At 42.5% G+C, this 288,358-nt stretch overlaps 4 protein-coding genes and 2 long non-coding RNA genes across 54 annotated transcripts in view; 4 read left to right on the top strand and 2 right to left on the bottom strand.

Moving 5' to 3' along the window:
* Positions 1–8,940: 8,940 nt before the first annotated feature.
* LOC127009391 (uncharacterized) lies at positions 8,941–11,574 on the bottom strand. 11 transcript variants are annotated; one of them, XR_007761926.1, is made up of 3 exons: positions 10,024–10,154; positions 9,704–9,892; positions 8,941–9,368 (listed from the first exon to the last, which is right to left on the bottom strand). It is a non-coding gene; the product is annotated as an uncharacterized LOC127009391 (long non-coding RNA). The 11 variants fall into 11 exon arrangements; XR_007761925.1 differs by having other exon boundaries at positions 9,704–9,829; positions 9,956–10,078; XR_007761922.1 differs by having other exon boundaries at positions 9,956–10,071.
* Positions 9,369–9,947, top strand: LOC127009392 (uncharacterized). Its single transcript, XR_007761928.1, has 3 exons — positions 9,369–9,540; positions 9,609–9,801; positions 9,865–9,947. It is a non-coding gene; the product is annotated as an uncharacterized LOC127009392 (long non-coding RNA).
* Positions 11,575–15,939: 4,365 nt separating the features above from the next.
* On the bottom strand, positions 15,940–34,213 carry LOC127009390 (probable H/ACA ribonucleoprotein complex subunit 1). Of its 2 annotated transcripts, none has more exons than XM_050882463.1 (7): positions 34,016–34,213; positions 29,166–29,258; positions 27,944–27,999; positions 26,829–26,942; positions 20,237–20,338; positions 18,847–18,988; positions 15,940–17,105 (listed from the first exon to the last, which is right to left on the bottom strand). In XM_050882463.1, the coding sequence occupies exons 2-7, from the start codon at positions 29,251–29,253 to the stop codon at positions 16,915–16,917; spliced, it is 693 nt and encodes a 230-aa protein (XP_050738420.1). In that variant the 5' UTR covers positions 29,254–29,258; positions 34,016–34,213; the 3' UTR covers positions 15,940–16,914. The 2 variants fall into 2 exon arrangements, with proteins under 2 accessions (XP_050738420.1, XP_050738419.1); XM_050882462.1 differs by having other exon boundaries at positions 29,166–29,255; positions 34,016–34,211.
* An 11,721-nt stretch (positions 34,214–45,934) lies between these two features.
* On the top strand, positions 45,935–114,352 carry LOC127009389 (proton-coupled amino acid transporter 4-like). Of its 6 annotated transcripts, none has more exons than XM_050882458.1 (10): positions 45,935–46,081; positions 60,693–60,885; positions 61,037–61,187; positions 68,003–68,209; positions 79,543–79,644; positions 83,216–83,392; positions 87,464–87,642; positions 100,806–100,978; positions 105,764–105,884; positions 106,991–114,352. In XM_050882458.1, exons 2-10 carry the CDS (start codon positions 60,698–60,700, stop codon positions 107,133–107,135), a joined length of 1,443 nt encoding a protein of 480 aa, XP_050738415.1. In that variant the 5' UTR covers positions 45,935–46,081; positions 60,693–60,697; the 3' UTR covers positions 107,136–114,352. The 6 variants fall into 6 exon arrangements, with proteins under 6 accessions (XP_050738415.1, XP_050738416.1, XP_050738413.1 ...); XM_050882459.1 differs by lacking the exon at positions 45,935–46,081 and adding an exon at positions 49,877–49,962; XM_050882456.1 differs by lacking the exon at positions 45,935–46,081 and adding an exon at positions 51,097–51,254.
* A 6,165-nt stretch (positions 114,353–120,517) lies between these two features.
* LOC127009387 (arylsulfatase B-like) lies at positions 120,518–259,900 on the top strand. 33 transcript variants are annotated; one of them, XR_007761909.1, is made up of 12 exons: positions 120,519–120,655; positions 138,745–138,871; positions 143,047–143,206; positions 147,179–147,405; positions 164,897–164,954; positions 171,545–171,739; positions 176,690–176,847; positions 177,147–177,282; positions 183,980–184,135; positions 185,066–185,250; positions 186,236–186,750; positions 259,090–259,900. XR_007761909.1 is itself a non-coding variant. In XM_050882443.1 (11 exons), the coding sequence occupies exons 2-11, from the start codon at positions 138,758–138,760 to the stop codon at positions 258,908–258,910; spliced, it is 1,677 nt and encodes a 558-aa protein (XP_050738400.1). In that variant the 5' UTR covers positions 120,518–120,655; positions 138,745–138,757; the 3' UTR covers positions 258,911–259,900. The 33 variants fall into 33 exon arrangements, 31 of the variants coding, with proteins under 31 accessions (XP_050738400.1, XP_050738399.1, XP_050738401.1 ...); XR_007761910.1 differs by having other exon boundaries at positions 186,236–187,279; positions 259,619–259,900; XM_050882443.1 differs by lacking the exons at positions 164,897–164,954; positions 171,545–171,739; positions 176,690–176,847; ... (2 more) ...; positions 185,066–185,250; positions 186,236–186,750 and adding exons at positions 234,001–234,058; positions 241,979–242,173; positions 247,268–247,425; ... (1 more) ...; positions 255,626–255,781; positions 256,759–256,895 and having other exon boundaries at positions 120,518–120,655; positions 258,575–259,900.
* Positions 259,901–268,756: 8,856 nt separating this feature from the next.
* The window catches only part of LOC127009386 (zinc finger protein 112-like), a 21,542-nt gene continuing 1,940 nt past the window's right edge, over positions 268,757–288,358 (top strand). The window contains exons 1-5 of the mRNA XM_050882424.1: positions 268,757–269,367; positions 272,369–274,318; positions 275,407–275,622; positions 286,760–286,906; positions 287,189–287,381. Coding sequence (XP_050738381.1) covers positions 269,314–269,367; positions 272,369–274,318; positions 275,407–275,622; positions 286,760–286,906; positions 287,189–287,381 — 2,560 coding nt within the window. The 5' untranslated portion in view covers positions 268,757–269,313. The remainder of the gene's footprint in view (positions 269,368–272,368; positions 274,319–275,406; positions 275,623–286,759; positions 286,907–287,188; positions 287,382–288,358) is intronic.

Raw genomic sequence — 288,358 nt, 5'->3', positions numbered from 1 at the left:
TGGCACCTTAATAAATATCTTGAGAACTTTGTGCGAGGACAATCGCGGTATCTGGGACCAAATGCTTCCGGTTGCAACACACGCCTACAACACTGCCTACCATCGTGTTCTGAAAGATTCACCATTTTCTTGCTTTTCTCTCAGGACCCAAATGTTCCTTTTGAAGTGCTTGAGAATAAACTCCAACCTTGTTATGATGTTGACAGCTATAAAGCATTTACTTCTAGTGTCGCGCAGTACCTATAAACTATTTCATACCAATATAGATATAGGATGGCAGGAGTCAGAAAGAATGTTTAGGAAATCCAAACCCAAACAGGTGGTAGTAGGAGATCTGCTCTACTTAAGGCATGTATGTACAAAGGGCGAACCAAAGAAGCTCCAGCCCTTGTTCAATGGACCTTTTAGGGTGCTAGAAAAAATAAGCCCTGTAGTCTTACGACTGCGTCATGTTAGAGGTGGTAAGATCAAGACAGTTCACACAAATAATGTTCAGGTCGTTCACGAGGACTCTCTTGGCTTCCATGACTCTCCTAATGTCAGGCGTGCATACCCTCTCCCTGATCACGTAGTAGAAGTGGACCCACTCCCCATGACTTATTCCCCCGAGGAGCCGCTGCCATTGTCCTTTCCAGCTCCTTCCGAGCTCTCCTCACCGGCTCCTGTCTCCTCAGATGCTTCAGAGGTCCCCTCATTGGTTCCCTCAGCTCCTTCAGAGCCCTGTGTCAGTCGCTCATTACGATCCAATACGGTACCCCCTTCTCTCCCCAATGTGATGGACCGCCCTCTTGAGTATCGCCAACGACCAACGACCCTCAGCTGATGCCCCCTTTAATTACAGATCCTGGGTGTTGCCCTCTCCTTGTCTTCCCTTGATCCCTCCCGGGAGCAACCCATTCGTCCCGGCCTCGTCTTCTCCCCAGTCTTTAAGATGCTGTTGACAGGACGGTACTATGTTGTCCCCGTCGTCATCAAGACGGACGACATCCAACGTCCTCTCATCAACGTGGCAAATCTAACAGCGGAAGTTTCATGGTCGATTGAACATATGAATCAATCGTTCCCCACTGTTGGTCTGCTCAGGCGCACTCTAGACTCTTTTCACATTGAGTTTGAGAAGTTATTCAAAGATCTTAACAGCTTTCTGTCGGCTATGAGTGGTAGAGATGGAAGCCCGTTTCGGACTCGCCAGAAGCGAGGAGCCGTGGATTTCCTTGGCTCGGTAGCAAACCTCCTTTTCGGTACGGCCACTCAGGCCCAAATAGATGTGATACACGGGAAGCTCTCCCAGCTCTACACTCTGTCCACAGAAGAGAGACGTCAACTTAACCTCCATCAGGAAGTCCTCAACGCCACAGTTCGGGACCTCCGTCATATTCATTCTGCCATCTCCGTCTAGAGTCCGCCTCGGCTTTGGCCTCAGCTATTATCCGTCAGTTCTCACTAAAACCTTGCAAATTGAAGGGAAATGCGTATTTTGGAGACTATCCTTCTCATTCAGTTGGCACTTAGTGACCTAAATCATGATACTCTGAATCTCAAGCTTGGCCTTCAGCAGCTGTCCCAAACGCAGGTTTCCTCTCCTCCTTCCAAATGATGTTCTATTTCGTGTGCTCAGCAATGCGTCACCCATTACCCAGGCTTACTTTTCCCTGCAGCACATGAATATTTAGCATTGTATAGAGATGTCTCTAGGGTTATTTCTAAAGGTACGCTTTCCTCAGGAACCCTTCACTTCTACTTACAAATCCCCATGAAAGGGGATCCCTCTGACGTGTTCGATGTGTTTAAAATGGACGCGTTTTTCATCTTGATGGCACGCCATATTTTCTGCACACCGACACGCTTTCCACTTACCTTGCGGTTTCTGAAGACCGCACTCACTATATGCTCTAGACTCCTTGGACCGCTGTACTAAACACCACCTGCTCTATGTATGTACCCTGTCGCCCTGTCTACTCGACTTCTGTCCAGCGCTGCGAGATCGCTCTCTTTCTCGATCGCCCAGACGCCCTCTCGCTGTGTTCTAAGTCTCTCCTCAGAGTCTTCCCCCCGGTCTTCATCCCGTCTCCTGCGGGCTGGGTCTTCGCTACCGATACTCCCCAGATGGTCACCATGGTCTGCCCGGACAGCCCGGTCTCCAAATACAGGCAGACCATCAACAGGACGGTCTCCTCCGCCTCGGTATGGGCTGTAGTGCCCACCGACGCCTTCAGCCTCCCTGCCTCTGCTACTATGGACGGTGACGCCCGCTGACGGTTCATCGCGCCCCTTCCACATCGGACGTGACGTGGTCTCATCGCTCCTGGCCAAGACTCCCTTGGCCCTTCCCTCCCCGCCGCCGTCGCCCGGGTCGTCTCTGGCCCCCTGCTGGACCTCCCTCCAGCACTTCACGCGCTCCAGGAATCCGTCTCTCCGGTCCCCGCCTTCGACCCCTTCCTCCCTTGGTGGGGTGGCTGCTCCTCCTCGGCGTCGTCTTCGTCGCCGGTGGGTGGCCTTCTTCTGTCTCTTCCGGTCCCGTCTCGCAGGACTCCTCCCCACGATCCCGCCATCCCCGTCTGGGCCCTCCATGGTCGTCCGCCGGGCGGAACGCTTTGTGCCACGAGGACGTGGCGTGATTTTAACGGGGGTATGTGGTGCCCCGAGGGCTGCGACACCACTCGTGTCATCATCATCTTCACCGGCAATATTTTCCGATGACAACAGCGGTATCGACCGCTAAAACACAACACGGACTCCAACACATGATTGTCCCCACTGTTCATTTACCAACCTATACACAATTGTAATTGCCCATTAACGCACCCGCTTATCTCTAAGCCAAAACACAATCACCGCGGCAAAACAGGATCAGCCGCGGAACAAAATGTTATGAAAACAAAGCTGCGTCACCGCGTGAATTAAGCATGTCGGTTAGGTAGATTATTGTATGAGCTCGGTGTGAGTTTGATGTATGACTCACACGCCTGACGTATTACCCTCGCGATATCTGCCTATATAAGAAGCATTTTCTCCAGGCTTGACCTCAGATTAACCAGCACTCTGTTCGTGGCTGGACACTCAGTTGTCCTTCCCTAGACAACATGGGTAGAACATTCATCGTTGCTACTGTGAGTATGGAGTGAAGAATTACCATAGAGGAAAGCGTATCTAACATATCTATTGTGTTCTATTATCTTAGTTTTACTTAGGATTATATTTCTATGATACTTTATTGTGTGAGTTTTTACTCAATATTATACCAGTGTTAACGTCAGTAACCAATAGTGAAAGAAAACCTGAAAACTCATTGAGTCTAGTAAGCCAGTCGCTGGTTTAAACAATATTTTTACCCTCTGTAATATTAAGTAGTATTAAGGTAGAATAAAATACATATAAGAAAGGCGACACCGTTTCATCACCCCATTTATGAACTCCTTTAAATACTCCTAAAGTACCAGAATTTTAAGTCAAGTGTCACTAGTACAAACAGTGTGTCGTCTCCCCTGTGTGACCCGGATTACGGGTTACAACATCCAGTAATTTTCCCACCGTTAGTAACCACCACCACCACCGCCATTGCTATAAAGTAACACCGCCACCACCAACGCATTTATATATAAATGATATTACTTACATATTTACAAACCTTAAAACAATCTTTTTCGCAGATGACTCAACCTTAAATATTACTGGTGAAAATCCTACTGACATGATACATATAGCAAACACTGACCTACAAACCTTTCATAAATGGTGTCTGAGTAATAGATTAACAGTGAACTTAAACAAAACATTTTATATGTTATTTGCTAATAAGTCACCATCAATGCTTCCGTCCCTATTTTTTTCCCATGACATTATAAGCAGAACTAATAAACATACATTATTAGGAATAATGTATGATGATACCATGACCTTTAAGCATCACGTAACAAACCAAATCCTCAAATTATCCAGGCTAGTATCTCTGTTATATCAAATTAAAGAATTAATGCCCATTGATGTTTTGAAAATGTTATATAACGCACATGTCTTACCACACCTGTATTACTGTACACCTATCTGGTGCAACACCTACCCCACACACCTGTTACCTCTGTTTAGACTTCAAAAGAAAATAATAAGAATTATTACAAACAGTGACTACTTTGCCCACACACAACCTCTCTTTAAAGAAACAAATTCCTTAAAACTTTTTGACATAAATAAGCTACAAATTGGTATTTACATGTATAAAAAGATCAAAAGTGAAACCTCCGTGTCCTTACAGCCACAACATACTTATTTCACCCGTACTCATGAAAATTTACGTACACCTGCCCATAATTTAACACTTTTTCAACACTCACTTTCTTATTCAGGACCTAAAACCTGGAATTCTATTCCTAATAATATTAAAGCTCTAAATTCAATACACTCCTTTAAAAACAATTTAAAAAGCATATCCTTCTCAATTATAATTATTAAGTCCATGTATCATCTGTCAGAGTGTGTCCTCAGCTTAATCAATTATTACCTTATACTATTATTATTGTATTAATACTATTACTTACATTATCATTTACAGTACTACCATATTATTTTTATAAATCAATTACAATTTTTGTACTAATGATATTGTGTTAATATTATCACTTTAATTATTATTTACACTACTATTACTTTATAATTATCACAATGTTAATTATTATTATTATTACTATAACTATTATTATTATTATTATTATTATTATTATTATTATTATTATTATTATTATTATTATTATTATTATTATCATTTTACTTTTGTCATATATTATATGTTTGTATGTGTATATATATGTATATATATATTTTTTTCATTGCTATCAATATATATATATATATATTTTTTTATTTTTGCACTATTGATTAAATCCGGCCCCTAAGTTTCCAGTACTGCCCAAAAAGCTCCCAGCTTTAAATGGGCTCCCTGCACTACAAAATTATTGTAAATACATAATTGTATAAAGGGATAATAAAATGTTTTCAAATGTTTTTTTAGTAACACCCCCATCACCAATAGTAACACCGCCACCGCCAGCAACACTCCCACCATTAGTAACACCGCCACCACCAGTACCACCACCAGCGCCACAACAGCCATTCCCACAGCCCTTGCCAACACCACTAACACAAATGTTCAACAATCATGGAAACGCATTCAACATCCAGTTCAAGGACTATTTATTGTTGAAAATAGGGGATAATATTCACGAAAGCGCAGCCTCCTCTGGCGGCGGCCGCGGCGGCGGTGTAGCCGGTGTTGCGAGAAATACCTCCTCGCGGAAATAAGTCGCATATACATGTGGGTGGGGGTCCAGGGCCCCCCCCACCCCCGTTAGCAGGTCGTAAAGTTCGGATGGAGTAGTTTAGGCAAATGTTCAGAGAGTTGCCCACCACAGTGAGATGGGCAACTCGCTGAACATATACCTGAAATACTTGCACGGTACTAAAACGAATCTTTACCCTTATCTATTCTTACTGTCCTTCCGTTACCATTCAACACCGGGTACAGATTCGCCACATTTCCTACCTATTATTACAGTCAGTCCTTTACAATTCAACAACCCTAAGGCACAGATTCACGACTGTTCCTATCTATTCTTACTGTCCTTCCGTTGCCATTCAACACCGGGGCACAGATTCGCCACAGTTCCTACCTATTATTACTATCATCCCTTTACCATGCAGCAACACCAGGCACAGATTCACCACAGTGCTTACCTTCTCTTCGAGCGACCTTAGTCCTAGCAGGTACGTCCAACTGCTTCGATGGTGCGGTGTTCCTGGTGGGAAGGCGTGACCCACACTGGCTGTAAAAGCTTCACTGAAATCGAAACGCTGTTCGGTCATATAAGATTTCGATAACAGATGTTTTCTTCGTTTTTTGTTTTTCTGTTTTGGGGAGACGTCTCTCTTTCTCTACTGTTGTAGATACTAATAAAGCTATGAACATCAACATGGCTGAACGGATATGACGCTGATGAACGGTATGAATAAACAAGCACCATGTAGCACTGTCTCGCCCATGGTAGAAGACAGGGTTGGATCAAATACTGATTTTTTATAAGTCAAATACAAATACAAATACTTTTGTTCGGGATTCCAAAAATACAAATACAAATACAAATACTTTTATTCCTGAATCAAAAATACAAATACATATACAAATACTTCTATTCCTGAATCTAAAAATACAAATACTCCTATTCCAGATTTCAAAGATACAAATAAAAATACTCCTGAAATTATACAAAAAATATAAAGATACTTTTTTCACAAGTTTACACTTCACATCATAATTGCATTTTATCATCATTAATGCCCGGAAGGTTTCCGGGCCGAGTTTTGCTCGCTTAGGAGTGTAAAAAGTCCCGGCCTTACTAAACACCCTCTCAGATGGTGCCGGTAACTAACAGGTTCTTGCCTACCACAAGCTCAAAGGGTCAACGGTGCGGAGATGAGTACCTACCGCAGCCACACACAGCTATTTTTTTTTTTTTACAGCAAAGGAGACAGCACAAGGGCACACAAAAAGGAAACAACAATAAAAAAAGCCCGCTACTCGCTTCTCCTGTAAAGAATCCGAAGAGGTGGCCGAAAGAGCAGTCAACTACGTGAGAAGATAGCGTAAGAAGAATAGCGTATGCACCCGCCTTTAACTTTACCTTCAGTTTTCTTCCTTTGGTGTCATGGCTAAGTGCAATGGTTAACACACATATACTCTCTCTCTCTCTCTCTCTCTCTCTCTCTCTCTCTCTGCCAAGGTCTTGCAGCGCTTGGAGACCCGAGTCAAGTGATCACTGAAACTGGTCGTCAGTTATTCTCTGTTTCGGTTCATTTTTTTTTTTTTTTCTTCAACGTCTTCTGCGTAGTCATCGAAATGGCCGCCTTTGTGTTAAGGCTGAAATTGACTAAAATAAATGTTCAGGTTTTTTTCAAGGACACCCACACACCCACACACACACACTTAATCAGGACTGAAACGCGTATTCCCACTCTTTCCTCATCCCTGCTATTCTCTCTCTCTCTCTCTCTCTCTCTCTCTCTCTCTCTCTCTGTAAAGTACGTAACAATAGAGAGCGGAGAATGAGTTTTAAACGCTCGACAAAGTTTAAGAAATGTGCCGTAAGGTTGTGACGGAAACTGAAGTCCTAAAAGGTGCCGCCTTGCTAGCTACTGCGTACTACTTGCTGCTATACTGTTATCATCATTATTGAGCACCGTGAATGGGGTATACCCGGAAGAGTACAAATATCAGTAGTTATACAAAGTCTCTTACTCTGCCACATTCAAGACACAGATAATCAAAAGGATAAAGCTTGGGGAGCAGCGACGTAGCGATCTTTTTTTTTTCTGTATCCTTTTATTTTGGCCCTTGAGCTTTCTGTCTTCTGTGTTGAAAAACAAAGAAAGAAAGAAAAGAAAACTGCCAAGTCCTTACCTCATCGATTTCCATTTTTTTTAGCAAACGCTTTATCATTGTTAGCTACCATTTTTTCTTTTTTTTTTTTACTTGACGCTTTTCTTCGTTTTATTTTTTGGCTGCAAAGGGGGAGGGGGGGAACCCTTATAATCCAAATTCTTCTTATTACTCTGTCCTACCTCCCCCCTCCCTCCCTCCCTCTTCTTGCCTCCCTGCCCCGTCCTTCCCTTCCAGCTCAAGGTCGGACCGGAACTAAGGACTACACAATGAGAAAAAAAATTGTGGCAGGAAAACGTGTAGGTAGAACTGACCATGACTGATGACGGACTAGATAAGTAAACAAATAAATAAGATGAACAAATAAGATAAACACATAAATAAAAGATAGAACTTATTTTTATTTATGCGGATTTTTTATTTATTTATCTACCTTTGCCCTTGAGCTGCTTCCTTAACTGCAAAAAGAAAAAAAAAAGATGGATAGATAAACATAATGATAGATAACCATGCAGATAAATAGATAAAGAGTCAGACATATACATGTTCGATCGTTAGATGATTTGATAGTTAGTTAGTTAATAGGTAGTCCAATAGTACTCTTGTATAGTACCCTTAGTTAGAGAGGTAGTTTAATAGTTAGACAGTTTGAATTAGTTAGTTAGTTCGTTAATTTTACTGTATTTTGTATTTCTTTATTTATTTATTTATTTGGATTATTTTTTTGTTTTTGTTTTATTTTATTTTGGTGTTTTTCTTTTTCTTGTTTTTGTTTCTTTTTCCTTTTCTTTTCTTTATCTTTTTCTTTGTTTTCTTGCTGTTGTTTTTCTTTTTTGATGTTCTTTTATTTCATATCATCCTCTTGTTGATGTTCATTGGTCTGGGTGAGCCGCTTTCCTCCCAGAAGAGACCCACCCATAATTTTGGTGATGTTAGTTAGGGGCCGAAAGGTGGATGATGTTTCTTATATTTTTCTTCTCTTGATGTGTTTTTCTTCTTGTTTTTCTTTTCCGATGTTTTTTTCTGTTCTTTTTCTTTTTATTTCTTTTCTTCGTGTCTTTTAATGTTCTTTTATTTCATATCATCCTCTTGTTGATGTTCTTCGTTGGTCTGGGTGAGCCGCTTTCCTCCCAGAAGAGACCCACCCATAAATTTGGTGATGTTAGTTTGGGGCCGAATGGTGGATGATGTTTCTTTGTATGTTACTTTTCTTGATGTTGTTTTGTTATTGCTTTTACTTTTCTTTTGCGATGTTTTTTTTGCTCTTTTTTTCCCTAATTTTTGGTGTTCTTTCCTATATCATCCTTCTTTGATGTTCTTTGGTCTGGATGAGCCTCTTTCTCCCCAGAAAAGACCCAACCATAATTTTGGTGATGTTAGTTTGGGGCCGAATGGTGGATGATGTTTCTTTGTATATGTTACTTTTCTTGACGTTGTTCTGTTATTGTTGTTACTTTTCTTTTGCGATGTTTTTTTCTTTTTTTCCCATTTTTTTGGTGTTCCTTTCTATATCATCCCTTTTTGATGTTCTTTGGTCTGGATGAGCCTCTTTCTCCCCAGAAAAGACTCATCCATAATTTTGGAGATGTTAGGGCCTGAAGGTGGATGATCTGTGTTTTTTATTTTATTTTCTTGATGTTTTGTTACTATATTTTCCTTTTTCTGGTGTTCCTTTTTATTTTCCTTTTCTTTGGTGTTCCCATCACGTGGATTGTCTACGACATCTAACGAGCACCACAAGCCCCGGTTTATTGTTCGGAGTTTGCTCTCCTAGGCAGACTGCCTACCACGGCTGACGAGCTCCACCTGCCCGGGTTTATTGTTCGGAGTTTGCTCTCCTAGGCAGACTGCCTACCACGGCTGACGAGCTCCACCTGCCCGGGTTTATTGTTCGGAGTTTGCTCTCCTAGGTGTATTACCTATGACGGCTCACGAGCCCAACCTGCCCGGGTTTTATGATCGGAGTTTGCTCTCCTAGGTGTATTACCTATGACGGCTCACGAGCCCAACCTGCCCGGGTTTATTGTTCGGAGTTTGCTCTCATAGGTGTATTACCTATGACGGCTCACGAGCCCAACCTGCCCGGGTTTATTGTTCGGAGTTTGCTCTCCTAGGTGTATTACCTATGACGGCTTACGAGCCCAACCTGCCCGGGTTTATTGTTCGGAGTTTGCTCTCCTAGGTGAACTGCCTACCACGGCTAACGAACCTCACCTGCCCGGGTTTGTAATCGGAGTTTGCTCTCCTAGGTGGACTGCTTTCGCTAACGACCTCCACCTGCCCGGGTTTGTAATCGGAGTTTGCTCTCCTAGATGAATTGCTTTCGCTAACGACCTCCACCTGCCCGGGTTTGTAATCGGAGTTTGCTCTCCTAGGTGAACTGCTCACGCTAACGACCTCCACCTGCCCGGGTTTGTAATCGGAGTTTGCTCTCCTAGATGAACTGCTCACGCTAACGACCTCCACCTGCCCGGGTTTGTAATCGGAGTTTGCTCTCCTAGATGAACTGCTTTCGCTAACGAGCTCCACCTGCCCGGGTTTATTGTTCGGAGTTTGCTCTCCTAGGCAGACTGCCTACCACGGCTGACGAGCTCCACCTGCCCGGGTTTATTGTTCGGAGTTTGCTCTCCTAGGCAGACTGCCTACCACGGCTGACGAGCTCCACCTCCCCGGGTTTTATGTATGGAGTTTGCTCTCCAAGGTGTATTACCTATGACGGCTCACGAGCCCAACCCGCCCGGGTTTATTGTTCGGAGTTTGCTCTCCTAGGTGAATTGCCTACCACGGCTAACGAACCTCACCTGCCCTGGTTTGTTGTTCGGAGTTTGCTCTCCTAGGCAGATTGCCTACCACGGCTAACGAGCCCCACCTGCCCGGCGTTGTAGCCGAAAGATCTCCGGCACCTCCGTCGGGGTCCCGATGGACGCCGAGGCGCCCTGCCGGGAGCCCTCCAGTCCTGCCATGCTCGCCTGGGAGACCTTTGGCTCGCTGGCGCTCCACCGCCCCGCCGATTCGAATAGGGCGGATGCAAGAACTCGCTTCTTAAAACTACCAGACTGGATTATAAAATTAATCATAAATGCCGTGAAGGCGCCGGTCACCGCGTTTATCGGTTCTTGGATGAAGGACCGATGGGCCTCGGGGACGCGCACAAGCATCATAAGGAATCCTCGCCGCGGCTTCCGGCGCAGCATCCTTTTCCCTTTTCTTTCTTACTTCCAGTTTTTCTTTTTAATTATATTTTCTTTCTCTGATTGACTGATTGATTGATTTTACATAGTAAGAATTGGTTCACCAATTAACGTCTTTCAGGTACATTGCATTCACACACCTGCTGAGGGAGAACACCAGTGAGCGTTTTGACTCACGAGGACGGCCCACTAAAGTTTCCTAACATTTGTATTGGGCTGCCACTTCTCTTTAGTCGTTTGTTCCTCTACTTTTCTCTTCTTTATTTCATTATATTTCTCCCTTTATTTCATCCTTGCTCTCTATACATATATTTCTTTCAAACTTCTTCATCAGCCCCCTTTCCTTTCCATTCTCCCTCCATCCCCTTCATCCCCCTCGCCTCCCGCCCTTTGCTCTTTTTCTGTTATCATCACGACAGCTGTTTAATTTCTCTGCGGGGACTTTTTTTTATGTTCGTGGATGTGACATGCTTCCCGGGGCGTCCATGTTGTTGCACAGCACCCTAGAATATTCTTGGCAAAGTGCTTCAAATTTTTGAAGCTTTTTGCATCACGCCAGTACCTCAGTGGATTGACATCAAAAGCCAAAACACCTTCTTCTAGGTACGTGTCAAGTTCTGCCTTCACCACTGTAGTGTCATTTGATGATGCACTGGCCATCATTTGCCCAGCTGGAGGCATGTAAGCAAAAAGACGAGGTCGTGTTGCACTCATGCCAGCCGAAAAGACGAAAGGCTCACTCTCTTGAAATGTTTTCTTCTTCAAGGTCGACTGAGCTGACTCGGAAATAATTAAGTCCACAATCTTGGAAACCTTTTCCTTACATGGCATCTATGCCAGCTGAAACCTGGGGCCCATGACAGCTGCGGCAATGACATCAGTCCGCTCAAGAAATGGATGCAACCTCTTTTTGATAGGTGGCTGTAGTGCATATGCCAAGTTAAAGCAGTAGATCGGTTTACTGTCTCTCTCGTCGTCTTCACTCACATCTCATCCCCTATGCCTCCCATTTCCGTGACGTCACACATTTTTGCGGGCGGATCCTTCTTCCGAGCCACCCATCCCTCAGTAACTCCCTAAATCCTCTCCTACTCCTCCATGTGACCTGAGGTTAATTTCCTCCCACTCCCCTTAATTTTTTTCCTCTTCCGCCTTCAACCTTAATGTTCTCCTTACTCCGCTTTCCCCGTGATCTGACGTTAATCCTTTCCTCCTTAGCCTTCAACCTTCATCTGTTTCCTCCTCCGCCTTAACGCGGCTTAACATTACTTCTTTTTCAATTTCCTTAACAGTATTTATCCTCCTCAAATAGTTTTGACTCGAAATATAAATACAAATAAAAAATACTTTTTTTCTGGGTGCCAAAATACAAATACAAATACATATACATTAAAATTGTATTTAAATACAATTCAAATACAAATACAATTGTATTTGATCCACCCCTGGTAGAAGAAACACTGGTAGTCTCGATCCCACTTCCCTTTACCTTGGTCTCGCTTACACGTCAATCCAACACCGATGGAGTCTTATTTTCATTTCCGCGGATTCAAAGCCCTTACCTGTCGAGGCTGTGTAGCCAGTTGACAGTCATTAACTGAATCTATAGGAAAGTGGACAGTATACTAGTTCAAAAATACAAAATGCAGGGATGCAAAAGTTACTCAGTACCTTCACTTGCATTCCCTTCACTCAGGGATGAACACAAGTTCAAATCCTCCATGAGCTCGGCCCGTATTGTTCAAGGCTTTAAAAGTGAAATTTAGCTTTCAAAGGAGAGGTTCCTTCTAAGTTTCCTTCCAGGTTCTAGGAAGCATAAGTTTACATAAAAAATTCCTTAAAAAGCCGCAAAGGTATAAGTTCTTATTAATTAGGCGGATTGCTGGGCAAAGTTTTTATCCGATCGAAGAGGTCGAATTTTCATGTGTTTTGAGAAGAGGCAAATCCACATGACATGTGCCTATGAAGAAAGTCTTGAATTGGTATACTTCTTTCGTAGCGCCAGGGGCTAGAGTCCCTTGATAGAGAGAGTCCCGACAACCTAAGATTTGGACGCCATTATTGGCCCTGTTTTCGCCGCGCTTTTCAAACGCTTGCACACGCTCTCTTTTGTATTTCTGTTTCACAGCCATAAGGGTCGTCCAATGAAACTGAGCACACTTGTGTCAGACCTGCACACCTTCCTCTAACAGCCAGCAGCCAACGAGCTCTGGGAAAGTAAATAAGAGACAGTTTGTGTCTACATCAACAGGTATCGCCAACCCACCATTACGCCCTTATACTTTACCATAATTTGGTCACCAAATGTCGTAAGAAGGTGACAGGAGATTAATATTAGCTTTACGATCAGCCAGTCTTGGTATAGGCACTCAGTAACCCACGTAGCCTGTGATAGCTACTCGTATATGCGTGTCACGGCGGGCTGCTGACGACGAAGACTTCACACAAGTCTGGGTGCTTCTCTTTGAGTGTTGCTGCTGTGATGGATGGATTTAACAATACTTATCGCTGTAAAACATTATCAGCAGCAGTTGGGGAAGTCTTTCTATTACCCACATATCCCTCCATCGCCTGATCGACCCTTGCCTGCAGGGAGGGACGCTGCCTCCTGAACGTCATGAGCCTTGATATACTTAATTGTCATGGGCCACGTGGCTGACACATTACCCAAGCTCCATCAATGCAAAGGCATTTTAATTGCTTCCTTTCCGTTACCTGCTTGCAGTAAACTTTAGCATATGGAGAGAAAATTAGCCTACTTATGTTGGGGCGGAGGGGGCACCGATTCCATTACTTGCCGTGCTGCTCTTTGTATTGTGTTAACACACACACACACACACACACACACTATTGCTGCAATAAATGTTCTGTGCGATTCCAAGGTATTGTGAAGATAAGTCATCAATGATTATAATTCAATAACATTTAATTTAATTTAAATACTTATTGTTGATAAAAAAAAAATAGTAAAATACTAAGGCCAAGTAAACGAGTTTCATTTTGCTTGAGGGTCAAAATCGCTAGGTTTAGAGAATACTGTAGGAAAATGTCTTAAACAGATTATAATGACATTGGTACCCATGAAAATTAGCACTGTGCAACCTTATACATTAAGCTATTAAATAAAGATGGACATAGTTCCTTTAGACCAGTATCCAACTTGACGTTTCTGTCTAAGATACTTGAAAGTGTGATCTTAGATCAGCTAATGGAGCTAGTGGTGCAGGCTTTACCGGATAATCAATCTGCTTACAAGAGGTTTTACTCAACAGAAACTACTCTGTTCGGTGGTAAACAATTTACTTGTACTCATGGATGAAGGGAAGTGTGGTGTTTTGATTTTGTTAGACTTGAGTGCTGCATTTGACACGGTGGAGCACAGTTTATTGCTTCAGGATTGTAAAAATATTGGAATTGTGGGTGGTGCGCTGGACTGGAGCTCCCTTGAGAACAGAACTATCGTGTGCAAATAGGTAAATCGTTCTCTGCTCATAAAATTTTTCAAAGAGGAGTCCTTCAAGGAAGTGTTCTGGGTCCAATCTTATTCTGTCTGTAAACTATCGGACTTTCACATTTGCTAAGAAAGCATGGAGTTGATTTTAAACTGTATGCCAATGATACACAGTTCTATCTGTTGCTGAGTGACATGGAAAACACTGAAGATAAGCTGACCAGAATTATGGATGATGGGAAATGGATGAATTCTAAGCAATTGAAACTGAATGAGGATAAAACTGAAGGCTTGATTGTGGGGAAGAACAAGGATCTCAGGAGGCTAGATATCTCCACTCTTCGGATTAAAGATGACACTAGGACCGTAAAAAAGGCGGTGAAAGATTTAGGTGTAATAACTGACTGCACTTTCATTCAAAGACCAGATCAATCAGGTGGTGAGAACGACAGGCTACCATTTAAGAAATATTTCATTTGTCAAGAAATACTTGGATGATAAAACCATGAAGATGCTCATGTATAATCATGTAACTAGTAAACTGGATTATTGTAACTCACTTTATTATGGCCTTCCTAAATATCTGCTGAAGAAATTACAACTTGTCATGAACAGAGTTGCAAGGCTAATTAAGGGTCTGGAGCCACGTGAGAGAATAACACCTGCACTTATAGACTTGCATTGGATACCCATTAAGGCACAAATAGTCAACAAAATGTGTCTTTACTTATCAAGCAATGCCACTTGGTAAACCTGGATATATGAGAAATTTACCACAGGATTTTCATTTGGACACTGCCATGTTACTGAGACACAGTGCAGAACGGTATAGACTCTTATGAGTCCAGAGTCAACCTGGAACTGGGTTTCAGAGCATTTGAGAAGAGTGCCCCGCGGCTCCATAATGATTTACCCAGGGATGTTAAGAATAGTGGCTGTCTGGCAATCTTCAAGAAAGTGCTGAAGACTCGCTTATTCACTAACTCCTACGACTTTACAAACTTGAGGATTGAGGACAACTTTCGATGCTAATATTACTGTTATAATGTTGGAGGCCCTGTGGAGCGCTGCTACGGCGGCAGACTGGGGCCTGAAACCTCATCAACAGTAACGGTATTAGTTTGTGGTGGAAGGTGTTTGCCAAGAACAGACCCCCCTCAGCACAAACATCCACAAGGTATTGTCCATTCTCATTCACTCCATCCACCCCCCTTTTCCCAACCACACCACCAATCTCCCTGCTTCCAACTTTTGCATTCATATCTCCTAACACAAGAATTCTTCTTTCACTTCCAAAGTTTTTAAACACTGTCCTAAGTCCTCCCAGAATCTCTTCATCCCACTCATGCCTTTCCTTCCCTTATCATTCACTGGTGCATATACACACACCCATGCATACCTTACTATCCCTATCTTCCCCGTCATCCACACTATCCTCGAACCACACCACCCATGCCCATCCACTCCAGCCCACACTCATGGGGAGGCCAATAACACACACCCGTCTCCCCCTTCACCCCCTCCTCCACAGCCTCTCCTCGCCCTTACTCCCACACTCCCAAGCACCACTACCTTTCATATGCATCTCACTCACTCTTAATACATCAACCTTTCCTTTCTGGAATTCGTTTATTATCTTCCTTCTCTTCCCTTCCTTATTCATCCCATTCACATTTATACATGCCACCCTAAGGAGCTCCTCCCTCCTCCCCTTCCCAGGGACAGATGGAGACCCCCCTCCGCCCGTAGCCACTTTTCGTCCACCCCAAGAGGGGCCACTGGCAGCTGGCAGGGCTGGCGCAGTGCTCATTCCCGGAGGGACACAGGGCACCAATTTGTCTGGAACAAACATCACTAAATGATAAAAAGGATAAAAAAATTATTTTATTCCATTAACATAATATAAACCTCTTGTGGACTTTGCAGTTTGGCATCAATCCAGGTAAAATAGATGAATAAGTTAATTTGCCTGGCTAAGATCCATGTTGATGAAGTAATAATAATCTTCAGAAAAAAATGCCAGGAAAAACATGATATACCAACTGTAAATTTATCAACTTCAAAAATTTACTTACATACATATCCCATTACATTGACATACACAGGGCCGGATTTATAAGTGGGCAAAGGGGGTAATTGCCCTGAGCCCCCCTGTAATACAGCCCCCTCCACCCCAACCCAAGGACTTCCTTTATAAAAAAAATTCATTCCTTTAAAACAAAATTATTTCATTCATTTGTAATGTAAATTATAAATATAATTCCTATGTTGAAGGCCCCTCGAACGTGAAGTGCCCCAAACCCACCCCAGGTCTAAATCCGGCCCTAACGTACAAACCGATTCATACACACACATATAAAAACTTGCATGAACCCTTTATGTATGTATATATGAAAGTACATATGTCTGCTTGTGATTGCTTTTGCTACACACACACACATACACACAAACACACACATATAAAAACTTAATGAACCTTTTATCTGTGTGTATATTTGAAAGTACATATGTATTGTTCATCATAGAAAAGGCTAAGCATTTCTATGAATTCATGGAACTGAAAGAGCCATGAGAATTCTTTATTGGTTGGCTCCAAAAGTTTAAAAAAAAAAAAAAAACATTGCATCAAGAAACAAGATGTGTGGTGAAAAAAATTTGGCTGACATGGACGCTGCAGAGAAGTTTGTCAACAAATTTCGTCAGCTCGTTTATTTAATCTATTTTCCCTTGTATTTTGTAGATTATCGTTCATACGAAAATTTTTATTTAACGACACTTTTAAAGTCCCATGATTTTCAGATAAAAGAGACTTATTGTACCATTTCCATACTTTATCTCTTAATTACTTAGTACCGTTTAAATACTTTATCTCTTCCCCCAAAGCCTCCTCCTCCTCCTCGTCCCCCAAAGCCTCCTCCTCCTCCTCCTCGTCCCCCAAAGCCCCCTCCTCTTCCCCCAAATCCTCTTCCTCCTCCTCCCCCAAAGCTCCCTCCTCTTCCGAAGCCGCCTCCTCCTCCTCCTCTTCCAAAGGAGCCACCTGTGGAAAGAAGAAAAGGAGGAGTTAGAAAGCATCATTACTAATATTATTACTACAACTATAATTACAACTACTACTACTACTACAACTACTTTATACTAAAAATGATGGTTACAAAGTGCCTAGGGAATGCCAGAAAGCCGTTTACTGTTTTTACGATCTATAAAAGGCTTAGTAAATGATCCTCAAGAGTGGGAAAGAGACCCAAACCCTGTCCAACCCCATAAGAGAGAGTAAGGAGGATAAATGAAGAGATGAAGGATTTACATGCTGAGAGAGAGGTACAGAGCAGTCCTTTGTGGCAGACCTATTTATAGATGGTAGTGTTGCTGGCCGAATAAGAGGATGCTGCAAATGATAAGTAACTACAATCAACACACGCACACACTAGCATCACATAAAAGTCCATGGAAGGCCCAGCAACTATAGATACGGAGACAGGGCCATACAAGTAGAGGGTAAAGTTTTGAACTGGGTCAAGGCGTGGCTTAGCAATAGGAAGCAAAGAGTGCAAATCAATGGTAAAAGATCTGACTGGGGATGTGTTACGAGTGGGGTCCCACAAGGTTCGGTATTAGGTCCACTTTTGTTTATTATTTATATCAATGACTTAGATACAGGAATTAGTAGTGATGTTAGTAAATTTGCAGATGATACCAAGATCGGTAGAGTAATTGAGTCGGATCAGGACGCTAGTATACTCCAAGGTGAACTCAACAGATTGTATGACTGGGCGGATAAATGGCAGATGGAGTTCAATGTAGGGAAGTGCAGTATTCTGAGTGTAGGTAGGAACAACCCCTCACATAACTATTGCTTAAATGACACTCTCATAAGCAGGTCTGGGTGCGAGAGGGATTTAGGGGTCTTAGTGAGCTCTGATCTCCGCCCAAGGGCACAATGCATTCAAGCTAGAAATCGAGCTAATAGGGTACTGGGATTTATTTCAAGGAGCGTAAGCAACAGAAGCCCCGAAGTCTTCCTCAAACTATATTTAGCATTAGTTAGACCTCATCTTGACTATGCAGTTCAGTTCTGGTCACCTTACTATAGAATGGATATCAAAATGTTAGAATCGGTGCAGAGGAGGATGACTAAGATGATTCAGGGGTTGAGAAACTTGCCATACGAGGAAAGACTCAAACAGTTAAACTTGCATTCTCTAGAAAGGCGAAGGGTGCGTGGAGACATGATCGAGGTTTATAAATGGATGAAGGGCTTTAATAAGGGAGACATTCATAAGGTTTTGTTGGTAAGAGAACCGGGTAGGACACGAAGTAATGGGTTTAAACTGGATAAATTCAGATTCAACAGGGACATAGGCAAAAATTGGTTTACTAACAGGGTGGTGGATGAGTAGAATAGGCTTAGCAGTCATGTGGTGAGTGCCAATACAATTGTCACATTCAAAAATAGACTAGATAAATTCATGGACAGCGATATTAAGTGGGATTAGATACACGGGAGCTTAGGGTCAAAGGAGCTGCCTTGTACAGGCCTACCGCCCTCTTGTAGACTCCTGCGTTCTTATGTCCTTAAGTGTAGCTCAAGGCCTGTATACTACAACAAGGTAAATGCACACAATATATACAATACCCACCTCTCCCTCCTGGAAAGTGAAAAAGGAGGAAAAAACAAATAAGTGAGAGAATAAAAAGTTCCCCTCCCATTTAAATTATGATAAGGAACGGAAAGCAACTAGGTTAATACACACACACACACACACACACACGATACCCACCTCTCCCTCCTCTTCCACCACGCCCACCGCCCCGTCCTCCTGGTCCGCCCCGGCCGCCGCCCCGCCCCCGGCCGCCGCCCCGTGACTTGTTGCCTGGCAAGAACATGTGCAGCGGTAGCAGCTTGGCGGGGTTGATATAGATCTGCGGAAAAGAAGAAAAATAACAATGAAAATGAACAGGTGAATGGTAATATGTGATCAGGATATAGAGTAAGAATAATAACAATAGTGAATAATATAAGTGATAATGACAATACATAATAACAAAAATAATAACAACATACAGAAAAATTATGCAAGTTATAGACATATTAATAATGATAATAATAACATAGAAGGAATAAAAAAAAAATGGAAAGAAATGAAAAGAAGGGAAGGAAGAAAGATGAAAAAATATCCATACCCTTACCCTTCCATACCCCCATGCAACATACCCACACACACCCAAGGATCGGTGTTGGCTTCGATTATGTTTGTAATATATATTAATGACATGACAGAAGGGGTGACAAGCTATATGAATATGTTTGCTGATGATGCTAAAATAATGAGGAGGGTGGCTAATGAAGATGACTGTGTAGCCCTGAGCCAAGATCTCGATAGAATAAGCGAATGGTCACGCAAATGGGAAATGACACTCAATACAGAGAAGTGTAGCGTGATGTAGTTTGGTAAGAGCAGTAGACGAATATCGGGGAACTACTCTCCGAGTAATGTAAGAATCATGAAAAAAAATTAAGAAAAAGATCTGGGAGTGATCATAACAGACAAGTTATCCTTTGGAAAACATATAGACCGGATAACTGGGGAAACATACAATCTTCTTAGAAACATAAAAGCAGCATTTCATATTTAGATGAAGAAATGGTGAAGAATCTAATAACATCAATGATACGTCCAAGACTGGAATATGCAGCATTAGTGTGGTCACCTAGATTGAAGAAAGAAATTAGAAAGTTGGAAAGAATACAAAGAGCAGCGACTAAATTACCGGAAACTCTGAGAGAACATACTTATGAAGAAAGACTGGAGAAATTGGGACTAACAACACTGGAGAGAAGAAGAGAGAGAGGGGACCTAATAGCATTGTACAGGATACAAGAGGGATTGGAGAAATTGGACAGGGAAGACCCAGTGGAACGTGACAGAAGTGTGACAAGAGGCAATGGTAAGAAATTGAAGAAGAGCGACTGTAGGAGAGACATCAAGAAATACAGTTTTCCATGCAGAAGCATAACAACATGGAACGGACTTGACAAGGAGATTGTGTGTGCAAAAACGATTCATGAATTTAAAGCCAAACTGGATAATAAGCATTATGGAGACGGGACAGCACGAGCCTAGTACGGCTCTTTTCCCGTATTTCACAACTAGGTAAATACACACATACCTTTGAGAGCTTCTCAAACGAGGAAGCCTTAATATTCTCATCCAGTTTAACGGACACAAACTTCTGCATCGGGCTGCCAAAGATTTCATCCACTTTGCCAATCTGTGAGGCAGAAATAAAAGTAGTAGTAGTATAGTAGTAGTAGTAGTAGTAGTAGTAGTAGTAGTAGTAGTAATAATAATAGTAGTAGTAGTAATAATAGTAGTAGTAGTAGTAGTAACAATAGTAGTAGTAAAAATAGTAGTAGTAGTAGTAATAGTAGTATGCATAGTGACAGTTCATGGCACAAATTAACAAAGAATGACCTCACTCAGTCAGTAAGGAAGCATAAGTTCTTCTGAGTCAAGAGGTATGGTAACTTTTTGTGATTTTGTTAAGTTAGGATAAGTTTGAGGAATTTTCAAACACATGATGGCCAGCACCTTATGATATAAATCAAGAAAGAATAACCTCACTTTGTTGTATAGAAAGTATCATCAGTAAGGAAGCATACATGAATTTTCAGAGTCAAGACTGTTTTGGATTTTGGTATGTTTTGTTAGGTTAAGTTTAAGGTATCTTCAAACACATGATAGCCAGCACCTTATGGTATAAATCAAGAAAGAATGACCTCACTTTGTTGTATAGAAAGTCTCATTAGTAAGAAAGCATATATGAATTTTCAGTCAAGACTGTTTTGGGTTTTGTTATGTTTTGTTAGGTTAAGTTTAGGGTATCTTCAAACACATGATAGCCAGCCCCTTATGGTATAAATCAACAAATAATAACTTCACTTTGTTGCATAGAAAGTCTTATTAGTAAGGAGGCATATATGAATTTTCAGAGTCAAAACTGTTTCAAGTTTTGTTAGGTTTTCTTAGGTTAAGCTAAATTAAGTTAAGGGTATCTTCAAACACATGATAGCCAGCCCCTAATGGTATAAATCAACAAAAAATAACCTCACTTTGTTGTATAGAATGTCTCATTAGTAAGGACGCATATATGAATTTTCTGAGTCAAGACCTATAGTAACTGTTTTGGGTTTTGTTGGGTTAAGTTTAGGGTATCTTCCAACACACGATAGCTAGCCCCTTATGGTATAATTCAAAAGTGACTTCACTTTCTTGTATAGAGTCTCATTAATAATGAGATTTTCAATACAACAAAGTCAGTCATTTTTTGTGGATTTATACCATAAGGTGCTGGGTACTTTATTTTTTTTATTTTTTTTTTTTACAGCAAAGGAGACAGCTCAAGGGCACAAAAAAAAAAAAACAATAATGAAAAAAAAGCCCGCTACTTGCTGCTCCTAAAAAGCTAACAGAGTGGCCAAAAGAGAGGTCAATTCTGGGAGGAGAGGTGTCCTGACACCCACCTTTTGAAAGAGTTCAAGTCATGGGCAGGAGGAAATACAGATGAAGGAAGATTGTTTCAGAGTTCACCAGTGTAAGGGATGAAAGAATGAAGATGCTGGTTAACTCTTGCAAACGGGGTTTGGACAGTATAGGGACGAGCATGAGTAGCAAGCCGTGAGCAGCGGGGCCGAGGGAAGAGGGGAGGCATGCAGTTAGCAAGTTCAGAAGAGCAGTCAGCATGAAAATATCAATAGAAGATAGAAAGAGAGGCAACATGGCGGTGGAATTTAAGAGGTAGAAGACTTTCAGTATGAGGAGAGCTGATGAGACGAAAAGCCTTAGACTCCACTCTGTCAAGGAGAGCTGTGTGAATGGAGCCCCCCAACACATGAGATGCATACTCCATGTGTTTGAAGATACCCTAAACTTAACCTAACCTAACCCAACAAAACCCCAAACAGTTACTATAGGTCTTGACTCAGAAAATTCATATATGCTTCCTTATTAATGAGACTTTCTAAACAAAAAAGTTAAGTCATTCTTTGTGGATGTACCATAAGGGACTGGTTATCATGTATTTGAAGATACCCTAAACTTAACCCAACTTCCCCCAGGGAGGACTCCCCTTCTGGCTGCCGACCTGAGAGGTGTCTTGATAACTCCTCGAACCTTTTTCTGATCAATTTCTGCAACATTCGCGGTCTTTGTTCTAATTATCATTCTGTGGAACACCTCTCCTCCTCTAAACCTCACTTTCTCTTCCTCACTGAAACACAGGTTTCTGAGGCTACTGACAGCAATCTCTACTCTGTTCCCTCCTACTATCTCTATTCTAAATTTTAATCCAAAGCTGGATGTTGCGCCTACATGCACAATGACATCACTTGCTCTCGTGCCCACGACCTTGACTCTTCTGAATTTTCCACCATCTGGCTAAGACTTCATTGTCATTGTTGCTAAATACATCTGTGCTGTTTATCTCTCACCTAATTCTACTAACTATGTAAAATTCTTTGACTACCTAACTCTAAAGTGGAGCACATCTTGACCCACTCTCCCTTCGCTGAAATCTCCATCTTGGGAGATTTCAATGTTCACCACCAGCTTTGGGCTTTCATCCTCTTTCACTGACCAGCCTGGTGAACAAGCCTACAACTTTGCTCTCCTCAATGACCTAGAGCAGTTGGTTCAGCACCCTATACATATTCCTGACCGTCTTGAAGACCAGCACAACATACTAGACCTCTTCCTTGACTCTAACCCTTCTGCTTACCCTGTCAAACTGTTCTCTCCGTTGGGTTCCTCTGATCACAACCTTATTTCTGTATTCTGTCTTATCGCTCCTGTACACCCTCTGGACCCACCGAAGAGGTAATGCTTCTGGCATTTTGCTTCAGCTCGGTGGGACAACCTGAGGATGTACTCTTCCGATTTCCCGTGGAATGATTACTGCTTCCAGGATAGAGACCCCTCTGTGTGTGTCCAGCGCATCACAGAGGTGATTGTCTCAGGAATGGAGGCATACATTCCACGTACTTTCTCTCCTCCTCACGCTAAAAAGCCTTGGTATAATCATGCTTGCTCTCGTGCTGTCAAAGATAGAGAGGCAGCTCACAAAAGGTACCAGAGCCTTCGAACTCCCGCTAACCATGACCTTTACATTTCTGCCCGGAATTGTGCCAAATCTATTCTTCGACTTACCAAAAACTCCTTTATCCATAGCAAATGTCAACACCTTGCTTTCTCTAATTCTTCCAGAGACTTCTGGCACTTAGCCAAAAATATCTCCTCCAGTTTCACTTCTTCCTCTTACCCACCTCTTCTTAACCCAGACGGCAGCACTGCGGTCTCTTCTATCTCTAAGGCTGAACCCTTCACTCAAACTTTCTGTAACAACTCCACTCTGGACGATTCTGGGCATATTCCTCCTACTTATCCCCCCTCTGACTCCTTTATGCCTATTATTAAGATTCTTCATAATGATGTTTTATATGCCCCCTCTGGCCTCAACTCTCGGAAGGCTTATGGACCTGATGGAGTGCCTCCTATTGTCCTTAAAAACTGTGCTTCCGTGCTGTCACCCTGCCTGGTCAAACTCTTTCGTCTCTGCCTGTCAACATCTACCTTTCCTTCCTGCTGGAAGTACGCCTTTGTACAGCCTGTGCCTAAGAAGGGTGACCATTCCAATCCCTCAAACTACAGCCCTATAGCTTTACTTTCCTGTCTATCTAAAGCTTTTGAATCAATCCTTAACCGGAAGATTCAAAAGCACCTTTCCACTTCTAACCTTCTATCTGATCACCAGTATGGGTTCCGCAAGGGGCGTTCTACTGGCGATCTTCTTGCTCTCTTAACTGATTCTTGGTCACCTTCTTTTAGCCATTTCAGTGAAACTTTCTCAGTTGCGCTAGACATATCGAAAGCCTTCGATAGAGTCTGGCACAAGTCTTTGCTTTCTAAACTGCCCTCTTTCGGATTCTATCCTTCTCTCTGTTCCTTTATCTCCAGTTTCCTTTCTGGCCGTTCTATCTCTGCTGTGGTAGATGATCACTGTTCTTCCCCTAAACCTATTAACAGTGGTATTCCACAGGGCTCTGTCCTATCACCCACTCTCTTCCTGATATTCATCAATGATCTTCTTTCCATAACAAACTGTCCTATCCACTCATACGCTGATGACTCCACTCTGCATTATTCAACTTCTTTCAACAGAAGACCCTCTCAACAGGAATTGCATGACTCCAGGCTGGAGGCTGCAGAACGCTTAACCTCAGACCTTGCTATCATTTCCAATTGGGGCAGAAGGAACCTTGTGTCCTTCAATGCCTCAAAAACTCAATTTCTCCACCTATCAACTCGACACAATCTTCCAAACACCTATCCCCTATTCTTCGACAACACTCAGCTGTCTGTCACCATCTTCAACACTAAACATCCTTGGTCTATCCTTAACTTAAAATCTCAACTGGAAACTTCACATCTCCTCTCTAACTAAATCAGCTTCCTCGAGGTTGGGCGTTCTGTATTGTCTCCGCCAGTTCTTCTCCCCCGCACAGTTGCTATCCATATACAAGGGCATTGTCCGCCCTCGTATGGAGTATGCATCTCACGTGTGGGGGGGCTCCACTCACACAGCTTTTCTGGACAGAGTGGAGTCTAAGTCTCTTCATCTCATCAGCTCTCCTTCTCTCACTGATAGTCTTCTACCTCTTAGTTTACCCCGCCATGTTGCCTCTCTTTCTATCTTCTATCGATATTTTCACGCTGACTGCTCTTCTGAACTTGCCAACTGCATGCCTCCCCCCCTCCCGCGGCCTCGCTTCACGCGACTTTCTACTCATGCTCATCCCTATACTGTCCAAACCCCTTATGCAAGAGTTAACCAGCATCTTCACTCTTTCATCCCTTATGCTGGTAAACTCTGGAACAATCTTCCTTCTTCTGTATTTCCTCCTGCCTACGACTTGAACTCTTTCAAGAGAAGGGTATCTGGACACCTCTCCTCCCAAAATTGACCTCTCTTTCGGCTACCTCTTTGGATTCTTTTTGGGAGCTGCAAGTAGCGGGGGGGTTTTTTATTATTGTTTTTTTTGTGTGCCCTTGAGCGGTCTCCTTTTGTTGTAAAAAAAAAAGAAAAAAAAATCTGTTAGGTTAAGTTAGGGTATTTAGTTATTAGGTAATTAAGTTAGCATAAGTTTAGGGTACCTTCAAACAAATGATAGCCAGGTCCTTGTGGTATAAATCAACAAAGACTGACCTCACTTTGTTGTATAGAAAGTCTCATTATTAACCCCTAAAGGACAGCTAGTGGGAATAGGCGCACCTAACATCACCATAGCCAATCCAGGATTCAGGACGTTTCCTAAGTAAAAGAAGGTAATGTTATAATTGTATTTCGTAAAGAATCCTTATAACCAAAAACTAACTAAAATTATAAGTTTTCTTTTTCTTGAATACAACATTGAATAAACAACAGAACAATAATATGAAAATACATATACTCTGCTGCCAGATTGTCATACTCAGAGCACAGTATTTAACGGTTTCTGACGCCTAACTATTGCCAAGAAACATCAGAATCTAACTTTTTTAACGATAAATGTAAATTAGTTTCATTATTGGAGCCCAGAAGACAGTTCGGGGGTAGGAAGTTGGGAAATATAATCGGCTGAGTACGACAATCTGGCAATAATCTGTGGCCGAGGCAGCAGCAGCCCGCCATATTACAGGTATCAGATACCTAAAATAGTAAACTTTTACTGCGCAAAGCAGGTGATGTCACTTATTGTGACTTCGTGAGCTTTCATATTTATCTATTTGTGTATATTTCATGGTGGCAAAACTTAAATTACTAGTTTCATTTTTACTTGTGACAAGAATTTGTGACGGTTTTATCACAATAGAATTTCACTCTAATAAGTGAATCAGACCACAGAAATATTACCAGTGTGTGTATGAATGAATACAAAGATAAGTACATACTTTGATGTCTAGGATGTCTCGTGGATCATTAATAAATAAATACAAAATATCTGGAAAGGCTACTCTTTAGCCTGCTACCGGCTATGGCTGCCAAAAAAGTCCCTCCGCCAAGTTTGTACGCCCCCATTTGGTGATTGTTAGGTACGCCTATTCCCCCTCGTGCGGGGAAAGGCGGGTGCAGGAATTCCCGTCATCCACTTTCCCGCCAAGATTTGTACTTCCCAACAACATACCTCCACCATGATGCAACCAAGGGACTTCTAGTTTCTTTCAAAATGTAGATGAAAGATTGATGGTTTGTAGCACTATGAATTATTTTGTTTTGTCTGAAATTGCCACGTAGGGCATTGAAGAGGAAAAATATTTTCCCAAATTTTATCAACACGGCACACACTCTGCAAGCAGAAAATCGCCCTCTACCCGCTCTTTAGGGGTTAAGGAAGCATAAATAAATTTTATGAGCCAAGACCTATAATAACTGTTTGGGGTTTTGTTAGGTTATGTTAACCGGAGGGAGACATGAGCCTCAATAGGCGTCTCTTAAACGATCCTGCCTGTGCCACCACCGGACTCAAGGACATTCACTAACAGCCCCCTAAAACTGAAGTCTAAAGTGGCAACAATAACCTCAGCCTAAAAAATAAAAATAAAAAATAAAAAGCCCAAAGGCACCATAGCCATACTTGTAAATTTTTCTCAACTCTCAAAGTTCCCATGGAAAGTTTCCTAGTTCAAAATTACGGGGATATTTTACAACCATATCCCCCCACACGCACCTGCTCCTTGTTCTCCATGTAGATTGGTGCGTTGAAGTGAGGGACATCCTTGTGGGTCACGTTGCACACCAAGTCGCCCTGACATGTGTGCATGACTTCCCCGAACTCAAAGACCTGTGAGGAGGAAGCTGGTGTGAGGAATACGTGCAGACACTATAAGCCACCTTTTCAGCAGCCCCAAAACACCCAAGACACAGAGGAGAAAGAGGACAAGATAATACAGAAGATTGTAGAAGAGGAGGGACAGAGGTAGGGCACCAACAAATATCAATGTAACAAATTTCAACCCAGTAGCAGCGACAGGCCACACTTTTGGTTTTGCCGCGTACCAGCGACAGGCCACACTTTTGGCTTGACATAAACCACCCAAAGTAAAAGGTGCACAAACTGATGACAAATGCATTGATACAGGTAACTCTCGATTTACGCGAGTTTGGTTCACGAGTTTTTTAAATAACGCGGGATCCAAAATCCAAATAAATGTTTAATTTACACGTTTTTCCACTTATATGCGATATTTTATGGAGTGGCCACCAGATGTCTCATGCAACTGGACTCACACAGCGCCGCAGCCACACAGCTGAGCTCAGTTCTTCCCGCGCGCCACTTGAACAACAATACAGCACCCACGCTGCCACGCAACTCAACAATAGGGGTGGGCAGGTACCGGTACCAGTACCGGTACTAACAGTACCAGTACTAACGGTACCAGCTATACGGTACGGTACTGGTACCAGACTGTTCGGTACCAGTACCAATACGAGCCAGTCGCTCATGGTGTCCCTCATTTCTTCCTCACACGAGTGAGCCTGAGACTGAGTGACTGAGTGGATATCTCGGTGATATGGATATTCTCTCTCTCTCTCTCTCTCTCTCTCTCCACTAAATGAAGTGAATATTTATTTTTCGATAGAAACTTACCTCTTGTTTGATTTACATTGTTTTTGATTTACGCAACCTCTTCAAGGACGCAATACTCGCGTAAATCGAGAGTTATCTGTATCTATATAATGATGTGCATGAGTGCTGATTTTTCTCATTAATTTGCTTAGGAGACTTTAAGAAAAATGATCCCCGCAGCTACTGGGTTAACCTTTTCTTCCACAGTCACTCACTTCGTCTGGGGGTCCCTGGTCGTACCTGCCACCGCCACCCCAGCCCCCTTGGAAACCTGCGGATGAAACGAATGGTGAAAAAGGGGAAGGAAATTGGAAGGTTCAGTGTAGTAAAAAATTGGATAATCTGTAAAGGAGAAAAATGTAAGATTAACCCCTTAACAATGCCACTGCCGCTGGCGTTATATAATTTTTTCTGACGAGGGCGATGAGCATGACGTTAGCGTCAGAGAGCGAGAAGCTCTCTGGAAATTGAATGGCGTAACTATGTACATGTCGATGCTAAGTGACTAACTGGCACCTTTTTTGCCCCTTAAACAACTCCGTGATAAAAATAGTCTACAGTTCCTGCCTACGCATCATGGCGTCTGCAGAGCGATTATGTTCCTTCAGCCAATCTGTTTCGGCGGTCTTCCTTTAGTTTCTGCTCGTTGTGTGCATGCTGACCATAGTCTTGACACCTCCACTGATATACCTGATGTTCTAGATGAACCAATATCTTGTTCACAGGAGTGTTCAGAGGAGTGGGCAGCGAAAGTTGGAATTTTGGGGAGTCATGATTCCATCCAAACGGTCAGTCCAAATCATAATCTGATTTCACAGTTGAGTTACATAGATGATTTTCTACAACTTTTATTCAATGAGATTCATTCCAGAATGAAAACCTACAAAAATTATATTTTCGAGTTTCACTGCAACTTTGACTCTCTGTGGGCAGTAAATTTCCAGGTCAAAAATTATAAACTATATTTTTCAGACTCCATCACGATAAAATGAGCAACTTTTCTTCAATAAATTTTCCTGTATGTCGCACCAGTAAAAACTTGGAATTTTGGGGAATCATGGAATTCCAGCCAAATGTGACAACCTAGAAAGAAACGGATTTCACATCAGGGTGCGCTAGAAAATTTACTATAAAAATATCTTTTATGACTTTATCTCAGTTTCAAAGTGTATTTGTCGATGACTTTTGCGTTATGGGGGATCTCTCGAGAAAAACCTTTGCGGTTAGGAGGGGTTAATGAACTGAACTTTTACTACATAGAGAATAATGAGTGCATAAAAAAATAAGTATCAGAGGAGAACATACTTAGGGATAATAATTAAACAATTAAAAATGTAGCTACATGAATTGCCACTGGATGGAAAAAATTATGTATGATGAAAAAGGAAGTAAAAAAAGGTAAAAATAAAGATAAAAAACAATGACAGCTTAACTCACCTCCACGACCTCCGCCTCCTCGGCCACCACCACCACCTCGGAACCCTCTGCCTCGCCCTCCACCTCCACCTCGCCCTCGGAAAGCCATAGCTGCTGGGAAGAAGGGGGAGGTTAGTCTGAGATCATCAATGTCACCTAGAGCTATTTCTAGTCCACTTCAGTACAAAGGCTTTTTCTGACACCTTCCACTTCTCTCTTTAGACCTAAAAGTACTCCATCTTGGTCAGGTAAATGCTATAACTCCATCTTTTGGCCACTCTTTTAAACTTTTTTTATAGAGGCAGCTAGTGATTTGTGGGCTTTTTTTTCTCATTATTATTTTTTGCTGCCCTTGAGCTGCTTCCTTTACCATCCTCCTCAAGACTGACGCACATTGACGAGAATGGGATAAATGCTGCTACTGCATGGTATACGTATTACAGGTAAATAGTGGTGCTGTATGGAGTGACATGTTGATGTCGGTAGGCCACAAACACAACAGGAGTTCTGATAGCTTTTAACCCTTTCATTGCTAAACGCTCGCAGCGAGCGTTAGGCGTATTTGCTGGTGGTGCTAAACGCTCGCTGCGAACTCCAGCCGCACTCAAATCTCCCGAGTATGAGAGTATTCCAACACTATTTCTCACAAACAGGATTTTCAATTGAGTGGGTTCTTCACTAAATTTGGTGGAAAATCATATCAGCCCAGCGTGGAAAATCTACGGACGAGTAACTGGCCGATGTTCTTGTCCAATATAGCGGTATTTTTGCATAGCTTCACCTATCACCTGACTGATTCTTTGACCAAATAGTTATAAATATTGCAGTTGGCAATACTACCTTGCCAGAGGCCCAGAACCTCAAGGAGCGATGTCCGCAGTTTCCTCAAAATGGCTGATCATCCCGCACGCACTGACGTAAGTGTTCACATTCACCACTCCCTGAACGTGCATGTACCTTCGCAGGAGAGGCATACATAACTGACTCCTATAGATCTGGGCCTCCTCTTTCCAATGGTGTTTTTGGTTTTTAGCTGTGATGAATAGTTTTTGAGATACAGAGGTTAAAAGAGACCCCCCCATTGGGCTGCCCAACTGCGCCTGAGGGGATAGTTGCATCCCGCACCACGTGCAAGGAAAGGATTAAGAAAACTTGGAGCGAAAGGGGGCAGATTCTGCCACGGACATGGTTCAGTTAGGTTAAGCTAGTACATTAATCTCAAAATAACACATGCCAGATGAGTTTCACTATTTAGACTCAATTTCTGCTCTCAAACTTGTGGAAAATTCCCTCCTTCTATCAAATACTGAGAAGGAACACGCAACCAATTACACAGGTATAGTTTAGACTCCACAGCGATAGGCAGAGCATAGAGTGAAAGGGATTTGGGAGTGTTAGTGAACTCTGACCTAAAACAAAGGAAGCAATGTATTAGTGCAAGGAATAGGGCTAACAAGGTATTAGGCTTTATTAACAGGACGGTAACCAACAAAAGCGCAGAGGTCATCCTCAAACTATATTTAGCGTTAGTTAGGCCACACTTAGATTATGCTGTCCAATTTTGGTGCCCACACTACAGAATGGACATTAACTTGCTAAAATCATTCCGAGGAGGATGACCAAGATGATTCAGAGGCTGAGGAACTTCCCATATCAAGATAGGCTGAAACATCTCAACTTACATTCTCTAGAAAGACGAAGAGTGCAGGGAGATCTGATAGAAGTATTCAAATGGGTCAAGGGTTACAACAAAGGCGATATAATTAAAGTACTGAGATTTAGCCACCAGGATAGAACACGCAGTAATGGATATAAATTAGAAAAGAATAGATTTAGGAGGGAAATAGGCAGGCATTGGTTTAGCAATAGGGTGGTGTGGGAATGGAACAGACTCAGCAATCACATAGTGCGTGCAGGGACGATAGCTTGTTTTAAGAGTAGACTTGATAGCTACATGGACGAGGATGACAGGTGATAGTGGGGAGGAATCTGAAGCTGCCTTGTGTAGTCCAGTCGGCCTCGTGCTGTCTCCCTATGTTCTTATATGTACCAATGGAAGCACACCCCAAGCATACCCCAGGACTCGACAGGACGAGTAAATACCTGCTCTAATATCCTTCATGCCCCTATAATGTCTACTGTAAACACTAGGGGTGCACCAGATAGTGAAATTTACTATCCGGCCGGATACCGGATAGGTTTGATAGTTTAACAATATCCGGCTGGTTAGTTACTGTTGCAATGATTGGACATCGATAGATACTACTAAATGATAATGGTTATGAGGTTTTTCTTTCCCATGATTATTATGGTGAATCATAAATAAAGTATGTAATTAGGCCCTAAGCAAGCCATACAGTCGTATACCCATCACTGACATGTATAACTATAAGACAGCCGCCCCATACTTGTCACTGACACGTATGGGACGAGATTGACTCCGTTCTCACCAGGGGCCGGATTCAGAAAGCAGGTTGCTATACGTCCACAGTGTTATGTAGCAATGTGGATTTAGCAATTTCTTAGCACCCTGTGTAACAATGGAATTCAGTATTGACGTTGACATTGCTAAGCCAGAAGTCCCGCAAAACGCGAGAAGGTAGGTGATTGGTCGACGTCAGCGATACGTCATCGATGCTTACACACGATTGGTCGGCACCCTCGCCGCCTCGCCCCAGTTGAACATTGGCTACCAGACGGGTAAGATGTGCCACGCTCCGCTCTCTTCAGCCTATAAGGGTAGCTCACTAAGCTTTTGTTTTACCCACAATGCACCGCGGATGACGTCACACATGTAAACAAATGGTGCTTGGCAACAAACTGGTTCACTTCACTATGTTCTCACCGTAGCGTACTCAGTGAAAATGGTGATTTGTGGTGTATATGGGTGTTACAGTGGCTCAGCTGCGGAAGGTCGTCAAGGTGTTAAGTTCATTAGGTTTCCTAGAGACAAACATACCTTGAAGAAGTGGATTTTGGCCTGCAAACGAAAAGATAAAGTGAAGGTGAAGTCTGCGCGGGTGAGGTCCAAATGTAATGCCCCGACGAGCTTATTTTCCATCCTTCCTATTTCTCAACACGGCCTCTGCATGTATCGAAATAACACGAGAAATTAATCAAGACAAAGTGAGGGTATTCCCCGGCTGCCTGGGATTGAACCCGCGACCAGCGTGACGGGAGAGCCACTCCTTACCGAGTCGGCCAAAGAGGTACCCCACTGGCTAAGTGGGTTATGGGAGGCTCGTTCATCAGGCCGTCGCCGCACTACACGGCTTTCCCCCCTATGTAGATTAATTTCTGTGTGTTGACAATGTCCCTTTGAGACATAACTCCACAATGTCCCTTTGAGACATACCTCCAACTCTTCCCATTTTCTATTACCCTCGGAGCATGGGCCATCCTACCTGTTACCCCTTCGGGGAAACTCAACAGAACTGCAGGAGAGGATGCCAACCGTATGCCACCAGTGTAATGCCCCGACGAGCTTATTTTCCATCCTTCCTATTTCTCAACACGGCCTCTGCGTGTATCAAAATATCACAAGAAATTAATCAAGACAAAGTGAGGGTATTCCCCGGCTGCCTGGGATTGAACCCGCGACCAGCGTGACGGGAGAGCCACTCCTTACCGAGTCGGCCAAAGAGGTACCCCACTGGCTAAGTGGGTTATGGGAGGCTCATTCATCAGGCCGTCGCAGCACTACACAAACATTTTCCATAAAAGTGATAACATTAAAGAAAAGCCAATAAAGCTCTATAGTGAAAGTTTGGTAAAGGTAAATTCATTTAGTTAAAAATTTCCGTAAATATTATACAATATATATGTATGTATAAAAAAATTACTTCCATTATATATGACAGGATTAGGTACCCCTGCAAATTAAGTTGTAGAAAACTAATGTTAATAAAAGTTAAGAAAACGTAAGCGTCGATGGTAAACAGAGCAATATTTCTGCAGCTTGTTTACCATGTTTCTCACATTATTTATATTATTGTATACTATTAGCCAACACAACAGCTGCCTAATTTAATTACTTATCCTTAGCAATCAAAATAGCGCAAAATCTGACCATGAATAAGAATAAATAAGGGTTTTCTAGTATATTTTATACCGTGAGAGCAGGGTGAGAGTGAACCAGATGACATACCGCAGTCATGATGTCATCGATGACGTTTCAGTGAGCTATCCTTATAGTATATAATCCTTGTGCTCACCCATATCATCTAGTCAACAGTAAAACCACAAAGTCCAGATGAGTGTGTTTTCTCCTAGCTCTGTGTTCATAATAATAATAATGATAATAGTAAGAGTAATAACAGCTTTATTTTCCCCGCGAAGGCATAGCAGGATCTACATCATACTAATACACTAATAACACAAGGGAAAAAAAAAAAAAAACATACTACTGTGTGTGTGTGTGTGTGTGTGTGTGGAACATAGTCTCATAGATCACCCCTTCTGTCTGTCATTGAATAAAGGATTGTTCTGTCACAAATATATTTCTCTTCAACCTGAATATTAATCAAATATTATCTGTGTCTTTTTAAGGTAATTGTCAACTTATTTTGGTTTTGCAATTATCCGGTTTATCCGGCCGGATACGAGAACTATCCGGCATGGACACCGAATACCGAATAACCATCAATATCCGGCCGGGTAGACTATCCGGTGCACCCCTAGTAAACACGTAGAGCTATACCGGTATGGGTGTGTTAAGCCCTACAGGCTGGCTATCGCATACAAATGATGCAGCAGCGAAAATATGCATGCCGTGATTCACTGTCAGTACAAGCTGATAAACGTAGCCTGCCTTATATGATTCTTCATAGTTACACACAGACGTGGATGTACTTGGAGCTGTTAAATGTTACCCTTAGTTCAAGTGGAGATGCTGTGGACGGTGCGGAGTAAGTATTGTCAGTAAACAATATTCCCAGCCTTCTTCTTTTGGAGTTTTATGGGGCTAGTTAGGCTGTGGGGCCACAGTATATTCCCAGCCTGCCGCCCTGCGCCTCCCACGCCGCCGCGATGTAAACAAGTGACCACGTGTTGGCGCGGCAAGTGAGGATAGCCAGTGTTACCAGAAGGGATATTCATATCGATGTGTGGGAAATGTCTGTAGATGCCACAGTACGTTTTTCCAGTACATTTTGAGTCTTCTTCTTAAGTTTCTGCGTATATCTTATGGGGGAAACAATGCGAATGAATATATTATAAACAAAAGAAAGCCTTGCATAACAGTGTGAGGATGTGGTAACACTGAGTGCGGGCGGTTCTTGCTCTTGCTCTTGCTGTACAGGTGACCCGTTGGAGATAAGCAGAATGTGTTTGAATGGAGAGTAACAAACAGAAATGGAGAGGGGTTTGAGTGGGATGTAAGAAAGTGGAAGAATGTGATAGAGCAAGTGGAAGAATGAGATGGAAAGAAAGGAAACTCTCGACTGGTACAGGGAGAAAGAGGCCCCAAAGTGTGAGGTGTGGTATGAGGGAAGCCTGGGAGGTGATCTTTTCCGTGCTAGAGCGTAGTGTCTGGATGTGAATGCAAGGAACTATAGATGGTCTGAGTCCCGCAGCAAAGTGTGCCATTACAGATGTGTGACAGGGGTGTGGACGAGACTGTGCGCAGCATGTAGTGCTGGAATGTAAGAAGTATGACAGGGAGAGAACGAAGATGATGCATGTGTTTCTGAGCGAGATGGGACGTGGAGTAAATGGGAGCTGGAAGGGAGTGGATGGTGCTGCTGCTGGGGCTCAGTGAAGAGACGAGTGGACGAGTGATTGAGGCAGTGAAAGAGTTCTTGGAGGGCATGTGGCGTGCAAGATGTAGGGAATGATATCTTGCCCCGAGAACATAGACTTCCCGCATGTTTTGTTTTCTTTACAAAGGCCTGGCTGGGGAGAAATCCCTAACCACCTGTGACATCAAGATCAAGATCGTGGAGAGTCAGGCCTTCGCATCGGCACAACCTGTAAAAATAAAAACAAAACAAGCAGTATCCATTACAAATCTTCCAATTCCCTATTTCTTGCACACCACATCTTTTCCAGAAAACTCTTCATGGCTTCTATAATTCTATCATTTGCTTCGGCACTCAGTCCCAACAGCAGCAGCATCGATCCATTCCCTCTCTGTTTTTGCAATCCTCCCGGCCACATCCCAGCCCATCTCACTCAGTGCCACCCTCATCATCTCCGTCCTTTCTATCCGGTACCTCCCACTCACCAGTATCACATGCGCGACAGTTTCATCCACACCCCTGTCACACATCTGACACACTTTGTTGCGGGACTCAGACCACCTGTAATTTCTTGCATTCACATTCATACACTGCGCTCGAGCTTGGAAGAGAAGATCACCACCCAGGCTTCCATCATACTGTTGTGCTGGAAGCTTCCCCCGGCGTCCATGGGCCTCTAGAAGGCTCCGGGAGGACCGAGCAGGAGGGCGGGGAGCAAGGCGAGCCGTCCGCGCCCCTCGGGGCGCGGCCAGACGCCAGGCGGGAAGTGTTGCCTACTCGCATATATTTTTTTGCTACATGTTCTTGTATGATCTAAAATATACTGTAACATTCTAGACTGTTCTGGATATATATAGGAGAAGAGGGCGAGAGAGGCCCAGTCCCAGTCTTAGTAAGCTAGTGGCCAGTGAAGAGTCAAGAGTGAATTGTACTATTAAGGAAGAATACTAAACTACAGAAGCTGTGCAAGATGTTTACACATCTCCCTCCCACGGAGTCTTGTGACGGCGACACGGAACCCAAGTATACGTCCGGCATAACACTGGCGTCAGGAGTGTAGCCATTTGTTTTTTTTTCGCCATGGAGACTCGTTCCCAAGCTGCCCAGAGGGACGACATGTTGACTGAACTTTTGGAAGCCTTGAGACTACAAGGGGAGAAACAAGAAAGAGCATAGCAACAACAAGAAAGAACACTCCAAGAACTCAAAGAACAACAAGAAAGAGCACACCAAGAACTCAAAGAACAACAAGAAAGAGCTCAGCAACAACAAGAAGGAACAGTCCAAGAACTCAAAGAACAGCTAGAAGATCGCTTCACGGGATTACAGCTACAGCTAAAAGCAGTACAAGATGGAAGTGAGTCAGTGCGAAGAGAAATGACTGATGTGACCACGAACTTGGGACAACGCCTGATAGAAGTGGAGAAAGAACACACAAATCTTCAACAAGAGATGGAGGTGGTACGGGAGACGACACATAAAGAAATATTAGAAGTAAGTGACAGAGTGAAGACCCTTGAAGACTGCTTGGCTGGAAACGGACAGCCAGTGCCTGCAGGGGCTAGTTGTACCCAAGATGCTTCTCCTACGCAAGTCCGGGGTAGTTTGAGCCCTGTTTCGCCTGAGTTTATCCCCGCAATAAGTTCCGCCAGCCCCATGAGTCTCCTGGGTTCGCCTGTTAGAAGGAAGCCTCAGGAGTTTGATGGCAAGGTCTCCTGAGAGGCTTCCCGCGCTCAGTTTGAGCTGTTGGCAGCTCGGAACGGATGGGATGACCAAGAGTGCGCGGTACAGCTGGCCACTAGCCTGAAAGGGGCGGCGCTGGAGGTCCTTGCTCAGCTCGACAATGCGACAAGGGGCAGCTACAGCGGGCTGGCACAAGCGCTGGAGCAACGATGTGGGACCAACCACCAGAACGAGCTCTTCAGGGTCAGGTTCAGAACCCGCAACAGGAGGAGCGGCGAGTCTCTTCAGGAACTCGCTCAGGACCTTGAGAGCATGGCGCACAAGGCATACCCAGGTGCCACCCCTGACCTGCTGACGGTTTTCCTGCGTGATCAATTCGTCGATGCCCTGGACAGCCCTCAGCTGAAGATACAAGTGAACCAAGCTAAGCCAACATCAATGCAGGAAGCTCTGGTACGTGCCATGGAGTTTGAGTCCTTTGTTAGGTCTCTATAGCTTGTCAAGGTTCAGGGACGACTCGACTTCTGGCTTTAGGGCACGTTAGGGCGCTGTCAGCGACACAGACAGGTTCCAAGGAACGTGCTGGTACTGCGAGAAGGTTGGGCACGAGGAGAACGAATGCTATAGGAGGAAGAAGGAATATGAAGGTGGCGCTAAGAAGAAGCCCAGAGAAGGACCCAAGTGCTGGACCTGTGGAGAAAAGGGGCACTGGAAGAATGAGTGTCGGAAAAATGTGCCCCCAACGAGGGACCACCACTCGGGAAACTAAGAAGGACTGGTTCACGGGGGCAGCGACCAGTCTGTCCTGTACATGCCCAAAAGATATCAGTGTGCAGGAGAACCACCATGACAAGCTGCCAAGTGAAGGGCAAGGTTGACGGAGTGTTGTGGCCTGTGGTCGTCGACACAGGCTCGGAATGCACATTGGTGCGGCCTGACGTGGTTAGTCATCGTCGGCTTCCTAAGACGCCGCATCGACTGTGCGGAGTCACGGGACACTATATACGCAGAGCTCAGAGGCCCAGTGGACGTGAAGTTTGAGCTCGGAGGAAAGGAAGAGTTCCTCTCTGTGTACGTGGCTGACATGGACGACCCCTGCATCCTTGGTATGGATTATCTTGTCTCCCACAGGTGCGAGCTGGACTTCCGCGCTAAGCAGCCGACTGTAGGAGGAAGGAGGGTGCCACTGACGACTGTGAACAAGGAAGATCTGCCAGTGACGGTCAAGCGCACCACCATTATTCCTCCGAGGTCAGAGATGCTGTTACCCTGTCAAATTACGGGTGCCCCCCCGGCTAGCCTGTGTGTGGTAGAGAGTGGAAGTCGATGCCCGGTAGAAAACGGGGGGATTGTAGGCAGTACTTTGGTAGACCCTGCTGCAGCGGAAGTGCCTGTCGTCGTGGCCCATGTCTCCTTTAGACCAAAGAAAAGAAAACAAGGGACCATGGAGGGGTTGTGCCAAAAGATCGACCAGGAACCGAGAACCTGTGTCTGCAGGAGAACCCTGACGAAGCCCCAGGAGAAGCTGCCCGACTACCTGCGCGACCTGTTTGACAGGAGCTCCAAGTGTCTAGAGGAGCCCCAAGTGAAACAGCTCAGGGAGCTTCTCGTGAGGAATGCAGATGTGTTTTCCACAGGAGACCTGGACTTGGGGTGTACGGACCTGGTAGAGCACCACATCGACACAGGTAGCTACCGCCCAGTGAAGCAAGCTCCTCGAAGGATGGCACCAGCCCGTCGCAAGGAGATGGATGAGGTAATGGATGATCTCCGGCAACAGGGGTTAATCGAGCGGTCCAGCAGCCCGTGGGCGTCTGCTGTAGTGCTCGTCAGGAAAAAGGACGGTTCCCTCAGGTGCTGCGGGAACTACCGAGCCCTCAACGATCTCACCATCAAGGATTCATACCCACTCCCACGGATCGACGACACGCTCGACGCTTTGGTGGGCTCCAAGTGGTTTTCAACACTAGATATGAAGTCTGGGTGTCACCAAGTCAAAATGGCGGAGCAGGACAAAGAGAAAACAGCTTTCTCCTACGGTCAAGGCCTGCGGCAGTTTAAGGTCATGCCCTTTGGCCTGTGCAACGCCCCGGCCACGTTCGAGCGGCTGATGGAGAGGGTACTGCTGGAGGGACTTCACTGGAAGACGGCACTCATCTACCTCGACCCGATCGACGTGATTGTCTTTGGCCAGACCTTCGAGCAGGAGATGGAAAGGCTATCAGAGGTTTTCGCCCGGTTTAGAGCTGCACACCTTAAGCTCAGCCCGAAGAAATGCTGCCTATTCCCAAAGGAGGTCCAATACTTGGGACACATCGTGAGCGAGGCTGGAGTACGCACTGATCATGGGAAGGTGGCTGCGGTCTGGCCGACACCCATCAACGTGAAGGAGCTGCGGAGCTTCCTCGGGTTGTGCTCATACTACCGCAGGTTTGTGAAAGGCTTAATTCGCTACGATTGCTGCATCACTGCACCTCCTGACGAAGAAGGGACGCAAGTTTGAGTGGACAGCGGAAACTCAGGTTGCCTTTGAGAAGCTCAAGGAGGCCCTCATCAGCTCGCCCGTACTCACTTACCCAGACCCCTCTAAGCCTTTTATACTGGATTGTGATGCCAGTGATGAGGGGATTGGTGGAGTGCTGTCCCAAGCATGTGCCGATATGGAACGGGTTGTGGCCTACTTCAGCAAGAAGCTCACCCCAGCCGAGAAAAACTATTGCGTGACCCGGAAAGAACTCCTGTCAGTAGTCAAGAGCCTTGACTTTTTCCATGATTACCTGTACAGCGCAACTTTCACCATCCGCACGGATCACGCTGCATTGCGGTGGCTGAAGTCATTGAAAAACCCTGACGGCCAGCTTGCTCGCTGGATAGGTAAACTAGAGCAGCATCACTACACTATTGTGCACCGATCTAGGCTAACACACGGTAACGCGGACAGCTTGAGCCGGCGCCCCTACATACCTGAGTGTCAACATTGCCTCCAGAGGGAAAGCGTCCAGAATATGTGCTGCCGCACTACAGTGGAAAAGACAGCGGAGGTGCCATGGGAAGACTTGGGAAAACTGCAGTGGGAGGACCGAGATCTGCGACCAATTATGGAGTGGCTGAGTCAGTCGTCAACACGACCTGGGTGGGAGGTAATCTCGAGAGAAAGCCCTACCACCAAGAATTACTGGACTCAGTGGGACACTCTTCGGATGGACAACGAGGTGTTGCAGCGACGCTGGGTTTCTCATGATGGTCTTGACCACTACTGGTCCACGGTGCTACCTATAAAGTCCTGGGAAGGCGTCTTGAAAGAAATGCACGACAGCATCACCAGCGGACACCTTGGGGTAAAGAAGACACTGAGTCGCCTGCGCCAAAGGTTCTACTGGTTTGGCATGAGGAAGGACGTGGAAGAATGATGTCACGCATGTGAGGTGTGCTGTGCAAAGAAGGGCCCCAAGAAGCGTCACCGTGCCCCATTGCAACTATACCAGGTTGGAGCCCCCATGGAACGGGTGGCAGGAGATATAGCAGAACCTTTGCCTCTGACGACGAACGGAAATAGGTACATCTGCGTCGCAATGGATTACTTCACCAAGTGGCCGGAAGCCTACGCCATCCCTGACCAGGAAGCCACTATCATCGCTAAGATATTGGTGGAGGAGTTCTTCTGTCGCTTCGGTGTGCCTAACGAGCTCCATTCCGACCAGGGAAGGAATTTTGAGTCAACAGTCCTTGCTGAGTGCTGCAAGCTTCTGGGTATCAAGAAGACCCGGACCACCCCTCTGCACCCACAGTCAGATGGAATGGTGGAGAGGTTTAATTGGACGTTGGGCCAGGAGTTGGCCAAGCAGTACAACAATGACCAGTCTTCAAGGGATCAGAAGCTGCCTGCGCTCCTCATGGCCTACAGGTCTGCCGCCCACGAGACTACGGGGTATTCGCCGGCAAAGCTGATGTTTGGACGTGAGCTGCGATTGCCAGTGGACCTACTGACAGGAAGGCCTCCCAAGGGACGCCTCCAGTATTGCCCATCAGATAGAGGAACGGCTGGAAGAGGTGCACCATCAAGTCCGTGGTGCCTTGAATTAAGTTCTCCGGGGAGGCCATGAAGCGCAGTTCCAATATGAGGGCAAGCCACGTTGACTTCAAGAAAGGAGACCAAGTCTAGCTTTACAACCCGCAGAGAAAGAAAGGACAGTCTTCGAAGTTACAAACCCCCTGGGAAGGCCCTTACACTGTGCTAGAACGCCTCTCCGACGTGACTTACCGAATCCGGAGAACGGAAAGGACCAAGCCGAAAGTTGTCCACGTCAACCAGCTATGGAGGTATCACGGTCCAGGAAACTACACCCGGGACAACTACAGACACCCAGCAGCCGCCGAAAACGCAAGGGACGTCCAGGACCGAGAGGAGGTCGACTACGACAAAGGTCTTCTGGACCTTTCAACCGAGGGAGATAACCTCCCGGCTTCGGCAGATGTTCCAAGGACATCCCAAGAAGCGGACGACGACAAGGCGCACCAGGAGACAGACGCACAGGAGACGGAGGACAGAAGACAGAGACAACGCAGGCGTCCACGGCGATACGACGATTATTATGTTTTTGATTAATTTTCTTATGTTTGTATATAGTTAGTGTGTGATCGGGACGATCATAATTAAGAGCGGGGGGATAGTGTTGTGCTGGAAGCTTACCCCGGGGTCTATGGGCCTCTGGAAGGCTCTGGGAGGAGCGAACAGGGGGGCGGGGAGCAAGGCTCCGCCCGCGCCCCGCGGGGCACGGTCAGGCGCCAGGCGGGAAGTGTTGCTAACTTGCCCAGATTTTTGCTACATGTTTATTCTTGTATGATCGAATATATACTGTAACGTTCTAGACTATACTGTTCAGTATATATATAGGAGAAGAGAGCGAGAGGAGTCAGTCACAGTCATAGTCAACTAGTAGTCAGTGAAGAGTCAGAGTGAATTGTACTAGGAGAAATATTAATTCACCCTGCCTGGTCAAACTCTTTCGTCTCTGCCTATCAACATCTACCTTTCCTTACTGCTGGAAGTATGCCTTTGTACAGCCTGTGCCTAAGAAGGGTGACCGTTCCAATCCCTCAAACTACCGCCCTATAGCTTTACTTTCCTGTCTATCTAAAGCTTTTGAATCAATCCTTAACCGGAAGATTCAAAAGCACCTTTCCACTTATGACCTTCTATCTGATCGCCAGTATGGGTTCCGCAAGGGGCGTTCTACTGGTAATCTCCTTGCCTTCCTAACTGACTTTTGGTCATCCTCTCTTAGCCGTTTCGGTGAAACCTTTGCTATTGCGCTGGACATATCAAAAGCTTTTGATAGGGTCTGGCACAAATCTTTGCTTTCCAAACTACCCTCCTACGGTTTCTTTCTTTCTCTTTGTACCTTTATCTCCAGTTTCCTTCCTGACCGTTCTATTTCTGCTGTGGCGGACGGTCACTGTTCTTCCCCTAAACCTATTAATAGTGGTGTCCCACAGGGTTCTGTCCTATCTCCCACTCTCTTTCTGCTGTTCATTGATGATCTTTCCAAAACGAACTGTCCTATCCATTCTTACGCCGATGACTCCACTCTGCATTACTCAACTTCTTTTAATAGAAGACCCACTCTACAGGAACTTAACGATTCAAGGCTGGAGGCAACAGAAGGCTTGGCCTCAGACCTTACTATTATTTCCGATTGGGGCAAGAGGAACCTGGTGTCCTTCAACGCCTCATAAACAGTTTCTCCACCTGTCCACTCGACACAATCTTCCAAACAACTATCCCTTATTCTTTGACAACACTCAGCTATCACCTTCGTCAACACTAAACATCCTCGGTCTATCCTTAACTCAAAATCTCAACTGGAAACTTCATATCTCATCTCTTACTAAATCAGCTTCCTCTAGGCCGGGCGTTCTGTGCCGTCTCCGCCAGTTCTTTGATCTCCCCTGCACAGTTGCTATCCATTTGCAGGAGCCTTGTCCGCCCTCGTATGGAGTATACATTTCATGTGTCGGGGGGGTCCACTCACACAGCTCTCCTTGACAGAATGGAGTCAAAGGCTCTTCGTCTCATCAGCTCTCCTCCTCATACTGATAGTCTTCTACCTCTCAAATTCCGCCGTCATGTTGCCTCTCTTTCTATCTTCTATCGATATTTTCATGCTGACTGCTCTTCTGAACTTGCTAACTGCATGCCTCTCCCCCCTCCCGCGGCCCCGCTGCACACGACTTTCTACTCATGCTCATCCCTATACTGTCCAAACCCCTTATGGAAGAGTCAACCAGCATTTTCACTCTTTCATCCCTCACGCTGGTAAACTCTGGAACAATCTTCCTTCATCTGTATTTCCTCCTGCCTACGACTTGAACTCTTTCAAGAGGAGGGTATCAGGACACCTCTCCTCCCGAAATTGACCTCTCTTTTTAGACACTCCTTTGACCTCTATTCAGGAGCAGTGAGTAGCGGGCTTTTTTTATATATATTTTTTTACGCCCTTGAACTGTCTCCTTAGCTGTAAAAAAAAAAAAAAAATAAACTACAGAAGCTGTGCAAGGTGTTTTACATATCTCCCTCCCACGGAGTCTCCTGACCGCGACACGGAACCCAATTAAGTAACACGTCCGGCATAACGTTACTATCAAGACACTAATATTGAAAATCACACACACACACACACACACACACACACACACACACACAGGAACGCGCGCGGACACACACACACAGGAACGAACACGAGCACACACACACACACACACACACACAGATCAACGCTAAAGAGCACTTGCTGCTGGCGATTACGAGTCTAACATTTGATCAGTCCGTGGTGAATTACGCACATTCTCTCTCAATGTTTCTCAATTATTTCCTGAATGCATCCAAGTTGTTTCTCAATTGCTTCCCGAAACACTTTGGAAACGTCTGGGATACATTGTTTTCATACAAACATTCCTAGAGTGGACGCGCCTTAAAATTCACCAAGGCCTGATCACGATCGAACTAGACTCGTCATTGCCAGCAAGTATCCTCCCGATCAAATCAAAGCTCATTATAGTCAATCTCTGTGTAGCCTACTGCTGCCACACACCCCATTCCCGATTTGCTCAAGGGGAGGTAGAATACCTACTTCTTGTCAGCGGAAAAATCCCGGCCTGTGCGGGGCTCGAATCTCCGCCTGCCAGGTCGCAAAGCTTTTATCACTGAGCTATCGGAGCGGTGTGTGTGTGTGTGTGTGTGTGTGTGTGTGTGTGTGTGTGTGTGTGTGTGTGTGTGTAAGTAATAATAAAAATAATAATAATAATAATAATAATACAATAAAAGGTTTATTAGGACCTGACAACCGTTAGGCTGAAAATTTACACATAGTAAATCTAAAGAACTAAAGCAATTAAGTGTGTGTGTGTGTGTGTGTGTGTGTGTGATATCGTTTTTATTTTTTTTCCCCACAGAAGGTTTCGCATCTACTATAGTATATAAACCCCTGCAGCAGGTTTCACATCTCGGTAACGTGGTTCGTGATTCACATGTGGTTAGCCACTGGGCGAGGACTGCTGCAAGCAAGCTGCTGACGGATATTACCACGTTAGAGAGCTATACATATTGTTGTGCTGGAAGCTTCCCCCGGCGACCATAGGCCTCTAGAAGGCTCCCGGAGAAACGAGCAAAGGGGCGGGGAGCAAGGCGAGCCGTCCGCGCCCCAACTCGCATATATTTTTGCTACATGTTCTTGTATGATCTGAAATATACTGTAATATTCTAGACTGTACTGTTCTGGATATATATAGGAGAAGAGGGCGAGAGAGGGCCAGTCCCAGTCATAGTAAGCTAGTGGTAAGTGAAGAGTCCGAGTGAAGTGTACTACTAGGGAAGAATATTAAACTACAGAAGCTGTGCGAAGTGTTTACATATCTCCCTCCCACGGAGTCTCCTGACGGCGACACGGAACCCAAGTAATACGTCCGGCATAACAATATGAAGGTTCGTTATGTGTAATCATTATTGCATTATGCGTTGTGTTTTATGTTTCTGTAATGTAATTAGAATAAACAATCTTTATAAACGAGATATAGATATTTGTCATTGAATCTGCTCAACTAGATCATTTTTAAAGCTAACTGTGTTACCTAAATCTTAATTTTAGTGTGTGTGTGTGTGTGTGTGTGTGTGTGTGTAGATCCTGGGGGGTGATAGGGGGGATTAATCCCTCCCTACATTTGGGTTGGAGGGGATGCCATAAGTAATCATCCCCCCCATAATTCAGTCAGGAATTAGGTCGTTTTTCTCCACTCCAGCTACTATTATTATAATTTAAAGTACCTAATCATAGATTATGATTTTTTATTATAACGGACCAGTCACCATGGCATGACTAAAAACAAATATAAATAGTTACCCTACTCTTTATGATTTTCTTTAGCTTGGCGGTAGATATTGTTACGATCATAGAAATATGTATTTGCATGAATGTCACAATGTGTATGTGCTCTTGGAATGCGTCGGATGTGAGAGGAGAAGAGAGGGGTCGGAGGGGAGGAGCGTGAGTCAGGGAGAGATCAGCAGCTGAGCGTGAGCTGGCGTCTTTCGGGGTATGATCATGAGCTGGTCATAATGAGTGCATGGTAATTCTCCCTCTGTTTACTCCTCCTCAAGGTCATCTCCCTGTGTTAAGTGACCATATAGTGTTAATACATGGTATAGTCCACCTGCGGCATACCAGAGGCTACTGTGACAGAGTAAATGCGAGTATTTGTGGTAGATGTGTGAGGAGAGAACTTGTGTGTGACACCTGCTACTCGTATAATACGTGTTTTCGTGTGACTGTGACTAACTCTATGATCTCGTGTGCTTAACTGTGCCTTTGTTTCTCCTCAAATAAACCTGAGATAAATTAAGGTGAGTTAACAGGTGTGGTCCGTGTGGACAGATACACAAACTAGCCACTCGCTCTTACGCTATTAGTTAAAGTGTGGATGTCTTACTTGCAGTTTCAAATATCTATGTAATGAGTTAGGTATCGATCTCTGCACACACACACACACACACACACACACACACACTATATTTTGGTCATAATCTTATTACTGAAATATATGAATTTTAGTGAAACATAGGCCTCAGAATACACCTAAATGTGATTAATTATACAAAAAAAAAACAGCTGCTTGTGCTCGCTTCGCTCGCCACATTATCGTGAACAGTCATCCCCCCCGGTCATAATAATAAATATTTGCCACTGTGTGTGTGTGTGTGTGTGTGTGTATGTGTGTATGAGAGAGAGAGAGAGAGAGAGAGAGAGAGAGAGAGAGAGAGAGAGAGAGAGAGAGAAAATATTGACAGCGCAGTGCTTTCTGTATCAGTGCCTACGTAAACAACATATCAAGAGGTCGTGAACGGGTAGGCTAGCAGACCAAGGCTGGTGTTCCTTCTGAACACACATACTACGTGTACATGCTCATTTGTGCTCCCACGGACCCGGATGAGTTATAAGCAGCTACCCATTGGACCTTGCATCTGTAAGTATATCAATAGTTCTTACATTGCCATACATGCAAGAAGGCACTGTAATTCACATCAAGTAATTTGGATGAAATTATTACTACAAAACTACAAGTCAATGATCTGACCGAATAAAGTAGGTATATATAGCTGCTTTAATTGCTAGAGCGGTAACAATTAACAGCCTTCTATAAATATATATAGTGACCTACGATCGAGTACCAACAGATACGAGCTTAGTCACGTTTACATATATATATATATATATATATATATATATATATATATATATATATATATATATATATATATATATATATATATCCACGAAATAGACAGCATGGTTACACAAGTGTAGTATATACTTGTGAAACTGTTGCTCACCTTTAAGGGTTCAGCTGCGCCGTTTCTGCATGATTGCTGCATCAATTAACATTGGTATGTATTTTACCCTCCGTGTTGCAAGATTTCATATGATGATTTGAAATTTGATTTTTTGGTTGGGGGTTGGAGGCCGGGATGGGGGTTAGGGATAGGGATTTGGGGTTAGGGGTGAAGGTTGAAGATTGGGGTTGGGTAGGTGTGTGTGTGTGTGTGTGTAATTCATATCATGACCTGATCACGAGTTATATATACTCGCAATCGCCAGCAATTTTTAAGTATAGGTCCCGACAAGACCAAGCTCAATATAGTCGATCTCTGGGACCTTCACACACACCCCATCCTCCTTGTTCAAAGGGGGACAGTAACCGCTCCTTGTCAGTGGAAAAATCCCAGCCTGAGCGAGGCTCGAACCTCCGCCTGCCAGGCTGCGAAGCTATGGCAGCGCAGAGCTATTAACCACTGAGCTACGGAGCGGTGTGTGTGTGTGTGTGTGTGTGTGTGTGTGTGTATTTCATCACGACTGATCATAAGCTGGACTCGCAATCGCCAGCAAGTGTACCCTTCCGATTAGAGCATTAAGGCTCGATGATCATTAGTCGTTCTCTGGGCATTGTCAGGACCTCACACAACACCCACCCCTTTCTCCTTGCTCAAGGGGGGACAGTAACCACTTCTAGTCAGCGGGAAAAAAAAAAACGCCTGAGCGGGGCTCGAACCTCTGCCTGCCACGCCACGAAGCCTGGCAGCGCAGCGCTTTAACCGTCTGAGCTATCGGAGTGGTGTGTGCGTGTAAGTGGGGCGGGTCGGATTTTGACGACCAGACGGCTTCTATTTATAGTTTTTATTATCATTTACAAATATTCAACATGTATGAGTCACAACAATGTTACTAGTAACGCAGATATCAACAAACTTGTTACTGTTATATAGTTAATTGTTTTTGTTTTTGTTGTTGTTTGTATATTAATAACTTAATTTTAGCTTGTGCATGTATGTTGCTGATTATATAATTATCATGAAGAAAAGTGCTTCGTGTTCGGTAGAGTGACAAGTGGTCACCGAGGGTCGTGGCGTTATCAAAAATTCCTGTGTGTTTAGCCGCAGACTAATCTGGCGGGCCCAGGAAAGTAACGAGGCCTCCACTGCGACTCCCAGGTGCGAAGGGCCAATGTTGTGATTAGAGGATAAGTTAATCAAATTCTCAGAATATTACTGCAGGAAGATTCCCTGGTAATTTTCCGCTTCAAGTCGCTTATGTGAGCATACACTACTGTGGTCAGCTGACACTTTTGCATCCATGTTTACTATTAGCTCCAAGTAGTGCAACAAGACCGTACGTGACGTCAACAGGAGCTTAATAGATGATAAATGTAAATACGACCAAACAAACAAATAAGATCAAAATGAACTGGATTAATAAATCTTCCAAATATGCAAGTACATAATTGTAATGAATAAAAAATATTGCTATCGCTTAAAATCACCATGTACCATCATCGCCATCATATTACTATATCATCGCCTTCATCATCATCATCATCATATCATGTAAAGCCTCTCCTAAATGTTTCTATTCGTTTCTGACTTACGCCTCAAGTTTCCGGTCCCGATGCAAATCAATCAATCAATCAGTGGGGGCTTAATTTACGTACGCTGGGGGGCGCGTTACGTCGATCTCGCCATCCCAACCAGTCCATACCCAGTGCCCACACCAACACTATATAGCAAGATCAAGAGAATAGACTGGTCTTTTCACGCGCAGGTTTTGACGTCATCAGCAGCTAGTATGATAGAGAAGGCGGAGAATAATAAAGAAAACGAGAGATATTTCATGGGGTACTGAAACATTTCAGTGTGTGTGTGTGTGTGTGTGTGTGTGTGTGTGTGTCACTCTCACTTACTCACTTTCACACTCACTCACACTCTCACTCACACACGCACACGCTCACTCACTTACACTCTCACACTCACACTCTCACACTCACACTCACACTCACACACTCACACTTACACTCACACTCACATTCTCACACACACACTCACACTCACACTCTGACACTCACTCACTCACTCACACTTACACTCACACTCACACTCTCACACACTCACACTCACACTCACACTCTCACACTCACACTCACACTCTCACACTCACACTCACACACACACTCACACTCACATTCTCACACACACACTCACACTCTGACACTCACTCACTCACTCACACTTACACTCACACTATCACACTCACATTCTCACACTCACTCACTCACACTCACTCACACTCATAGGTTCATGCTGTCCATATTTATTGTGATGGGTCTATTGATGGCAGCAAATCAGGTTGTGGTGTCTTTATCCGCAGTTACGATAGCCAACATGCCTACATTGATATTGAGATCTCCAAGAGGCTTCCAGATCACCTGTCTTCCACGCGTGCAGAACTCTATGCCATTCTGGAAGGACTACGTGTTGTGGTGAATCCTTTTGCTAAAGATGTATTCTTCTTTGCTGATAGTCAAGGGGCCTTATATGAACTACTGTCCACCTCTCCATGTGACGGCGATATTGTACATCAGTGTCTTCTTGCCATTGAAGGCTTAGAGACGGACAATCATCGGGTTCACTTCGATCACTTGGGTGCCATCTCATGTGGGCATCCCTTTTAATGAACAAGCGGATGCTTTGGCTCGGCGTGCCCTTAATAGGACTTTAGAAGGCACTCCTGCAGAATATACTTATAATTATATCAAGGGCAGACTTAAACTCTACACACAAAGCTCAATCGACTCTGCCATTGCCAGCTGCTATAAGAGGGGTAGTCCAAGCTCTATACACTATGTCCATGTTTCGCAAGACACCAATGTCATCTACGGTAGAAAGAGTGCCTTATATGATCTGGTTGTAATGCGTCTTAGACTAGGGTGTAAATACTACTGGGAGGTGAGTGGTGCCCCACCCTATAGTCTTGTGCTGTGTGCGCCAGGCCGGGAGGTCACACTCTACAGCATTATGTCCTTGAGTGTCCTGCCATAGCCTGTTACAGTCCACAGGGTACATAAGTGATGTGCCTTCCCTTGTCACCTGGTTTATTAATCATAACATTGTACCTCCCATAATTAAAGAGTACCCAAAGTTTGCTGTCAGGTGGTAATTTAGGTAATTGCATGTGTACCTACTCAGGAATATTATCAGTACTTACATTATAATTCCTTTTTCTGTTAACAAACCTCAACATGTGTTTTTATTTTTGTATAATGGAGATTTTTATTTTTTGTAATGCCTAGTCAGGGGTTTGTCTGCAAGACAGCCATTCCCCTTTGTTGTATTTTACAACAATAAATATTTCAATTCATTTCAATACACACACACACACACACACACACACACATACACACTCTCTCTCTCTCTCTCTCTCTCTCTCTCTCTCTCTCTCTCTCTCCTGCCAGTTACACGCCAGTCCTCGTCGACAGACCGACTCGGTCGGCTAGCAGCATTACCACACTAATAATATGTAAGTAATCCATTTCTTAATGACGACTTTGATGCTTATATATTGCGCATAAGAGATAAAGTGAAATAAATGCAAGCTGCATAATCTATGATGAACTAGTTTTAATATCACGTGACAGTGTCTTTTGGAAATTTGAAAAACCTATATATTGTCTGTCTGTAGCGATTACTAGTTGCACCCATGCAACCACAACACAATGAAGAATTACTGAACGCCGCGGGCGGCCTGAACCGGCATGCAGCTGACCCAGTGTTAAAAATCTCCTTCCCACGGCTAAACACATGACTGGCAGCGGCAGTGTTGCCAGATCAGACTCATCAAAAGTAGCAGAAGGATTCCCTAAAAGTAGCAATTAAATTCACTGTGAAAGTAGCCTAAATCCTGTTCACACACATACACACGCACACTGATGTTCTAAATTCTATGACATGTATCAAGATCAAGACAGGCGGCGACTGTCATGGACTGAGGGTTTGAGAGAAGCCTGGCAGCCACTGTCGGCAGCCAACCATTCATTACGTAATTTTTGAGTTAGCGCATTGCTAACGTATGTGGATCAAAATAATATATAGGCATTATAGATATTCGTTAATCTCGAAGTAAGTATATACAAACATCAGAAAGTATTCTCTCACTAGATGACAAAAATATCTAAGGGCCGGGCATTTTTGAGCGACGTACAGTACACGTGTAACGGTACGTACCCTTCTCTTATTGACCTTATGTCTTCTTTGGAGTCCTTCCTTTCCAGAGTCTATCTTATGTAATGCATTGTCACTAATCGACTTCATTTTTTGTGAGGTATTCACCTATAATAACATATATATTATATAATTCTGCTTTAATCAATGAAGACTCACGTATGAATGTGAAATGTCTATCTTAAGTAACTTATTTTGTAGTAAACCATGTTGAAAATAAAGAGGTGCATTGTATTTTTGTATACACAAAAACTATTCACCCCCAGTCACGAAACATGTCCGAGTCCCTATATGTAGGAAAACAGTAAATACTGTTTTCTAATCAGGGTGATTACGATATACTATTGTGGAATGCCAATATATACGTTATAACCGATACAATTATACATGGTCTAAAGTATGTGCTTTGTAAACCATTGCCACCAGAATATACACTACATGGAGAGAAGGTTGAAGGGTTGAGGCACGGGTTGAAACGCTCCCCAGTCAGATGACAACAAGGCGTCAACAAGGAGTGCCTCCCTGCCACCAGGAAAAAGATACCTACAGGGAATAGCAAAGTCCGTCTACATCTGGGGAACAGTTATATAGGTACTCCTTCACGTGCCTCATTCATTCTTTCATTACGGTACATTCATTCATTCATTCACTCATTACGGTGCACTCAGTACATTGTGGCAGACGTTCTCCAGTGATGTCAGAGAGCCTTTCTTGGTTTTGTGGCAAGTGTTTCTCCTTGGTGTCACTCCAGAACTTCCGCCACCTTACTCCTCTTTTTTTTTAATAGATTTTGATGCGGTATTCATCACTGGTAATACAAGTAATTAACACCCAAGTAGATAAGCTGCATTATATTACTATTGTGCGGTAATAGGCCCATAATTTAGTGGTTAAAGGTTACTTACTAAGTGGTATAATATAACGTGTTTGGTTAATGTGGGGATCCGCTAGTTTAATGGAATGAAGAGTGACTTTTCATCATCCTGGGATGGCACATACCATTAATATACATTGGAGAAACTGTAATAACTTCACTCTGAAGGTTTGGATTTGATACCTGGGACTTATTGGTGTACATTTAGAGATTTTTTACTGTGTATTTCCTGTTTTTCTGATGTATATAATCACAGTGTGCCTTCCAGGGCCGATTGAAAGACTCCCAAAAGCCATAATCATGAATTACATAGAATTACATAGAAAATCAGACCACACAGACCCCATGGTCTTGACTAGGTGGTCTGTCCTTAAACCTAAGTGAATCTACACTAATCAGATGGCTCCAAAACGTTGCTTTTCTACTCTAGTTAATATTAAGTTCATGGAAGTGACGTTCGAGCTTGTTTTTAAAGGAGTCAATCGTGATACATTGGACCACTGACGGTGGGAGCTTATTCCATTCTCGCACTACAACGTTGGTGAAGAAAAATTTGGTGCAGTCTGAATTTACTTCTCTACATTTGAGTTTTATGCCATTGTTCTTCGTTCGCAAAGCATCATCGATCATACACAATTTTGTTCTGTCTACATTCGTGAAACTATTAAGTATTTTAAAACATTCGATCAGTTTTCCTCGGAGGCGACGTTTCTCAAGAGAGAACATGTTAAGGGTGGAAAGCCTTTCTTCGTAGGATTTGTTGCGCAAGGAAGGGATCATTTTTGTTGCCCGACGCTGAACACCTTCTAATTTACCAATGTCCTTTGCATGGTGAGGAGACCAAAACTGTGCTGCATATTCCAAGCGGGGTCTGACTAAACTATTGTAGAGTGGAAGTATTACATCTTTATTCTTGAATAAAAAGTTTCTTTTAATGAAGCCCAACATTCTGTTTGCTTTATTTGCTGCATCGATGCATTGATGTGAGAATTTGAGGTTTGACGCGATTTTGAGCCCCAGGTCCTTAACACATTGAACGCTTGTGTGTTTAACGCCGCACATTTCGTAATCGAACTTCTTATTTCTTGTTCCAACTTGAAGGACCTAGCACTTGTCTATGTTAAAGGGCATCTCCCATCTATCTGGCCAAGCTGAAATTTTTGTGCAAATCCTCTTGGAGGCTTTGCCTGTCTTCGTCAGTGAGAACCGAGTTACCAATCTTTGTGTCGTCTGCAAATTTACTAATGCGATTATTGAGTCTAACATCCATGTCGTTGATGTAAATAATGAAGAACACTGGGCCAAGAACTGAGCCCTGAGGGACGCCACTAGTGACTGGCGCCCACTCTGAATTAAATCCATCAATCACCACTCTTTGTTGTCTGTTGCTCAACCAATTCGTGATCCATTGGTTTACTTGACCATCAATACCTATTTGCTTTAATTTGTAAAGTAATTTATGATGTGGGACTTTATCAAACGCTTTCTGGAAATCAAGATAGACTACGTCCAATGATTTGGTTATGTCATAAACTGAGAAGAGGTCGTTATAATAGGTCAATAGGTTTGATAGGCAGGATCTTTTGTTACGGAAGCCATGTTGTGAATCCCCAATTAACCCTCTCGTGCACTGTAAGTTTCCAATAAGTTTCTGTTCCACTCATCATGCATTTCTCAGGCCCGACTGGCCTTTTTTTGCCGCCGCGATACTCTACATTCCCGGACGTATTTTACCCTCACAGATATATCATACACCAATAAATTTGGTATCAATGGCTTCATAAAGACTTGTACTAGAACATGCGCAAATAAAAATAAAGGAGTATTTATATATAAACAATACAAATTTGTTTCAATTCTCCGTATAGAGCATTGTAGACAATAAATCAGAAGTAATAACTCTTCCCCACTCGCTAGCTCGAAATTTTGTAGGCCAACTTTTTTAGCCGAATGTTTGTTTTGAAGCAGAATTTAGTGAGGATTTTTATGGTATCCTCAAAATCCTCATACGACTATTAGTTCCCGAGTTACACCAAGAAAACTGTATTTTTTTCCTCTCCCGTCAGAGTAGGCTAACAACAAAAAATCGCTCAAAGCTCCTCATCTATGCTCCTTAGAAAGATTGCCATATGTTACCATTAAGAAACTTAACCCAATAAATGACACTACCAAATTTGACGCACTTTCACCGAAAACTTAATTTTTAATAATTTTTTTTTAACTTTGATGACGCGTTTCGCGTCATCGTGCACAAGGAATTTTTACCCTTTGATGACGCAAAACGCGTCATCGTGCACGAGAGGGTTAATGAGTGGCTTTCGAGGTAACTCACAATTTTGTCTCTAATTATGCTCTCAAGTAGCTTACCTACAATTGAAGTTAGACTAATGGGTCAGTAGTTACCTGGTATTTTTTTGTCTCCTTTCTTTAAAATCGGTGTCACGTTAGCCTTTTTCCAATCCGAAGGGACGATGCGTTGTCGCAAGTACATATTGAATACAGTTGTGAGGGAGGAGACTATTTCACTCTTTGTTTCTTTAAGCAGTATAGGATATACTTTATCGGGTCTGGGACTTTTATTTGTTTTAAGTGAATGGAGAGCTTTAAGGACTTCATCGGTTGTTATTTCAAAATTAGGCAATGCATGCTCGAGATTTACATTAGTACTGGTGCTGGTGGTAGTGGGAGGAAGACTGTTAGTATTAAACACCGAGGAAAAGTAACTTTAAGAGGTTTGCAATGTGTTGGCTGTCAGTCACTAGTGCACCGTCGCTGTTTGTTAAAGGTCCGATTCCACTTCTGATCGCCTTTCTGTTGTTTATGTATCTGAAGAATGATTTCGGATTATTTTTACAGTTGGCTGCAATATTTTCTTCATATCTACGCTTTGCCTGACAAACTAATCTTTTTACTCGTCGCCCGGCATCGTTCTAAAGTCTAATGTTTTTGGGCGTGTTTTGTTCTTTCTTTAACCTGTAAAACAATTTTCTCTCCTTGACTGAGTGTTTAACCCCTAAAGGGCCGGCCTGGGTGGTCATCTACAACATCCACAGGACCGGCACCTCAGCACCAAACACCGAAAATAGCCTATATTCACACACTTGATTCTGCTGAACTACAATGCAATAACAAATTACTTTGTCGTCATAGTCATCATCAACTCTTCTTCTTTTTAATTATTGCATGAAAACGTTTCTATGTGCTGTGGTTTTGGAGAAATATTGAGTTGAAGAGGAGAGACTTTTGGAGTTAGCGAGGCTCTTGCCCGCTCTGCGTTCGTTTCGCTTGTGTGGCCTTGACTAGTGCGTAATGAAAACGGATGCCCCCATGCTCTAATTCTTATATATAGTCAATACTCTAAGCTTTCTCTATGTAACACAGTCTTGTGATGTGTGGTTTGGGAGTCATTGTAGCATACTCTTCTCATTCTCGTGTTGCTCTGCTGGGCTCGGCAGGGTCTGGCAGGAAATCGGACGCGTCAGAATCCGTGTCAGTACGCCTGTCCATCGTGAGAGCGGGCAAGATTCTGAAGCAGTAGCCTAAACATATCTCTGGCAGTGTTGCCAACGAATGGTCATCGAAAATTACCGAAAAGTAAATAAATTTAGCGCGAAAAAAGCAAAGCGGCTATAACTGCCCCCGGCCCTTCCGTGGAAAAGCGGCTATAGCCGCCTCCGGCCCTTTAGGGGTTAATTTCGCTATTAAACCAAGGTGGGCTTTTATTAGTGTTAATTCACTTCTCGCAGAAGGGGACGAATGTGTTCTGCTGAGTGAGTAAGTGATTTTTAAAGCTTAGCCAGGCTTCCTCTACATTGCCGTCATCTGATAGTTGTATTTCTGTTAGTTTTTGTCGGATTTCTATGAAGTTAGCTCTTTTGAAATTGGGCACCTTTACTTTATTTTCAGTCACTGATGTTTGAGCTCTAATGTCGACGCACACTAATTTATGATCGCAAGAACTGAGGTGTTCTCCTACCGTGACATTACTGACTAGGTTATCTTGGGTCGTTATAACAAGGTCGAGTATGTTATTTTGTCGAGTTGATTCAGAAACCATTTGGCTTAGATAATTTTCTTCTAGAAATTCGATCATTCTATGTGACTCGCCTTCTGTACCTGACAGTGTCGCCCAGTCGATATGGGGGAGGTTAAAGTCTCCTAATATCAGTGAGTCGTTGTTATTAAGTGACTGCCTTAAACCGCTGTACATTTCAAGGTCATCATCGAGTGATTGCCCGGGAGGCCTGTAGGAGACATATATTTAAATTGACTTTTGCAATGTTTACTCGCACGCACAAATGTTCGACGCTACTGTCTCTTGGTGTTTTGTCAGTGGGTTGCAAATAGTTTTTGACAAAAAGGGCAAAGCCACCGCCTCTGTGGTTTACACAATCTTTGTTGAAGAGTCTGTAGCCATCTATGTTGTATTCGGAACTTAAATCAATATTTGTGGTGTCGATAAATGTTTCGGTTATAGCAATTATGTCAAAATTTTCTGTTAGAGCAAAACATCTCAGTTCATCAGATTTGTTTCTTAGGCTACGCACATTGAAACTAAGGGATTTTAAGTTATCTAGAGGCTTGGTAATAGAGGTGGTGGTACTTGTGGGATCACGGTTGTGGGTTTGTTGCGATGCATGGCATCTATTTACATGGTCAGTGTGGTGGGACGTGGCTGAGGGTCGTTTTTTGATCAGGTGTCAGGTAATGCATCGTTGAGGAGCCTTCCGAATCTGGCTGCCCCGATGGGAGACAGGTGTATTCCATCCCTGTGGAAGAGCTCACTTTGTCCATAGAAATTGTCCCAGGCATTGAAGAACTCCACGTCAAGCTCTCTGCAAAGAGTCTGTAAGCGGTTGTTTAGGCTGAAGGCCTTACTGAAGTGTGGTTACCATCCCTTTATGCCCAGAGTGGCAGTGAGTATCCTTAATGGTAAATTTGTGATGAATGTGCATGAAAAATAATCAAATATAAATAAATATGATGGCTGGAAGACCATCAGTTAGATGTATATACTGACTGAATTGAGTTTACAGTGAAACTTGTAATTCTTTACAAGAAGTCCGCCTCCCCCTCCACCACCCCGTCCCCCCCTACCCCTCAACACAAGCCTGGGGACCTGTGGGGAACTGGGGTTTTGGGGGGAATGCAAAATCACTGAAAAATGGGCTTACAAAATTTCCCTAGAAAAATCCCTAAATTAGGGAAAATTTCCTAGTCGCAAAAGTAAGGAAATTCCTTAATGCATACTCTTGTAGTCTATTCCAATATGACCTAGCATTCGGTCTGTTGACGAGTGTCAGGCGTGTCATTGGATGGTGGGCATAGTGACCCCCCACCACCACCACCACCACTGCCGCCCTCCCAATCCGTCCCATGCCGCATAATTTCTGACGGGCCACACCGCATGTCAAATATATTTTGACTACTCCAACCGAACTTTACGACCTGCTAACGGGGGGGCTTTGCCCCACTTGTATATGTGACTTATTTCTGTGAGGATGTATTTCTCGCAACACCGGCTGCACCGCCGTCGCGCCTGCCGCCAGAGGAGGCTGCACTTTCATGAAAATTATCCCCTATTTTCAACAATAAAACCATATGGTATAATACCGATGGTTAACCCATCCACTTCTTGTAAGTTGATGGTAGATGATTGTTACCGAGTAGTTTGGGTACAAAATAAGACAGATTTGTGACAGCTGTCATCCAGCACTGGCACTCCTGCTGTCATCTTACCCGGGAGGGACCTACCGATTACTTTGTATCACCCTGGCCTCCATTTTACTTAAACTACGAGTAGCGCGCGTTGAACAATATCCAGTTGGTTTCTGACATGTGACAAGCTTCATACGACGGTTATTCACAAAGCACAGATGTCACACGCCCGTGTCACTATTCGACTTGGTTTTGGGATAGTAATTGGTCCTTTTGTCAAACTACATGCATACCAATAAAGAGGTTAAATACTCAGTTAACACTTACCGAGAGGTGAAGTAGAATGATATTTTGAGGGAGTGAGAGTCTCGGTCCAAGCAACATGGCGCCGGGTGGAAGACTGAGGTGGCAATGGCAGAGCACGATATACCGAGGCATATGAATACTCTCTGAATGTATAGTCCTTGAAAATTATAAAATACAAATAGTTACGCCATTATTTGCTTTAATATAGAGAAGAAAATAACGTAGGACCGTTTTATGTCCGATATCATAATGATCCATGCGTGTTCTTGATATTACTGACTTAGGAACTAGTTTCTGTGGTGTAGTGTCACTAGTGTGAGGCAGCAATGAGGCTCAGTCTGGCCAGGAAGCCCTCGTGTCAAACAACAACACTGGACTTGGAAATTTTCAAGGCATCCCAACATAATTAAGCTGTTTACGCAGTAAATTGGTATGACCAGTAAGTAAAAACTTAACAAATGTGAAGCAAATGAAGTATCCTATGCACTCCGCATGCTATTTTTTTGGTATATTAGAAGCAGTTGTTAGCTAGAATAACCCGGGTACTTTAAGGGGGGGGGTCGAGGGGGGCGAAGCCCCCTGTTAGCTCTCAGATTATAAAGTTCCTTGGGAAATATTGGAAGCCCATTTTTCAGTGATTTTGCCACCCCCCCCCCCCACACACACACACACACACACCCCAAAAAAAAAAAAAACAGTTCCCCACAGGTCCCCAAACTTGTGTTAGGGGGGTATGGGGGGCTGGAGTGGCGGAGGGGGAGGTGGACATCTAGTTAAGTATTACCGTGAAACTGAAAAAAGCCTTGGTTTAATCATGCTTGTTCTCGTGCTATTAAAGATAGAGAGGCAGCTCACAAAAGGTTCCAGAGCCTTCGAACTCCCGCTAACTATGATCTATACATTTCAGCCCGGAATCGTGCCAAATCTATTCTCCGACTTACCAAAACTTCTTTTATCAAGAGAAAATGTCAACACCTTGCTTCTTCTAATTCTTCCTGTGACTTCTGGCATCTAGCCAAAAATATCTCCTCCAATTTCACTTCTTCCTCTTTCCCTCCTCTCCTTAACCCTGACGGCAGCACTGCCGTCTCATCTGTCTCTAAGGCTGAACTCTTCGCTCAAACTTTCTGTAAGAACTCCACCTTGGACAATTCTGGACATATTCCTCCTACTCATCCCCCCTCTGACTCCTTTGTGCCTGTTATTAAGATTCTTCCAAATGATGTTTTCTATGCCCTCTCTGGCCTCAACTCTCAGAAGGCTTATGGACCTGATGGAGTGCCTCCTATTGTCCTTAAAAACTGTGCTTCCGTGCTGACACCCTGCCTGGTCAAACTCTTTCGTCTCTGCCTATCAACATCTACCTTTCCTTCCTGCTGGAAGTATGCCTTTGTACAGCCTGTGCCTAAGAGGGGTGACCGTTCCAATCCCTCAAACTACCGCCCTATAGCTTTACTTTCCTGTCTATCTAAAGCTATTGAATCAATCCTTAACCAGAAGATTCAAAAGCACCTTTCCACTTATAACCTTCTTTCTGATCGCCAGTATGGGTTCCGCAACGGGCGTTCTACTGGCGATCTTCTTGCTCTCTTAACTGACTCTTGGTCATCCTCTCTTAGCCGTTTCGGTGAAACTTTCTCTGTTGTGCTAGACATATCGAAAGCCTTTGATAGAGTCTGGCACAAGTCTTTGCTTTCTAAATTTGCCCTCTTTCGGATTCTATTCCTCTCTCTGTTCCTTTATCTCCAGTTTCCTTTCTGGCCATTCTGTCTCTGCGGTGGTAGACGGTCACTGTTCTTCCCCTAAACCTATCAGCAGTGGTGTTCCACAGGGCTCTGTCCTATCACCCATTCTCTTCCTGTTATTCATCAATGATCTTCTTTCCATAACAAACTGTCCTGTCCACTCATATGCCGACGACTCCACTCTGCATTATTCAACATCTTTCAATAGAAGACCCTCTCAACAGGAAGTACACGACTCCAGACTGGAGGCTGCAGAACGCTTAACCTCAGACCTTGCCATCATTTCCGATTGGGGCAGAAGGAACCTTGTGTCCTTCAATGCCTCAAAAACTCAATTTCTCCACCTATCAACTCGACACAATCTTTCAAACACCTATCCCCTATTTTTCGACAACACTCAGCTATCACCATCTTCAACACTAAACATCCTCGGTCTATCCTTAACTCAAAATCTCAACTGGAAACTTCACATCTCCTCTCTTGCTAAATCAGCTTCCTCGAGGTTGGGCGTTCTGTATCGTCTCCGCCAGTTCTTCTCCCCTGCGCAGTTGCTATCCATATACAGGGGCCTTGTCCGCCCTCGTATGGAGTATGCATCTCACGTGTGGGGGGGCTCCACTCACACAGCTCTTCTGGACAGAGTGGAGTCTAAGGCTCTTCGTCTCATCAGCTCTCCTCCTCCTACTGATAGTCTTCTACCTCTTAAATTCCGTCGCGATGTTGCCTCTCTTTCTATCTTTTATCGATATTTCCACGCTGACTGCTCTTCTGAACTTGCTAACTGCATGCCTCCCACCCTCCCGCGGCCCCGCTGCACACGACTTTCTACTCATGCTCATCCCTATACTGTCCAAACCCCTTATGCAAGAGTTAACCAGCATCTTCACCCTTTCATCCCTCACGCTGGTAAACTCTGGAACAATCTTCCTTCATCTGTATTTCCTGCTGCCTACGACTTGAACTCTTTCAAGAGAAGGGTGTCAGGACCACCTCTCCTCCCGAAATTGACTTCTCTTTCGGCCACCTCTTTTGATTCTTTTTAGGAGCAGCGAGTAGCGGGCTTTTTTTTATTATTGTTTCCTTTTTTTGGTGCCCTTGAGCTGCCTCCTTTGTTGCTGTAAAAAAATAAAAAACTATTTTTGAATAGAGAAAACTGGAGACTTAAGTTTGGCTATCCTTTCAAAAGTTCCCTGAAGGAACAGTATGTGTATCATAGCTATTGACAGACAGATTGAATATGTTTTATCTTTGAATTTTGGGTTCTTCCCCACCACAGCCTCAAGATCAGTGAGATGGAGATGAGCACTGAGGCCACGTGCAACTTAGCATATGCTCCCTACCTACTTTATTTTTACTTTTACATTATTTTAGCTTTTATACATACACAGTGATGAATTATTATTATATGAAATGTATTAATTAAGATATACATTTCCTTTTTCCAAGGAACCATGTCAAGTAATAATCAAGAAAACAGGCCTCTTCTCACTGGACCAGATCCTAATCCTGACCTAGAACAGCAAGGAAGATCTTCAAGTTCTCACCAGAGTGATCAGCCCAAACCAGATGAAAGAAGAGATGAGAACAATGGTCTCACAGCTTCTGGTCATCACATTGATGATGCTCATCAACAAACAACGTTAGTGTTCACTTCAAAATAGCAATAATTGGTGACCAAGGTAGAGAATCTTGAGTTGTTAGTAATTTTGCATGGATGTGGTTATATTATAGCCTTGTGAATTATTGATGTGGATCATAATTATTTCATATTTTTAATTTTTGCTTTTCAGAAATTGTGAAACTCTAATTCACTTGATTAAAGGAAACATTGGTACAGGAATACTTGCCATGCCAGATGGGCTCAAAAACTCTGGACTATATACTGGAACAGTCCTCCTTCCACTTATTGCTACCATATGTATTCACTGCATGCACATGTTGGTAAGTGTATATCCATCTATCTACGATATCTAGCTATCTAGCTATATATATAAATATATATATATATATATATATATATATATATATATATATATATATATATATATATATATATATATATATATATATATATATATATATATATATATATATATATATATATATATATATATATATATATATATATATATATATATATATATATATATATATATATATCTACATTTGCTATGTATACCAACAGATACAATGCCTGAGGAAGGTTAACTAGATCTCAAGACTTAAGCTTAAGCTTGACATGTATCTTATCAACTTCCATTTTACATGGTTTACATGATAGCGCTAGACTCAGTTTTCCATAATTCTGCATATTATTAACTGTAAACTTAAATTACATTGGGTTACAAAAAAAAAAAAAATTGGTACCGTATATGACGGCTTATGAGACACTTTTTTTTCCAAAAAAATGTCCCTGAAAATCACCCTGCGTCTTATTAGGTTCAGCTTTGGGTCATTGGCTAGTGAAGTTTTGGTGCAGGAATTGCACTTAAATTAAACTGCAAACGTAAACAAGGTGGTGATCACTTTTACAGCAATAATGGTAACTCTTTTCTAAAGTAACAGTGTATAACAGTAATACTTACCTCTACTTCATTTAAAATGGCACCAGTCAGGAAGAAAATTAAGTGACTTAATACTTGTACCTAAACAAAATAGTGGACGGTTGTACAGCAAACCTGACAACATGCGCAAGACACTCTACATTTCCTTAGTAGATAGGGATCATTTAGATAAGACAGACCTTCTTCATAAAACTATTTATCTTTGTTTGATTGATAAACACAAACAATATATGGATGATATTGACGAGATATTGAGAAGATAGGTTATTATTCAATAATTACAAGTTTTTGTTTTTCCATTTTGCGTTTATCTTTTAACCCTCTCGCACACGATGACGTGTTTAGCGTCATCAAAGGGTAAAAGGTCCTGGTGCACAATGACGCGGAACGCGTCATAAAAGTTAAAAAAAATTATTAAAAATTAAGTTTTGGGTGAAAGTGTGTCAAATTTGGGAGCGTCATTTGTTGGGATAAGTTTCTTAATGGTAACATATGACAATCTTTCTAAGGAGCGTAGATGAGGAGCTTTGAGCGATTTTTGTTTGTTAGCCTACTCTGACGGGAGAGGAAAAAATACAGTTTACTTAGTGTAACTCAGGAACTATTAGGCGTATGAGGATTTTGAGGATACAGGTAACTCTCGATTTACGCGAGTTTGGTTTACGCGTTTTTTAAATAACGCGGGGTCCAAAATCCAAAAAAAAAAATTTATTTACACGTTTTTTCCACTTATACGCGATATTTTATGGAGTGGCCACCAGATGTCTCACGCAGCTGGACTCACATAGCGCCGCGGCCACACAGCAGAGCTCAGTTCTTCCCGCGCGCCACTTGAACAACAATACAGTACCCACGCTGCCACGCTACTCAACAATAGGGGTGGGCAGGTACCGGTACTAACGGTACTAGCTATATGGTACAGTACCGGTACCAGACTGCTCGGTACCGGTACCAATACTAGCTAGCCACTCTGCCCACTCATGGTGTCCCTCATTTCTTCCTCACACGAGTGAGGCTGAGACTGAGTGGATATCTCGGTGATATGGATATTCTCTCTCTCCACTGAATGAAGTGAATAAGCATATTATTCCCACCATCACTCGTAGGTTATGACAGAGAACTAGGCAAGACACAATTCACACGTTTCTGGTGACACACGCCATGCAGCTGTTTGTTGTATGGGTGTGGTTGTGTGGTTTGTAAACAATGCAAATGGCGGCCTGGCTGGTATTGCGCGAAATATCTCCTCGTACAAGACTCATGATGTACAGTTTCTGATATCATATTTACCCCATTATTCTCACTAATATTAATAATTAATAATGAACACATGGATATTTTTTTCCAATATGATTTTTTATGTAGCTTGTACTGCTCCTTAGTCATACAATCAAGCCACCTGTGACATCAAGATCAAGATCATACAAATGGCGCCCGACGGAAAAACGGGATAACAACAAGGCATGGGCAATCCTCCATCGATTTCAATTTTGCATAGTAGTTATTAGATCACCCTGTATTCTATGGTAACATATTATGAGACAGCTACGGACTATGAAGGATTATATACAATGATAAAGGAAAGTTTGCTGTTGTTATTGGATAAGACAAAAAAGACCCTTAAAAACACCCCAAAGAAGAAAAAAATCATTAAAAATTTGTACATTCGGCGTACAAGGCGCAGGGCTAAACTTTCAGGCATTTTTTATGTGAAAAAGGTACGCGCTATACGCTGAAAAATACGGTTTTTATTTTTCGACAGAAACCTACCTCTTGTTTGATTTACATTGTTTTTGATTTACGCGACCTCTCCAAGAACGCAATACTCGCGTAAATCGAGAGTTACCTGTACCATAAGAATCCTCACTAAATTCTACTTCGAAACATATATTCAGCTAAAAAAGTTGGCCCACAAAATTTAGAGTTAGTGAGTGGGGAAGAGTTGGTACTTAGGATTTATTGTCTACAATACTCTATACGGAGACTTAAAACAAATTTATATTGTTTATATATATATTTTCCTCTATTTTTATTTGCACATGTTTTAGTACAAGTATTTATGAAGCCATTGATACAAAATTTATTGGTGTATGATATATCTGTGAGGGTAAAATACGTCCAGGAATGTAGAGTATCGCGGCGGCAAAAAAAGGCTGCTCGGGCCTGAGGAATGCATGATGAGTGGAACAGAAACTTATTGGAAACTTATGGTGTGCAAGAGGGTTAACATTCTTACTCTACATACGTGTTCGACAAACACTGAAGCACATTCAAGTTCGAAATTTCACACTTCCTTATGTTTTAAAAATGTACTGGAATATTACAACAACTAGACTTATCATGTAGAATAATAATAAAGAAATATGATGCACAGACTTTATACCCGTTGCCCCTCTGAATGTCACTGTCTCCACCATGTTTATTTACATCTCAAAGCAGTACCCTCGAGTCTATAAGAAGGACCAATTCTGTTAGATCCCGGCAAATATTAAGGGTTTTAAATATAAAGTATTGGGATTTCATAAGGATCTGAATACATGTGAAACTTTAATTTTGACCGGAAAATGGGGAGGGCTATGAATGTTATCGGGCGAGAAAGCTTCACCTGACACTCGTGGTTCAAACCTGTTGATTTATTTATTATCATTATTATTATTTATTTATTTATTTATTTTATTTTATTTTTTTTTTTCAAATGCCTACCGAAATCAGGGGGTGCGTCTTATAAACCCATGCATCTTATAAGCCGTCAAATACGGTAAGTTGTCTTAAGTTTTTTCAACTGATTTAGGACAAATTTGCACTGCTGAATCTGAAAATGACACCCATTTTTCTCGATCAGGTTTGTTTTTTGTGCTAAGTCAGTTTTTAAAAAATCCGATCTTATAACTAAATCAATTACATTTTTGTGATATTTTCGGTTGATTTTTGTTAATATTTCTCGTCCGAAATAGGTTTTTAAGATAGAAAATCGTTTTCTAACACAATTCATTAATTAAATGTTACAAAAATTGATAAGTGTACATTGAATAGTAGACATTGATAAAAGTAAATACATGTAAATTGGATACGGTGTTAGGTCATCATTGTTCAAAATTCAGGGCATGAACTTCCGTTTCTTTGAACTCCTAGAAACAGTAATCAGCCATCATGACTGCATCCCAGAGTCCCTGATACCTGGTCTCCATCTCTTTCATGTCCTGATGGAATCTCTCCCTGTGGTCGTCACTCATTGATCCCGGATTCTCAGGAAACCGATCCAAATGTCAGAATAAGTAATGCATTTTGATGCTCATGTTGCATGCAAGGTTTCTGAAAGCAGTCAGCATACTGGTGACAAGTTCTGCATAGTTCCTGGCCTTCTTGTTGCCAATAAAGTTCTTCACGACAAGAACAAAAGCCTTCCACGCTTCCAGTTCCACTTTGTTCATTAAATTTTCAAACTCTGGATCTCTGATGAGCTGATGGAGTTGAGGACCATCAAAGATGCCAACTTTTAACTTCTCCGTGGTCAATCCTGGAAAAGCATAGCACAAATAATTGAAGCAGCCACCATCCTTGTCCAGAACTTTGGTGAACTGATTGATCAAGCCAAGCTTGATGTGCAGCAGTGGGAAGAGTATCCTGTCTCTGTCCACCAGAGGGTTGTTTATGATGTTCCTTGCTCTGCAAGGCACCAATTCCTCCCGTACAGGCCAGTCCTTCTTTGTGTAATGCTGAGCTTTGTCTCTACTATCCCACATGCACAGAAAGCACAGGCACTTGGTGAACCCGGACTGTTGTCCCAAGAAAAAGTTCACCATTTTCAGGTCAACACAAATCAAACACTCATGTTGATCATAATGAATTTTCAGCACATACTTCACCTCTTCATACTTCTCCTTCAGTGTAGTCGAGTGAGTGAGGGGTATAGAGGCAAACTGGTAGCCGTTGTGCATCAGAACACATTTCAGCAATCGCTTGCTCCTGTCAATGAACAGTCTCCAATCTTAGGGTTGGTACTGTGGCACTCCAAGCTTGTGCAGAAGCTGCGCAATATCTGTATAGTACACCAAGTCCTTCTCTTCAGAGAAAAAATGGAGGTACTCTTGATGTCTGTTGCGGTAGTAGGTGATGTGAGCACTGTCAGAGAGGAATTTTCTTTCCTTCAGTCTGGATGCCAACAGTTCGGTAGAGGACTTTGACAAGCCAAGATCACGAACTAGATCATGTAGCTCCTTTTGAGAATAAGGATGTGGAGCATCATTGTCAAGAACCACTTCTTCATTTTCTTCAACACTGGAGGAATCTTCGTCACTATTGTCAGGAAGTTCTCCAAAGACAGGTTCTGGAATTTCATCACAATGAGCTACAGGACGACGTGCTGATTCAAGACCAGGATACTTGAGGCTGCTCCAGTTCTTTCTGTTGATCCCAGTCAAATCAATAACACAGAAGTAGCAGTCAGTGCCATGGTTTGTCGACTCCCTCTAAACTATGGGAATTCCAAACTTAACCCCTTCAACACGAGGACACGTATACTGCATCATTGCGTGCCCCGTACCATATCCGAGGACACGCATACTGCGTCCTGGCTCGCTTTAGCCAATATACGAGGTATTTTATCTCTATATTTATGCATACATCTCATAATTATCAATTAATGATGTTTCTTTATGTGCACCATTTAATTCTGCATGTTTTCATATATAATACATGATGATTGTGTTGAGTTTATGGCTGAAAGCTTGTTATATTCAAAAGCAATATTTTAAATTTGGCGCGTGCAGCGATTCCGGATACGGCACAGTGCGCTGTTTTGGCCCAGCCGTAGTGAGTTTCTTTATGTGCACCAATTAATTCTGCATGTTTTCATATACTATAATACATGATGATTATGTTGAGTTTATGGCAGAAAACTTGTTATATTCAGTAGCAACATTTGAAAAAATGGCGCACGCAGCGATCCCAGATACGGCGCGGGGCGCTGTTTTGGCCTGGCCGTAGTGAAGGGGTTAAGACAACTCTTCTTGCTTTTGGTTCAATGAAGCAGATACTTGGTGCATGTCTTGCATACCATGTGGGGCGCCCAAGCTTTATCCTGGTCACCAAGTTTCCTACTAAAATAAGCATAGTAAGCACGCTTTATGAAACTTGTGACTGGATTCCTGTTATGAACAACGGTGTATTCACCGCAGATGTAGCAGAATACATTGGGCTTATTTTTGCAAGATCTTCTGGCCAAATCCATTTCATTCACATGCAAAAGAAAAATACCAGTTGGTCAAAAATTGGCGCATGTAAACTTCAGAATTCGTTTATTTAAAGAAATAAGAAAGATTTTGCCTCATATAAATACAAAATACTTGTATGTAGGCGGTGGCTGAGTGGTTAGCGTGCGGGCCCCACATTCACGGCTCCATGGACGACGTCGGTTCAAATCCGCCCGCTACCACCTGGGATTTTTCAGTCAATGCCGAGTGGCCTAAGACTACCGACATGCTGTCCTGAAGACCACCCATCAACCCAGACTCTAGAAGAAACCGTCTAAGTGAATCAAGAATGAGTTCCGGGGGGGCAGCATGAGCCTAGCATTAATGGCGCCACTATAAAAATTGCCTGCACCATGACAGGCTTGGGCCAACCACCAGGCCCCTGAAGAAAGCCTACCGGCACTACAGGCGAAGAAAGTAAAAAAAATAATAAATTTTTTTTAAAAATGTAAAAAGAAACTGTAAAACATCATGTGGCGATAGATAAAAAAGTTGACCTGATTGAGCAAAACCAATGTGATTTTTGGATTCAGCACATCAAAATTGTTTTAAATCAGCTAAAAAAAATTAGATGATAAATTTGTTGGCCAGTGTTATTATTATTATTATTATTATTATTATTATTATTATTATTATTTATTTTATTTTATTTTATTTTTTAATGTTGGGTCAAGTGTCCTTTGTTTGAAAACATGTCAAGTGTGAGTAGAATCAAAGGTGTTAGTGTGCAATGTAGTTCCCACCTGACATGCTCTGGTATATAAACTTGACACAGGGGTCAGTTCTGTAACTCCAACAAAAGAATGTTGTTTCACAATTGGAAACAAATTTCCCTTCTGAAAAATGAGCTCTTTTAAACAGTCTTTTAATCTTATTGTTTAATATATAGAATCAGCAATTTCAAGGACTTAAAACTCCTCTTCCTTATTTAACTTTTTAGGTGAAGTGTGCTCATGAGCTAAAGGAGAGACTGGGCATTGCTGGAATGGATTATGCTGAAGTTGGCTACCACGCATTCTCCACTGGCCCCGCTCCCCTGAGACGATTTGCCAATACAGCTCGCCGGGTGTTAAATACCTTCCTTACCTTGACACAGTTAGGCTTCTGCTGTGTTTATGTTGTGTTTATTGCAGCCAATGTTAAACAGGTGAGGTTACTCTACTGTACTCTGAGAAAAAATATTATTGCCCTCTTGAGTGTCAAGTAAATTACTGACCTGTTTTTACTTTGTAATTATTCCTCTAATTGCTATTATTTTTTGTCATTAATCATCAGAAAAAAGTATTCCTTTATGTAAATTGTAGTAGATGAATGACTTGTTTTTAGATTTTGTCCTATGAACTTATTCACTGATACGTTTCATCAGGTGATGCTGTAATAGACAGGTCCTGATTTTCATATTAATGCTTTGATAAAGTGTTGCAGGCATTTTGTGTTAAAAGTGCACAGACAAGCTTTTTAGAACATTTTAAAGGTGCTGAGCCCCCAAAATTGTCTGCCACCCTCAATTTTGTGGTCTTGACCTTGAAATATGGAAGAAAATGGCCCCAATTCTTGCCATAATTTGCCCCATAATTCAGCTAATGGGGAGAGACCTGACTTTTGCCATTAATAAATCCCCCTAAATTGCTTTTTAGGTACTGGGCCTAATGTTGGGTTCATAGTATGTGGATTCCAACTGTGCGAAACAAAAAATAATTTACCGCCATTTTAATATCTCCCACACCTAGTTAAATGGCTATGGCACCCTGAAACCACAACCCTTTTGTCTCAAGTATCATATAATAATTGACTTTTGTCTTTAGTTTGTTTTTATTAGATAAAGTAAAAGTTAAATAAAATATAAGTTGGGGCAGCTGCAACTATAGTGACACCAGATTGCTGAGATTGTTTTGGCATTGGCTCATGCAGATCCTTTCCTTCCTGCTGCTCTGCCACACAGTACCAACACCTGTCTCTTTCTCTCACATAGCTATAGCTAATATATGAGAGGAAAAGATTGGTGTTGGGACCTTATGGCAGAGCGGCAGGGGAGAAAAGGACCCTTAGGAGCCTATGCCAAAATGATCTTGGCAATATGGTGCATTAATGATGAGTTTTTTGAGAAACAGCTTCTTGAACCCCTTGACAGTGCAGAAGATACTTATTTCAGAGCAGCTTTACAAAGGAACAAAGTACAGACCTCTAAACACTGTTGACTTCAAGCAAACCACTGGCAAACAGAGGACAATTATATTCTACAGTGACTTGTGACAGCCTATATAGTAAATCTCCTTCGACATAGTATATGGTGTTGTTAATATTTATGCATGCAGACACAGATTTGAATCTGTAAGTTACTTGTGCTCCCTGCTCCCTGTCTGTGAAACATGGACAATGAATAGTGACTTAGAGAGGTGCATCGATGCCTTTAGTACCTAGTACCTTCGCATGATCATAGGGTATTGCTGGATTGATTTTGTGTCAAACCAGCAACTTCTTTGTGGAACTAAATCGAGGTCTGTTACCAGCTTAGTCCATGAGCGCCAGCTTCATTTATATGGGCATGTGGCACACTTCCGGGACGTTGATCCTGATTATAGGATTGTTTCTGTATGAGACAACCCTGAGCAGAGGAGACCAAGGGGATGCCCACCTGACTCACGGCTGGGGCAAGTTGATCAATCCTTGGAGGGGCTTAAAATGTGAAGAGCAACTGCACAGAGGCTTGCCTGGGTCAACTGTCCAGGGTGGAGTTGGCAGGTGAGTGAAGTGATGCCCCTCCTGGTGTATGCTCCCTGTTCAACAGCTTTCTCCTCCTGAATTTTGCAAGATCCAGGAGGTTGAGAATTGTGGGTTCCTGATACCATAGACCAGAGCTTCGCTGCTGGACTTGGTATAGCAGTGCCAGAGGGATAGCTAAGGAGACTGACAACATCCTCGTAAGTACTCGTTGGAGGATTCTGCAGAGCTGCAGGGTTTTCTACAGTGCTGAGTTGTTTGCAGCTGACCATCGACTTGTTGTTGCAACATGTCAGGTCAAGAAGAATCACAAGATTCAACAATACTGTGTTCCATCATGAGAGGCTGAAAGACTCAGGAGTAAACAGTGACAGTGTCAAATTGGTTCAGTGTGCTCAGCACCCTCAAGGGCCCTGTAGAACTGTGGGATACCTTCAAATGTGAGACTCTTCAAGCTGCCAAGGATTGCATTGGAGAGCGTCCGAGATCTAGGAGTGGCTTTGCCTCAGTAGAGACGCTGGAGAATAGAGTCACACTGCCAGACTTGCTGGGAATCAGGACCAATATAGGGCTCTGTCATATAGGACTAGAGCTCTCCTGAGGAGAGACAAGGAAAGGTGTGTCAGGGGTCTCGCTGAGGAAGTCAAGGGCCATTTAAATGCGAATGACCTCCGACCTGCTCACTGAGCCCTGAAGAAGCTCTTCTCCATGTCTCCTCAGGTGACCGCTATCCGAACAGCTGATGGCTGCCTTGTGTCGGACATTGATGGGCAGAGGGCTTGTTGGGCTGAGTACTTTGAGCAGTTGTACATGGCAGGCCCTCCAAGTGGGCAGCTTCCAGTTGCTAGGTTGCAGGTGGCTAATGCCAATCCACCCATAGACAAAAGCCCACACTCTCTGGCCAAGGTCAGAGAGGCTGTGGCAAAGTTGAGGGGTGGAAAGGCACCTGGTATCTGTAACATCAGTGCGGAGCTGCTCAAACCTGGAGGTGAGGCTGTGATCCGCAGGTTGCATGTGGTCTTGACTGCCATATGGCAATCTGGTACCATTTTTCCTGACTGGAAGAAGGGGCTGGTCATCCCTATCTAGAAAGGGAAAGGGGACCAATAGGACTGCAACAACTACCCTGGTATTACACTGCTCAGTGTACCAGGCAAGGCACTTGCCCACCTATTCCTGATGTGAATTTGCAGCCAGTTGCTGAAGCTGCAGAGACCTGAACAGTCTGGGATCTAGCCTTATAAGTCAACAGCTGACCGTATCCTAGCTCTTCGCGTACTTGTGGAGTGCCGATGTGAGTTCTGACAGGGGATGCTTGCAGCCTACGTCGATCTCAAGGTGTTTGATTCAGTGCATCGGGAGGCACTCTGGGATCTCCTGCGACTCCATGGGATTCCTGCAAGGACTATTGGTTTGCTGACTGGCCTATATTCTGGAGCTGAGAGTGCTGTGAAGTGTGGGGGGGGGCTTGTCCAGCTTCTTTCCCATGAATACAGTGAGGCAGGACTGCGTCCTTGTCCCATCGCTTTTCAACACTTGTATGGACTGGGTACAAGGCAGAGTTATGGACGAGAGTCATTGTGGAGCATCCATTGGCAATGCCAGAGTCACTGACATTGTTTTTGTCGATGATGCAGTAATCCTGGCAGAGTCACAGAAAATTTTGATGATGGCTCTCAAGGCACTGCACGAGGAGGCAAAGTCCTTGGGACTGGTCTCCTGGGCAAAAACCAAGGTTCAGGTGTTTGGAGGCTTGCTAGATGAAACCGTACATGCATGTGGCGAGGACATTGAGATCTTGCAATATTTCACATACCTCGGTAACATAGTTCAGAACAATGGTGAGTCTTGCCAGGAAGTCTTACGGCGGATTGGCTTGGCCCACAGTGTTATGAACTTGCTCAGCATGAGTATATGTGTAGTGCGGCAACTATGCCTGATGAACAAGCCTCCCATAACCCACTTAGCCAGTGGGGTACCTCTTTGGCCGACTCGGTAAGGAGTGGCTCTCCCGTCACGTTGGTCGCGGGTTCAATCCCAGGCAGCCAGCGAATACCCTCACCTTGTCTTGATTAATTTTTTGTGTGTTTTGATACACACAGAGGACGTGTAGGAAAATAGAGGAAGAAGAGAAAATAAACTCCCGGGGCATGACATATGGCGTTGTCGATACCTTTGTAGAATGACAAAGATTTGAATCTTCAAGTCCCTTGTGCTCCCTGTCTTACTCTATGGCTGTGAGACATGGACACTAAATAGGGACTTGGAGAAGTGGATTGATGCCTTTGATGATAAATGTCTACGCAGAATCATGGAATATCACTGGAATGACTTTGTGTCAAATCGGCGACTACTCTGTGAGACTGATTTGACATACATTACTTGCATAATCTGTCAATGCCACCTCCAGCTATATGAGCATGTGGCACATAACCCAGAAGCTGACCCTGCTCATCGGGTTGTCTCTGTCAGAGACAATCCTGAGTGGAGGAGGTCAAGGGGATGCCCATGGAGTTTGTGGCTTGAGCAAGTTGATAGATCTTGTCAGGAGGTACTCAGAATGGGAAAGGGGCCTGCTTGGAGACTCACCCAGATGGACTCGAGGACTTGGCGTCGTAGGGTGGGCGAGTCGATGCTCCCCCTGGCGTATGCAAGGCCAACTAGAGGGGGAGGCTCCTTCACTGGGGGGGTCAGTTGGCCGTGACGTAGCACAGGTAGTGGTAGGTAATGTCGGGTCAGCTGCGGTCGGGAAATGTCATGCTCTCTGTTTTGTGCATTATTGATGTCGAAAACATTGAAAAACTTGTAAACATTAGCATTCTTTGTGCTGCTTACTAAGACTAAGACAATACTGCCATACATGTGCTGTGTGCCTTACTGTGAAGGAAACTTCAAAACAGGACCCTTCCCTCAAGACAAGGAGGTGTCCGCCAAGTGGCTGCGTGCCACCAACGAAGCAACAAACTAAGTAGCTACATGATATATGTTCAGCATTATCAGATAAGTATAGTTAGTACAGTCATTAGATTTGAAATCCATTACGGATGGCTGAAATAAAGGAAGATGAGTGTTTGTCTGGCATTATAATAACCAATAATATAGTTTATAAAATAGCCTGTATTACACATGTATTATATATGAATATGAATATTCATTGATGTGAATATATATGAATATTATGCATTATGACAGGAATGTGACTATGTGATATGAATATGTATATGGTATGATTAATTACTAAAGAATATGATATGAATGATGTGATTCTTTAATTATTCTATTCACATTACAATATGTGATGTGCAAATGAATATGAATAACATGATACGTATAATTCTATGAATATAAATATGTAACATGGATATGAGTATAGATGTAAAAGATATGAATATATGATATGAATATGAATAAAATATGGTTATATGATATGAATGAGAAATGAATATAAATAACTACCATGTTACTGGGATGTGATAACCTGTTTTGAATGTGATGTGATTATAATGAAGATATGATATGACATGGATATGATGAAAAACATATTATCTGATGTGAATATGAATGTGTTATATTGTGTGAATATGAATTTGAATATCATATGATATGCTATCTATATTTAAATGACAGGTATGATACGAATATTACAATTGGTTTCAACAAACAACAAAGCCTTGCTTTGTGGCAAGGCACATGGTACATTACACTGTGTGTGTGTATTTACCGAGTTGTAGTTTTACAGGGCCTGGGCTTTACGCTTGTGTGGTCCCGTCTCCGTATCTGCATTTATCCAACTTTTCCTTAAAGCTTTGCACACTCTTCGCCAATAGTTCATCCTCACTTAGTCTGTTCCAAACCTCTATATTTCTTTGTCTTTCAAGCATCTTCCTTTCCTTGCAAACAGGCTCATATAACTATTTACTCCCTCTGGCATGTCATTAATATATACTAGGAAAAGTATTGGTGCCAATACCAATCCCTGAGGCACTCCACTCTCTACAGTTCTCCATTATGATTTTATGTCCTTAACCACTGTTCTCATCTCTCTTCCCCTTAGGTAGCTTTCCATCCAGTCCTTCATTTTCCCTTTCAATCCTCCTTTAATTTTTAGTTTCCATAGCAGTCTTGTATGTGGAACTTTGTTGAACGCCTTCTTCAGGTCCAAGTAGATGCAATCAACCCATCCATCCCTTTCCTGTATTTTATCTGTCACTCTTGAGTAAAAGCTCAGTAAGTTTGTCTCACATGCGTGCCCTTTTCTGAATTATTACTGTTTACTTGTGATTAAATTATGCTCTTCTAGAAATCTCGTCCATTGTTTCTTTATCACTTTCTCACATATTTTACATACTACACTGGTCAATGATACAGGTCTGTAGTTCAGGGGTTCTTCCTTCCTTCCACTTTTGTATATAGGGACCACTTCGGCCCTCCGCCACTCCTTAGGCACTGTACCAGTTGTTATTGAGCATTTAATGGTGTCAAATATTGGTCTAACCAACTGATCTCTGCATTCTTTCAATATATACCCTGAGACTCCATCCAGTCCTACAGCTTTCCTCTCTTCAGGCTCCCCCAAGAATTTATATATATCCTCTTTAATTACTGTAACTTCTTCCATATGAAGATTTATCTTGTTTTCTTGTGGCTCATTAAATATTGATTCATTAGTAAAAACTTGCTGGAACTTTTTGTTTAGTAACTCAACCATGCCTTCAGGATCATCGATTATCACATTCCCGTCGCTCAGTCTTTCAATTGTTTCTCTTGGTTTAATCTTTCCATTTATGAATCTATAAAATAGTTTTGGTTGTTCCTTGCACTTTTCCACAATATCCTTTTCATATCCCTTTTCTTCTTCCTTCCTTATTTTCACGTTTTCATTTCTCGCTACCTTAAAATCTTCTTTATTCCTTTGGTTTTTATTTCTTTTTAATCTTTTCCATGCTATGTCTCTTTTCTTTTGCCTTAACACACCTTGCATCAAACCAATCCTTTTTTCACTTTTCTTTAGGTCTGTATTCTGGTACAAACTTCGTAACACCTGTTTTATACGCTTCCATGAAAATATCATACTTTTCTTGCACTTCACTTGTTCTCATTAGCTTATCCCAGTCCAGCTCTCCATAATATTTCCCAAGATTTTCCACATCTGCCTTCCTATAGTTTAACCTGTTTCTTTTATATGATTCATCCTCTTCACTTCCTTCCTCCTCCGTTTTTATCTCTATGATCACGTGGTCACTCTTTCCCAGAGGGCATCCATACCTTAATTCATCCTTCAAGTGTATTCCTTTTGTTAACACCAGGTCCAGTCTCGCCGGTTCGTCATCACTTCAATATCTTGTGTTTTCCTTCACCCTTTGCATCATCAAGTTTTCCATCATCAGTCTTAAAAATCTTTCCCCCCATGCCATATCACCACCACCGCTTTCAAACATCTCCCAATCTACCTCTTTACAATTAAAATCACCAACTAATAATACTCTTTTGTTTGCCTTGAGTATTCTACTTAAACTCTGAATGGTATCTTCAACCATGATTTCATGTTCTTCTTTACTCCATGAGTTTGTTCTAGGTGGTACATACGTTGTTGTAATTGTCATCCTTTCTGTTTTTGTCCTCCAGATTTACACTTACTATTTCTGCTTTTCCTTCTCCATATACTACTGATTTTACTAATAACTCCTTCTTTGTCATTATCATCACTCCTCCACCACCTTTGCCCACTCTATCTTTCCTCCATACATTGTATTTTTTATCAAACACTATTTTGATGACTTCGTTTTGTTTAGTTTCTGCTAGGCATACAATCATGGGCTCCTTCTCTTGTAGATAGTCTTGTAATTCCAGCTTACTAGATATTCCATCTACATTTGTATATACATCACACTTAATCCCTTAATTGCATCGATCTTGTCTAACTTTCACTCTCTTTCATCTCCCTTATGTACCACTTTCTGATGCGATCTCCCAGAACTTTCCCCCAAAAAATAGCTCTTTTTTTTCCTCTTCAGACCTTACATTATTCCTTTCTTTTCCCTCTGCTAGAAGTTCGTTCCATTTCTTCCTTTTTTCTTCAATTCTATTTTTCTTTATGTATATTTCCTTACATTCTTCTACTTCTCTTAGTTTAGTTGTTCTGTATAGTATTTCCTCTGTTACTTTCTGTGACTTCAGTCTTAGCTTAACCGGCCTTGTTTTGCCCTCTATGTAAGGGCCCATTCTATAGATTTCTTCTACCTCATCCTCCAGGTCTTGAATTTCATCGTCATTTAAGTTTTTCAGTAGATCCTTCACTGACTTCAGCTCTTCCTTCTCCCTTTTAGGTTTCTGAGTAATGTTCTTCTCTTTCATTCCGAATATTATTACACTTTTTTTCATATCTGCTACATCTCTTACTAAATCTTCATTCATTTTAATGACCTTGACCACCTCTTTTTCTACATTTTCCTTTTCCTCTTTTAGTTGCTTCTCAATTACTTGCTTAAAGTCTATATTAGCTTTTTCGTGCTCTACCTTCCAAGTCTTCATTTCACCCAGCACTTCCTCCTTAACTCGTTTTCCTCCTTATCCATTATCATTTTCAGGTCTTCATTTTCTTTTCCTACTACTCCTAGTCTTTCCTTCACCATACCTTCGTGTGTGTGTGTGTGTGTGTGTGTATTTACCTATTTGTGTTTACCTATTTGTAGCATACAGGGCCTGAGCTAGGCTCGGATAGTCCTGTCTCCTTGTCTACTTTTATCCAATTTTTCTTTCATTTGGTGGACACTCTTCACCTCCACCACTTCCTCCTCCAAACTGTTCCACAAATCCACACTTCTATGAGGAAAGCTGTACTTCTTTTTGTCTCTCAAGCATGTTCCCTTTAGTGAGTTACCTTGAAAGCCACTCATTAATTGGGGACTCACAACATGGCTTCCGAAACAAAAGATCCTGCCTATCAAATCTATTAACCTTTTATAACGACCTCTTCACTGTTTATGACGTAACCAAATCACTGGACGTAGTCTATCTTGATTTCCAGAAAGCGTTTGATAAAGTCCCGCATCATAAATTACTTTACAAATTAAAACAAATAGGTATTGACGGTCAGGTAAACCAATGGATCGCGAATTGGTTGAGCAACAGACAACAAAGAGTAGTGATTGACGGATTTAACTCAGAGTGGGCGCCTGTCACTAGTGGCGTCCCTCAGGGCTCGGTTCTTGGCCCAGTGCTCTTCATTATTTACATCAACGACGTGGATGTTGGACTCAATAACCGCATTAGTAAATTTGCAGACGACACAAAGATTGGTAACTCGGTTCTCACTGAAAGACAGGCAAAGCCTCCAAGAGGATTTGCACAAAATTTCAGCAGTCGGATAGATGGAGATGCCCTTTAACGTAGACAAGTGCCAGTTCCTTCAAGTTGGACCGAGGAATAAAAAGTTTGATTACTAAATGCGCTGCGTTAAAATCAAAAGAGTTAAATGCGTCAAGGACTTGGGGGTCAAAATCGCGTCAAACCTCAAATTCTCAAAGCAATGCATAGATGCAGCAAATAAAGCGAACAGAATGTTGGGCTTCATTAAAAGAAACTTTTATTTAAGAATAAAGATGTAATACTCCGCTCTACAACAGTTTAGTCAGACCCCACTTGGAATATGCGGTACAGTTTTGGTCTCCCCACCATGCAAAGGATATTGCTAAATTAAAAGGTGTTCAGCGTCAGACGAAAATGATCCCTTCCTTGCGCAACAAATCCTACGAAGAAAGGCTTTCTACCCTTAACATGTTCTCTCTTGAGAAACGTCACCTCCGAGGAAAACTGATCGAATGTTTTAAAATACTTAATGGTTTCACGAATGTAGACAGATCAACATTGTTTATGATCGATGACACTTTGCGCACGAGGAACAATGGCGTAAAACTCAGATGTAGACAAGTAAATTCAGACTGCACCAAATTTTTCTTCACCAACGTTGTAGTGCGAGAATGGAATAAGCTCCCATCATCAGTGGTCCAGTGTAACACGATTGACTCCTTCAAAAATAAGCTCGACCGTCACTTCCTTCAACTTAATATCAACTAGAGTAGAAATGCAACGTTTTGGAGTCTTCTGATTAATGTAAAATCACTTAGGTTTAAGGACAGACCACCAAGTCTGGACCATGGGGTCTGTGTGGTCTGATTTTCTATGTAAATCTATGTAAATCAACTTCTTGTTGTGTCCTCTCAATCTTTTCCTTTGCTCTTTATCAAGTCCTCGCTATCTACCATATCCCCACTCATCAACTTAAACAACATTATCAAGTCTCCCCTTTCTCTCCTCTGTTCCAAAGTTGGCAGGTTCATGCATTCCAATCTTTCTTCACGTGGCAGACTTGAGTGTTCTGGTACCATTTTTGTTGCAATTCTCTGAATCCTTTCCAGTTTCTTTACATCCTTTTTTTGTGTGTGGGGAACATACCACTGCTGCATATTCTAACTTTGGTCTAATCATTGCCTTTATTATCTTTGTCATCATCTCTGTATCCATATAGTGGAATGCAAATCTAACATTTTGCAATAGTCTATATATATCACCAAATATCCTGTTTATGTGTTTTTCTAGCATCAAAGAATCCAGAGTTGTCACTCCCAGCTCTTTCTCTTCCTTAACCACCCTTATGTCTCTTTCACCCATTTTATATTATTTCAGGGGTCTATTTTTACCTTCTCCCATCCTCAGTATGTGACATTTGTTTGCATTGAATTCCATTTCCCATTTGTTGCTCCACTCACATTTTGCATTCAGATCCTCCTGCAACCCCATACAATCTTCCTCCGTCCTTACCCTTTTTTGCAGCTTTGCATCATCAGCAAACAAGCTCATGTAGCTTTTTACTCTTTCTGGCATGTCATTGATATAAATCAAGAACATTATTGGTGCGAGTGTGTATTTACCTATTTGTAGCATACAGGGCCTGAGCTAGGCTCAGATAGTCCTGTCTCCTTGTCTACTTTTATCCAATCATTCTTTCATTTGGTGGACACTCTTTGCCTCCACCACTTCCTCTTCCAAACTGTTCCACAAATCCACACTTTTATGAGGAAAGCTGTACTTCTTTTTGTCTCTCAAGCATGTTCCCTTTCTCAGCTTCTTGTTGTGTCCTCTCAATCCTCTCCTTTGCTCTCTCTCCATCAGTCCATCTACCGTATCCATACCACTCATCAACTTAAACTACATTATCAAGTCTCCCCTTTCTCTCCTCTGTTCCAAAGTTGGTAGGTTCATGCATTGGTGTGTGTGTGTGTGTGTGTGTGTGTGTGTGTGTGTGTGTGTGTGTTACACTTGTATATGTATATTCCTTGACCCATCAAGAAGCTTATATGTCTTGACATTATGTTCTATAACATCTAAGACTTCACTGATAAGTTTCAATTGATGTAATTGTATCATTATTACTATTATGCACATTATTATGCAGCCTACAGGTGCCATTGGCAATGACATGAAAAAAAAAAAAATGTGTTCAGTATGTTCCTATACCATAATAGTTTAATAAGTTTGTTTGCAGACAGTTGCCTTTTCATTATGTATGTTAAAACAAGTAAAAATACTAATAAACAAACGAACAACAGAAGGAAAACAGTGATGTCTGACAGCAGCCCAGGCTGACATGACTGCGACTTACCCAACTGACTTTGTTAGGGGAGTGAAGAGGCCTCGACTCGAGATGGCCTTTGCGTATGCCCCCATTGATAGATTGATTGATTTTTATCTTCCTTTCAGGTTGTTGATTGCCAGTTTCCGGGGAATGAAATAGACATTCATGGATACATGGCCATCTTAATAATACCATTATTAGGTATTTCTATGATTAGATCATTAAAGGTAAGAATAAAAATTTTGATTTATATGTAGACCATAATTATTATTTCCTGCAGTGTCAAGATAATAGATAATAGATAATGTGTTAAGATAATAGATAATAATCAATTGGAGTCAAGGTTAAGGATCACCTACTGAAATGGGCAAAGGTGGGCATTCCGCAATTTAAGTCCGCTAATCGCTAATCCGCTAATAGTGGACTAACAAAAAAAAAAGTGAAATAACGTTAGCGGAAAATTTTAAAAATTTGTGGATTTGCAGTTCGCAGAATGCCAAAATTATAGTCCGCTTAAGCAAATTTTAAAAAAACGCCAACAATGAAATTTCCGTGAAATTCAAGAATATTCTTGAAAGTGGAGAAACTTCTATATTAGGGTGGCCAGATGTCCCAGATTTTCCGGGACAGTCCCAGATTTTAATGGTTCATCCTGGAAATAAAATTGTCCCGAAAATGTCCCGGATTTCATGCACTGTCCCAGAATTTTTTTATTTTATTAAAGCATCCCGCATTTCACTTCCAAAAATCTGGCCACCTTATTCTAGAACTGTCTGATGTGCAGCCAGTCTGTGCAGCATGTAGGCAGCATGCTGCCCAGGCTGCATGGGCGGGAATATTCTAGAACTGTCTAGCGCAGCCGGCCTGTCCCAGCAGTCTGCATGGGAGGCAGTTTACATTAACTCGCCGAGTCTTAAGGACGTATTTCTTGCAGTATTTGTATTTGTATTTGTATATAAAATAAATAAATATATAAATTGTAAGGTAATTTTATTGGAAATTATGTTTTTAACTACCAATAAAGGGTTAGCAGACTAAAAATTGGTTAGTGGACTGTCGCGGACCTCATTAGTGGACTAAAAAAATTCATTACTGTTAACATTAGCTGATTTGCAATAGCGGATCGGCAAAGCCGGAAAATTTGCGGATTAGTGATTAGTGGAATGCCCAACAAAGTTAGCTGAATTGCAAATTGCGGGCTAACAAAAAATTAGCGGGTGCCCACCTCTGGAAATGGGTCACTACCATTCACAAGTCATTAGTCTCCATGAGCTTAGACATTGGATATACAGTAAACCCTCGATATAATGGACCCGCTTATAACGGATTTTGGATATAATGGACAAGGTCAGAGGGTCAGTAATCCACGGGGACTGACAGAATAGTTTTTGAATCAACCATGCCCAGTAACTACAATAGTGTCTGCTAGCCACCTCGCCCTCCACTCTTTATCTACTGTCCCATCCTTCAATTATTGTAGTCTTTTTCAGCCCACCTGATGAAATATATTCTTCCTTGTGGTTCCCATTCAAATGAAGAACGTATTTACACCACATGAAAGTTTTATGCATCAATCCAGGACATAAATGTAATGGAAAATAGTGAAGTGTTTGTGAGTGTCGGTACTGACACATTTTAAGGAGGTCGATGGGGGCGAAGCCCCCCAGTTAGGTAGGTTAGGTTAGGTTAAGTTAGGTTTGGTTAGTTTAGATTTATTCGGCACGTGGTGTGGGGTGGCAGAAATACACAGTGCATGACGGGACAGGGCTGCAGAATTAAGTTGCTCTGTTGTCCACCATGCATGCGCACTGGGGGGATGCACAGCAGGAAAAACATTAATTTGCCTGTTTTTTTTAAGTAAGTAACAGTAAGCAAGTTCAACTTCTCTGTGAGCTATTTTGCGGCTGCAGCAGCAGGCAGCGGCGGGTGTACAACAGGCATTGAAAAGTCAATCATTTAATGATTTGTGACAGAAACAGTTAGCAGATTATTTCATAACAACCGAAAACTACCCAATAATAAAAAAATAGTTTCGTCTGCCAGTGCAAGATGGGTGCATTTGTAAAATTTTACCCATTCCCATTTGGGTAAGCGATGGCTGAGTGGTTAGCGTGCGGGCCCCACATTCACTGCGTGATGTGGGTTCGAATCTGACGCTACGACATGGGACTTTTCAGTCACCACCGAGTGGCTTAACCCTTTCATTGCTAAACGCTCGCAGCGAGCATTAGGCGTATTTGCTGGTGGTGCTAAACGCTCGCTGCGAGCTCCACCAGCACTCAAATCTCCCACGTATGAGTGTTCCAACACTAATTCTCACAACATAGGGTTACCAATTGAGTGGGTTCTACACTAAATTTGGTGGAAAATCATATCAGCCCAGCGCGGCAAATCTACGGACGAGTAACTGGTGGATGTTCTTGCCCAATATAGTGCCATTTTTGCATAGCTTCACATATCACCTGACTGATTCTTTGACCAAATAGTTGTAAATATTGCAGTTGGCAATACTCCCTTGCTAGAATCTCAAGGAGAGATGTCCGCAGTTCTCTCAATATGGCTGATCGTCCCGTAAGTGTTCACATTCAACACTCCCTGAACGTGCATGTATGTTCGCAAGAGAGGCATACATAACCGACTCCTATAGATCTGGACCTCCTCTTTCCAATGGTGTTTTTGGTTTTTAGATGTGATGAATAGTTTTTGAGATACAGAGGTTAAAAGAGACCCCCCATTGGGCTGCCTGACTGCACCTGAGGGGATAGTCGCGTCTGCACCACGCGCAAGAAAGGGTTAAGGCCACCCACATCCTGAAAACCACCCATCAACCCGGACTCTAGAGGAAACCATCGAAGTGAATCAAGAATGAGCTCCGGAGGGCAGCATGAGCCAAAAAAAGATGGTGCCACTATAAAACACTTACCTGTGCCATAATGGGCTAGGGCCAACTACCATCCAGGCCCCTCAAGAAAACCTACCGGCGCTTTAGGCTGGCACGTAAAAAAAATATATATATGGCCCCCCCGCAGGGCTCCACTGCCAACCTGGCAGCTTCAGTGCCCCACAGTCCATCGCCAAGTGTGCTTTGCGGCTGTACAGACAACATACCCAATATAAAACTATATACCTACGTTTATTAGGTTCATTGGTATTATTATACATATTTTTAAATTTCCGCCACTTATAGCAGACTTTCATCATTAATGGGCTAAGTTGCCCCCCAATTAGTCCATTATATTGAGGGTTTACTGTATTATAAAATAGTATAATTGCCAATACTATTATGCCATACAACCTCTGTGTGTGGTCAACCATTAGGGAAACGACTCTGATCCTTATAGTTTGCATTACATACTGCCATACTGGCAAACTTGTTTTTCTGTGATAAAGTGCAGGTCAACATGACCCCATCATGAACAGTAAGGATGATTCAGACTGCTTGCATTGATAATGTCAGGTATATGGGCTTGTGTTTTATTCTTAAAAGCTTATACCTTCTTAGTATGAAATTAGTTGATATAGCAAGGTATGTCTTTTTGAATTTCAGCAGATTTTATACAGGAATAAAATGATTATTTGAAAAGGTTTTGGCTGTCAGCAGATTTCCTGATGTGGTTTTGTGTCTTTTATATGTCTGAAAACATACAAATATGATGGTCAAGTGATAACCTCTGCCCTCATACAATGGTTAGGTTAAGGTACATAATTGTGTATTTAACAGTTTATCCATAAAAAATCTACCCCCCTTATCTATCCTTGACAAGGATTTTAATGCACATTCTTGTAAATCTTCCACAGGTGCTGGCACCATTCTCCTTACTTAGCAATGTTTTCCTTGGACTGGGACTGGCCATCACTTTCCACTACTTACTGACGGATATTCCATCCTCATATGATCGATCTGAGTTCAAGTCATGGAAACAGCTGCCTCTTTTCCTTGGAACATCAATATATGCTTTTGAAGGCATTGGAGTGGTAATATATTTGTTGTTTGTACAAATCATTTTAAAAGGTATCAAAAGTAGAGTATTTACTTAAGCATGTTAAGTTCTTAAATTAGATTCTTTGATAGAATAATTGTAGAAGAACTCATGGGTTTAACCTATAGGAATAATGCATAGAGGAGCTAATGCACATACCTCCATGCACACTCATCTGTATTACTACTTGTGCACACACACACACACACACACACACACACACACACACACTTGATTAATGTCTCACAAGCACAAGGGAAGGTACCAAGAGACTGGAAGAGGGCTAACATCGTCCCAATATATAAAGTAGGAAGTAAGGAAGATCCATTGAACTATACAGTACCCTCTCGAGTTTCACACTTGCTTCATTCCGAAGGTATGGCGCTAAACTCGAGGATCGCGAAACTCGAGGTATTTAAATCCATGTAAAAGCGCTTATGGGTTCCAACCTGTGGAAAATAATGACTTTGTCCGACTTTACTCCCTTAATTGTTATCACAATTTTTTCGACTTTACTCCCTTGTTATCTCAAAATACGTACCTTGTTAATAGGCAGAAAATGGGAAGTAAGAACAGATCGCTTTGAAGCCCCAGTTGAAGGCGGCTGCCTTACAACTGGCTGGCAGTTCTGAATACACGCTTGTGATCCACGTGGTGTCGTCTGCTAAAGTAAGGGTGGACGCTCGCGGTCACCAGCCATGGGACAGTTGGACAAACCTATATTTTTCTGATAGTTTTCTGTGTGTCATGAAATCACTAATATCATGATTGACTTTTCAATGCCTATTGAACGTAAACCACTGCCACTGCCGCAAAATAGCTCGCAGAGAGGTTCAACTTGGTTACTGTTTCCTTATTTCCCTCACCACTTGCAAAGATCACAAGCGGACAGACTAGAACAAAACCAGGCAAATTGATACTTTTAATGCTGTGTATTCCCACAGCGCGCATACGTGATGGACAGCAGAATGACTAATTTCATCGGGGAGATATTTCTCGCAACACCAGCCAGTGTAGTGGACCTTCTTCTTCTTTTGACCTGTAATGCTTTGTATTGCTTCTTAGGTCCTCCTTCTCCACACTTTTATACTTCACAACATGCACTTAGGGCCGCTTTCACAGTCATTTTGTTTGTTTTGATCGTTACCAATGGCGGTGGACGCCCCTATAGTATTTCCACATGAAACTTGCCGATCGGGTATATGGCGGCTGCGGGGTTAGCCTAGCCCCGCACTTACCACACACTCTCAACATTTCGCGCTTCGTCTGCAGCCACCACTACCCCATCAGCCAGTTTCACATGAAATACTAAGCGGCGATTGCCACCATTGGTAATAATCAAAACAAACAAAGTGACTGTGACAGCGGCCCTTAGTTACTTAACAGTGCGCACTTCTACACTTCACCCTGAACTTAGGTGTTTTTCTGTCCTTTTCTTTCCCTGATTTTGCTTTTCTATGCCCTTTTGCTATTTTCACTATTACTTTTCACCGTCGCTGCCATGCATTACAGGTCAAAAGAAGAAGAAGAAAAGGAAAACAACACTGGGAGATCTACAATTTTCATAGGCTGGAGAAAAAGATTTTTGGACTGTGGTTCCACAGCACGGGGTGTTCTCTTATCTTGTTAATCAAGTAGTAAACAAAGCAGCTCTGCCAGTCCATTTTACGAATCTCTTGGTGGGCCATCTTCCACTGCTCCTCACTCCTCAGCCACTGCCGTCGTCTGTTTGTTTACATGCAGCCGTTCGGTACCCACGTACCCACGCTCGTACTCACAACCGTTTTCCATTCATAAGGACAACCAACAACTCGCTCCCGGTTGGGCATACGGGCAACCACGGTTGTCCATAGCCCCAATGGTTGGACACCGGCTTTTAAGGCAGCACGCATGACACTGACGGTAGGTAGATGTGACCCGTACATGTCAAAGCAACGCGGAAGTCGTGGCGGCAATGCACGAAAGTCGTGATGGTAAGAATTTAGGACTAAGCGCTAAACTTGAGGATCGCGAAACTTGAGAGGGTACTGTAGGCCAGTGTCACTGACAAGTATAGTAGCAAAGATGTGTGAGAAAATTATAAAAAAAACAGATGGGTGGAGTATTTAGAAGAAAACAGTATAATAACAAATAGCCTATTCGGATTCAGAGGAGGACGGTCTTGTATAACTACCGTATTTCATGGCGTATAACACGCACCGGCGTATAACGCGCACCCCAAACTTTAAGACAACAATTTTGGAAAAAAAAAGTTCTTAAAATGCTCAAAAATATGTACAGTTAAAGAACATTGACGATGTACAGTTTCCCGAAATTTATATATTTTTGGTGTAACCTGTACTGCTTGAATTGACAAGTGTCCTTGAGTAAAGCAATGAAAATGGCGGCCGGGCTGGTGCTGTGAGAAATACATCCCCGTACATACTGATGATGCACAGCTTCTGATATCATAATTAGCATATTATTCTCACCATCACTCGAAGGTTATGACAGACAACTAGGCAAGACACAATTCATGCGGTTCTGGTGACATGCGGCATGCAGCTGTTTGTTGTATGGGTGTGGTTGTGTGGTTTTCAAACAATGCAAATGGCAGCTGGGCTTGTGTTCTGCAAAATAACTCCTCATACAAGACTCAAGATGTACAGTTTCTGATATATATATTTACCCCATTTTCACTAATATTAATATTCACTAATATTAATAAGTAATAATGACCACATGGATATTTTTTTCCAATATGTAGCTTGTACTGCTCGAATTGGCAACAAAAACAAAACAAAACAATGCAAATGGCAGCCGGGTCGTGTCGGCGCCCGGGCCCCGATGGAAAAAAGGGATAGCAACAAGGCATGGGGGATCCTCCACCGATTTAATTTTTGTATAGTACTAGTTATTTGATCACCCTGTATTCTATGGTAACATATCATAAGATAGCTATGGACTACAAAGGATCATAAACAATAATAAAGGTAAATTTACAGTTGTTATTGGACAAGACGAAAAAAAAAGACCCTTAAAACACCCCATAGAAGAAAAAAAATCAATAAAAATTTGTACATTCGCCATATAGTGCGCAAGAGTAAACTTTCAAGCATTTTTATGTGAAAAAGGTGCGCGTTATTTGCCGCAAAATATGGTAATCTGATCAGTTTCTATTCAAGAGTAATTGATATAATACAGGAAAGGGACGGTTGGGCAGATTGTGTGTATCTGGACTTAAAGAAGACGTTTGATAAAGTACCACACAAGCGATTAATATGGACACTTAATCATGATTGGATTGTACAGGATACAAGAGGGATTGGAGAAATTGGACAGGGAAGACCTAGTGGAACGTGACAGAAGTTTGACAAGAGGCAATGGTAAGAAATTGAAGAAGAGCGACTGTAGGAGAGACATCAAGAAATACAGTTTTCCATGCAGAAGCATAACAACATGGAACGGACTTGACGAGGAGACTGTGTGTGCAAAAACGATTCATGAATTTAAAGCCAAACTGGATAATAAGCGTTATGGGGACGGGACAGAACGAGCCTTGTACGGCTCTTTTCCTGTATTTCACAACTAGGTAAATACAACTAGGTAAATACATGCAGGCAGGCACGCATGCATGCAGGCAGGTATGCACGCATGCACACGTGCAAGTAGGAGAGCAGGAGGCAAACTTATCACAAGAGAACAGCATAAAGAAGTCCATAATTTTAGGAAAAGAAGGAGACATATATAGGGGAAAAGAAGGAGGAAATATATAGGGAGGGGAGGGTAATGTTGGCTGGCATGGAGAAGTAGTAAGTCAGAGGTAGAGAAACAATTATTTCCCCTTCCATTATAGCTGATTGGTAACCTGCCTTATTGATAGGCAGATGATAGGTCATTCAAAATAATTGCATGATAGTGGAGGATCAATAATGAATTGAATCAAAGTAATGTTTCTTGAAACCAACATTCAAATTATTTATCTAATGAAATGAAAATCAATGAACTTACATTTTAGGCATCTTTTGTGCAGCTGATGCATCTTTTGCCAGTAGTTATTTCTAATGCTTGTTTCTTCTACAAACAGGTTCTTCCCCTTGAGAGGAAAATGACCAATCCTCATGACTTTCGTGGTTTTAATGGTGTCCTCAACACGGGAATGGTTCTTGTAACTTGTGGTTACATTGCTGTTGGATTTTTTGGCTACCTGAAGTATGGTGATGCAGTTCATGGCTCCATCACTTTGAATCTCCCTCCAAGTGACAAGTATGTACTACCATCTTTATTTTGTTTTAACCCCCATATATTTTTCGTTGCCATTACAGGTTATTTGCATTTCAGATACGTAGTAATAACATGAACTCTTTTTGGTAAAGGGGTTATTTACTAATATATTGAAGGCATTGGAATCCACAACCCCCTGTCACTTGATAAGGCTGTAGATAAGGATAAGGATAGAGAGGCAGCTCACAAAAAGTACCAGAGCCTTTGCACCCCTGCTAATCATGATCTTTATACACTCGACCCTTGATTTAACGGACCCCGATTTAACGGATTTCGGATTTAACGGACCACAAAATCTCAATGGACACCGGCTTTAGAAATGTCAAAACCCTAAACAGAAGGCCATCGGGCCGTGTCGTGAGGCCGCACCGCACAAATTACACCCACACACACTGCCTCATGGCCTCTAGCTCCAGCTACTTTTCGGCCACCAGACAGTACGCATCGTATAGTGTGTGTCCGCCTTTATGGGAAAAATTGAAAACCGTCAACATCTTGCACTTGGCCACCCATCCGGGCGGCCAAGCGCACGCATGCAGACAGCCCCAGCCATGCGCCGGGCCCGGCCCCAAACAACTGACGGGCGGCTGATGATGTTGATGGCAATGATGAGCATTGGCGGCGAGGCCCCTGCATTGGCGGCACCTGAACGGCATCCCCATTGGGGCCCACGCGTGTGTGGCTGTGTTTATTATGGGTTTGGGCTTCTTAATTTGCCAATTCCCATCCTCCACATGTTGCACGGGATCCCTTTCCTTTCTTCCATCTCTTCTTTTTGAAAAAGGAGAGATGGAAGAAAAGAAAGAAGTCCCACGCAACATGTGGAAAACAAGAATTAGCAAATTGAGGAGCCCAGGCCCACAATAAACACAGCCACACACACACACGGGCCCCAACGAAAGCACTGCCCAGGCGGCGCCGATGCAGGGGTCATGCTGCCGACACCCATCATTACCACCACCATCATCAGTCGCCTGTCAGCTGCTCAAGCCCGGGGCGCAGCCGGGGCTGCTCGCACATATGCGCCTGGCCACCCGAATCATAAAAGAAAATTGTTCCGAGCAAGAAGGGAGGCTGGTTGGATTTGTCCAGCGTGACACCGGCTTTAGAAACATCAAAAACATATTTTCAAGCAGCGGACTTTTTTAAGCAACGGACCACCCTTCCCCCTTTTTAATCCATTAAATCAAGGGCCGAGTGTATTTCTGCCCGGAATCATGGCAAATCTGTTCTTCGACTCACCAAAAATACTTTCATCAATAGAAAATGCCACAACCTTGCTTTATATAATTCTTCCAGAGACTTCTGGCACCTAGCCAAAAATATCTCCTATAATTTCACTTCATCTTTCCCTCCTCTCCTTAATCCTGACGGCAACACTGCCGTCACATCTCTTTATAAGGCTGAACTCTTCTCTCAAACTTTTGCTAAAAACTCCAGTCTGGACGATTCTGGGCATATTCCTCCAACTCATCCCCCCTCTGACTTCTTTATGCCTGTTATTAAGATTCTTAAGAATGATGTTTTCTATTCCCTCTCTGGCCTCAACCCTCAAATGGTTTATGGACCTAATGGAGTGCCTCTTATTGCCCTTAAAAACTGTTCTTCCGTGTTAACACACTGTCTGATCAAACTCTTTCGTCTCAGCCTATCGACATCTACCTTTCCTTCCTGCTGGAAGTACGCCTACATACACCGTGCCTTAGAAGGGTGACCTTTCCAATCCCTCAAACTACCGTCCTATAGCTTTACTTTCCTGTCTTTCTAAAGCTTTTAAATCTATCTTTAACTGGAAGATTCATAAGCATCTATCCACTTCTGACTTTCTATCTGATTGCCATTATGGGTTCTGCAAGGGGCGTTCTACTGGTGATCTTTTTGCTTTCTCAACTGACTCACGGTCATCCTCTTAGCCGTTTCAGTGGAACTTTCTCGGTTGGGCTAAGTGTCTCAAAAGCTTTTGATAGAGTCTGGCATAACTCTTTGCTTTCTAAACTGCCCTCATACAGATTCTATCCTTTTCTCCAGTTTCCTTTCCGTCCATTCTATCTCTGCTGTGGTAGATGGTCACTGTTCTTCCCCTAAACCTATCAACAGTGGTGTCCTGCAGGGCTCTGTCCAGTCTCCCACTCTCTTTCTGATATTCATCAGTGATCTTCTTTCCACAACAAACTGTCCTATCCACTCATATGCCGACGACTCTACATTGCATTATTCAACTTCTTTCAACAGAGGACCCTCACAACAGGAATTGCAAGACTCTAGACAGGAGGTTGCAGAACGCTTAACCTTGCTAACCTTGCTATTATTTCCGACTGGGGCAGAAGGAACCTTGTGTCCTTCAATGCCTCAAAAACTCAATATCTCCACCTATCAACTCGACATGGTCTTCCAAACTCCTATCCCTTATTCTACAACATTCAGCTGTCACCTTCTTCCACACTAAACATCATCGGTCTATCCTTGATTAAAAATCTTACCATATTTGACGGCTTATAAGATGCACCCCCCAATTTCAGCAGGCATTAAAAAAAAAAAAAACATAAACGGGTTTGAACCACAAGTGTCAAGTGAAGATTTTTTACCCGACATTCATAGTCCTCCCCATGATCAGGTCATATTAAAGTTTCACATGTATTCAGATCCTTATCAAATCCCAATACTATACATTTAAAACCCTTAATATTTGCTGGGATCTAACAGAATTGGTCCTTCTTATAGACTCAAGGGTACTGCTTTGAGATGTAAATAAACAGCGACATTCAGAGGGGCAACGGGTTTAAAGTTTGTGCATCATATTTCTTTATTATTATTCTACATCATAAGTCTAGTTGTTGTAATATTCTAGTACATTTTTAAAACAAGGAAGTGTGAAATTTCAAACTTGAATGTGCTTCAGTGTTTGTTGAACACGTATGTAGAGTAAGAATGTTAAAAGATAAGCGCAAAATGGAGAAACAGGCACTTGTAAATATCGAATACTAACCTATCTTCTCAATATCTCATCAATATTATCCATATATTGTTTGTGTTTATCAATCAAACAAAGGTAAACCCTTCAACACGAGGATGCATATACTGTGTCCCTTCGTGCCCTGTACCACATCTGAGGATGCGTATACTGCGTCCTGGCTCGCTTTAGCCTGCATATGAGTTATTTCTTCCCGGATATTGTACGGTGGTTCTTAGGATGTAGGTCGTATGTGATACGGTGTCTTATTTACCTTTCAATGTTATTATTGTGTAAGAACGTAAGTGTGTCTTGCACGCATTTGTACTTCTCAGTAACAATCAGTTCTAACAGAAAATAACAAAAATAATTAGAAAGAAATGATACATGTGTATGTGTGTTGAGTTCCTCTTCCCTCAAGTTGCCAAGTGGTTGGCTAGTGTATTGTCTCACCACCACCTCGGCTCTAGGAAGTGGGCTCGTGCGGGAGCTGCGGCCTCCCCTCCCTGCCTTCCCTGTCACACCCATCTCACTATCTCTGTTTTCTTTCTTCCTTCCTTCCTTCCTAACTCCTCCCTGCAGTGTGTGTGTGTGTGTGTGTGTGTGTGTGAGAGAGAGAGAGAGAGAGAGAGAGAGAGAGAGAGAGAAAGTGAGTAAATAGGCTGCTCTCTCTCTCTCAACCGCTTCCAGACTCTTTGCAGAGAGCTTGACGTTGAGTTCTTTAACGCCTGGGACAATTTCTACGGCCAGAGTAAGCTCTTCCACAGGGACGGAATACACCTGTCCCCATCGGGGTAGCCAGATTCGGAAGGCTCCTAAACTACGCAGTACTTGACACCCGATCAAAAAAACGCTCTCGGCCACGTCCCTCCACCCCGCACGTGTAAATAGATGCCGTGCATCGCAACAAATGCGTAACCATGAACCCGCAAGTACCACCACCTCTATTACCAAGCCTCAAGATAACCTAAGAGTCCTTAGTTTCAATGCGTGTAGCCTAAGAAACAAGTTTGATGGACTGAGATGTCTTGCTCTGACAGAAAATTTTGACGTAATGGCTATAACTGAAACATTTATCGACACCACAAATATTGATTTAAGTACAGAATACAACATAGATGGCTACAGACTCTTCAACAAAGATAGTTTAAACTGTAGAGGTGGTGGCGTCGCCCTTTTTGTCAAAAGCTATTTGCAACCCACTGACAGAACACCAAGAGACAGTAACGTTGAACATTTGTGCGTGCGAGTAAACATTGCAAAAGTCAATTTAAATATATCTGTCCCCTACAGGCCTCCGGGGCAATCACTCAATGCCAATCTTGAAATGTACAGCGTTTTTAAGGCAGTCACTTAATAACAACGACTCACTGATATTAGGAGACTTTAACCTCCCCCATATCGACTGGGCGACACTGTCAGGTACAGAAGGCGAGTTACATAGAATGATCAAATTTTTAGAAGAAAATTATCTAAGCCAAATGGTTTCTGAACCAACTCGACAAAATAACATACTAGACCTTGTTATAACGACCCAAGATAACCTAGTCAGTAATGTCACGGTAGGAGAACACCTCAGTTCTTGCCATCATAAATTAGTGCGTGTCGACATTAGAGCTTAAACATCGGTGACTGAAAATAAAGTAAAGGTGCCCAATTTCAAAAGAGCTAACTTCGTAGAACTCCAACAAAAACTAACAGAAATAAGACTATCAGATGACGGCAATGTAGAGGAAGCCTGGCTAAGCTTTAAAAATCATTTACTCACTCAGCAGAACACATTCGTCCCTTTGTGTGAGAAGCGAAGCAACACTAATAAAAGCCCACCTTGTGTTAATAGTGAAATTAAACACTCAGTCAGGGAGAGAGTTGTTTTACAGGCTAAAGAAAGAACAAAGCACGCCCGAAAACATTAGACTTTATAACGATGCCAGGCGACGAGTAAAAAGATTAGTATGTCAGGCAAAGCGTAGATATGAAGAAAATATTGCAGTCAACTGTAAAAATAATCCGAAATCTTTCTTCAGTTACATAAACAACAGAAAGGCGATCAGAAGTGGAATTGGACCCTTAACAAACAGTGACGGTGCACTAGTGACTGACAGCCAACACATTGCAAACCTCTTAAACAATTACTTTTTCTCAGTGTTTAATACTAACAGTCCTCCCACCACTACAACCAACACCAGTATTAATGTAAATCCCGAGCATGCATTGCCTAACTTTGAAATAACAACCGATGAAATCCTTAAAGCAATCCAATCACTTAAAACAAATAAAAGTCCTGGACCTGACAAAGTATATCCTGCTCTGCTCAAAGAAACAAAGAGCGAAATAGTCTCCTCCCTCACAACCGTATTCAATATGTCCTTGCAACAAGGCATCGTCCCTTCGGATTGGAAAAAGGCTAACGTGACGCCAATTTTTAAGAAAGGAGACAAAAAAGTACCAGGTAATTACAGGCCCATTAGTCTAACTTCGGTTGTAGGTAAGCTACTTGGGAGCATAATTAGAGACAAAATTGTGAGTTACCTTGAAAGCCACTCATTAATTGGGGACTCACAACATGGCTTTCGTAACAAAATATCTTGCCTATCAAACCTATTAACCTTTTATAACGACCTCTTCACGGTTTATGATGTAACCAAATCACTGGACGTAGTCTATCTTGATTTCCAGAAAGCGTTTGATGAAGTCTCACACCATAAATTACTTTACAAATTAAAGCAAATAGGTATTGACGGTCAAGTACACTAATGGATCGCGAATTGGTTGAGCAACAGACAACAAAGAGTGGTGATTGACGGATTTAACTCAGAATGGGCGCCAGTCACTAGTGGCGTCCCCTCTATCAAATGCTTTTGTGCACCTCTCAGTCAAGCCTTGTCATTACTATGGTAACAGCGTCTCACTGGCAAAAAAATGGCGTCCGCTGCTCTCTCTCTAACTGTTCAGGCAGCAAAATGGTGTCCACTGATCTTCTTGATGACATTTAAACATGCATCACTAGCTGTTCTGGCTGACAGGCTCCTTGCAACAGAGGATGAAAAGCAAGCTGCAGTGGCTATGGTGTCACAGAGAGGTGAAATGCAATGAAAGCACTTATATGTGTTTGTTTTGCCCGCCATATTTACTGATGACGTCATCACAGCACGGAGGCGCTCCACCTCTCCAAACTGAGCTGCAGGAGGTGGTCCGAGTTGGCAACTCGTGCTGCGGCGTCACGCATTTGAGAGCACACGGATTGGTCTGTGCGGCCCGATTCCCTCTCTCAAACGCAGCCCAGGTCGGGACTGGGAACCCACCACGCCGCCGCCTCTCATGCTGGCAACACCACTCGCCTGCCCACCACCACCGCCTATGCGCTCACACTCACCACAACCAACCACAAAGTGATTGTTAAATTATTACAGTCCATATTTAATTTGTGATTTATGTGTATGTAAAACTATATACCAATGCTTAGAAATGCCTTAGAAATCCATTTTTTTTATTCAATCAAGATGGTAGAGCAAAATCCTATTTTCCCTATTTGATTATAGTCGCGTTGATCGCGGATTCGCGGATCACGGAAATCTCGCGGAACCAAATACCCGTGAACAGCGGGGGAGCTTCTGTACTTAATGGTTTCACGAATGTAGACAGATCAAAATTGTTTATTTTATTTATTTTATTTTATTTTATTTTTTTATTTATTTATTTTTTTTATTTTTTTTACAACAAAGACAGCTCAAGGGCCAAAAAAAAAAAAAAAAAAAAAAAAAACAATAGTAAAAAAAAAGCCCGCTACTCGCTGCTCCCAAAAAAGAATCAAAAGAGGTGGCCGAAAGAAAGGTCAATTTCGGGAGGAGAGGTGTCCTGATACCCTCCTTTTGAAAGAGTTCAAGTCGTAGGCAGGAGGAAATACAGATGAAGGAAGATTGTTCCAGAGTTTACCAGCGTGAGGGATGAAAGAGTGAAGATGCTGGTTAACTCTTGCATAAGGGGTTTGGACAGTATAGGGATGAGCATGAGTAGAAAGTCGTGTGCAGCGGGGCCGCGGGAGGGGGGGAGGCATGCAGTTAGCAAGTTCAGAAGAGCAGTCAGCATGGAAATATCGATAGAAGATAGAAAGAGAAGCAACATCGCGGCGGAATTTAAGAGGTAGAAGAGTATCAGTAGAAGGAGGAGAGCTGATGAGACGAAGAGCCTTAGACTCCACTCAGTCCAGAAGAGCTGTGTGAGTGGAGCCTCCCCACACGTGAGATGTATACTCCATACGAGGGCGGACAAGGCCCCTCTATATGGATAGCAACTGCGCGGGGGAGAAGAACTGGCGGAGACAATACAGAACGCCCAACCTCGAGGAAGCTGATTTAGCGAGAGAGGAGATATGAAGTTTCCAGTTAAGATTTTGAGTTAAGGATAGACCGAGGATGTTTAGTGTTGAAGATGGTGACAGCTGAGTGTTGTCGAAGAATAGGGGATAGGTGTTTGGAAGATTGTGTCGAGTTGATAGGTGGAGAAATTGAGTTTTTGAGGCATTGAAGGACACAAGGCTCCTTCTGCCCCAATCGGAAATGATAGCAAGGTCTGAGGTTAAGCGTTCTGCAGCCTCCAGTCTGGAGTTGTGTAATTCCTGTTGAGAGGGTCTTCTATTGAAAGAAGTTGAATAATGCAGAGTGGAGTCGTCGGCGTATGAGTGGACAGGACAGTTTGTTATGGAAAGATCATTGATGAATAATAGGAAGAGAGTGGGTGATTGGACAGAGCCCTGTGGAACGCCATTGTTGATAGGTTTAGGGGAAAAGCAGTGACCGTCTACCACCGCAGAGATAGAACGGCCGGAAAGGAAACTGGAGATAAAGGAACAGAGAGAGGGATAGAATCCGAAAGAGGGCAGTTTAGAAAGCAAAGACTGGTGCCAGACTCTATCGAAGGCTTTCGATATGTCTAGCGCAACAGAGAAAGTTTCACCGAAACAGCTAAGAGAGGATGACCAAGAGTCAGTTAAGAGAGCAAGAAGATCGCCAGTAGAACGCCCCTTGCGGAATCCATACTGGCGATCATATAGAAGGTTAGAAGTGGAAAGGTGCTTTTGAATCTTCCAGTTAAGGATTGATTCAAAAGCTTTAGATAGACAGGAAAGTAAAGCTATAGGGCGGTAGTTTGAGGGATTGGAACGGTCAGCCTTCTTAGGCACAGGCTGTACAAAGGCATACTTCCAGCAGGAAGGAAAGATAGATGTTGAAAGGCAGAGACGAAAGAGTTTGACCAGGCAGGGTGTCAGCACAGAAGCACAGTTTTTAAGGACAATAAGAGGCACTCCATCAGGTCCATAAGCCTTCTGAGAGTTGAGGCCAGAGAGGGCATAGAAAACATCATTTGGAAGAATCTTAATAACAGGCATAAAGGAGTCAGAGGGCAGATGAGTAGGAGGAATATGCCCAGAATCGTCCAGGGTGGAGTTCTTACAGAAAGTTTGAGCGAAGAGTTCAGCCTTAGAGAGAGATGAGACGGCAGTGCTGCCGTCAGGGTTAAGGAGAGGAGGGAAAGAAGAAGAATTGAAATTGGAGGAGATATTTTTGGCTAGATGCCAGAAGTCACAGGAAGAGTTAGAAGAAGCAAGGTGTTGACATTTTCTATTAATAAAAGAAGTTTTGGTAAGTCGAAGAATAGATTTGGCACGATTCCAGGCTGAAATGTAAAGATCAAAGTTAGCGGGAGTTCGAAGGCTCTGGAACCTCTTGCGAGCTGCCTCTCTATCTTTAACCCCTAAAGGGCCGGAGGCGGCTATAGCCGCTTTTCCACGGAAGGGCTGGGGGCGGTTATAGCCGCTTTGCTTTTTTCGCGCTAAATTTATTTACTTTTCGGTAATTTTCAATGACCATTCGTTGGCAACACTGCCAGAGATATGTTTAGGCTACTGCTTCAGAATCTTGCCCGCTCTCACGATGGACAGGCGTACTGACACGGATTCTGACGCGTCCGATTTCCTGCCAGACCCTGCCGAGCCCAGCAGAGCAACACGAGAATGAGAAGAGTATGCTACAATGACTCCCAAACCACACATCACAAGACTGTGTTACATAGAGAAAGCTTAGAGTATTGACTATATATAAGAATTAGAGCATGGGGGCATCCGTTTTCATTACGCACTAGTCAAGGCCACACAAGCGAAGCGAGCATGAGCGGGCAAGAGCCTCGCTAACTCCAAAAGTCTCTCCTCTTCAACTCAATATTTCTCCAAAACCACAGCACATAGAAACGTTTTCATGCAATAATTAAAAAGAAGAAGAGTTGATGATGACTATGATGACAAAGTAATTTGTTATTGCATTGTAGTTCAGCAGAATCAAGTGTGTGAATATAGGCTATTTTCGGTGTTTGGTGCTGAGGTGCCGGTCCTGTGGATGTTGTAGATGACCACCCAGGCCGGCCCTTTAGGGGTTAATAGCACGAGAACAAGCATGATTAAACCAAGGCTTTTTAGCATGAGGAGTAGAGAAAGTATGTGGAATGTATGCTTCCATTCCAGAGGCAATCACCTCTGTGATGCGCTGAGCACACACAGAGGGGTCTCTCTCCTGGAAGCAGTAATCATTCCATGGGAAATCGGAAAAGTACATCCTCAGGTCGTCCCACCGAGCTGAAGCAAAATGCCAGAAGCATTGCCTCTTCGGTGGGTCCAGAGGATGTACAGGAGCGATAGGACAGGATACAGAAATAAGGTTATGATCGGAGGAGCCCAACGGAGAGAACAGTTTGACAGAGTAAGCAGAAGGATTAGAGGTAAGGAAGAGGTCTAGAATGTTGGGCCGGTCTCTAAGACGGTCGGGAATACGAGTAGGGTGCTGAACCAACTGCTCTAGGTCGTTGAGGAGAGCAAAGTTGTAGGCTTGTTCACCAGGCTGGTCAGTGAAAGAGGATGAAAGCCAAAGCTGGTGGTGAACATTGAACTCTCCCAAGATGGAGATTTCAGCTAAGGGAGAGTGAGTCAAGATGTGCTCCACTTTAGAGTTCAAATAGTCAAAGAATTTTACATAGTTAGTAGAGCTAGGCGAGAGATAAACAGCACAGATGTATTTAGTAATAGAATGACAATGAAGTCTTAGCCAGATGGTGGAAAATTCAGAAGAGTCAAGGTCGTGGGCACGAGAGCAAGTGATGTCGTTGCGCACGTAGAAGCAACCTCCAGGTTTGGATTGAAATTTAGGAAAGAGATAGTAGGAGGGAACAGAGTAGAGGTTGCTGTCAGTAGCCTCAGAAACCTGTGTTTCGGTGAGGAAGAGAAGGTGAGGTTTAGAGGAAGAGAGATGGTGTTCCACAGAATGAAAATTAGAACGAAGACCGCGAATGTTGCAGAAATTGATAAGGAGGAGGTTCGAGGAGTTATCAGGACACCTCTCAAGTCGGCAGCCAGAAGGGGAGTCCTCCCTGGGGGAATTTATGGTCCCCCCCCCCAGGCAGGGACTCTGAGGCGGTGTTTTCGTTAGCCATTTTGAATTTTGGGAAAAGGTGTGTGTGTTGTGTGAATGTAGTGTGGTGTAGAAAGAGAGAGGAACTGTCTTTTGAGAGCATGCTGAACTGCTCTCTGGTGTTGATGAGACAAAAGGGAAATGGTTAGTGAGGACATGGGAAGGGTCTTTGAAGGGCTTCAGCACCCTCCTCACTTCCCATATATCCTCACCGGGAGTAGCTCACGCCCGTTCGGTAGGTGTCTTCCTACCTACTCCTCCGATCTCCTATTCCTCCTCCTACTCCTACTGATCGATGACACTTTGTGAACGAGGAACAATGGCATAAAACTCAAATGTAGACAAGTAAATTCAGACTGCACCAAATTTTTCTTCACCAACATTGTAGGGCGAGAATGGAATAAGCTCCCATCATCAGTGGTCCAGTGTAACACGATTGACTCCTTTAAAAACAAGCTCGACCTTCACTTCCTTGAACTTAATATTAACTAGAGTTGAAATGCAACGTTTTGTAGCCATCTGATTAATGTAGAATCACTTAGATTTAAGGACAGACAACCTTGTCTGTGCGGTCTGATTTTCTATGTAAATCTCTCTCTCTCTCTCTCTCTCTCTCTCTCTCTCTCTCTCTCTCTCTCTCTCTCTCTCTCTCTCTCTCTCTCTCTCTCTCTCTCTCTCTGTCACACACACACACACACACACACATACATACACCTGTCCTGGCAGTACCCATAGATCGATGATAAAAAGCACTTGCTCATGTCAGGAGGGTACCTTCTGGCAATTACGAGTCCAACTCGTGATCAGGCCGTGGTGGTGAATTGCACACACACACACACACACACACACACACACACACACAAGACCCACCTCCAGGAGGACGGCCTTTCAACCTTTTACTCTGTCAAATCTGTGCGTATTGCCAGTGAATCTGTGGGATATTTTCCATGATCTTACATCTGTGTCCTTCCCTTCCCTCTCCTCCACTTTTCTCCACAAATCTATTTCTTTATCACAACTAACATAAGGAAATACAGTTCAGCAGATACATGTCATCTACACATAACTCAAATTTCTCTGTATATTTATGCATACATCTCAAAATTATCAAATAATTTGTTTCTTTATGTGCACCATTTAATTATGCACATTTTTATATATAATATATGATGATTATGTTGAGTTTATGGCTTAAAACTTGTTATATTCAGTAGCAACATTTCAAATTTGGCGCGCGCGGCCAGCCCGGATACGGGGCGGGGTGCTGTTTTCGCCCGGCCGCAGTGAAAAGGTTAAACAGTTTTATGTAGAAGGTTTGTCTCACCCTAATGATCCCATCTACTAAGGAAATGTAGCGTGTCTTGCGCGTGTTGTCAGGTTTGATGTACAACTGTCCACTAGTTTGTTTAGGTGCAAGCATTGTCACTTAATTTTCTTCCTGACTGGTGTCATTTTATATGAAATAGTAGTAAGTACTACTGATATACATTGTCACTTTAGAAAAGAGTTGCCGTTGTTGCTGTAAAAGCAATCGCCACCTTGTTTACGTTTGCGAAGAGGTTTACAGTTTAATTTAAGTGCCATTGCAGCACTAAAACTTCACTAGCCAGTGACGCAGAGCTGAACCTTGACCTTATAAGATGCAGGGTGATTTTCAGGGATGTTTGTTTGGGAAAAAAAGTGCGTCTTATGAGCCGTCAAGTACGGTAACTGGAAACTTCACATCTCTTCTCTCACTAAATCAGCTTCCTCGAGGTTGGGCGTTCTGTATCATCTCTGCCAGTTATTTTCCCCTGCACAGTTGCTATCCATATACAGGGGCCTTGTCCGCCCTCGTATGGAGTACGTATGCATCTCGTGTGGGAGGGCTCCACACACACAGCTCTCTTGGACTGAGTAGAGTCTAAGGCTCTTCATCTCATCAACTCCCCTCCTCTAACTGATATTCTTCTGCCTCTTAACCCGGTAGCAGCGGGGATCATGTTTCTTAATGGTCCCCCCAAGCAAGAAAAATGAGAAAAAATCACCCCTCACACAAACCATTTCATAATATATATCCAAGCATTTGTGATCAGATTATGTATCATCTATTTTGCGGGGTTTATATCAAGGCACAAATTTGGCCCTTCGCTGCTACACGGTGAAGTCACAAATTTGACCCGTCGCTGCTACCGGGTTAAATTCTTCCGCAATGTTGCCTCTCTATCTTCTAGTGATATTTTCACACTGACTGCTCTTTTGAACTTGCTAACTGCATGCCTCCCCCCTCCTGCGGCCTCTCTGCACACGACTTTCTACTCAGGCTCATCCTTTTACTGTCAAAATCCCTTACGCACAAGTTGACCAGCATCTTCACTCTTTTATCCCTCACGCTGGTAAACTCTGGAACAATCTTCCTTCATCTGTATTTCCTCCTGCCTACGACTTGAACTCTTTCAAGAGGAGAGTATCAGGACACCTCTCCTCCCGAAATTGACCTCTCTTTCGACCACTCCTCTGATCTCTTTTTTATAGGAGCAGTGACTAGTGGGCTTTTTTTCATTATTGTTACCTTTTTTTTTGCCCTTGAGCTGTTTCCTTTGCTGTAAAAAAAAAAAATCCTCAGATTTATCAGATTAAATGTATCTACAGTTCAACCTTGCTGGAGGAATAGAAGATGGAGGAAGTGAATGAATTAAAATATATATGTACAGTTCTATGTTCTCTATGTGATGTATTAAATGTATCTCTATTTTCAGTTTGGCACAGTTAGTCAAGGTGTTGATGGCTCTTGCTATTTACCTGACTTACTCCCTGATGTTGTACGTGCCTGCTGAAATAATGTGGCCACATCTTGCTCCAAGATTTCATTCTTCAAAGGCAAAGTGCTTAGGAGAGTATGCTTTCAGAGCATTCTTGGTGCTTATTACATGTAAGTATGTTTAACTAACAACTGACTATGCATATTATTATGCAATTTATTATGCATTGGGAGGCAGCAGCTGAGTGGTCAGTGTGCAGGTGCTGTGCCTTAGGAGACCTGGGTGCAAGTTCCACCTGCCGCTACAAAATTACAACTTTCATTCATCGTTGAATGGCTGAAGCTTACCCTCATACTGTTTTGATGACCCTATTAACCCAGCAAAACTCCTCTATCAATGTGTCAAAACTCTTAAGAAGATCAAGTGGAGCTCTGGGGGGCAGCATGAGCCAAGCAAGAATAGTGCCACTATGAAATATTTGCCTGCACCACTAATGGGCTGGGGTCAACCAATAGCCCCCATCAAGAAAGCCTACTGGTGCTAAAGTCAGAATAGCATGTCAAAACTAGGTTATAACCATTGCACAAAAGAGTAAAAAATTATTTAAGTCAGAGGAGCATAGACTGCCTAGGGAGTCACTGCTAACTGGACCCTTACAATAACTATAAATACTAACAGTTTTTATTTATGACAAATTATGTATCACAGGCCATCAGAATCCAAGGCAAACAGTACCTTTCATCTTTTGGACTACAGTAAAAGTTATCTGCATCTGTATTATTTTATTTATTTTATTATTATTATTATTATTATTATTATTATTATTATTATTATTATTATTTTTTTTTTTTTTTTTATATATATATATATATATATATATATATATATATATATATATATATATATATATATATATATATATATATATATATATATATATATATATATATATATATATACATTGGGCCTGTTGCACCAGTATGGTGATGGGGCCTGCTGGTCGGCCCCAGACCCGTTCATGGTACAAACAAGTGTTTATAGTGATGCCATTTTGTTTGGGTCATGCTGCCCCCCAGAACTCATCTTTGCTCTACTGCAGAGAGTTTTGCTACAGTCCAAGTTGATAGATGGTCTTCAGGACAGCATGTAGGTAGTTTTAAGCCATTCGGCAATGATTGAAAATTGTCAGCTTGTAGCAGTGGGCCAGACTTGAACCTGGGTCCTCCAGGACACCGCTCCCACATGCTAACCACTCAGCCACCACCTCCCTCTTACCTGCAAGGGAATTCAAGTCTGCAAACTTATCACCATATCCTCATTAGAGGATGCATATGTGAATTTAGTGAGTACAGAAATACAAGTTACGTGGGTTATGTTTAGGCTAGATTAACCCTTTCAATACGGTGACGCAGACGTCGGCATCACAGTATGGAAAGGGTTAAGAGGAAATGGAAGAAGATTAATCCACTTCTAAACCTCTTAATCCTCTTCTAAGCCTCTTAACACGTTTGATGCTAAATCCTAGCAGCGAGGACTAGCGTAACTTGCCAGTGGTGCTAGGGGCCGCTTTCACAGTCACTTTTGTTTGTTTTGATCGTTACCAATGAGCGGCGATCGCCGCTACCAACAAGAAATCTGCTTTCACAGTCGTCTTTTGCGGCGCTGTTTGTTTGCATTAGTACCAGAGATTGGAACCTCCGGTAACGGAGCTCTGGTAGCCACGGAGGCTCCCCAATGGAGCTTACCAATGACATTAATTAGTAAATTGTACAAATTCTTGCTCTCAAGTGGTTATATTATTTCTTTAAATGGATGTAAAAAAATATTACACAATACAGCAATACGTTACAGGGCTTCAATGGTAATATGAGAAAACAATTAGAAGACTTTGAATGACATGAACTCACTTCACCTGCTGACCAGTAAATGTCCTGCTGAGAATTACAATTTGATTTTGATTAATTGATTGTTTATTGTTGCAAAATACACAATAAAGGAGAAGGGAGGACTGTAATATTTGTCACCATTATTCACCTGTTATACCTTCTTGGTCAAACTTTCGTATTATTCTAGATAGCCTCGTTTGTATGCGTAGGGCCGACTCTAACAACACACTGTTTGGAACAATTATTCATCACTTCTACTATTTCACTTATACTATCAAAAGTTTCACCATTAACTTTAACTTTCTGAATCTCATCTCTATTTTTCAACTTTCCATTTATGAACTTTTAAAAGTTTTGGCTGGTCTTTGCACTTATCTACAATATTTTTCTCAAAATTCCTTTTTTCTTCTCTTTTTATTTTGACATAAGCATTCCAAAGATCCATCCTCCTATTTTTTCTCCATTTGTTCCATGCCTTCTCCTTATCCTGCTTGGCATCTACACACTTTCTATTATACCACTCTTCTCTTGATTTCTGCCCTTCTTTCATCCTTGGTACCCACTTTTCTACTCCTTCGTTGTAAATCCGTAGAAAGATAGCCCATTTTTCCTCTACATTATCAGCCTCAAAAAAAGTATCCCATTGTGCTTCCTCAAAATGTTTCCCAAGGTGTTCAAAATTTGCCTTATTAAAGTTAAACCATTCTTTCCTGTAGTCCTCATTCCTGATTATTTTACCTCCTTCTTGTAATATGTACTCAATAAATATGTGACCGCTCTTCCCTATAGGGCTCTTATAGTTCATCTCCTCTATGATATCTGGCTTCCTGGTGATTATCAAGTCCAATCTAGACGGCTCGTCTTCTCTGAATCTTGTATTTTCCTCTACCCACTGTGTGAGGACGTTATCTATAACCAATTCCAAAACCTTGTTCCCCCATGAAGCTTCACTTCCTTCCATTGACCAGTTTTCCCATGACACTTCCTTACAATTAAAATCTCCCATTATCAGAATCTTATCCTTCTCCTCCAGCAATCTCCTTAGGCAATCCAATGTATCTTCCAACTTCTTGTACAATTCTTCTGTCCATAAATTATTTTTTGGAGGGACATACACCACTAGGATATTTCTGCATCCTCCCCTTTGCAGTCTTATTCCCACACTCAAGACCTCAGCTTCCCCTTAGCCATAGGTGACACCCTCCACTGTCCATTCTTTTTTCAACAATAGCATCACTCCTCCTCCTTTTTATTTATTTTATTTTTATTTTTTATTTTTTATTTTTTACAGCAAAGGAGACAGTTCAAGGGCGTGAAGAAAAATATTAAAGAAAAAGCCCGCTACTTACTGCTCCGGAACAGAGGTCAAAGGAGTGGCCAAAAAGAGAGGTCAATTTTGGGAGGAGAGGATTTATTTTCTCTTTCTCATCCATACATTATATTTACCATCCCCTTTAGTTAAATGCATCTATACTACCAGTCAATTTGGTTTCTGTAATCCCCATAACATCTGTTTTTTCCTTACTCAGGTAATCTCCTATTTCCAACGTTGACGATATTAACCCGTTCCCATTAGTGAATGCCACCTTCAAGCTGTCTCCTCTTCCCTTCTGTACCACTTCCTTTGGTCCATGTCTATTGGAGCCTAGTATAGGCCAACCGGCCTCTTGCAGACTCCTTACGTTCTTATGTTCTTATGTTCTCCAGAAAAGCTTCTTTTTTTCCACTTCTGACCTTGCTTCATTCTTTTCATTAGCTTGATTCTTCAAGTCTCTTATCGTGTTCCTTTCCTCCACACTTCTGTCCTTTCTTACCCAGACTTTTTTTGTAGGCCTCTGTTCTTGCTCACTTCCATGACTTTCCCACCACTTCTTCCGCAGCAGCTTGAGACCTAAATCTAATTTTTACTGGTCGTTGGGCTCCTTCTTCATACTTTCCAAGCCTGAATACTTCTTCGATCTACCCTACCAGCTCATGACCTTCTTCCTGAATTGCTTCAATTACTTGCTCCACTGCCTTCCTTTCTTTCTTTTCCCTTGTATATTTGATCTGCATGTGCTCTTCATTAATGCCCACCACTACTACAGACTTCTTTTTTTCAACCGTGTCCCTCACTATTTCTGGTTTTTCTTTCATCACCTTGATCACCTTTTCAGTTATAGCTTCATCCTTAGCCTTGACTTGCTCCTCCACAATTTTCTTAAAGCTAACATTCTCCTTTTCTTGTTCCTCCTTCCAGACTTTATGCATTTCCTTTAATTCCTTGACTTTAACCTCTGTATCCTCTGTCTTCTTCTCATTCAATGTTACCTGCTTGTGCAGGTCATTGTATGCATTTTTCCATACATTTTTCTTCGTCTTTAGGACGTCAACCTCTCTCTCCAACTGTCCTTCATTTCCTTCATATCCCTTTCCAAGTCAATAAGTCTCCTTCTCAACATAATGTCTCGGTCTCCGTGCCTATCCATGTCTTCCGAGAAACCTTCAAAATCATTGTCCCTTGTCCTGGCTCCCCTGCTTACCAGTGTAAACAAACCCTTCTCCTTGCTCATTATTCAGTGTTATTCACTGTTCTCAGCCTTTTAATACTTCTGGACAGCACAATTACCACCTAGCGCAGCTCCCACCTTAATTTCCCGTCTAGGATTTAGTTCCTGCGCAGCTTGATGATAGTATGTAGACGCGTCAGGAGTTCAGCTGTGTCCGTCCGCCATCTTGGCCGTGTGTGTGTGTGTGTGCTGCACTGCACATACCTATAGTAAATGCACAAAATAAACATATATAACACTGCTTTTCTCCAATATCATACAGTATAAGCAATATGAACCACTAAGAACATCTCACCTGTGGTTTTTAAAATGAATTTCTCCCCAAATCTTTAAATACACAAACCTGGAATGGTGGGGCTGTGAATAGTGAGGTTCAACTGAAGGTGCATGCATTTAGGATTTCAATAAAAGTTACCATCATCTTAATAGATAAGGAGTAAGAGTAAGGAAATAATCATATTTACTTTATTTCATAGGAATTTCTTTACAACGAAAGTCACTGAATTCCATTTACTTTCAGTTATTCTTGCTGCCGCCATCCCTAACATTGGACTGTTCATTTCACTTGTGGGAGCTGTGTCATCGTCCACACTTGCCATCATCTTTCCTCCTATCATTGAACTAGTTACTTTCTGGCCAAGGTAAGAATATTTGACTATTTCAATTAATATTAGATTTTATATATCAAGTTGCACCCCTAACTCATCAAAATTATACTTTGCCAGACAGCTGGCAATGGCTACATTGGTAATATCCTATTTGCATGATTTCTTGCATGAATGTTTTCTGAATCTGGGCTCTCATAACTAGTTTTGTAAAGTGCTACACAATAAACAATTATGCATAGGGTTGTTTTTTCCTATATTAAGTGTGCTACACTTACTGTGGTATAATATCTAACTGAATTTTTAAGAGGGTGTTGTGATTTAACAAGAATTATGTCGATAAGGCTCCCATAGTAAAAGAATAGAAAAGGACTTACAGCAATGTGCCTAAGTTTGATAATTTCAGGTGATAATAAAGACAGGCAAAAATTGGTTCAAAAATAGAATAATGCAAGAATGAATGAATGTGATGAGTTCAGTTACAATTGTACATTTGAGTGAACTGTATATTATATATATTTTTTTTAAGAGGACTGTGCCCCTGTGTTTGCATATTTAATATGAATGACCTTTGTTCTCTGAATTTAGTTATTACCAAAGTTATATTCTTCTCAGTCTATTCCTTACCCTAAAGTTTGATAAAGTATTAGTAAATTCTAAAAGCTTTACTGCATAACTCGACATGTCATCATACAGAGCTTCGAGTGAACTGGTTAATGTTACGCTTCCATTTGAACCTTGCTAAGTTTTGTTCATGCTACCAAATGTTTGACTTGTATTAACACTGACATTGAATTAAGTCATAATCATATCTCTTTCAAGTAAATCTGACACCGAAGTTTTCTTCCTTATCTTAAATGCTATTGCTACTAACTAAACTAGTTTGTCTTATCCAGTTTTCTCATTTCTATTAAATAGAAATTTCATTCAATCATTAATAACCAGAAGATTTAAGAAAATTAAATGATCCTTCCCGGGTGTCACATTTCTACTGTATTTCCTTTATATGGACCACTTTACTTATACATAAAAAAATCATATTTGAAATGTTCCGACTTCTCTAGTCACATCATTTTACTTTAACATCTATGTCCATTATAAGCTCCTGGTTTAAAAGCTTGAACAAATGTTTACCCTTTCAGAATATCAAGATGGAATATAGCAAAGTGTGTGGTAATATTTGTTTTTGGAGCTGTCTGTTTTATAACTGGGACTTATGCTAGCATTCAAGCTGTCATTGAGTACTTCCAGCACTCAGATGACCCTCAACCAAGGTTTGTATGCTGAGATCAATCATAAATGGCAATTTTTTTGCTCTTAGATGCTAAGTTGAAGAGGATTAGGTGCTAACTTAATATTGATTAAGTTGGATGTTTTTTGCTCACTTGTAGATTTGACTTCTATTGAAATTATTCATAATAAGTAAAGATACGAAAATTATGTAGATACATATTTTTGTACATTAAGATGAATTATGTAATGTTATCAGTATATTTTGGATATGATAGTCTTCCTTGAACAGGAAAAAAATATTTTTCAGCATACTATTAAGAAGATTGAGTTTTGTTAGCTGTCATTCCTGGAGTCTTGCACCTAGGTTTTAATACTTTTCAAACACCTTGTCCATGATGAAGGGGTTTGAAAATAATGTAGGTAATAATTTTCTTCAGTATTTTATTATGATGTTAGCAGCAGTGTGTGTTCATATATATATTATCAGGATCCCTTTAAAGTCAGTTTTATTGGAAGACTTAGGTCAACATTTACTCTATATTAGTTATGATTTAATGCAGGCAATTGGATCTGCAGGATTGGTCTGTGTTAGTTGATATAAATTTTTAAACTTGTGTATTGTGTTCATGGTCATCTCATCAGAAGGAAAGATTATATGAATATTTAAGATTCTCATTTGCTCTCTAAGAGTGTTTATCTTTGGTCAAGGACCAGCAATCTCATTACATTTCAAGGCATCATCTTCACACAAATTTTATTGGTTTTTAATTAATGTTAAAATCAGTCCTAATAAGAATTGGTAAGAAAGATCAATAATTATAATTAATTTGTAGGGAAATGTGTAGGAATGTTTTAGATATTCCTAATAATCATGGTGACATTTTCCATCAGAGACTGAAAAGCATTATAAAGGTATACTTAGGTAAGATTTGTGGTGACTTTTGTATATGTAGATTCAGCTGATACATTGAAACATTCCTTGTATAAATATAGTGTGACAAGTGCAAAGATTTTACATGAATAGACCACAGAGAATCTTTTTTTTTTTTTTTTTTTTTTTTTTTTAAAGAATCCATGTTTCACCTTTGAGAATGGAAGTAATGATAGGGAATAGATTTCATAAAAGCAACACATTCATATTCAGGTGCTCTTGTAATGCAGATGTGCTCATTAGAATTCTGCAGTTTTGACAATTGTAACCAAATATGTTATACATGATTATTGTGGAGCTGTGTTTAGAAATCATTTGGAAAATGATCAGACACAGCATTGGGGTTGTGTTCTCAGGGTATCATTGTGAGCTTTATGGATGAGTAGTGTTGATAGCAATGGAAATTACTGACTCCATTTTTTAACCACCAATAGTATAGATAGTTTTATTATGTCTAAGAAAACAGGAGGATGTTTGGAATCCCATCTCTTCTTCCACTTTCCCAAAAGCTTATAGATCATCAGTGAGCTTTGTTCTAGCTGGAAAACTAATAACTAGTTGGAGCAGATGGAGAGACCGTCTTGTGTTTTAGTGGGACTCATTGCTCAGCAAGATAAATGCATTATGTGAGTATTTAAGTAAAACTACATTCCTAAATATACGCTGCAAATAATAAGATAATTTTGTTTTCACATCACATAGAGAAAGAACTTATCACAAATAAGTTTCACCAATGGTAAATTGTAAAGTTCAACCTAATATAAAAGATGAAAACAGAAAGCAGTAGCTGAGGATTGGCTGTATGAGCTTGCAAGTAAAACTGCCAGCTCAGAAATATTTGTTTGTTAAAGGGTCACATTCTCTGTATTGAAAATAAAGTGTGCTGTCCATGGTAAGGTTTTACTTTTTAGTATATCTCTACAGTGAAAACAAAAATCATTCATGGATGCATTCATTCTAAACTTTGCCCCTGTGAATCTTGTAAAACTAGTGACCAAAATATGGAGAGGTTGTTTCAAGAAAGCATGAAGTAAAGAAAGTTAAAAACAAGCACTTGAATATTAATATAAACATGCAGAAAATAATTAAAGGGGACCAAAGTGAGTTGTATGTACTGGAAGACAAAGAGACTTGTAATTGTATTTTAACCCTCTCACACACCCAGAGTTTAACAAGTTTCAGTTTCCACTGTGACACGCATGGGGCCACGAGGTGGTTCAGTGGAATGACCTGACAACACGTGGCGAAATATTTATTTCTATTATCAATCACCCACGAATTTTCTTTTTCCTGACATTTTTATACATCATTGGCTTTATAATAGATTATTCTGCATTAATAAAAGAAAAAGAACCAAGATATGGAAATCTACATTCAGCTTTGCTGACTCTGAATAAACATTGTATAAAAAAAATATAAACTTACGTTCACCACTTTGTAGCTCAAATGTTTGTGAGTCAACTATTTATGCTACATATACCAATAACAGCAGATGTTTATGAGCTTTCCATTATTATATGATTATATGATCAATAGTTTTGAGAAAATTAATGAAATCTGAAACACGTATCGGAATATGTACTATAAGTATATGTTTATTCCTGTCATAACTTTAAATCTATGCATGTGAGAGTTGACAATTAAATTATTCGGTAGGCCTAGCTTGGATCTTTAACCCGTAAACTGCAGGACCGTCTACAAGAAAAAATTTAATCAGTTATTTTAGTCATAAGATAAAGATGATAGCTAGACATGACAAGTATCCCTACCCGGTGCTCGCTGAAATCACGGGGCACATTTAGGCATATATGGAGAGCGGCAGCAGGTAAAGGCAATTCAGAGATTAGCAAGGCAGTTAGATCTTCTTGGAGGTCCTGCTGCCTGGCTAGCTGCATGGAGGGTGTTCTGGGATTCTTTGAAGGGGTGTAGTTGTGTGTTTGTTTGTCTGTTTGTGTGCATAAGTGTGTGTGTGTGTGTGTCTCTCTCTCTCTCTCTCTCTCTCTCTCTCTCTCTCTCTCTCTCTCTCTCTCTCTCTCTCTCTCTCTCTCTCTCTCTCTCTCTCTCTCTCATACACACAAAAAGAGTAACAACGTAAAGGTGTATAAGGTTCATTGAAAAGGAGAGAGAGAGAGAGAGAGAGAGAGAGAGAGAGAGAGAGAGAGAGAGAGAGAGAGAGAGAGAGAGAGTAGGAAAAGGATTAGGGGGATTAGAAGAGGAAGAGGGGAAGGAGGAAAATCAAGGGGAGGAGAAGGATGTGCAGGCCTGACTGACCTGTTGTGTCTCACCTGCCCTCGACATAGATCAGGTTAAGTTGCCAGGTGTCTCCTTAACCCCAGCAGCGCTGGCAGCGTACGTCATACGCTGCAGTGTTTTACCCCTCACCGGCGCTGGTGGCGTACGTCGTATGCCATGATATTTCGCTCTCACCAGCAAATTTCCAGGACTTTTCCGCCCTCTTATTTGGAGATGGTATCACTCCCAAATTTCCAGGTTCGGGAACCGGTAATTTATATACCACTTATTCAAAGTCGTATGCAATTACCGGTTCGGGAACCGGTAATTTATATGCCACTTATTCAAAGTCGTATGCATAACAAAAGTTGGAAACTAGCCAGATTTGTGCAAATACATCTTACCTTCACTTGGTAGCATGTAACTGGAAGACAAGAACTCTAGCTATCCCCCCGATGCACTTTTGATACATAAAGATGGTACATCAATGTCATATATGATAAAATTTGGTGAATAGGTTAGGCTATGTAATAAGTGCTACCACCTCACTGCCATGAGCCAATTGTACAAAGATATATCTGTCTACCTCCACTTAGTATTGTCAGAATGCAAGATTATATATCAAATTACACTTGTGATATACAGATTTGGCATATATATGTGATATATGGGATTTTTTTTACAGTTAGAAGTGTGTACTTACCAACAAGACACCATATCCACGGCACTATAGGATACCACTTTATAGGTTGATCTGAATGCTTTCTTCACCCAAACCCTTAATACTTAGACATTTCACATTGACTAATCAAAAAATTGTATTTTGAAAAGTCGCAGTACTGGGGAGGATCTTAACAGTGAAATAGCCCTAGTGCTGTATGGATTAATAATAACTGTCAAAAATAGCCAAAACACCTTAACCAATTTAGGGTGTGTAGCAGCAGCCCAGCGTTAGCCCAATTGGGCGGTCCCACACCCCACGGGTTAATGCACTAAATTTTGACACGATTGTGACAAAAAAATTATTTTTAGATTCTTTTTTATTTTTTTTTCACAATTCGCATCATAAGCTGAGTTGCAGGAGATTACAGTTCAACACGATTCGCGTCATGATGCGTGAGAGGGTTAATAATAATATGACTCAATGAGAGAGAGAGAGAGAGAGAGAGAGAGAGAGAGAGAGAGAGAGAGAGAGAATGGAATAATGATCAAAATGTAATTAACTGATTTGCAGATTAGCTCAGGGGTCAGCAACTCATTGTGCTGGAGGAGCCTTATTTTATTCTTCATAGAAAAAAAATATTCTCAATAAGCTGCAATGCACAAATTTGTCTCAAAACAGAAATGTACCTCAGAAATAAGAGAATACTGTTAAATAACAAAATAAAATACATAGAAGATTTTACCTTTTTGATGCCTCAAGATTTTTCCAAAGTTAGGCCAAACAATCTAATGTTGCCCTGAAGGTGTAATAGTATGTTATGCCCTTGTTTTCATCATCATTATCATCATCATTTCATTGACTCTTGGTCCTAGGAGCTCCCATCAGGGGATGGCCACAGCAGAAGAGTTTCCAACTTTCTCTATCCAGACACTCCCTCCTTGCCTGCTCACAGTTTCTCAAAGATCTTTCCTCCCTCTCCCTAACGTACTCTTGCACCCTATCTCTCCATTTCAATGGAGGTCGCCCTCTAGCATTCCCTCCCTCTATCTCACTCACATACACCCTTCTGGTCATCTTACTCTCCTCCATGTGGCCAAACCACTTTAAAGTCTGTCGCTTCACTTCCTCCATTTCTCCACACTTCTTCCCTTCTCCCCTGTGACACATTCCAAAACGCTCGTACACACTTTCATTACTCATTCCATCCATTCTACTCACACCACAAGCACTCCTCAAATAACTCATTTCCACTGCCTGCACTCTAGACCTCTGACTTTCATTCCAGGCCCACGTTTCACTTGCATATGTGAGGGTTGGTACTATTATTGTATTTCTCAAATCCCTCTTTACCTCCATGCTCACACACTTCTGCCATTCATGATTCATCCCAAAGAACCTACCACCCTTCTTCCTTGCAATGCCCTTTCTCTTATCTCACCCTCCATACCACCATGCTTACACATGACTGATCCAAGGTACATAAACTCATTGACCTCCTCCATTTCTTCACCATTCAAAAATATTTTGCATTCTTTTTCACATTCAATTCCCCTCTATATGGGCATATAAAATCTACAATCTCACTTCTACTTCGCTCACAAACCATCACTTTACTTTTGTTGACATTTACTTTCAGCCTTCTCCTTTTACAGACACTATCAGCCCTTGATTTGAGGTAAATAATTATATATGAAGATTCCGTAACTGTGCAAGTGTCCTGAAAGAGCCACATGCAGCTTTGGAGCCTCTTACTAGCAGTCTTCTACCTCTTAAATTCTGCTGCAATGTTGCATCTCTTTCAATCTTCTATCAATACTTCCATGCTGACTGCTCTTCTGAACTTCTTTGCTAGTTGCATGCCTCCCCCCTCCCGTGGCCCTGCTACAAATGACTTTCTACCCTTGCTCATCCCTATTCTATCCAAATCCCTTTGTAAGAGTTAACCAGCATCTTCATTCTTTAATCCCTTCTGCTGGTAAACTTTGGAACAGCCTTCCTCCATCTGCATTTCCTCCTGCCTACATGAGCTCTTTCAAGGGAAGAGTATCAGGACACCTCTCCACCCAGAATTGACTTCTCTTGACCTCTCATTCTTTTTTCTTTCACTGGAGCAGTGTTAGTGAGCTTTTGTGTTGCTGATTTTGTTTTTTACCCTTGAGCTGCCTCCATACCTTAAAAAAAAAAAATTGCTGACCCCTGGACTAGCCCAAAGATTCTAGAAATCTTAGACTAGTTCAATCAGGATATACATTATACAATTCTGAAACAAAGGTTTTGACCTTCCAGTCCTACTCCTTAAGTACATGAATCCTCATGCCCCAACTCTACATACTTTTGTAAATAACAATGTGTGCAAAACATTATTGTGTCAACAGATTGATTGTAATACTAATATGTAATAGCATTATTATTATTATTATTATTATTATTTTTATTATTATTATTATTATTATTATTATTGCTATTATTATTATTATTATTGTTATTGTTATTATTATTATTTTTACTATATCATTAATAATAATAATATTATTATTATTATTTGTATTACTACCTATTATTGTTATTATTATTATTATTTTTATTATTATTAACATCATCATTATCATCAATTTTAATTCAGTTTTTACAGTTTGTTGTTCAGCTTATACATATATTGCTTTTCATTTTGACTGTAATTCTTGCAAAAGCATCAGGAATATATTAATAATGAAATTACATTTCTGCAGTTGTGTATTCTATTTTGACTGCCTGACAAAATAATCTGTCAGATGTAAAATATGGCAAGTTGGTTCCTGTTGAATTTAGTGAATAAACATATCTTAATAATAATAATGCTACAACACTTCATCATGTCAGTATGAATGTAATAGTCATCTGTGCTATATCTAGGAGTGTCTCTATTTATTTATTTCATACACTTACAGACCAGTAGCATCTTAAACCTGACTTAGCTTCCATATGAACTAGTAGTACCTCCTTGTGTTGAGTAAAGTTGGCATTTGATGAACACCATAAAATCTCTATGTATATTATAGCCCCATTCATGAATAACCAAATATTATACAGATTTGGCCCACCACAGTCTAGGCCACCTGTGCAAACATATAAAAGGAAGCATTCTAATTTATTAGAAACTAAAACACTATGTAAAGACTGTAACTATGTAAGGCATATGGTATCAAATCATGCTATGGGGTAAGTAGGATATTTCTAAAACATCTTGATGTTTATGTAGGCTACATGTTTCGCATAAATGACTGGGCTTTCTTGTATTGATCTGATATATGAATTTTTTACTAAATTGAACATTAACAGGCATATGTAATGTTTTAATATCATGGCATTTATCTATGTTCTTTTGTGAAATGGAATAAAGACAATAACTCAACCCTCACAGTTTCTAGGAAAAATGAATGAGGATGTTTTAAGTTTGAAAATTAATCTTTGAGTAGTTTTTTTTCTCCCCAATATACTTGAAGTAGCGAATGGTGTTAAATATGTATACCAGATGCATCAGGCACCAGATTAATGGTAGTAGTATTACTCTCAGCTTGACAAGAGCCACCAAATATGGCCTTTAATGCTTTGTTCTAAACTGGTTATCAGAGATATAGTAAGGAATTGGCATTCAGTTAGAACGATTGCTGTCATCCAGAACACATTTATACCCATACCACTTTGACTCCTATTTAAACTAATGCTGGTTTCTGTCTTACTTTCTTTCAGTTCCAGCTGCCAAACGTGTTCAGTGTCCCAACAATCCTCTAATTTGAAACCTCTTTTTCCCTTTCTCATCCATTATTGTTAATTTCAATGACTCCTTTTCCTCCAATCACCCTATAGTTTGTACGAAAAAACATAGTGTATATAACACAATAATGCACGAGAACATTTCTTCTCCCGAACCCTATTATAAACCAGTATTTGATAAAAAAATGTTTAGCATGACAGGATGGAATGGGTGCATGGATACCTTAAAAAAAAAATGTTTTCCCTCATTTTATCTTGTGGTAAATAGTAGCATTACCGTGCAACTTCCATATGATAATGGAAAGCCCTTTCTCCTGTATAGTCTCCTTGACTTTTGGACTGTAGACTGACTGACTAGTTGCAACTCTTCTGTAGACCTTGTATATGGTAAAATAGTAATTACTAGTCTCGTATGTGTGTTTGAGCCGCGTTCCGAATCCTGCACAGAGTAATTCCGAACATAGGCAAGGAGACTTGGCGACACAGGTCTTGAAGAACGTCAGTCGCTTCCCAGCCCTCACTCAGTGTCTTCTCTGGTGTAATTCCAGGTGGTTGTTATAGTTTCACGATTGTCAGTTTTCTTTACATGGTCTTTAGGGTTGCTATCTTTGGGTTGCTCTTGTTGAGTGTCACTCTGGGTTCGATTGCTTCCACGTGTGTGTGACATACTGAGAATTTCTGCACAACATCTAGTACACAGTTCTGAAGTCAACTGTTTTAAGTACATGAATGTGGTTGTAGGCCAATCCCAGAAGTTACTTCAGTCCTCTGATAGGTAGGCTACTTTGTATTGCTTTCTTAACCCTCAAAGCGCGGACTTATTTTGCGTGCCTGTCCTCCCACGCGGGCATATTCAGGCAAAAACATACCTCACTTCAACCTTTCATACCTTCACTTTACTTAACTCACGAAACTGAATGAAGTACCATTGTAAAGTACATACCCTTAACTGTTTATTAACATTAAGTTGAAGACTACATGACCTTTGGTAGAGCGCGTACGGAATATTGAAGTAGGATCACTGAGAACACATTTTTATAGACAGTTTTCCACCCGAAGTGGATTTTATAATAAGAAGCATAACTTTTATACAGTTAATGTGAACCACACCCCAAAATAACTTAACTTCTAGGCCTTCTTGATGCCCTTGATGGGTATTGAGGTCAAAGGGCCTCCATCTTATGTATGAAATTCACTGGAAGGTGAGAAGAGGTGGGATGTCAAGCGGATATCATTTCAAAGCTTACACAAGTCATACACTGACCGATAATTAGCCAAGAGAGCATGGTTGGGTATTGTTTAAAAGATAACAACATGCTTACCCTACTTCAGCATAAAAATAAATTTGATGGCGCGCTAAGTAAAAAAAAATGCCTTGTTGATTATTGTCAACACCCGCGGTTTGAGCCCAGGCACCAGCTGTCGACTATTGTCGACACCCGCGTTTTAAGGGTTAAGTCTTTCACACCTTATTTGAATTTCTTTGTATCCTGTAGTTATTTTTCTCTTTGTTTCCAGCTTTCAACCAAGAATGTTTTCATGTGGCTCATATTGTCTGTATCTTTATCTCCTGGCAATTCCAATAGCCTACAGTTTTTAGTCCCCTGTCTCCCTCCTTCCTCTCTTCCCACTCCTCTTCCAGTGATGTGTGCTACTTTTCTTTATAGTTCATATCTGTGTTCTGAAACCATCACATTCTGTTTTAAGTGTTCATGTGTTTTTTATCTTCCCTATACGCTTTACATGTGCTTTTTCTTTTCATTCCATCCACGATAGTACTTCTAGAGTTTCACCTCTAGCCTTGATCATTAATTTGGTTTCTCAATTTCCTTCACATTGTTATGCCCATGGATGTTGTGTGTATGTGTTTGTTGTAAGGGTATAGTTTGTGAGCGGAAAAAATCAGGGGCCGGGCAGTGCGGTTGGGGACGCCGCGGGGAGAGTGACTGCTTGGGAGACGAGTGAGAGCGAGAGGACACGTGCAGTCCAAGATCTAAATAAAGCGAGGTCAACCCACAGGCGGCCCAAAATTTGTTCCATTCCGCGCATCCTCCCCGTGACATACCACAGGGTATAAAAACAGCTGAGCAAGCAGGTAACCCCATCAGTCACACTCACACCTACTCTCTCTCTCTCTCTCTCTCTCTCTCTCTCTCTCTTTTTACTAAGCCTGAGATAGAGCGGCCAGAAAGGAAACTGGAGATAAAGGAACTGAGAGAGGGATAGAATCCGAAAGAGAGCAGTTTAGAAAGCAAAGACTTGTGCCAGACTCTATCGAAAGCTTTCGATATGTCTAGCGCAACTGAGAAAGTTTCATCGAAACAGCTGAGAGGATGACCAAGAGTCAGTTCAGAGAACAAGAAGATCGCCAGTAGAACGACCCTTGCGGAACCCATACATACTGGCGATCAGATATAAGGTTATTATTATTAGCATTAGTAGTAGTAGTAGTAGTAGTAGTAGCTAGTAGTATGGTTAGTATTATTATCATTACAATTAGTTGGCTAGTAGTAGTGTTCACAGGAATGATACCCCCCAGATCTCGGTGAATCTTTAAAAGGACGCAATTTAAGTCCAAAGGGGGGGGGGGCGGCCGCCCCCCCCTGGATCCGCCACTGTGCCATATGGCTGACATTGTATGGCAGATGGCAGACACACACCAAAAAATGACAGAAATGTCACAATTAAAGCAGGCAGAGCAATTGGCAACTGCGGTGTGTTGGATTAAGAGGAGCATGACTCTGACTCACTGATCGAGACGCCCAGACAACGCCGCGGAGGCAACACTGCCAAGTGTTGTACAAATTTCTTTGTATTCACTCACAGATAGAGATATCAATCATAAAAAAAACATATTTGTTTTTATACTAGAGAGAGAGAGAGAGAGAGAGAGAGAGAGAGAGAGAGAGAGAGAGAATTAAGCGTGTGAGAGGCACGGTACGCGAGGTCAGTTGGAGACACACACACACATATATATATATATATATATATATATAGAGAGAGAGAGAGAGAGAGAGAGAGAGAGAGAGAGAGAGAGAGAGAGAGAGAGAGAGCAACAGTGTCTAGCGGGTTGCCAGCCGGCGGGTTCTACCCATGGAGGTATTATAACAGGAGGCGCCTCCGCCCCGCCCCCCCAGGCACAGGTGAAGCCAGTATGGAGAGCTTACAGAGTCTGTCTGTGGCGGAGCTAACAAAGACAGAACAGAACATTGCGATCTCCTAGGTGGAACTAGCAGTTGCTTGTTTTGCATTGCATCAAAAAAAAAAAAAAAAAAAAAAAAAAAAATGAAAAGTAAAGAAAAAGTGAAAAAAATTTTTATATATATAATAAGATCTATTATTAACGACGAAAGAAAGTCCAAGGCAGGCCCCAAAGAAAAAGAAAAACAATGAAAGGGCCCCGTCCATCCATGACAGTGCAGGTGTGTGTCCCTGTGTCTCACACACAGTGCAGCCAGTAGACAGGAACCTCCAAGTTAAGTGGTACCTATAGCTCAGCCTAGGACTACACTGGTAAGACGCATCCTGACCAGGTGCACTGTGTCACCCATAGGGGGTTGGGTGGCACTAATAATACAGCAGTGTTGTGCCGTTGGGGCTGTCCTGCATGGCAGAGTGCAGATGTTGGAAATAAAATTATTATATTAATTAATAATTCTATTATATTCTATACGCAAGGCAGCTGCAGGTATAGTCAGTGTCAGGGTCCACTGTGTCATCCTGGTGACTGTGGCAGGCAAGGCATTTGGGCGAAGTGAGGATGGGAAGGGGGAGGGCGTGAAGGCAGAAGTGCACCTTGGCACCTGGGGCAGGCAGTGTAATGAGTCAGGCACGGGGGACAAGGACACAGATCATGCAGGTCTGCTGGAGCTATCAACAAACAGCTAAACTATCAACAAACAAGTATACATCTGGAGAGGACAGTGTTGCGGACAGCTCAGGCGTGGTAATCACAGAGGTACCTGCAGCCCCCTGCGGACCCTGGTAGCCCAGGCAATATCAGTACAGTTGCAAACTCATATGACAAGATGTAGAACAGTAGATTTCACTTCTAGATTATACATGATATATGACCCGTTCTCATTAGTGAAGCCATATGAACATATGAACATAAGAACGATAAGAACGTAGGAGAACATAAAGAGGAGGTAGGCTTAGGAGGCAGGCAGTTCCTAAAGCTCCCGTATCAGCTAGCCCCTAATCTAAGCCCCCATGAATGAATCCTCTATTATATCGCTGTCCAAGAATTTATCTAATCTATTTGTGAATGTGACAATTGTATTCTCAATCCCCACTCGCTCTGTTATAAAACCAATTAAACCTATATTTTGTTGCTGTTGTCCCGTATCATCTTTAAACCCATTACTAATTTATCCCTTATGTGTCCTACCAACACATTTTATAATTATCCCCTTATAATTATCCCCTTAAAAATTTATAAAGATTCATATTATTATCCCCCTTCTCTTTTCCTTCAATGGCAAAGCCCTCTGTGCATTTTTAACTGTTTGAGTTCTTCCCCTCTGCAAGTTTGAATCATCTTCGTCATCCTCTTCGTCATCCTCTTCAATCCAGGATCTACCAATTGACTGAACATTTGATATTCTGGAGATGAGGATACTGAAGATGAGGTCTAACTAAGGTCTAATATAGTTTGAATAAATTCTGCGCTTCTATTGCTCCTTCTATTGCTCTTTCTATTGGCCTTTCCCCAGATCCTATTTTGCTAAATTTCTAGCCCTCCTCAGCTCGATTGTGACCTGCTTTTGAGAGCTGCCCAGACCCCAGACCTCTCAGCACCCAGACCTGCTTGCCAAACCTGCTTATCGCCACCCACTCAGAAAATGTTCCCACTGTACACCAGAAAAGGCAGGGATTGTGATTGACTGGTGGTTTGCGTATGTGTGATCACTAAGACACTACTTCCACTGGATATGGGTCAGGGCGCCTTATGTCGTTCAATCTGCCGTCATTTGGTTCTACCTCACTGCCACCACTGCGACGGGCCGTCAATATGACAAAAGCCCGTTACCCCTTCTGAGGGGATGAATCAAAGAAGCAAGAAGAAGCGGGCTGTCTACGTCAGAGCCGCCACTTCAGATTTCCCGGACTATAGTGGGTATGTTTGTGAATTCCGCCCCAGCTGGGGCGGAATTCACAAACATAGGGGAGAGCCGGTATGATTCGGACAGTGGGATGGTCCGGCCATCGCACTTATTGTAAAGTGTATGGGACTGAGTGCCGCGAGATTTTGTGTGAATGTGCAAAACTTCGTTGCCTTGGCCCACAAAGGGATAACCACGCCCTCAGAGCTGTTATTTTCGATGCAAGTCCTATTTTATGTTTTTTTGCATCTCGTATGTAATATTTTCAGGGTGTATCGTAAGCTATCGCTTCAAAAACGTGCCAATTAGCGAGATGTAAATTATTTCGGTGACGCAGCGATGCGCGGCGAAGGTGTTGCCGTATAACACAATCACCCAGCTCTCGTGCTGGAAAAGGAGTGTGACCACACATTTGTTTTTTATAGAGTCATGATGATTCGGACGGTTGATTTTTTCATGATTTTTAACAAGTCTATATCAATTTAAACATTATAGGTGTTGCAACGGTTATAAAAAGGTTAATTTGGTCGATTTATATTCAGATATTATGCTTGTGAGAAGAGAAGGAAGCCATATAATACCAAAAATTTTGAGATGTTTCTTGTAGTTCTCCTTTTATTTTTTCCCCTCTAAATATTTGAGATCAACAAAATTACACTACTACTTATAAACTTCTTTTTCTAAAAATATTTTTCTAAAAAGTGTCCGAATCATACCGGCTCTCCCCTACGAACTAACATAACTACGTACTATTGATTATCGACCGACGTTAGCGTCAGCTGGCACAGCATACACGTCGTACGCGCCCCCTTTGTGAACTGATAAGGTACTCGTTGCGCCGAGCACTGGAAGCAGCAGCTGCTATCAAACAGTTATAGTAGAGTCCCTTGTGAGTACCGACAACCTAAGATTCACAAACAACATTTCTTTAACCCTAGAACTGTAACGCTAGGTCCGGGCGGACCCACGCTGTCTCTACGTTTTGATATTTGAGCTCTTTTTTTCCAAAGTGGTAGCTGTATGCGAGTTGTGGTTCTGGTTGAATCCATTTGACACTCAGATCTACACTGTGCATGCTCCTGACACGAGGTAGGAGGTAGTGGTCGGACCCACAAATTCCAGCCATGTGATTCTTACTCATGACACTTCATAGAGAAGAAGATATTATTGTAGTGCTTGTGTACATACAAGTACGAGACGTAGAGGCACTAATTCAAGTTTATATGTTTAGTAGGCTATTCAGCTTTCATAAAAGTGTTGTTATATCTACATATCTGTAACTATTATATTTTTTTTAGTTTAAGATAGGGAAATCGCGAGAAAAAAGGATAACGTGTCACACTACTGAGCAAAAAGTTATCGCACAGATCTTAGCAGAGGACACCATCAGTTTATGTGATGATGTCACTATTGAACCAATTTATTGTGAAAGTGAAGATACTGCCACCCAAGCTCAAATCACAGCCCAAGTTCCCATACCACAGAGGTATATAACTCTGTGGCCCACACCCACAGCCGCTGCCAGAATCCCTATACTGATAAGGCCCCCTCCCTCCATGCTGACCACCATGACGATGTGCCAAAAGTTGAGATTGGCATCGACGCATCACGAATGTTACTGTGACACCACAAAAACACAACCAAGACTCAGTAGAAGAAAAGATAACAGAGTGCATAATATTATATATATATATATATATATATATATATATATATATATATATATATATATATATATATATATCATTGTTTTTTACGTCGGTGCCTGTTGCGCCGGTAGGCATCTTCCTGGTGGGGCCTGATGGTCGGCCCAGCCCGTTCTGGCGCAGGTGAGTGTTTATAGTGGCGCCATCTTGCATTGGCTCATGCTGCCCCCCGGAACTCGTTCTTGATTCGCTTGGACGGCTTCCTCTAGAGTCCGGGTTGATGATTGGTCTTCAGGACAGCATGTGGGTAGTTTTAAGCCACTCGGCGGTGACTGAAAAATCCGAGTGGTAGCGTGGGGATTCGAACCCGCGTCGTCCATCACGCGGTGAATGTGAGCCCAGTACGCTACCAGTTCGGCCACCGCCTACCCAATATATATATATATATATATATATATATATATATATATATATATATATATATATATATATATATATATATATATATATATATATATATTAATAACTTGAGAATTACCCCGAGATATATAGAATAAGACGTAGGATACATATTTGATGTATGTACATAAAATGCAAACTCGTGTTTTACACACATAGTTTCCACCTGAATTATTGCAACAGTTATACACATGAATTTCTCTGCCAGTAATACCCGGGAAAACCACGTGAATTGGGACCCAGTTATACACGTGAATGTTAGATCAAGTTATACACGTGTTTATCTCGTGAATATCTAGTGAAAACACGTGTACACGAGTAATCCACAAGATTTCCACTAGACGTTCACGTGAAATTCACGTGTTGTGCCCACTGGGTTATCACCTATATTGCCGGCCCTTTAGGCTTCTCTATGTCACCTCGCCATTCCAAATGCAAATTGATGTTTATGGTGATGCCTTTTCGGTAAATGTCCAGAGAGTTGCTCATCTCACTGCGGTACTTCTCACCCTAACCATGGGTTAGATCTCATAATTCTATGCATTTTGAACCTCATATATATGCCTCGCAAATTAATAGAATCGCTGCTAGCGATTTTTGAAAAGTTAGTCTTTTGGTAATTATTGAAAATCACTCCGCGCCTCCAAAATACGATATTACGCCTCCATATTGTACTTAATTGGGCGAAATACATGTCCCTTAACCATAATATGAAAGCGGAAAAACTTAAAAGTAATGAAATAGTGGTAAAGGTGTAATGCCCCGACGAGCTTATTTTCCATCCTTTCTATTTCCCAACACGGCCTCTGCGTGTATCGAAACACACGAGAAATTAATCAAGACAAGGAGAGGGTATTCCCCGGCTGCCTGGGATTGAACCCGCGACCAGCGTGACGGGAGAGCCACTCCTTACCGAGTCGACCAAAGAGGTACCCCACTGGCTAAGTGGGTTATGGGAGGCTCGTTCATCGGGCCGTCGCCGCACTACAAAGGTAGTGAAAAGGCATATTATACATACGCACGATGTGTTTACATGGCGACGCCATTGCGATGTGAGACCAGGTCCCCCACGCGTGGTTAAGTTTTATTTCTCTTTAGAACACGCACCTATACCCAAAGGCTTTTGTGAAGGTTTGGGCCGGGTATAGTATTAGGTAAAGGTGCGTGTTCAAAAAAAAAAAATAACCACGCGTGGTGGACCTGTCTCACATGCGTGGGCTAATGGCTAACTAAGCGTACCATCGCTAACCTAGCGTACCATCGATAACTGGATCGTTGGCAACACTGCTCACTTCCCAATATGGCCGCCATCAAAACACATCGCGCGTATGTATAATATGCTTTTTCACTACCTTTGTTTACTTTTAAGTTTTTCCGCCTTCATATTATGGTTATGGGACATGTATTTCGTCCCTTAAGTACAATATGGAGGCGTAATATCGTATTTTGGAGGGGGGGGGGTAACAAAGTATCCCAGTCCCCCCAGTGACGACCCGAGGCGGCCGCAAAAAACTCACTAAGTTTTCAAAAATCGCTAGCAGCGATTCTATCAATTTGCGAGGCATATATATGGGGTTCAAAATGCATAGAATTATGAGATCTAATCCATGGTTAGGGTGAGAAGTACCGCAGTGAGATGGGCAACTCTCTGGACATTTACCGCATTTTCTTCATAAATATAAATATTCTTTCAAAATACAAACTTTTATGCAAATATGCATGTTACATGTATGCATATGACTTTATAAATACAAGATATCCTAACTTAGAGGTAGAATACTTGGTCATATATACTGATATTTTTGTTCCGGGCACATCACTTTTTTCTGATGCATAGGGACTTGCCATTGTTCTTCATGAAGGCCATCCATCCAAGAAAGAGGAATTTTAGTTAGAATGTATTTTCGTGTCAGAGGTCTCATATATGTATTATATGCGTTACCTATTATTTCTTTATTTTTTTACTCAAAAATTAAGTGTGCAGAAAAACTTTGATTTACATACTGTGATTGTATGCAGGAATGTCTGTTTTAAGAGATGTGTAACTTTGGAAGTCAAGAAATATGATTGTTGTATTTTTTTTCAATATTTTCTACAGTGGGTCCGGCCGGACCCACGTTATTGTCTTCGTTAGTCACGTTATTGTCTTCGTTAGTCAAATTCAGTTTTACAGTTCTAGGGTTAATCACACGTACACGAGTACTACCAGGTCTTAGTGACCATGACATATGGTACTCATTGACGCAAACATTAGACCAATATGGGTGCCATATAACTCAAGACTTATAGCTGATTTTAGAAACTTCTTCCTCGACCCAGACCCAATGGCCAATTCTGTTGAGGCAAATTGGACCAGACTACGAGACTTTATACATGACACAATGGACAAACACATACCCAAGAAAACTATCACACAAAACCAGCCATTACCATATGGTACAATAGACAATTGAAAAGACTACACAGAAACAAGGTAAAGGCATACAACACAGCAAAACATTACAATGATACAGGCCGCCGGCGCCACGCCAGACAGGCATCGTTTGGTGGGTTCACTCTGCTTCTCTCCCAAAACAAGCTTTGGGTCCAGTGGGAATGCGTGGTTTCCATACGGGGAACACTAAATTCATCGCAAACACTTATTTCAGTGGTGGTGGGAGGAAAAATCCCTAAATAAAGGGAATTTCTCTCAATCTAGAGTATTTTTCCTCCCCCACCACCACTAAACAAATATGCGATTGCAACGGATTTCGTGTTCCCCACCCAAAACCCCTCATTCCCACAGATCCCCAAGCTTGTTTTGGGGGTGAGGGGGGAGTATGGGCAAACACTAGAATTTTACCGGGGTCCATTACCCTATACAGGTTGATGGCCTTGGTTGATGGTAATGTTTGTGAGTGGGGCGGTGGCCGGGTGCACAACAGGCATGAAAAGTCAATCTTAGTGATTTTCGGAAGAAAATACTATCTCCATAATAAAAAGCATTATATTTTGTCCTGAAATAAGCAATCTGTTTCAAAACTATAGTCCATCGACTCTAACTTGAGCCCTGTGGCTTGGCCCGAGGAAGCCCCCATGGCGATCTGTCTCACTGTTAGTCTGTACGTTATCTATTTATGGAATATTTATATATATTCATAATACGACTGCATGGTGTTATGAATAGCTTGGGATTTGAGGGAAAGACAACGACTCTGTAAACCTTCCATTTCACTTGGCAACGTGGCTCATGCGACGTTGCCGCCTGAGGGGTTGGTAACAGGCGCCAGGCCGCACCATTCACCCTTCCGCCACCATAAAAGACTCACGTAGGTCACACTAGCGTCCTGCACAGCCAAGCAGAAGAGATTATATATAACGTAAATAAGAGAGAAAGCAAGCCCCTCTGAGGAGAGTGATGGAGTGATGTGGCAGAAGTGCGATTTCCCCAGGCCAAGCCACACGGCTCAAGTTAGAGTCGACAGACTATAGTAGGCTACCCTCTCATTAATAGTCCCCGAGAGAGAGAGAGAGAGAGAGAGAGAGAGAGAGAGAGAGAGAGAGAGAGAGAGAGAGATTCTGTTTTGCTTATTTGTCAATTTATTTTTATCATCAGATAGGCCAAGAGAAATTTCCTCCTTATCCCTGTCATCTATTCATTGATGACAGGGATGAGGATATCTGTGTTGGACCCATCAGCAACTGATGCATCCAGCACAGGTTGACCCATTTAGCTGAGCTTAAGAGAATAATATGAATGAAGAATAAAGAAATATCAAGGTTATGAGAGAATACAAGAAGTTAGATTTGAAAAATATAAGGCATAATATGATAACTGCTTAGATGTAAAATATAAGTCCCGGTTCCGGCCGTTCTTTTATGATAGTTCCAGCTGGAACTAGTTTAATGACGAGATTTTCTATTCTCTTTTTTTTTTTTTTTACTCTCCCGGTCCCACACGTCCTCTGCGTTATCGAAACACACGAGAAATTAATCACAACTAGGAGAGGGTATTCCCCGGCTGCCTGGGACTGAACCCGCAACCAGCGTGACGGGAGAGCCACTCCTTACCGAGTCGGCCAAAGAGGTACCCCACTGGCTAAGTGGGTTATGGGAGGCTCGTTCATCAGGCCGTCGCCGCACTACACGGCTTTCCCCCCTATGTAGATTAATTTCTGTGTGTTGAGACCTTTAGACAGTGACCCATTTTGGTGCACAATTTCACGATGTCCCCGTAGAGACATACCTCAAACATTTCCCATTTTTCTATTACCCTCGGAAAGCATGGGCCATCCTACCTCTTACTCCTTCGGGGAAACTCAACAAAACTGCAGGATAGGATCCCACCGCTGCCACCAGTTTAATGACGAGATTTTCTATTCTCTTTTTTTCTATTACTCTCCCGGTCCCACACGTCCTCTGCGTATATCGAAACACACGAGAAATTAATCACAACAAGGAGAGGGTATTCCCCGGCTGCCTGGGATTGAACCCGTGACCAGCGTGACGGGAGAGTCACTCCTTACCGAGTCGGCCAAAGAGGTACCCCACTGGCTAAGTGGGTTATGGGAGGCTCGTTCATCAGGCCGTCGCCGCACTACACTAGAACTTCATAAAAATTGAGGTTCTGGCCAGAAGTAACCGGCCAGAACTAAGCTCCGGTGCATCTCTACTCTCTAGTCACAAATTACTTGGGTAAATTTACAGTTTAGGACAATATACTCTATCTCTTTTTCTCTCTTCCCCTCTTCCTACCAAACTTGAAGACCTGTGGGAAAACGGGGTTCTGGGATGGGGGAAATGAAATTGAGTGACATGGGAATTCCTTAATATCTAGGAAAACTCCCAAAATCCCTAAATTCGAGGGAAATTTTCTCAACTTGATGACCACACATTACTCTAAGCTAGTCTAGCAGGGGGGGCTTTGCCTCTCTCGACCCACCATTATTATAACCTAACCTAACCATGTAAACGTATTTAATGGGGGGCTTTGCCCCTCTCAACCCCCCATTATTGTAATCTAACCTAACTTTACGTGAGTGTGGCTAACTGGGGGGCTTTACCCCCCCCATTATTATAATCTAACTCAACGGTTCTCAGACTTTTTCGTGAGCGACCCTATTTGGAACACTTCAACCCTGACGTGACCCATAGTAAAGTAAACAAAATGTACAGTGGTATATAAACTTTATTTTGAAAAGAAATTAAATGTGTTCTTTTTTTTCTTAACTAAACTAATGGGATTTCTTACCTAGATGCGACACACTCCATCCAAAAACTGTGTGATGTCTCCAACCAAAACTCCAGCTGATGAATTTTCATGAAGATGGTCAGATGTTTGGCTAATATGACATCTCAAGATGGCACGGACAACTACTAATTTTCAATACCCAGTCAAAACATCAATCCAAACAAGACACCTAAGAACAACCAAACCACGTGGCAAATTAATCAAACTCGTATAATATCTGACCAAGATGCTTGCCCAGCTGGTGCTTGAATGAATTCACTGAGATGACAGAAACAACATAATCTGGCAAGCTGTTCCAAATGTTAATCACTCTCAATGAGAAGAAGCGGGCTCTCACATTAGTGTTACAATGGGGAACAAAAAGTTTATAGGAATGACCTCTAGTGTCCCTATTGGGATTTCTCGTCAGCAAATGATCAAGATTTGGACAAAGTCCTTTTACAATTTCAAACACCATAATAAGATCAGCTCTGATCAGTCTGCCTTTGATCGAGTAGAGACTCAGTTGCTCGAGACGATCCCTATAAGGTATGTCACAGAACCCAATGATTTTCTTAGTTCACCTTCTCTGAACAGCTTCTAGTAGTCTTATATATATTGAGTATCCAGTAAACCACACCACAGAAGCATAATCGAGGATTGGCCTAATATGTGAAATAAAAACCTCTCATAAAATCTGGCGTTCTACAAATAGTTCCCTTAAGAATGCTATAGCTTATGCCACTAGCTTTGCCTGCAATCTCTCTCACATGAAGATGGAACTTGAGAGAAGAATCAATCCTGACCCCAAGATGTTTGTGGTTGTCAACATCTAAAATAGGTTGCTCACCAATGAAGTACTGCAAGAGAACAGGTGCATCTTGAAAACTTCTACAAAAGTTCATTCTGACACAATTGCCAATTGAAAAAGACAAACCCCAAGATCTACTTGTATTGAAGATGTATTAATATCCCTCTGCAGATGAAGATGGGAAATTAAATGGTCAGATTTCGATATTACCAAGGCTAGAAATAACTTGAGGTCATCAGCAAAGAGACAAAATCCTTGGTACTCCATGGTGCTGCTTCTCATTCACCAACGTATCAAATCATGGGATCAGTGTGCTAAAGCTGCATCTCATATCGTGCTCGGGGTTAAGCTTATTTCTCAACTTGATTTTAATATTAGTCAGAGCCGAAAAACCATGCTCGCAAAGGTAGGTTGTAACAAATGGGAGCAACACTTTTACCGCCTCACCTCCTACAAGGCTTCTCTTTCTTTACCTGAATCTAGAACTCAGAAAGAGATACTTCCTTGAAAAGGTCTTTCAACAACTTTTCACTCTGAACCTCAATAAGTTGCTCTGGGAGTCCTGGAACATCTCCTGGCAGGTCTTCGACATTCGTGTTGAAAGGATTTCTCACCCATGATTGGATTTGAATGTGCTCTTCTGGGATTCGCCTGTCAAACTCTGCCATCAGCTCAGTCAAGTGTGGTTCAAAAAAACTTTCTGCCACAGTTGGAAAAGCTGCAAATTTCCCTCGCTTCACGTTGCCTAGCCATAGTTTTAGTTTGTATTTGAAAGAAGACATATTTTCTGCAACTCCAACAATCGTCTGGTTACAGCCTTGCATACTGATATTTAGACCGATGAGTGCACCAAAAATGTCAGTGAGATACCCCACTTGTAGGAGCCATATCTTGTTCAACAGTTTGTTCACTAAACCACATTTCTTTTCAGTCTGGAAAATTTCCAACTCGTCCCAAAGATCAACTAGTCGCCGTAGTACTTTTCCTCTTGAGAGCCAACCACCTGATGTTTGAGTGAAAGAGCAGATGTTTGTGTTCAGAATCGAAATTGGCACATAATTGCTCGAACAACCGAGTATTCAGTGATGTAGTTGACAATTTGAACTGCATCATTCATTACTTTGTTCAGTCCAGGTGACAGGTGTCAACCAACCAGATTTTCATGATGTAGTAGGCAATGAAAAACATTCACCTCGGGATTAACTTGCTTTACACATGCTGTGAAGCCTTTTCACACTCCAAGCATTACTGGTGCGCCATCAGAACAAATGCTGAAGCAGTCTGTCCATGAAAGTTCTTCCTCTTTCAAGAACTGGTCAACCATTTGAAAAATATCTTCTGTAGTGGTTGTTGGCAATGCATGACAAAAGAGAAACTCCTCTTCCAGATCTGCTGGCCCTTCATACCTAACACAAACCAACAGTTGGGCATTATCACTTATGTCTGTTGAGTCATCTAGCTGCAAGCTAAATGTTCCTTTGGCCCTAATGCGATCTACCACTTGCTGTTTGATATCAAGTGACAGGTCCATGATTCTCCTGTGTACCGTGTCATTTGACAGTGGGATGATTTCCAGTTTTCTTGCCACGTCTTCTCCACACACTGTTTTTGCCATGTCAATGGCTGCAGGTTTAACGAGATCTTCTCCAACAGTGTGGGGTCCTTTCTTCTTTGAAATTCTCCATGTAACCTTGTATGATGCCAATGTGGCTTGCTTCAAAGCTACTACTGCTGGATTGCCAGGAGCCTCGAACCTTTGTCTTTTCAGAGCAGCTTCCTTCCTTTCAAAAAAAGCTCACTGTTGGTGAGCATGTTCATCGTGCCTTGAAGTCGTCTTTTTAACTTATTAGCTTTCAGCGATTCATTTGACAGAACTTCACAGCATATAACACACTGAGGCTTGATGATTCTAGATCAACAATGCTTGTGAGGCCAAAATCCAGAAAGGCATTCTTGTATGATTGCTTTGCCATTCTGAAAGTAACAAAAACAAATTTTAAAATTCAGCATGCAGCAAACGAGCCCCTTGTTTAGCATTACTGAAGCAAATACAACTGAAATGGAAAAATACAACTGGAAAGAATAGTCAGCAAACACGTACACATATAAAGGCAGGATTCCCACGGCTAACTGAGGCAGTGAGGGTTAGTGTTGCCACTTCCAGAAAAAAACCAAAACTAGATAGCTACCTTAACCTGGTAGCAGCGATGGGCCAAATTTGTGGCTTTATGGTGTACCAGCTACGGGCCAAATTTTTGACATGATATAAACCCCCCAAAGTAGATGATGCGTAAACTGATCACAAATGCGTTGATATATATTATGAAATGGTTTGCGTGAGTGATGATTTTTTCTCATTTTTCTCGCTTAGAGGGGCCTTTAAGAAACATGATCCCCGCAGCTACTGGGTTAAAATCACCTATACAGGGTCAAAAAATCATAGAAGAAAATACATAAAATTAACAGTATAAGCTTAACGTATATTATTATATAGTGCCGTACTAAATACCATCAAACACACACACACACACATAGTCATAGTGTCATAGTGTTTGGTTATGTCATAGTGTTTGGCGTCAAAGATGAAAAAAAAACAGTGAAGACTCTGAGAGTTACGAGAGGAGTAAGGTGAAAAGTATACGTATTGAGAAATATGAATACTGAAGAGGAGGAAAGGTTTGAGGAAGAAGTAGATGAAATAACTAGATTGGGAAGATACGAGGAAGGAAAAAACAGACCATTAAAGATAAAGCTAAGGTCCCAAATGGCAACAAAAAACATACTAAATAGGTCATGGAAACTAAATAACTCTGAAGAATATAAGCAAATATGAGGCGCCGCGTGCAATATTGGGGTAAGCGCCAGTTTTAAAACCCGTACAGTGTTTAGTACGTACATGTACGTACCTCTTAGGGAAGTATTTAGTACGTATATATACTCATGCTCTTTTTAGGGCTTATACGCCCTTTATTTTTGTTTGTGTATGTAACATTGTTCATTGACAGTAGAGAGGAATAATTTGACAAGTCTTCGTATTTTTAAATGGATGTTAAAGGGCCTTTCTGTACATTTGTCCACATTCCAACAAAAATCATTATACAAGAAGGTAAGTTACTTTCTTCTAGGTAATTACTCCTTGATTCTATAATCAGTAAGGCATGAAGAATTGTAAGTTATGCTTCAGAGTAATCGGAAATGAAAACTGAGCGTCGGAAGCATTGTAGTATTATGTTGAGCCCTGAGAACTATGGTTGTAGTACAGACGGCCTTGAAGCGAGCGGTGTTGCCTGATGTGCATCCAACCATTTTCTTATACTTACAATTAATTACTGTTTATTTTTTAGGTTTTTTGTGATGTAAAGAAGTACTTATACATTACTCATGGAGAAAAATAAGAGGACGAACACTCTAGGGTAGCTGCGCTTCCATTCCTCACATATAAGTAATATATATATATATATATATATATATATATATATATATATATATATATATATATATATATATATATATATATATATATATATATATATATATATATATATACCATATCAAATAATTTGTGATTTTTTTTACATTTTAAGAGGCAAATAAAAAAAATTAAAAAGTGCAACCTGGCATGACCCCTATCTATGACAAAAGACGACACTGTACGGGTTAAAAACCTCAGAAATCGCAGTTGAAGTTTTTGCAGCTTCAAATTGCAATTTTTTTGTTGGTTCTAAAGCTAGAATCATCATTTTGATACCAAAATGAAGCTTATGTAAACACAAAACTGCCCGTGTCATGTACGAAGCGCAAAAAGAAAACTTTTTTTTTTTTTTGCTTATTTTTTTACTCGTATTGTGATTTACTGGGATTTAGAGCAGTCGGAAGTCGGAAGATAATGCAAATTGTTGTAATTAATGTAGCTAGTCATGTTCACTCAGAATGATCTACTTAAAAATTGTCACTAGTCAATTATAAAAAGTACATCAAACAAAAATATTGAATGTCAAACAAAGTTAGAAATTGTATGAAAAATTAATTAGATCAGCTAGACATGGCAACTGCGTCACTTCCTCCCAGAGCCCGCTGGGGACTTACACCATTACTCCACGCCAACATGCCCACCCTACCTCACACGGACCATACATTTGAGCAAGATATGTTTTTCTCGAGACTTTTTACCCTATTTCCAGTGTTGATTTGGGATAAATGACTTGCTCGGATAAAAGAGGAAGGGTAAAAATAGTAGTATATGATTGTAACTCCAAACCCACGTGGTTGGCGCTTACCCCAATATTGCACGCGGCGCCTCATATATGTGAGGAGAAATATGACAGAGGATGAAAGAATGAAAGTAAAGGAAATGATAAATGAAGTGAAAAAAAAAAGAAATAATGAAAGATCAGAAGAAGAAATTTTTTTGGAGAATGAAGAACGAAAACTGATGAAGTGGTGGATAGGAGGTGAAAAGAGGTGTTGATAGAAAGAGAGGAAAAAAAGGGAGAAGGGAAGAAAGGTTTAGAAATTGCGTACGCAAACATAGATGGTCTTGTATCAAAGAAAATTGAACTAACTAATAACTTAAAGGAGAGTGATCCGGATATTATATGTATAGTTGAAACAAAACTTGTAGAAGAACTGGAACTTGTGCTGGAGGGAAAGATCGAGCAAGTACAACATTTGGAGAAAGGACAGGAAAGAAGGAAAGGGAGGAGTGATGATAATGACGAAACAAAACTTGAAAGTGCCTGAAGTGAGATATGGAAATGACAGTACGGAGGTGATGGCTGTGCAGGTACTGGTTAAAGGTGGAGAGAAGAATAACATAATAACAGCCTATGTTCCCCCTAAAACCAAAAGTTGGAATGAAGGAAGATTTAACGCTATGCTGGAAAATACAATAAGGGCACTGACAGATGAAATAAAAAATAAGAAAAAGGTAATATAAGCAGGAGACTTCAATTGCAAAGAAGTGAAATGGGAAGATAATGCAACAGAGGGTGGTGAAAATAGTTGGGAAAGTAATACTAAGCTGGTAATAGATAACCTGATGATGCAGTGGGTGCAAGGAAAAACAAGGTTGAAAGGGGATGATGAACCATCAAGATTTGACCTAATTTTCACAAAAACGTGGAGTTGGATGAAGGAGCCGGTCATGAGTGCCCATTAGGAAAGAACGACCATGAATTATTGGAGATGAAAACTTTGGAAGGATGTAAATATCGATAAGAGGATTTTTAGGAAAAAAGGAAAAACTACACTTAAGTGTTCCGACACTTAGGAACTCAAGTACTGTCCTGTGGTCCCATACGTTCAGCAACCAGTGGTTACAGAAGAGAAGTATTTGCCATGCAGGAAGGTGTGTTCTCTCTAGGAAAGTACGTTTGTAGTCCGAGACCCAAAAATGGCACTGCTTACTCCTTTATTGTTCTGGTAATTTCCTATAATGACCACAGTACCATTGGTGTTTGTCAGGTCTGAGTTTACAAGGCAAATGGCACTGAGGACACTCAACTGACGTGACCATGTGCACAAAGAAAATCACGAGAGAGGTTTCCTTGTGAATGGAACTTAGCAATAAAGTCCCAATACGTGTACTCACATCCACTACAAAGATCACTGAAATAATTTTCTTCTACAAAAGCCATTATCCAAATGATGGAAATATGAGAGAGCAGGACTTTGTTTTCAGAAAAGACGTGCAGTGCTGTGATTGGCTGAAAAGGTGAGTGACCTTAGGGCACGTTTAATAGTGCATGCATTGATTACCCACAAACACTTTCATTGGCAGAGAATAGGTCACATGACTGAGCCTGGCCTATTCATTTACCTTTAAACCAACACACGAACGAATGTAGTAGACACCTCAGATCTAACACGTACTGTTGAAACCTTGCAGGAGCTTATCCAGGCCAACATCGTCGCCCCTGCTGCAAGTGACACCTCATCACCCGCCGCACCTGCTCTCGATGCCCAGCCACCTTCCGAAGAAGACACGTAACAGGGGAACAGTATAGCTGCACCTGATGCTGAAGGCTTCACTCCCGCCCCTAGAGCCATTTATCCTACCCATTGCTACAACAGATTTGCCATACTGGAGGAGGAGGACGACGAGCAGAGCACCTTCTTGGTCGGTGACTCTATGATTCGCCATCAGGTGGTTGAATTCTTTGGAAGAGTCCCCCACTGTAGGCGTAACTACTGTTATCCTGGAGCTGGAGTTGATGACATCACAGCTGCCCTGGACGAGGTCTCCGCTGAGGCTTCTAATGACTCACTCTTTGTTCTCCATGCAGGTATGAACGACGTCACCACGACCCGGTCTGAGGAACTGCTGGACAAGTACCGTAGGCTCATCCAGCAGTATAAGTCTAAATCCCCTAATATATTGATTTCAGGAATTCTACCACGGACGTGGGATGAAAGCGACTTCTTCAGTAAGGCCTTCAGCCTCAACAACCGCTTACAGACTCTTTGCGGAGAGCTTGACGTTGAGTTCTTTAACGTCTGGGACAATTTCTACGGCCAGAGTAAACTCTTCCACAGGGACGGAATACACCTGTCCCCCATCGGGGCAGCCAGATTCGGAAGGCTCCTCAACGACGCAGTACGTGACACCCGATCAAAAAACGTCTCTCAGCCACGTCCCTCCACCCCACCCATGTAAATAGACGCCATTCATCGCAACAAACTCATAACCTTGAACCCACCAGTACCTCCACCTCTATTACCAAGCCTCAAGATAATTTAAGAGTCCTTAGTTTCAATGCGCGTAGCCTGAGAAACAAGTTTGATGAACTGAGATGTCTTGCTCTGACAGAAAATTTTGACGTAATTGCTATAACTGAAACATTTATCAACACCACAAATATTGATTTAAGTACAGAATACAACATAGGTGGCTACAGACTCTTTAACAAAGATCATGTAAACCATAGAGGTGGAGGTGTTGCCCTTTTTGTCAAAAGCTATTTGCAACCCACTGACAGAACACCAGGAGACAGTAACGTTGAACATTTGTGAGTGCGAGTAAACATTGCAAAGGTCAATTTAAATATATCTGTCACCTACAGGCCTCCGGGGCAATCATTCGATGCCGATCTTGAAATGTACAGCGTTTTAAGGTAGTCACTTAACCCTTTCATTGCTAAACGCTCGCAGCGAGCGTTAGGCATATTTGCTGGTGATGCTAAACGCTCTCTGCGAGCTCCACCCGCACTCAAATCTCCCGTGTATGAGAGTGTTTCAACACTAATTCTCACAACACAGGATTGCCAATTGAGTGGACTCTTCACTAAATTTGGTGGAAAATCATATCAGCCCAGCGCAGCAAATCTACGGACCAGTAACTGGTGGATGTTCTTGCCCAATATAGCGGCATTTTTGCATAGCTTCACCTATCACCTGACTGATTCTTTGACCAAATAGTTGTACATATTGCAGTTAGCAATACTCCCTTGCCAGAATCTGAAGGAGAGATGTCCGCACTTCCCTCAATATGGCTGATCATCCCGCACGCACCGACGTAAGTGTTAACATTCAACACTCCCTGAACGTGCTTGTACGTTCGCAAGAGAGGCATACATAACTGAGTCCTATAGATCTGGACCTCCTCTTTCCAGTGGTGTTTTTGGGTTTTAGCTGTGATGAATAGTTTTTGAGATACAGAGGTTAAAAGAGACCCCCCATTGGGCTGCCTGACTGCGCCTGAGGGGATAGTCACGTCCGCACCGCGCGCAAGGAAAAGGTTAATAACAGCGACTTACTGATATTAGGAGACTTTAACTTCCCCCATATCGACTGGGCGACACTGTCAGGTACAGAAGGCGCATCACATAGAATGATCAAATTTTTAGAAGAATATTATCTAAGCCAAATGGCTTCTGAACCAACTCGACAAAATAACATACTAGACCTTGTTATAATGACCCAAGACAACCTAGTCAATAATGTCATGGTAGGAGAACACCTCGGTTCTTGAGATCATAAATTAGTGCGCATCGACATTAGAGCTCAAACATCAGTGACTGAAAATAAAGTAAAGGTGCCCAATTTCAAAAGAGCTAACTTCATAGAAATCCGACAAAAACTAATAGAAATGCAACTATCAGATGACGGTAATGTAGAGGATGCCTGGCTAAGCTTTAAAAATCATTTACTCACTCAGCAGAACACATTCGTCCCTTTGTGTGAGAAGCGAAGTAACACTAATGAAAGCCCACCTTGGTTTAACAGCGAAATTAAACACTCAGTCAAGGAGAGAAAATTGTTTTACAGGCTAAAGAAAGAGCAAAGCACGCCCAAAAACATTAGACTTTACCATGATGCCAGGCGACGAGTAAAAAGATTAGTATGTCAGACAAAGCGTAGGCTAGATATGAAGAAACTATTGCGGCCAACTGTAAAAATAATCCGAAATCCTTCTTCAGTTACATAAACAACAGAAAGGCGATCAGAAGTGGAATTGGACCCTTAACAAACAGCGACGGTGCACTAGTGACTGACAGCCAACACGTTGCAAACCTATTAAACAATTACTTTTCCTCGGTGTTTAATACTAACAGTCCTCCCACCACTACCATGTAATGTATTAATGTAAATCCCGAGCATGCATTGCCTAACTTTGAAATAACAACCGATGAAGTCCTTAAAGCCCTCCAATCACTTAAAACAAATAAAAGTCCTGAACCTGACAAAGTATATCCTACTCTGCTCAAAGAAACAAAGAGCGAAATAGTCTCCTCCCTCACAACCGTATTCAATATGTCCTTGCGACAAGGCATTGTCCCTTCGGATTGGAAAAAGGCTAACGTGACGCCGATTTTTAAGAAAGGAGACAAAAAAGTACCAGGTAATTACAGGCCCATTAGTCTAACTTCGGTTGTAGGTAAGCTACTTGCGAGCATAATTAGAGACAAAATTGTGAGTTACCTTGAAAGCCACTCATTAATTGGGGACTCACAACATGGCTTTCGTAACAAAATATCCTGCCTATCAAACCTATTAACCTTTTATAACAACCTCTTCACGGTTTATGACGTAACCAAATCACTGAATGTAGTCTATCTTGATTTCCAGAAAGCGTTTGATAAAGTCCCACACCATAAATTACTTTACAAATTAAAGCAAATAGGTATTGACGGTCAAATACACCAATGGATCGCGAATTGGTTGAGCAACAGACAACAAAGAGTGGTGATTGACGGATTTAACTCAGAGTGGGCGCCGGTCACTAGTGGCGTCCCTCAGGGCTCGGTTCTTGGCCCGGTGCTCTTCATTATTTACATCAACGATGTGGATGTTGGACTCAATAATCACATTAGTAAATTTGCAGACGACACAAAGATTGGTAACTCGGTTCACACTGACGAAGACAGGCAAAGCCTCCAAGAGGATTTGCACAAAATTTCAGCTTTGTCTGATAGATGGGAGATGCCCTTTAACGTAGACAAGTGCTGGGTCCTTCAAGTTGAAACAAGGAATAAGAAGTTCGATTACGAAATGCGCGGCGTTAAACTCAAAAGCGTTCAATGCGTTAAGGCCTTGGGGGTCAAAATCGCGTCAAACCTCAAATTCTCACAGCAATGCATCGATGCAGCAAATAAAGCGAACAGAATGTAGGGCTTCATTAAAAGAAACTTTTTATTCAAGAATAAAGATGTAATACTTCCACTCTACAATAGTTTAGTCAGACCCCACTTGGAATATGCGGTACAGTTTTGGTCTCCCCACCATGCAAAGGACATTGCTAAATTAGAAGGTGTTCAGCGTCGGGCAACAAAAATGATCCCTTCCTTGCACAACAAATTTTACGAAGAAAGGCTTTCCACCCTTAACATGTTCTCTCTTGAGAAACGTCGCCTCCGAGGAAAACTGATCGAATGTTTTAAAACATTCAATGGTTTCACGAATGTAGACAGATCAACATTGTTTATGATCGATGACACTTTGTGTACGAGGAACAATGGCGTTAAACTCAAATGTAGACAAGTAAATTCAGACTGCACCAAATTTTTCTTCACCAACGTTGCAGTGCGAGAATGGCATAAGCTCCCACCGTCAGTGGTCCAGTGTAACACGATTGACTTCTTCAAAAACAAGCTGGACCATCACTTCCTTCAACTTAATATCAACTAGAGTTGAAATGCAACGTTTTGGAGCCTTCTGATTAATGTAGAATCACTTAGGTTTAAGGACAGACCACCTAGTCTGGACCATGGGGTCTGTGTGGTCTGATTTTCTATGTAAATCTATCTGTAAACCTCATATCATCACCAAGGGTCTGCAATTGTTTGATGGGCAGGCTGCCACATCATACTGCAGTACCCAGCTTCCTGTCCCCACAGCTTGCATCACTCATGTGAAGGTCTGGCAACCTGTGGGATCTTCTACAATTGTACAGTTGTAACCAAACTTACTCTGCAGTGGGGCGCTCCCCTTCAATCCCCTCATTATTTTTAGCGAACCAAATGAAAGCCAACAACCTCCTGCAGGGGGGTGTCACCCCATTATTTTAATAAATCAAACAAAACCTAACTTTTGCCAGACATGAGTAGGTGCAGCACGGCACACTGAGCCAAGATTTAGGCAAAAAATCTACATAATAAGTGTGTGGTCCAGTATGTGACCCAGCCCTCCTGTATAATATCTGAAATGAATTATCTGTCAAGTTCTTTGGTATGTCTTGAAATCACACTTGTTAAGCAGCAGCATGTTTTTCCTCCTACAAACATACACTCACCTGTCAAATATGTAAATATTATAACATACTAATTCAATAAACGGAATCTCACAGGTATTCATAATCAACCCTTTAGCAAAAGCAGATACCAGCATTTAACAAACTTCACTTTCATTCTTTGCAGGTGAACCGTCACAATGAAGAGCTGTGCCTTTATTGAGCCTCTCGCTGTGGGTCTTTTGCTGTTGAGTGTATGTGTGGCAGCGCAGCATCAGCGCCCAAACATCATCATCATATTGGCTGATGATCTCGTAAGCTGCTTCATTCCATATATTTTTTTTTCAATTATTTACTGCCCATAGCTCTATCAGGCTTTCTTGAGGGGCCTGGTGGATGGCCCTTGCCAGTCAGTGGCATGGGCAGCTTTTATTTAGAGTACTAAGAGGGAGCATATGCCAGGGGTTGTGTTGCTTCACTCCCGCCTCTCTTCCACCCCTGGCGGTCCTTCTGAGCAAATTCCTACACAGTTACTTTTCTCATTCTTAGCCATTCTTGGTAGGATCAATCAGTTTGCTTCAGCCATGAAGGGTGTCCCCTTGGTCTCTTCCACTCTAGGTTGTCTTGTACAGAGGCAACCCTTTGAGCAGGGTCGACATCCATAAAGCGTACCACATGCCCATGTAGTTGGAGGTGGCATTCAGGGATTAATCCTTGCTTCAGTTTCATCAAGTAGTCACTGATTCAACAGGAAGTCACTTCAGCGATACCCCATGATCCTGTGAAGGCATTTGGTACCAAAGGCATCGACATGCCTCTGCAAGTCACTATTTAGTGTCTATGTCTCACAGCCATACAGTAAGATGGACATGCAGCTGTGAGGGAGCTGTTGAGTGGGATGCAATATTTATTAGGCTCAGCTGATCCACTGTTCCATTTGACTCACCCCCTCACTCAAGGGTCGACTGAATGTGGGTGTATGATTATTTTTTTATATTTTTTTACAGTAAAGGAAGTAGCTCAAGGGCAGAAACAAATGAAAAGAAAGAGGCCTGCTAAGTACTCTTTGTGAAAAGAAGTAGAAAAGAGTGGCCAAAAGAAAGGACAATTTCAGGTGGAGAGGTGTCTTTGTAGTGCGGCGACTATGCCTGATGAACGAGCCTCCCATAACCCACTTAGCCAGTGGGGTACCTCTTGGCCAACTCGGTAAGGAGTGGCTCTCCCGTCACGCTGGTCGCGGGTTCAATCCCAGGCAGCCAGCGCATACCCTGATCTTGATTAATTTTTTGTGTGTTTCGAAACACGCAGAGGGCGTGTTGGGAGATAGAGGAAATAGAAAATGAAACTCGCTGGGCATGACAGTGGTGGCATAGCGGTGGGCATCCTCTCCTACAGTTCTGTTGAGTTTCTCCGAAGGGGTAACAGGTAGGATGGCCCATGCTCCAAGGGTAATAGAAAATGGGAAGTGTTGGAGGTATGTCTCTACGGGGACATTGTGAAATAGTGCACCAAAATGGGTCACAGTCTAAAGGTCGCAACACACAGAAATTAATCTACATAGAGGGGAAAGTCGTGTAGTGCAGTGACTATGCCTGATGAATGAGCCTCCCATAACCCACTTAGCCAGTGGGGTACCTCTTTGGCCGACTCGGTAAGGAGTGGTTCTCCCGTCACGTTGGTTGCGGATTCAATCCCAGGCAGCCGGGGAATACCCTCACCTTGTCTTGATTAATTTCTCGTGTGTTTCGATACACGCAGAGGACGTGTAGGAAAATAGAAAAAGAGAAAAACTCGCGGGGCATGACATCTTGATACTCCTCTCTTGAAAGAGGTGAAGTTGTAGGCAAGAGGAAATACAGATGAAGGAAGGCTGTTCCAGAGTGTACCAGTGAAAGGGATGAAAGAACGAAGATGCTGGTTAACTCTTACATAAGGGATTTGGACAGTATAGGGATGGGCTAGAGTAGAAAATCATGTGCAGTGGAGTAGGTTAAGGGGAGACATGCTGCTAGCAAGTATCAAGATATTGAAAGAAGATAGGAGAGGCAACACTGTGGCAGAATTTAAGAGGCAGAAGACTGTCAGGAAGAGGAAAGTAGTTGATTAGATGAACCTTTGGCTCCACTCTGTCCAAAAGAGCTGTGTATGTGAAGTTCCCCCACACATGAAATGCATTCTCCATATGAGGGCAAACAAAGCCCTTGGCATCTGTGAGGGGGAAAAGAAAACTGGTGGAGATGATACAGAATACCCAACCTCGAGGAAGCCAATTCAATAAGAGAGGAGATATGAAGTTTCCAGTTAAGATTTTGAGTAAAGGATAGACTGAGGATGGTTAGTGTAAAAGAAGGCGACAGCTGACTGTTATTGATGAATAAGGGAAAGGGGTTTGGAATGATGATGACTTAGTATCCAATTTACATGTACATACCTAATTCAATGTCTAGTATTCAATGTACACTTGTCAATTTTTGTAATATTTAATTAATAAATTGTGTTAGAAAACAATTTTTTATCTTAAAAACTTATTTCAGATGAGAAATATTAACAAAAATCAACCAAAAATGTCACTAAAATGTAATCGATTTAGTTATAAGATCAGATTTTTAAAAAATCGACTCAGCACAAAAACCTGACCTGATCAAGAGAAACGGGTGGCATTTTCAGACTCAGCGGTGCAAATTTGTCTTAAATCAGTTGAAAAACTTAAGACAACTTTCATTTTTTTTTTTTTTTTTCAACCCAGTTTTATGAATATGGCCTATGTATTTTCATATATGAGGCCAAAAGTGTAAAAAAAAAAAGCGCCATCTGGCCAAAAAAAAAATTTTGTTTGTGGTATAATTTTTTGACCCTTTTTTCCTGCGAAAATGTGTTTGTTACAAAAAAACTGGAAAATAGGCCTGGAGTCCTTCCCTTCAACCCTACATTACCACGCACACGTTGAAAAGTGAGAAGAGAAGCAGTCGTCGAAAATGTACAGAAGCGCCAATAGCAGCATCACAAGCGCGCAATTTGCAAGTTTGCAGCGGCGTGCAAACTAGCAGCATTTATTATTTATATATTTTTATTTTTATATTTTTCCTTTTGTAACTTCCTTCATTATCCGATTATTACTGTATGACATATTATTGCACATCATGGATGTTTTTGAACCTACTTTTTTCGACCTATATATTTATATTTTTTTTTATAGTACAGTACATGCTAATATTCTATACCTTAAATTTTGGTTTGGTCTTTGATTCCTTGAAAACCAATGTCATATGTGGAAAACATAAACAATATCTGGAAAGAGGGAAAGAATGTGCTAAGTTTAGAATGCCCTAAATTTACAACCTTACCTTGTCAACTCCTAGGCCTATGCACCCCCACTGTGCCTCTCCTGACTTCGTGATGGCATCATGGTGCACTGTGAAAGAAAACTAACACAAAACGAGATTGAAGAGTTGTGGAAGAGAAATGCAAATAAAGAATAATGTGAAAAATTGAAGATAATGTATTACATGACCAATATTACCTTGAAAAAAGTGTCACAAGATCAAAATATTGTGCATTAAGGTGTATTGCACTTGGAAATTATAATATAAAGTGAACACTAGGCTCAGACAGCGATACATTGCCAAAAAAATATCCCCTCCTGAAAATTTTCATGTGAAAAAAACTACAGACCCACCCCACCAAAACCCAAGTGGTCATGGATTCAGATGTACATATTATAATCAGCTGTGAGTACTTTATCCATATTCTACCTTAATTTTATGTTACATTAAGACAATTTACCCCCAAAACGGGAAATTGAAAATCGGGCGACGCCAGCATATGTATCTGAGCTGTACATTTGACTTACGCTCTACGGGTTAAGTCACTTGTGCTCCCTGTCTTACTGTATGGCTGTGAGACATGGACACTGAAGAATGACATGGAGAGGCACGTCGATGCCTTTGGTATTAAGTGCCTTTGCAGGATCATAGGGTATCACTGGAATGACTTTGTGTCCAATCAGCGATTACTCTGTGAAACTGAATCAAGGCCTGTAACTAGCTTAGTCTGTGAATGCCAACTCCATCTATATGACCACATGGCACACTTCCCAGACATTGATCGTGTTAATAGGTTGTCTCTGGATGAGACAACCCTGAGTGGAGGAGATACCAAGGGGATGTCCACGTACATCATGGCTAGGGCAAGTTGATCGATTCTGCCAAAAGTGGCCGAGAATGGAAAGAGTAACTGTGTGGGGGCTTCCTAGAGGGACCGTCGAGGGTGGAGGCAGTGGATGAGTGAAGCAATGCACCCCCTGATATATGCTCCCCATTAGTTTATTACTATTATTATTATTATTATTATTATTATTATTATTATTATTATTATTATTATTATTATTACAAACACATTTAGCTGTGGAGTTGCCAGGACAGGGAGCTCATTTCATTCACATCATAATTAGGTAAATACACAACACAGTAAATATATATATTTTTTTCAGGGCTTCAATGATGTTGGGTTCCATGGTTCAACTGAAATTCCTACTCCAAACATTGATGCTTTGGCCTATTCTGGAGTGATTTTGAATAACTATTATGTCCAGCCCATCTGCACACCCTCCAGAAGTGCTCTGCTCACTGGCAAATATCCTGCACACACAGGTGACAAGAGTTAAAATTGTATTATTTTCATGTATCTTGTGGCATAATTCTAACACTAGTTAGTTCCTCTTCCCAGTTGAAGCCTCTATCAATATTTGTTTTAGCTTAGAAATATGAAGTGTTATTAAATCAACATTAGTAATCTAAAACTCACCTTAGAAGAGTTCACTACAACCTAATTTTCAAAGATGACCATTTTGTCATTGCTGAGTGGCTTAAGACTGCCTGCTATCCTGAAGGTCACTTATCAATCCAGACTCTAGATTAACTTTCTAAAGATGATAAATAATGAGCTCTGAGGGACAGCATGAGCCAAGCAAGATGGTGCCTCTATAAAACTTGTCTGCACCATAATAGACTGGGGCTGCCCAGCAGGCAACACCAAGAAAGCCCACAGGTGCCATAGACTGGACATAAAAAACAATCAAACAAAAAAACCACAGGTTGATTAACCTTAATGCTGTCATAGATTTTTCATTCTTGGCTATGTACCATTTTTTGATTAGGTCATGATAGTAGTTAGGTTACTTTAAACTTTTTCTCACATGTTTGATGGGCTTAAAGACCAGATGACCTGGAACATCATTCAAATTTTTGTCAGATTTTGAGCTAAGCAGCAAGCTCTAATTGTCAAGGTCTCTATTACATTAAGTGGTACAGGTTGAGAATCCGTTATCCGAAATTCCAAAATCCGAAAACCTCCAAAATCTGAAAGTTTTTTCAATGATGACAAGACGCGTCAAATGGAAAATTCCACAAAGTGATGGGAAGGTTCCACCACGTACAGCTGTTGTGTGCTGCTCAGGGTTGCCAGGTCTGCGGTTTACCCACCCAATTGGGCGGGTAAACCTACTGCTGTGTCAACACCTTGGGCGTAAAAACATCTGCCAGACACCACCTCGGGTTTTGGCCGGCTTTGGGATGGGATTGGGCGGGAACACAGTCCACAACCTGGCAACTCTGATGCTGCTATGCATTAGTTTGTTGTCAGCAGTTGTCACAGTAACACTTTCCCTCATTGCTCATTGTGATTACCATGTGTTGTGTGCTCTGTGGTGTAAAGATATTGCTGAAAATGTCTAAAGGGCCTGCATATTCCAAAATCCAAAAAAATCCGAAATCTGCAACACTCTCGGTTCCAGGGATCTCAGATAAGGGATTCTCAACCTGTACTAGATTCCACTGGTGTGGTGTCTAAATGGAAGTACATATGTGGTTGACCTCATCCCGATGTTTGCGTGAGAGCGCTGGCCTCATCCAACAAAATATGGAAGATGAAGCTCTATTTCTATTCATCATAATAGAATTAGCAGGCTTGCTTATTTTTGTCAGGTTTTGAGTTCTGTAGATTCTTCTCACTATCTGAGGAAAACATGTAGCCAACACGATAAAGCTCAGTTTTCAGTCAGATTCCACAGTGTGTACAAAGGCTTAGTTTCCTGTCAGACTCCACAGTATTTAAAAGTGGTTTGTTGTCTTCATCATGTTGGGAGGACAAATGAGAGTAAAAAGGAAAGTGACTAAGGGGGTGGAAGAGAAAGCAAAGGAAGATTGGTGGTAAGAGGGAAGATTAGGGCGAGATAAAACTGAGGGAGGAAAATAGTGTACTACATATTGCAGTTACAACAATAGGATAATGATATTTATAATAATAATGATAATAATTATAGTAATAATAATAATAATGATATGTATAATGATAAAAATACTAATAACAGTAACAATAGGGTAATGATGATATCATTATCATGATCTGTATAATAACAAAAATATCAATAAGACTATATAATAACTAAAATGTAGTGTATATGCCTGATGTGAGGAGCCCAAGTCCTGACTGGGCACACACATGTAAACATATGTTGATCAGTCATGTTCGCGGCAGTGCAAAAAATATGTTGTTTCATCACCTCACTGTGATGAAACAATGACACTTAGGAAGTTAGATGTCTTTGCTTATTGCAGAAGAAGTATTCAAGTAAACAATGACATGTTTCACATTTGTACTGCTTCAGTGCTTTTTATGTAATTTGAAGTGGAAAACACATCAAATTGGAAAAGTGCCAGGATGGTGTGCACAGCGACCATCAGACCCACCCGGACTGTAAGGGTTAAGTCAGCACAATTAGATTGGAGGCCTTATTGACGTAACTGAATTGTTGACTTATGAGAGTTGCCTACTCCCTCATAAAAAGATTACACTTGTCATGTTTGTGCACAGGAATAAGGTCCAATCCAAGCATAGGGAGGCCCTTTTTGTGGGATATAGAGGCACTACTAATATGCAACTTTTGTTGAGCAGACATAGTGACACATCATTGTCTCTTAAAGCACTTGAAAAATGAGTTATACTCATCACAATCACAAGTACATAATTAAAGGTAAATGTGCTGTGTATGCCACGTGACAGGAGCAAGACTTAGAAAGTGACTATTCCCCCCCCCTGATGTAGCTCTGTAGGGCAGTGGTTAATACTCTCGTATCACAATGGAGAGGTCTGGTGTTTGATTCACGGGCATAGTGGAGACAGATGATGTCTCCATGATCCCTGTCCTCCGAGCAATGAAGTGGTCCTGGGTGTCATTGTGGGATTGTTGTCCTGCCTCCCAGACGTGTGTGGGTGTGATGATGGGTTCCAGCATCACCTGAGCTCTATGTTCATCCGGAGAGGGTCTAGCTGGCCTTTTTGTTCCTGTTTTTGTTTTTTGCCTGTGAGCTGCCTCCCTTGTACTGGCTGGGACTATGAGTTAGTGTGTGATTAGACCATGGTGAATTACACAATTTCTTTCTGTGGTTTTCTCTCTTGATAGTTTGAAATTCTACATTCTTAACTTAGTTTATTAGAGCAAATGAACTATTGATGATGGTATGAATACACTATGATGGAGAAGTGCAGGTACTTCTCATTTTATCGGGTTTAAAATATGTCCGCAAACTTGGTTTAATGGCAGTATTTTTATTAATTACATGATTTCCTCAGAATAATGTGATGTGACTCGAATCAATATTCGTAGCAGGAGTCTAGTTCTCAGAGTGGCCACCAGATTCCAGGGCTGCATTCAGTGGACCCATTAGCTGCACAATTCCCTGCAGGTGGGGAGGGGAGCCAAACTGGACAGTGGATCAGCTGAGCACAACAAAAAATGCATCTCCCACAACAACTCCCTCACAATATTCCCACAGCAGCTCTTACAGGCAACCCTTTACTGGAAACAGGCCAAGTGGTCAGCGTGTGGGTGTGGGGAGCCCATGGACCTAGGTTCGAGTCCCACCAAAACAAGCTGATTTTCTCAAACCATCACCAAGTGGTGGAAGATTACTCACATGCTGCCCAGATCTTCAAACAACCTTAACATCAGCAACTTCGGTCAAGAGGAGCACCAGGGGGCAGCAAGGGCCAAGCAAGAGTCAAATATCATGCCATTATAAATAACATTCACCTGCCCCTCTAACGGGCTGGGGTCATCAAAGAGACCCCTCAAGAAAGCCTACTGGCACTACAGGCAGCACACCTAAAAAAAGGGGGGGAGAAGAGGTGACACTGGCCACGCTTGTTTAACTACATCTCCTTTGTTTACAAACTCTCCCCCCCCCCACCCCCCTCACCATCACAACCCCCAGTGTTACGACTTTGTAGGATATTTGTCTGACGCTGCCATCTTGGCACAACTTGTAAGCACTGTTTCTTAATGTTGCACAATATTGCATGGCTAATGGGTCAATTGATTACAGGGTAGGTGTTTTCCTCCACTTCCCAAGCTGTTTGGGTGGTTTGGGGTTAAATTTATGGGTGAGTTTTGCAAGGAAGGGCTGCTGAGGAGTTGACAACTCTGACCTGCACCATGTTTATATTACCGTATGCTAAATTTACGATGCACAAACTCACCAGGAACACAGTACTCACATAATCGAGAAATACCTGTACTGTCCACAAATATTCTTACATAACTAATAAAAATACCTTCTTTGCAGGACTAAACCATGATGTTATATCTGCACCCCAACCCTATGGGATTCCTCTTGGGATGCAGCTTCTTCCTCAATACCTGCAAAAAATGGGTTTTGCCACTCACATGGTGGGCAAGTGGCATCTAGGGATGGCCATTGAAGAGCTCACTCCCACAAGGCGGGGATTCACTTCTCACTTTGGTTACTGGACAGCACAGCAGGATTACTATGACCACATGTCTCAGCCATCGGTAGGGCCAGCTTGCAGTCTTGTGTGTGGATTTATGCTCTTACCCATTTTTTATTTTTACATGAGTGAATCAAGCCTGTGATGTCCTGTTTTTCAACTTATTTTATCTTATAAGTTCCTCAACTTGCTTATTCCCTTGATACACATGAATTGGCCAGGTAAAACATTCTTTCCATTGATTGCTTTGTAGGGAAACTAATATTTCTTTCATCCTTATTACCTCTCTTCTTATATACTAATACTGTGTCTTCTTAATGTTAGCTTCCTATTGGTGATATGGTCATTTGAATTAGAAACCTTATTACTGCAACTTTGAACCTTGTTGAACTCCATTGAACACCTCTCCAAGTAGAGTACTACTTTCCTTTCAGCTATGCCTTCATTTCTCTTTCTACTAAGAAGTCTTCCATGCATCTTATTCAGTTTCCTTTAATTCCTCCCATAAATTGGAGTTTCCATACAAGCCTTTGATGAGGTTCCCCATCTGTTTATAGTCAATCAGTTCTATTGAGGGTTGTTGTGACACATGCACGCGAGCACACACACACTCTATGAAAGCTATTGTTCATCACTTCTGCCATCTCCGTTGGGTCCTCATATGTAGTTCCATCCATTTTGGAACTACATATGAGGACCCAACAGAGATGGCAGAAGTGATGAACAATAGCTTTCATAGAGTTTTCACAAAAGAAGACAATGCAGGAGATACAGTTAACGGTGCAGGAGGTCAAGGAAAGTTTGAACAAGATGGATGTAAGAAAAGCGATGGGGCTGGATGAAGTATCAGGGTGGATCTTGAAAGAATGTAGTGAGCAATTTGCAGAGAAACTGCACTCCATAATGAACGCCTCCCTGAGTGAAGGAAGGGTACCACAGGATTGGAAGAGAGCAAACATAGTACCAATTTTTAAGGGAGGCAAGAGAGAGGATCCATTAAATTACAGACCGGTATCACTCACTAGTGTGGTTGTGAAGGTATGCGAGAGGCTGATTAAAGACAGGTGGTCAGATTTTTTAGAAAGTGAGAAAATTATCTCGGATTGTCAGTTTGGATTCAGGAGAGGGAGATCTTGTGTCACCAACTTGTTATGTTACTACTCAAGGGTGACAGATTTATTACAAGAGAGAGAAGGCTGGGGGGATGGAGTGCACCTGGATTTGAAAAAGGCAGACAAAGTACTGCACAGAAGATTAATTTGGAAAATTAAAAATAGGGGTGGAGTGGGTGATGGACTGATTAAGTGGCTGGAGGACTTCCTAACTAACAGGGAAATGAGGACAATAATCAGGGACAGAGTTTCCAACTGGTGCCTTGTGATGAGTGGGGTCCCACAAGATTCGGTGCTGGTGCCAATAATGTTTGCTGTTTATATAAATGATATGGTGGACGGAGTGACCAGCTATGTGAGTTTGTTTGCAGATGATGCAAAGCTATTGAGACGAGTGAATGATGTGAAGGACTGTGAGGCATTGCAGAGGGACCTGGATAAAATATGGGAGTGGAGTGGTACATGGCAGATGGAGTTCAAACTTGGGAAATGTAAAAAAATAGAGTTTGGTAGGAGCAGTAGAAGATGTGAATACGATTATAAGATGGGAAGTGAGATAATATGCAGAGGAATGGAAGAAAAAGATTTGGGAGTGACTATCTCAGAGAACATGTCACCGGACAAACACATCAACAGGATAACGGGACAAACTATGAATTTGCTGAGGAACATAAGGACGGCATTTGTGTATTTGGACGAGGAGATGATGAAGAAAATAATAGTTACAATGATAAGGCCAAGGTTGGAGTATGCAGCAGTGGTCTGGTCTCCTCACGAAAAGAAGAACATAAGAAAACTGGAAAGAGTGCAGAGAGTGGCAACTAAGATAGTACCGGAACTTAGGGATCGGACGTATGAGGAGAGACTCAATAGCATGGGGCTCACAACCCTGGAGAGAAGAAAAGAGAGAGGAGACCTGATAGCGGTGTACAGGGTGGCGAGCGGGGTGGAGAATCTGGACAGAGAGGACCTGTTTGTGTGAAACGAGAGAGAAACGAGAGGACATAGAAAGAAGTTGAGGGCGACCACGTGCAGGCGAGATGTGAAAAAGTTTAGCTTCCCAAACAGAAGCATTGAGCTATGGAATAGACTGGAGGAGGAGGTGGTTTGTGCAAGAAACATTCATGATTTTAAGGAAAAGTTGGATAAGAGAGGATATAGAGACGGGACAGCGTGAGCGTAGCTTTTCTCGTATGTCACAACTAGGTAAATACAACTAGGTAAATACACACACACACACACACACACACACACACACACACACACACACACACACACACACACACACACGAATTTAAAAAGCTGGTGTAGAATGAGTGAGGAGGATGAGGGGTGGCAGACATGGAAAAGAAAAGGAAGAGGAACTGGAACATGGCAGAAAATGCGGGAAGAAGCTATGGGAGGCCTAGACGGTGGCGAATGTTCTGGAACCAGTGAGCCAAGTTTCGCTGGATTTGGGGTTACAGAATCATCTGCTGTATACAAAAGAGTGTTGTTAGTGGAGAAAAAACTTAACAAGTGGATCGGAAGAGTAAAGTTCATGGAAGAGGAGGATGTACAAGGTAAGAAATCACACAGTGAATTAGTCAAGAGTGCGAAGTCTGGAAAACAGGGAAAAAAAACTGGTTCAGGAAAATGAAAAGTTGAAAGAGCAGTTGGCAAAATATGAAAAAATGGTGAAGGAAGGACTAGGAGTCGTAAGAAAGGAAAATGAAGACCTGAAAGAGATAATGGGCAAGGAAGAAAGAGTCAGGGAGGAAGTGGTGGGGGAGATAAAGACATGGAAAATAGAACATGACAAAGCTAATGTAGACTTCAAGGAAATAATTGAAAAGCAACTAAAAGAAGAGAAGGAAAATGTAGAAAAAGAGGTGGTCAGGGTCATAAAAAAAGAATGAAGATTTAGTGAGAGATGTAGCGGATAAGAAAAAAAGTGTTTTAATATTCGGAATGAAAGAGAAAAACATATCATATAAACCAAGAAGAGATAAGGAAGAACTTAAGTCAGTGAAAGACTTACTGAAAAATTTAAATGACGAAGAAATACAAAACCTTGAGGAAGAGGTGGAAGAGATTGTTAGGATGGGCCCTTACATAGAAGGTAAAGCAAGGCCAGTTAAATTAAGATTAAAATCACAAAAGGTAACTGAGGAAATATACAGAACAACTAAACTAAGGGAAATAAACGAATTAAGGAAATATATATAAATAAAAATAGAAATGAAGAAGGGAAGAAATGGAATGAATTGCAAGCAGAGGCAAAAGAGAGAAATAATGCAAGATCAGAAGAGGAAAAAGAGTTAGTTTTTTTTAAAGTTCTGGGAAACAATAAAGAAATGGTATTATGGGAAAAGCCGATAGAGAACACAACCTAGTCAAGATTGAAACAAAAAAGGGACTAAATGTGATGTATACAAATGTAGACGGGATAATATCTTGAAAACTGGACTGCGTATTGGGCCACCAGTGTACCGAGCAGATGTTTCACTTGTTGCGTATTGGTACATCTGTGGCCCGAATAGCCCTTTCTATAAACTTTTACAAACATGAGTATATAAACAATTTGTGTGTAAATTTGTATTTATTATGACTGCAGATGAGTTGCAATGGTACCAGGTAATAAGTTAAACATGATAAGGTGATAAGTATATATGTAAAAAGAAAAAAACAGGCATGCAAAATACATATAAAGTTTGGTGACATTTCACTTCCAAATATAAGCATTGCATTGTGTAATAGTAATCAACTGTAGAGGAAAATTCCCCTCATAGCAAATAACGTAGAAAAAAAAAATCCTAATAAATGAAAATTTTGCTTTCATATCAGAATAAAAAATAATGCTCCAGATCACTACTAATGACTTGGAATATTACATTATCCTAATGTTTCATTTATTGCAGTGTATTTTGCTGAACTGTAGAGGAAAGTACCACTCAGCAAATAACGTAAAAAAAAAAAAAATCCTGATAAATTAATATTTTGCTTTCATAACTGAATAAATAATAATGTTCCCCATCCTGTTCTTCATCTGTTTCTGACTCATCACTTTCATCAGAGAGCTCATCATCTGGGTCACCTGAATTGACAAAAAAATCTTAATCATCTGAATCACCAGTTGAGGTATCCGATCGTCCTCTGTAAAAGACGGTCGGGTTCATTTATGTTGAAAAGGAGGGAAAAAAGCATTATTAATAGTTTTCTTATGTACAGCTGATCAAAATGTAAGATATTGTATCGATACTAACTCATATATGCATCATATATGCATAAAAAAACTACACCAAATAGCAGAACAAGATTATATCACCAGTGTGTCGCGAACTGGTACATATATGCGTCAAGCCATGCCTGGTACATTGGGGCACCAATACGCAATAGAGGGAAAAAATATTAGTGGTCCGCGATTCAGTATATATTTGTACCATGGATTTTTACGCTCTCTGCCACAGGCCATCCTCTCACAATGATACATCCTCTCTCTTCAAAAGTCCGACGGACACTGGCATGGTGGCGCCATGAAGGTTCTGCGGGGCAGGCGAGAGTGCTTAGCTGCCAAACGCAGTTAACATGTTAAAGGAAAAAGAGCCCAAGATTGTATGTATGCTTAATGGAAACAAAGCTGAATGAGGTCATTCAAATAGTGTTTGATAATACAGAAGCCCCCTGCCGTTCATGGGTATTTGGTTCCACGACATTCCCGTGATCCGCGAATCCGCGATCGACAGGACTATAATCAAATAGGGTTTCGTTCTACCATCTCGATCGAATAAAAAAATGGATTTCTAAGGCATTCTAAGCATTGTTATATAGTTTTACACATCTGAAGACGTGGAGGAACGCCTGGAGGCCATGATAAACTAAAAAAGACTGTTTAAACTCCACTTTAGAGCACTGCTGCCTTCACTCGCACATGGTAAACAAACTGTCTTCTCTTCTTGTAACCTGTTCGGCTTTGTATCACTTTTAGGTTGTTCACTTCTTTCTTCTATCACTTCCTGTCTGAAGAAGACGTGGAGGAACGCTTGGAGGCTATAATAAACTAAAAAGGCTGTATAAACTCCACTGTAGAGCACTGCCGCCTTCACGCGCACGTGGTAAACAAATTGTCTTCTCTTCTTCTTCTTCTTTTAACCTGTTCCGCTTTGTATCACTTTTAGGTTGTTCACTTCTTTCTTCTATCACTTCCTGTTTGGTAAGTTTCAACAATTATTCTGTCTGTTTTTTTTCTTACCCCGATTGACTATACAGTAATCCCTCGTCTATCGCGGGGGTTAGGTTCCAGAACCCCCCGCGATAGGCGAAAATCTGCGAAGTAGCGACCTTATATTTTTTTATTGTTTATATATATTTTTAAGGCTTTATAATCATACTATAATTCTTGTTTCGACTTTTTACATTTGCTTCGTAAATACGAACTTCGCGCAGGAATTAGTTGGGCGGAGCAGAAGAATACTCAGAGAAAGGACAATATGAGCGTAGCTCACTTCTTTTATATCACAATTAGGTATATACGGAAGGGGAATGGGAGGAGAAGGACAAAGTGAGTCATGCAAAAAATACCGATAGAGGATGTAAGAAGGAAGAACAAGGAAAAGTAATGGAGGAAACAAGGAGATTTAAAGAGGATGAAAACAAGAAGGGTGTGGGGAGGGAGGGACAGTGGGGAGAGTCAGGTGAGGTCTTGAGGGAGAGTCAGGTAAGGGCTTCGGTCAAGACATGACCTGACTCTCACTTCTGCCCCTCCCTCCCCACACCCTTTCCATTTCACCTTCTGTGTGTGTGTGTGTGTGTGTGTGTGTGTGTTTACCTAGTTGTAAACACACACATACACACACAGAAGGGGAAATGAAAAAGGAGTGACAGAAGGGACTCAGGTCAGGGCTTTGGTCAGGACATGACCTGACTCACTTCTGTCCCTACCTCCACACACCCTTCCCATTTTCCCTTCTGTGTGTGTGTGTGTGTGTGTGTGTGTGTGTGTGTGTGTGTGTGTGTGTGTGTGTTCATATAATCTAATGGGGAAGGAGGAAGTGATAGAGACTAAAGATAAGAGGGTGTGAGAAAGGAAGAAACAAGGGAAATGAGTGGAGGAAATGGGACAGGAAAAGAAGAGAGAGGTAGGGAGAGTCAGGTGAAGGTGAGGAAAGAGGGGGAGAGAAAGGGTGTGAGTGGGAAGGAAAGAGATTAAAAGAGAGAGGTAGGGAGGTTCAGGTAAAGGTGAGGAAAGAGGGGGAGAGAAAGGGTGTGAGTGGGAAGGAAAGAGATTAAAAGAGAGAGGTAAGGAGGTTCAGGTAAAGGTGAGGAAAGAGGGGGAGAGAAAGGGTGTGAGTGGGAGGGAAAGAGATTAAAAGAGAGAGGTAGGGAGGGTTAGGTAAAGGTGAGGAAAGAGGGGGAGAGAAAGGGTGTGAGTGGGAGGGAAAGAGATTAAAAGAGAGAGGTAGGGAGGGTCAGGTAAAGGTGAGGAAAGAGGGGGAGAGAAAAGGTGTGAGTGGTAGGGAAAGAGATTAAAAGAGAGGTAGGGAGGGTCAGGTAAAGGTGAGGAAAGAGGGGGAGAGAAAGGGTGTGAGTGGAAGGGAAAGAGATTAAAAGAGAGGTAGGGAGGGTCAGGTAAAGGTGAGGAAAGAGGGGGAGAGAAAGGGTGTGAGTGGTAGGGAAAGAGATTAAAAGAGAAAAACTGGGAGGGAGGTGAAAGGAAAAGAAGAAAGAAATGAGAAGGAAGGACAAAAATACGGGGACGGAGAGGGAGAAGAAAGAGGGGAGGAGTGAACCAGGGAAAAGACTAATGGCGCAATAGGCCGCGACGGAAAAATAGAAAATAAATAGGTGGGTGAGTAAGTGCTTAGTTAGGTGTGTTCCTAATCACGTTGATTTATATCGTTTTCATTTTTTAGGCTAGAAAATGCTTATTTTACCGCAAAATCCCGCGATATAGCGAAAAATCCGCAATACGATACAATTTAAAAATCCGCAGTACAGCGAGACCGCGATAAGTGAACCGCGATATGGCGAGGGATTGCTGTATAACCTTTTCTTTCAGCTGACTTCTCTCTTTCAGCTTCGAAGGTAAACACTAAATGCGCACCGTTTGAGCTGGGTGTGAGAGCTTCGTGGTGCAGTGGTTAGCACACTCGGCTCACAACCGAGAGAGCCCGGGTTCGATTCCCGGGCAGAGTGGAAAAATTTGGGCGGCTTTTCCGATACCCTACGCCCCTGTCCACCCAACAGTGAATGGGTACCAGGTATTAATTGGGGGATGTGTCCCGTCTCCTGGGATCTGTTTCCTTCTCCTATAATTCCTTCCCCTTCTGTCTCTCTCCGGCATATGACCACAGATGTGGCATGGAGGGAAAGATTTTTAAGATTGACTATGGAGAATTTGATGATGCAGTGAGTGACGGAAAACACAAGATACAAAAATGACAATGAACTGGCGAGACTGGACCTGGTGCTAACTAAGGGTATGCACTTGTTAAAGGAATTAAGGTATGGGTGCCTCCTGGAAAAGAGTGATCATGTGATAATAGAGATGGAAACAGAGGAGAAAGGCACCGAGGAGGATGAATCATATAAAAGAAACAGGAGGAACTATAGGAAGGCAGACATGGAAAATTTTAAGAAATACTATGGAGAGCTAGACTGGGAAAAGTTGAGGAGAAAAAGCGAGGTGCAGGAAAAGTATGATATTTTTATGGAGGCGTATGAAACAGGAGTAATGAAATATGTACCATTATATAAATCCAAAGAAAAAGGAAAAAAGTAGAATGCAAGATGTGCAGATGCAAAGGAAAAAAGAGACAAAGCATGGAAGAGATTGAAAAGAAATAAGAATCAAAAGAATAAAGAAAATTTTAAGATAGCAAGAAATGAATACGTGAAAATAAGGAGAGAAGAAGAGAAAGGATATGAAAAGGATATTGTCAAAAAGTGCAAGGAGGAACCTAAACTGTTTTATAGATTCATAATTGGAAAAATCAAACCAAGGGAAAAAATAGAAAGACTGAAAGATGGAAATAAGATAATCGAAGATCCTAAAGACATGACTGAGCTGCTAAACAAGAGGTTCCAGCAAGTTTTTACAAAAGAATCACAATTCAATGAACCACAAAATAGATGTTAATATGGATGAAGTCATAGTAACTAAAGAGGAAATATATAAAATAATGGAGGAACTGGAGGAGAGGAAAGCAGTAGGACCGGATGGAGTCTCAGGCTTTATATTGAAAGAATGCAGAAATCAGCTGGTTGGACCGGTATATGATATCATAAAATGCTCAGTATCAACTGGTAAATTACCAAAGGAATGGCGGAGGGCTGAGGTGGTCCCTATATATAAAAGCGGAAAAAAGGAAGAACCCCTGAACTACAGACCAGTGCAGTTTGTAAAATATGCAAGAAAGTAATAAAGAAACAATGGACAAAATTTCTAGAAGAACATAATATAATTACAGAAAAACAGTATGGCTTTAGAAAAGGGCACTCATGTGTAACAAACTTACTGAGCTTTTACTCAAGAGTGATGGACATAACACAGGAGAGGGATGGATAGGTAGATTGCATGTACTTGGACCTGAAGAAGGCTTTTGACAAAGTTCCACATACAAGACTGCTATGGAAGCTGGAAAATAAGGGAGGATTGAAAGGGAAAATGAAGAACTGGATGGAAAGTTACTTAAGGGGAAGAGAGATGAGAACAGTGGTAAAGGACATGAAATCGGAATGGAGAACTGTAGATAATGGAGTGCCTTAAGGATCAGTATTGGGACCAATACTTTTCCTGGTATATATAAATGATATGCCAGAGAAACTAAGCAGTTATATAAGCCTGTTTGCAGACAGTGCAAAACTGCTGAGACATATAAGAAACTGTAAAGACTGAAATCTTGCAAGAGGACCTGAATAAGATTTGGGACTGGAGTATGAAATGGGAGATGGAGTTCAATGTGAAGAAATGTCATGTAATGGAAATGGGAAAGAGTGAAGGGAGACCAAAATTGACATATAGAATGGGAGATGGAGAAATATTAAAAAAAGCTCAAGAAGAGAGAGATCTGGGAGTGACAATACAGGATAATCAACAGCCTGAGTCGTGTTAATAGGATATTCGGTGATATGTATAGAATGGTAAGAAATATAGGATTACCATTCCACTACATGGATAAGGATATGATGAAAAAGATAATAACCACTAGGATTAGACCAAAATTGGAATATGTGGAAACTGTGCAGTCTCCCCATAAGAAGAAACACATAAAAAAACTAGAAAGAATACAAAGGATGGCAACGAAAATGGTTCCAGAACTGAAGGGATTGTCATACGAAGAAAGGTTAAAGGAAATGGACCTACCAACACTGGAACAAAGAAGAGAAAGGGGAGACCTAATACAAATTTATAAATTATGGATCAAAATGGAAGAAGTAGACAATGAGGAGTTACTACTAAGAGAAGGAAGAAACATCAGCAACACACGAGGACACAGTAAAAAATTGAGGAAAGGAAGATGCTTGAGACATAAAAAAAATATAGCATCCCGCAAAGAAACATAGAGGTTTGATGAAGTGGTGGATCAAGTAGAGGGAAGAGGAGAACAAGTAAAAAGCAATAACAGTAGGGAAGAGAAGAAAGGAAAGAAAAAGCTTAGGTTAACGTACACTATTATCGACGGACATATAAAAAAAAGCTAGAATTAAAAGTGTCAAAAGAATGGAAAACATAAAAGTGGATAAAAAGGAGATAATGGGGCTATTGAAATCACTAGATGATAAGGTGACAATGGGTCCATTTGAAATATCAGGCCAAGTACTCAAAGAGTGCAGTGAACAGTTACTAGAACCAGTTTGTGACATTACAAGTTGTTTGATTAAGACTGCGGAAGTCCCAGTGCAATGGAAGAGGGCACATGTGGTCCCATCATTATATCGAGCAGAAATAAAGAAGAGCCTCTAAACTATAGACCGGTTTCTCTAACAAAGAAAAAAAATGGGAGAGCGTGGTGGACGGATGAGATAAAAGAGGCAGTTGAGGAGAAAAGAAAGTACTACAAGAAAATGTTAGAGAAATGTGACAGAGGAGGTGAGAGGGAGATGGGAGCGAAAGTACAGGGAGAGTAAGATGTTGGTAAAGAAAATGGTTAGGGAAAGTAAAGAGAGTGGATTAGGATTTTGGTAGGAAAATTTCAGCAAAATACCAGGAGAATAAAAAAAACTTTTCTGGAAGGAGGTTAGAGAATGTTAGAGAAATGTGACAGAGGAGGTGAGAGGGAGATGGGAGAGAAAGTACAGGGAGAGTAAGATGTTGGTAAAGAAATTGGTTAGGGAAAGTAAAGAGAGTGGATTAGGATTTTGGTAGGAAAATTTCAGCAAAATACCAGGAGAATAAAAAAACTTTTCTGGAAGGAGGTTAAAAAAGAAATGGGGGGGAGAAAAGAATGACATTTGTAGCATCAAGAGGAAAGATGGGGTGCTTGTGAGAGGGAATGAGGAGATAAGGGAGGTATGGAAGCAGCACTTTGAAACTGTAATGAATGAGAGTGTGGGAGGGAGCGCAGAAGTGACCAGTGTGGGAATAAAGGTCAATGTGGTTTGGCCAGATCCACAGGGGAGGGTGGAGAGAGGTGAGATAGAGAAGGCAATGAAGAAGTTAGAAGTAGGAAAGGCCCCTGGAGCTGATGGCATAACAGCAGAAATGTTGAAGTATGGAGGAGAGGTAGTTGTGGAATGGATATTATGGACATGTAACCTAGGATGGGAACAGGGTGAGGTGCCAGAGGATTGGAGAAAGGCTATTGTTGTGCCGCTGTACAAAGGGAAAGGGAGCAGAGGTGATTGTAATAGTTACAGGGGAATAAGTCTACTAAGTGTGGCAGGAAAAGTGTATGGAAGGGTTTTAAATGAGAGGATGAAGAAAATAACTGAGAAAAGTGTAGGTGATGAACAAGGGGGTTTTAGGAAAGGGAGGGGTTGTGTAGACCAAATATTTGCACTCAAAATGTTAGTTGAAAAATACCTAGAGAAGGATAGGAAGCTGCATGCTGTGTTCATGGACCTGGAGAAGGCATATGACAGGGTTGACAGGAAGGGGTTGTGGGATGTTCTAAGAATATATGGTGTGGGAGGCCGTTTGCTGGAGGGAATCCGATCCTCCTATAAGGATGCGAGTGCCTCTGTACGTGTGAGGGGTGAGTTGAGTGAGAGTTTTGGTGTTGGTGTGGGTGTGAGACAGGGGTGTGTGATGTCACCATAGCTTTTTAATGTGTACATGGATGGTTGTATGAGAGAAATGAAAGCCAGAGTGGAGGAGCTTGGTCCAAGGCTGAAAGTGAGAGGTACAGAGGAGTCATTGGTTGCAGGCTTGTTTGCAGATGATGCAGTGTTGTTGGCAGAGAATGAGGGGATGCTGCAGAGGATAGTGGATGAGTTTGACAGGGTGTGTAAGAGGAAAAAACTGAGAGTGAATGCTGGAAAGAGTAAGGTTATGGTATTTGAGAGAGCGAGAGAACAGGTCATCGATTTTGCAAAGCTGTACAGAGTTAAAGCAGAGGGTACAACGAAGTGTAGGATAAGGTTAGGGGAGGAGAGAATGGAGGAGGTGACTGAGTTTAAATATATAGGGACCATTTTATGTTAGCATGGCAGTATGGAAGGTGAGGTGAGGGAAAGAGCAGTGAAGGGCAGACAGGTGGTGGGTGCATTGGAGAGAGTTATGAAAGGAAGAACTGTGAGCATGGCGGTAAAGAGGGGAATAAGGTATAGTATTATCCTGCCAACTCTGTCATATGCATCAGAGACGTGGACATGGAATGCAGCACAGCAATCGAGAATACGTGCAGTGGAAATGAGTTATACAAGAGGTACATGTGGTGTGTCAGGATGGGATGGAGAAAGCAATGAAAGCATGTATGAGTGGTTTGGTATGGGGGTGACAGCAAAAGGAGAGAGTGTGGAGTGGTGGAGTGGGTGAAGCGTGGTGCACTGAGATGGTTTGGACACGTGATGAGAAAAGGGGAGAATGAATTTGTGAAGAGAGTGTATGAGGGAGGGATTGAGGGAGGGTGTGTCAGGGGAAGACCACCTGTGAAGTGGATCAATAGGGTGACTGAGTATTGGAGCAAGAGAGTTGGAAGTAGCAGGAGTGAATGTGTTGAGAGGGAGTGCCAGAACATGGAGAGATGGAGACACTTCTGCCGTGGCCACCCCCTAAAGGGAAGTTCCCACGAAGGAGCAAGGTGTCGGAGATATACAGTACCCTCCCGAGTTTCGCACTTGCTTCGTTCCGCAGGTATAGCACTAAACTCGTGGATCACGAATCTCGGGGTATTGAAAACACTAAAAAAGCGGTTATTTGTTCCAGCCCATGGAGAAGCTGATTTTTTTTCTCACTTTACTCCCTTGTTATATAAAAAAAAACGTACCTTTTATAAAGGAAGAAAATGTGAAGAGAGAACAGGTTGTTTTGAAGCCGCAGCTGAAGGCAGCTGGCTGCCTTACGATTGGCTGACCGTTCTGAATACACGCTTGTGATTAGCCGAGTCCGATGACGTCATCAACGGCACTCATACAGTCAGCGGCCTCCAACCATGACGAAATGAAAGCTTTGTGAATCTGAAGTCAACAATAGTTAAATCATTAGTTCGTAGCTTTTACCGCAGGCCATTAGCATGCATCTCTGTGAATATCGCCCCAGCATGTGTGAGCACGGTCACCCAACCACTGGTTTCTTATGAATTTTGTAGAGATTCAAAGTCGGTTGCATTTCACAGGAAACTCATCGAAATTCTAGTCAGAAACTCAGTCACCAGCATGTCGGTTATTTTCTCGTGAGGTCGGTAAGTTGTGGTCACAAGAAGAAAAAGAGCGTATCAGCTGATCGGTTTAGTAACTATCCGCGTGTTTTTCCAGTGCCACAATGAGTTCCACAAAGCTAGATAAGCATGGAGTAACCAGGTTGAGCAGGTCTTGGACTTGAGTCTTGTCCAAGCATAGCCACTGCATTATCATATCTGGGTCCTCACTGCTAAGTTCTCGTGGCATTTAATTAACGGTAGCAAGATGTAACACACTCTTCCTTTGGCTCTGGGCTAACCACTCACGAACCAACAAATGCCTTCTTTTCATTTTATTTCTTTGTCTTCAGCAAACACCACAAAGCAAACTTGGCAACATCTGGATCCATTGTTTGTTTTGCTCTTCAGCTGATATATCCCAGAATGCAACAGTCCTCTGTGTGACGAAACTTGAGGACAAATTTGAGGCAGAAAATTGTTGGGAGCTAATTTCGGTGGGTAATTCCCGAGAAACTAGCTTGTGTGACCGCGCTTTTAAGCTGTTGGTGTCACACTGGGAGTTTTTCCTCCAGCTGCGTTGGCGATTGGGGCGACCGGCAACTCCAAATTTTCCGGGTGTGTGTCACACATGGCCAAGTTCGGTTGTCCATATTCATAACGTAAACAAAGCAGTCGCCCTGTATCGATTAAATAGTGAACAAAGCAGCTCTGCCAGTCTACTTTGCGAGTTTCTTGGTTGGCCATTTTCCACTGCTCCTCGCTCCTCAGCCACTGCCGTCGTCTGTTTGTTTACATACAGCCATGCGGTTGTTCGTACCCCCAACCGTTTTGCATCCATATGGACAACCAGCAATTCGCTCCCAGTTGGGCACACGGGCAACTGCAGTTGTCAGTAGCCCTAACGGTTGGAGGAAAATGGCCTATGTGACACCACCTTAAGGAATCGCGCATGACGCCGACAGTAGGTAGATGTGACCCGTACATGTCAAAGCAACGCAAAACTCGGGGCGATAATGCACGCAAGTCGGGATGGTAAGAATTTAGGATTGAGTGCGAAACTTCGATAGCACGAAACTCGGGAGGGTAAGAGAGAGAGAGAGAGAGAGAGAGAGAGAGAGAGAGAGAAAATGTGATCCACTTGTACAGTACATGCATCAGTTTGCCTGTCCTGCAGGGGAGACTGAGGCTAGTGGGGTGAGTGGACCGCCAGCACTCGTCGAGCGAGCAACTCTCCCGGCCTCTGGGCCACCTATAGACTGCTGAGTTGCTCGCTCGGCTCAGCTACGGGCTGCTCCTGAGCGCCTGCTCGGAGGGCCCGTGCCTCCGTCGCTGCTCGCCGGCTTCTACCCGTGGCTGTGGCGGCGGCGGAGGCTTCCCCACACCCGCCGCACGCCAGCGGCGGGTTTCCCCCTGCGACGGGCCGTCAATCGACAAAGGCCCGTTCCCCCTTTTTAGGGGGTAAATCCCAAACAACTGAGGCTAGTTCTTACAATTTTAGCATTTTTACTGGTTCATCAAAAACTATGCATGATAATTTAAAAAATAAATCATTTTGCTGCAAGTTTATAATGCCTATTATTGTAAACATTAAACAGATTTTTATTTTTTTCATTCTTGAGAAATAGCAAAATCTGTAGTATTAACTTTGTACGCAACTTGCCCCATACGTGTTGCATGTTGTTACAGACCATGGGGTAAATTTTTACAAATATAAAATGGAAAAAGCATTGAAACACAGGTCAGCAATTCAATTTAGGTAATATAGTAAATCATGAAGTAAAGAAACATAATTACCAATCAAGTGATAACAGAAAACCTTATGTATGAACTCCCCCAAAATTGCTCAAGATTAATAATGATCTATGACAGGTGCTGATCCTTCCTCCTTCAAGGTGGGCCAGGCATTATCACTCCCTTTCTTATTCAACATTAGAATCACAAAGGTGGCATACATAAGAATCATTCCCATTTGTGGTTTCCTCATGAGACCATTCTTTGCCTTGTTGTTACACCATGTAATGACTAACCCTGACCTTACCTTTGTACTTTCCAACACAATTTAGGTCATGCAATCATGATGTAAATCAAGCATGAAGACAGCCATTTCAAATAATCAAGTAAGCTTTGTGTTATGCTTTCTGCAAGGCGTATGAAGATCTTTGTAAAGGTGAGAATAATTACTAAAGTCCGAAATTGGTTTTCTTGCCCAAGTTTGCAGAGGCTTGTCCGAGATGGCCAGCAACTTATGCATAATATGTCTGATGGTGATGCAAGCGCGTACCAAGAAGCTCTGTGCCATCTGTTGTTACATAGTGAAAATAATAAGAGTGTACCAACTTACCCCGTATGCAGCTAGCCCCAGACTCCCCTACTGCTCCTGTACTGGTCCTGTAGCAAGTCAGGCACCAGTGAATAGTTGCCTTCTCTTAAAAGACAAATAGAAAGAAGGAAAGTAATGTATTTTGTTGATAGCAACAATAAATGTAATTAAGAAGTTTAGTAAGTATAATTCTTTTTTGAATGCCCAGGAACATGATTGAGTCTAATTTCTTATTAATATGATGCAAGTTTGACTACATATTGATTGAAGTCCCTCTTCTGTTTCTCTGTATTTATATGCTGGTTATTTTAACTTGTCAGATCTGATTGAACTATCAGTGTTTTCTTGTGATATTCAAGTGAAAACTCAATTTGGGTAATGTGACAATGAACTTTGGTTTCATTCGACATTGCCAAAGTTACATACAAGAAAATGTCCTCATAAAAGTCAAACATATAACCAGCATAAACCAAAAAATGATTAAAGCCAAATAATCATTTAAACCAAAAAAATCAATTTAAATAAAAAATGATTTAAATCAAATAAATCATTTTTTTTTAAATTCATGATATTTTCCAACCCTGCCTACTATAAGTATCAATAAATGACAGCCTCCCAATAAAATATTAACAGCATCTACATAAATATTGTGCAAGGATATGGTCATATGCTAACTCTTGGGCATAATTTACAGGCATTTTAAACTTCACTAGGTGACAAATTTGAATTAGCTGGCATTAGAAAACATCTTCCCTGCCACATCGACTTGGGGTAGGAATATAATAGTAATATAGCAGCATTCTATATCTATTAACCTTCCAGACAAAGGTGACTGCATCCTTTTTTAGGTAAGAGCAATGTTGCAACATTGCTTTAAAACATTTTTGATTTTATGGAATGCATTCATCATTGCTGCATCACCAAAAAAGGCTTGGTATAAGATGAAGGGACAAGAAGTGACCATCATGGATTAGACATCAGACAAAGGTTGAAGATATCTCAATGACTTAAGAATAGGAAATAGAGTTGGGTAGGTGATAGATGGATGGATAGGATAGATGATAACAGATAGACAACTCAAGTTACACAGTGGTAACTCAGAAATTGTAGAAGTCAGGTGAGACACAGGATCAGGTGGAGAGATGAAATTAGAGCAGGATGGAGCACACCAACATCAGACAGTGAGAGGTGGAGAAAGTTGGGAAATGCCTTTGTCCTGCAGTGGACTAGTAATGCCTGAAGATGGTGCTACTGATGATTATGTTTGTGGTAACTAAAACTTTCATATTTAAGGGCACCCCATGGATTGGGCAGTCAGCATTCGACCCACTCATCCTCCCTTTGAGGCTGGTCGATAAGTGGGTACCTGGGGAAACCTGGGGAAGGTAAACTGTGGTAACCCGGATGTTGCACTTGCCCTGTGTCCCTGGGTAATGGGTTCTCACTCACCACAGGCTCAAGGGCCAATGGACGAGGATCAGTAATGAGGCCACGCACAACTATAGCGTAAGCCCTCGACTTTACCTACCTATGGCTGTACAAGGTCCTTAACTGTCAAAAATAATAAAATGTCTGCATTTTTTCAACCTAATATTTGAGTAATTTTGAATTTACATCTATGGTCCATCATGCTTCCCAACCTGTCCACTCAATTATTTAACAACAAGGAGCTCAAGCTATATGCCAATAGGAATAACAGCACCAGTACATGCATAAGGAGTAAAAGTTCAAAGTGTGCATTACTGAGCAGCATTAACATCCCTCCCTCAAAATTGATTGGATGACTAAGGTTTAGGAAGCAGCCATGCCATGGTAATCTGTTGGTTAAGCAGTTAGTAAAACAAGAACTTGGTCCAATGTGCAGAATTTGATGGGTTTTTTGGCTCTGTCCAATAGTGTAGCCTGTTGTTTTGTGTGGTAGATGTAGATTTTTTTGTCGTGGGTTGATAGTAGATAGAAAAAACTAAGTATTTTTTTGTGATAATTAGAAAAATCCTTTTGCACTGTGTACATTGGTTTCTTTTCTATAATGGAAGCTTCCTTTTTTGTGCATGATGTATTCTGTCTGCTCGATGTACAGTATACTACTGTTAATGATATGATGCTACTCTTGTTAACCATACATAACAAACACCAACTTTATCAATCTTCTTGCATGATTCATATACTCTTACATCAATATTTAGATGAATGATCTTTTGATTAGTAAAAGAGTGCTGGAAAATGATTTGTTGCTTCACTTTTGTTACAAATACATATTTCCAATCTTGAAATATTTATTGAACACACATCACTTTCTTGCATATAAAATGTGATGGTAATTTGTAAAATTCTTATTTTCAGCCTGGTTACTGGGGTTATGATATGAGAAGAAACATGAATGTTGCTCATGATGCTTATGGTGAGTATGTTTGCAGTTCTGTTACACACTCACACATGAGCGTGCACACACACACACACACACATAGATAGAGCGTCTGCCTCACAACCAGAAGGACCGGGGTTTGATTCCCCGGCCAGGTGAAGATAAGTTGGGTTTATCTTCTTTCACGTGTAGCCCCTGTTCACCTAGCAGTGAGTAGGTACGCGACGTAAGGCAAGGAGTTGTGACCTTGTTGTCGCGGTGTGTTGTGTGTGAGTGGTCTCAGTCCTACCCAAAGATCGGTACTGTGAGCTCTGTGCTCTTCCGTAGGAGAACGGCTGGCAGTCTCGAGAGAGACCCGCAGCAGACCAAGAGGTGAATTACACAAACACACACACACACACTGGATAAGTGGATCGAAGTAGTTAAGAGCAGAGACGAGGGGGATTTACAGAACAGAGAATTCCAGAGAGGACTTAAAGCAAGGGTACGCAAATTGGAGGACAGGGAAAAACAGACGATTGAGGAGAATGAGGAGCTGAAGGAAAAATTGGCAAAATATGAGAAATCGATGAGGGAAGGACTGGGAGTGACAATTAAGGAAAATTAAAATTTGAAACAAATGGTAAGCAAAGAAGAACAGAGGGTTAGAGAGGAAGTGATGGGCGAAATGAAGACTTGGAAAGTGGAAAGTGAAAAAGCTAATATAAACGTCAGAGAAGTAATTGAACAGCAGCTGAAAGAAGATCAGGAAAACGTAGAGAAAGAAGTGGTTAAGGCTTTGAAGAAAAACGAAGAATTAGTTAGAGATGTGGCAGATAAAAAGAAAAGTGTTGTAATATTTGGTATGAAGGAAAAGAATATAACATATAAACCAAAAAGGGAAAAGGAAGAACTGAAATCGGTAAAGACTTACCTAAGAACTTAAATGATAATGAAGTGAAAAACTTTGAGTAGGAGGTGGAGGAAATTTATAGGATGGGCCGGGCCCCTACATGGAAGGAAAAATTAGACCAGTTAAATTGAGATTAAGATCGCAGAAGGCAACAGAGGAAACATTGTATAGAACAACTAAGTTAAGGGAAACATAAGGATGTTAGGAAATATACATAAATAAAAATAAAAATTAAGAAAAAGGAAAAAATGGAATGAACTTCTAGCAGAGGCAAAAGAAAGGAATAATGTATGATCGGAAGAGGAAAAAGAGGTATTTTTGGGTAGAGTTCTGGGAGATCGTGTCATAAAGTGAGAAGATGAAGGAGAGCTAAAGTTAGACAAGATCGATACAATTAAGGGATTAAGTGATGTATACAAATGTAGACGGAATAATATCTAGTAAGCTGGAAATACAAGACTGTCTACAAGAGAAGGAGCCCATGATTGTATGCCTAACAGAAACTAAACTAAATGAAGTCATCCAAATAGTGTTTCATAAAAAATACAATGTATGGAGGAAAGATAGAATGGGCAAAGGTGGTGGAGGAGTGATGATAATGACAAAGACGGAGTTATTAGTAAAATCAATAGTACAGTTGTCCCGCAAATAGTACGGGGGTTAGGGACCCAGGACCCCCGTACTATTCGAAAATCCGTATAAAATTAGTGCCCCCCCCCCCCCTAGAAACACTCCTGGACTGCTTTTGAGAGAGGGAATTGGGACTCTCGGTACGTCCCGAGTGTTCTCAATCGCATGACGCGACAGCACGAGTTGCCAACTCGGCACGTCAGCTCCACTCCCGGCTGTGAGAGGTGGAACGCCTCTGTGCTGTGATGACATCATCAGCAAATATGGCAGCCCAAACAAACACATAAGTGCTTCCATTGCATCAGGAAGATCAACGTACCCCATTTTGCTGCGAGTGAGATGCCATTACCATAGCAGTGACGAGGCTTAGTAAAAGGATGGCCTTTATCTTTACTCTTGCAGCACTCTTGGAGCACTGGCAGTTACTGCGGCAAGAATTTCTTTTACAGTATGATAGATACAGTGAACACTGCTCTCATTCACGTGGTAGGCTCTCCCTACCGCAACGTAACTCATCCCAAAACGTAACTTCTCCTAAATCTGAATTCTTCTGCAAGGTGAACACCTTTCTCGAATGCTTTGGGGTGCTTTCAGCAGGTGTTTTAGTAGAACAGTGTTGCCACTCATGAGCGGGAAATTTAAAAATCCTAAAAAAATTCTTACATGACAATCCATATAAAATCGAAACCATACTATTGGAAACCGTACTATTTGAGGTACAACTGTATATGGAGAAGGAAAAGCAGAAATAGTGAGTGTAAATCTGGAGAACAAAAACAGAGAAAGGATGACGATTACAACAACGTATGTACCACCTAGAACAAAATATGGAGTAAAGAGGAATATGAAATCATGATTGAAGACCATTCAGAGTTTAAGTAGAATACTCAGGGCAAATAAAAAAGTACTGTTAGTTGGTGATTTTAATTGTAAAGAGGTAGATTGGGAGATGTTTGAAAGCAGTGGATATATGATATGGCATGGGGGGAAAGATTTTTAAGATTGATGATGGAAAACTTGATGCAAAAGGTGAAGGAAAACACAAGATATTGAAGTGATGACAAACCGGCGAGACTGGACCTGGTGTTAACAAAAGGAATACACTTGAAGGATGAATTAAGGTATGGATGCCCTCTGGGAAAGAGTGACCACATGATCATAGAGATAGAAACGGAAGAGGAAGGAAGTGAAGAGGATGAATCATATAAAAGAAACAGGTTAAACTATAGGAAGGCAGATGTGGAAAATCTTAGGAAATATTATGGAGAGCTGGACTGGGATAAGCTAATGAGAACAACTGAAGTGCAAGAAAAGTATGATATTTTCATGGAAGCGTATAAAACAGGTGTTACGAAGTTTGTACCAGAATACAGACCTAAAGAAAAGTGAAAAAAGGACTGGTTTAATGCAAGGTGTGTTAAGGCAAAAGAAAAGAGACAAAGCATGGAAAAGATTAAAAAGAAATAAAAACCAAAGGAATAAAGAAGATTTTAAGGTAGCGAGAAATGAAAACGTGAAAATAAGGAAGAAAGAAGAAAAGGGATATGAAAAGGATATTGTGGAAAAGTGCAAGGAACAACCTAAACTATTTTATTGATTCATAAATGGAAAGATTAAACCAAGAGAAACAATTGAAAGACTGAGCGACGGGAATGTGATAATCGATGATCCTGAAGGCATGGCGGAGTTACTAAACAAAAAGTTCCAGCAAGTTTTTACTAATGAATCAATATTTAATGAGCCACAAGAAAACAAGATAAATGTTCATATGGAAGAAGTTACAGTAATTAGAGAGGATATATATAAATTGTTGGGGGAGCTGGAAGAGAGGAAAGCTGTAGGACCGGATGGAGTCTCAGAGTATATATTGAAAGAATGCAGAAATGAGTTGGTTGGACCAATATATGACATCATTAAATGCTCAATAACTGGTGCAGTGCCTAAGGAGTGGCGGAGGGCCGAAGTGGTCCCCATATACAAAAGTGGAAGGAAGGAAGAACTACAGACCTATATCATTGACCAGTGTAGTATGTAAAATACAGTAGAGCCCCACTTAGCGCGAGATCAATTAGCGCGAACCGCAATTAGCGCGAGCCACCATCTACCAAGAAAATACTTAATTAGCGCGAAAGCCTCAGTTAGCGCGAGCAGCCACCACGACTGAATTTTGAAAATTGCGCCAAGCCGCCAAGATGCGCGGCACAAGCCACCATGATGCGCGGCACAAGCCGCCATGATGTGCAGCACAAGCCGCCATGATGCGCAGCACAAGCCGCCATGATGCACGGCACAAGCCGCCATGATGCGCGGCACAAGCCGCCATGATGCGCAGCACAAGCCGCCATGATGCGCAGCACAAGCCGCCATGATGCGCGGCACAAGCCGCCATGATGCGCAGCACAAGCCGCCATGATGCGCAGCACAAGCCGCCATGATGCGCGGCACAAGCCGCCATGATGCGCAGCACAAGCCGCCATGATGCGCGGCACAAGCCGCCATGATGCGCAGCACAAGCCGCCATGATGCGCAGCACAAGCCGCCATGATGCGCGGCACAAGCCCTTACTTTAGCAGACGACGCCATGTTGATACAGGAAAAGTGCTTTGTTTACGTTGTGGATGTGGATACGAACAACTGACCTTGGCCGTGTGTGACACACGCCCGGAAAATTTGGATTTGCCGGTTGTCCAAGTGTGATACTGCCTTAAGGCAGCGAGGCCGCTGACCGGATGAGCGCCAGCGATGACGTCATCGGACTCCCAGCGAATCACAAGCGTGTTTTCAGAGCTCAGCCAATCGTTTTTTTTTTTTTTTTTTAATGTGAGTGATTATCAAACCCAAAAGTCAGACCCACGTGTGCACCAAATATTTTTTTTCATATTGGTTACTTTATTCAATTAGCGCGAATTCAGTTAGCGCGACCACATTCATCCGCCTAATTCTCGCGCTAAATGGGGCTCTACTGTATGTGAGAAAGTGATAAAGAAACAATGGACGCGATTTCTTGAAGAGCATAATTTAATCACAAGTAAACAGTAATAATTCAGAAAAGGGCACTCATGTGTGACAAACTTACTGAGCTTTTACTCAAGAGTGACAGATAAAATACAGGAAAGGGATGGATGGGTTGATTGCGTCTACCTTGACCTGAAGAAGGCATTCGACAAAGTTCCACATACAAGACTGCTATGGAAACTAAAAAATAAAGGAGGATTGAAAGGGAAAATGAAGGACTGGATGAAAAGCTACCTAAGGGGAAGAGAGATGAAAACAGTGGTTAAGGACATAAAATCGGAATGGAGAACTGTAGAGAGTGAAGTGCTTCAGGGATCGGTATTGGCACCAATACTTTTCCTAGTATATATTAATGACATGCCAGAGAGAGTAAATAGTCATATGAGCCTGTTTGCAAATGATGCAAAACTGCTAAGATATATAAGAAACAGTAAAGACTGCGAAATTCTGCAAGAAGACCTAAACAAGATTTGAAAATGGAGTATGGAATGGGAGATGAAATTCAGTGTGAAAAAATGTCATGTTATGGAAATGGGAAAAAGTGAAGGAAGACCAAAATGGACATATAAAATGGGAGATGGTGACATATTAAAGAGAGTACACGAAGAGAGAGATCTGGGAGTATTAATGCAAGATAACAAACAGCCAAAGAGTCATGTTAATCGGATATTTGGTGATACGTCTAGTATGGTGAGAAATATAGGAATAGCATTCCACTACATGGATAAGGATATGATGAAAAAATTAATTACCACTATGATCAGACCAAAATTGGAATATGCAGAGCCAGTGTCGTCTCCCCATAAGAAGAAACGCATAAAGAAACTAGAAAGAATACAAAGAATGGCAACAAAAATGGTTCCAGAGCCGGAGGGATTGACATATGAGGAATGACTAAAGGAAATGGACTTACCAACGCTAGAACAAAGAGAAAGGGGAGACCTAATACAAATCTATAAATTATTGAGCAAAATGGAAGAAGTAGATAACAAGGAGTTACTACTAAAAGAAGGAATTACCACCAGGAACACAAGAGGACATAGTAAAAAATTGAGGAAGGGAAGATGCTTGAGACATAAAGAAATATAGCTTCCCGCGAAGAAATATAGAGGTTTGGAACAGACTAAGTGAGGATGTAGTATCAGCGAGGAGTGTGCAAAGCTTTAAGGAAAATTGGATAAATTCAGATACGGAGACAGGACCACACGAACGTAAAGCCCAGGGCCTGTAAAATTACAACTTGGTAATACACACCAGGTTACGGACAACCAACAACACGCTCCCGGATGGGCGCACGGGCGTTGCCAGTAGCCACAACGGTTTGAGGAAAACGGCCAGTGTGACACTGCCCCAAGGCAGTGAGGCCGCTGACCGGGTGAGCGCCGGCGATGACGTCATCGGACTTCCAGCAAATCACAAGCGTGTTTTCACAGCTCAGCCAATCATAAGGCTTCATCGGTGGCTTTAAAACGACCTGTTCTCTCTTCCTATTTTCTTCCTTTTTCCAAGGTACATATTTTGAGATAACAAGGGAGTAAAGGAGGAAAAAAAAAGTGAGCTCTGGGGGGCAGCATGAACCAATTATAATGGCGCCACCATAAACAGTCACCTGCACCATGACGGGCTCGGGGCCGATCATCAGGCCCAGATGGATAGTCTACCAACGCCATTGCCCACATGTAAAAAATAAATAAATAAATAAAATCTCCACGGGTCGGAACAGATAAGCGTTTTTTCAGCGTTTTTAATACCTCAAGTTTCGCGATTCTCGAGTTAAGTGCTATACCTTCGGAACGTAGTGAGAGCAAAACATGAGAGGGTTCTGTATAACAAATAACTGACTAACTCCTATCATTCCAGGCTTGCTAGAGTATGATAAAAAGTAGATCCAGAAGTCATTAAAAGTAGGGAAATAGAAATATTAGTACCCCAATATTTAAATATATAGAAAACTTTTTGTTGATATTTTATTTCTGTGTGTGTATGCTAGTGTGCAGGTGTGCGTGTGTATGTGAGGAGATGGTCCAGTCCAGTCATATTTTCTTGTGATAGACAAAGGTGCGACTACATTTTGTATTTTCTTTTTCAGGGAAATATTCAACAGATCTATTTACGGAAGAAGCTGTAAATGTGATCCGACAACACAACAAGTCACAGCCTCTCTTCCTGTACCTGGCCCACCTGGCAGTACACTCAGGCAACCCATATGCCCCTCTTCAAGCACCTTCAGATGTTGTGGCAAAATTCTCTTACATTAAAGATGAAAAAAGGCGAACATTTGCAGGTGAGCCATTTATTTACTAGCAATCTGCATGTCTGCTTTACTTCTTTCTCTGATGTGATTTTCAGTCGACAATTATAGATATAATTGATGTTGTTTAAAGATTTTGTCCCTCCGCTAGCAATGCCTGGAGACGTAACCCGCAGTCGTTGGTGATTCGTGCCAATGTGCAAGAGTATATATATACAGGTAACTCTCAATTTACGCGAGTATTGTGTCCTTGAAGAGGTCACGTAAATCAAAAACAATGTAAATCAAGCAAGAGGTAGGTTTCTATCGAAAAATAAATATTCACTTCATTCAGTGGAGAGAGAGAGAGAGAGAGAGAGAGAGAGAGAGAGAGAGAGAGAGAGAGAGAGAGAATACCCACATCACCGAGATATCCACTCAGGCACTCAGTCTCAGCCTTACTCGTGTGAGGAAGAAATGAGGGACACCATGAGCGACTGGCTAGTAATGGTACCGGTACCGAGCAGTCTGGTACCGGTACTGTACCGTATACCTGCTACCATTAGTACCGGTACCTCCCCACCCCTATTGTTGAGTAGCGTGGCAGAGTGGGTACTGTATTGTTGTTCAAGTGGCGCATGGGAAGAACTGAGCTCAGCTGTGTGGCCGCGGCGCCGTGTGAGTCCAGTTGCGTGAGACATCTGGTGGCCACTCCATAAAATATCGCGTATAAATGAAAAAAATGTGTAAATTTAACATTTATTTGGATTTTGGACCCCACATTATTTCAAAAACGCGTAAACCAAACTCGCGTAAATCGAGAGTTACCTGTACGGACAAAAGTACTCCACGTAAGATATTTCTGTCTGTGCTAGTGAATCCTGCAGTATTTTTTTTTAGTTTCCCCTCGGACTAACTTTTCATCGTGAACTCAACTGTTCTCTCTCCTGTCACGTCCTCTGATTATAAAATATTGGTCTGCATTCGTTTTTTTTCTTATTCATCTTCAGGCATTGATTCTCTCTCTCTGACATTCCAGAGCCATTGTTTTATCTAGGTTAGGCTAGGTAAGTTTCCATAATACTAATATAAATTAAACCTTGATTATTTTCTTTAGTTCCCCCTCGGACTAACTTTTAATCTTGAACTCAACTATTTTCTGCAGAGCAGAGGCGAATCGGTTGATTTCACTCCCATTTTAATAATATAACATATTTCCAACACTCTTAAGGTGTTCTGTAAGCACCTATAACATACCTGTTGGGTGCAGTTTGGAGCTGGAGTGGCCATAGCTGATAAAAAACAATGGACACAACACTGATACTGTTGTCTGCTGTACTCCGCTTCAGCCTGATGACGTCACGAGCTAATGGTGGCTTCTCCCCATGAGATGAGAAGAATTTGAGATATCTCTCCAATATCCAGTCAACTAGCGATTTATAGGACATAATATGTGCACTACGTTATCATTGGTACATGGCGTAACGCATTTCTAGGCTCTTCCCAGAACTTTAAACATGTCCATTCCTCACCACCACAACCTCATCCTTGGCACTTCGCTGCCAGTCAGTCATTCCAAGAATTTGTTCGGCATTATATCTGATTTACATAACATATAGTACATGTGTATATATGTACGTATGTGCGCCTTCTTGGTATCCTGTGGCATTTACATAGCCGTGCAACGCTTGGCGAAGAAGGGAGTGTTATTAAAAATGCCAGTCAGTCAGGGCAGTGCCACCCATATACAGCAATCCCTCGCCATGTTGCGGTTCACTTATCGCGGTCTCGCTGTATCGCGGATTTTTAAATTGTATCGTATCGCGGTGTTTTCGCTATTTCAGGTGATTTTGCGGTAAAATAAGCATTTTCTAGCCAAAAAATTAAAACGATATAAATCAACGTAAATCGGAACACACCTAAATAAGCACCTACGTCACCCACCTACTTTTTTTTATTTTTCCGTCGCGGCCTATTGAGCCGTTAGTCTTATCCCTGGTTAACTCCTCCCCCACTTCCTTTCTTTCTTCTCCCTCTCCGTCCCCGTATTTTTCTCCTTCCTTCTCATTTCTTTCTTCTTTTCCTCTCCCCTCCCTCCCAGTTTGTCTCTTTTAATCTCTTTCCCTCCTCCTCTTTCCTCACCTTTACCTGACCCTCCCTACCTCTCACTTTTAATTTCTTACCCTCCCACTCACACCCTTTCTCTCCCCCAGTTTCCTCACCTTTACCCGACCCTCCCTATCTCTGTCGTTTAATCTCTTTCCCTCCCTCTCATAGCTTTTCTCACCCCCTCTTTCCTCACCTTTACCTAACCCTCCCTACCTCTCTCTTTTAATCTCTTTCCCTTCCACTCACACCCTTTCTCTCCCCCTCTTTCCTCGCCTTTACCTAACCCTCCCTACCTCTCTCTTTTAATCTCTTTCCCTTCCACTCACACCCTTTCTCTCCCCCTCTTTCCTCACCTTTACCTAACCCTCCCTACCTCTCTCTTTTAATCTCTTTCCCTTCCACTCACACCCTTTCTCTCCCCCTCTTTCCTCACCTTTACCTGACCCTCCCTACCTCTCTTTTAATCTCTTTCCCTTCCACTCACACCCTTTCTCTCCCCCTCTTTCCTCACCTTTACCTAACCCTCCCTACCTCTCTCTTTTAATCTCTTTCCCTTCCACTCACACCCTTTCTCTCCCCCTCTTTCCTCACCTTTACCTGACCCTCCCTACCTCTCTCTTCTTTTCCCGTCCCATTTCCTCCACTCATTTCCCTTGCTTCCTCCTTTCTCACACCCTCTTATCTTTAGTCTTATCTCTCACTTTATCACTCTTCCTCCCTTTCTCCTTCCCCATTAGATTATATGCACACACACACACACACACCTCCTGACCCTCACGGGGTCAAGACATGTCACATGGCGCTCCCCTTAGCAGCCACAGGGTCAGCCTGTTGACCCTTTTCCTTTTCCTTCGCTCCCCATCCCCCGCCCCTTCTCATACATTCTAGCAATTCATTACTCCAAAGAACTTTTTTGTGAAATGTTATAACGTATAGACATACAGTGAGTGCAGTGTGTTAGTGGTGCTGGAAGGGCAGTGAGCTGTGTGTCGCCAACGCCTCGTCATCCACCGCGTCCCCACCGACACCCTCAAGCTACAAAGGATACCATCTCGGTCACCCAGCAGCAGGGGAAGGTCAGTTCAGGTGGCAGGCAGTGTGGCAGCCTCGTCACTCAGGTTTGGAGCAAGATGTACAGCAACTATATCAATGCTGTGCACTTGTTCCCACGACTACATCTACCAGCCGGGCAGCACCCACCACACGTGTCTCACCGACCCAGGAGCTTAGCACCTCCCTACTAAGCCTGGGTATACCTGAGTGACCCACCCCCATAAACTGCCCACCTGCACCACCACCATCTTCTGTCACCTGAATCCAGCGTCTGACCTGAGGATTAACACGTGACCTGACCTCACCGTCATCTGAAGAGACCGCACCTTCCCCCCCTCTCAGCACTCTCCCCACCCCACCACAAGCTCCATTGCCCCTACCCCCCCACACATATCTGCCCCCCCTTCCCCGTCCCTCTTCTTTTCGTACTTGTTTCATTAGCGAAGAAAAATTGTATTTATAACATGTAAATTTTCACCCTGACAGCTGCCGCAACTAAATAAACCGTTTATTATTATTACTCACTCGCTCGCAAGCACACGCACGCACACACAGAAGGGGAAATGGGAAGGGTGTGTGGAGGGAGGGTCAGAAGTGAGTCAGGTCATGTCCTGACCAAAGCCCTGACCTGAGTCTCCCTTCTGCCACTCCCTCCCCACACCCTTCTCATTTCCCCTTCTGTGTGTGTGTGTGTGTGTTTACAACTATAGTGAAACTAAATTGTCGAGTCCGTTTGGGCATTGGCTCCCGCGAGTCCTTTCCTCCCCTCTGCTCTGCCACACAGTCCCAACACCTATCTCTTCCTCTCATATGTAAGCTATAGGTAACATATGAGAGGAAAAAATAGGTGTTGGGACTGTGTGGCAGAGCAGAGGGGAGAAATGGACCCGCGGGAGCCAACCCCCAAACGGACTCGACAATTTGGTTTCACTATAGGTAAACACACACACACACACAGAAGGTGAAATGGAAAGGGTGTGGGGAGAGAGGGGCAGAAATTGGAGTCAGGTCATGTCCTGACTGAAGTCCTGACCTGACTCTCCCTCAGGACCTCACCTGACTCTCCCCACTGTCCCTCCCCACACCCTTCTTGATTTCATCCTCTTCATCTCTCCCTGTTTCCTCCACTACTTTTCCTTGTTCTCCCTTCTTACATCCTCTATCGGTATTTTTTTCATGACTCACTCTGCCCCTCTCCTCCCTTTCCCCTTCCGTATTTACCTAATTGTGATATAAAAGAAGTGAGCTACGCTCATATTGTCATCTCTCTGAGTATTCTTCCGCCCCGCCAAACTAATTCCTGCACGAAGTTCGTATTTACAAAGCAAATGTCTAAAGTCGAAACAAGAATTAGAGAATCATTTATTGGGACCGTGTCGTAACAACGATACGTCGTAGGAAGTGTTTATAAGAGTGTGGGAAGGGTCAATAGGAGTGTGGGAAAGATTTGTAAGAGTGTGGGGAGGATTTATAAAGCCTTAAAATATATATAAATAATAAAAACAAATATAAGGTCGCTACTTCGCGGATTTTCGCCTATCATGGGGGGCTCTGGAACCAAACCCCCGCAATAGATGAGGGATTACTGTACCATTTTTTCCATAAGAACATGTATTCCTTCTACGCGAATTTCTACTACGTGAGCTCATGTGTTGCCCATATAGTCGCATAGTAGGTGTGCCTACTGTACCTCATTACTCTTTTGACTTCTTCAACACTATCCTATCTTGGTCTACTTTTTGCCAAAGCATTATTAAACCTTTTAATTTTCTCACTTACAATGTGTAAAATCATGACAGTGAAACATGTATTCTACTTACTAAATCAATGTTCCAACTCCAGGAATGCTTTGGAAACTGGATGAGTCAGTGGGACAAGTAGTTGAGGAACTGCGGTCCAACGGGATGCTTCATAACTCAGTCATCCTCTTCTCCACTGACAATGGAGGGCCGGCAGCTGGATATAATCAAAATGCTGCCTCAAACTGGCCATTGAGAGGGGTGAGTTAACTCATTGGGTAGGTTTATTTAGATTCTCCACTAAAGTATTATATTCACTAGCATGGCATTCAAATGAACTTATTGATGTAATGTTTTTAATCTTAATTATGATCTTGAGAGGGATGTTGTGATGGATGATTACAGAGTTTAGTTTGTCACTATTATTGGCTTCATTGTTGTCTGATGGAACTGGTGCTTTTGAAAAATAAGGAATCTGATTTATTATAATAACAATACCTAATTATTATTATTATTATTATTATTATTATTATTATTATTGGTGTTATTTTTATCCCCAGGTCAAGGCATCTTTGTGGGAAGGAGGAGTTCGGGGTGCTGGCTGCCTGTGGTCGCCTTACATTGCCAAGCCTGGCAGAGTGGCACATCAGATGGTTCACATTACAGACTGGTTACCTACTCTCATTTCTGCTGCTGGTAACTATAGCATTTCAGTTTTTCCAAACAAAGTCATCATATTTATCACCATTTGAATCATATTATTAGTTTAACTGTGGACACTGTCAAATGCTTTAATATTTTGGCAGTAAAGCAGAACTACTTTTTACAAATTTCAATAGTCTCATTCGTATTTGTACCATGTTTTTTAAAATTTAGTAGAAATCTGTCTATCTATCTATCTATACTGTATTTCCCGCCATATAAGACACTTTTTTTTCCAAAAAGAAGAGTCAAAAAACCACCCAGCGTCTTATACCCCGATGGTTAGGTTTTGGTAGGCCTAGGGGTTATTGTTACTGGTATGAAACCAACACCTAAAACACCTCTGTTTGACGCAATAGTTCCCAGATGTCCACAGAATGAAACATACCATATTTTGCGGCGTGTAATGCGCACTTTTTTACTCAGAAAATGCCAACAAGTTACCCCTGCGCGGTATATGCCGAAGGTACAAATTTTGATTGATTTAAATAATGAATAGTGTGATGCAATAGAAAATGAAGGTGTGAATAAGCAGAAGAGAGGAGAAGGACATGTGATGTGAAAAAAACACACAGGTCACAAGAAGATGCACCACACATGGGAGCCGATGTGTGGCGTGAACGCTAAACACATAACACATTTCCGCCAGTCACCAGTGTGACGGGTACCTTGGCGGTGATGGTTAAAGCGGCTATTACACGGGAACAATATTGGTGGAGCAGGATGCTGCCTAACGTGACTCAGCTCAGCAACCGTGGGGCGGACTTGGGCGGACTAGTCTGGAGGTATTTCTGCTGTGCAGCTGCCCGGTCAGCTAACGTTATCAGTGACACTTGTTCGAAAGAACTGATATCTGTGGATGACTGAAGTGTTGATTGTAAATGCATTTTTGTTTCTCATTGTAAAAATAACTATCAAAACAAAATATGATTGACAGAAATTAATCAACATCTATTTCTACTGATGGGGAGGCGGTGGCTGAACGGATTGCGAGATGGCCCCGCGTTCAGGAGGACGCGAGTTCTATCCCCGACCGGTGCCACCAAGCTGGGATTTTTCAGCCGCCGCCGAGTGGCTTAAAACTACCCACATGCTGTCCAGAAGACCACCTATCAACCCGGACTCTAGATTCTAGGATTAAAGATGAGCTCCGGGAGGGCAGCATGAGCCAACGCAAGATGACGCCACTATAAACACTCGCCTGCGCCAGAACGGGCTGGGCCGACCATCAGGCCCCACCGGGAAGAAGCCTTGGACCGACCATCAGGAATCCAGGATCCACCGGGAAGAAGCGTACTGGCGCAATAGGCCAAGACGTAAAAAAAAAAAAGAGCCTGTCCCTGAAAGTCAAGATCAAGACCAAGATTGCCCATATGACGTAGCATCCCTGTGTGATTAGTTCCCTCAGCAGCTCGGCGAAAGTTACCGCCTGTGCACTGGGCAGTGAGTGAATCTACCAACCAACCCTTTTGTTTACCATTTCTAAGTCACAGCTGCTCGGGGTAAGAGCACTGTAACTCTTCAACCAACAGTGGAACACTGAACACAGAGAAGGGCACAAAGCAACATACGGTATCATAGTCATAATTGTAAGTAAGGTGGCCAAATGTAATACTGCACATACATTAAGTTCAATGAAAATCTGGAGTTTTTATTTTTTTTCTAAATATATCTTGCCAAATTATAGGTGCGTCTTATATCGTGGGAAATACGGTATATATATATATATATATATATATATATATATATATATAGAGATATATATATATATATATATATATATATATATATATATATATATACAGTACCCTCTCGAGTTTCGCGCTATCCGAGTTTCGCGATCCTCAAGTTTAGCGCTTAGTCCTAAATTCTTACCATCACGACTTTCGCGCATTACCGCCACGAGATTCGCCTTGCTCTGAAATGTATGGGTCACGTCTACCTACCATCAGCGTCATGCGTGCTGCCTTAAAAGGCGGTGTCCAACCATTGGGGCTATGGGCAACCGCGGTTGTCCGTATGCCCAACCGGGAGCGAGTTGTTGGTTGTCCTTATGAATGGAAAACGGTTTTGAGTACGAGCGTGGGTACGTGGGTACCGAATGGCTGCATGTAAACAAACAGACGATGGCAGTGGCTAAGGAGTGAGGAGCAGTGGAAGATGGCCCACCAAGAGACTCGTAAAATGGACTGGCAGAGCTGCTTTGCTTACTACTTGATTAACAAGATAAGAGAACACCCCGTGCTGTGGAACCACAGTCCAAGAAACTTTTTCTCCAGTCTATGAAAATTGTAGATCTCCCGGTGTTGTTTTCCTCTTCTTCTTCTTCTTCTTCTTCTTTTGACCTGTAATGCATGGCAGCGACTGTGAAAAGTAATAGTGAAAAATAGCTAAAGGGCATAGAAAAACAAAATCAGGGAAAGAAAAGTACAGAAAAACACCTAAGTTCAGGGTGAAGTGTATAAGTGTGCACTGTTACATAACTAAGGGCCGTTTTCAGTCACTTTGTTTGTTTTGATCATTACCAATAGCGGTGATCGCCGCTCACCTTTTTATTTTTTTTTTATTTTTTATACAACAAAGGAGAAAACAATAATAAAAAAAAGCCCGCTACTCGCTGCTCCCAAAAAAGAATCAAAAGAGGTGGCCGAAAGAAAGGTCAATTTCGGGAGGAGAGGTGTCCTGATACCCTCCTTTTGAAAGAGTTCAAGTCGTAGGCAGGAGGAAATACAGATAAAGGAAGATTGTTCCAGAGTTTACCAGCATGAGGGATAAAAGAGTGAAGATGCTGATTAACTCTTGCATATGGGGTTTGGACAGTATAGGGATGAGCATGAGTAGAAAGTTGTGTGCAGCGGGGCCGCGGGAGGGTGGAGGTATGCAGTTAGCAAGTTCAGAAGAGCAGTCAGCATGGAAATATCGATAGAAGATAGAAAGAGAGGCAACATCGCGGTGGAATTTAAGAGGTAGAAGACTATCAGTAGGAGGAGAAGAGCTGATGAGACGAAGAGCCTTAGATTCCGCTCTGTCCAGAAGAGCTGTGTGAGTGGAGCCTCCCCATACGTGAGATGCATACTTCATACGAGGGCGGACAAGGCCCCTGTATATGGATAGCAACTGCGCGGGTGAGAAGAACTGGCGTAGACGATACAGAACGCCCAATCTCGAGGAAACTGATTTAGCGAGAGAGGAGATATGAAGTTTCCAGTGAGATTTTGAGTTAAGGATGGACCGAGGATGTTTAGTGTTGAAGACGGTGACAGCTGAGTGTTGTCGAAGAATAGGGGATAGGTGTTTGGAAAATTGTGTCGAGTTTATAGGTTGAGAAATTGAGTTTTTGAGGCATTGAAGGACACAAGGTTCCTTCTGCCCCAATCGGAAATGATAGCAAGGTCTGAGGTTAAGCGTTCTGCAGCCTCCAGTCTGGAGTCGTGTACTTCCTGTTGAGAGGGTCTTCTATTGAAAGAAGTTGAATAATGCAGAGTGGAGTTGTCGGTGTATGAGTGGACAGGACAGATGGTTATGGACAGAAGATCATTGATGAATAACAGGAAGAGAGTGGGTGATAGGACAGAGACCTGTGGAACGCCACTGTTGATAGGTTTAGGGGAAGAGCAGTGACCGTCTACCACCGCAGAGATAGAACGGCCGGAAAGGAAACTGGAGATAAAGGAACAGAGAGAGGGATAGAATCCGAAAGAGGGCAGTTTAGAAAGCAAAGACTGGTGCCAGACTCTATCGAAGACTTTTGATATGTCTAGCGCAACAGAGAAAGTTTCACCGAAACGGCTAAGAGAGGATGACCAAGAGTCAGTTAAGAGAGCAAGAAGATCGCCAGTAGAACGTCCCTTGCGGAATCCATACTGGCGATCAGATAGAAGGTTAGAAGTGGAAAGGTACTTTTGAATCTTCCGGTTAAGGATTGATTCAAAAGCTTTAGATAGACAGGAAAGTAAAGCTATAGGGCGGTAGTTTGAGGGATTGGAACGGTCACCCTTCTTAAGCACAGGCTGTACAAAGGCATACTTGCAGCAGGAAGGAAAGATAGATGTTGATAGGCAGAGACGAAAGAGTTTGACCAGGCAGGATGTCAGCACAGAAGCACAGTTTTTAAGGACAATAGGAGGCACTCCATCAAGTTCATAAGCCTTCTGAGAGTTGAGGCCAGATTGTCGTACTCAGAGCATAGTATTTATCGGTTCCTGATGCCTAACTATTGTCAAGAAACATCAGGATCTAACTCTTTTAACGACAACTATAAAAGAGTTTCGTTATTGGAGCCCAGAAGACAGTTTAGGGGTAAGATGTCGGGAAATATAATCGGCTGAGTACGACAATCTGGCAATGTTGTGACGTCGCTTAATGTTTCACGTGAAACTGACCGATTGGGTAGTGGCGGCTACACACGAAGCGAAAGATGTTGAGAGTGTGTGGTAAATGCGGGGCTAGGCTAACCCCGCAGCCGCCATATACCCCATCGACCAGTTTCACGTGGAAATACTATAGCCGCCATTGGTAACGACCAAAACAAACAAAATGACTGTGAAAGCGGCCCTAAGTGCATGTTGTGAAGTATAAAAGTGTGGAGAAGGAGGACCTAAGAAGCGATACAAAGCGTTACAGGTCAAAAGAAGAAGAAGGTCCACTACACTGGCTGGTGTTGCGAGAAATATCTCCCCGATGAAATTAGTCATTCTGCTGTCCACCATGCATGTGCGCTGTGGGAATACACAGCATTAAAAGTATTAATTTGCCTGGTTTTGTTCTAGTTTGTCCGCTTGTGATCTTTGTGAGCGGTGAGGAAAATATTGAAACAGTAAGCAAGTTGAACCTCTCTGCGAGCTATTTTGCGGCAGCAGCAGCGGTTTACATTCAATAGGCATTGAAAAGTCAATAATGATATGAGTGATTTAATGATTTATAACAGAAAGAGTTAGCATATTATTTCATAACACACAGAAAACTACCAGAAAAATATAGGTTTGTCCAACTTTCCCACGGGTGACCGCGAGCGACCGCCCTTACTTTAGCAGACAACATCACGCGGATCACAAGCGTGTATTCAGAATTTCAGAACTGCCAGCCAATTGTGGGGCAGCTGCCTTCAACTGCGGCTTAAAAACGACCCGTTTTCACTTCCAATTTTCTGCCTATTACCAAGGTACGTATTTTGAGATAACAAGGAAGTAAAGTCGAAAATTTTTTGATAACAAGGGAGTAAAGTAAAAACAAAAAAGTCATTAGTTTCCACGGGTCGGAACCAATAAGCGCTTTTACATGGATTTCAATACCTCGAGTTTCACGATCCTTGAGTTAAGCGCCATACCTTCGGAATGAAGCAAGCGCGAAACTTGAGAGGGTACTGTATATATATATATATATATATATATATATATATATATATATATATATATATATATATATATATATATATATATATATATATATATATATATATATATATATAGTCCCTCAAATAGTACGGTTTTGGTTTTATACAGATTGTCATAGAAGATTTTTTTTAGGATAAATTTCCCGCTTGTCACACCAAGTAGCCATGAAGGGCAACACTGTTCTACCAGACAGTCACCCATGCGCATCCCCTCAGTCCATGTGTGTGCATAGCATCAGGAACACTGTTTTGCCAGATTGAAACCTATGCGCTTTCCATGCGTGTGCACAACCTCAGCTATGCTTCTCCATTACCACATAACATGAACATGGTTCCCAAGAGACAAGCCGAAACACCTGCTGAAAGCACCCCAAAGCGTTCGAGAAAGGTATTCACCTTGCAAAAGACTTCAGATTTAGGAAAATTTATGTTTCTGTATGAGTTAAGTTGCGGTAGGGAGAGCATACCACGTGAATCCGGGTCCCGCATGGCTCAGCTTCTACTCGCCTGCCAAAGTTGCCAGTTATGCATTTTCTGATGTAGTGTTACCACGCTGGGCAACAGAGCCATTCTAGCAGCGCTCCCTGATTTATTGGTAGTTTATTGTTGCAGGGGTCAGCGAGCAAGCCTTGTCATACACTCACACTCTCTCTCACTCTCTACCACAGTTTCTATTGCTCTCTAAATCCTACCTGAAATAAGATACGAAACAGTAATTGTGGAGATTGACTCTGCGCCTCTAAAATACGACATTACGCCTCCATATTATATAGTTAAGGGACGCATATTTAAACTACTCCAACCGAACTTCAAATAACCTGACCTCTAACGAGGGGGCTTCGCCCCCCTCGACACTGCACTGTGACTGCACCAGAAAATGCATAACTGGCAACTTGGGCCCGCGGGTAACAGCTGAGCCATGCGAGACCCGGATTCCGTAGGAGTGCCCAGGAGTGTTTCTAGGGGGGGCACTAATTTTATACGGATTTTTGAACAGTACGGGGGTCCTGGGTCCCTAACCCCCGTACTATTTGAGGGACGACTGCATATATATTGGTCCATATTGGGATTTAGAATATTAGAAATAACTTTTGTTAATGAAATTTGAAATGACAAATAAATGTTATTTAAACTTTAATGTGCTTATTTGAAGCTGTTTTTAGAACTTAGGCCTCTCAGGCCATGAGTATTTCATTTACACAATGAGTGGTAAGGGAGTGGTAATAATGACGGAGTATTTTTATTGAAATATTTTTTCAAAAGGGAAATTGTAGTTTCTTACTGAATGTATATGAACAGGAGGTGACTCATCAACTTTGAAATCTATCGATGGCCTTGACCTCTGGAACACCCTGACCCAAGATAGGTCTTCTCCCCGCACTGAGTTTCTTGTGAACCTTGATCCAGTAGAGAACAGTGCTGGTGTTCGTGTTGGAGACTGGAAGCTTGTCTACAGTAAGTAACAGTTAAGGATGCTCAGCTGTGCTCCCATCTTTGTTAAGTTTGATAAAGTTGGCCTGACCAGGTAACCGACAATGTAGTGTTTGTCAACAGCTCCCTCATTTGGGTATGACTTGTCTACTAATTCTTGGCTGCCATATTTGTGACTTTTGAAAAGAGCCTTTGTCACTACCAACAATAAGGTTAGAGTTTACTTTTACAGGGCACATCAGTATGGGCCAATTTTTTGTGAAAGTGTCATGAAGTGATTACTTTATAAGTATTGTTACTTTTATATATCGTGTCTATTCACACATTGATAATACCTGTGCAGCATAACCAGACACAGGTGAAATGATTGTTACAACTGCAAAGCATTAGTTCTACATATACTATTCAGAAGCATCAAGACAAGATGAGCCTATTGTGAGGGCACTGTGCCTTACTTCTATGAAATCCTTATCTAGGGGCTGCATCAGTTATTTCCTTCCAGCCGCATGTTTACCGGAATCTCATCAGACAGCTTTTAAGCACGAGTCTTAAGTAAATGATCCTGTAACTTTATCTGATGTAGGACTGACAGTGGCCAAGTACGAGTATACTCCTAATATTATGGTAGTTAGGTGTGATGCTTGACGCCTAAATATATTGCAGTAAGCTATCAATGCAATAAATAGTGGAGAGTAGAGGAAGGGTAATATTTAGTAAAAGACTGTGACCTTATTTTGTTATAAGACCTGTTAACGTATTGTTTTGTTCTTTATTGATTTTTAAGAGCAGCTCAACTTTCCAATGAGGCAATGGCATAATCAGATAAAGAATAAATTCAAGGCTTTATGGAAGTGACATCCATTTAAAATAAAATCCCTAAACCTGACCTTAAAATGTTAAGGTTTCATTTTAAGCAAGGAGATTTAGCATGTTTTCTAAGACTATATTTTTCAGACCCACAATCCGATGGTGATCATTGGGATTCATGGTTTGGCCCATCAGGAAGAAATGAAACAGCACCAGAGACTCAGCTTGATGTAATTTTTGAGCAAATTCTCCACTCACCAACTGCCAAGGCTGTATTGACTGTTAATCCAGAAGCATTTGCCAACATGAAGTCTTTGAGACTTGAATCTGAGGTGGGTATTAGCTGTAACTCTCAGTGCACCTCAGTACATACTCTCCAAATACTATTATTTTAACCCCTTCACTACGGCTGGGCCAAAAGAGCGCCCCGCGCCGTATCCGAGATCGCCGCACATGCCAAATTTCAAATGCCGCTATTGAATATAACAAGTTTTCAGCAATAAACTCAACATAATCATCATGTATTTATATGAAAATATGCAGAATTAAATGGTGCACATAAAGAAACTCACTACGGCCGTGCCAAAACAGCGCCCGCGCCGTATCCGGGATCTGAATTTTTTTACAGTATTGCTGTAACGCCTTGCCATATTTAATTTTGAAAAATTTTAAGGAAGTGGTGTGAGTGTGTGTGTAGCATGTATGTAGTGTGGTGTGGAAAGTAAGAGAATCTCTCTTTAGAGGGCATGCTGAACTACTCTCTGGGGTTAATGAGAAAATAGGGAACTGGAAAGTGAGGACACAGGAAGGGTCTTTGGTGGGCTTGCAGCACCCACCTTGCTTCTCATATATACCTCATCGGGAGTGGTTTACGACCGTTTCAGTAGTTGTCTTCCTACCTACTCCCTACAGTAATTTAGAAATGTTGATCTCACTTTCTTCCATTTTCAGAAATGACTATTTCAGTGGGATGCTTCCTTAGAGGTTATCATAGAACTTGACTGCCAGTCCAATTTCTGAAAATCTTTCTAAGTTACACAGATTCCTTACGCAGCCCAATATCAACTCTATGCTATCAGGAAGAGTAGATGGAAGTGATAGGCAGATCCCTAAAACTCAATTCACTACTGTAACTTTTTTTTTTCTACATTACAAAGTTGGCTACACCTTTATCCTTACATTGAAAACTTCTTCCATTCAGTTGATATTGATCCTATTCAACTTGTAAATTGTAAATTTCGGTGAGCCATAACCAAATGCATTGTGTGTAAGCATATTCAATTTGTCTTGTTGAAATCTCTGCATTGTTTCTTACAGGTGAAATGTGATGACATCCCAGCCAATGCAACTCTTCATTGCAATTCCCAAGAAAATCCTTGTCTCTTCCATATTTCAAGTGACCCCTGTGAATACCATAATGTGGCTGCAACGTATCCTGATCATGTCAACATTTTAATGGCCAAGTTGAAAATTTACAATTCTACAGCAGTTCCTCCACGCAACAAGCCCTTTGACCCCAATGCTAACCCTAAGTTTTGGGGCTATAGCTGGACCAACTGGCTGGATTATCCTTCCCCACTCTCACCAAATATTGGAGATCAATCAAGTAACGATAATTACTTCTATGATTTATATGGAGATTACAGAAATTAATACATAATTTTAGAATTTCCACTCTGAAATGTTAATCCACTCATGGTTACAAATATTAGACATAGCATACTCCCACAAGTTATGGAAAATTAATTACTTGTTTATTAGTGCAATGAACTCAGAAGTACTCTCAGATGAAGAAAATGACATGGAAATGTGCTGCTTACCTGCATTTAAAGGTCTTGTCAGCATTTAACTGGTGCCTCAGTTGTGGCACTGCAGGATGTACTCCCCTGGCTGATGTACTATTGTCATGTAGTCTTCTAACAATTATTTTTCTGTACACCACTATATCCTTATGATATTATATTAGTGTAAGAACATAATCAGTCAAGAAATGATAACTTTGAACAGAAAATACTATATAAGGATTCAAACATGTGGCAAATCACACGTGAGACACTCATTGCTGCATGGCAAACTTTATTACTTCACCAGTCTGCCTCCCTGACAATGACCAGCTGTATGGCCATGTGTTACAGGAACATGTGGCAGTGCCATAGCAGAGCTAGGGAAGTCATCATGTGACTTATGGGTTTGGTGAGAAGGCCTCTGGCTGGGTTGAGTGAGATCATAGGTGGGTCACTGGTGGACGAAATGCATCACTGTCATTTTTGCTTGATGACCTCCCAAATCTTGCTCTCTTTCTTCTGTTACCTTGTCGAGGATATAAGCAGCCAGAGGTGGAAGGTAGGGATGTGTGAGTAGGTTATGGTCTGGTATGTGTATTTGAGGGTTTAGCTGGTACGTCTGATTAGATCCCATTACTGATAGGCTTTCTTTACTTTTTTGAAAGTCATAATCTTCATCTTTATCATTACCGTTGACTATAGCTTAACTATCAATATCGGCCTCATCACTGAAATCAAGGTGTGTATACTGAACTTGTTTGCAAAAGAGTGCACCATGGTGATGTCTGTTTGTCATAGCAAACAATCAGGTAAAGTTGTGTATGTGGCACATGCTCATGTGGCAAGCACTTGAGGAAAGGTGCCTGTCAACTCCCCAAGCATAATCATGGGCCACTGGAAGCATTCTGTTCGTGTGGGAATGATATTTCTGAAAAAAAGCTATATGATGTGATTGACCACAGGGAGTAAAAACGAAAACACATCATATGACAGGACTAACCAGGAATGGACTAATCTTCAAATATATGTAGTGGTGAATTTAATAAAGATTCAGTAATATAGTGAGTTTACTTCTTTTGTGTTGAAACCTTTATGTACATGATTGCAAAAGAGGCCTTATTTTTGTTTTTTATTGTATATTTTTCCATTCATGTTCCTATGAGATGAATAGTAGTGCTGCTGGAGAAGTTGATCAGATCATAACCATATTTTCCTATTTACTATTCCAGAATGGTATTCAGGGCGCCTTAGTGACTTTAAATCTATCTATCTGTCTAATCACAAGCTCCCTACTTATGTTGATGTCGGTTAATTCTTCTACCTCTTCTCCCCTGTAGATCTGTTCTCCCTGAGGTATATCATCTAATCTTTCCTTGGTAAATACAGTTAAGAAATATCTATTTAACGCCTCGCTCATTTCCTCATCACTATCAATCAGTGATTCTCCTGACTTAAGCGGCCCTATCTTATCCCTAACCTTGGTCTTATAAAGCTGAAAGAAGCCCTTTGGATTGGTCTTTGCTTCCCTAGCAATTCTAATCTCATAATTACGTTTTGCCATACGTGTTTTCTTTACTGCTCTAGCTAAATCGTTGTAACTATCCCTTAGGTGAGTTTCCCCCCTTTTAATTCTAACATGTAGTCCTCTTTTCCTTCCTATTTCAGTTTTTAGCCTGTCTCTCATCCATCTCGGGTAATTACCTGTTGACCTGACTTCCCTGTGAGGTATAAACTGTTTCTGTCCTAATTTAATCTCCCTGACCAGACTATTGAACTCACCCTCCAAGCTACTGACCTGACTAGTGAGCTCACCAGAGATTAACGCCCCTCCCTGCTCTGGGTCCTGACCTACTTCTGATCTCACTCCCCTAAGCTTCCGCAGCTGATTTCTTAACCCCTCAGTCTGCCTTCCTGAAGTCAGGTATTAATGTGTTGTTACTGCTGACTCTATCCTCCCATTTAATATTAAATCTAATTTCCTTATGATCACTGTTACCTAATGAATCCCCAACCTCAATGTTGCTTATTATGTCCTCTCTATTAGTTAACAACAAATCCAAAATATTTTCTTCCCTCGTTGGTGTTCTAATTAACTGCTTAAGGAAACTATCCTGTATCACATCTACAATCCTGTGCCTCTTGGTCTCCGCCCTCCGGATAAAGTTTCCCACTCTATGTTCCTATAATTGAAATCCCCAATTACACACACATTCCTATATCTTGACGCCCTACTAATTTCTTGTAAAAGGGGTTGGCTACTGTCCCTGGTAAGGTTGGGCGGTGTGTATAGTACTCCGATGACAAGCTTCTCCAACGTAAAGTATAAGGGCGTAATGGTGGGTTATTGGGTACACGTGTTGGTGTAGACACAAACTGCCTCATTTAATTTCCCCGAGCTCACTGGATGCTGGCTGCCAGCTGACTGTAAGGAGAAGGTGTGCAGGTCCGACACAAAAATTAATGTGCTCAGTTCCAGTGGTCGATCCGTATGGCTGTGGAACAAATACAAGAGAGCGTGTGGGAATGCTTGAAAAGAGCGGCGAGAAATGGGCCAAATATGGCGTCCAAATCTTAGGTTGTCGCCTTGTCGGTACTCACAAGGGACTCTACTAACTGTTTGACACCAGTCAGCTGCTCACAGTGCTCGGGTGCCGGCGCCACGAACACCTTATCAGTTCACAAAGGGGGCGTGTATGCTGTACCAGGTAATGTCAGCGTAAGGAGCTCTAATGACGTAAAATCTGTAGTCGCAAGTATCATTTTGCAGCCATTTTTGGCGATGAATAACTCTGGAGGCTCTTTCGAAAGTGGTATTCCAGAAGTGTGCACTTGTACGGACACCTCTGTCACGAAATACTTGTGCCCACACACCAGGCTGGTGTATTGCTTTGTCGTCACAAATATTTAGAATATCTGCAGACCCTTGACGAATACTTGTCCAAAATTGACCCCTCCAAAAACATGGTTGGCTGGCGACTTCAATCTCTCTGACATTGATTGGCCAACACAGGCGACACTGGACAACCCCACCCACGAAGGCAGTATACTACCACACACTGAAAGGAGAAACTTACATGAACACTTTATTGACATAATTAACACACATACACACAAACAGTACATGAACCAACACGCACACAGGTCAGTGTAGGAAGACAATTCTAACATAAGACTTGGGGTCACATCCAACACACTAGACTTGTTCCTCAAAAACAACATTTTGATAATTCTTTACAAGAAGTCCGCCTCCCCCTACGCCACTCCAGCCCCCCCTACCCCCCAACACAAGCCTGGGGATCTGTGGGGAACTGGAGTTTTGGGGGGAAGGAAAAATCAATGAAAAATGGACTTACAAAATTTTTTAAAAATCCCTAAAATAGGGAAAATTCCCTCGTCTCAAAAGTAGGGAAAATCCTTAACGCATACTCTCGTAATCTATTACAACAACCTAGCAGTCGCTGCAGCCGGTCTCTTAACAAGTGTCGGACGTGTCACCACCCCACCACCGCCGCCCAAATCCGTCCCGCGCTGCGTAATTTTCGACAGCTTACACCTCAGGTCGAATATATTTAAACTACCCCAACCAAACTTCACATAATCTAACCTCTAACAGGGGGGCTTCGCCCCCCCCGAACCCCCTCCTTCCCAACGGGTGCCCTCCCTGGACCCCCCCACACATTTTAACCTCCTAGGGAAAAATACCTTAGAAATAGAGAAACCCTAGAGAAATGTCATGTCGAATATATTTAAACTATCCCAACTGAACTTTATATAACCTAACCTCTAATGGGGAGGCTTTGCGCCCCTCGAATCCCCTCCTAACCAAGGGGGGCTGCACCCCCCTGGACCACCCCCACATTATAACCTACTTTCAAGACCAGGGAGTTTTCCCTATTTTAAAGATTTTTATTGGGAAATTTTGGAAGCCCAGTTTTCAGTGATTTTGCCTTCCCCCCCAAAATCCTGGTTCCCCACAGGTCCCCAGGCATGTGTTGGGGGTAGAGGGTAGAGGGGGCTGGAGTGGTGGAGGGGAAGGTGGAATTCTTGTAAAGAATTACCAACATTAGACCAACAACACAAAAACAACTACCCAGGAACATTTATTTATACAACAGAGTCGATATGGGTGCCATAACTCAAGACTTAGCTGATTTTAGAGACTTTTTCCTCGACACAGACCCAATGGCCAATTCTGTTGAGGCAAATTGGACCAGACTACGAGACTTTATACATGACACAATGGACAAACACTACCCAAGAAAACTATCACACAAAACCAGTCATTACCATGGTACAATAGACAATTGAAAAGACTACACAGAAACAAGGTAAAGGCATACAACACAGCAAAACATTACAATGATACAGAATACTGTGAACACACAAAAACATACAGAAAACACTACTAAAAGAAACTAAAGAAGCAGAAACTAAATACACATCCACTTTTCTCACAAACAACACACAAAACCACAAGAAATTCTACAGCTTCTTCAAAGCACACTGACAAGACTCGACCGGAATCACAACACTACTATACAACGGTTCCTTGGCCACACACCCACAAGATAAAGCTGACACACTAAACAAACAATTCCAATCTCTTTTTACACAAGAACATGCAAACTTGCCAGACATATCAACATCACCACACCCAACAATTCCTCCCCTCTATTTAAACACCCAAGGAACTGAGAAACTATTATCTGACAAAGCAACTGGACCAGACAATATACTCTGCAGGATACTAAAAGCTAATGCTTGCATTCTTCCACCTATCCTGCAGGTTATATTCTCACAGACATTACAAACCTGAGAACTCCCTCAGGACTGGCTTTTGGCAAATGTGACACCAATTTTTAAATCCAGAGACAGAACCCTCCCTGCTAATTATAGACCTGTTTCGCTAACCTCAGTTCGCTGCAAAATTTTAGAACATATAATTCATAGACATATAATGGACCACTTTGATAGGCAAAACATACTGACTGAGAGTCAGCACGGCTTTAGACTCAAACGTTCGTGTGAGACTCAATTACTTGTGACCACACAACATTTTGCAGTCCCTTAACAACCCCAAAATTAGAGAAGTTGACGCCATAATACTTGACTTTGCCAAAGCCTTCGACAAAGTTTCCCACCAAAGACTGTTAGCTAAATTAGAATACTATGGCATACGAGGACAACTTTCTAACTGGATTACCACGTTTTTGACTACCCACAAGCACAGAGTTGTTCTTGATGGTGGTCTATCCTCATCTATTCCTGTAACTTCTGGGGTACCTCAAGGTACCGTCTTGGGCCCCCTTCTTTTCCTTTCTTACATTAATGATCTCCCACTATCACTTACCTCTACTATTAGACTTTTTGCAAATGACAGCTTAGTTTATCGACCCAATTTAGATAGGTTGCCATATGTTACCATTAAGAAACTTATCCCAACAAATGACGCTTCCAAATTTGACACACTTTCACCGAAAAATTACTTTTTAATCAATTTTTTAATCTTTTAAGACGCATTTCGCGTCATCGTGCACCAGGACCTTTTACCCTTTGATGACGCGAAACACGTCATCGTGCGCAAGAGGGTTAAATACCACACTTACCAGATTAACACTAGTATGTTCAAATATTCATTCTTTCCCTGCAGCATCCAAGAGTGGAATCATCTCCCATCTCATGCAGTTAACAGTCCCACTCTTGACACATTTAGGAATAGGATCATCAATCATTATCTCCCTAATCCTGGCCCTTTACCATATTTCAATATCTTTCCTCATCCTAACCCTTATCCTAATCCTGTCCTGGCCCCTTGAATCCCCCGCACAACCCCCGCATATCATGCCACCCGAGAGTGGCCCTCTGCGGATCCCCTAGAAGTGAAATGAAAAATGAAACCGGAACCAGCATATCAAGTTCCGGCCACAACCGGAAATGTCCAAAACTGTCAAAAAATTTCCGGCCATAACCGGAAATGGCCGAAACTATCAAAAAGTTCCGGCCATAACCGGAAATGGCTGAAACTATCAAAAAGTTCTGGCCATAACCGGAAATGGACGAAACTATTAAAAAGTTCTGGCCAGAACCGGAACTAGAACCCATGGGGTAATATTCACGAGAGGGTAGCCACCTCTTGCAAAGTTAATACTTACAATATGGATTCTTTTTTTGGTCCCTGAATGCAGTGCAATATCAAATGCATCAGAAAATGGAAGGGGGGTCAAGGGGGGTGAAGCCCCCTGTTAGGTAGGTTAGGTTGGGTTAAGTTTGGTTAGGTTAGTTAAATTCATTCAGTATGCAGTGTGGGGCGGCAGAAAGACACAACGCGGGACAGGACAGGGCAGTGGCAGGGGGGGGTCCAGGTATTATTCTGGTGTTTGCCCATACTCACCCCTCGCAACCAAAATTGGTATGGGGCCTTTGAGACCACGGGGAATGCAGCAGTAAACAAGAAATGCATCGCAGATACCTAATTTTTTAGTTATGGGGGGGGGGGGTGAAAAATACCCTAGATGTAGGGAAACTCCTTACATTTACCTAGATGTAGGGAAATTCCATACATTCTGGGATTTTTTTTTTTTTTTTTTTTTTTTTTTTTTATCACGTACGGAAACCATGCAATTTCACTGAGTTTTCATACCAGAGGGGAGGTCGAGGGGTTTGAAGCCCCCCCGTTACAGTATTGAGGCACTAATGAAGCATCTAAATGGTAGGGGAGGCGGTGGCTGAGTCGACAGAGTGACGGCGCCGCGTTCAGGAGGACGCGAGTTCAATCCCCGGCTGGTGTCACCAAGCTGGGATTTTTCAGCCACTGCCGAGTGGCTTAAAACTACCCACGTGCTGTCCATAAGACCACCTATCAGCCCGGACTCTAGATTCTAGGATTAAAGATGAGCTCCGGGAGGGCAGCATAAGCCAATGCAAGATGGTGCCACCATAAACACTTGCCTGCGCCAGAACGGGCTGGGCCGACCATCAGGCCCCACCCGGAAGAAGCCTACTGGCGCAATAGGCCGCGACGTAAAAAAAAAAAAAGTAATTTCCGTCATAAGAATCTCGCAACCGTCATATACGACTATGTATTCACTTACTGGTATCATGTACAAACGCGTGAACGCAGGTTACTTGTGTTCGAAACTTTTCCATTTGAGGGAAAGACAACGACTTTGTAAACCTTCCATTTCACTTGGCAATGTGGCTCATGCAATGTTGCCGCCTGAGGGGTTGGTAACAGGCACCAGGCCGCACCATTCACCCTTCCGCCACCATGGAAGATTCACGTAGGTCACACTCTAGTGTCCTGCACAGCCAAGCAGAAGAAATTATATATAACATAAATAAGAGAGAGAGCAAGCCCCTCTGAGGAGAGTGATGAGTGATGTGGCAGCAGCACGATCTCCCCGGGCCAAGCCACACGGCTCAAGTTAGAGTCGACAGACTATAGTAGGCTACCCTCTCATTAATAATCCCCAAGAGAGAGAGAGAGAGAGAGAGATTCTGTTTTGCTTATTTGTCAATTTATTTTTATCATCAGATAGGCCAAGAGAAATTTCCTCTTTATCCCTGTCATCTATTCATTGATGACAGGGGTGAGGATATCTGTGTTGGACCCATGAGCAACTGATGCATCCAGCACAGGTTGACCCATTTAGCTGAGCTTAAGAGAATAATATGAATGAAGAATAAAGAAATATCAAAGTTATGAGAGAATGCAAGAAATTAGTTTTGAAAAATAAAAGAAACAATAATGAGGCGTCTAGAGCTCGAGGGGCGAACACGCCAACATGGCGGATTTTGAGTTTTCGCCGGTTTCCGCTCGATGGAAGCACTGCAACCCTCTGTGAATGTGAAAATGAGAAATCGGTCTCTATGGCCCAGTAGAAGGGTGGTGAGAGTAGTGTGTTTTTGCCTGTCTGCAGATGTATGAAGTCAGCTGTATCAGAGCTCTAAGGGCGAAGAGCACTAGTAAAACACTCATAAAACATCTAAATATGTAAATTTTGTTCTGAAATTTAAGCTGACTGTTAGTTACATCATGTTCTTTTAATTTTCTGAGTTTGGATTAAATCGGATAATAAGCATGCATTAATAAAAATAAAAAAATACATATTTATTTTATTTTTTTTTTTTTTAATAATTAACACAATTTCACACAAACACTGATTCCATTGAATTTGTCTAGCTGAAAACTTTCTGTTGATGTATGATGATAGTGCTATGTGTGTTTTTCATTATGTTTTTGCTATGCTTGACTTTGAAGGCCTGTAGCTCAAAACTAGGTAATTGGCTTGTTCGCCCCTTGAGCACTAGATGCCTTATAATAACTGCTTGAATGCAAAATATAAGTCCCAGTTCCGGCCGTTATATTATGATAGTTCCAGCTGGAACTAGAACTTCATAAAAATTGAGGTTCTGGCCAGAAGTAACCAGCCAGAACTAAGCTCCATTGCATCTCTACTCTCTAGTCACAAATTACTTGGGTAAATTTACAGTTTAGGACAGTATACTCTATATCTTTTTCTCTCTTCCCCTCTTCCTACCAAACTTGAAAACCTGTGGGAAAATGGGGTTTTGGGATGGGGGAAATGAAACTGAGTGACGTGGGAATTCCTTAAAATCTAGGAAAACTCCCTAAATTCGAGGGAAATTTCCCCAACTTGATGACCACACATTACTTTAAGCTAATCTAACAGGGGGGCTTTGCCTCTCTCAACCCACCCTTATTATAACCTAACCTAACTAGGTGAGCGTATCTAACGGGGGGCTTTGCCCCTCTCAACTCCCCATTATTGTAATCTAACCTAACTTTAGGTGAGCATGGCTAACTGGGGGGCTGTGCCCCCCCCCCCCCCATTATTATAATCTAACTCAGCGGTTCTCAGACTTTCGTGAGCGACCCTATTTGGAACATTTCAACCCCGACGTGACCCATAGTAAAGTAAAGAAAACAAAATGTACAGTGGTATATGAACTTTATTTTGAAAATAAATTAAACATGATCTCCTTTTTTTCATCTTAACTAAACTAATGGGATCCATGGTGCTGCTTCTCATTCACCAACGTGTCAAATCGTGGGATCAGTGTGCTAAAGCTGCATCTCATATCGTGCTCGGGGTTAAGCTTATTTCTCGACTTGATTTTAATATTAGTCAGAGCCGAAAAACCATGCTCGCAAAGGTAGGTTGTAACAAATGGGAGCAACACTTTTACCGCCTCACCTCCTACAAGGCTTCTCTTTCTTTACCTGAATCTAGAACTCAGAAAGAGATACTTCCTTGAAAAGGTCTTTCAACAACTTTTCACTCTGAACCTCAATAAGTTGCTCTGGGAGTCCTGGAACATCTCCTGGCAGGTCTTCGACATTCATGTTGAAAGGATTTCTCACCCATGATTGGGTTTGAATGTGCTCTTCTGGGATTCGCCTGTCAAACTCTGCCATCAGCTCAGTCAAATGTGGTTAAAAAAAACTTTTGGCATCATCATGAGATGTTGTCTCCCATGTTTCTAGAAATTCTGCCACAGTTGGAAAAGCTGCAAATTTCCCTCGCTTCACGTTGCCTAACCACAGTTTTAGTTTGTATTTGAAAGAAGACATATTTTCTGCAACTCCAACAATCATCTGGTTACAGCCTTGCATACTGATATTTAGACCGATGAGTGCACCAAAAATGTCAGTGAGATACCCCACTTGTAGGAGCCATATCTTGTTCAACAGTTTGTTCACTAAACCACATTTCTTTTCAGTCAGGAAAATTTCCAACTCGTCCCAAAGATCAACTAGTCGCCGTAGTACTTTTCCTCTTGAGAGCCACTGATGTTTGAGTGAAAGAGCAGATGTTTGTGTTCAGAATCGAAATTGGCACATAATTGCTCGAACAACCGAGTATTCAGTGATATAGTTGACAATTTGAACTGCTTCATTCATTACTTCGTTTAGTCCAGGTGACAGGTGTCAACCAACCAGATTTACATGATGAAAAACATTCACCTCGGGATTAACTTGCTTTACACATGCTGTGAAGCCTTTTCACACTCCAAGCATTGCTGGTGCCCCGTCGGAACAAATGCCGAAGCAGTCTGTCCATGAAAGTTCTTCCTCTTTCAAGAACTGGTCAACCATTTGAAAAATATCTTCTCCTGTAGTGGTTGTTGGCAATGCATGACAAAAGAGAAACTCCTCTTCCAAATCTGCTGGCCCTTCATACCTAACACAAACCAACAGTTGGGCATTATCGCTTGCGCCTGTTGAGTCATCTAGCTGCAAGCTAAATGTTCCTTTGGCCCTAATGCAATCTACCACTTGCTGTTTGATATCAAGTGACGGGTCCAAGATTTTCCTGTGTACCGTGTCATTTGGCAGTGGGATGATTTCCAGTTTTCTTGCCACGTCTTCTCCACACACTGTTTTTGCCATGTCAATGGCTGCAGGTTTAACGAGATCTTCTCCAACAGTGTGGGGTGCTTTCTTCTTTGAAATTCTCCATACAACCTTGTATGATGCCAATGTGGGTTGCTTCAAAGCTACTACTGCTGGATTGCCAGGAGCCTCGAACCTTTGTCTTTTCAGAGCAGCTTCCTTCCTTTCAAAAAAAGCTCACTGTTGGTGAGCATGTTCATCGTGCCTTGAAGTCGTCTTTTTAACTTATTAGCTTTCAGCGATTCATTTGACAGAACTTCACAGCATATAACACACTGAGGCTTGATGATTCTAGATCAACAATGCTTGTGAGGCCAAAATCCAGAAAGGCATTCTTGTATGATTGCTTTGCCATTCTGAAAGTAACAAAAACAAAATTTAAAATTCAGCATGCAGCAAACGAGCCCCTTGTTTAGCATTACTGAAGCAAATACAACTGAATTGGAAAAATACAACGGGAAAGAATAGTCAGCAAACACGTACACATAAAAAGGCAGGATTCCCACGGCTAACTGAGGCAGTGAGGGTTAGTGTTGCCACTTCCAGAAAAAAACAAAACTAGATAGCTACCTTAACCTGGTAGCAGTGACGGGCCAAATTTGTGGCTTTATGGTGTACCAGTGACGGGCCAAATTTTTGCCATGATATAAACCCCCCAAAGTAGATGATGCGTAAACTGATCACAAATGTGTTGATATATATTATGAAATGGTTTGCGTGAGTGATGATTTTTTCGGGGATCATGATCCCCGCAGCTACTGGGTTAAAATCACCTATACAGGGTAAAAAAATCATAGAAGAAAATACATAAAATTAACAGTATAAGCTTAACGTATATTATTATATAGTGCCGTACTAAATACCATCAAACACACACACACACACATAGTCATAGTGTTTGGTTATGTCATAGTGTTTGGTGTCAAAGATGAAAAAAAAAACAGTGAAGACTCTGAGAGAGAGTTACGAGAGGAGTAAGGTGAAAAGTATACGTATTGAGAAATATGAATACTGAAGAGGAGGAAAGGTTTGAGGAAGAAGTAGATGAAATAACTAGATTGGGAAGATACGAGGAAGGAAAAAACAGACCATTAAAGATAAAGCTAAGGTCCCAAATGGCAACAAAAATCATACTAAATAGGTCATGGAAACTAAATAACTCTGAAGGGGAAGCTGTGAAAGAGAGATGGAGAGAATATTTCAAAAACTTAATGAATTTTGAGGATGGACGTCCAGCAGCTGTAACAGCAACAGTTTTGAGTAGAGGTAGAGGAGGAGTATATAAAGAAAGAAGTATAACATATGAAGAAGTAAATCAGGCAATAAAAGATTAAAAAATGGAAAGGCAGCAGGAATGGATGGAATCACAGCAGAAATGTTGAAGTGTGGAGGAGATGAAGTTGTGAAATGGATGGTCAAGATATGTGAAGTAGCATGGGATGGGGGGGGGGTGCCAGAAGACTGGACAAAAGCCATCATTGTCCCAGTTTACAAGGGGAAGGGCAGGAGAGGGGAATGTGGGAGCTATAGAGGTATAAGTCTCCTGAGTATACCCGGAAAGGTATATGGAAAAGTCATAATAGAGAGGGTGCAAAGACTTACAGAAGAGAAAATCAGTGAAGAACAAGGAGGCTTCAGGAAAGGAAGGGGATGTGTGGATAAGATATTTGCCTTCAGGATGGTAGTAGAAAAAATAATAGCAAAAGGAAAGAAACTATACGCTGCCTTCATGGATTTAGAAAAAGCTTATGACAGAGTCGATTGGATTGCATTGTGGGATGTTTTAAAGATTTATGGTGTGGGAGGAAAACTGCTTAGTGCAATAAAGTCTTTCTATGAGGATGCATCTGCATGTGTCAAAATTACTGGAGAAACAAGTGAACATTTTGAGATAAAAGTGGGCTTAAGACAAGGGTGCTTCATGTCACCATGGTTATTCAATATTTATATGGATGGTGTCATTAGAGAAATGAAGAGCAAAGTTGGAGAAGTTGGAGTAAGACTGTTCGCTGAGGGAAGGAAGTGGGTACTGAATTCGATACTGTTTGCTGATGACACGGTGCTCATTGCTGAAAATGAAAGTGACCTACAAAATTTGGTCAGTGTTTTTGATAGTGTCTGTAATAGGAGAAAGCTGAAAGTAAATGTCAACAAAAGTAGAGTGATGGTTTGTGAGCGAAGTAGAAGTGAGGTTGTAGATTTTGTATGCCCATATAGAGTGGGAATTGAATGTGAAAAAGAATGCAAAATAATTTTGAATGGTGAAGAAATGGAGGAGGTCAATGAGTTTAAGTACCTTGGATCAGTTACATGTAAGCATGGTGGTATGGAAGGTGAGATAAGAGAAAGGGCATTGCAAGGAAGAAGGGTGGTAGGGTCTTTGGGACGAATCATGAATGGCAGAAGTGTGAGCATGGAGGTAAAGAGGGATTTGAGAAATACAATAATAGTACCAACCCTCACATATGCATGTGAAACGTGGGCCTGGAATGAAAGTCAGAGGTCTAGAGTGCAGGCAGTGGAAATGAGTTATTTGAGGAGTGCTTGTGGTGTGAGTAGAATGGATGGAATGAGTAATGAAAGTGTGTACGAGCATTTTGGAACGTGTCACGGGTGAAGGGAAGAAGTGTGGAGTGGTGGAAGAAGTGAAGCGACAGACCTTAAAGTGGTTTGGCCACATGGAGCGAATGGAGGAGAGTAAGATGACCAGAAGGGTGTATGTGAGTGAGATAGAGGGATGGAATGCTAGAGGACGACCTCCAGTGAAATGGAGGGATAGGGTGCAAGAGTACGTTAGGGAGAGGGGGGGAAAGATCTTTGAGAAACTTTGAGCAGGCAAGGAGTGAGTGTCTGGATAGAGAAAGTTGGAAGCTCTTCTGCCGTGGCCATCCCCTGGTGGGAGCTCCTAGGAGCAGGCATCGATGAAATGATGATGATGATGATGATGAATATAAGCAAATATATGTGAGGAGAAATATGTCAGAGGATGAAAGAATGAAAGTAAAGGAAATGATAAATGAAGTGTAAAAAAGAAATGATGAAAGATCAAAAAAGAATATTTTTTGGGGGGGGGAGACTGAAAAACGAAAATTGATTAAGTGGTGGATAGGAGGCGAAAAGAGGGAGTAAGGGAGTTGATAGAAAGAGGGGAATAAAAGGGAGAAGGGAAGAAAGGTTTAAAGATTGCGTACACAAACATAGATGGTCTTGTATCTAAGAAAATTGAACTAACTAATTATTTAAGGGAGTGATCTGGATATAAACAAAACTTGTAGAAAAATTGGAACTTGTGCAGGAGGGAAAGAGCAAGTACAACATTTAGAGAAAAGACAGGAAAGAAGGAAAGGGAGGAGTGATGATAATGACGAAACAAAACTTGAAAGTGCCTGAAATGAGATATGGAAATGACAGTACGGAGGTGATGGCTGTGCAGGTACTGGTTAAAGGTGGAGAGAAGAATAACATAATAACAGCCTATGTTCCCCCTAAAACCAAAAGTTGGAATGAAGGAAGATATAATGCTATGCTGGAAAATACAATAAGGGCACTGACAGATGAAATAAAAAATAAGAAAAAGGTAATATAAACAGGAGACTTGAATTGCAAAGAAGTGAAATGGGAAGATAATGCAACAGAGGGTGGTGAAAATAGTTGGGGAAGTAAACTATTGAAGCTGGTAATAGATAACCTGATGATGCAGTGGGTGCAAGGAAAAACATGGTTGAGAGGGGATGATGAACCATCAAGATTTGACCTAATTTTCACAAAAACGTGGAGTTGGATGAAGGAGCCGGTCATGAGTGCCCATTAGGAAAGAACGACCATGAATTATTGGAGATGAAAACTTTGGAAGGATGTAAATATCGATAAGAGGCTTTTAAGGAAAAAAGGAAAAACTCCACTAAGTGTTCTGACACTTAGGAACTCAAGTACTGTCCTGTGGTCCCATACGTTCAGCAACCAGTGGTTACAGAAGAGAAGTATTTGCCATGCAGGAAGGTGTGTTCTCTCTAGGAAAGTACGTTTGTAGTCCGAGACCCAAAAATGGCACTGCTTACTCCTTTATTGTTCTGGTAGTTTCCTATAATGACCACAGTACCATTGGTGTTTGTCAGGTCTGAGTTTACAAGGCAAATGGCACTGAGGACACTCAACTGACGTGACCATGTGCACAAAGAAAATCACGAGAGAGGTTTCCTTGTGAATGGAACTTAGCAATAAAGTCCCAATACGTGTACTCACATCCACTACAAAGATCACTGAAATAATTTTCTTCTACAGTAGCCATTATCCAAATGATGGAAATATGAGAGAGCAGGACTTTGTTTTCAGAAATGACGTGCAGTGCTGTGATTGGCTGAAAAGGTGAGTAACCTTAGGGCATGTTTAATAGCGCATGCATTGATTACCCACAAACACTTTCATTGGCAGAGAATAGGTCACACGACTGAGCCTGGCCTATTCATTTACCTTTAAACCAACACACGAATGAACGTAGTAGACACCTCAGATCTCTTTCGAGTAGGAAGGTGACGAAAAACACGTTAAATCTTTAAAATTCATTACCGACATTATTAATTTCCTACGGGTGATGAAGGGGTTCAAAATACTGGAAATGCTTAGATCTATTAGATGGCAACAGCTATAGCCACATGGTTTGTATTATCTGAAACAAAAATAATACCATTATTCTTTTCTTGAGGTTTGAACAAGGGTTCTGCTCCTCTGTCCCCCCCCCTGTGTATGTTCCTCCTCTCATATCACCAAGGGTCTGCAATTGTTTGATGGGCAGGCTGCTGCATCATACTGCAGTACCCAGCTTCCTGTCCCCACAGCTTGCATCACTCATGTGAAGGTCTGGCAACCTGTGGGATCTTCTACAATTGTACAGTTGTAACCAAACTTATTCTGCAGTGGGGCGCTCCCCTTCAATCCCCTCATTATTTTTAGCGAACCGAATGAAAGCCAACAACCTCCTGCAGGGGGGGTGTCACCCCATTATTTTAATAAATCAAACAAAACCTATTTTTTGCCAGTCATCAGTAGGTGCAGCACGGCACACTGAGCCAAGATTTAGGCAAAAAATGTACATAATAAGTGTGTGGTCCAGTATGTGACCCAGCCCTCCTGTATAATATCTGAAATGAATTATCTGTCAAGTTCCTTGGAATGTCTTGAAATCACACTTGTTAAGCAGCATCATGTTTTTCCTCCTACAAACATACACTCACCTGTCAAATATGTAAATATTATAACATACTAATTCAATAAAAGGAATCTCACAGGTATTCATAATCAACCCTTCAGCAAAAGCAGATACCAGCATTTAACAAACTTCACTTTCATTCTTTGCAGGTGAACCGTCACAATGAAGAGCTGTGCCTTTATTGAGCCTCTCGCTGTGGGTCTTTTGCTGTTGAGTGTATGTGTAGCAGCGCAGCATCAGCGCCCAAACATCATCATCATATTGGCTGATGATCTCGTAAGCTGCTTCATTCCATATATTTTTTTCAATTATTTACTGCCCATAGCTCTAGTAGGCTTTCTTGAGGGGCCTGGTGGATGGCCCTTGCCAGTCAGTGGCATGGGCAGCTTTTATTTAGAGTACTAAGAGGGAACATATGCCAGGGGTTGTGTTGCTTCACTCCCGCCTCTCTTCCACCCCTGGCGGTCCTTCTGAGCAAAGTCCTACACAGTTACTTTTCTCATTCTTAGCCATTCTTGGTAGGATCAATCAGTTTGCTTCAGCCATGAGTTTTTCCATGTGAAAAAAGCTCTACAGACCCACCCCACAAAACCCAAGTGGTCACGGATTCAGATATAAATATTATAATCAGCTGTGAGTACTTTATCCATATTCTACCTTCATTTTATGTTACATTAAGACAATTTACCCCCAAAACGGGAAATTGAAAATCGGGCGACGCCAGCATATGTATCTGAGCTGTACATTTGACTTACGCTCTACAGGTTAAGTCACTTGTGCTCCCTGTCCTACTGTATGGCTGTGAGACATGGACACTGAAGAATGACATGGAGAGGCATGTCGATGCCTTTGGTATTAAGTGCCTTTGCAGGATCATAGGGTATCGCTGGAATGACTTTGTGTCCAATCAGCGATTACTCTGTGAAACTGAATCAAGGCCTGTAACTAGCTTAGTCTGTGAATGCCAACTCCATCTATATGACCACATGGCACACTTCCCAGACGTTGATCGTGTTAATAGGTTGTCTCTGGATGAGACAACCCTGAGTGGAGGAGATACCAAGGGGATGTCCACGTACATCATGGCTAGGGCAAGTTGATCGATTCTGCCAAAAGTGGCCGAGAATGGAAAGAGTAACTGTGTGGGGGCTTCCTAGAGGGACCGTTGAGGGTGGAGGCAGTGGATGAGTGAAGCAATGCACCCCCTGATATATGCTCCCCATTAGTTTATTACTGTTATTATTGTTATTATTGTTATTATTATTATTATTATTATTATTATTATTATTATTATTATTATTATTATTATTATTATTATTATTATTATTATTACAAACACATTTAGCTGTGGAGTTGCCAGGACAGGGAGCTCATTTCATTCACATCATAATTAGGTAAATACACAACACAGTAAATATATATTTTTTTTTCAGGGCTTCAATGATGTTGGGTTCCATGGTTCAACTGAAATTCCTACTCCAAACATTGATGCTTTGGCCTATTCTGGAGTGATTTTGAATAACTATTATGTCCAGCCCATCTGCACACCCTCCAGAAGTGCTCTGCTCACTGGCAAATATCCTGCACACACAGGTGACAAGAGTTAAAATTCTATTATTTTCATGTATCTTGTGGCATAATTCTAACACTAGTTAGTTCCTCTTCCCAGTTGAAGCCTCTTATCAATATTTGTTTTAGCTTAGAAATATGAAGTGTTATTAAATCAACATTAGTAATCTAAAACTCACCTTAGAAGAGTTCACTACAACCTAATTTTCAAAGATGACCATTTTGTCATTGCTGAGTGGCTTAAGACTGCCTGCTATCCTGAAGGTCACTTATCAATCCAGACTCTAGATTAACTTTCTAAAGATGATAAATAATGAGCTCTGAGGGACAGCATGAGCCAAGCAAGATGGTGCCTCTATGAAACTTGTCTGCACCATAATAGACTGGGGCTGCCCAGCAGGCAACACCAAGAAAGCCCACAGGTGCCATAGACTGGACATAAAAAACAATCAAACAAAAAAACCACAGGTTGATTAACCTTAATGCTGTCATAGATTTTTCATTCTTGGCTATGTACCATTTTTTGATTAGGTCATGATAGTAGTTAGGTTACTTTAAACTTTTTCTCACATGTTTGATGGGCTTAAAGACCAGATGACCTGGAACATCATTCAAATTTTTGTCAGATTTTGAGCTAAGCAGCAAGCTCTAATTGTCAAGGTCTCTATTACATTAAGTGGTACAGGTTGAGAATCCGTTATGAAAATCCGAAAACCTCCAAAATCTGAAAGTTTTTTTAATGCTGACAAGACGCGTCAAATGGAAAATTCCACAAAGTGATGGGAAGGTTCCACCACTAAAGCTGTTGTGTGCTGCTCAGGGTTGCCAGGTCTGCAGTTTACCCGCCCAATTGGGTGGTTAACCCTATTGCTGTGTCGACACCTTGGGCGTAAAAACATCTGCCAGACACCACCTCGGGTTTTGGCCGGCTTTGGGATGGGATTGGGCGGGAACACAGTCCACGACCTGGCAACTCTGATGCTGCTATGCATTAGTTTGTTGTCAGCAGTTGTCACAGTAACACTTTCCCTCATTGCTCATTGTGATTACCATGTGTTGTGTGCTCTGTGGTGTAAAGATATTGCTGAAAATGTCTAAAGGGCCTGCATATTCCAAAATCCAAAAAAATCCGAAATCTGCAACACTCTCGGTTCCAGGGATCTCAGATAAGGGATTCTCAACCTGTACTAGATTCCATTGGTGTGGTGTCTAAATGGAAGTACATATGTGGTTGACCTCATCCCGATGTTTGCGTGAGAGCGCTGGCCTCATCCAACAAAATATGGAAGATGAAGCTCTATTTCTGTTCATCATAATAGAATTAGCAGGCTTGCTTATTTTTGTCAGGTTTTGAGTTCTGTAGATTCTTCTCACTATCTGAGGAAAACATGTAGCCAACACGATAAAGCTCAGTTTTCAGTCAGATTCCACAGTGTGTACAAAGGCTTAGTTTCCTGTCAGACTCCACAGTATTTAAAAGTGGTTTGTTGTCTTCATCATGTTGGGAGGACAAATGAGAGTAAAAAGGAAAGTGACTAAGGGGGTGGAAGAGAAAGCAAAGGAAGATTGGTGGTAAGAGGGAAGATTAGGGCGAGATAAAACTGAGGGAGGAAAATAGTCTACTACTTCTGCAGTTACTTCCCTACTACTAACAACAATAGGATAATGATATTTATAATAATAATGATAATAATTATAGTAATAATAATAATAATGATATGTATAATGATAAAAATACTAATAACAATAACAATAGGGTAATTATGATATTGTAACGAAAATAGTAGGGGGTGGCGGCCCTTGGGGCCTGCTTTCGTCACAATTAAGGGATCGGGGCCTTGAAGAGAACAGGAAGGGCTGAGGGAAACACGTTTTCTGGTAGCTGGTTTATTGGCTTCCCCACAATAGCCAACACGCCCAGACACACTCGTCGAGTCCCCGCCTTCTCAGCGCCTTGCAGCTCTGTTAGGGGCGCCGAGTACCGTCCCTATCCGCTCGCGGGGCTCGCTGTGCTGGCGTCCTTGCGTTCCTCAGGGCGCTCAGCGTAATCCAATGGGACCCGGGAACCACAGAGCCGTGCATTAAGAGGTCAGCTAACTCGGTGTGGTCAGCTCAGAGGCACTGGGTGGACTGACTCTGAGGCAACCAGGCGGTGGAGACGTCAGCTTGGCCCTGGTTCGCTGAGGCCTACGTGGCGGGTCGGTGAGGAGGGTGAAGCATGGCGGTCCGTCCCCGTGAACCACCATTCGGGTGCGGGTTCGCTCATGTCCACGTAACACTGTCCCCTCCTGCGAAAGAAGTGGCGCCCTCGCCGCGCCAGTATTAAACAAGCAAAGACATATTTACACAGTGCTACCACACAATAGTTTTACATTCACGGCTAATCCTCCTCCTCAAGGAGAAAGTCGTCGAATCTCTAAGGCCTCCTCCTCTGTCCCTGGGGCCGCGGCGCAGACCCCCCTCCAACAGGTGGGTTCTTGTCTATCGAGACCTCTTCCGCCTCAGGTGCCATGTCGCCGTCGTCCGAAGATGGAGACATGTCCTCCCTCTCAGCATCGCAGTCCACTCCTGGTGTGTGGTCCGGGAGGCTCATGATGTCGTCATCTCCATGTTCGGACGAGGTGTCGTCCAGCTCCTGCTCCGGACCCCAGGTGTACCGCCCTGGGCCGTGGTAGCGCCACCTTTGGCTGGCCACGTGTCCCGCGGCGAATCTGGTAAGTCACCTCAGATACCCGTTCGACGACGATGTAGGGGCCCTCCCAAGGACTCTGGAGCTTGGGCGAGAGACCCTTCCTCTTCCTTGGGTTGTGAAGCCACACCTGATCACCCTCTGCATGACCAGTGACTCTGGAACCACGGTCGTAGTGGCGTCACATTGCCTCGGCGGCGAAGTGCATGTTCTCCCACACTTGGTGGTGAGTCTCTGCTAATCGTTCTTGTAAGGCCATGGCGTATGTTGTTCTTACTGTAGGTGATTCCTCATCTGGCGGATGACCAGTGACGAGGTCCACAGGGAGGTGGCCTCATGCTCTGCGGAGCGATAGGCCATCAGCAGCAGCGGCAACTTCCTGTCCCACTCAGTCTGGCCATCCCTGCAGAACGTTGCAAGCTCCTGAGCAAGGGTGCGGTTGAACCGTTCTACCAGCCCGTCCAACTGCGGCCACAAAGGTGTAATCCTAGTCTTCCTTGAGCCCAGAAGCTTGCAGCACTCTAGAAATACTCCTGCCTCAAACTCGCAGCCCTGGTCGGAATGGAGCTCTCCCGGAACGCCGAATCTCGAGAAGAACTGCTCGACCAGCACTTCGGCGACGGTGGTGGCTTTGTGGTTGGGCAGGGCATAAGCTTCAGGCCACTTCGTGAAGTAGTCCATGGCAACACAGATAAAATGGTTGCCTGCAGCTGTTGTCGGGAGTGGTCCAACGATATCGACGGCCACTCGCTCCATGGGGGCCCCCACCTACATCCGGGACCCTTTTTGGCGCTGCAGGTGTCGCAAGCCCGGCACCACTCTTCCACCTCCTGGCGTAACCCTGCCCAGTAAAATCGCTGCCGCAGTCTGCCGAGCGTCTTCTTCACGCCCAAGTGTCCACTGGTGATGTTGTTGTGGGCTTCCCACATCAGCCTCGCCCACATGACCTTCGGAACAACGGTCTGCCAAAACCGTATTTGCCTGTCTGGCATCAACCATCGCTTAAGCATCACTCCCCCACCCAGGGCGAGGGTGTCCCACTGCTCCCAGTAGTGCTTCGCGGCGGGGCTCAGTGTTGCTACCTCCCCCCATGGTGGTCTGGCCACGCCTGACTCAAGCATCCTCACGATGGGGCCGATGTCCAGGTCTTTCCGCTGGGCCTCCTGCCATCCATCTTCGCTGTTGGACGAGTCCACGGACACCACTGTTCGTTGGCATTCCACTGGCTCCTTACCACTACAGTGACGGCATTCTGGTCCACACGGGCGCCGGCTGAGGCTGTCAGCGTTGATGTGTGCCTTACCCGGGCGGTGCACCACGTGGTAGTTGTGCTGCTCCAACTTTCCGAGCTAACGTGCCAGCTGGCCCTCATGGTTCCTCAGTGTTTTCAGCCACCGTAGGGCTGCGTGGTCTGTCCTCATGGTGAACGGGGCACCATAGAAGTAAGAGTGAAAGTGGTCCAGGCTTCTAACCACAGCCAGCAGCTCCTTCCTTGTGACGCAGTAGTTGCGCTCAGGCGCGCTAAACTTCTGGCTGTAGTATGCCACCACCTGCTCTTGTCCGTCCTTCTCCTGGGAGAGCACAGCACCAATTCCCTCGGCGCTAGTGTCGCAGTCCAACAGGTAAGGGAAGCGAGGATCTGGGTACGGTAGCACAGGGGCGCCTGTCAGTGCCTCCTTTAGTCATTCGAAGGCTGTTTGACACTCCGGGTCCCAGCGGAACACCGCCCCATCTCGTGTTAGCTGGTGCAGGGGAGTGGCAGTGGTAGCGAAGCTCTGCACAAAGCGCCTGTAGTTGGTGCAGAGTCCCAGAAAGCTCCGTACTTCCTTCACTGTCCTTGGCACCGGCCAATCCCTCACAGCTGCTACCTTCTGAGGGTCCGGCCTGACTCCATCTTGGCCGACAGTGTGCCCAAAAAACGGCACCTCCTGCTGGAAAAGCAGGGAGCACGTCTTAGGGCTGAGCTTCAGGTTAGCCACCCTGAACCGCAGGAACACTTCCTCCAACCGCTCCAACTCTTCCTCGAACGTGGTCCCGTACACAGTCACATCGTCCAAATAGACTAGGGCGGTCTTCCACTGGAGCCCATCTAGCACCCTTTCCATCAGTCGCTCGAAGGTTGCAGGGGCGGTGCACAGGCCGAATGTCATCACCTTAAACTGCCACAGGCTCTGCCTGGTGGAGAACGCCGTCTTACCCTTGTCTTCCTCAGCTGCCTCTATCTGGTGGTATCCTGACTTCAGGTCCAGGGTAGAGAACCACCTGGCTCCGACCAGTGTGTCCAGGGTGTTGTTAGTCCGAGGCAGGGGGTAGGAGTCCTTGACTGTGACGTCGTTAAGTGCACGGTGGTCCACGCAGCATCTTGTCGTTCCGTCCTTCTTCCTCACCAGGACTACCGCTGACGACCACGGGCTGCTGGAGCGCTCCACTACTCCCTGTTCGATGAGTTCACCTACCGCCTTCTCCATCTCTGCGCGACGGGAAGGGGCGATTCTCCGCGGGGGGTGCTTGATTGGGCGACTGTTACCAGTGTCGATGCGATGCTTGGCCAGGTCGGACCGTCCCAAGTCTCTGTATCCTGTCGAGAATACGTCAGCATAAGAGATGAGCAGTTCCCTCAGCTGGTTTGCTTGCCTCTGACCCAGACATTCAGAGCTCCTCCCCAGCAGTTCCTGGAGGTGCTCGGGCACGTCACCACTAGCAGCCCTCGCCACTGACCTATCATCCGCAGTCTCCCGCGCCCGTTCCACCTCCTCGTACGTTCCCAGTGCTGTTCCTGCCTGGATATGATGCTCACTATCCGAAGGGTTAGCCACCAACACCGTAACCTCGTCCTTATCCCACTGAACCAAGGTCCTGCTGACCACCAGACCGCCCTGCAGCTGTTCGGCGGGTGGCAGCCCCACTAGGCCGTCCCCGCTCACCATCCTCCGGCTCAGTCTGCATCTTACACGCATCTCCAACCTCGAGGGGACGCTTACTGCTCTGGCTGCTACCACCTGGGCAGGGCTACTTGACTCGAGCAGGGGCACCACGACGTTCCTGATCCTCATGGTCATGTCTCCGAAGTTGACCCGTGCCCAGCTCTTTTTGAGGTAGTCCAGGCCCAGAGGAGTCCTCAATATCTGCCATGTACACAGGCAATCGCTTCACCTCTTCTCCGATGGCGATCTGGGGCTCCACCAGTCCTCACAGCTCGGCACAGTGGCCGGTAGCGCCACACAGGCGCTGTACCGCCGCAGGAGGATTTGGTGCCGCCATCACATCCGGCCAGAGGAACGTTCGCTCCGCCCCGGTGTCTACTGTGAGCCGACAGGGTACTCCGTTCACGGCTCCCTCGACCTGTACGCTGCGGGCGGCTGTGGTACGGCATCTTAGAAAGACTGGGGCCTGGATGGGGATAGCTGGCACCGGCCCCCACCGCCCAGCCATCCTCTATTTCCCGGTGACGCCGAATCATCCTCAGGTCCAGCCCGTGGGCTAGACCGGGCAGGTTGTGCCGGCTGGCTACACCCTCGGCAGACACCTTGGCCCGCACCAGTGCTCTGTCGCTCACTAGAAGACGAGCAGTTGGCAGTAGGGCAGTTCCTCCACACGTGCCCCGCACGACGACAATCCCAGCACTCTCCGGGGAAGCTTCACGTGACGGTCCCCTCCCCTCGAGACTTCACATGTCCTCTCTGTGCTCGGAAATCCTCCCTCGCTTGGTCGACCCTGGGCTTCACGAGGCTTGACTAGACGAATGACTCGAACTCCAGGGCCTGAGCTAACGCTTCCTGAAGGTCGCCGACGTGAGCTTGTTTCACGTATACCTGCAGCAGCTGGTCATTCAATGCGTCCACAAACTGGTCTCGCAACAAAATTGCGAGGAGGTCTTCTGTGGCCGCCAGATAGGCCTTCCTGACCAAGTTTTCCAAGTCCTGGGCTAGCTGCTGCAGCGTCTCGTCCTGGACACGAACCCTGGCCCAGAACCTTGCCCGGAACACCTCCGCTTGGTGTTGTTGGCCGTACCGTCGTTCTAGTGCCGCCACGATGCTGGAGTACGAAGAGCACTGGGCAGGTGTAAGCTGGCTCAGGACCTCCACGGCGGGACCCTTCAGGCTCGATGCAAGCTGCACAGCCTCCTCCCATGGACTCCAGCCTTGAGCCTCTGCCATTAGCTCAAACTGAGCGAGGTAAACCTCTAGAGAGACCTGCCCGTCGAAATCCTGGGGCTTGCGTCGACCTGCCGTCTCCTGGCGGGGAACCACGGAGGGAGACATGGGAGGAGAGCATGTAGGAGTGGCGGGATGGGTACAGGACGGATCTAGGGCACATCCTGGGGCGTCCCTCTAACTAATTGTCCCGCTAACCTCTCCTTGACAGCGTGGCGTCCGCCTGCCTGCCTCTCCGTCGTCACGGTCATCAGCATGAGGAGAGTCACTTCCCTCGGGTTGTGCCTTGTCTCTGTTGTCAGGTGCCCCCACCTTCCGCCCACCGTCTATCCATTCCTCCAATGCGGCTACCGCACCACTGAATCCCGCAACCACAGTGTCTAGCTGGCTCGTCACCTGATCTCAGAAGTCCTTTTCTATCTTAACCACCTCCTTCATCACTTCGCTCTTCACTTTCCGACAGCAGTCCTCGGTGAACTGTCTGGTCTCCTCCCTGAGGTCGCCTAAGCCACTTAGAAACACGTCCTTAAACTCACTAATGGCTTGGGCCTGAACCTGTTGGCCCTCTGAGAGAGCTTGTCTCGTTTGAGCCTCTAACTGCCGAGCTTGACCTTGGAACTGCTGGTTCAACACCTCCACCAAGTCCGCTAGCATTGGCGTGCCTCCCGCTGCTGCCGGGGTAGTCATCTTGCCAAGTTCTCCACTGCGCAGTCAAGGTAGCCTTTCCCACAACCTCGCCGTCTCTCCAAAAGCCACGAATCCCACTCCTGACACCAGTGTAACGGAAAGAGTAGGGGTGGGGCCCCTTGGGGCCTGCTTTCGTCACAACTAAGGGAGCGGGGCCTTGAAAAGAACAGGAAGGGCTGAGGGAAACACGTTTTCTGGTAGCTGGTTTATTGGCTTCCCCACAATAGCCGACATGCCCAGACACACTCGTCAAGTCCCCGTCTTCTCAGCGCCTTGCAGCTCCGTTAGGGGCGCCGAGTACCGTCCCCATCCACTCGCGGGGCTCGCTGTGCTTGCGTCCTTGCGTTCCTCAGGGCGCTCAGCGTAATCCAATGGGCCCCGGGAACCGCAGAGCCGTGCGTGGAGGTCAGCTTACTTGGTGTGGTCAGCTTAGAGGCACTGGGTGGACTGACTCTGAGGCAGCCAGGCAGTGGAGACGTCAGCTTGGCCCTGGTTCGCTGAGGCCTACGTGGCGGGTTGGTGAGGAGGGTGAAGCGTGGCGGTCCGTCCCCATGAACCACCATTCGGGTGCGGGTTCGCTCGTGTCCGCGTAACAATGTCATTATTATGATCTATATAATAACAAAAATATGAGTAAGACTATTTAATAACTAAAATGTAGTGTATATGCCTGATGTGAGGAGCCCAAGTCCTGACTGGGCACACACATGTAAACATATGTTAATCAGTCATGTTCTCAGCAGTGCAAAAAATATGTTGTTTCATCACCTCACTGTGATGAAACAATGACACTTAGGAAGTTAGATGTCTTTGCTTATTGCAGAAGAAGCATTCAAGTAAACAATGACATGTTTCATATTTGTACTGCTTCAGTGCTTTTTATGTAATTTGAAGTGGAAAACACTTCAAATTGGAAAAGTCAGCACAATTAGATTGGAGGCCTTATTGACGTAACTGAATTGTTGACTTATGAGAGTTGCCTGCTCCCTCATAAAAAGATTACACTTGTCATGTTTGTGCACAGGAATAAGGTCCAATCCAAGCATAGGGAGGCCCTTTTTGCGGGATATAGAGGCACTACTAATATGCAACTTTTCTTGAGCAGACATAGTGACACATCATTGTCTCTTAAAGCACTTGAAAAATGAGTTATACTCATCACAGTCACAAGTACATAATTAAAGGTAAATGTGCTGTGTATGTTACGTAACAGGAGCAAGACTTAGAAAGTGACTATTCCCCCCCCTGATGTAGCTCTGTAGGGCAGTGGTTAATACACTCATATTACAATGGAGAGGTCTGGTGTTTGATTCACGGGCATAGTGGAGACAGATGATGTCTCCATGATCCCTGTCCTCCGAGCAGTGAAGTGATCCTGGGTGTCACTGTGGGATTGTTGTCCTGCCTCCCAGATGTGTGTGGGTGTGATGATGGGTTCCAGCATCACCTGAGCTCCATGTTCATCTGGAGAGGGTCTAGCTGGCCTTTTTGTTCCTGTTTTTGTTTTTTGCCTGTGAGCTGCCTCCCTTGTACTGGCTGGGACTATGAGTTAGTGTGTGATTAGACCATGGTGAATTACACAATTTCTTTCTGTGGTTTTCTCTCTTGATAGTTTGAAATTCTACATTCTAAACTTAGTTTATTAGATGATGGTATGAATACACTGTGATGGAGAAGTGCAGGTACTTCTCATTTTATCGGGTTTAAAATATGTACGCAAACTTGGTTTAATGGCAGTATTTTTATTAATTACATGATTTCCTCAGAATAATGCGATGTGACTCGAATCAATATTTGTAGCAGGAGTCTAGTTCTCAGAGTGGCCACCAGATTCCAGGGCTGCATTCAGTGGACCCATTAGCTGCACAATTCCCTGCAGGTGGGGAGGGGAGCCAAACTGGACAGTGGATCAGCTGAGCACAACAAAAAATGCATCTCCCACAACAACTCCCTCACAATATTCCCACAGCAGCTCTTACAGGCAACCCTTTACTGGAAACAGGCCAAGTGGTCAGCGTGTGGGTGTGGGGAGCCCATGGACCTAGGTTAGAGTCCCACCAAAACAAGCTGATTTTCTCAAACCATCACCAAGTGGTGGAAGATTACTCACATGCTGCCCAGATCTTCAAACAACCTTAACATCAGCAACTTCGGTCAAGAGGAGCACCAGGGGGCAGCAAGGGCCAAGCAAGAGTCAAATATCATGCCATTATAAATAACATTCGCCTGACCCTCTAACGGGCTGGGGTCATCAAAGAGACCCCTCAAGAAAGCCTACTGGCACTACAGGCAGCACACCTAAAAAAAGGGGGGGAGAAGAGGTGACACTGGCCACGCTTGTTTAACTACATCTCCTTTGTTTACAACCCCCCCCACCCCCCCACCCCCCTCACCATCACAACCCCCAGTGTTACGACTTTGTAGGATATTTGTCTGACGCTGCCATCTTGGCACAACTTGTAAGCACTGTTTCTTAATGTTGCACAATATTGCATGGCTAATGGGTCAATTGATTGCAGGGTAGGTGTTTTCCTCCACTTCCCAAGCTGTTTGGGTGGTTTGGGGCTACTTTTATAAGAACATAAGAACATAGGGAAACTGCAAGAGGCCGAGTGGCCTACACAGGTCAGCTCCAGAATCCCCCCCACTACTCACGATGGGTGAGGTGTAGTTTCAGGGGCTACAGGTAGAGGCTTGATCCTCGTTTACTTTCGGTACGGGCATACGCTCCAGTACCCTGTCTCCTTTCTGCACTCACACTTCACTGCAAGGAAGGGCTGCTGAGGAGTTGACAACTCTGACCTGCACCATGTTTATATTACCGTATGCTAAATTTACGATGCACAAACTCACCAGGAATACAGTACTCGCATAATCGAGAAATACCTGTACTGTCCACAAATATTCTTACATAACTAATAAAAATACTTTTCTTTGTAGGACTAAACCATGATGTTATATATGGACCCCAACCCTATGGGATTCCTCTTGGGATGCAGCTTCTTCCTCAATACCTGCAAAAAATGGGTTTTGCCACTCACATGGTGGGCAAGTGGCATCTAGGGATGGCCATTCAAGAGCTCACTCCCACAAGGCGGGGATTCACTTCTCACTTTGGTTACTGGACAGGACACCAGGATTACTATGACCACATGTCTCAGCCATCGGTAGGGCCAGCTTGCAGTCCTGGTGTGTGTGTGTGTGTGTGTGTGTGTGTGCTTGCATGTGTGTGTCACAACAACCCTCAATGGAACTGATTGAATATAAACAGATGAGGAGCCTCATCAAAGGCTTGTATGGAAACTCCAATTTATGGGAGGAATTAAAGGAAACTGAATAAGATGCATGGAAGACTTCTTAGTAGAAAGAGAAATGAAGGCATAGCTGAAAGGAAAGTAGTACTCTACTAGGAGAGGTGTTCAGTGGAGTTCAACAAGGTTCAAAGTTGCAGTAATAAGGTTTCTAATTCAAATGACCATATCACCAATAGGAAGCTAACATTAAGAAGACACAGTATTAGTATATAAGAAGAGAGGTGATAAGGATGAAAGAAATATTAGTTTCCCTACAAAGCAATCAATGGATAGAATGTTTTACCTGGCCAATTCATGTGTATCAAGGGAATAAGCAAGTTGAGGAACTTATAAGATAAAATAAGTTGAAAAACAGGACATCACAGGCTTGATTCACACATGTGAAAATAAAAAATGGGTAAGAACATAAATCCACACACACTTGGCACGGCCAAGATGGCGGACGGACACAGCTGACCTCCTGACGCATCTTCATAATACCATCAAGCTGCGTGGGAACTAAACCCCAGACGTGGAAATTAAGGTGGGAGCCGTGCTAGGTGGTTATCGTGCTGTCCTGAAGTATTAAAAGGCTGAGAACAGTGAATAACACTGAATAATGAGCGAGAAGAAGGCGGGGGCGACAGCATCGTCACCACCGCCGGGTTTGTTTACACTGGTAAGCAGGGGAGCCAGGACAAGGAACAATGATTTTGAAGGTTTCTCGGAAGACGTGGATAAGCACAGAGACTGAGACATTATGTTGAGAAGGAGACTTATGGACTTGGAAAGGGAGATGAAGGAAATGAAGGACAGAATGGGGACATTGGAGAAAGAGGTTGACATCCTAAAGATGGAGAAAAATGTATGGAAAAATGCATACAATGACCTGCACAAGCAGGTAACATTGAATGAGAAGAAGACAGAGGATACAGAGGAATTAAAGGAAATGCATAAAGTCTGGATGGAGGAACAAGAAAAGGAGAATGTTAGCTTTAAGAAAATTGTGGAGGAGCAAGTCAAGGCTAAGGATGAAGCTATAACTGAAAAGGTGATCAAGGTGATAAAAGAAAAACCAGAAATAGTGAGGGACATGGTTGAAAAAAAGAAGTCTGTAGTAGTGGTGGGCATTAATGAAGAGCACATGCCGATCAAATATACAAGGGAAAAGAAAGAAAGGAAGGCAGTGGAGCAAGTAATTGAAGCAATTCAGGAAGAAGTCATGAGCTGGTAGGGTAGATCAAAGAAGTATTCAGGCTTGGAAAGTATGAAGAAGGAGCCCAATGACCAGTAAAAATTAGATTTAGGTCTCAAGCTGGTGTGGAAGAAGTGGTGGGAAAGTCATGGAAGTGAGCAAGAACAGAGACCTACAAAAAAGTCTGGGTAAGAAAGGACAGAAGTGTGGAGGAAAGGAACACGATAAGAGACTTGAAGAATCAAGCCAACGAAAAGAATGAAGCAAGGTCGGAAGAGGAGAAAAAGAACTTTTCAGGAGAGTGATAGACATGGACCTAAGGAAGTGGTACAGAAGGGAAGAGGAGAGAGCCTGAAGGTGGCATTCAATAATGTGAATGGGTTAATATCGTCAATGCTAGAAATAGGAGATTACCTGAGTAAGGAAAACCAGATGTTATGGGGATTACGGAAACAAAATTGACTGGTAGTATAGATGCATTTAACTTAGGGGATGGTAAATATAATATATGGATGAGAAATAGAGAAAATAAACAAGGAGGAGGAGTGATGCTATTGTTGAAAAAAGAATGGACAGTGAAGGGTGTCACCTTTGGCGAAGGGGGAGCGGAGGTCTTGAGTGTGGGAATAAGACTGCAAAGGGGAGGATGCAGAAATATCCTAGTGGTGTATGTCCCTCCAAAAAATAATTCATGGACAGAAGAATTGTACAAGAAGAAGCTGGAAGATACATTGGATTGCCTAAGGAGATTGCTGGAGGAGAAGATTCTGATAATGGGAGATTTTAATTGTAAGGAAGTGTCATGGGAAAACTGGTCAACGGAAGGAAGTGAAGCTTCATGGGGGAACAAGGTTTTGGAATTGGTTATAGATAACGTCCTCACACAGTGGGTAGAGGAAAATACAAGATTCAGAGGAGAAGACGAGCCATCTAGATTGGACTTGATAATCACCAGGGAGCCAGATATCATAGAGGAGATGAACTATAAGAGCCCTATAGGGAAGAGCAACCACATATTTATTGAGTACATATTACGAGAAGGAGGTAAAATAATCAGGAATGAGGACTACAGGAAAGAATGGTTTGACTTTAATAAGGCAAATTTTGAACACCTTGGGAAACATTTTGAGGAAGCACAATGGGATACTTTTTTTGAGGCTGATAATGTGGAGGAAAAATGGGCTATCTTTCTACGGATTTACAACGAAGGAGTAGAAAAGTGGGTACCAAGGATGAAAGAAGGGCAGAAATCAAGAGAAGAGTGGTATAATAGAAAGTGTGTAGATGCCAAGCAGGATAAGGAGAAGGCATGGAACAAATGGAGAAAAAATAGGAGGATGGATCTGTGGAATGAGTACAAAAGGAAGAGGAATGCTTATGTCAAAGTAAAAAGAGAAGAAAAAAGGAATTTTGAGAAAAATATTGTAGATAAGTGCAAAGACCAGCCAAAACTGTTTTATAAGTTCATAAATGGAAAGTTGAAAAATAGAGATGAGATTCAGAAAGTTAAAGTTAATGGTGAAACTTTTGATAGTATAAGTGAAATAGTAGAAGTGATGAATAATTGTTTCCAAACAGTGTTCACAAGGGAGAGTGAGTTTGAAGGTTTAGATGCAGTGCCAGGGATTAGAGTGGGTCTGGAGAGAATACAAACATCAGCAGATGAAGTTAGAAAATTATTGGAAGAATTGGATGGGAGGAAATCAGCAGAACTGGATGGTATATTGAATTGGGTGCTAAAAGAGTGTAACCAGCAAATAGCTGAAAAGTTGAGCAACTTGATTAATGTCTCACTAGCACAAGGGAAGGTACCAAGAGACTGGAAGAGGGCTAACATCGTCCCAATATATAAAGGAGGAAGTAAGGAAGACCCGTTGAACTATAGGCCAGTGTCATTAACAAGTGTAGTAGCAAAGATGTGTGAGAAAATTATAAAAACAGATGGGTGGAGTATTTAGAAGAAAACAATGTATTAACAAATAGCCAATTCGGATTCAGAGGAGGAAGGTCTTGTGTAACTAATCTAATCAGTTTCTATTCAAGAGTATAATTGATATAATACAGGAAAGAGACAGTTGGGCAGATTGTGTGTATCTGAACTTAAAGAAAGCGTTTGATAAAGTACCACACAAGCAATTAATATGGAAACTTAATCATGTTGGAGGTCTGGGTGGTTCAATATTGGATTGGATTATGGACTTTTTGACGAAGAGAGAAATGAGAACAGTAATTAGGAATAATAAATCAAGCTGGATGGAAGTGACTAGTGGAGTCCCCCAAGGATCGGTGTTGGCTCCAATTATGTTTGTAATATATATTAATGACGTGACAGAAGGGGTGACAAGCTATATGAATATGTTTGCTGATGATGCTAAAATAATGAGGAGGGTGGCTAATGAAGAAGACTGTGTAGCCCTGAGCCAAGATCTCGATAGAATAAGCGAATGGTCACGCAAATGGGAAATGACATTCAATACAGAGAAGTGTAGCATGATGGAGTTTGGTAAGAGCAGTAGATGAATATCGGGGAACTACTCTCTTGAGTAATGAAAGAATCATGAAAAAAACTGAAGAAAAAAATCTGGGAGTGATCATAACAGACAAGTTATCCTTTGGAAAACATATAGACCGGATAACTGGGGAAACATACAATCTTCTTAGAAACATAAAAGCAGCATTTCATATTTAGATGAAGAAATGGTGAAGAATCTAATAACATCGATGATACGTCCAAGACTGGAATATGCAGCATTAGTGTGGTCACTTAGATTGAAGAAAGAAATTAGAAAGTTGGAAAGAATACAAAGAGCAGCCACTAAATTACCGGAAACTCTGAGAGAACGTACTTATGAAGAAAGACTGGAGAAATTGGGACTAACAACACTGGAGAGAAGAAGAGAGAGAGGGGACCTAATAGCATTGTACAGGATACAAGAGGGATTGGAGAACTTGGACAGGGAAGACCTAGTGGTACCTGACAGAAGTGTGACAAGAGGCAATGGTAAGAAATTGAAGAAGAGCGACTGTAGGAGAGACATCAAGAAATATAGTTTTCCATACAGAAGCATAACAACATGGAACGGACTTGACAAGGAGATTGTGTGTGCAAAAACGATTCATGAATTTGAAGCCAAACTGGATAATAAGCGTTATGGAGACGGGACAGCACGAGCCTAGTATGGCTCTTTTCCTGTATTTCACAACTACAGTACCTTCTCGAGTTTCGCAATCCTCGAGTTTAGCGCTTAGTCCTAAATTCTTACCATCACGACTTTCGCACATTACCGCCACGAGTTTCGTGCTGCTTTGACATGTACAGGTCACGTCTACCTACCGTTGGCATCATGCGTGCTGCCTTAAAAGGCGGTGTCCAACCATTGGGGCTATGGGCAACCGCAGTTGCCCGTATGTCCAACCGGGAGCAAGTTGTTGGTTGTCCTTATGAATGGAAAACGGTTGTGAGTACGAGTATGGATACGTGGGTGCCGAACGGCTGCATGTAAACAAACAGACGACGGCAGTGGCTGAGGAGTGAGGAGCAGTGGAAGATGGCCCACCAATAGATTCATAAAATGGACTGGCAGAGCTGCTTTGCTTACTACTTGATTAACAAGATAAGAGAACACCCCGTGCTGTGGAACCACAGTCCAAAAATCTTTTTATCAAGTCTGTGAAAATTGTAGATCTGGTGTTGTTTTCCTTTTCTTCTTCTTCTTCTTTTGACTTGTAATGCATGGCAGCAACGGTGAAAAGTAATAGTGAAAAATTGCAAAAGGGCATAGAAAAGCAAAATCAGGGAAAGAAAAGGACAGAAAAACACACACATATATATATATATATATATATATATATATATATATATATATATATATATATATATATATATATATATATATATATATATATATATATATATATTGGACAACAATTAACATCCACCAGTTGCTCATCCGTAGATTTTCCGCACTGGGCTGGCATGATTTTCCACCAAATTTAGTGGAGAACCCACTCAATTGGCAATGCTGTGTTGTGAGAAATATTGTTGGAACACTCTCATATGCAGGAGATTTGAGTGTGGCTGGAGCTCGCAGCGAGCATTTAGCACCACCAGCAAATACGCCTAACGCTCACTGCGAGCGTTTAGCCATGAAAGGGTTAAGGCAGCATGCGTGACGCCGATGGTAAGTAGACGTGACCCGTACATGTCAAAGCGCAAAAGTCAGGATGGTAAGAATTTAGGACTAACCACGAAAGCGCGAAACTCGAGAGGGTACTGTAGTCACAAGATTCTGGCCATCTCCCTTGCTCTCGCTTACCTTAGCAAGTTCTGCTTGAACAAAAACAGTGGCACGCCAGCCCTCCGTGGGCGAGCAGCCAGGTGGCCCTTCTGCAGCGGCGAGATTGACCCGCCTGGTCATCCTCGCTTTGGGCTCCCCCTCTGCAGTCAAGTTGACTGGTCGGTTGCTCGCCCGTGTACTGCTACGGGCTGCTACTGGGCGCCTGCCCAGGGGGCCCGTGCCTCTGTCGCTGCTCGACAGCTGTTACTCATGTCTGTGGCGGCAGCGGGGGCATCCCTACCCCCGTCACGAGTTTTTAATTACTTGTTCCCCCTTACAGGGCTGCCTTTGGGACAAAGGCCCTGTCCCCTATTAAGGGGTAAATCTTTAAAGGAGGGAAGAACAAAAACAAGAAATTTATGAAGGTGGGAGGTGTTTTATCGGATGAGATGAAGGACTTTTGAGGACTGCTTCCAGTTGGTTTTAAAATGTAGATGGAGCCTGTGATAGGAGTGAGGCAGTGGCAGATAGATGAAGTTAAGTGGACACATATGAGGGGTTGAAAAAGCAGAAGGAAATAGATGTGAGAAAGGCAGTGGGACCAGATGGTGTGTCAGCTGTGATCACAAAGGGAAAAATTTTATGGGAATGCATATTGGAGCTATTTCTTTACCAGTTAGGGTTGACCCTTGGGCTCTCACAGGGTTTTAACCGTACCTTCTTTTTGGTTATCTTGCTTGTTTTGAAAGGTGAATTGTTTCCATGTCATATACATTTTTTCTCAAATATCCCTCACATGTCTCTGAGCTTTAGAGGAGAATGAGGTATATTCCAGAGTTGCCAACTAGCAAGTATTGGGTCACAGGGACCACAAATCTTGAACTATTCTTTCAATTATTGTAAATTACCTGTGTTTCTCTGGGGCTTGTAACAATTACACTCCAATACAATAAGTACCACTATTGTTAATAAAAATGTAGCTGATCATTCTCGTTGTTTTATTTATTGGTAAACGAGAAAAATATAAATGCCGTCCGGCAGCCTTTCCTCATCCAAAATCGTTCTTCCATGAAAGCCCTGCGAAATCAAGCAGAAATGAGATTTAAAAAAATATTATTTACATTATATTATATGCTGAGTACCTGCTTTGGGTGCATCAGTGTCACCTTCAGCAAAATTCATCAAAAACCTTAGGGCGTCAGGCATCTCGACAACCCTCTCCTTCACAACAATAAAAAGGCAGGTGTTTGTGGCTCAGTGAGGTCACCGGCTTCTGCTCCCAGCATATCATACTCCACCCTCAGCTGACTGCTGGTTGTTGTGTGAGATGAACCAAGACCTTGGGTGGACGCCTGCCGCTACCAGGAGCATGGGCAGGTCAGAGATGATGGCATTTAAAGCCAGGAGTTGTGGGTGGAGGGAAACACTATTGGATTGAAGCCAATGTCACACATGGACAAAAAACAAAGGCTGCTCTCTTTCTGCCGAGATGCCTAGCGCCCAGATGTTTTGACAAATTTCGCGGAAGGCGACTGATGCACCCAAAGCAGGTACTCAGAATATAATGTAATGTAAACAATATTGTTTTAAAAGCTCATTTCTGCTTGATTTCGCAGGGCTTTCCTGTAAGAATGATTTTGGAAGAGGAGAGGCTGCCAGACAGCATATATATTTTCTTTCGTTTACCAATAAATAAAACAACGAGAATGATCAGCTACATTTTTATTAACAATAGTGTCACTTATTATATTGAAGTGTAATTGTTGTAAGTCCCAGAGAAACACAGGTAATTTACCATGATTGAAAGAATAGCTCAAGCTTTGTGGGCCGTGACCCTATTGCTGGTGACACCTGCCAAGAATGAATATACCTTATTTTGTGATTAACAGATAATATAAACCCTAGTGGCTTTAAGTAACTCATACCATATGTTACATACTCGTGGATATTGCGGTAACAGACAAACACATTTTAAAGGGTTTTCAGGGACATGGCCTCCAAAACAGTTAAGTCATGCACCTGATGAGGCTCATACACTAAAACTGAACACATGTCTTCACTTCCTTAGCATGAATAAATATTAGACATTTAATATACATACACCACATCAAGTACTACCTTATGATGGTATATTGTTAATTATTTTTTAAAGTCTGCTGTAGTTTTGTAATGAACTGTCCCTACTTGTAAATCTGAGTCTGGGGCCCAGAGCAGCTGCCATTCTTGCAATGCCATAAGACTGGCCCTGCCCTTAGAACATTCTTCTACCAAATAGGCTATGATGAAAATGTTGGCAAAATTTATGAAGTGTATTTGGTGTATTTTGTTGTATTATCAAAATTGTTTATCTTTTCCACCAGGCATGTATCACTATACAATAGGTGGAGCTCAGCCATATGCTCTAAGCTTGAAAGAAACTCTTCTCTCTGAACACCTGTCAACCCTTGGATATGCTAATCACCTCGTGGGGAAATGGCACTTAGGTTTCTTCAAACAAGACTACACGCCAGTTTTTAGGGGCTTCAATAGCACATTTGGATACTGGACTGGACGAATCGACTATTATGACCATACATCCGATGAAAAAGTATGTTGTATTTTTATCTACAGTTTTTCAACTTTATTGTGCCCAGCCTATGAAATGGGAGCATGGGAAATGATTTATCATCATGGGAAACTGTGGAATAATTTTGTTTTAAGGGTGAGGCTGGCATGAACTTACACATGAACAAAGCCATCTGTGGAGCTTTAGTACTAGATATAGGCAAAGCCATCTGTGGAGCTTTAGTAGCACTGATGCAGGTGTACATTCTTGTGTGGAAGTCATTGTAAAATTAACATTATGTAAGTGACATTGGATTATTATGTTTTGCATGATTCATGTGGCTCAAGTTCTGCTATTCATCAGTTCTGCATGGAATGTGAATTATGCTTTTATAACTTTGCATTTCAGGTTGAGAATCCTTCATCCGAAATTCCAAAATCCGGAAACCTCTAAAAATCTGAAAGTTTTTTTTATGCTGACATGAGTCACATGACGCGTCTCAAATGAAAAATTCCACAGTGATGGGAAGGTTCCACCACATAGAGCTGTTGTGTGTTGCTCAGGGTTGCCAGGTCCGTGGCTTACCTCCCCAATTGGGGCGGCAAACCTACTACTGTGTTGACACCTCGGACGTAAAAACATCTGCCCGCCACCACCATAGGTTTTGGGCAGCTTTTGGGATGGGATTGGTTGGGAACACAGTCCTCAACCTGGCAGCTCTGGTGCTGCTATGCGTTAATTTGTTGTCAGCAGTCGTCACAGTAACACCTTCGCTCATTACTAATGATTACTGCATGTTGTGTGCTCTGTGGTGTAAAGATAGTGTTGAAAATGTCAAAAGAGCCTGCATATTCTGAAATCTGAAAAAATCTGAAATCCGCAACACTTTCGGTCCCAGGGATTTCGGATAAAGGCCTCTCAACCTGTACCTGCTAATCAGGGTTGTTTTGATTTAAATCAAATTATTTAAATTATGATTTAAATCGATTTAAATAAGAGTAAAAAAGTAATGATTTAAGTAAAAATGAAATATATTGCTTGTTAATATATATATATATATATATATATATATATATATATATATATATATATATATATATATATATATATATATATATATATATATATATATACAGTGGAGACTCAATAATCGAACTTAATTCATTCCAAATGGCTGTTTGAGTATCAAAAAGTTCGACTACCGATACCTATAAATCAGGTAATTCGTTCTAACCTTAGCAAAACCTTAAGTTTACAAAAATTTCAATGTAAATTTTTTTATAATTTTGATTTGTACTTACCGTAAGTGAAGGCTGGTGATGGATAACGTAGAAGAGGAGGGGAGAAGGGTGGGGAGGAGGAGGGAGGTTATTCGTCGGAGGACGAGTCACCATCTGGTAACTCGTCTCCTGGTGTGATGTCTCTGTCCACTGCCGCAAATATTTCTTGATCTCTGCAGTGGAGACTCTTTCCTTGCTGTTCCCCTCCTCCTCCCCTGAAGACAGCTCCTCAGTTACCTCCTGCAGCTGTTCCTGGTGAAGTTGACGCAGCTCGTCAGTGGTGAGGTCTTCAGAGTGTGATTGCACCAGCTCCTCCACATCATCACTGTCCACCTCAATGCCTATGGCCCTCCCCAGAGACACAATGTCCTCCACCACAGCAGACTCCTGGACTGAAGGCTCGAATCCCTCAAAATCCTTGGCTGTCACACAGGTCAGCCACAGATTTTTCCAGGCAGACTGCAAGGACCTCACAGAAACTTGACCCCAGGCTTTATCTATAAGCAGTGGAGGATATTGAAGTGATTCTTCCAAAACTCCCTCAGAGTGAGCTCTGTTTCAGAAGTCACCTCAAAACACCTCTCAAAAAGTGCTTTTGTGTAAGCTGGCGATGACATTCTGGTCCATGGGTTGGATCAGTGGCATGGTGTTGGGGGGGAGGAACATCACTTCGATGAATTTATACCCCTTACCCAATTCTTCTTCCACACCTGGAGGGTGTGCAGGGGCATTGTCCATCAACAGGAGGGCCTTGAGTGGTAGATTCTTCTCTATTAGGTATGTCTTCACTGCAGGTGCAAACACCTCCACAAACCACTCCGTGAAGAACTGCCTGGTTGTCCAGGCTTTCTTGTTTGCCCTCCACATCACACTGAGTTTGCTCTTTTGCACACCGTTCTTCTTGAATGGCCTGGGGTTTTCCTAATGGTACACCAGCAGCGATTTAATTTTGCAGTTGCCGCTTGCATTGGCGCACAGAAGCAGGGTTAGCCTGTCTTTCATCGGCTTGTGTCCTGGCAAACACTTCTCTTCCTTTGTTATATAGGTCCTGTTTGGTAGTTTTTTCCAAAACAGGCCTGTCTCATCACAATTAAAGACCTGTTGTGGGCTTAAGCGCTCCTTATCCACAAATTTCTTAAATTCAGGCACAAACTTCTCAGCGGCAACTTTGTCACCACTTGCGGCCTTGCCGTGCCTCACAACAGAATGAATTCCAGTTCTCTTCTTGAAATTCCCAAACCACCCCTTACTAGCTTTAAAATCTTCACTGGAGTCAGAGGTAGTACACAAATAAGATCACCATGGAGCCGCCTAGCCTTCGCACAAATTATGCCCTCTGACATAGAATCACCAGCCATCTGCCTTTCGTTTATCCACACCATCAACAGTTTTTCCATTTCTTCCACTGCTGCAGGTCGCTTGAGTTGCTTTTTCACACCCATCGCCGCATCAGCTCCCTTAATGGCCTCCTTGTTCTTCAGTATGGTGGCTACTGTAGATTTCGCCATACAATACTCAGCTGCAAGATCGGTGATTCTTGCTCCTTTCTCGTATTTATCAGTAATCTCCTTTTTCCGTTCAATGGTCGTCACTACATTCTTCCTTTCAGGCTTATTTTCACCACTAATAAGCCTCTTTGGTGCCATTGTAAGTTTCTAAATGAAAAACCACAGACAGAACGCAGGAGAATGTTGTTGTTCTCACGACCGCAGCGGGACAACTGGCGGCGGCGGGGAGGGAGAGGCCAGGAGCCTTTGTTTACAACCACGTGTGCGGACGTTCGAGTACCAGATATTTTTTCGAGTACCAAGTCGAACTTTTGCGTTCGAGTATCGAAAAGTTCGACTTCCAAGAAGTTCGAGTATTGAGTCTTCACTGTATATATATATATATATATATATATATATATATATATATATATATATATATATATATATATATATATATATATATATATATATATATATATATATATATATATATATATATATATATATATACACAGGAAAACTTCACCATTTGCGCCCATATGGGCGGTCTGAAGGTGCACAAATGGGAAATGCACAAATGGCGAACTTAATAACCTATGGGGTAAAATACATATGGGCGATCACAGCCCAAAACCCCCCTACCAGCAAAAAAAAAAGCTGGCATGATGGTGATGCAAAGGTGAGGCAGAAAACATTGAATAATCGAAGTCACCACGAGACCAGGAGAGGTGATCGGTTAATGGCGGGAAACGACATGTTGTGTACGTTGGTAGTGTTCTTCATTGGCGGCAGAGGGCGCGTGGGTGGTAGACAGCTGTAGCTCGCCAGCTGGTTTCAAGGTCAGTTGTGGTGATGAAGGTGGTGTTGAAGGTGATGGTGATGGTGGTGGTGAGGAAAGAGGTGGTGGTGGTTTTTTTTTTACATAGAAAATCAGACCACACAGACCCCATGGTCCAGACTTGGTGGTCTGTCCTTAAACCTAAGTGATTTTACGTTAATCAGAAGACTCCAAAACGTTGCACTTCTACTCTAGTTGATATTAAGTTGAAGGAAGTGACGGTCGAGCTTATTTTTGAAGGAGTCAATCGTGTTACACTGGACCACTGATGGTGGGAGCTTATTCCATTCTCGCACTACAACGTTGGTGAAGAAAAATTTGGTGCAGTCTGAATTTACTTGTCTACATCTGAGTTTTACGCCATTGTTCCTCGTGCGCAAAGTGTCATCGATCATAAACAATGTTGATCTGTCTACATTCGTGAAACCATTAAGTATTTTAAAACATTCGATCAGTTTTCCTCGGAGGCGACGTTTCTCAAGAGAGAACATGTTAAGGGTAGAAAGCCTTTCTTCGTAGGATTTGTTGCGCAAGGAAGGGATCATTTTCGTTGCCCGACGCTGAACACCTTCTAATTTAGCAATATCCTTTGCATGGTGGGGAGACCAAAACTGTACCGCATATTCCAAGTGGGGTCTGACTAAACTGTTGTAGAGCGGGAGTATTACATCTTTATTCTTAAATAAAAAGTTTCTTTTAATGAAGTCCAACATTCTGTTCGCTTTATTTGCTGCATCGATGCATTGCTGCGAGAATTTGAGGTTTGACGCTATTTTGACCCCCAAGTCCTTGACGCATTGAACGCTTTTGAGTTTAACGCCGCGCATTTCGTAATCAAACTTCTTATTCCTCGTTCCAACTTGAAGGACCTGGCACTTGTCTACGTTAAAGGGCATCTCCCATCTATCCGACCAAGCTGAAATTTTGTGCAAAACCTCTTGGAGGCTTTGCCAGTCTTAAATCAGTGAGAACCGAGTTACCAATCTTTGTGTCGTCTGCAAATTTACTAATGCGGTTATTGAGTCCAACATCCACGTCGTTGATGTAAATAATGAAGAGCACTGGGCCAAGAACCGAGCCCTGAGGGACGCCACTAGTGACCGGTGCCCACTCTGAGTTAAATCCGTCAATCACTACTCTTTGTTGTCTGTTGCTCAACCAATTCGCGATCCATTGGTTTACCTGACCGTCAATACCTATTAGCTTTAATTTGTAAAGTAATTTATGATGCGGGACTTTATCAAACACTTTCTGGAAATCAAGATAGACTACGTCCAGTGATTTGGTTACGTCATAAACAGTGAAGAGGTCGTTATAAAAGGTTAATAGATTTGATAGGCAGGATCTTTTGTTTCGGAAGCCATGTTGTGAGTCCCCAATTAATGAGTGACTTTCAAGGTAACTCACAATTTTGTCTCTAATTATGCCCTCAAGTAGCTTACCTACAACCGAAGTTAGACTAATGGGCCTGTAATTACCTGGTACTTTTTTGTCTCCTTTCTTAAAAATCGGTGTCACGTTAGCCTTTTTCCAATCTGAAGGGACAATGCCTTGTCGCAAGGACTTATTGAATACGGTTGTGAGGGAGGAGAGTATTTCGTACTTTGTTTCTTTCAGCAGAGTTGGATATACTTTATCAGGTCCAGGACTTTTATTTGTTTTAAGTGATTTGAGGGCTTTAAGGACTTCATCGGGTTTTATTTCAAAGTTAGACAATGCATGCTCGGGATTTACATTAGTACTGGTGTTGGTGGTGGTGGTGGGAGGACTGTTATTATTAAACACCGAGGAAAAGTAATTATTTAATAGGTTTGCAACGTGTTGGCTGTCAGTCACTAGTGCACCGTCGCTGTTTGTTAAAGGTCCAATTCCACTTCTGATCGCCTTTCTGTTGTTTATGTAACTGAAGAAGGATTTCGGATTATTTTTACAGTTGGCTGCAATATTTTCTTCATATCTACGCTTTGCCTGATGCACTAATCTTTTTACTCTCCGCCTTGCATCATTGTAAAGTCTAATGTTTTCGGGTGTGCTTTGGTCTTTCTTTAACCTGTAAGACAATTTTCTCTCCTTGACTGAGTGTTTAATTTCGCTATTAAACCAAGGTGGACTTTTATTAGTGTTTATTCGCTTCTCGCACAAGGGGACAAATGTGTCCTGCTGAGTGAGTAAGTGATTTTTAAAGTTTAGCCAGGCGTCCTCTGCATTGCCGTCATCTGATAGTTGCATATCTATTAGTTTTCGTCAGATTTCTACGAAGTTGGCTCTTTTGAAATTGGGCACCTTAACTTTATTTTCAGTCACCGATGTTTGAGCTCTCATGTCAACGCGCACTAGTTTATGATCGCAGGAACCGAGGTGTTCTCCTACCATGACATTACTGACTAGGTTATCTTGGGTCGCTATAACAAGGTCAAGTATGTTATTTTGTCGAGTTGGTTCAGAAACCATTTGGCTTAGATAATTTTCCTCTAGAAATTCGATCATTCTATGGGACTCACCTTCTGTACCCGACAGTGTCGCCCAGTCGATATGGGGGAGGTTAAAGTCTCCTAGTATCAGTGAGTCGCTGTTATTAAGTGACTGCCTTAAGACGCTGTACATTTCAAGATGGCCATCAAGTGATTGCCCCGGAGGCCTGTAAGTGACAGATATATTTAAATTGACTTTTGCAATGTTTACTCACATGCACAAATGTTCAACGTTACTGTTTCTTGGTGTTTTGTCAGTAGGTTGCAAGTAGCTTTTGACAAAAAGGGCGACACCACCCCCTCTACGGTTTACACGATCATTGTTGATGATGATGATGAAGGTGAGGTGGTGATGGAAGATCGAAGTGGTGATGAATGTAGGGTAGTGATGAAAGTTGTGGTGGTGATGAATGTGGGGTAGTGATGAAAGTTGTGGTTATGATGAATGTGGGGTAGTGATGAAAGTTGTGGTGGTGATGAATGTGGGGTAGTGATGAAAGTTGTGGTGGTGATGAATGTGGGGTAGTGATGAAAGGTGTTGAGATGATGAATGTGGGGTAGTGATGAAAGTTGTGGTTATGATGAATGTGGGGTAGTGATGAAAGTTGTGGTGGTGATGAATGTGGGGTAGTGATGAAAGTTGTGGTTATGATGAATGTGGGGTAGTGATGAAAGTTGTGGTTATGATGAATGTGGGGTAGTGATGAAAGTTGTGGTGGTGATGAATGTGGGGTAGTGATGAAAGTTGTGGTGGTGATGAATGTGGGGTAGTGATGAAAGTTGTGGTGATGATGGAAGAAGTGGTGATGAATGTGGGGTAGTGATGAAAGTTGTGGTGGTGATGAATGTGGGGTAGTGATGAAAGTTGTGGTGGTGATGAATGTGGGGTAGTGATGAAAGTTGTGGTGGTGATGAATGTGGGGTAGTGATGAAAGTTGTGGTGATGATGAATGTGGGGTAGTGATGAAAGTTGTGGTGATGATGAATGTGGGGTAGTGATGAAAGTTGTGGTGGTGATGAATGTGGGGTAGTGATGAAAGTTGTGGTGGTGATGAATGTGGGGTAGTGATGAAAGTTGTGGTGATGATGAATGTGGGGTAGTGATGAAAGTTGTGGTGATGATGAATGTGGGGTAGTGATGAAAGTTGTGGTGGTGATGAATGTGGGGTAGTGATGAAAGTTGTGGTGGTGATGAATGTGGGGTAGTGATGAAAGTTGTGGTGATGATGAATGTGGAGTAGTGATGAAAGTTGTGGTAGTGGTGAAAGAAATGGTGGTGATGATGAAGGAAATGGTGGTGATGAATGTGGGGTAGTGATGAATGTTGTGGTGGTGATGAAAGAAGTGTTGGTGATGAAAGTTGTGGTGGTGATGAATGTGGGGTAGTGATGAAAGTTGTGGTGGTGATGAATGTGGGGTAGTGATGAAAGTTGTGGTGGTGATGAATGTGGGGTAGTGATGAAAGTTGTGGTGGTGATGGAAGAAGTGGTGATGAATGTGGGGTAATGATGAAAGTTGTGGTGATGAAAGAAGTGGTGGTGATGATAGCAATAGTGGTGATGAAAATGGTTTTTCCTACCTTAGTCAGGAATTATAGCAAGGTCTGTGGTTAAGCATTCTGCAGCCTCCAGTCTGGAGTCCTATAATTCCTGTTGGGAGGGTCTTCTCTTGAAAGAAATTGAATAATGCAGTGTAGAGTCATCTGCGTAAGTGGATAGGACAGCTTGCTTCGAAAGATCATTGATGAATCATAGAAAGAGTGGGAGATAGGACAGACCCCTGCAGGACACCACTGTTGATAGGTTCAGTGACCGTGTACCACAGCAGAGACAGAACGGCTGGAAAGGAAACTGGAGATGAAGTTACAGAGAGAGGGATAGAATCTGTAGTAGGGTAGTTAATATATATATATATATATATATATATATATATATATCTATATCTATATATATATATATATATATATATATATATATATATATATATATATATATAGTTGTTACAATTTCAGCATTTTTGTTGGTTCATCAAAAACTATGCATGATAATTTTAAAAAAAATCATTTTGTTGCAAGTTTATAATGCCTATTATTGTAAACATTAAACAGAAAAAAAAAATCATTCTAGAGAAATAGCAAAATCTGTAGTATTAACTTTGTACGCAACTTGCCCCATATGTGGTGCATGTTGTTACAGACCATGGGGTAAATTTTTACAAATATAAAATGGAAAAAGCATTGAAACACAGGTCAGCAATTCAATTTAGGTAATACAGTAAATCATGAAGTAAAGAAACATAATTACCAATCAAGTGATAACAGAAAACCTTATGTATGAACTCCCCCAAAATTGCTCAAGATTAATAATGATCTATGACAGGTGCTGATCCTTCCTCCTTCAAGGTGGGCCAGGCATTATTACTCCCTTTCTTATTCAACATTAGAATCACAAAGGTGGCATACATAAGAATCATTCCCATTTGTGGTTTCCTCATGAGACCATTCTTTGCCTTGTTGTTACACCATGTAACGACTAACCCTGACCTTACCTTTGTACTTTCCAACACAATTTAGGTCATGCAATCATGACGTAAATCAAGCATGAAGACAGCCATTTCAAATAATCAAGCAAGCTTTGTGTTATGCTTTCTGCAAGGCGTATGAAGATCTTTGTAAAGGTGAGAATAATTACTAAAGGGGTCCAAAATTGGTTTTCTTGCCCAAGTTTGCAGAGGCTTGTCTGAGATGGCCAGCAACTTATGCATAATATGTCTGATGGTGATGCAAGCGCATACCAAGAAGCTCTGGGCCATCTGTTGTTACATAGTGAAAATAATTAGAGTGTACCAACTTACCCCGCATGCAGCTAGCCACAGACTCCCCTACTGCTCCTGTACTGGTCCTGTAGCAAGTCAGGCACCAGTGAATAGTTGCCTTCTCTTAAAAGACAAATAGAAAGAAGGAAAGTAATGTATTTTTGTTGATAGCAACAATAAATGTAATTATGAAGTTTAGTAAGCATAATTCTTTTTTGAATGCCCAGGAACATGATTGAGTCTAATTTCTTATTAATATGATGCAAGTTTGACTACATTTTGATTGAAGTCCCTCTTCTGTTTCTCTGTATTTATATGCTGGTTATTTTAACTTGTCAGATCTGATTGAACTATCAGTGTTTTCTTGTGATATTCAAGTGAAAACTCAATTTGGGTAATGTGACAATGAACTTTGGTTTCATTCGACATTGCCAAAGTTACATACAAGAAAATGTCCTCATAAAAGTCAAACATATAACCAGCATAAACCAAAAAATGATTAAAGCCAAATAATCATTTAAACCAAAAAAATCAATTTAAATAAAAAATGATTTAAATCAAATAAATCATTTTTTTTAAATTCATGATTTTTTCCAACCCTGCCTACTATAAGTATCAATAAATGACAGCCTCCCAATAAAATATTAACAGCATCTACATAAATATTGTGCAAGGATATGGTCATATGCTAACTCTTGGGCATAATTTACAGGCATTTTAAACTTCGCTAGGTGACAAATTTGAATTAGCTGGCATTAGAAAACATCTTCCCTGCCACATCGACTTGGGGTAGGAATATAATAGTAATATAGCAGCATGCTGTATCCTATTAACCTTCCAGACAAAGGTGACTGCATCCTTTTTTAGGTAAGAGCAATGTTGCAACATTGCTTTAAAACATTTTTGATTTTATGGAATGCATTCATCATTGCTGCATCACCAAAAAAGGCTTGGTATAAGATGAAGGGACAAGAAGTGAGCATCAGACAAAGGTTGAAGATATTTCAATGACTTAAGAATAGGAAATAGAGTTGGGTAGGTTATATCATGCATTGATAACAGAGGTGATAGATGGATGGATAGGATAGATGATAACAGATAGACAACTCAAGTTACACAGTGGTAACTCAGAAATTGTAGAAGTCAGGTGAGACACAGGATCAGGTGGAGAGATGAAATTAGAGCAGGATGGAGCACACCAACATCAGACAGTGAGAGGTGGAGAAAGTTGGGAAATGCCTTTGTCCTGCAGTGGACTAGTAATGCCTGAAGATGGTGCTACTGATGATTATGTTTGTGGTAACTAAAACTTTCATATTTAAGGGCACCCCATGGATTGGGAAGTCGGCATTCAACCCACTCATCCTCCCTCTGAGGCTGGTCGATAAGTGGGTACCTGGGGAAACCTGGGGAAGGTAAACTGTGGTAACCCGGATGTTGCACTTGCCCTGTGTCCCTGGGTAATGGGTTCTCACTCACCACAGGCTCAAGGGCCAATGGACGAGGATCAGTAATGAGGCCACGCACAACTATAGCGTAAGCCCTCGACTTTACCTACCTATGGCTGTACAAGGTCCTTAACTGTCAAAAATAATAAAATGTCTGCATTTTTTCAACCTAATATTTGAGTAATTTTGAATTTACATCTATGGTCCATCATGCTTTCCAACCTGTCCACTCAATTATTTAACAACAAGGAGCTCAAGTTATATGCCAATAGGAATAACAGCACCAGTACATGCATAAGGAGTAAAAGTTCAAAGTGTGCATTACTGAGCAGCATTAACATCCCTCCCTCAAAATTGATTGGATGACTAAGGTTTAGGAAGCAGCCATGCCATGGTAATCTGTTGGTTAAGCAGTTAGTAAAACAAGAACTTGGTCCAATGTGCAGAATTTGATGGGTTTTTTGGCTCTGTCCAATAGTGAAGCCTGTTGTTTTGCGTGGTAGATGTAGATTTTTTTGTCGTGGGTTGATAGTAGATAGAAAAAACTAAGTATTTTTTGGTGATAATTAGAAAAATCCTTTTGCACTGTGTACATTGGTTTCTTTTCTATAATGGAAGCTTCCTTTTTTGTGCATGATGTATTCTGTCTGCTCGATGTACAGTATACTACTGTTAATGATATGATGCTACTCTTGTTAACCATACATAACAAACACCAACTTTATCAATCTTCTTGCATGATTCATATACTCTTACATCAATATTTAGATGAATGATCTTTTGATTAGTAAAAGAGTGCTGGAAAATGATTTGTTGCTTCACTTTTGTTACAAATACATATTTCCAATCTTGAAATATTTATTGAACACACATCACTTTCTTGCATATAAAATGTGATGGTAATTTGTAAAATTCTTATTTTCAGCCTGGTTACTGGGGTTATGATATGAGAAGAAACATGAATGTTGCTCATGATGCTTATGGTGAGTATGTTTGCAGTTCTGTTACACACTCACACATGAGCGTGCACACACACACACACACACACACACACATAGATAGAGCATCTGCCTCACAACCAGAAGGACCGGGGTTTGATTCCCCAGCCAGGTGAAGATAAGTTGGGTTTATCTTCTTTCACGTGTAGCCCCTGTTTACCTAGCAGTGAGTAGGTACGCGACGTAAGGCAAGGAGTTGTGACCTTGTTGTCGCGGTGTGTTGTGTGTGAGTGGTCTCAGTCCTACCCAAAGATCGGTACTGTGAGCTCTGTGCTCTTCCGTAGGGGAATGGCTGGGAGTCTCGAGAGAGACCCGCAGCAGACCAAGAGGTGAATTACACAAACACACACACACACTGGATAAGTGGATCGAAGTAGTTAAGAGCAGAGACGAGGAGGATTTACAGAACAGAGAATTCCAGAGAGAACTTAAAGCAAGGGTACACAAATTGGAGGACAGGGAAAAACAGATGATTGAGGAGAATGAGGAGCTGAAGGAAAAATTGGCAAAATATGAGAAATCGATGAGGGAAGGACTGGGAGTGACAATTAAGGAAAATTAAAATTTGAAACAAATGGTAAGCAAAGAAGAACAGAGGGTTAGAGAGGAAGTGATGGGCGAAATGAAGACTTGGAAAGTGGAAAGTGAAAAAGCTAATGTAAACGTCAGAGAAGTAATTGAACAGCAGCTGAAAGAAGACCAGGAAAACGTAGAGAAAGAAGTGGTTAAGGCTTTGAAGAAAAATGAAGAATTAGTTAGAGATGTGGCAGATAAAAAGAAAAGTGTTGCAATATTTGGTATGAAGGAAAAGAATATAACATATAAACCAAAAAGGGAAAAGGAAGAACTGAAATCGGTAAAGACTTACTTAAGAACTTAAATGATAATGAAGTGAAAAACTTTGAGTAGGAGGTGGAGGAAATTTATAGGATGGGCCGGGTCCCTACGTGGAAGGAAAAATTAGACCAGTTAAATTGAGATTAAAATCACAGAAGGCAACAGAGGAAATATTGTATAGAACAACTAAGTTAAGGGAAACAGAAGGATGTTAGGAAATATACATAAATAAAAATAAAAATTAAGAAAAAGGAAAAAATGGAATGAACTTCTAGCAGAGGCAAAAGAAAGGAATAATGTAAGATCGGAAGAGGAAAAAGAGGTATTTTTGGGTAGAGTTCTGGGAGATCATGTCATAAAGTGAGAAAATGAAGGAGAGCTAAAGTTAGACAAGATCGATGCAATTAAGGGATTAAGTGATGTATACAAATGTAGACGGAATAATATCTAGTAAGCTGGAAATACAAGACTATCTACAAGAGAAGGAGCCCATGATTGTATGCCTAACAGAAACTAAACTAAATGAAGTCATCCAAATAGTGTTTGATAAAAAATACAATGTATGGAGGAAAGTTAGAATGGGCAAAGGTGGTGGAGGAGTGATGATAATGACAAAGAAAGAGTTATTAGTAAAATCAATAGTACAGTTGTCCCGCAAATAGTTTTTTTTTACGTCTTGGCCTATTGCGCCGGTAGGCTTCTTCCCGGTGGGTCCTGAGTTCCTGATGGTTGGTCCGAGGCTTCTTCCCGGTGGGGCCTGATGGTCGCCCCAGCCCGTTCTGGCGCAGGCGAGTGTTTATAGTGGCGCCATCTTGCATTGGCTCATGCTGCCCTCCCGGAGCTCATCTTTAATCCTAGAATCTAGAGTCTGGGTTGATAGGTGGTCTTCTGGACAGCATGTGGGTAGTTTTAAGCCACTCGGCGGCGGCTGAAAAATCCCAGCTTGGTGGCACCGGTCGGGGATTGAACTCACGTCTTCCTGAACGCAGGGCCGTCTCACTATCTGTTCAACCACCGCCTCCTCAGGCGTACTGGGGTTAGGGACCCAGGACCCCCGTACTATTCGAAAATCCGTATAAAATTAGTGCCCCCCCCCCCTAGAAACACTCCTGGACTGCTTTTGAGAGAGGGAATTGGGACTCTCGGTACGTCCCGAGTGTTCTCAAACGCGTGACGCGGCAGCACGAGTTGCCAACTCGGCACGTCTGCTCCACTCCCGGCTTTGAGAGGTGGAACGCCTCTGTGCTGTGATGACATCATCAGCAAATATGGCAGCCCAAACAAACACATAAGTGCTTCCATTGCATCAGGAAGATCAACGCACCCCATTTTGCTGCGAGTGAGATGCCATTACCATAGCAGTGACGAGGCTTAGTAAAAGGATGGCCTTTATCTTTACTCTTGCAGCACTCTTGGAGCACTGGCAGTTACTGCGGCAAGAATTTCTTTGACAGTATGATAGATACAGTGAACACTGCTCTCATTCACGTGGTAGGCTCTCCCTACCGCAACGTAACTCATCCCAAAACGTAACTTCTCCTAAATCTGAATTCTTCTGCAAGGTGAACACCTTTCTCGAACGCTTTGGGGTGCTTTCAGCAGGTGTTTTAGTAGAACAGTGTTGCCACTCACGAGCGGGAAATTTAAAAATCCTAAAAAAATTCTTACATGACAATCCATATAAAACCGAAACCATACTATTGGAAACCGTACTATTTGAGGGACGACTGTATATGGAGAAGGAAAAGCAGAAATAGTGAGTGTAAATCTGGAGAACAAAAACAGAGAAAGGATGACGATTACAACAACGTATGTACCACCTAGAACAAAATATGGAGTAAAGAGGAATATGAAATCATGATTGAAGACCATTCAGAGTAGAATACTCAGGGCAAATAAAAAAGTACTATTAGTTGGTGATTTCAATTGTAAAGAGGTAGATTGGGAGATGTTTGAAAGCAGTGGAGGTGATATGGCATGGGGGGAAGGATTTTTAAGATTGATGATGGAAAACTTGATGATGCAAAAGGTGAAGGAAAACACAAGATATAGAAGTGATGACGAACTGGCGAGACTGGACCTGGTGTTAACAAAAGGAATACACTTGAAGGATGAATTAAGGTATGGATGCCCTCTGGGAAAGAGTGACCACATGATCATAGAGATAGAAACGGAAGAGGGAGGAAGTGAAGAGGATGAATCATATAAAAGAAACAGGTTAAACTATAAGAAGGCAGATGTGGAAAATCTTGGGAAATATTATGGAGAGCTGGACTGGGATAAGCTAATGAGAACAAGTGAAGTGCAAGAAAAGTATGATATTTTCATGGAAGCGTATAAAACAGGTGTTACGAAGTTTGTACCAGAATACAGACCTAAAGAAAAGTGAAAAAAGGACTGGTTTAATGCAAGGTGTGTTAAGGCAAAAGAAAAGAGATAAAGCATGGAAAAGATTAAAAAGAAATAAAAACCAAAGGAATAAAGAAGATTTTAAGGTAGCGAGAAATGAAAACGTGAAAATAAGGAAGGAAGAAGAAAAGGGATATGAAAAGGATATTGTGGAAAAGTGCAAGGAACAACCTAAACTATTTTATTGATTCATAAATGGAAAGATTAAACCAAGAGAAACAATTGAAAGACTGAGCGACGGGAATGTGATAATCGATGATCCTGAAGGCATGGCGGAGTTACTAAACAAAAAGTTCCAGCAAAGTTTTACTATTGAATCAATATTTAATGAGCCACAAGAAAACAAGATAAATGTTCATATGGAAGAAGTTACAGTAATTGAAGAGGATATATATAAATTCTTGGGGGAGCTGGAAGAGAGGAAAGCTGTAGAACCGGATGGAGTCTCAGTCTAACGGCTGCCGGTCTGGTTGCGTGTAGCTCAGATGGGTCTTGAGGGGATGAACAGGCGTGAAGGAAAACACTCCGCTGCTTTTTAGGTGAATATATTCTTAACCTAAGTACAGGGGCGTTGGAGAGAGCCGAGACTGTTAGGTCTGAACGAGTCGGGCTCTCAGGAAGGAGTGAAGATGAGAGGCTTGGAAAATAATGAAGTGACGACCGGTCACGTACATCAAGGTCACCTCTAAGTTGACGAAATGCTTGTTACACATACCGAGATGATCGTACGATCAACACTGACAAATGACATTCCTACAAACAGTGGCGTGATCTATCTGCCGTGGGTTTTTTCCATTGATACCTGCATTCCTAATTCGTGGTGACATTTAATAATAATAATACACTGATATAACTACAACTACTATAACATCAGGGTATATATTGAATGAATGCAGAAATAAGTTGGTTGGACCAGTATATGACATCATTAAATGCTCAATAACTGGTGCAGTGCCTAAGGAGTGGCAGAGGGCCGAAGTGGTCCCCACATACAAAAGTGGAAGGAAGGAAGAACCCCTGAACCACAGACCTGTATCATTGACCAGTGTAGTATGTAAAATATGTGAGAAAGTGATAAAGAAACAATGGACGAGATTTCTAGAAGAGCATAATTTAATCACAAGTAAACAGTATGGATTCAGAAAAAGGCGCTCATGTGTGACAAACTTACTGAGCTTTTACTCAAGAGTGACAGATAAAATACAGGAAAGGGACAGATGCGTTGATTGCATCTACCTGGACCTGAAGAAGGCGTTCAACAAAGTTCCACATACAAGACTGCTATGGAAACTAAAAAATAAAGGAGGATTAAAAGGGAAAATGAAGGACTGGATGAAAAGCTACCTAAGGGGAAGAGAGATGAAAACAGTGGTTACGGACATAAAATCGGAATGGAGAACTGTAGAGAGTGGAGTGCCTCAGGGATCGGTGTTGGCACCAATACTTTTCCTAGTACAGTCACCCCCCGCCGTTCGCGGTCTCACCCATCGCGGTTTCGCGTATTCGCGGTCAACTAATTGTGACCCCCCCCCGCTTATACGCGGCCCCAGTTTCGCGTATACGCGGATGCATTGACGCTAAATAGGAAGGCAGAGAGGAGGGAGGGAGGCAGAGAGGAGGGGGGAAGGGAGAGAGGAGGGAGGAAGGCAGAGAGGAGGGAGGGAGGGAGGCAGAGAGGCGGGGGGAAGGGAGTGAGGAGGGAGGAAGGCAGAGAGGAGGGAGGGAGGCAGAGAGGATGGAGGGAGGGAGGCAGAGAGGAGTGGGGAAGGGAGAGAGGAAGGCAGAGGAGGGAGGGAGGGAGGCAGAGGAGGGGGAAAGGAGAGAGAGGGAGGGAGGAAGGCAGAGAGGAGTGGTGAAGGGAGAGTGGAGGGAGGAAGGCAGAGAGGAGGGAGGGAGGGAGGCAGAGGACTCAGAGGGAGGGAGGAGGGAGGCAGAGAGGCGGGAGGGAGGGAGGCAGAGAGGGAGGGAGGCAGAGAGGAGGGGGAAGGGAGAGATGAGGGAGGAAGGCAGAGAGGAGGGAGGAGGAGGCAGAGAGGAGGGAGGGAGGGAGGAGGAGGCAGAGAGGGAGGAGGGAGGAGGCAGAGGAGGGGGAAGGGAGAGAGGAGGGAGGAAGGCAGAGAGGAGGGAGGGAGGGAGGCAGAGAGGAGGGGGGAAGGGAGAGAGGAGGGAGGAAGGCAGAGAGGAGGGAGGGAGGGAGGCAGAGAGGAGGGAGGAAGGCAGAGAGGAGGGAGGGAGGGAGGCAGAGAGGAGGGAGGGAGGGAGGCAGAGAGGAGGGGGGAAGTGAGAGAGGAGGGAGGAAGGCAGAGAGGAGGGAGGGAGGGAGGCAGAGAGGAGGGAGGGAGGGAGGCAGAGAGGAGGGAGGGAGGGAGGCAGAGAGGAGGGGGGAAGGGAGAGAGGAGGGAGGAAGGCAGAGAGGAGGGAGGGAGGCAGAGAGGAGGGGGAAGGGAGAGAGGAGGGAGGCGGGGCAATGGACGTTAGGTTGCTCCTGAGTGACGTCACGGTTAGACTGTGACGTCATGCTTTCCTATTGGCCAGCAGCTCACTCAGGGACGACTGCTATTGGTCGAGATTTTCTCATAGCAACATTATCCTAAAAAAAAAAAAAAATTCACGCGCCGCCACACTGCAGTGTTGCCAGATTGGGCTACTTATCGCAAATTGGGCTACTTTTGGGTCTTCTGTGCTACTAAATTTTGACCCCAGGGTGAGTGTTGATTACATATTGTTGTCTAACAAGGTCTTGTCTCATTTCAGTCATTAAAAAGAACGAAAAAAACATGTTTTATATGACGTGTCAGAGGTGACTTCCCCAAATGCATATTTTCCCATAGGGTTATAGTCCCGCCGTTCGCGGTTTCGCGCATCGCGCCGAAGTCCGGGAACGAAATACCCGCGAACGGCGGGGGATGACTGTATATATTAATGACATGCCAGAGGGAGTAGTTATATGAGCCTGTTTGCAAACGATGCAAAACTGCTAAGACATATAAGAAACAGTAAAGACTGCAAAATTCTGCAAGAAGACCTAAACAAGATTTGGAAATGGAGTATGGAATGGGAGATGAAATTCAATGTGAAGAAATGTCATGTTATGGAAATGGGAAGAAGTGAAGGAAGACCAAAATGGACATATAAAATGGGAGATGGTGACATATTAAAGAGAGTACACGAAGAGAGAGATCTGGGAGTATTAATGCAAGATAACAAACAGCCAAAGAGTCATGTTAATCGGATATTCGGTGATACGTCTAGTATGGTGAGAAATATAGGAATAGCATTCCACTACATGGATAAGGATATGATGAAAAAATTAATTACCACTATGATCAGACCAAAACTGGAATATGCAGAGGCGGTGTCATCTCCCCACAAGAAGAAACGCATAAAGAAACTAGAAAGAATACAAAGGATGGCAACAAAAATGGTTCCAGAGCCGGAGGGATTGACATATGAGGAATGACTAAAGGAAATGGACTTACCAACGCTAGAACAAAGAAGAGAAAGGAGAGACCTAATACAAATCTATAAATTATTGAGCAAAATGGAAGAAGTAGATAACGAGGAGTTACTACTAAAAGAAGGAATTACCACCAGGAACACAAGAGGACAGAGTAAAAAATTGAGGAAGGGAAGATGCTTGAGACATAAAGAAATATAGCTTCCTGCAAAGAAATATAGAGGTTTGGAACAGACTAAGTGAGGATGTAGTATCAGCAAGGAGTGTGCAAAGCTTTAAGGAAAAGTTGGATAAATTCAGATACGGAGACAGGACCACACGAACGTAAAGCCCAGGGCCTGTAAAATTACAACTTGGTAATACACACCAGGTTACGGACAACCGACAATACGCTCCCGGATGGGGGCACGGGCGTTGCCAGTAGCCACAACGGTTAGAGGAAAACGGCCAGTGTGACACTGCCCCAAGGCAGTGAGGCTGCTGACCAGGTGAGCGCCGGCGATGACGTCATTGGACTTCCAGCAAATCACAAGCGTGTTTTCACAGCTCAGCCAATCATAAGGCTTCATCTGTGGCTTTAAAACGACCTGTTCTCTCTTCCTATTTTCTTCCTTTTTCCAAGGTACATATTTTGAGATAACAAGGGAGTAAAGGAGGAAAAAAAAGTGAGCTCTGGGGGGCAGCATGAGCCAATTATAATGGCGCCACCATAAACAGTCACCTGCGCCAAGACGGGATCGGGGCCGACCATCAGGCCCAGATGGATAGTCTACCAACGCCATTGCCCACATGTAAAAAGAAAAAAAAAAATCTCCACGGGTTGGAACAGATAAGCGTTTTTTCAGCGTTTTCAATACCTCAAGTTTCGCGATTCTCAAGTTTAGTGCTATACCTTCGGAAAGTAGTGAGAGCAAAACTTGAGAGGGTTCTGTGTAACAAATAACTGACTAACTCCTATCATTCCAGGCTTGCCAGATTATGATAAAAAGTAGATCCAGAAGTCATTAAAAGTAGGGAAATAGAAATATTAGTACCCCAATATTTAAATATATAGAAAACTTTTTGTTGATATTTTATTTCTGTGTGTGTATGCTAGTGTGCAGGTGTGCGTGTGTATGTGAGGAGATGGTCTGTTATTTTCTCCAGTCATATTTTCCTGTGATAGACAAAGGTGTGACTACATTTTGTATTTTCTTTTTCAGGGAAATATTCAACAGATCTATTTACGGAAGAAGCTGTAAATGTGATCCGACAACACAACAAGTCACAGCCTCTCTTCCTGTACCTGGCCCACCTGGCAGTACACTCAGGCAACCCATATGCCCCTCTTCAAGCACCTTCAGATGTTGTGGCAAAATTCTCTTACATTAAAGATGAAAAAAGGCGAACATTTGCAGGTGAGCCATTTATTTACTAGCATTCTGCATGTCTGCTTTACTTCTTTCTCTGATGTGATTTTCAGTCGACAATTATAGATATAATTGATGTTGTTTAAAGATTTTGTCCCTCCACTGAGAGACCATGGGCCTTTGTTGGGGGACAGCCCATGAAGGGGTGCAGAGATGTACTCAAGAGATTACTCTCTAGGAGAGGGTTGCTGAAAGATCGGGCCCACTATCTTATGTCGACAGAGCTGGTATGTCGATGAGGACTGGTATGTCTCTGTATGATAATAGTATTCACATTTATTCAGTGCCCTCATTCTTAGTAGCCCTTGATTTTTTTTCCTTTTGCATCTTTTTTTCTCATTTGCATATTGTATATAGTTGAATCTGGTTTCCTTCCTAAAATATACATATTATCTCCCTTCCTCCTCCAAAACATTTATGGATTAGATAAGTCAGTTGCAGCATCTGTTCTCTGACTTCCCACACATATACAGTAGGCACACCTACTACGTGTCCTCACTACGCGAAACACCTCCTTTGCGAGGACCTGAAAGTATAACCCACAAACTTACGGTGAGTGAGTTGAACCCATAGTACGCGAGGTAGATGTAAGGAATGAAGGAACCATCAAATTTCACACCCACGCCAACACTCCAGTCAGTCAAACAAAACAAAACACAAAAACAGAAATAAGCGATGAAAATGTAGTATAAACACAGCAACACGTGGAAGGGGTCTGTGGAATGCGCATGGCGCACCTCATACATTTGTTTGTTTACAAGCTTTGCCGCTCGCGCCGCCTCACCGTACACCATTACACCGTTTACTGTGTACCGTTGATGAGATTTCAGGCCCCACTCCGCTGCACACCGATACTCCAGTCAATCAGTCAAAACAAACCAGAGGGAAACAAACAAGCGATGATACTGTAGAACAAACACATTAACATGTGGAAGGGCACTGTTGAATGTGCATGGCACACCTCAACTCTTCTTGGTTTACAAGCTTTGCCACACCTGCCAACTCACTGCCACTACCACACCATGCCTACATTCCAATCAGTCAGACAAACCAAAACAGAAAGAAACGGAATCAAGCAATAAAAATGTAGAATAAACACAATAACATGTGGAAGAACACTGTGGAATACGCATGGCGGACCTCATTGTTTTGTTTGTTTTTGAGCGGTGCCACCGGCGATGCCTCGCTGCCATCACCACACTACACCGACACACTCCAGTCAGACAAAACAAAACAAAAATAAAGAAACAAGAGGTTAAAATGTAGAGTAAGGACAATAACATGTGTAAGGGTACTGTGGACAGCACATGGCGCACCTCATACTTCCCTTTGTTTGCCTGCTCCGCCGCCCTCAATGGACATGTTTCCAGTCAACATATTTATTTCAAATTCTGTCTGTATGGATAAAATAGGCCCTAAATTCAGCTATGGTACTATTTTTTCTTCATGTAAAATAGTAAATGTGGTATAAAATATGGATTAAAGTTGAGGAAAAATCATGTGACCTGGAAACGGGTGCTGATTGGTCGTGACGTCACGATGCAGTCGGCAGGCCGCCAACTTTGTGTTACTCCGAGATTTCGTGTTGTGGTGTATGTTTCTAGTGGCTAGCAATGCCTGGAGACGTAACCCGCAGTCGTTGGTGATTCGTGCCAATGTGCAAGAGTATATATATACAGGTAACTCTCAATTTACGCGAGTATTGTGTCCTTGAAGAGGTCGCGTAAATCAAAAACAATGTAAATCAAACAAGAGGTAGGTTTCTATCAAAAAATAAATATTCACTTCATTCAGTGGAGAGAGAGAGAGAGAGAGAGAGAGAGAGAGAGAGAGAGAGAGAGAGAGAGAGAGAGAGAGAGAGAGAATACCCACATCACCGAGATATCCACTCAGGCACTCAGTCTCAGCCTCACTCGTGTGAGGAAGAAATGAGGGACACCATGAGCGACTGGCTAGTAATGGTACCGGTACTGAGGAGTCTGGTACCGGTACTGTACCGTATAGCTGGTACCGTTAGTACCGGAACTGGTACCATTACTAGCCAGTCGCTCATGGTGTAAAAAATGTGTAAATTAAACATTTATTTGGATTTTGGACCTCGCGTTATTTAAAAAACACGTAAACCAAACTCGCGTAAATCGAGAGTTACCTGTACGGACAAAAGTACTCCACGTAAGATATTTCTGTCTGTGCTAGTGAATCCTGCAGTATTTTTCTTTAGTTTCCCCTCGGACTAACTTTTCGTCGTGAACTCAACTATTCTCTCTACTGTCACGTCCTCTGATTATAAAATATTGGTCTGCATTCGTTTTTTTCTTATTCATCTTCAGGCATTGATTCTCTCTCTCTGACATTCCAGAGCCATTGTTTTATCTAGGTTAGGCTAGGTAAGTTTCCATAATACTAATATAAATTCAACCTTGATTATTTTCTTTAGTTCCCCCTCGGACTAACTTTTAATCTTGAACTCAACTATTTTCTGCAGAGCAGAGGCGAATCAGTTGATTTCACTCCCATTTTAATAATATAACATATTTCCAACACTCTTAAGGTGTTTTGTAAGCACCTATAACATACCTGCATGCAAGATGGTGCCACTATAAACACTCGCCTGCGCCAGAACGGGCTGGGCCGACCATCAGGCCACACCTGGAAGCCTTGGGCCGACCATCAGGCCCCACCGGGAGGATGCCTACCGGCGCAATAGGCAACAACGTAAAAAAACAAAAAAACAAAAAAAAAAAAAACTTGTTGGGCGCAGTTTGGAGCTGGAGTGGCCATAGCTGATAAAAAAACAATGGACACAACACCGGTACTGTCGTCTGCTGTACTCCGCTTCAGCCTGATGACGTCAAGAGCTAATGGTGGCTTCTCCCCATGAGATGAGAAGAATTTGAGATATCTCTCCAATATCCAGTCAACTAGCGATTTATAGGACGTAATATGTGCACTACGTTATCATTGGTACATGGCGTAATGCATTTCTAGGCTCTTCCCAGAACCAGAAACATGTCCATTCCTCACCACCACAACCTCATCCTTGGCACTTCGCTGCCAGTCAGTCATTCCAAGAATTTGTTCGGCATTATTTCCAGTTTACATAACATATAGTACATGTGTATATATGTACGTATGTGCGCTTTCTTGGTATCCTGTGGCATTTACATAGCCGTGCAATGCTTGGCGAGGGAGGGAGTGTTATTAAAAATGCCAGTCAGTCAGGGCAGTGCCACCCATATACAGCAATCCCTCGCCATGTTGCGGTTCACTTATCGCGGTCTCGCTGTATCGCAGATTTTTAAATTGTATCGTATCGCGGATTTTTCGCTATATCAGGTGATTTTGCGGTAAAATAAGCATTTTCTAGCCAAAAAATGAAAACAATATAAATCAACGTAAATCGGAACACACCTAAATAAGTACCTATGTCACCCACCTATCTCTTTCCCTCCCACTCACACCTTTTCTCTCCCCCTCTTTCCTCACCTTTACCTAACCCTCCCTACCTCTCTCTTTTAATCTCTTTCCCTTCCACTCACACCCTTTCTCTCCCCCTCTTTCCTCACCTTTACCTGACCCTCCCTACCTCTCTCTTCTTTTCCTGTCCCATTTCCTCCACTCATTTCCCTTGTTTCCTCCTTTCTCACACCCTCTTATCTTTAGTCTTATCTCTCACTCTATCACTCTTCCTCCCTTTCTCCTTCCCCATTAGATTATATGAACACACACACACACACACACACACACACACACGCTCGCTCGCACACACACGCACACACACACAGAAGGGGAAATGGGAAGGGTTTGTGGAGGAAGGGTCAGAAGTGAGTCAGGTCATGTCCTGACCTGAGTCTCCCTTCTGCCACTCCACCCTTCTCATTTCCCCTTCTGTGTGTGTGTGTGTGTTTACAACTATAGTGAAACTAAATTGTCAAGTCTGTTTGGGCATTGGCTCCCGCGAGTCCTTTCCTCCCCTCTGCTCTGCCACACAGTCCCAACACCTGTCTCTTCCTCTCATATGTAAGCTATAGGTAACATATGAAAGGAAAAAATAGGTGTTGGGACTGTGTGGCAGAGCAGAGGGGAGAAATGGACCCGCGGGAGCCAACCCCCAAACGGACTCGACAATTTGGTTTCACTATAGGTAAACACACACACACACACACAGAAGGTGAAATGGAAAGGGTGTGGGGAGAGAGGGGTGGAAATTAGAGTCAGGTCATGTCCTGACTGGAGTCCTGACCTGGCTCTCCCTCAGGACCTCACCTGACTCTCCCTCAGGACCTGAAATGACTCTCCCCACTGTCCCTCCCTCCCCACACCCTTTTCCTTGTTTTCATCCTCTTTATCTCTCCCTGTTTCCTCCACTACTTTTCCTTGTTCTCCCTTCTTACATCCTCTATCGCTATTTTTTTCATGACTCACTCTGTCCCTCTCCTCCCTTTCCCCTTCTGTATTTACCTAATTGTGATATAAAAGAAGTGAGCTACGCTCATATTGTCATCCTTCTGAGTATTCTTCCGCCCCGCCAAACTAATTCCTGCGCGAAGTTCGTATTTACAAAGCAAATGTCTAAAGTCGAAACAAGAATTAGAGAATCATTTATTGGGACCGCGTCGTAACAACGAAACGTCGTAGGAAGTGTTTATAAGAGTGTGGGAAAGGTCAATAGGAGTGTGGGAAAGATTTGTAAGAGTGTGGGGAGGGTTTATAAAGCCTTAAAATATATATAAATAATAAAAACAAATATAAGGTCGCTACTTCGCGGATTTTCGCCTATCATGGGGGGCTCTGGAACCTAACCCCCGCAATAGATGAGGGATTACTGTACCATTTTTTCCATAAGAACATGTATTCCTTCTACGCGAATTTCTACTACGCGAGCTCATGTGTTGCCCATATAGTCGCATAGTAGGTGTGCCTACTGTACCTCATTACTCCTTTGACTTCTTCAACGCTATCCTATCTTGGTCTACTTTTTGCCAAAGCATTATTAAACCTCTTAATTTTCTCACTTACAATGTGTAAAATCATGACAGTGAAACATGTATTTTACTTACTAAATCAATGTTCCAACTCCAGGAATGCTTTGGAAACTGGATGAGTCAGTGGGACAAGTAGTTGAGGAACTGCGGTCCAACGGGATGCTTCATAACTCAGTCATTCTCTTCTCCACTGATAATGGAGGGCCGGCAGCTGGATTCAATCAAAATGCTGCCTCAAACTGGCCATTGAGAGGGGTGAGTTAACTCATTTGGTAGGTTTATTTAGATTCTCCACTAAAGTATTATATTCACTAGCATGGCATTCAAATGAACTTATTGATGTAACGTTTTTAATCTTAATTATGATCTTGAGAGGGATGTTGTGATGGATGATTACAGAGTTTAGTTTGTCACTATTATTGGCTTCATTGTTGTCTGATGGAACTGGTGCTTTTGAAAAATAAGGAATCTGATTTATTATAATAACAATACCTAATTATTATTATTATTATTATTATTATTATTATTATTATTATTATTATTATTATTATTGGTGTCATTTTTATCCCCAGGTCAAGGCATCTTTGTGGGAAGGAGGAGTTCGGGGTGCTGGCTGCCTGTGGTCGCCTTACATTGCCAAGCCTGGCAGAGTGGCACATCAGATGGTTCACATTACAGACTGGTTACCTACTCTCATTTCTGCTGCTGGTAACTATAGCATTTCAGTTTTTCCAAACAAAGTCATCATATTTATCACCATTTGAATCATATTATTAGTTTAACTGTGGACACTGTCAAGTGCTTTAATATTTTGGCAGTAAAGCAGAACTACTTTTTACAAATTTCAATAGTCTCATTCATATTTGTACATACCATGTTTTTTAACATTTAGTAGAAATCTGTCTATCTATCTATCTATACTGTATTTCCCGCCATATAGACATACATTTTTTCCAAAAAGAAGAGTCAAAAAACCACCCAGCGTCTTATACCCCGATGGTTAGGTTTTGGTAGGCCTAGGGGTTATTGTTACTGGTATGAAACTGACATCTAAAACACCTCCGTTTGATGCAATAGTTCCCAGATGTCCCCAGAATGAAATGTACCATATTTTGCGGCGTGTAATGCGCACTTTTTTACTCAGAAAATGCCAACAAGTTACCCCTGCGCGGTATATGCCGAAGGTACAAATTTTGATTGATTTAAATAATGAATAGTGTGATGCAATAGAAAATGAAGGTGTGAATAAGCAGAAGAGAGGAGAAGGACATATGATGTGAAAAAAACACACAGGTCACAAGAAGAAGATGCGCCACACATGGGAGCCGATGTGTGGCGTGAATGCTAAACACATAACACATTTCCGCCAGTCACCAGTGTGACGGGTACCTTGGCGGTGATGGTTAAAGCGGCTATTACACGGGAACAATATTGGTGGAGCAGGATGCTGCCTAACGTGACTCAGCTCAGCGACCGTGGGGCGGACTTGGGCGGACTAGTCTGGAGGTATTTCTGCTGTGCAGCTGCCCGGTCAGCTAACGTTATCTGTGATACTTGTTTGAAAGAACTGATATCCGTGGATGACTGAAGTGTTGATTGTAAACGCATTTTTGTTTCTCATTGTAAAAATAACTATTAAAACATAATATGATTGACAGAAATTAATCAACATCTATTTCTACTGATGGGGAGGCGGTGGCTGAACGGATAGCGAGACAGCCCCGCGTTCAGGAGGACGCGAGTTCAATCCCCGACCGGTGCCACCAAGCTGGGATTTTTCAGCCGCTGCCAAGTGGCTTAATACTACCCACATGCTGTCCAGAAGACCACCTATCAACCTGGACTCTAGATTCTAGGATTAAAGATGAGCTCCAAGAGGGCAGCATGAGCCAACGCAAGATGGTGCCACTATAAATACTTGCCTGCGCCAGAACGGGCTGGGCCGACCATCAGGCCCCACCGGGAAGAAGCCTTGGACCGACCATCAGGAATCCAGGATCCACCAGGAAGAAGCCTACTGGTGCAATAGGCCAAGGGCGGGATTCATCAAACCATTTACCGGACCTCTGTCTGGTAAGTCTCGCGGTATCTCTGCCCACCTGGTAAATCGGCATTCATCAACCACTTACCGGAGCCGTGGTAAGGCCAAAAGTTACCGCGGCTCTGAGCACTCGTAACTGAGTTACCGCAGGCATGGGAAGTGGGTAGACACTGCCGCGGCTCATGTTCGGAGGCGATTTTGAGCCAATGTATTTTTTACCTCGTAACATGCCCTACACCATCAGAAGCAGAAAAGCATGCAGATTTAGGATCTGGGCTTATAGAAGCGATGTGACGAAAACCAGCTGAGTACGAAGGAGTTGAAGAGAAATAAATGCAAGAAAATGTGTACTCCCTATTCATTTAACTTTGATTTTCGTATGTGTATTTACACATTAATGTTACAATTTTATGCTAGTGTGATGCAGAATTTTCTCAGGAAGATGATGGTGGTCTCCATTTTTCTCAAAAAATTAATGTTGGGGTCAGGAAACGAGGTGGGAGTGAGGTGTGTGAAGTCATCGGTTTGGGATGAACTGGGCAGACCCATGCACGGCCTCAGGCCGGCTTCACTTGCAGGCCGCATTCTATAATATGTAAGTCTGTGGAACTGTCCACCCACATGACTTTTCCCTACTTGTTAAAACACTGCAGAGGGAATAATGTTCTGTCTGTGACAGTCGCCTCCCGTCTCAAGTCTCCAATATTCTTGCTGTGGAGTTTAATGTCGTTAGATTTTGCTCTGACCTCCTCCACACTACTCACGAAGCCACTCGATCACGCCATTCACCTCAGCAGCCACAACTTCCCACGCCCACACCCATTGCTTGGCTGCACCAGTGAGGCACGATGACAATGGCCCCCTAGCCAATTTTGGTTGCGAGGGGTTAGAATAATACCCAATCTTGTGATAGCGAGGAACGCAGCTGGCGTTGGCAACGGAAAACTATGAAGGTAACATACAAAAATGTTCAGAATATAGCTAGGCTACATAAGCGAGTATATTTTTATTTCAAGAATAAATATACAAGTAACGTACATTCATTCATGAAAAACGCATCTAATTGAGGGATCACCACGCTAATTATTTGTTTTAAGGCAGTATTTATGGCTGTACAATACACATGACTTGATTTTGAAGTCTGTATTAGTAAACAAACGACACGTGAAAGCTGAAATACAGCATCAAAGGTCACACATGATTGGCTATCCAGCCCAACCAGTCATTGCTAGGGTGTGAGTTACCGGAGTGTTACCATACCGTTGATGAATGCCGTGTTTGAAAGATGCCGCAGCTCTGGTAGTGCTCCGGTAAATGTGAGAGATACCGGAGGCGTGGTTGGTAAGATTGATGAATCCGGGCCCAAGACATAAAAAAAAAAAGAGCCAGTCCCTGAAAGTCAAGATCAAGACCAAGATTGCCCATATGACGTAGCATCCCTGTGTGATTAGTTCCCTCAGCAGCTCGGCGAAAGTTACTGCCTGTGCACTGGGCAGTGAGTGAATCTACCAACCAACCCTTTTGTTTACCATTTCTAAGTCACAGCTGCTCAGGGTAAGAGCACTGTAACTCTCCACTCTTGTGATACAGTGAATTTACCATACCCAACGGTTGTGTTTCTCGCAAGACACTTGAACCACACCAGGACAACTCCACAAAAAGACACACAAACCACTTACCACTAATACAGCAGGGGTGCCAGGCTTTCCCCTACAAGCACCTCCCAGCGTTACAATGATAATCCTAACAGGCATGATAGTAATACCTAGTTGTAATCACTGTAGGAGGCACTTATCTCTTGAAGGGTTTCAAAACGAAGTGGTCTCTTGAAGTAAGTTCTGGAGGAGTCCTGTTGTCCTCGAGACTAAGTTTAAATCAGCACTGCTGCGAGTTAATATGGGGCGAAAGCGCTGAGGTGTTGTTTGCTTGATAGCAGGTGATGTTGTGGGTCGAAAGCCAACCACGTGGGTCTGAAGGGGTATTTTGAATTTCCCTCACCAGATGGCGTGGCTTTCGATCGGTTAAATTATCCTTTCTCTTAATTATTCCGCAAGGGCAATTATTTATTATTTCATGAAAGGTAACACTGAACTATTGTTATTCCTTTCATTGTAAATGTGTTTAGTCGTCAGGCAGTGAATACGGTGATACTGTCTCGGGCTGGGAGCCGATGAGCGAAGTTTTTTTTTTATTTTTTTTTTTTACGTTGTTGCCTATTGCGCCGGTAGGCATCTTCCCGGTGGGGCCTGATGGTCGGTCCAAGGCTTCTTCCAGGTGGGGCCTGATGGTCGGCCCAGCCCGTTCTGGCGCAGGCGAGTGTTTATAGTGGCGCCATCTTGCATTGGCTCATGCTGCCCCCCGGAACTCGTTCTTGATTCGCTTGGACGGCTTCCTCTAGAGTCCGGGTTGATGGGTGGTCTTCAGGACAGCATGTGGGTAGTTTTAAGCCACTCAGCGGTGACTGAAAAATCCGAGTGGTAGCGTGGGGATTCGAACCCGCGTCGTCCATCACGCGGCGAATGTGGGTCCAGTACGCTATCACTTCGGCCACCGCCTACCCTATAAACTATATAAATGTAAGTACCATCCAAGGCTTATTTGAGCTCAGATGATACTCTTGGCCCAAGACTAGTTCCATAAGGGAAACAGTTAATTTGTCTAATCCCCTGGTTAACTGACCTAATTCCTAACACAACCAACAGTGGAACAGTGAACACAGAAAAGGGCACAAAGCAACATACGGTATCATAGTCATAATTGTAAATAAGGTGGCCAAATGTAATACTGCACATACATTAAGTTCAGGGAAAATCTGGAGTTTTTAATTTTTTTCTAAATATATCTAGCCAAATTATAGGTGCGTCTCATATCGTGGGAAATACGGTATATATACGAGTATATATATATATATATATATATATATATATATATATATATATATATATATCTATATATATATATATCTATATATATATATATATTACCCTCTCGAGTTTCGCGCTATCCGAGTTTCGCGATCCTCGAGTTTAGCGCTTAGTCCTAAATTCTTACCATCACGACTTTCGCGCATTACCGCCACGAGTTTCGCGTTGCTCTGAAATGTACGGGTCACGTCTACCTACCATCAGCATCATGCGTGCTGCCTTAAAAGGCGGTGTCCAACCATTGGGGCTATGGGCAACCGCGGTTGCCCATATGCCCAACCGGGAGCGAGTTGTTGGTTGTCCTTATGAATGGAAAACGGTTGTGAGTATGAGCGTGGGTACGTGGGTACCGAACGGCTGCATGTAAACAAACAGACAACGGCAGTGGCTGAGGAGTGAGGAGCAGTGGAAGATGGCCCACCAAGAGACTCGTAAAATGGACTGGCAGAGCTGCTTTGCTTACTACTTGATTAACAAGATAAGAGAACACCCCGTGCTGTGGAACCACAGTCCAAGAAACTATTTCTCCAGTCTACAAAAATTGTAGATCTCCCGGTGTTATTTTCCTCTTCTTCTTCTTCTTTTGACCTGTAATGCATAGCAGCGACTGTGAAAAGTAATAGTGAAAAATAGCAAAAGGGCATAGAAAAGCAAAAATCAGGGAAAGAAAAGTACAGAAAAACACCTAAGTTCAGGGTGAAGTGTAGAAGTGCGCACTGTTATGTAACTAAGGGCCGTTTTCAGTCACTTTGTTTGTTTTGATCATTACCAATGGCGGTAATCGCCGCTCACCGTTGCCAGATTGTCGTACTCAGAGCATAGTATTTATCGGTTCCTGATGCCTAACTATTGCCAAGAAACATCAGGATCTAACTCTTTTTAACGATAACTATAAATGAGTTTCGTTATTGGAGCCCAGAATACAGTTTAGGGGTAAGATGTCGGGAAATATAATCGGCTGAGTACGACAATCTGGCAATGTTGTGACGTCGCTTAGTGTTTCACATGAAACTGACCGATTGGGTAGTGGTGGCTACACACGAAGCGAGAGATGTTGAGAGTGTGTGGTAAATGCGGGGCTAGGCTAACCCCGCAGCCGCCACCACCCCATCGACCAGTTTCACGTGGAAATACTATTGCGGCGATCGCCGCCATTGGTAACGACCAAAACAAACAAAATGACTGTGAAAGCAGCCCTAAGTGCATGTTGTGAAGTATAAAAGTGTGGAGAAGGAGGACCTAAGAAGTGATACAAAGCGTTACAGGTCAAAAGAAGGAGAAGGTCCACTACACTGGCCGGTGTTGCAAGAAATATCTCCCCGATGAAATTAGTCATTCTGCTGTCCACCACGCATGCGCGCTGTGGGAATACACAGCATTAAAAGTATTAATTTGCCTGGTTTTGTTCTAGTTTGTCCGCTTGTGATCTTTGTGAGCGGTGAGGAAAATATTGAAACAGTAAGCAAATTGAACCTCTCTGCGAGCTATTTTGCGGCAGCAGCAGCGGTTTACATTCAATAGGCATTGAAAAGTCAATAATGATATGAGTGATTTAATGATTTATAACAGAAAGAGTTAGCATATTATTTCATAACACACAGAAAACTACCAGAAAAATATAGGTTTGTCCAACTGTCCCACGGGTGACCGCGAGCGACCGCCCTTACTTTAGCAGACGACATCACGCGGATCACAAGCGTGTATTCAGAATTTCAGAACTGCCAGCCAATTGTGGGGCAGCTGCTTTCAACTGTGGCTTAAAAACGACCTGTTTTCACTTTCAATTTTCTGCCTATTACCAAGGTGCGTATTTTGAGATAACAAGGAAGTAAAGTCGAAAAAATTGTAATAACAAGGGAGCAAAGTAAAAACAAAAAAGTCATTAGTTTCCACGGGTCGGAACTTTTACAATAATTTCAATGGATTTCATGATCCTTGAGTTAAGCGCCATATACCTTGAAATGCAAGCACTCAATATATATATATATATATATATATATATATATATATATATATATATATATATATATATATATATATATATATATATATATATATATATATATATATATATATATATATATATATATATATATATATATATATATATATATATATATATATATATATATATATATATATATATATATATATATATATATATATATATATATATATATATATATATATATATATATATATATATATATATATATATATATATATATATATATATATATATATATATATATATATATATATATATATATATATATATATATATATAGTCCCTCAAATAGTACGGTTTTGGTTTTATACAAATTGTCATAGAAGATTTTTTTAGGATAAATTTCCTGCTTGTCACACCAAGTAGCCATGAAGGGCAACACTGTTCTACCAGACAGTCACCCATGCGCATCCCCTCAGTCCATGTGTGTGCATAGCATCAGGAACACTGTTTTGCCAGATTGAAACCTATGCGCTTTCCCTAAGTCCATGCGTGTGCACAACCTCAGCTATGCTTCTCCATTACCACATAACATGAACATGGTTCCCAAGAGACAAGCCGAAACACCTGCTGAAAGCACCCCAAAGCGTTCGAGAAAGGTATTCACCTTGCAAAAGACTTCAGATTTTGGAAAATTTATGTTTCTGTATGAGTTAAGTTGCGGTAGGGAGAGCATACCACGTGAATCCGGGTCCCGCATGGCTCAGCTTCTACTCGCCTGCCAAAGTTGCCAGTTATGCATTTTCTGATGTAGTGTTACCACGCTGGGCAACGGAGCCATTCTAGCAGCGCTCCCTGATTTATTGGTGGTTTATTGTTGCAGGGGTCAGCGAGCGAGCCTTGTCATACACTCACACTCTCTCTTACTCTCTACCACAGTTTCTATTGCTCCCTAAATCCTACCTGAAATAAGATACGAAACAGTAATTGTGGAGATTGACTCTGCGCTTCTAAAATACGACATTACGCCTCCATATTATATAGTTAAGGGACGCATATTTAAACTACTCCAAACCTACTTCAAATAACCTGACCTAACGAGGGGGGGGGGCTTCAACACTGCACTGTGACTGCAGCAGAAAATGCATAACTTGGGCCCCGGGTAACAGCGCTGAGCCATGCGACCAGTTCGTGTTCAGAGGGAGAGTTAGGGGGCACTAATTTTATACGATTTTGAACAGCACGGGGTCCTGGGTCCCTAACTACCCCCATATTTGAGGGACGACTGCATATATATTGGTCCATTTTGGGATTTAGAATGTTAGAAATAACTTTTGTTAATGAAATTTGAAATGACAAATAAATGTTATTTAAACTTTAATGTGCTTATTTGAAGCTGTTTTTAGAACTTAGGCCTCTCAGGCCATGAGTATTTCATTTACACAATGAGTGGTAAGGGAGTGGTAATAATGACGGAGTATTTTTATTGAAATATTTTTTCAAAAGGGAAATTGTAGTTTCTTACTGAATGTATATGAACAGGAGGTGACTCATCAACTTTGAAATCTATCGATGGCCTTGACCTCTGGAACACCCTGACCCAAGATAGGTCTTCTCCCCGCACTGAGTTTCTTGTGAACCTTGATCCAGTAGAGAACAGTGCTGGTGTTCGTGTTGGAGACTGGAAGCTTGTCTACAGTAAGTAACAGTTAAGGATGCTCAGCTGTGCTCCCATCTTTGTTAAGTTTGATAAAGTTGGCCTGACCAGGTAACCGACAATGTAGTGTTTGTCAACAGCTCCCTCATTTGGGTATGACTTGTCTACTAATTCTTGGCTGCCATATTTGTGACTTTTGAAAAGAGCCTTTGTCACTACCAACAATAAGGTTAGAGTTTACTTTTACAGGGCACATCAGTATGGGCCAATTTTTTGTGAAAGTGTCATGAAGTGATTATAAGTATTGATACTATTATATATCGTGTCTATTCACACATTGATAATACCTGTGCAGCGTAACCAGACACAGGTGAAATGATTGTTACAACTGCAAAGCATTAGTTCTACATATACGTACTATTCAGAAGCATCAAGACAAGATGAGCCTATTGTGAGGGCACTGTGCCTTACTTCTATGAAATCCTTATCTTGGGGCTGCATCAGTTATTTCCTTCCAGCCGCATGTTTACCGGAATCTCATCAGACAGCTTTTAAGCACGAGTCTTAAGTAAATGATCCTGTAACTTTATCTGATGTAGGACTGACAGTGGCCAAGTACGAGTATACTCCTAATATTATGGTAGTTAGGTGTGATGCTTGACGCCTAAATATATTGCAGTAAGCTATCAATGCAATAGATAGTGGAGAGTAGAGGAAGGGTAATATTTAGTAAAAGACTGTGACCTTATTTTGTTATAAGACCTGTTAATGTATTGTTTTGTTCTTTATTGATTTTTAAGAGCAGCTCAACTTTCCAATGAGGCAATGGCATAATCAGATGAAGAATAAATTCAAGTCTTAATGGAAGTGACATCCATTTAAAATCAAATCCCTAAACCTGACCTTAAAATGTTAAGGTTTCATTTTAAGCAAGGAGATTTAGCATGTTTTCTAAGACTATATTTTCCAGACCCACAATCCTATGGTGATCATTGGGATTCATGGTTTGGCCCATCAGGAAGAAATGAAACAGCACCAGAGACTCAGCTTAATGTAATTTTTGAGCAAATTCTCCACTCACCAACTGCCAAGGCTGTATTGACTGTTAATCCAGAAGCATTTGCCAACATGAAGTCTTTGAGACTTGAATCTGAGGTGGGTATTAACTGTAACTCTCAGTGCACTTCAGTACATACTCTCCAAATACTATTATTTTAACCCCTTCACTATGGCTGGGTACGAAACAGCGCCCTGCACCGTATCCGAGATCGCCGCACATGCCAAATTTCAAATGTCACTATTAAATATAACAAGTTTTCAGCAATAAACTCAACATAATCATCATGTATTATATATGAAAATATGCAGAATTAAATGGTGCACATAAAGAAACTCACTACGGCTGTGCCAAAACAGCGCCCTGCGCCGTATCTGGTATCGCCGCGCACGCCAAATTACAAATGTCGCTGTTGAATATAACAAGTTTTCAGCCATAAACTCAACATAATCATCATGTATTATATATGAAAACATGCAGAATTAAATGTTGCACATAAAGAAACTCACTACAGCCGGGCCAAAACAGCGCCCCGTGCCGTATCTGGGATCACCGCGTGCGCCAAATTTCAAATGTCGCTATTTAATATAACAAGTTTTCAGTCATAAACTCAACATAATCATCATGTATTATATATGAAAACATGCAGAATTAAATGGTGCACATAAAGAAACATAAATTAATTGATAATTTTGAGATGTAAGCATAAAAATAGAGATAAAATTACTCGTATATTGGCTAAAGCGAGCCAGGACGCATTATGCGTGTCCTCGGATATGGTATGGGTCACGCAGGGACACAGTATATGCGTCCTCATGTTGAAGGGGTTAAGGGAGGGTGAGCTAATTTACTATTGGCAGTAATAACAGATTTCATCCCATGGCTTTGGCTAAATTATACAACAATTTTATTTGCAATAAAGTGTTATTCCTTTATTTCCTGAAAAAATGGAAATCCTTTAGATAATGACACATAATACATAATATATCATTTTCCTTGAAGATACCACCGAGAATCATCCAGAAGGGTTTCCTTTGTGTCTCATGAATTATAGTCAAAAAAATTCTGGACTGAATTTTTTTACTGTATTGCTGTATTGCCTTGCCATATTTAATTTTGAAAAAATTTAAGGAAGTGGTGTGAGTGTGTGTGTAGCATGTATGTAGTGTGGTGTGGAAAGTAAGAGAATTTCTCTTTAGAGGGCATGCTGAACTACTCTCAGGGGTTAATGAGAAAATAGGGAACTGGAAAGTGAGGACACAGGAAGGGTCTTTGGTGGGCTTGCAGCACCCACCTTGCTTCTCGTATATACCTCATCGGGAGTGGTTTACGACCGTTTCAGTAGTTGTCTTCCTACCTACTCCCTACAGTAATTTAGAAATGCTGACCTCACTTTCTTCCATTTTCAGAAATGACTATTTCAGTGGGATGCTTCCTTAGAGGTTATCATAGAACTTGACTGCCAGTCCAATTTCTGAAAATCTTTCTAAGTTACACAAATTCGTTACGCAGCCCAATATCAACTCTATGCTATCAGGAAGAGTAGATGGAAGTGATAGGCAGATCCCTAAAACTCAATTCACTACTGTAACTTTTTTTTTTTTCTACACTGCAAAGTTGGCTACACCATTATCCTTACATTGAAAACTTCTTCCATTCAGTTGATATTGATCCTATTCAACTTGTAAATTGTAAATTTCGGTGAGCCATAACCAAATGCATTGTGTGTAAGCATATTCAATTTGTCTTGTTGAAATCTCTGCATTGTTTCTTACAGGTGAAATGTGATGACATCCCAGCCAATGCAACTCTTCATTGCAATTCCCAAGAAAATCCTTGTCTCTTCCATATTTCAAGTGACCCCTGTGAATACCATAATGTGGCTGCAACGTATCCTGATCATGTCAACATTTTAATGGCCAAGTTGAAAATTTACAATTCTACAGCAGTTCCTCCACGCAACAAGCCCTTTGACCCCAATGCTAACCCTAAGTTTTGGGGCTATAGCTGGACCAACTGGCTGGATTATCCTTCCCCACTCTCACCAAATATTGGAGATCAATCAAGTAATGATAATTACTTCTATGATTTATATGGAGATTACAGAAATTAATAAATAATTTTAGCATTTCCACTCTGAAATGTTAATCCACTCATGGTTACAAATATTAGACATAGTATACTCCCACAAGTTATGGAAAATTAATTACTTGTTTATTAGTGCAATGAACTCAGAAGTACTCTCAGATGAAGAAAATGACATGGAAATGTGCTGCTTACCTGCATTTAAAGGTCTTGTCAGCATTTAACTGGTGCCTCAGTTGTGGCACTGCAGGACGTACTCCCCTGGCTGATGTACTATTGTCATGTAGTCTTCTAACAATTATTTTTCTGTACACCACTATATCCTTATGATATTATATTAGTGTAAGAACATAATCAGTCAAGAAATGATAATTTTGAATGGAAAATACTATATAAGGATTCAAACATGTGGCAAATCACACGTGAGACACTCATTGCTGCATGGCAAACTTTATTACTTCACCAGTCTGCCTCCCTGACAATGACCAGCTGTATGGCCATGTGTTACAGGAACATGTGGCAGTGCCGTAGCAGAGCTGGGGAAGTCATCATGTGACTTATGGGTTTGGTGAGAAGGCCTCTGGCTGGGTTGAGTGAGATCATAGGTGGGTCACTGGTGGACGAAATGCATCACTGTCATTTTTGCTTGATGACCTCCCAAATCTTGCTCTCTTTCTTCTGTTACCTTGTCAAGGATATAAGCAGCCAGAGGTGGAAGGTAGGGATGTGCAAGTAGGTTATGGTCTGGTATATGTATTTGAGGGTTTAGCTGGTACGTCTGATTAGACCCCATTACTGATAGGCTTTCTTTACTTTTTTGAAAGTCATAATCTTCATCTTTATCACTACCGTTGATTGTAGCTTAACTATCAATATCGGCCTCATCACTGAAATCAAGCTATATGATGTGATTGACCACAGGGAGTAAAAACAAAAACACATCAAATGACAGGACTAACCAGGAATGGACTAATCTTCAAATATATGTAGTGATGAATTTAATAAAGATTCAGTAATATAGTGAGTTTACTTCTTTTGTGTTGAAATCTTTTATGTACATGATTGCAAAAGAGGCCTTATTTTTGTTTTTTATTGTATATTTTTCCATTCATGCAAGTTGGGTATTCCTATGAAATGAATAGTAGTGCTGCTGGAGAAGTTGATCAGATCATAACCATATTTTCCTATTTACTATTCCAGAATGGTATTCAGTTTCCCAATACTTTCACACTGTGGCTTAGCCAAAAGTTGATTTAGCTAAGAACTTTAGTTATATCTGTGAATGTTATTTCATAGTATTTGTAACTCCACACTTTATGGTATTTTCTATTTAAGGCAGTAACGGCGGGTCGTCATGTATCATCATTACACCTCGGTAATTAGGTGGGGATAATGATAAATGTGCCCAGTAACAGTTCACAATATTAGTGTTTCTTTGAGTGAAATTTCATAGTGTTAAGTCAAGTTTCTAATTTTGATGTCATGTTCTTTGTAAGATCAGACTAAATTTAACATTGTTATATTAATAGTCATGAAATGCATAGCCCATTTTTCACAAATGATTAAATTCATAAGATTTCAGTAAATAGAATATAAAACATAGTGGTTAATATCTCTATAATTTTGATGTTGAATCTCTCTTATGTTGACTTTTGCTATTGTGACAGTCATAAACCAGTTTTCTCTTTGCGTAGAGGAGACTTGAAACAATTGGAACGAGTTGATGACTCGATACTATTTTTATTACACAAGCACTCAGGAGTGACCAGAAAAAGAGGTCAGTTTTGGGTGGAGAGGTGTCTTTATACTTCCCTCTTGAAAGAGTTCAAGTCATAGGCAGGAGGAAATACAAACAAAAGGAGGCTGTTCCAGTTTACCAGTGAAAGGACTGAAGGAATGAAAATGCTGGTTAACTCTTGCATAATGTATTTGAATAGCATAGTGATGATCTAGAGTAGAAAGGTGTGTGGTGGGACTGTGGGAGGGGTAAAAGGATGTAGTTAGCAAGTTCAGAAGAGCATTCATCACGAAAATATTGATAGACGATAGATGAGAGGTAACACTGCGGCAGAGTCTTAGAGGTAGAAGACTGTCAGTACGAGGAGGGGAGATGATGAAACGGAGAGCCTTCGAGTCTACTATGTCCTAAAGGGCCATGTGTCTGAAGCCCCCCCACACGTGACATGCGTATGCCATACAAGGGCGAACAAGGCCCTTGTATATATGGACAGCATCTGGGAGGGGAAAAAGCTGGTGGCGACAATACAAAATGTCCAACCTAGATGAAGCTGGTTTATCAAGAGAGGAGATATGAAGTTTCCAGTTTAGATTCTGAGTTAAGGATAGGCTGAGAATATTTATTGTGGAAGAAGGGAACAGTTGAGTGTTATCATAAATTAGGGGATAGGTGTTTGGGAGAGTGTTGAGATGACCAGTGAAGAAATTGAGTTTTAGAGGCATTGGAGGACACTAAGTTCCTTCTGGCCCATTCAGAAATGATAGGAAAGTCGGAGGTCAAGTGTTCTGTAGCATTTTGCCTCAAGTCATGTAATTCCAGTTGGGAGGGACTTCTATTAAAGGAGGAGGAGTAATGCAGAGTAGGGTTCATAAACATATGAGAGGAATTAACAGGAAAGAAGATCATTCATGAATAAAAGAGAATGGAAGATAGAAGAGAGCCCTGCAGATCACCACTGTTAATAGGTTTAGGAGTAGAAGTCACCATCAGCAGAAATAGATTGGCCTGAAAGGAAACTGGAGATGAAAGTGCACAGAAAGGGATAGAATCTGTAGGAGGGTAGTTTAGATAGCAAAGATTTGTGCCAGATTCTGTCGAAGGCTTTTGAGATGTCTAAGGCAACAGCAAAAGTCACTGAAATGGCTAAGAGAGGATGACCAGGAGTCAGTTGGGAAGGCAAGATCACCAGTAGAATGCCCCTTGTAAAATCCATACTGGTGATCATAGAGGTCAGAAAATGATAAGATGCTTAAAAACTTTCCTGTTAAAGATTATTTCAAAAGCTTTAGAGACAAAAAAGTAAGGCTATAGGACAGTAGTCTGAGGGATTAGAGCAGTCATCCCTTAGGGGCAGGCTGTATGTAGGCATCATTCCTCCAACAAGAAGGAAAGATAGATGTTGAAAGGCAGACAAAAGAGTTTGACCAGACAGAGTGTCAGCAATGAAGCACAATTTATAAGGACAATAGGAGCACTCCGTCGAAGACAGGAGAGTGGGACGGAAGGCAGGGGGTAGCAGACGGCCGTGCCCCTGTCTGCCACAGGCAGGAGAGTGGGACGGAGGTAGGAGAGGGAAGTAGGAGAGAGAGAGAGAGACTGACATATAGAGCGGTGGAATTGGTTGTTATAGTCTTCAGTTATATATTCCTTTGTTTTGAACTACCTTGTATCATTATCCACATTAAAAATATTCATAGTGCCGTTACTTATCTATATAATATGGTAAAAACTACACCATTACCATTAAACATCAGACTTCTGAAACACGGGAAATTAAAGAGAAAAAATGCACTCTCTCTTTCCTCTTTCTTCTTCCTTTCTCTCTTCCCTCTCTCTCTTCCTTCTTTCCTTTGTAGCGGGAATTGCTACAAACCCAATCACGATGCGAGGGACGCGGAGTTTATGCGCTAGATCCATGCTGATGATGTAGCACCCTGTAAATAGCTGTGTGTGATGGTGTGACAGCAACTAATAAATCAGTTGCTGTCACACCATCACCGTGTTTGGTTCTCCCTCTCCTGAACCAAGAAGTTGGACTGCCTGAAGTAGCACCCGCTACATTGGTGACCCTAGCTGGAGTGACGCAAGCTGCTCCCTCACCTCTCGTCACAATGGACACGCCCTCCACCAACTCTCCGTCCAGCACAGACCCCCACCCAGCCGCAGCAGCACAAGTCATGCTACAGATCTTCTCTACGATCAAAACACACACCTGGTTCCGAAGAGCAGAGGTACAATTCCACCTCAAAAGAGTGAGCAGTCCAACCTCACGGGCAGACCACGTCTTAGCAGCTCTCCCAGACAAACTTTTTCCACACATCTCGGAATGGTTGGAAGCCAAGGGTGATGCTGCCATCGAATACGACGCCCTGAAAACCTACCTACTTCAGCGTTTTACGCCTTCCCCAGCAGTGCGAGCGTCACGGCTCCTCCAGCTCTCACGACAACCCCTTAGCGACCAGAAACCTTCCAACGCCCTCCTCGAGATGCAAGCCCTGGCAATTGGCTCCCTCCAGCCAGGATCAAAGGACACAGGGTCAACCAGCACGCAGAAAATGACGTCAACATGTGGAGCGAGGAGAGATGAAACAGAAAATGAAAGTATTCACGTCGAATGGTAACACAAGTAAAATCGAAAGTATTTACGTCGAGCGGTAACACAAACAGAATCTAAACAGGCTTTCATTGTCTTTGCCTTTGATTGACTAATATCGTATCTTCTATAGGTCTCTGTAGTGAATTTAACACACAAAGAAATTATGTACACACATCTTTAGGTAATGTTTCTTGCTTATACACACTATAATTCACTCGACTGTCAACATATGCATATTCTAGACACAGTATAAAAATACAAAACATGCTAAATACCTTTTTGGCCACAATGGGAGAGCCTAAACCTTAAATCTAAGAATAATGACTGCCCGTCCCTTTGTTATGGCTCACAGAAGTAAGCGTGGGATTGCCTTCGTAACGGCTCACATCTTGCTGAGTAATTACAAGTACAATGAAAACTATAACTATAAGCTTACGTTCAATTCCTCTCTAACGAGCATATGATGCTACTCGATCCTCTTACTAAAGGATTCAATAGTTTATCCTGTATACATAAATATGACATAGAAAATAGATTCCTTTAAAGGTATACTTGCCTATATCTACTTAATTACATTCCTTAAAAAATAATACATACATAAGAAAATAAGGAATCTGCAAGAGGCCAGTTGACCTACACGTGGTAGTTCCTGTAAAACTATAAACTCTAAAATCTATATCCATCCATAAATATACTGAGTGGCCCAACCCTTCGTATATTTTCAGCATGTGGCCCTCTGTTAAAATAAGTTTGGACACCCCTGACCTAGAAAGGTGCTTTCTCTAGAGCGTTAAATAGTCTACTTACAGACTTGCACCCAGATACTGAACAACTGCAAGGCATTGTGATTTCACAAGAACAAGCAACCCAAGCACCACCGCAGGGCACCAATTCCGGCTGGCTACTGAGACGTAAACCATATAAATTTTGAATCAACTGGCGCATGACGTCATCAGGCGGAAGGTTGGTGGGTTCAGCGCTGAACCCACCAACCTTCCGCCTGATGACGTCATGCACCAGTTGATTCAAAATTTGACTTGCTTTCCGGTAGACCCGTGTCCTGCCTCCAGCCACCGACGGGGCATCTCGACATCTAGACCTGCTTCGGGCACTGTGGCTCCTCCGCCTTCCGGAAGCCATCCGCGCTGCCATTCCCAACGCAGAGGAAATCGATGAGGACGACCTGCAACAACAGGCAGAGTCTAGTAGACGCACTCAGGGCTTCAACCAGCCGCATCAACGCCATGCCTTCTGACACCCCACTATCATTCCAGGATGACAAGGTCGACATCGCGGCAGCACACCGCCTACCACAGAGAATCCGACAACCACCGGCGCAACAGTACCACGCCCCGCTGCCACGATCAAACCACCAAAGGACCAAGAAGACGTTCACTGAGCAGCTCTGCTACTACCACGCCAAATTCGGCCCCAAGGCAAATAACTGCCAACCAGGATGCTCGTGGCCAAAAAACGGGTAAGGCGGCCGCCCTCACAGGTGTTAATGTTAACGCCATCTTCCTCTCCGATCCTGCAACGGGGGTGCGTTTCCTGGTCGACACTGGAGTTGCCCGTTCTCTCCTGCCAGCTGCACGATGGAAGAAGCCCCATCAACCAGCGTCCAACATCCATCTCGCCGCGGCCAACGGCACACCTATACCAACGTACGGCCGTCGATCGGCACCTCGATATCAGCATTGGCGGCCGCACATTCAGATGGAGCTTCATGGTGGCAGACGTCGTCGCTCTTCCCCTACTTGGGGCAGACTTTCTAGCCCACTACCAGCTCCTCGTGGACGTCGCCAGATGTCGGCTGGTGGACGCAGCCTCCCTTACCACCACCCCCATTGCTGCCGCACCCACCGAGTTCGCCCTACAGGTAGTCGAGGTGACTGACAGCTTCTCTCACCTCCGCAACACCTACCCCGATGTCTTTAAGCCAGAACTCCGACGACAGCCAAAACATCCGACAAAACATGGAGTCTACCACCTTATAAAGACATCAGGCCCCCCGGTGTTTTCCAAATTTCGTCGTCTGGCCCCTGACAAGCTTGCCGCAGCAAAACATATCTTTTCCGAGCTCGAGCGTCTGGGCATCTTAGAGAAAGCATCAAGCCCATGGGCGTCACCTCTTCACATTGTGACGAAGAAGGACGGCTCCCTCCGCCCCCATGGGGACTATAGACGCCTCAACACCAGAACAGAGCCAGACCACTATCCGCTGCCCCACATCGCCGACATCACCTCATTCCTCCATGGTGCAAAAATCTTCTCAAAATTGGACCTACTGAAGGGCTACTACCAGGTCCCCATGCATCCGGAGGACATCCCAAAGACCGCCATCACCACGCCCTTCGGTACCTTCACATTTAATTACAGCTGTTTTGGCCTGCGAAACTGGCGCCACCTTCCAACGGATGATGGACGGAACCCTCGGAGACTTGCCCTAATGTGCCTGCTACATCGACGACATCCTCATCTTTTCATCATCAAAAGAAGAACAGCTACGACATCTCCGAAGTACTGGGGCGCCTTCAGCAGGTTCGAACGGCCTGGTGGTACGCTACGACAAGTGTGTGTTCGGCGCCAGAGAGGTGGACTTCTTGGGGCACCATCTCTCTCCTGCAGGCGTTTCACCCCTACCAGACAAGGTGACCACAATCCGAAGATTCCCCACGCCCACCACAGTCAAGGGCTCAAGGCCCTCCAGGAATTCGTGGGAATGGTCAACTTTTACCACCGCTTCCTGCCCGGGATCGCTTCCACCTTGGCGCCACTATACGCAGTACTAGCAGGCAAAGGACCTGACGTGGGGCCCCTCACAAGCAGATGCTTTCCAGAAAGCGAAAGACGCCCTCGCCATGGCAGCCCTCCTTGCTTTTCCAGTTCCCGGGAAGCCTCTCATCGTCACCACGGACGCCAGCAACATCGCCATTGGCGCTGTTTTGGAACAAATCACCCACGGCCAGCCACGCCCTTTGAGTTTCTTCAGCCGCAAACTCCTTAAGGCTGAAAGGAACTACTCCGCCTTCGACAGAGAACTTCTCGCCGTCCACCAAGCTTTCCTCCATTTCCGCCACTTCCTGGAGGGCGCAACCTCCACCATCCAGACCGACCACATGCCCTTGGTTCACGCCTTTACTAGACAGACGAACGCCTGGTCTCCACGACAGCGCCGGCACCTCTAAGCCATCTCCGAGTTCAACTGCACTTTCAGACACCTCCCAAGCAGGAAGAACCCCGTAGCCAACGCCCTCCCCAGAGTCGAGATAGACGCAGTTCAACTGGGATTCAACTACAACCTCCGTGCCAAGGAGGAGCAACGGGACCCCGAGACGACAGCAGCGAGAACATCACTCACAGCCCTGAAGTGGAAGGACGTTCCCCTGGGTGATTCCGGCACCACCATCCTCTGCGACGTCAGCACCGGGCAACCACGCCCATGGATACCAGCATCCCTTCGCCGTCACGTTTTCGACCTTGTCCACGACCTGTCACATCCTTCACGACGAGCGACAACACGACTGCAAACACAAAAAGTTCGTGTGGCACGGGATCTCCCGCGACGCGGGGAACTGGGTTCGCTGCTCTTCCTGCCAGAAATCCAAAGTCCACCGACACCGAGACGGGCCTCGGATCCTTTCACCAACCTTAGAGACGGTTCGCCCACCTCCACGTGGACGTAGTGGGTCCCCTTCCTCAGTCAGCAGGAGACTGTTATCTTTTCACCATCGTGGACCGCTCTACCAGATGGCCTGAAGCCGTCCCAATGCCCGACACCACTTCAGCCTCCCGCACCGCGGCCCTGCTCTCCGGATGGATCGCCAGATTCGGCGTTCCAGAGCATATCACATCCGACCACGGCATCGCCTTCACGTCGCAGTTATGGACGTCCATGGGACAGCTGTTGGGTACAGCAGTCCACCACACTACAGCTTACAACCCTGAAGCTAACGGCATGGTGGAGCGATTTCACAGGACCCTCAAGGCGGCCCTAATGTCACGATGCGACAGCTCTACATGGTCCTCACAGCTTCTGGCCCTGGGTCCTCCTCGGTCTTCGGACTGCCACAAAGGAGGCCCTCGACGTCTCCCCGGCTGAGATGGTTTTCGGCGACCCGGCCCCTAGTTGTACCCGGCGAATTCTTCCCAGACGCCCCTACGAGCAACGACATCAACCGCCTCAGGATCACCGTTACGTCCCCCGAGATCTACATTTATCAAAGCATGTCTTTCTGCAATTTCGCACCGACGCCAACACACCACCCCTCACCCCCCTTACTATGGCCCCTACGAAGTCATCCAAAGAAAGAAGAAAGCTTTCCTGCTTCGTATAAAGGGCAGCGACGACTGGGTCTCCATCGACTGACTCAAGCCAGCATTCCTTCGAGACGACGACCCCGCTCATGTACGACTCTCCGCCCCCTCTCACTTGCAACGGAACGTTTTTGCTGAGCGGGGAGTATTGTACGTATAGCGGGCTTCGCTACAAACCCAATCACAACGCGAGGGACGCGGAGTCTATGCGCTAGATCCATGCTGCTTGTAAATAGCTGTATATATATATATATATATATATATATATATATATATATATATATATATATATATATATATATATATATATATATATATATATATATATATCAGATGCTGTCACACCATCACCGTGTTTGGTTCTCCATTTCCTGAACCAAGAAGTTGGACTGCCTGAAGTAGCACCCGCTACACCTTCACGTCATGAGAAACCCATGTAGGTATATTTGGATGGCTACGCAAACATCTCGTTACCTCTATTTACATGGGGAAAAATGCCATTACAACTGTAGCACATTTCTGGACATTACAAGTTCACAGGAGTTCATTACTGGTAAGCTGGAATCCCTCCCTACATATAGCGGTCTGTGCGTGAGCGGCGAGTCTGACTTGAGTAAACAAATTCCTAGGCGAATGAACACCGTCACGGCGCGGCTTATGTTCGGATGTGATTTTGACCCTATGTATATTTTTACCTCGGGACGTACCCTACACCATCAGAAGCAAAAAAGCATGCAGATTTAGGATCTGGGCTTTTAAAAGTGATGCGACGAAAACCAGCTGAGTACTAAGGAGTTTAAAGGAAATAAGTGCAAGAAAATGTGTACTCGAAACATACTTCACTTAACTCTGATTTCCTTATGTGTAATTTTACATTATTGTTACAATTTTATGTTAGTGTGCTGCAGAATTTTCTCAGGAAGATGATGGTGGTCTCAGTTTTTCGTAAAAATGAATGTTGGGGTCAAGAAACAGGGTGGGAGTGAGATGTGTGAAGTCGTCGGTTTTGGAGCAACTGGGCATACGCACGGTCCAGGCCGGCTTCATTTGGAGGGCCTGTGGGCGAGTAGTTTAGTATAAGTCTGTGGTCTACTCCTACTTAGGTGCGGCTTCGGGGAGTGCGCCGAAAGTGGAAGAATGTGATAGATATGGCAGTTAAAGATGAGGGATTGACCAAGTGGAAGAATGAGATGGAAAGAAAGGAAACTCTCGACTGGTACAGGGAGGAAGAAGCCCCAAAGTGTGAGGTGTGGTATGAGGGAAGCCTGGGAGGTGATCTTTTCCGTGCTAGAGCGCAGTGTCTGGATGTGAATGCAAGGAACTATAGATGGTCTGAGTCCTGCAGCAAAGTGTGCCAGATGTGTGACGGGGGTGTGGACGAGACTGTGCAGCATGTAGTGCTGGAATGCAAGAAGTATGACAGGGAGAGAACGAAGATGATGCATGTGTTTCTGAGTGAGATGGGACGTAGAGTGAACGGGAGGACGGCAAGGGAGTGGATGGTGCTGCTGCTGGGGCTCAGTGGAGAGACGAGTGGACGAGTGATTGAGGCGGTGAAAGAGTTCTTGGAGGGCATGTGGCGTGCAAGATGTAGGGAATGATATCTTGCCCCGAGAACATAGACTTTCCGCATGTTTTGTTTTCTTTTCACACGAGCTGCCGATACAAAGGCCTGGCTGGGGAGAAATCCCGAGCCACCTGTGACATCAAGATCAAGATCAAGACCTAGCAGGACAACAATGGTCGACGACAGAATTCCTTGTTTCAACAACTTATCGTGATGGCCGGCTTCTCCCACGGGCAACCTACTGAATTCAATGCCTTTAGGACGCAGGTGACGTTATTAGTATAGGGGGTAATGTTCATAGAGATGCATGGGTCTTTGGGTGTAATACAGGGCGTTACAAAGGGGCGTCAGACTACTGCCGTTGAACATATAATATTGTGAGCACCAATGTACAGCAGTGTAGATATTCTGTGAAGGCTATTACAGAGAATGTTATATTAGTTTTCTTGGAGCAGTGGGTATTTCTCCAGGGTTAAGATTCGTCCTAAGTCACAGAGTTATGGATACGAAGAGGTAATGCTCCCATATTTGAGAGTTGAAATTAAATAAGTATACATCACAACCCCTTGGGGTAAAGATTCGTTTTAGTACCGTGCCAATATCTCATTATCTACTTTATGAAACATCACTATCTCTTCGTATATTTGGTTATACTTTATAAGAAGTCTGCCTCCCCCTCCGCCACTCCAGCCCCCCCTACCCCCCAAGACAAGCCTGGGTAACTGTGGGGGGTAAATCTTAAGAACCACCACTCCAGCTCCCCCTACCCCCCAAGACAAGCCTGGGGAACTGGGATTTTGGAGGGAGGAAGCCCAAATCACTGAAAAATAGGCTTCCAAAATTTCCCTAGAAAAATCCCTAAACCAGGGAAAATTCCCTAGTCTCGAAAGTAAGGAAAGTCCTTAACGCATACTCTTGTAGTCTATTCCAATATGACCTAGCATTCGGTCTGTTGACAAGTGTCAGGCGTGTCATTGGATGGTGGGCATAGTGACCCCCCGTCACCGCCGCCCTCCCAATCCGCCCCGCACTGCGTAATTTCTGACGGGCCACGCTGCATGTCAAATATATTTAAACTACTACAACCAAACTTTACGACCTGCTAACGGGGGGGCTTCGCCCCTGTTGACCCCCCCATTCTAACCAGGGATATATGCAACTTCTTTCTGCAAGGAGGTATTTCTCGCAACACCGGTTGCACCACCGTCACGGCCACCGCCAGAGGAGGCTGCGCTTTCATGATCACTATCCCCTATTTTCAATAATAAATACTCCTTGAATTGGATTTTGAAAGCGTTTCCATGGTTGTTGAACATTTGTAGAAAAGATATCATATATGAATAGCTAGTGTTGTTTCATAAGGTAGGTAATGGATCGAAATACTGGCACGGTACTAAAACGATTCTTAACCCAACAGTTAGCTTCATTAATTCTTGTAGGGAATCGTTGTTTTGGTGGTGGAAGGCCAAATCACTGAAAAATGGGCTTCCAAAATGTCCCTAAAAAATTGCTAAAATAGGGAAAATTCCCTAGTCTAAAGTAAGGAAAGTCCCTAACGTATACTCTTGTAATTTATTCCAATATAACCTAGCAGCTGCCACAGCAGGTCTTTTGATGAGTGTCAGGCGTGTAATTGAATGGTCACCATAGTGGAACCCCCACCCCACCCCCCACCGCCGCCGCCCCAATCTGTATAATTGAGCAACTCTTGGGAAATGTCATGTTTCATAAAAACATATGGTACAATACTGACGGTTAACCCATCCACTTCTTGTAAGTTGATGGTAGATCATTGTTACCGAGTAGTTTGGGGTTCAAAATGAAACAGATTTGTGACTGCTGTCATCCAGCACTGGCACTCCTACTGTCATATGACCCGGGAGTGACCTAACGATTGCTACGCATCACCCTGGCCTCCATTTTACTTAAACTATGATTACGCGCGTTGAACAATATCCGGTTGGTTTCTGACACGTGACAAGCTTCATGCGACCACTATTCACAAAATGCACATATGTCGCACGCCCGTGTCACTACTCGCCACGATTTTGGGACAGTAATCGGTCCTTTTGTCAAACTACATGCATACCAATAAAGAGGTTAAATAGTCCGTTAACACTTACCGAGAGGTGAAGTACAATGATATTTTGAGTGAGAGAGTGAGAGTCTGGTCCATCCATCATGGCAGCGCGATGAAAACTGGCAGAAACCCTGCCAACGTGGCACTGCCTGCACTATTCAACCCACGTAGTAATACATCCTGAATATAATCGTTTAAAATTATAAAATACAAATACTTGCGCCATTATTTGCTTTAATATTGAGAAGAAAATAACGTAGAACTCGTAAAGACCGTTTTATGTCCGAAATCGTAATGATCCATGCACGTACTGACTTAGGAACTAGTTTGTATGGTGCACTGCAAGGCAGGTACGAGGCTCAGTCTGTGCATAGAGGCGCTCGTGAAACAATAACAATGGACTTCATAATTAACGAGGCTTGCCCCCCTGGCCCCTCCCCAAGGTAAAACGTATACGAAAATGCATTATAATAATAATTCTTTCACGTGCTTATTTACTAAGAATATTGGTTTGGAATGGTGCTCCCTAAGATTAACCAATCCCTAAATTAAGGAAAACTCCCTAGTCTCGAAAGTAAGGAAAGTCCCTAACTTTATAACCTAACAGCTAACAGGGGGGCTGCACCCCCCCAAGAGCCCCCCACATGTATGATGCGCTGGATTTTTTTTTTTTTTTTTTTTTTTTTTTTTTTTGTGGAACATATTTAGACTACTCCAACCGAACTTTACAACCTGCTAATGAGAGGGCTTCGCCCCCCTCGACCCCCCTCCTAACCAAGGTGGGCTACACTCCCCATGGACCCCCCACATGTATGATGCGCAGGTAAAACTAGAGAAGTGCAACAGCATGTGTGACCTTGGAAAGGTTCTTATTCTCGTGGGGGCAATATTGGAGACGCGTACGTGCATTATTAGGTGTTATGAAGAGCTCCATGATGATCTTACAGTGTTATACTGCACTGGGTTGATTAGAAAAAGAGGCAAATTTGTCAGTAAAATTCAAAAGTTTATTAGTAATGAAAAGGCATGAACTTCAATAGACACACACTGTATGTTTGTAGTGTTCAGTAATCATTTCCATTCACAACCTCTATTCATTACAACATTATTTAGTATCTAGCCAGAATTGTGATTTTTAGTCAAAATCCACTATTCTTCAATATAACTGATGAAATTATTATTTTTCAGTTGAATGGATTATTAGCAACTCTTCAAAAGCTTCCGGTAGGAGAAAAGCAGACTGCCATAAATCTCCTCAAAGTGACAGTCAAGACCCAGTTACAGAATTCAGCCCCATCCAAAGCTAAGCAGAATCTGCCTGAACCAGGAAAGTACTTTTACCAAGATAGAGGCAACCATTGTCCAGTACAGGAAGAAGGGAGTCAAGGGTCAGAGAGTGAATTTGACCAACATCCCAGTGCAGGAAGTGAAGGACAGGATATAGATGAGGATTTATGCCTTAATCATGAGGTCCCTCAGTCCCAGGTGCTTCCACAGCCAACCCATCTCAAACATTCCATTGAGGAGAATTTATCTTTTAATATTCTACATCATCTGTCTGAGACAGACTGCCTAGAAAGCACCCTCACTGAAACAGAGAGTACAGATGATGCAGAACTACCTCATAAGGAGTCCATTTTAGAGAAAGAGCAAAATAGCAGAAATGACATCTGTTCTAAAGTCAAGACTAAAAACGATTGTGTCAATGATAGAAGGGAAGATGGGATGCTTATCCAAATGACAAGTGAATCTCGTAATAATATATTGGACAAGAGGTCATTTTACATCCCTCATAATGAATCAAAAAATGAGGGAGAGAATGAAAACCAGCAACATGGTTGTCTTGAAAGTCTTGGAAAATACAATGAAGTATTAAATGTGTCTGAACAAGACAGACTTTTGGGCACTGGTCATGAGCAAGTAGCAGTACCCATGTTGTCCCAGAGTGAACAGCAATTGGCATTAATTACCTCAAGGGATTTCTGTGAAGGCAGCCGAGAAGCTTCTGAATTTGGAGCAATTCTTCACTCTCAGGATCCTGATAGAGATTTGCATGTACTAGAAGAGCACAATGGACACAACTCCCAGGAGTATGGCTCAGGAGAATCTTTATTACAGTTAAGGGTAAAGAATGAAAAGAAGTATCAGAGTGAAGGTAAACTTGCTTCATGTGATAAGAACAATTCATTTGATGATAATAGCTGTAATTCTTTAAATCTGTCACATTTTCATAACATAAATGAAAGAGACAGTATATATTCTGAAGATCATTCATATTTGCTCCGTTATTTGGAAAAGGATCATTATGAAAAGATAGAGTACAAAATTGACACTATCTCCAGGAAAAGTAACCAAGATGGTTTTGGAAGAGCACTGGAAACTTCAACATCATGCTCAAATGGAAACCTTGATTGCTGTAAGAGGAGAGAAACACATGAGGAAATGGAACATGACAAGACACCTGTTGACTTGAGCAGTACATCCAGCATTGTACAGAATGTCAAAATAGAGGAGTGTATTATGGCTCATGAAGGATCACCTACAAACTCTCATCAGCCTCAAGGGGCTGTGTTTAGCAGTGAACCAAGTGATGTATGGAATGAAGAGAAGTCAAAGCCTAGCAAATCAGTGCATGGGCAGAAGCAGAAGAGGGTCTGTTCAGAAAACAAAAGACATAGACATACCAAATATAGCAAAACCTCATCTTCAGAGGAAAACAAATTAATAGAAGTTACAGATACTTCTGCATCAAATTTGCATGAAAGGGAAATTGGAGCAAACTTGGATTTGAACAATAGTGTGTTGCTGGAAGAGACTACTAGTTGTGTCAGAGATGATAATCAGTGTCACGGTTTTGAAGGCAGTTTGCCAGTTAATGGTCAAAGTGCTGGTGAAAAGTGTAACAATAACTGTAACAGTGAACAAGGGGTGAACGTTATCACATGTAAACCTCAGTACCAGAAAGAAACCAATACTTCAGAGAACAAGGAACTAGAAGTTCTACCTTCTAGTCTTCAGCCAGTGAGCTGCAAGATCTGTAAAAAAGAACTCCCAGACATCTCACTGTTCATGGCTCATCAGCGACAGTGTGAAGGTCACCTATCATGTACAATCTGCCAGGCTAAGTTTGTCCACAAGGTGAGTTGAAACATTATGCAGTTATATATTAGGAGGAAAGGAATATGATTGCTTTGGTAGGCCCATGATTGAGCAAGACTAACACAATGAACACAGTATGTGTATCCAGGCCCTGAGGGAACAAAACAAGAAAAACTTTTTTCTATCATCCTGACCTGAGTACATATGTTCACCTGTTATCTAAAAGAAATATAGTTGAGCTTTATGCATAATATGAATTACTTTCGGATTTTGGCAAAGAAATAGAGGGTTATGTTGTACTTGATTGTTATTTAAGTATTTATGTATACTGTATTACAATGTAACATAAATGCTTAGAAGTCAGTCAAGTAAATCATAACCCCTTATTTCTTTGTCAAAACCTGAAATTTAGTCTATAATATACATTTAGTTCAACTAGGTGTTTCTTTTAGATAACATTTCAACACATGCACCCAGGTCAGGCTGATAGGAAAAAAGTTTTTTTGCTTGCTTTGTCCCCTCAGGGCCATGACACAGTGGTCAAAACACCGCAATTGAACCATTCAGAAAAGTCTCTATACATTCGTAGTAACTACTGGTTAGCATGTGGTCATTTATATAACCAGTCTTAGCTTCATAATGTTATCAGAAACAAGTATGGGTGAATGGATGCAGTGTTCACCATCATCTGTACTAATTGTTGTTTACACTGGAATTTTACCTTCTTGTATAAAATTATGTATCTGTGCATATCTGAAGCTGGCAGTTTCAATATTGCTGGATTTGTTTTAGTGGCCTCCCACTGACACAATTTCATTAACAAGGTTATTTAGATTCTTCTTTCCCCTATTGAAATGTTTGGCATTAGACTTGCATGACCATCTTTGCTAGATTTTGCCTGCTTATGTGTCTCACCTCTTAATGGTTTAGACTTCAAATTTATAATTTATTATTACATTTTGATACATGCATTACCGGCACTAGATAATAACAACTAGTTTGCTTTGGTTTGCATTTTTTCACTCTTATGAATAAACTGGTGTTCTGTTTGAGGAGAAACAGGTAGTGTGATGTATTATTTTGTAGCAGCATTTCTATTATACATAACACTTTTTTTCCCTTGGCAGGTGACGTATATACGACACATGGAAGGCCATAAGAGAAACATTTGCAGCAAGTGTTCACAGAGCTTTTGTAGCCACAAAAAGCTAAAAGCTCACATGAAGTCAGAGCATAACTTTGACTTGTTATCAAAGACTTATCCTTGCCACATGTGCAGCAGAAGTTTTCTGAAGCGTTCCTCCCTCTACTACCATCTCAAAGTTCACGCATCTGATGAAGAGGTAACTTTTTATATCTATCATTTTTTCCTTGCTGATCTCATCCCCAGACCAACCAGAGAAGGCAGGGAAAATGGACTACTCATTTGTCACCTTCTGATTTCTGCTACTGCTGCTAGAGTATTTTTATGCTGGTGTTTGCTGAGAACAAACTTCTTTTTCTTCATAAGATAATTAGATACCAACCACTTCTATTAATTACCTTCACACCCTACTCTCCAACCACACTTCCAGTCTGATCATCACCTACTCTAGCCCTGACATGAATATTGTCATGGAAGGAAAGCTATGGGACTGGATGAAATCTCGGGACAAGTGCTAAAAGAGTGTAGAAATGAATTATTGGAGCCACTTTATGATATAATAACATGCTCTATAAATACAGGAAAAGTGCCTTTAGAATGGAAGAGAGTGAACATTGTACCAATTTATAAAAGTGGAGATAAAACTGAACCAGTAAATTATAGACCAGTCTCTTTGACAAGTGTAATATGCAAGATTTGTGAAAGTATAATAAAAAAGCAATGGATCGAACATTTAGAAAAGGAAAACATGATAAATAAGGGACAGCTTGGATTTAGAAAAGGGAAATTGTGTGTCACTACCGTATATGACGGCTTATAAGAAGCACTTTTTTTTCCAAAAATATGTCCTTGAAAATCACCCTGCGTCTTATAAGGTCAAGGTTTAGCTTTGGGTCACTGGCTAGTGAAGTTTTAGTGCAGCAATGGCACTTTAATTAAACTTTAAACCTCCCCGCAAATGTAAACAAGATGGCGATCGTATTTACAGCAACAACGGCAACTCTTTTCTAAAGTAATAGTGTATAACAGTAGTACTTACCGCTGCTACTTCATATAAAATGACACCAGTCAGGAAGAAAATTAAGTGACTTAATGCTTGTACCTAAACAAACTAGTGGACGGTTGTACACCAACCCTGACAACACTCGCAAGACACGCTATGATTCCTTAGTAGACAGGGATCATTAAGGTAAGACAGACCTTCATAAAACTATTTAACTTTGTTTGATTGATAAACACAAACAATATATGGATAATATTGATGAGATATTGAGAAGATAGGTTATTATTCGATATTTACAAGTGCCTGTTTCTCCATTTTGCGCTTATCTTTACATACGCAGTCAACAAACATTGAAGTACATTCAAGTTTGAAATTTCACACTTCCTTATGTTTTAAAAATGTACTAGAATATTACAACAACTAGACTTATCATGTAGAATAATAATAAAGAAATATGATGCACAAACTTTATACCCGTTACCCCTTTGAATGTCGCTGTCTCCACCATGTTTGTTTACATCTCAAAGCAGTACCCTTGAGTCTATAAGAAGGACCAGTTCTGGTAGGTCCCAGCAAATATTAAGGGTTTTGGTAAATCTTAAGAATCACCACTCCACCCCCTCCACCACCCCAGCCCCCCTATCCCCCAAGACAACCCTGGGGAACCAGGGTATTGGGGGGGGAACCCATATCACTGAAAAATGGCCTTCCAAAATTTCCCTTGAAAAATTCCCTAGTCTCAAAAGTAAGGAAAATCCCTACCGTATACTCACATGCGTGGGCTAATCGCTAACCAAGCATACCATCGCTAACCACCCCAAAGCAGCCCTGAGCCATAACTCAAGGTCATCCGAGACTCGGGCTGAACAGGCCTGGGCTATACCCGGCCCTCAGCACGGCAGCCGTTGGGCTGCGTGTTCTAAAAAAAATAAATAACCACGCGTGGTGGACCTGGTCTCACATGCGTGGGCTAGTCACTAACCAAGCATACCATCGCTAACCAAGCGTACCATCGCTAACCAAGCGTACCATCGCTAACCAAGCATACCATCGCTAACCAAGCGTACCGTCGCTAACCAAACGTTTGTAGAAAAAAAATATATGAAGACCTAGTGATGTTTCATAAGGTAGGTAATGAATACGAGCTATTTTGCTGCGGCGGCGTTAGCTCGATTAATCCCTTTAGGGAGCTGTGGTTTTGGTGGTTGTTATCTCGATTAATCCCTGTAGGGAACAGTGGTTTTGGTGGTGGACGGCCAAATCACTGAAAAATGGGCTTTCAAAATGTCCCTACAAAAATCCCTAGTCTCTAAAGAAAGGAAATTCCCTAACGTATACTCTTGTAATCTATTCCAATATAACGTTGCAGCCGCCGCAGCGGGTCTGTTGACGAGTGTAGGGCGTGTAATTGGATGGTCAGCGTAGTTGAACCCCCACCCCACCACCCCAATCGTAGTCGAGCAACTCTTGGGAAATGTCATGTTTCATAATTACATATGGTACAATACTGACGGTTAACCCGTCCACTTCTTGTAAGTTGATGCTAGATCATTTTTACCGAGTAGTTTAAGGTACAAAATAAAACAGATTTGTGACAGCTGTCATCCAGATTGAACTGACGCTCCTGCTGTTAACTGACGCGGGAGTGACCTACTGACTGCTACGTATGACCCTGGCCTCCATTTTACTCAAACTCCACTATAAGTATCGTGCATTGAACAATATCCGTTTGTTTTCTGACACTTGCTTGTCACACCATGTGACACATGACACCCCCGTGTCTTTGTTGGACCCGGTACTGGGATAGTAATCGGTCCTTTTGTCAACCTACATGCACACCAATAAAGAGGTTAAATATTCAGTTTACACTTACTGAAAGGTAAAGTAGACTGATATTTTGAGGGAGTGAGTGTCGGGCCTTCCATCCATTATGGCGGCTTGAAAACAACTGACTTCAGGAACCCGCCGTTAGGTGCCGCCGCTGAAACCCTCGTGTAGTAACATTTTCGAATGTATTAGAAAATACAAATAGCTGCGGCATTAGTTGCTTTAATATAGAGAAAAATTAACGTAAAACTCTTAAAAGACCGTTTTTTTGTCCAAAATCATTATAATCCATGAGCATTTTGGATATTACTGACTTAGGAACTAGTTTGTAGGGTGCACTGCAAGGCAGGTATGAGGCTCAGTCTGTGTATAGAGGCAGTTGTGAAACAATAACAATGGACTTAGAAAATTCAAGCCACCTAACTCTATAATTAAAGAGGGTTGCCCCCCTGGCCCCTCCCCAAGGTAAAACGTATACGAAAATGCATTATAATAATAATTCTTTCACGTGCTAAATTACTACGAATATTGTTTTAGAGTGGTTATTCTTAAGTTTTGCCAGGGTTTTAAATGTAAAGTATTGGGATTTGATAAGGACCTGAATACATGTGAAACTTTAATAATAACCTGATAGTGGGGAGGGCAACGAATGTCGGGCGAAAAATCTTCACCTGACACTCGTGGTTCAAACCGGTTTATTATATATATATATATATATATATAGATATATCTATATATATATATATATATATATATATATATATATATATATATATTTTTTTTTTTTTTTTTTTTTTTTTTACATGTTGCCTACGGGAATTGGGGTGTGTGTCTTATAAGCCCATGCGTCTTATAACCTGTCAAATACGGTAACTTACTATATTTCTACTCAAGAGCAATAGACGTGGTGCAAGAGAGAGAAGAATGGGCTGATTGTGTATATCTCGCTTTGAAAAAAGCTTTTGACAAGGTTCCGCACAAAAGATTAATCTGGAAACTACAGCAGTGGGGAGGAATGGGCTGAAAGGTTATTGAGTGGATGAAGGATTACTTAACGGGAAGAGAAATGAGGACGGTGATAGGGAGGAGAAATCAAATTGGAGGAGAGTAGAGAGTGGAGTTCCTCAAGGCTCAGTTCTGGCACCAATGATGTTCATAGTATATATAAATGATATGCCCAAGGGTATAAAAAGTTATATGAGCCTTTTTGCAGATGATGCAAAGTTAATAAGAAAAGTGAGAATGGAGGAAGACTGTGAAGAACTGCAAAAAGACCTGGACAAAGTGTATACAGTCGTCCCTCAAATAATACGGTTTCCATTGGTACGGTTTCGGTTGTATACGGATTGTCATGGAATAATTTTTTTAGGATTTTTAAATTTCCCGCTCGTCGCACCAAGTAGTTATGGCATGAGTGGCAACACTGTTGTACCAAAACACCTGCTGAAAGCACCCCAAAAGCGTTCGAGATAGGTGTTCACCTTGCAGAGGAATTCAGATTTAGAAGTTACGTTTTGGGATGAGGTACGTTGCCGTAGGGAAAGCCTACCACAAGAATGAGAGCAGTCTTCGCTGTATCTATGATCTTGATTTTGGTCTTGATGTCACAGGTGGCCTAGTAGTAGTAGTCGGTCGGGAGTTTCGCCTTTGTAACAGCACTGGGATTTCTCCCTTGGTCTTGGTTCGGGAGGTAGTTGTCCCTTTCGGTCCCAACTACAGCCTTTGAAACGGCTTACTTCCTCAGGGCCAACACCCTGAAAATCATAGTGTAAAAGAAATTCTTGCTGGGCATGCCGAGTTGGCAACTCGTGCTGCCGCGTCACGCGTTTGAGAGCACTCGGGATGTTCTGAGAGTCCCGATTCCCTCTCTCAAACACAGCCCAGGAGTGTTTCTAAGGGGGGCACTAATTTTATACGGATTTTCGAATAGTACCGGAATCCTAGGTCCCTAACCCCCGTACTATTTGAGGGATGACTGTAGATGGAGCCAGTTATGGGAGATGGAATTTAATGCAAACAAGTGCCATGTTATGGAAATAGGGAAAAGTAAAAAAAAAAAATGGAAAACATTCAGAATGGATGAAGAAAACTTAAAGGTGGTAAATGAAGAAAAAGATTTGGGAGTAACAATGCAAGACACACTATCCCCAGAAAAGCATATAAACAAGCTGTTTGGAGAAACCTACAAGATGATGCATAATATAAGGGCATCATTCCATTTTATGCACAAAGAAATGATGAAGAAAATAACAACAATGATAATACCAAAACTTGAATATGCTGCAGTTGTGTGGTCACCTCACAAAAAGAAGGATATCAGAAAGTTGGAAAGGATACAGAGAAATGCAACTAAAACGGTCTCAGAACTCTCAACTATGACATATGAAGACAGATTGAAGGAGATGGAATTGACGACACTGGAACAAAGAAGGGAGAGAGGAGATCTGATCATGCTGTACAAGTTGGTAAACAAGTTTGATGAGGTGGATAGAGATGATCTCTTCTTAACTGCGAGAATGCAGGGGCTGAGAGGACATGGAAAGAAACTTAATAAAGGAACCTGTTTGAGTGACTTGAAAAAGTATAGTTTTCCACATAGAAGTGTTAACACATGGAACAGCTTGCGGGAAGAGGTGGTGGAGGCGAGCAGTATCCAACAAATGAAGGAAAAGCTGGATGAATGTAGATATGGATATGGAGACAGGACTATTAGAGTTTAGCTGGGGCCCGGTAGGGTACAAATAGGTAAATACATTGAGGTAAATAAAGAGATAATCCTTTGTTCAAATTTTCCAAAAATGTTTGCCACTTCATTTTCCTCTCATCATCAGCAACAGCCTCATTCAGTATCATTCTATGGCAAATCATGGGCCTCTCTCACAAGTCTTCATTTGTTTCTCTTTTTGTTGGTGTCTTCTCTTCTACATACATATTGCCATTTTTATTATGTACTATTACTTCATGCAGAGTGAAGGCAATGTCATACAGTGTTAATAATGAGCACTGTAATTGGTCAAGCATCGTTCTGTACTATCGAAACTGCAGCCTGAGCTGAGCACTGCATACACACTGTGAACTGTGGCATCAATTTAATTTTGTTCTGGATGTCAGTAGAGGATTTTATTGAGTTTAGGATGAAATTTTCTGTAATTTTCTGCAAAGGGTTCATCAGTTTAACCCTGAGGGTGCCAGTGCCGTGTATCTACGGCGGCAGGTAGGTGCACGCTGTGTGCCAGCGCCGTGTATCTACGGCGGCGGGTAGGTGCACGCTGTGTGCCAGCGCCGTGTATCTACGGCAGCGGTTAGGTGCACGCTGTGTGCCAGCGCCGTTTATCTACGGCGGCGGGTAGGTGCACGCTGTGTGCCAGCGCCGTGTATCTACGGCGGCGGGTAGGTGCACGCTGTGTGCCAGCGCCGTGTATCTACGGCGGCGGGTAGGTGCACGCTGTGTGCCAGCGCCATTTATCTATGGCGGCAATTTAGAAAAATCGCCGTGGCATTATTTTGACTGAGAAGCTTTTCATACTTTGTCAGGACACTATTCATACCTTTACCCCTCCTAGTCACTGATCTTCACCCCCCCACCAAGCCTCTCGGGATCCCGAGGGTACGGGTCTCTTTCCTGACCTGACCACAGTGCAGGGAGGATGTCTCGCTGCGCAAAGCATATTTTGCGAACGTCCAACTTTGCTCGGGCCCTTGATGAAGCCCTTAGTGACTTCACGGATAGTGATTCGAGTGACTTTGAGTCTGATAGTGACCTTGATAAAGATTATATATATAATGATAGTGGTAGCTCGAGTGGTGAGGAAAGTGATGCCGACGCCTCGCTACTTGCATTATGCCCAAGCAAGGAGGGTTTTCGAACTCTCTGCTGCCTCTCAGGCCAAAAGGCTGAAGTTTGATAGACAAGCTCCCTGGGGCGAGTAAGTCTACAGGATGTAACACTCTAAATATCGTAAATTTCCAGCACCTAGAAATCATGGAAATTTTAAGAAGTGAGTAGTAAAATGTATCAAGTATGTGTTGTCTAATCATTCTGATCATTCCGCAAAAAACAAAAAATCCAAATTTGTTTGGCACCAGGGGAAGGTTTTTGCAAAAAATGCGTGGCACCAAGGCCATTAGTCATCCACTACAGGCACAATAGATTTATTCAGGTAAACTTCATAAACCACCTGTTGTTAGCCAGATTACGTTAAATACAGATATAATTGTACTGAATGCATAACCACGGATGATTTTAACCCCTTCATTACAAAAAGTATTCTAAACTCTAATAAAATAATTTAATGGTATCCAAAGTAAAATGAAACTGATTCTGTGGTTTGTGGTGCCCAGCTCTGCCAATTTAATTTGCTGTGCAGCTTTAACTTGGGATATTCTTTCTGGTAGGAAAGTTTTTTTCTTTTTTTTTTAACTAAGGTTGCAGATTATCTTTTATTTCTTTATTTCTTTAATTATTATTTTTTAGGTGCTGCCTGCAGCACCAGCAGGCTGTCTTGAGGGGCCTCTGAATGACCCCAGCCCGTTACTGGTGCAGGCAAATTTTATTTATAGTGGCTGCTGTGATGTATGACTCTTGCTTGGCCCATGCTGCCCCCTGGTGCTCCACTTGAATGAAGTTGCTGAAGTTAGGGTTGATTGAAGATCAGGGCAGCATGTAGGTAATCTTCCGCCACTCGGTAACGGTTAAAAAATCAGCGTGTTTCGGTAGGACTCGAACCTAGGTCCTCGGGCTCACCGCACCTATACACTGACCACTTGGTCACCAGTGTTCATTTAGCCCTCACCTACCTTCTCATTCCTCAGTTATAATGATTTTACATCTTTGGCATGTTCTTAACTTAGTTTAATGTTCCACCAAAGTATTTTCATCTTTGCTATTATCTCATGATACATAGGCATTTGCCATCACTTCTTTTCTTCAATTGAAATGTCTTTCCATCTATCTATATCTCTGACGCCTTGCTCCCCCATGGGAACTTCCCTCCAGGGGGTGGCTGCGGCAGAAGTGTCTCCATCTCTCCCTGTTCTGGCACTCCCTCTCAGCACATTCACTCCTGCTACTTCCAACTCTCTCGCTCCAATACTCAGTCACCCTATTGATCCACTTCACAGGTGGTCTTCCCCTGACACACCCTCCCTCAATCCTTCCCTCATACACTCTCTTCACAAATTCATTCTCCCCCTTTCTCATCACTTGTCCAGACCATCTCAATGCACCACGCTTCACCCACTCCACCACTCCACACTCCCCCCCTTTTGCTGTCACACCCATACCAAACTGCTCATACATGCTTTCATGGCTTTCTCCATCCCATCCTGACACACCACATGTACCTCTTGTATAACTCATTTCCACTGCACGTATTCTCGATTGCTGTGCTGCATTCCATGTCCACGTCTCTGATGCATATGACAGAGTTGGCAGGATAATACTATTCCTTATCCCCTCTTTACCTCCATGCACACACTTCTTCCTTTCATAACTCTCTCCAATGCACCCACCACCTGTCTGCCCTTCACTGCTCTTTCCCTCACTTCACCTTCCATACTGCCATGCTAACATAAAATGGTCCCTATATATTTAAACTCAGTCACCTCCTCCATTCTCTCCTCCCCTAACCTTATCCTACACTTCGTTGTACCCTCTGCTCTAACTCTGTACGGCTTTGCAAAATCGATGACCTGTTCTCTCGCTCTCTCAAATACCATAACCTTACTCTTTCCAGCATTCACTCTCAGCTTTCTCCTCTTACACAACCTGTCAAACTCATCCACTATCCTCCGCTGCATCCCCTCATTCTCTGCCAACAACACTGCATCATCTGCAAACAAGCCTGCAACCAGTGACTCCTCTGTACCTCTCACTTTCAGCCTTGGACCAAGCTCCTCCACTCTGGCTTTCATTTCTCTCATACAACCATCCATGTACACATTAAAAAGCAATGGTGACATCACACACCCCTGTCTCACACCCACACCAACACCAAAACTCTCACTCAACTCACCCCTAACGCGTACAGAGGCACTCGCATCCTTATAGAAGGATCGGATTCCCTCCAGCAAACACCCTCCCACACCATATATTCTTAGAACATCCCACAACCCCTTCCTGTCAACCCTGTCATATGCCTTCTCCAGGTCCATGAACACAGCATACAGCTTCCTATCCTTCTCTAGGTATTTTTCAACTAACATTTTCAGTGCAATTATTTGGTCTACACAACCCCTCCCTTTCCTAAAACCCCCTTGTTCATCGCCTACACTTTTCTCAGTTATTTTCTTCATCCTCTCATTTAAAACCCTTCCATACACTTTTCCTGCCACACTGAGTAGACTTATTCCCCTGTAACTATTACAATCACCTCTGCTCCCTTTCCCTTTGTACAGCGGCACAACAATAGCCTTTCTCCAATCCTCTGGCACCTCACCCTGTTCCCATCCTAGGTTACCCATAATATCCATTCCACAACTACCCCTCCTCCATACTTCAACATTTCTGCTGTTATGCCATCAGCTCCAGGGGCCTTTCCTACTTCTAACTTCTTCATTGCCTTCTCTATCTCACCTCTCTCCACCCTCCCCTGTGGATCTGGCCGAACCACATTGACCTTTATTCCCACACTGGTCACTTCTGCGCTCCCTCCCACACTCTCATTCATTACAGTTTCAAAGTGCTGTTTCCATACCTCCCTTATCTCCTCATTCCCTCTCACAAGCACCCCATCTTTCCTCTTAATGCTACAAATATCATTCTTTTCTCCCCCATTTCTCTTTTAACTTTTTTCCAGAAAAGTTTTCTGTTCTGGTATTTTGCTGAAATTTTCCTACCAAAATCCTCATCCACTCTCTCTTTACTTTCCCTAACCAATCCCTTCACCACCATCTTACTCTCCCTGTACTTTCTCTCCCATCTCCCTGTCACTTCCTCCAGCACATTTCTCTGTAACATTTTCTTGTAGTTTCTTCTTTTCTCCTGAACTGCCTCTTTTATCTCATCCGTCCACCATGCACTCCCTTTCTTTCCTTTTCCACATGACCTATACCCGACTACTTCCTCAGTTGCCCTGACACTGAACTCTTAAAAACCTCATAAACCTCATTCACTCCTTCACTGTGTTCTATCTGTGCTCTTGCTCTTCCAAGTATTTCCTCCACTTTCCTCCTATACATCTCCCTGTGGCCACTGTCATGCAATTTTTCACTTGCTAGTTCCTTCCTACCCATCCTAATTTTGGCTACTACCGTGAAGTGATCAGATCCACCATACATATCTCTCATCACCTTTGCATCCACAACATCCTGTTGCAACCTCATATCCACAGCTATATAGTCTGTTACACTCATGTCTCCCCTTGCCCACATATACCTGTGAATTAGTTTGTGCTGGAAGAAGATGTTTGCCAAGAACAGACCCCCCTCAGCACAAACATCCACAAGGTATTGTCCATTCTTGTTCAACCCATCCACCCCCCTTTTCCCAACCACACCACCAATCTCCCTGCTTCCAGCTTTTGCATTCATATCTCCTAACACAAGAATTCTTCTTTCACTTCCAAAGTTTTAAACACTGTCCTAAGTCCTCCCAGAATCTCTTCATCCCACTCATGCCTTTCCTTCCCTTATCATTCACTGGCGCATATACACACACCCATGCATACCTTACTATCCCTATCTTCCCCGTCATCCACACTATCCTCGAACCACACCACCCATGCCCATCCACTCCAGCCCACACTCATGGGGAGGCCAATAACACACACCCGTCTCCCCCTTCCTCCTTCAACCCCTGCCCACACTACTCCCCCCTCCACACCCTCCCCCTGGCCTCACTCCCACACTCCCACACACCACTACCTTTCATATGCGTCTCACTCACACCTAGCACATCAATCTTTCCTTTCTGGAATTCATTAATTATCTCCCTTCTCTTCCCTTCCTCATTCATCCCATTCACATTTATGCATGCTACCCTAAAGAGTTCCTCCCTCCTCCTCCTCCTCCCCTTCCCAGGGGCAGATGGAGACCCCTCCGCCCATAGCCACTTTTCGTCCACCCTTGGAGGGGCCACTGGCAGCTGGCAGGGCTAGTGCAGTGCTCATTCCCGGAGGGACACAAGGCACAATTGAAATGTACTGGAATAAATCTAAAGCTAATACCATTCTATTTTTAATGATTGTGCCTCTGCAGAAACAAACACAGTTCTAAATGTAGAAGTGATTCAACTAGTCTGTGATGAAAGTCAACAAAATAGACTACTGACAATTGATGAGTTGGGTTGTCAGTCACTCTAATATGTGTAACCATCTATGAAAGGTGAAACTTTCTCAGAGTTCATGTGCCCATAATTTGTGTGCACTAGGACTTGGAGGATATTTTAAGCAGGAGCAGCACCTAAACACCAGGACTAAGTGGGAATTTATCAGGTAAATGGAAATTAGTATAAATCTAACTTACAGAAAAGAGATATAATGAACTCTTTTTTTTTTTCCCCCAACAGGAAGTTTGCCAGAAGTGTGGAGCATTCATCAAGGGGACGGAACCTTTCAACTTACACATGGCGGACCACCATAAGGCTACCAAGTTTCATTGTCACATTTGCTCAGCAAGCTTCAAGCGTCGTCAGCAATATGATGACCACTTAATGGTTGGAGAAAAAATAGTCTTAATGATCATTATTATCATAATCATCACAAATTCTATTTCCTGCATTGACAAGTTGGAAAATCATATCAGTCTTTCCAATGTTATGAAATCTACACAAAAATAAAAGCTACTTTATATAGATATAATTTGTCATTCTGATGTTGATTGTAATAGTAATAGTAATAATCAACATCATCATTATTATCATCCCCTTTTCTGTGAGACATTTTAAACTTAAATATCCAATATATAAGATTTCCCTTATGCAGTGTATTTTTTGCAGCATCATAAGAAAAACAGGTGTGAGATCTGTGGACAGCCCTTCACAACCAAGCGGGCACTGATACGTCACTGTCGCCATGAGCACAACAGATTGCCCCAGAATATCACTCTTGACCGCGAGTATAAATGTGACAAGTGTGATAGGGTGTTTAACAGGCCCTCACTTCTCCGACACCACTTGCAGTTGCATCGAGGTACTTGGCAAGCATTTGTGTATTTTTTTTCATTGATTTTGTGTTCCTATACAGAGGGTACATACTGGAGTTTCTTAGCCATCTAATTCTTAGGAATTCATAAGAATTTCTCAAATCTTACAACTTATAACACTGATTATGTTGTAAAGGTGTTACTTTGTTTTGGTACTGGTGTGGAAGGTGACCATTTTTGGCCTCTATATCCTGACTCATAGTAAGTGATGTAAAAAGAGACCAATTTATTGGAAATGTATTTCTTTTAGAAAGTAGGAAAAAGATTTGAGATTTAAGGAAATACAGAACATCAATAAATTTAAAAATCTCTGCTGTTGAAAGTCATATTAAGGACTTTCTTGTATATGAAGTAGGTAACTGTAATATGAATAAGATGAATTACACTATGAAAATTGGAGACAGGAGGGAATCAATAGGAGGGGGCAAGAAGGACTCGGGGGCTTCAGGTGTAACTTTTGGTGACTATGACTTTCCACTTGAGTATTTCATATAACATTTTCATAGTGGATAGTTAGCAGCTGACCACATCCATTTCATCAACCAATTTGTTAAAAATGCAGTAAAGTATAATAAACCACATGTATGGCGTATTCATAGATGAAAGAGCATTTGACTCGGGTAGAACTTCAGCAGTTATACAGACACTCAGGAATAAGAAATGAAGTTGGGCAAGTAACATTATGTGCAGAATTGAAAACAAATGGACATCCAGAATAACAATGGTAACCCAAAATTGAAGAAGTCTGGCCAGATAGAGGGCCAGGTGGAGAAATGAAATAAGAGCATTGGTTTTAGTTTGCTTGAGTAGGATGCAGTACTTTAACATCAGTCAGAGAGAGGTGGAGAACATTTGGAATATGCCTTTGTCAGTAGACTAATAATGGATGAAGATGATAATTATAACAATTGGGTAATATTAAAAGATTTTTAATTCAAATGTTTGTAATTCTTATAATAGGCAG

Source organism: Eriocheir sinensis, chromosome 40, assembly GCF_024679095.1.
Source record: "Eriocheir sinensis breed Jianghai 21 chromosome 40, ASM2467909v1, whole genome shotgun sequence".
Taxonomy (NCBI): domain Eukaryota; kingdom Metazoa; phylum Arthropoda; class Malacostraca; order Decapoda; family Varunidae; genus Eriocheir; species Eriocheir sinensis.
Note: the sequence above shows the minus strand (reverse complement) of the source record. Positions and strands in the feature narration are given on the sequence as shown.

Excerpts from the sequence above, each read along its gene's own strand:
- LOC127009390 (XM_050882463.1), bottom strand. The coding sequence starts at position 29,253 with ATGGCTTTCCGAGGGCGAGGTGGAGGTGGAGGGCGAGGCAGAGGGTTC. Across the intron at positions 28,000-29,165 it reads AGGAGGCGGAGGTCGTGGAG|GTTTCCAAGGGGGCTGGGGT; the intron begins GTGAGTTAAGCT and ends TTTCATCCGCAG. Across the intron at positions 26,943-27,943 it reads ACCAGGGACCCCCAGACGAA|GTCTTTGAGTTCGGGGAAGT; the intron begins GTGAGTGACTGT and ends TCCTCCTCACAG.
- LOC127009389 (XM_050882458.1), top strand. The coding sequence starts at position 60,698 with ATGTCAAGTAATAATCAAGAAAACAGGCCTCTTCTCACTGGACCAGAT. Across the intron at positions 79,645-83,215 it reads CTATGATTAGATCATTAAAG|GTGCTGGCACCATTCTCCTT; the intron begins GTAAGAATAAAA and ends AATCTTCCACAG. Across the intron at positions 87,643-100,805 it reads AATCTCCCTCCAAGTGACAA|TTTGGCACAGTTAGTCAAGG; the intron begins GTATGTACTACC and ends CTCTATTTTCAG.
- LOC127009387 (XM_050882426.1), top strand. The coding sequence starts at position 138,758 with ATGAAGAGCTGTGCCTTTATTGAGCCTCTCGCTGTGGGTCTTTTGCTG. Across the intron at positions 138,872-143,046 it reads TCATATTGGCTGATGATCTC|GGCTTCAATGATGTTGGGTT; the intron begins GTAAGCTGCTTC and ends TATTTTTTTCAG. Across the intron at positions 234,059-241,978 it reads TGTTGCTCATGATGCTTATG|GGAAATATTCAACAGATCTA; the intron begins GTGAGTATGTTT and ends TTTCTTTTTCAG.